This window comes from Pezoporus flaviventris, unplaced genomic scaffold (assembly GCF_033815535.1).
Source record: "Pezoporus flaviventris isolate CSIRO_AGI_PZ_B2104156 unplaced genomic scaffold, CSIRO_AGI_Pfla_v1 ptg000007l, whole genome shotgun sequence".
Lineage (NCBI taxonomy): Eukaryota > Metazoa > Chordata > Aves > Psittaciformes > Psittacidae > Pezoporus > Pezoporus flaviventris.
Window position 1 is genome coordinate 48,247,492 of NW_026892555.1, and position 244,734 is coordinate 48,492,225.

The following is a 244,734-nucleotide window of genomic DNA, read 5'->3' on the forward strand; positions in this document are numbered from 1 at the left end:
TGTTAAATGTCATCCCATTAATCATTGCCCAATGCTCCAATTGATCTGTATCTCTCTGCAAGGCATCTTATCCCTCAAGAGGGTCAACAGCATCTCCCAGTTTTGGTATCATCAGCGAACTTGCTAATGCATTCAGCAACCCCTGCGTCCAGATCACTCATAAAAGTAGTGAACAGAACTGGCCCCAGGACTGAGCCCTGAGGAACACCACTGCTGCCCACTCACCAGTCAGGTGTAGCCCCATTCACCACAACCCTTTCAGCTCTGCTTTCCAGCCAGTACTTCACCCAATGCACTGTGAATCCCACAGTGCTCATCTCATAGCTGGACAACTTGTCCAGAAGGATTTTGTGAGGGACAGTATAAAAAGCCTTACCGAAATCCAGAAAGACTACATCCACCGCCTTCCCTTCCTCTACTGGGCAGAAGATCTTATCATAAAAGAATATCAAATTTGTTAAACAGGACTTTCTTTCCCTTGTGAACCGATGTGCTCATGCTCCAGGTAATTTAATCTGTCAGTCCTCAAACTGGGGGAGAAAATGCCACCTAAAACCTCACTACTGGACTTAGCAGAAGAGGTTTGTTTCTTTGCTTTTTGTGTTTACCATCTAGAAATTGTACTCACTTGTAACCCTCCTCAAACTCAGCACCAGCAGAGGAATGGGACTATGTTTTTTTTCTTCCATCCCCGTTATGGGAGAAGACCATCAGGGCAGGCTGGCAGAGCCATAATGCCTTAAACTGCTGCAGCAGAAGCAACTAAATCTCATCTGCCAAAGGCCTTATTTACCTGGACAGTGCTGCTGTAATTGAGCACTGCTGCCTGCTTTGCGAGGCAGTGCTCACTTTGAATACCTCAGGTAGTCATGACAGAGCAGTTAAATCACAGGTTGGAGCAAGGGAATCCACACTGCTTTAGGCACACTTGTCTACAATTGCAAAGACTTATTAATATGCATTCAGTGCAGGAATCTGGATACACAAAAAGAACTACAGAACGAGTTCCCTTCTGGCTACCCAAAATAACGTGTATTGCTGAGTCACACCCTCCTCCAGCTGCTGATTATGGTCTTCCTCACTACTTCCTGCCATATTAGAGCAATCCCGCAAGGGGCCATGAGAGAAGACCTGTACATAACCTAATGACATCCCTTTAAACTCCTTGTTGTTGGAGAGCATACTGGCCTTTTGTAAGAGCAGCTGCTGCCCTCTTAGAAGGTAGAACAACTTTCAGGACAACGTTCACAGAGTTGCAGGAAATAGGACTTTGGGGGTCATCCAGCCTATGCTCCTGTTCATCTAAACCATCCCAGAGAGCTGCTCACTGAAACTCTGCCTGGTTGCCTTTCAGTTCTGCAAAATGTCATGCTCTGGCAGGGAATCCTAATAGAAGTATTTGCATGGATTGTAGAGAGGCTTTGATAGAAGTTTTTCTGGACTGTCTGGTTGAATCAAACCAGCTGAACTTGCACTGTAGGATCTGGAACATGCAATGCAGAAAGGAGACTGTGCCTATTTCAGGAGAGAATCCCGTGTGAAAACTGTTTCATATAGCTTTTATATAGTTTAGAAGAAAAAAAAATCCCAAATTCTTGGAAAGACAGTCATTAACTCATGGGGTTTTGAGGTTTTGTTTACTATTTTGCATGAATCCTGAGTTCTCAGAATTTGTTATATAAAGGATATGTATAGATAGCTTCATAGAAGTTTGGAAAGAGCATCCAGTTTACAGACATGTAGTTTTCCTTTTAAAAACAAAGGTAGAGTTTAATTTATACCAATCTGAGATAGAAAAATTTGTTTTCTCAGTTCAAGACTCTGTATTAGAATTAGCAGTTTTCTCACACCTCCTCTTAAAAAAATTTAATTTTCTGTTTTTCTGCAAAGCGGGGGGGGGGGGGGGGGGGAAGGGTGTGTTATAATGCATTTTTTTTCTGTGGACATAAGTATTCGGAAAAAGTAAGCAACTGCCTTGGTTTCATCAAAATGCACCTACTCTTCTGGGTGGAACTAACGCAGCTAACTGAGGTAGAAAGATGGAAGTATTGGCAAATGAGATGAAAGCTACCGTTTTAATGAAAAAAGTTTTTCCCAAACGTAACTGTTTTTTCTTTTAATGAAAAATACGTAATCACTCTCAGCAGAAACTTCTGGTCTGATGAACATACCACACCTTTTTAAGTGAAAATATACATAATATATATTTTCGAGAACCTGAAGAACCAGTTAGGAACTTCAGGGCCTATCCTGTTTATCCGTAGTTTAATGTAGAAAAAAAACCCTAATTCCTCAGCCTCTGCTGCCATCAGGTGGCCATGTACCATGTCTTACCAGTGCTAAAACACCTATCCTGTTAACCTGTTGACGCTGTATTTCTGCTGCTTTCTTTATGAGATTCATTATCCATAACATAATCCAATTTCTTCCTCAAATTTCAGAAATGTCATGAATAGTTGACATTGAAATGTCATGAATAACTGGCAATAATTTTCCCTTAGTTTCTGCAGATTACAATATTTTTAAATGCCAGATAGTGAGCAAACTGTCATGTAGCACAGCAAACTGCTGTGGTGGGTTTGGTTTTCACTGTGCTACTGATATCCTCTATGACAAAAACTGTTAATATTAACCCACAGTGTCTATGCTGCTGTTTCTTTCCCTAAGATGTTCTATCTGTTACTTCTTTTCTAGGAAGGACAAATAGCTGAGCAGAGAATAGATTATGAATATGTCACTTTATTTTCCTGCTGTGAAACAAAACTAATCCCATGGAGATCTGCTAAAAAGAAGGAATCCCAGCCAAAACTAGGACACTGTGTCTGACTAAAAACTTCAGCAAGTGTTTTAGGGTTAGGAAGATTATCTTTCCCTAACAGAAGCATCCTAGAATCTTTCTCCCTTGGTAAAGGTTTTAAGTTTTACTAGGCTGAACTATTTTGAGTGGAGAGAAAAAAAAAAAAACAACAACCAAACATAAACTGTGAAGTTAAGCTTGATGTTTTAAATATCCAAATACAAAATAAGTAAACATTCTGTAGCAATCTGGGGCATACACATGTCAATACCATGTACTCGTATTTGCACGCCTATACAAATTCTTCCACTTCAGCATATCTCAAAGGATTAAAAAATGTAGACCTGCCTGATATTTCCAAATGTTTAGCCACATATTGGTGTTTTATTCATAGGCAATTTTTAGAGTAGTCGATGCAATGGAAGGATGGATTAATTTTTTTCCTGGATTTAATTTTCTGATCGTAAAGAAAGCACTTTGAAATTCTGAGGTGTTGTCAGAACCAGATAGGTCATATTTTTAGACTGTCAAGAAAATAAACTGTCTCCATGTGTCATGAAGATTTTTTAAGAATGTTCCTAATTCATACCTGAAAGGAGGTTGTAGTGAGGTGGGGGTGTTCCTTCTCCCAGGTAACAAGCAATAGGACAAGAAGTAACAGCCTCAAATTGTGCCAAGGGAGGTTTAGATTGGATATTAGGACAAATTTCTTCACAGAGAGGGCAGTCAGGTCTTAGAACAGGCTGCCCAGGAAAGTGGTGGAATCACTGTCCCCAGAAGTGTTCAAAAACCATGTGGATGAGGCCCTCAGTGATATGGTTTAGTGGTGGTCTTGGTAGTCCTGGGGTAATGGTTGGACTTGATGATCTTAAAGGTCTTTTCCAACCTAATTGATTCTATAATTCTATGTGCATGGTCATTTTTCTTGCAATCAGTTGGTCTAATGATGTGCTTACAGTCAAGTACAGGTCTGTCTTGTATTACAATGGCACTTAATATGCAAAGTAATGCCTGAAACATGACATAAGCACTGAGTAATATCTATGTTAAATTTTAGTAATCCATTAAAATAGTAACAAACATTGAGTAACTTAGGCAAAATCCAAGCATTATATGTTTTGTCATAAGAAAACAGTCCCAGTCAGAACATTATATAATCCTAAATTCTATGATGATTTCCAGTACACTCTGATAGACTTTTTGAAATCTGTATTTATTAAAAACACAACTAGAAATGCTCAAAAATAAAACAAAAAATGTTGCTAAACAGGGCTTTGCATAAAGTAAATATTTTTAACACACATCTCATTTAAGACTGTGCCTAATGCTTATAAATAAATTTCATAGTTAACATGCTAAAGAAAAATCCAAGAAATTGCCTAAAGGAAAAAGATTCATTGGACATATTTGTGACTCTGCTGAGTTCAGCTGGAGCCATACTCTTGATGTGGGTAGGGCAAGAGCTTACCAAATGTACATGGAAGTTGTTTGGTGGTTTGGGGTTTTGTCGGGGGTTTTTTTACATTATTATTATAAAGCAGTCTAAAATGCTTTGGCTTTGCATTTGAAATTCAAAATGCAATTTTTATCAACTTTGAAGTGTTTATAAAGGGATGAAAATAGGTAAATAAAAATGAAAATGTTTCACTTTAAGCTATAATAAAGATTCCATGGATCCAGGAGGACATTTAACCTAGATTCAACACCCACCTCTGCTGTAGTCTTGTGAAAGTTCTCCAAGTTCTGTAGCAGCTTCTGTTAACATTTTTGATGAAAGAATTAATTTGACCAAGAGAAATATCCTTAATATATTTGCTCACTTTCAACTTATCTTAGACTGTACTGTCTCGTATTCTCAGTTTTCAGCATGCTGTGGATTGTCATCTTTGGTTTCTGAACCAAACAATCAATTTTAAGTTGACTTACATTTCTGTGAACTATATTCAGCTATATATATCACAGAATTTTAACCCCTATTTTAACTCTTCTGTGAACATTTTGGATGTCACAAAGATTCATCAGCATGATTTAACATTATGATGAGTCAAATTGGTCTGATCCTCTACTAAACACAACTTTGTATTTGTCAGTTTGACTGCTGCAACCAAAAGCAGGGGACTGGTTTCATGTAGACTAGATACCGATGTTGCAGCAGCAGTTGAAGGTATCTTCAACCACCCAGAGAGAGAGTGAAATAGTACTAGATGATGTACTTGCATTTGTTATCAGGATACCTGCTACACCTGCTGAACTGAAATGGAAGGAACTGGAAGTAAAGAAAGGTAAATCAAATAATACAAAATAGACCTTTTGAATCCTATGTATGTTCTTTCCAATTTTACCACTGGAAAGGGCTAATATATACTTCATGAGGGACTGAAGAGATGCATAGAAGAAAAAGATATGGATACATGAATGTATGGTAATATGGAAATAAGAGCAGCAAAGCTCCAGAAGGGGAAAAAAAGTAGCAGCTATTCCTAGTGCCACAATCCTTGATTTTTTTCATGAGCACCATGAGTACAAACATAAACACAGCCTGGCTGTTTCCTCTGGCATCTGAAGAGCCTCCAACAAGGAACATTTACATTGACTTCGTTAATTCTCCATTCACACTTTAAGGAAAGAAAAATCTATAATACACATGAGGAAGGCTTAAGAAATGCTGACTTGAATTTTTCAAATGCACTTTTTTCCTCCTATTCCCCTAACAGTTACTAGCAGGAACAGTAAATGCCCTCTTTCCTGCACTGATGAAAAACTTTTCAGATATTTGATACATAGACTTGAAGCTTTTTAAGTATTCCCACGATAGGTCAGGCTGACACAAAGACACTTTTCCCATTTTGTTAGATAATTGCTAAATTTAAACAAATGCTAAAATAATATAAACAAACAGAGCCTCGAATTTAAAACTCTTGAGTTTAAAAGTCACTTTGTCCCTCCTCACAGGGCAAACCGTTTGAAATCAGTTCCGTGAGTGGGGCTGCAGAGAACTGTGCTGAGACCAGCTTGCAATTGTCCACTACAACATCAACAAGAACATAGTAACTCCTCTCCAAACCCTGAATAACCACAGAACCACCTCCCGTAACAACAAATAAAGACAACATAGCACGAGTGTAGCCTCTCAGTTAAAAACATAAATCAATCTGTGACCAACAAATTCCTTCTGTAAATAATTATCTATTGCTTAAATGAAATAAATTAGAAGACAGTACAAAAGCACAGTCCTGTGCCTTTTCCTTTCTGCCTATTCTGTAATCCATTAGAACAACCCTGTGCCCTTTCTGCCTAATCTATAATCCATTGGAGGTGGGTTGATGCAATCATTTTATGAAGCACTTAGAGAGCAGAAACCATAGTGCAAAGCACAAAGTCTTTCTGGGAATGTAAGACTGTCTTCCTCTGAAAAAAATGCGGTAAGAGTTCAGAGCACCATAGTGACCACCTTTTTTGCTTCCCACACACACAATCTGCAATCGCTAAATGGCTTGGAAGCGGTTGTAATATGAGCAGAATGCAGCCTTTTCTTCTTCAGCTCTGCAAATGGGTTGTAGGCCAAAGGAAAGCCTTTTAAAGGCTTGAAAAAAAGCCAGCACTGGAACTGTGGTTCTGAAGGGGAAGGCTTAAAACAGAAGGAAGTTATTAACAGTGACAGTGTAGCAACATGCTTACTCAGCAACAAAAAACCCTCAGCCCTTCTCAGCAGGTGTAATTTGTTTTGGTTTGCCTGTGGCACGTCATGTATGCCTGACACTGTAAATATTTCCATGAGTAATCAACACAGGATAATGATCAAAGACCAGATAAACCTTATCAGCCTTTGTCTGATATCTTTTGCGCATTCAATTTCTCTAGATTTTCAAATCATTAAGCTGCTGGTTTGTATGCCTCAGAAAGGTTTCTCTAACCATCAGCAGCCATGCCTTCTGCTTTTCAGTTGAATGTGTATATGTGTGTTTATAAACCTAGCCACATGGACACACTTCTTTCTCAGCCATTTGGGATTTTTCTTTCCTTCAGTTTTTGGGTAGCTCAAGGATTCTTCAGCTTCATGGGGACGGGACTTGAATGCAGGACAACAATCTGCTGCAAGCAACAACCAGTTTCCTTTATCAGAAGTAGCAGGTTCTGCTGCATTCTGAAGTCTAGTCCTCATTTCAGCCATGTTAGCATCTCTGAAGATTCCTAAGTTCATATTATTGAGGAAGCCTCCATGTTCTCAGAATTAAGCTATCTACTCCAGCTGCTCACACTGGAGTGTTCCTTCATGATAAATCCTTTTATCTGGGGTGTACAACACACATTCCCACCAAGTCAGGACCAAGACTTGGGTATGGCTGCTCTCTGTAAGCAGAAGCAGAGGAAGCGCAGTGCTGATGACAGTGGGTTTTCCAACCACCCAGTTCTTTTTCTGCAACAACTGCTGGGAAAAGGAACAACCCCTAGATCCTTCCTGGCCTCTGCTTACCCATTCCCACACTGTTTTCAGTGGCTGCAGTTACTGTGCCACCATGTCCTGGGAAACTCTGGGCAGCTGACTGCATAGGAAGAACAGCCATTTTTACATTTCTTCAGAACTTTGCAATACACTCTTATTAGTTTACCTTTCTTAATACACTATTAGTTAATTACTTTGCATACTTTTATCACTCTGATTCTTTAATGAAAAATTCTTAAAACTGTGCAAACTGCTTTAACTTGAGAAGAAAAAGATGGTGACAAGCAGAGGATTTTTTTTGTCAGCCTGAATGGTAAAATCTGCTTGATGTTTCCAAATTCCATATTCAACGTAGCAATACGATCAGAAACAACCATCTGATTGCAAAGTCTGTAGATGTTACAATGGGGTTTCATGATAGTTCTTAAAGCAGGAACTGGAATCCACCCTTGCTGCACCAGAGCAGAGTGTTTGATCACACAGCATGAACATGGAGCACTTTACAGGATGGAAAACCAAAGTCTCTTTCAGTATTACTCTAAGTTAAACTGGCCCAATATCCAACAGCTTGCCACCACTATTTCATGGTGAACAAATTGGGCCCAGATGCAGAATCTCTCTGGTAATACCTGTCCGAGTAAGGAGAAGCAATTGAAATAGGCAACATTTCATTTTATGCTCTTACATTCTGGTGGTTATGGTCCCCAATTCAATTAGGTTTTAAAATCTGGATATAGCAAGAAAACAGGTATGAAGTGAAGAGTCTCACCAAGCTAAGTCTGTCTTCTCACAACAGGTCATGGAGCTGAGGCACAAAATAAAGAATGTACTTCTGTGTCCTGTGGTGTACATACCCATCTGAAATAGCAGATGCTCAGCTCCAGGATCTTTGTGTTATCAGCTGCACTCCCAGGACTTTGCCAAGGAAAACACACAGATACTATGCATCTTTTTCTGAAGCTGGAGGGGGAAGCATCTTACTTAGCAAACACATGAGGGCCACCATGCAACAATCCACACAGCCAAAAAGGGAGCATGTAGAATTTCTCATGGGAGTTAGAGAATACATCTGCTCCAATCTGATCCTCACTAACATCTTGCAACAGCAGCGAGAGTGGAAAAGCAGTTCAGCTCACTTAGAATATTTAGACAGATACTGCTGATTAACCAGTGCTGTTCTGGAAGCCCTGGTGTCCCCTCTTCCTCCTGCACACCGGACTTGTATCCTGTACAAGTAACATTGGAAAGAGGACACACTGCTTGTCCAGGAGCGACTCGGTTTCCCCACACCGCATCACCTGCCCTTCACGGTCCCTCTCCTACCTGAGCCCACACGCCCTGCCTGAGGGACAGCGCAGGGGTGAGGGGACACAGAAAGCGCTCCAGGAAAGCACCTGCCGCGCCGCGGAGGCCCCGGGCCTGCCGTCCGGCCGTCTAGGGTGCCTCAGGCCGCGCACCTCCCCTTTGCTCAAGCTTTTCTCCCCTGCGTAGCCAGGCCCAGCCCGGCCCGGTTCGGCTCGGCACCCGCTGCAGAGGCCGTTCCGCCAGCAGCTTGCCGCTCCGCGCCGCGCCTGGCCCCGGCCTCAGTCCCCCTCCCCCGACGAGGCCTACGGGGGGGCGGCGCTGCAGCGCGGAGCAGTCCGCGGCAGGGGGAGCCGAACGGCAGCGCCTCCTACACCTCCTTCTTCCCTCTCTCCGTGCCGCGGTGGGCTCGGCTGCGGCAGCCGGGCTGCGCTGCGCTGCTCTGCTCGGCCCTGCCGAGCGATGGACTGGCAGGTGCTGACCAGGGAGCTGTCCCTCTACCTGGAGAGCCAGGTCCGAGTGGGACTCTTCGGCTCCGGCGTAGGCTTGTCCCTGGTGCTGGGCTTCGGCGTCGCCTACGCCTGCTACTACCTCAGCAGCATAGCCAAGGTGAGCGGGAGGGCGGCGGGGCGGGCTCCGCAGGTGTCCCGCCAAGGGGGAACCGTCCCGCGAAGGTCACCGCGACCCACCCGCGCAGGGTAGAAATGGCCGGGCGGGGGCAGGGCGCTCGTCCTCGCACTCGCAGCCGTTCCTGCGGAGGTGCCGCGCCGGATCCTGGCCGGCCGAAACCCCGGTCGCCCCCCGCGCAGGCCGGTGTCCGCCGCGGGGCCGGGCTCGCAGCCCCCACCGCTGAGGCTTTTCCTCCAGGGCCGGGCAGCCTGAGGGAGCTCTCGCCTGGTCGCGCCCAGCCCGGGAGGGGAAGGGGGCTCCTGCCGCGGGCGTCCCCGAAGTGCATCTGTACCAGAGGGAGAGCTTGGCTGGGGGCGACCGTTTGGAAAAGAAGGTCAGGAGCCCCCCGTCCACAACGAACCCCTGACCTCTTTGGTTTACTGACAAGGCAGGTGATAAAGTAGTTCGTTGTCCTTGTGTCTGCCTTCAGTACCACTGTAAATACCTTTGTAACCACTAACGCAGTGTTTTGGGGGCTAGGACACTCCTGTACATCTTCTCCTCAGCAGTGGTTTCACAGAGGAATTAGGCATTAGCGAATTACTTGGATACAGTGAACCCGACCTGATCTAAAGTGGCCCTGTGGTGAGAATGCCTCGTTGGCAATGCTTAATTGGCTGAAAATACATGTAACAGAAGATTTGTGATTGTTGAAGGCATGTGTGTTGCCACGGTCCTTCACAGAGCCACTGAGAACATAGCTTTCCTCTTCATCAGAAGAGTACTTAATCTTGGTCAGAGGAGGAAGATGAAGGGAGGATGTGCCACTGCTGCTGTGTATGTGTAACCATATTCTCCAAAGCATCTATTGTCCTATTAATGCTTGCATGTTGGAGAGTCAGCATAAAAGTAAAGTTCAAGGAATGCAGTTGTTTAAACGTGAGCGTTTTGGTATACAGGGATTTACACGTTAAGTGGTCTACGAATGGAAGCTGCAAGAAAAATCTCGGTATGCGGGGTGTTATTAGAGTAACCAAGGCAGTTCTGTACTGTAGTGTGAGATGGGAGGAGAGTCCTACCAGGTTAAAATAGGTACTGCACAAAGTCCGCCAATTAAGCATCAGTTCTGTGCAGTGCGAGAAAATGAATTCAGTAAACTTTTGGGGGTTTGTTTTGTTTTTTTTTTGCCTACTGTGAGTATGGTTTTGATTTCTCAGTGAAAGACACAATGCTGGTAAAAGTAGAGCTAGAATAGCATGTTATTAGAAATAGGTAAAGAATCCATTATGTTTAGTGGGTTTCGCTTTTCAGGTGGGCATTTTGGGATTCTGTTTGGTTTTCGTTTCTCTATCTCTTCAGCATGAAAGGAGAGGCTTTAAATAAGGTTTTCTTTCTTTATTTATTTGTTAGGGGGTTTTATATGAATACCCATACCTGACTGTAGTCTCTCTTCCTAGAAACCCCAGCTGGTGGCCACCAACGACAGCTTCTGCCGCTTTCTCGAGGAGTATTGCCCTGTTGTGACAGAAACTTACTATCCCACGATTTGGTGCTGGGAAGGTCGGATGCAAACACTCCTGCGTCCCTTTATCACCTCTAGACCCCAAGTACAGTACAGGAAGTAAGTGCCTTTATTCTGGAAAGTGATTGATTTGGTAGCCAGCAGTTACCTTGCTCTGACTGTGTCCCATGTACCACCACTGCTCAGGTTCATGCATGGGTTTTTACTTTATGCCTGCTTTTACAACTCCATCATAGACTTGGAACCATGTCTAACCTGAATTCAATATATAGTAGGTTTAAAAGGTCAAGGTCCCCAAGTGGCCCTAGTTTAGTTTCAGACAAGCATTGAAATATTGGTGACGATATAGGAACTGATATGGTTGTATGTTCACAGAATCACACAATAGTTGAGGTTGGAAGGGACCTTTGGAGGTCACCTTGTCCACCCTCCCTGCTCAAGCAGGGCCACCTAGAGCCAGTTGTCCCAGACCATGTCCAGACAGCTTTTGAATATCCCTAGAAATGGCAGCTCCACATCATCCCTGGGCAACCTGTGCCAGTGCTGGGTTACCCTCACAGTGAAAAAGTGTTTCTTGATGTTCAGAGGGAGCCTTCTGTGTTTCAGGTTTTGCTCATTGTACACGAAGTTCCTGTCAACCCATTTCTCCAGCCTTTTGAGGTCTTTCTAGATGGCAGCACAGGCTAGGTGGCAGCACAGGTGTATCAAATAATACGGTGTTTGAACGCCATCACTTTGCAAAGATCATGCAATCACTGTATCTTGTCCCTTGAACCAACATGTTATACCTTAACCATAGCATGGCCACTTCAGCCTTGTTTTGAATATATAAAACTTCTGGGATTTTCAGAGCAACTTTTACCTCTGGGTTTCATGTTGTATTCTTTGATGCCTAAATTTTAAGACAGAAGAAACTTACATTTAGTGTTTGTCCTCAGCTGATCTCTCTCACACATAAATGAGACTTAGTCTGGCAAATGAGGCATTTGGCACAAGACCTAAGAAGTACTTTTATGCGCCGGAACCTGGATACAGCACAAGTTGTTTCAGCTCTGTTTGCATGGTAGAATAGATTTAGCATTTAAGAGCTTCCCTTAGTTTTAGTAACTAGGAAACATTTCAATGGTACGGCCGTGTCCACTTTTTCTAGCCCTTCTTGTATACTCTCTGTTTCAAGGTTTGTGAGGGAAGAAACATAGTTCCATGGGGCAATGCTTATTTTGCACCATTGGAGATTGTGTTGGCAGTACACACCAGCATTGCATCTATTTCCCATTACTGAAAAAGGGCAAAGCTGAGCTAATGAGTCCAACAAGGCTGAGGAGCTTTAAAATCTGGAGTAGGTGCTTTCAATACTTTCAAATGAAAAATCAAATGTAAGGTAGTCTTACATTTTGGTAGTTCCTACACAAACTCTCTCGTACAATGTCTTCAGTGCCAGGTATGTGCTGTATGTTTCTAAAAAAAAGAATGAAACCTTCTTGTCATTGTTTAATGCATGCCTAGCATCTTGTGATATTATAATGTTTGTTACATTCTCAAGATACATGCTTTAAGAGTGCATTCTAGCAAAGTTTGTGAAGATACAGGGTGAAAGATACAGTAGTGCGTCTGTTTGTGTTCCACGTTTTAAACATAACAAGGTGCCATCCTTTGGATAAAGAGAAAAAAAATGTGATAAATATTTAACACATTGTCCTGTGTGCTATGAAAAGATTCTTAAATGATGCAAAGGAAATCTGCAGTATGCAAACCTATATAAAATAGAAGGTAGTGCCAAAAATCACATTAGTTACAAGCTTCCAGTGCATCAGCAGCAGTTCACGAGAGGCCAGGTCTTCATTTACTGTAAATGGGAATTATGCCACAAATTGACAGTACTAACTCATGTCAGCTGTAGGTGTGGCTCTTTCTGAATGGTAAACATGCAAACAAACAGTTAGGTGGCACTTTGAGTATTAAAACATAACTAAAATGCAGAATTCATACCTGGTAATTTGTACACTGTAAGCAGTATGCATGTATTTTTCAGTCTAATCAGTGTTGTCTTTGAATTGTGCCTTTCAGTGAGCTCATTAAAACAGCAGATGGAGGACAGATTTCATTGGATTGGTTTGATAATAATGACAGTTTATATTATCCGGATGCCAGCACAAGACCCACTGTCCTGTTATTGCCTGGCCTGACAGGAACGAGCAAGGAATCCTACATTCTTCACATGATCCATCAAAGCAAAATGCTGGGATATAGGTACTGTTGTATTTCATTGACAGTATTTTGCTTCTTCTAATAAGGTCAAATATAAGTATGTATATGTGTAAGATGCTTTTCCTAAGGCAAATGAAGTCTAAAGGCATTAGTTTATGTAAGAAAGTCTTATTAGTAATAATAATAATAGAATTATGTAACAGCAGTACATTCAGAAGGGCTGTTATAGTATCTACAGATTTGCCTCAGAGATTGCAGGGAGAGCAAGCTAAGTCTACATAGGCCTTTGCTGCTGCTTTTTGAATTATAATGTCAGTGTTTATGTTACTTTTACACTTACTAGAGAAGGGGCTTTTATTCATCTCCAAGAAGACTTGTGTAGATAGGTTGCTGGCAGCAGGCCTTGGAGGAGGTTGGCTTCTGAATGCGAAAATTGCTTGAATTGCAGTCTCAAATTCATGGCTGCAAAAGGGAGAGCTAGCCTACACTTACTGGTGGTGGTGAAGGGAGAGGTTCATTACCTCTTAGATGTCACTGCTTAATTTAGTTCTGTTATTAAGGCTTCTGGTCAGAGCTGGGTAAAATAGGTGGATTAGTTGATGAGTAAATTCCTTTATGTAATCATATTGCTGCTGCTGTGCTTCAAAGTAAGTTGTCATTTTTCCAGGATATGGATTTGGAATATTACATTTTGTCTTTGCAGACTGACTTCTGGTACTGACTATAATAAGTTCTTCAAATATGTATATGAGCTTTTATCTGCATGTCTGACTACCTCTTTTCTGTTTGGAGGTTTGGATAACTGCTTTACTAAATTATGAAAGTAAAGTAGCAGTTCAAAGTACTTTTAAAACCACTTTAAAACTTAGCAGTAAAAGATACCAGAGGAGAAAAGCCCTCAAATCAACAAATTCTTACTATTAATTTTTTAAGTATTCCTGAAAGAAATATCTGCATTTGATCACCTAAGAAAAGAAGGTATAGCATTAAAAAGGAGAGCTTTAGGTCAGATTTCAACAGAATGCTATAATCTTGTTTTTAAACAGCAACATTTGAGAAAAATACCAAAATAAGTAATTTGTCGTGCCTTTAACCCATCTGAAAGTATATATTATATTATTTTATAAAATTTTTATAGGTGGAAATGGTAGAAGAGCAATCAAAACGTAAGATCTATTAAGAAAACATAGATACTTAAATCACAGTAATGCTGCTAGAAAATTTGAAGACTCCCACCAGCATAAAGAGAACAGAAACTTCCCCAAGACACTTCACATGCAACTGTTATTATAATTTTGTTTGAACGCATTTTGTGCTATTTAAGGCAGTTACATAGCTTTGGAGGACATCTACATGGGGATCTCTGATGTTCTCTTTCAGAGCACTGCTTCAGGGTCAGCCCTGCACTGGCAGAGCTTATGGCTCATTTTTGGCCAGCTCAGAGTGCAGGCAGAGCAAGATGCAGCTACCACGTTCAGGTAAAAGCTTGGGGCTCTCATCCTGCAGTCTGACCTTGACTGGCAAATCACAGAGCTCATATGGAATCCCACTGACTTCAGTAAACTCCATTTTGGCACAAAGGTTGTTCTAAACGGATCAGGATGGGTTTAGGATCTGTAGGACTATAAATATTTATTCATGGAACTGGCTCATTTTTCTTTATGTATTTTCAGGGGGTTTTGTGTGTTTATCTTTTTTTTAGTGGGATGAACAATGTGTATAATTGAATTTACTGTCTCAATTTTTAGATGCGTGGTTTTTAACAATCGGGGAATTGCTGGTGAGGAGCTATTGGTAAGGATGACTTCTAAGATAAACATCTCTCACAAGCATTATATATGGAATCATAGGTGTCTATTTGTACAACTGGATTTAAATGAAACTCATGTTGAAAATGTAGGGAAGAGAATCTAGTCTGATACACCAATCATGTGCCAATATTAATCTTTTATTCTAAAACTCAAAGAGGTCAACTGGTCAACACACAATTTTTATGAATGTGTCATTTTAAGAAATAATTTAAATTATTAATATATGTAATATTAAAATGAACAATCCTTACACTTTTTTTTTTCCAAAAATACTACAGTATCTAAAATGGATACATCCAAGAAATTCTATTCAATCAGTGTAATTTTCTCCCATTATTTTAACATATAGATCCAAACATGAGAAATTGTAATTACTTTCCCAATTGCCAATACGAGTTTAAAATATTTGTTTATATGTTTAAAAAGTTGTGCCATTAAAATTGATCCATATTATGTGTTACTGAATTAATGAACCAGATTTATATGGATAGCCGTATCCTGAAAGTTAAATATGTATGTTCCTGTATTTTTTCCTCAGCAGTTTTGCCAAATTTGGCTACATTTTTTTGTCTTCGGGATAGACATACCATGTTTGCTTGGAAATTTAACTAGCAAAATGTCAAAGTCTTGAAGCTAAACTAAGTATTTTCTGCAGCTAGGCACTTATTGCTGAATAAGCTTTGTTTCTTGAGATGCGTTCTACTGACAGCTCTGCAGCTGGAATAAGTGTGCATAATACTGGGTATTGTTTTGTATTTTCTTAATACCCTGCTCTCAACTTTAAAAAAGCTCGGATTATTTTCCCATAATCAGATAAAGCATTTCAATGCATATATTGCCATGTTAAGAGGAGTTTTCAGCATACTTTTAGAGGTGGATCTACAAAGCAGTTTTGTGACACACAGAGTCCTTATTGATGAATTTCTGAACTGCTGAGAGAAAAGATCTCTTGTTTGGATTCCTTGTGTGTATTTTACTGTAATCGGATTTACATCTTTAAGCTTTATAAGATCTTACTGCAAAGCAAACCAGCTGAAACTACCACATTTTGGGGGGGGGGGGGAATTCTACAATTCAACATAAGATCCCTAGTTAAAGATTTTGAATCATAATTGAGCACCACAGTAGAAGTTACTCATGCCAGTAGTTCTCTTTCTAGACTCTTTAAAAATAGGTTCAAATTTACACCAAATGATAGCTATTTCAAGAATCAATTTTAAAATGCTGTTCTCATTGGTTATTGAAAGTGACTGTGAAATATTTTTATGGAATACTCAAATATTAGATTGACAACAGCCAACGAGAGCTAAGATGGTGTTGTAAAATATCTTCACACAGTGAGTAGACAGGAATTAACTTAAAATGAAGTTAAAATGCAGGATATCTCTCTAGTTTTAGAAACTTAACAAAATACACTTTCATTTGGAATACATTAGACCCTAGTTACCAAAAATAATCTCTTTTTCCTTGTAAACTTGGCAATTTAATTAAAATAAACCACATTCACACTGGTTTTAATTAATTGGGTGTAAAACAGTGAAGTTTAATTCATGTGGATGAGACCTGGAAATGCAACATAAATAGAAATTAAACCATCTTCAGTTTTAATTATCCAGATTTAGTGTTTCTTTCTTTTTTTTTTTAATCTTTGACTTCAACATTTCAATATTCCTGTTAAGTGTATTTTAAGTAATTAGTTTCATCTAATGAGATTGGTTAAAATTGCCCCCAAATACCCAGGCTTTTTAGCTGAAAGTAATTAAAAAAAAAAACTCTTTATAAGACATTGTTGCTTCAGGCAACAAATAAATTCAATTAACTCATAATTAAGTATTTTTCTGTTTAATGTTCATACATAGCTGCTTCCTATAGTTAAGTGAAAGTCATTAACATGTTAGTAAAAACTCTGTAATTAAAAGCTCTCTTTTGTTGTAGATGAAAACTAGAAAATTAGGAAAAAAAACCCTCACTTTACTGTGATTCTTATGGTTCCTAAAAGGATTTATCTCCCTTATACTACTCCAGATAGTCCCCCAGATTGTGGCCGGTAGCAGGTATCTGTGGAGGTGAGACTCAAAAGCTGTGCTTATCCTGTAAAAGCAGGGAAGGGGTTACCCAAATCTCAGTGATGCAGTGGAAATCATTCCAAATCTTGATTCAGGATTTGAAGAGACTGATAGTAGATAGAGATAAGTGTTTCATTGCTTTAGTTAATAGAATGATTTAGTAAATCAGGTAAACAGCACTGGTGAATTTATTTATCTATTTATTTGCTTGTATTGTGTGTAGAATGTAAATTTTGGTTACTTTTCAAATGCTGGCAGTACTTGAAATCTAGCATTTTCTCTTGCATTTGAATGTGGGTGAAGATGGTAAATTGTTGTTATAACTTCCTCTTCTGTAAATTGATATGTTTCCATTTCCCCAGAGTATCTTAAAAATACTGGTGCCTACCTAGTTCTGCTGTAGTTCTGCCTAGTTTAGCTCATTGCTCTGTCTGCAGATTTTGTCTAATGACCTGGAGGTTGCAGACACTGAAGATATTTGTCACTTGTTTTATTTTGTAATGATGGCAAGTACAACTCCCCTCCATTTCCTCATTAAGTGCTTTGGGTTTATATTTGCTGTTTAGCACAGCTTCACGATAAATGCTAAATTTATCTTGTTATAAAAATGATCCACTGCTCAGATTGCTTTGTCCTTAAAGGATAATACAAAATCTTATGATGGCATTTTTTCCCTCTGACTCCTTACAGACACCAAGGACCTACTGTGCCTCTAACACAGAGGATTTGGAGGCTGTTATTCATCATGTACACAGCTTGCACCCCTCAGCTCCATTCATAGCAGCAGGTGTTTCAATGGGAGGGTAAGGTATTATGTTACACGAGCCTTAGCTTAATTATGATTGCAAAATAAGTCTGTTGTAGCCTGACTGTAAATTGCTACTCTGCAATACTTGCATCACTCACTGAACTGCAGCTAACTCAGGTCTCCCTGCAGCAGTTCATGTTCAGAAGATCTGTAGAAACTTTGTATCTTTAAGGCTTTCAGCTCACTGTCAGCGAAGGTTGAATTTGGCCAAAAGTTGAAGGGGGGTGGCAGAAAACTCAGACTGACTTCCAAACAGGTGGGCAATACAATCTTTGGGAACTATGGAGGCTGTCTGTGGAACAGAGGGATTAAAAAAAAGGAACTAGAGCTATCATACCATGTTTCTTAGCAACCTCTGGGAATGACAAGATTTATCCTCACTCTGGGTTCTGCAGTGTGTGGGTAAGTTAGGCTGGGAGAGGTGTGGTTATCTGTTCTGTCTGGCTCTGAAGCAAGAAGTAGTATTGTCGTTGAAACCAGTATGGGTTGATAACAGCATGTGGTATTTAAGACTTACTGTGTCTTGGCTTCTCTCCAGAAAGGACTCCTGGAACAGGCAATGATAGCGCAGTTTCTTAGAGAAATCACTGCTAGAAGAAATATTAAGACAGCCTCTTTGATGAAAATCATAGGAGAGGAGAGCTTCCCTTAGAAATACTGCAGACACAGTGGTAATTTCCTGAGACTTCCCCCTTCTTTCTGATAAATTTGATGGAGGGTGGGCAGATACCACCTTATATATTGGCATTAATCTGCTAACAACTTATAGGAGCTTTGGGGCAAATACAGATTTGTTCAAACAATAGAGTTAGTGATTATCAAATAAATAACTTGGAAGCTTTTTAAATCAGGCCAATGTTTATCCATTTGTGGTGTTGGGATTTTGCCAGTGTCTTCAGGATGACAACATATGAATGTCTCCACTATGTCAGCATCTGGGAAGCCAAAAACTGGGCACAGTACTCCAGATACAATCTCCTAAGTGCCAGATACAAGCAATAATAATTCCCTTAGACCTGCTTGTTTTGCTTTCACTAACAAAGCACAGCATGTCACCAGTCGTCCTCATTGCTGTAAGGGTGTTTTGCTGAGTCACGTTCCATTTGCCCACGCCTTTCTTAGCTGCTAGAAAGCAGTCTACCCTAGGTGCAGGACTTCTACCTTTGTTGAACTTCATGAGGTTTCTGCCAGGCCATTTCTCCAGCCTGCTGAGGTCCCTCAGCATGGCAGCCCTGTCTTCCCATTCACCAGTCACTCCCCACAATGTGACATGTAAGCTTAAGGGCGCATTCCATCTCGTCATGTAGTTCACAAAAGTGTTATGCAGTACTAACCCCTTTATTGAATCCTGAGGAACATTGCTAGTATCTGGTCCAGCCACTCCAGTTAGACTTCAAGTTCCTGACCACAGCTTTCTGAGCCTAGTAGTCTGGCCAGCTTTCCATGAGTGCTGCAGGTCACCTATTCAAACTCTATCCCTCCAGTTTGGCTACATGGAGACCATGGCAGACTGTCAAAAGCTGAACTAAAGTGAAAGCAACATCCACTCCTTTCCCCTAATCAATGAAGGCAGTCAGCTCATTATAGAAGGCAACCAGGTTGGTCAGGCATGCTTTGTCCTTGGTAAATCCATGCTGGCTGTGACCAGTCACCTTCTTCACCTTTGCATACTTGGAAACGGCTTCCAGAGGATATTCCCAAAGTGCTAAGGTTAGACTCACCAGCCTGTATTTATTCCTCCTTCCTTTCTTGTAGATGGCATCAGAAATAGGCCGTAGTTGCTGCAGCCTTTCTAAAGTCATAGAAAGCAGTGTTACAATGACATGGGCTGCCTCCTCTGGAGCTTTGGTGCACCTCACCATGTCCCACTGACATGTCTATGCCCAGTTTGCATAACCGGGTCCTAACCTGATCTGCCTCTGCCATGAGTAGTATTTCATTCTCCCATACTCTGCCACTAGGCACAGGGACCAAACAGGTAGCGTTTACTTTTTACAAATCTTTTGTGACTGAGTTCCCTGCTCTGTTGAATAGCGGTCCCAGGAGGGAATAAAGTCTGGTCAGCCTAACTTCAGTTGTTTGAAAAGATCCTCTGGAAGCCATTTGCAAGCATATGAAGCGTAAGAAGGTGACTAGATTCATCAAGGACAAAGCATGCCCCAATGATCTGATTGCCTTCTATGATGAGATGACTGGCTTCACTGATGAGGGGAAAGGAGTGGATGTTGTTTGAGCCTTTTTTGTTGTTGTTGTTGTAGCCATGTATTTACAGAAGCCTTTCTTGTTGCAGGAGCCTTTTTCTTGTTGTCCTGCATATCCCTTGCTAGTTCCAAGTCCAGCTGAACTATAGTTTTCCTAACTGTATCCCTGCATTATTGGACAGTGACTGTTTCTCCCAGGCAGCCCACCCTCCTTCCACCTTCAGGATGCTTCCTTGAAGTCAGTTAAGAGTTTTTTGCTCCTCCGTGTGTTCTTTTGCCACTCTTGCTCAACTTCCTGTACATCAGGATGTGCCACACCTGTGCTTTATGTTCAGTTATCCTTAAGGTCAGACAGTTCTCCCAGAACCCTTTGCCCGTCAGGCCATCTCACATGGGATCCTGCCGACCAGATCACTGACCAAATTGAAGTCAGCTCTCTCCAATGTTGTAATTCTGGTAATTACCTTCCTCACTTACTCTTGATCTTTAAAATCCACCATTGAATAATCTTAGCAGCCAAGACCTGTCTGCACCTTCCCATACCTGACGGGTTCTTCCTTATGTGTGAGTAGCAGACCCATAGAACATTTTCCCCATTTGGGTCATTGATTGTGTACCAAAATACTGTCCTCAATACTCTCCAGAAATCTGGTCTGCTTGTGCCCTGCTTTGATGATTGATGTCAGGATGGTTACAGTCTCCTGTGCCCAGTGATTATGAAGTCTCTCTTAGCTGTCCAAAGACTTGGATTCTCTAATTCCTCCTCTTGATCAGGAGATTTATAGCAAATGCCCACCATAATAGCCCCTTTCTTAGCCTCCTGTCTGATTTTGACCAGTTAGCTCTGAATTGGCTTATAGCCTGCACCAGGGAAAAGTTCTGTGCATTTAAATGGCTTCTTTGCAAAGGTGCAAGCCCTCCTTGTCTTCAAGGCCTTCATGAAGAGTCTGCATCCATTGTAGCACAGTCTTGTCTGCTTGTGAGTCCTCCATGTCTCTGTGGATCTAATAAACTTGTTGTCACCATGCACAGACTTCTGATTCCTCATGTTTTTCCCATTCTGGGTGTTCATGCATGTGCTGTCAGTTGAGATGATCTGCAGTCATGCTGCTCTCTCAGGGAAGTGTGACAGCCTCCTCTGTCATGTTGTCCCTTCATCAAGGCCTGCCAGGCTTTCACTTCTCTTCAGACTTTGTTCTCCATCCCTTGACAAACCTAGTTTTAAACCCTTCTTCACAAGGTTAGCAAGCCTGTTGACTCTTATCTCACTTGGCTGCTATCTCTCCCCAGCTTAGACTGTTTTGCATGCAAAACATGAAATAACATGATGTATTGCAAAAACTTGTTTCACTGGAAATGGTGAAAGCCAAAGAAGCATCTGCTGTAGAGACTTGTTTCAATGATGAGATAGAGATTTAAAGCACAGTAGGTTCTTCATAGGTAGCTTCGTGTATGGTGCAGTGTTATTCTAGAACTAAGAGGGCTGGGGTGCAATAGGTGAAGAACCAGGTTTTCAGAGCTGAAGATGCATTAGAAGCTAGCTGTTCTGTGACTGGTACAAAAGACCAATTCAGCCCTTAGTGTCATTTCTGTCCTTGACTTAACCTAGTTATTGTATCCTAAATAGGGGTGAAGTCTGTTAGTGTGGCACAGGGGATTTGTGTTGTGTTCCTGGCTTTTAGCTCGCTACCACCACTGGGTGATTTTAGGCAAGATGTTCCACCTTCCTCCTCCAGTCTGTTTTTAAAGTCCTGAATCACAAACAGAAAGCGTATGCTTAATTGTACAGAAAACTGGAAGAGTCTAATCATCCATGCAGGGATTGTTTCCACACTTCAAAATAAATTGGAGCACTTGTATGTTTAAAATTAAGCAGGAGCAGAGATTTCACCGGAGGCATATTCTGACCATCATCCACTTGTCATAATGATCTCTCCCTTTTCAGAAGTTAATAGGCAGTTAATCCATATAGGACACAGTTGCCTAGCTAAGAAGAATAATAAACATTCACTTCACAAATGTGTAAATGTAAATGAAAGCCTACTTGTTTTATTGATCTTCAGTATGTATTTTTTTGGAAAGAGACTTGGTTTTCTAACAAAGATTCCTAAACGTTCTTTCTACTGCATATATTCTGTGAGTTCTGTTAGAGAACTTGCTGCTTTACTACTGCAACTATTTTTGATTGGTTTATGGTTCTTACAATATACAGACTGATGACTCACAGGTCTCTCCTCTTCTGCGGGTGAGAGGGAACGTAGCTACTAAATTCCAGTATGTGCCACAAGTGACTTTTCTCACTGGGTTTAACTGTGTGAGCTGATGGCAGGAGCCCACTCTCAAGTGCTGTTTGCCGTTCTTTTCTTGCTGGCTCCTACCAAATGGCAAGTCTTTTCTAATACCAAAAACTGGTTTCCCTTTTGCACTGCTGTCCTATGATCTGGTAGGTGGTGCACAGGGCAAAAGTATCTGTGATAGCAACCTGGTTCATGGTGCTTTGCTAAAGGTTACTAAAGGTATTCTGAAGCATGATAGATGATGCCAAGGTACAAAGTGCTGGTGACTCAGGAAGTTGTGTTAAGTTGTGAAACTCATAATGTTTTGAATTAAAGGCTTGGTATTAAGATGCTGGTTGTAAACTTTGGGGCCTCAGGCAGTAAAGCAAGACTTACAGCTTTTCTGTTAGCATTTTTCTTTTACTCTCTTCTCGCTATTTTAATTTTTCAGCAATTGAAGGGCTACATATTGGTGAACTCTCCCCTTTTTTCCACTCAACTATACATCAGCAGTAGAGACTGTAATTTGCAATTGGTCAGAAAGGCAAGATGTAAGCCACCTATTTGGCTCATGATTTTGTTTTGCTACTGTTATTCATTATCCAGCACTTCATTCTTTACGTACTTTGTGCTCAAGAACAGCTGTGTTCTCTCATGCATGTGAGGTGGGTTAAAGGCTTTACCTTCAACTCAAAAGACAGCTTCATAGTGAGGCAGGTGTGCCAGGGGCAGCTTGCATTTGTCAGGCACACTAATCAGATTTATTAGATCAGGAAGACTGAGAGCTTGTAAAATGGCAAAACTTACTAATAACTCAGGAGTACCTGTTGCATGAGTAAGATACATTTATTTGACCTCTTCCTCTCTTTTAGTGATATAAATAAGGCTAGTACATCTCTATTTCTAAAGGCACTCCTATTCACCTCCTACGCAGTGAACTCTGCTCCTCTCTGACAGTAGAGGGAGAAAGCAAACTTCATGAGTCATATGTGAATGACACTGACTACCCTTTTCAAGTATTAGGCACAACTGTAGGGCTGATAACAAGAAACTGTTGAAGCCAGACAAAAAGATGACTGATTGTTTTATCTGTTTTAAATTGAAGCCAACAATTTGATAGTATATATGTTTCTGTTTTTCATTTCTGTTTGTAGCATGCTTCTTTTAAATTACCTGGGCAAAACTGGCAGAGACACTCCTTTAATGGCAGCTGCAATTTTCTCTGCGGGTTGGAATGTTTTTGAATCTGTAGAATCTCTGGAGAAGCCACTAAACTGGCTTCTTTTCAACTATTACTTGACTACTTGTCTACAATCCTCTATCAGCAGGTGAGTTGCATTGTGAACTGTTTAGCAAGATGGAAGGATGTTAGCATGAGATCTACAGCAGGTATAATAATAGTGGCAAAACGAATGCTGTAACAGCACTTTCCGTAGCTGTGCTGTGTGCATTCTTCTGTAAGTTTGGAAATCTAAAGGATCTTTGCAGGAAGGACTAAATTTCTCTGTTCCTCAAGGAACTTGGCACGAGACCAGCAGACTTCTGTATTTATGGATGAAATGAATGGATTTTTAGACTATTTTAGGCATGCACATACTGACTTTGAGTAAATATGTATCTACACGAATTCTTTTAAGTTGGCATTGATTGCAAAAGCATGGAAAGGACTAGCTCATCCTTTGCTTTATAAAATTAGGATGTATTTTGTATTCCCAAATATTTAGTTCTCTCATCTTTGACATCTTTCTTGTGGCTTATGGAGACTTTTTACTATGTTGCTGGATGTGCCTGCATATGAATGAACAATTCTTCTGCTCTTGGATTCCAGAAAGATTTTAATATGATAAAAAATTAAAACCCAAGTGTGTTATCATTAGGGAATTGTTTTTATAAATATATCTGTAAAGCAGAGGAGTTTTAAATCGGTTTCTATAACGAAAAACAAGCTCTTCAATTTTTCTTTTTAGGCATCGACAAATGTTGGAGAAATTATTTGATATGGATCTCGTGATGAAGGTATGTGAAAATGTTACTTCTGCTTTAGCTGGATGCTGTTTTCCAAATGCTGACATAGTTCCCTATTTGAATTCTGTACTTCAGGCTAGAACTGTTAGAGAATTTGATAAGCAGTTCACTTCAGTCATGTTTGGCTACCGTACAATTGACGATTACTATGAAGATGCTAGCCCATGTCGCAAGCTGAAGTCAGTAGGAATTCCAGTGTTATGTCTAAACTCTGTGGATGATGTTTTCTCACCAGGTCATGGTAAGTTTAGGCTTTTTAAAATCTGTATTTCTGTATATGTGATCATTAAGACAAACTACATAGGTCTGAGAATGAGCCTGTGTGTAGAGGTGTGTTTAAATGTTACTTGTACATGGGGTTGAAAACCTCCAGAGATGGATCAGTCTTGCAATTTAATTACAGTGTAAGATACATGTAAAAGACACAGACATATATAAACCAGCTGATAATGGAGAGACCTGATTACTACAGAATGCAGAAACATATGGGGTGGCAATCATTAGCCATTAGTAGGCTCTTTACAGTCAAAAGAAATAACTATGCACATTTAGGGTGTGAGTTATCTCAATGTAAGAATGATACCAGACATACTGCGCTCTCTCAGAAGCACCCACTTCTATTTGCCAAGGACAGAAAGACCCTATGATGAGGAACTGTGCTTCAGATGTCTTGACTGCAGACATTCAGAGCTCAATTAAAGTGAAAAGTATTTTTTTAGCTGCCATTCTTCAGTCCAGTCCCTAAAAGGAATGTCTGGGAATTGCTGAGGTTTCATGTGACCTTAAATCCTCAGCTGCTGATCTCAGTGCCACCTCCAGTGCCTGAAAATTAAATGTAAGGAAATATGTAAGTTAGCATGTAAGCAAAAATCTAGGGTAAGGGAAGCAATATAGCCAAGGTGAGCTCCTAGAAGGATGCACACTGAAATTAGTAAGAATCTAACTAGAAGGTGAAACAGGAGTATCAACTAGTAACAGATAGGCTGAAAGCTGTTTTCTCCCTGTTTTCTGCTTTTGCTCTGAAGATCAAAACTCTGTTGCTTAAAAAGATATGTTTTTTCCTACGATCTGTTTATTAGTTATGGTATTTGAGTAACAATAGCTAATGTAGAGGAAAACCACTGTAATGAACAGCTGGTTGAGGGGACAGCCTTCAGCCGTGTACACCTGACACGTTTAAAGATAAAGTTTATACACTTGATTTATTTCATGGGAGTTTTCTTCTGCCGCCAAAAGTCAAGTGAGATTCTTGCAGGAGTCATAAAACCAGAGTGAGCAGGCAAACAGATTAGAACAACAAACAGAAAAATGAAGGGATTGGAAGAGACTGTATTTGTGTGTACTGTTTACCTGTGCAGAGATGTACAACACATGCACAGACATTATGGTTTGAAGACCTGTTAGAGACAAATGTGACATGAAGAACAAAGGGCCCACTGCAGTTTAGTGCAGTAGGAGTCTGATTTCTTCTCCTCTTGAATAAAAACTATCCACGTTATGCATGAACAGTACGAAGAGGCGACAGCCACCTAATATGAGGGGGAAAATGGTGACTCTGGATTAGCCAAAATACCTATTCTTTACGTTGGCTAAAACAAAGGCTTAAAATAAAATAAGATCTGGGCAAACATAGAAACATTCTTCCAGAATACTGCACCTACCTTTAACAATTTGCTGTTCAGGGACTTTCTGAGAGAGAATTAGTATCTTTGTATTTACTAGCCTCTGTGGCTGTTTGGTTGTTTCCTTGTAATTGGCCAGTTGCTGTTTCTGTTATGATCATGTAATGTGCTGGAAATGAGAATGGATGGGGTTGTGATTCTAAAATCTGTGTCCAGATATAAAATCTGGCTATGCGTCATGATAAAGGGATTGTTTCTACCCAGTAAGAAGGTATTCTCCCACACTAGAGATTCTCAAAATACACTTTTATGGCTGCTATGACCCTGGGGATGGCTTCGCCTGTAGTACTGCAAGGTGGGTCATCTGCTGTGTCATACTTCTGCAATTAAGTATCTTAGAGAGGGAACAATGGCTTCACCTCTGGGTTTAGCTCTAGCTCACTTAGTGGTTTCTGTTCTAAAGTAACTGTGGCAGGAGTAAGCTAGCTAGTTAGCAAAAGTAACAACAGCAGTGAACTAGGCAGTGTGCCTCTGACCCTGGAGGATTTGTTAACCTTCTCCAGAATATTATCACAGGGACTGGGACCTGTATTAGCTGGACTAAAGCTAATGCAGATACTCAATCCCCTTATCTCTTCATTTTAGAATATAACCTCCAGCTCTCAAGAGCCAATCATTGATTCACACCTGAACACAAGGAAACACTTATTTTTTTTTAACTGTGAGAGTTCAGACATGGGCAAAGAGAGGTTGTGGGGTCTCTGTCTCCATAGATGGATCAAAACCTGACTGGGTGGAGTCCTGGGCAACCTGCTATAGGTAACCCTGCTTCAGCAGGGGGGTTGGACTAGATGATCTCAAGAGGTCTCTTACAGCCTCAACAATTCTGTGATTGTGTAGATCAGCTAGCCACAAGTGCTCCCCTAGAGTACAGCTGTAGCAGATCTCCCTTGAAGCTGGTTTTTAAAAGAAGCACAGCTCTTGGTCAGCAGTGGATTATAGGGATGGTCTCTTGTGAAAGATTAAGTATCAAACCTGTTAGAATGCTTTAGAAGTTTTGCAGTATAGGGGGATTTGAGGTAGAGCACTAGCACTTCTGAAACAAGACGTGTTAAGAGTCTGTTGTAGTCACTGTCCATTCTCCCTTAAACTGTGACTCTAACCAGCCCTCCTCCATGGGAGTGTTTGGGTGAATAGGCATTCATTTATTCCTTGTTCACAGAGTGAATGCTTTTGGCTCTAAACCGTTGTCCTTGTGGTGGCAAGTTTACCTTCAAAAGGGCCACCGGGACAATATTGATTTACAGTTAATAGCATGACTCTTACGTGTATCTATCCTTGGCTCCTCTTTTGTTTGTGCTGTGCACCCTCAATGTGAAGCGTTGCACTGACAAGAGTCACAGGGCACCTTGGTTAGCAGCTTAGAAATGATGGCTGGTGCCATGAGTTATTGGAGTTTATTCATCTTGACACTTTTGCAGGCTGTTTTATGTTAGCACATGCAAGGGGCTGGTGTTAGTCTGGGAAGTGACTTTGTTCTGGTAACTGGCTTGTTTTTTCTGACTTGAAAGTGTGTGGACATATGTAAGCCTGTGGCAACCAGGGGCAGTTTTCACTCACAACTGTGTAATGGATTCAAAGCCACAACATTTCTTCTCCTCCAGGCTGCAGCCTTTATTGACTTTGGGGACTGGTTATTTCATGTCTCATCTGTCCCAGTAATACCTACCAGCTTTTAAGCTACCTTCCACCTCTGTTGTAGACAGCTGTAGCTTCCAACAGCTGTGAAACAGGTCTAGAAAACTCACTAGGGAGAAAACTGCCAGGATTCCTTTGTGTTTAAATATACTTCATCAAGCCAGCCATATCTATCTTTCTGTAACAGAGTTACAACCCCAAGTCTGTTTTGACACTATACAATATGGACCTATAGAGAGACTTCCCTTAAAAAGTGCAGATGCTGTCTCTGTTGCCTTTTGCTACCTGATCATTTCTCCTCATGTGACTTTCTGGTACAGTTTGTACTTCCCAGTAATTACTGTTTAATATATTGTGAAAATGTGCCCTTTGATCTCAATCCAGTATTAGGAAGAAACAATTCATCTGCAGTCCTTCCTTAATGTTGCTGTTTCAAGTTCACAGAGCTTGGCAGCAGATGCATCTGTAGCAGGTTAATTCTGGGTTGCAGTCCCTGTACTGCATAATACTAACTAATGAAAACAAATGCTTTCTTCATTGCATGGCACTTCTCTCGCCTAACTAATTTAAATGAGCCATCGCTTCAGGAAAGATGTAATATAACCTTTTACTTTGTGTACAAAAGAAATCAAGAAGATGGAATGACAGGATTCATTATCAGCCTCACATTTAACTTTTCATCTGAAGTGGCATTTTTTTCCTCAAAGACTTTAAGCAGTGTATTAGGCATCCAAGTTAAATTGTGCTATACTAATGCTTAGCTAATTGCCACTGGTGAGTGTTGTGCCCAGGCTAAAAGCCTGGCCTAGAAGCCAGGTAACATGTTGGCTCCCTTCTGATCCACTGTGCCAAGTAAGTGCATTTCTGAAGCTCAGCTTTGATAGTTTTTATTGAACTCTTTAAACCTTTTCTGTCCCTCTGAATCCAGACTTAGAGTAATTGCTCTTAGGTGTTATTTTGCATCCTATTTGTAAACAGCACAGTTAAGTTGGCTGGAGAGGCTGAATGGCCAGGCTGAGAACAATTAGGGTGAGAGTTTAAGGAACAGGGAGAAATCAATCAAACAATGAAACAGAAGGCCTGAAGGCAGTGACTTATTTAAGCTGATGCTGCTTTACATGTATGTTTTTCTGTTCCTTTTTTAAAAAATGCTTTCTGCGAAGAATGTACAACAGATTGTTTTTTGAACAAGGTGGATGCCCCATCCCTGGCAGTGTTCAAGGCCAGGTTGGATGGGGTTTTGAGCAACCTGGTCTAGTGGAAGGTGTCCCTACCCATGGCAGCAGGGCTGGAACTAGGTGGTCTTTAAACCATTCTATGATTCTGTAATTCCATGACATAATTTTGCATATACATACTTACATTGTGATTCTGTGATCACAAATAACAAGGCGGTGCCTGCTGGATCAAACTGCAGTATACATTTTGGTCAATAGACATGTGTACAAAATTACATGATAAAAATGAGCAGTAGTATCTTTTGGCATGCCATCCTATATTCTAGGGTGCATTGCATCCACTGCTCTATTTCATAGAATCACAGAATCGTAGAACAGTTAGGGCTGGAAAGGACCTTAAGATCATCAAGTTCCAACTCCCCTGCCATGGGCGGGGACATCTCACACTAAACCATGTCACCCAAGGCTCTGTCCAACCTGGTCTCGAACACCGCCAGGGATGGAGCATTCACAACCTCCCTGGGCAACCCATTCCAGTGCCTCACCACCCTAACAGTACAGAATTTCTTCCTTATATCCAATCTAAACTTCCCCTGTTTAAATTTTAACCAGTTACCCCTTGTCCTGTCACTACAGTCCCTAATGAAGAGTCCCTCCCCAGCATCCCTATAGGCCCCCTTCAGATACTGGAAGGCTGCTATGAGGTCTCCATGCAGCCTTCTCTTCTCCAGACTGAACAGCCCCAAGTTTCTCAGCCTATCTTCATACTGGAGGTGCTCCAGTCCCCTGATCGTCCTCGTGGCCCTTCCTGGACTTGTTCCAACAGTTCCATGTCCTTTTTATGCTGAGGACACCAGAACTGCACACAATGCTCCAGGTGAGGTCTCACAAGAGCAGAGGAGAGGGGCAGGATCACCTCCTTGGACCTGCTGGTCACGCTCCTTTTGATGCAGCCCAGGATACGGTTGGCTTTCTGGGCTGCAAGCACACACTGAAGCCGGCTCATGTTCATTTTCTCATCAACCAACACCCCCTTCTCCACACGGCTGCTCTGAATCTCTTCTCTGCCCAACCTGTAGCTGTGCCTGGGATTGCTCCGACCCAGGTGTAGAACCTTGCACTTGGCATGGTTAAACTTCATGAGGTTGGCATCAGCCCACCTTACAAGCATGTCAAGTTCCCTCTGGATGGCATTTTACATTGCAGAATTTGCTCTCTTGCATTGTAGGTTTATTTGTGGATGGTTAGCAGCCCCTAGAACAGCCTTTAGAAAAGTACTGCACGACTACCAAGCATCATTTGCATTTTAGCACTGGAGAGCAGCACAACACACTCAGTTCTCTCCTGAGAAGCTGCAGAGCAAGAAACACTGCTGGGGATGAATCATACAACTGTATCAAGACAGGCTGTGCAAGGGCAGGCTCTCCTGTTCATCACGGGAGGTGAGAGCAGAGAGGTGACAGCAGGTCAAACTTGGCACCTATGAAAAATCCTCACTGCGGATGGCAGCAGATGACTGCATATTCAGCACAGTGCTGCAGCTTGTGTGATGAGAGCAATGATCCGTGGCAGAATTCTGCTGTAAATGCATGTTAATTACAACAGGGAGAACTTCAGGACAGGGAAGATGATGTTCATACAGACCTGTGCGTGGCTTACACCTTACCTGCACAGAAATAACCAGCATCCTAGTGCTGGTGGGCTTCTAGGAGAGAGCTGCTGTAGCTGTTTAGAGACAGGCAGCACACTGCACCCACTGCAGTATTGCCCATCGGTTTGGGAATGAATAATTTACCACCAGCAAACTGATTTGGGAGGTATCCTTATGCTGGGAATCTCTGAATGCAGAGGTCACAGTGAGCACTGCCTGTAAGGGCTTCCCCAGCTGGGCTGGCACAGCAGAGGAGACATTTATGGTCATCTCCTTTCCATACCCCCAGGAAAGCACTTTCTTACAGTAAAGGATACGTCTCTCTACGCTTTGATACTAGCCTCACAAAGGTGAATGAACATCATGTTTTTGCACAATCTCAGGTAGTGAAGAGGTATGTTTGGGCCAGTATGCAGCTGATCCAAAATCCATTAGAATTGATGGAGTTGTCATGTTATCTCTGATTCTTGGAGAACAAGTCTGTCTCTCCTCACACATTCTTCCTCATTCCCTTGCATATAGGCCTATTCATTAGTCCCCTCGGTGACCAGGGAGACAGATGTGAGTCACTGTCTGAAGCAGGAATGGGGGACTCAGGCTTGAGTCTGATCCCCACTTCCCTATCAGGGTTCTGTTTAACATGGCCCACATGCTACTAAAGGGAAGAGGAGCAGACGGCTTGGTAGAGATAAGTAGGCAAATTCCCATGCAGCCAGCAGAAGCTGACATGAATCGTAGTCACTGTCTTTGTACATGGCCGTGTACATCTACAGCATCCAAGGGAGCCAGAGCAGAGATTGCTGGGCAGACTAACTCGGGCAAAACTCCAGACAAGCATTTGCTGAGTTTGGAGTCTGAAAATGATGCATCTGTTATATTGCAAGAAATAACATGTTGTTTTTTGCATCTCTTGTTTTCACCCTGTTCTGTTCCCCAGTCCAGGCTGACAGGCTGTAAGCATTTATTTCATTGACTTTTCTTTTTAGTCTTGCCTCAGTATTGCTTTAAAAGGCCTGGATAATGCACATACCATTTTCAGTTTTCCCACTAACAAAGGAAAAGTCAAGGACTTCTTGTAGAGACAGTGAGAAGCACAGTTTCTTCAACCTGGTAAAGAATCAGAATCACTTACTAAATGCTGGAACCTATAAATTGCTTACACACATGCAACTGTGAGAGAAATAGTGGAAGAAATTAGTATCACCAAGTAGCAAAGAAGTACACACCCTCTGCCCGACAATCCCCCTTGCTCTCTGGAGCTCAGTCTGTGCTCTGTTCAGGGCACAGTCAAGTACCTTATGGGCAGAAAACCTTGTAACACATTATCAAAAGACACTTAAGGTGCTGCGGATGCATTGGTTTAGCATCCGTGCTGAGGCCCTGGGGCGGAAAAGAATGCATTGTTCCAGGCACTGTGATGACTTCTGAGGTGCAGACTGCTCCCCTGACCCTGATCTATTTTAAGTTGCACATCTGTTCACTACAGTCATTGCATTCAAGATCCCCTGTGACTTAACTCTGGCTGGGGGTCCATCTTTGGTAAGGAATGGGTGCCATGCTCTTACGCTAGTGGCTGAAAACAAAGGCAGATGGGCATCTGAAGCACACACCAACAGCTCTGCCAGAATCTGAATCAAAGTAAGGAACTTGCCTATAAGGAAAGTAGTGATGTACAGGGATGACGGATATTTGAAACAGCAAATGTATAAAGGGGTGAAGAAAAGCAGAATCCAAGAAACAGGAGCGTGGGGGGGATGCATCTGAGGGAAGTTCAGTCAGAAAGGGATGTGGACAACTGACACCTCTTACCTCCCCCCGCGCCCCCCTCCCCCCCCCCCCCCAAAAAATCTGATTAAAAATTGCTCTTCAAAATATACTTTAAAATAACTGAGGCAGCAGTAGCAATCCTGGGAATAACTCACTGCTTTGTGTTGTAGTGCCAAGGCATTATTACTTCAGCAGGGTATGACCTAAAATCAGATTTGTTCTCTTGGGGAATCATAACCTTTTTTACACAACCCAGTGAAATTCCTGCTACTCCCTTCTGTCTGGACAAAGCACCTTTTGCTGTTGTTTTTTCTCTCAATCCTGAATAATCAAAAAATCTGTATGACTTTTATTTTTTTCCCTTCCATGTAGTTACTATTTGAAAACTGGAACTTTGAAAGGGATTCTTTACTGAAACATACAGAGATTTCTGCTTGTTCAGGTGTATATTTTGCATACTTAAAACTCCAGAGGAATTTGCTTAAATAGTTTTTACATCAAGAATGCAAATGCCACAGCCCAATAAAGCTGCACTGTTGTGCCAGCCAGTTAATGGGATAATAGGGTCATCCCATCACACTGAAATGCCATTTGTATTTCAAACATGATAAAGAAATAAGAAAATACATGCCATAATATTTTATTATGTATGTCATATTAAATATTATGTATAATTATAAATTATTGTAATGAAATATTATGGCATTCTAATAGTATATTCCCCTTTTATTATTCTGACATATAAAAGTCATATCCTTTCCCTGTCATCAGTCTCCCCTTCCTGACCTTTATTTTCTGTCACAAAGGGAATTGCCCAGAAGATGGCATTGAATCAGCTGAAAACTAACCCAGCAAGAGAAAAATCCTTGTAGGTTCTGGTCTAATAATCCAAACCCTAATTTAAATAATTTTCTAGCTGTCACTATTCAGTAGAGAACCAGTAACCTTTCTGTGCAGTTCTCTGTGCAGTTGTTTGCCCTTCCTCTGTTTCTGCTTACTTTGCATATTAGATTATGAACTACTGAGGGCAAGAACTGCCTTCCCACTGTGTTTGCATAGTGTGGCCTAAAACATACAGATATAAAAGTCTTGTGAATCATACAGAATGATAACCCAGGATATCTTTAATATCATCTGATACGATATCTTACAGACAAAACTCTTAATGACATTAAAAGGTTTATGTTTGCAGTCTCCTACAAAAAGAATGGGATTCACTATTAGGCTTCCAGTTTCTCAGTTTTTCCAAAGCTGAATGTTGAAACACAGGTTGAACGCTACAGGCTTCATTGTCCTTTCACTTACACTATTTATACCAAATCATGAATGTGCATTAACATGAGTGCTGTTCTATCAGTGAGGCTGAAAGAAAGTTCAAGCTGGAACTGTTACAGCAGCCATAAAAATCATACAGAGAAGGTGAGTTAATGGCAAAGGCTTTTAATGCAGATACGGTTCTATGTCCTGCAGTTCATTTAAGCATATGTTAATGTGCATATTTAGTCACATATATTACAAGAAATGTTTAAGAGAAATTATTCAGTGGCTGGCACTTCTTAGAAGGATAAGGACTTAAAACATTCTTTCTCCCCTCTTTTAGCTATACCAGTAGAAACTGCCAAACAAAACGCAAACATTGCTTTGGTTCTGACTTCGTGTGGAGGCCATATTGGTTTCCTGGAAGGAATATGGCCAAGGAAGTGCACTTACATGGACAGAGTCTTCAAGCAGTTTGTGCAAGCTATGTTCGAGCATGGAAATAAAATCTTTAGCATGTAGATTTGGACCACTATTCTAGCTCAGTGTCACATTCTGACAAGGGCAGTTAAGCTTAATGCACAAATTTTAACTCCTGTAAGCCAGCAAATGGATAAAGTCCATTACTACATGCAAAACTATTTTTGCCTAAGATTTTGTAGCAAGAGACTAAATATTATGTTGTCACTTTTATATTTATTTTTAATATGCCTTACTAAGAATGATCTTAAATGAAACAGCATTCCACATGCATCAAGTTGCACTTAACCGAAACCATCAAGTAGGCAGATTATAATTCCTATGGATTTTAATTTAAACCAGTACATATTTAGGAGACTTAATTTAGATGGCTTTTAATATTGGAATGGCAACACTCAAAATAGCATATATTATCCTGTCATGCATAGCACAAGTTGGCCTGTTCCTTAGGGCACTAATGGTGAAAATCTTAAAATAGGAAAACAAAAGAAGGAGGGAAAACAAAGCAGCACTGATTCTTCAAATAAGTAAAAATTTCAGCATGTTATTCCATAGGATTAGACTGATAACCTGCTTTTGCTCTTCTGCCCAGAAAGTATTCAGAGTTAGGGCTAGCTATTGTTTTTTAAACTGTGTCAATGTCATACTTGTCTTACATGATTATTTTTAAACAGCTAATTTATAGTGTTTACATATAACCAAAAGATTCCTTTCAAACAGTACTGTAATAACTTCTGTAACTAAAGACATCTTCTTGCATTTCTAAGTTCAGGTAAAGCTTGTGTTGTCATATATGTAATACATACCTCATAACTGGTAAGCTGTGATTCCATCTGTTATGTTTATATTACCCTGCAATAACATTTCAGTTTTAAAGAAGAAACATTAGAAAAAAATCAAGAAATTATGAGATAATCCACTTAAAAAAAAAAAAAAAAAAGGAAAGAAAGAAAAAAGAGAGCTATCCAAACCCTTTGTCTCTCCTGCAACCTCTAAGAATGTAACAGACTGCTTAAAGAAAGCTAAAGCTGGGATGGGGGTCAGAGCCCCATCTTTATGGTTTGTTCATCTGATAATTTGTCAGCACTTCACCAATAGGCTGTGAAATCATTGAAGCCTCTGCAAAGTGATTTCTGCCCTAGAGGCTTATGAGTTTGTGAGGCTGACCGGGGTGTCACTGAGCTCCTCAGCCTTGAAATAGAGTGAGAGCCAGCATGGACCTTGGAGCACAAGGGACAGTTGGACAGAATGTATTCTGAAGTGGATGGGAAGTCCAAATTTAGGGCATACTGAAATCACAAAAAAGGCTTTTAAGCAGCTTCTATGGAGCTCCCACTTCATGCCGATCACTGATCTGGCCCCAGCCACACAAGATAAGTCAGTAAAGATGCCTTTGCATTTTTATTTTTATCTTTTGAGTGGGGTCAGTATGAGAAGAAAATGCGGATATAAAAAGTGAGTCGGATCTTTTGTCTCAAGCAGTACGTGAACAGCCCTTTTTTTGCCAGGCATGTCTCCTAGTAACAGCCAGGGAAGAACAAAAATACTTTTTGCCTTTAGAAAAAGAAATTGGGACATGCTACATGAAAGCTGGTTTTGTAAGGTGGGAGGTTACATTAAAAAAATCAGAAAGTGCTTTCAAGTTTTGACTTTTCAGACAGGCATCAGCCCTTGCTCAAAGTCTAATTTCTTTTTTCTCTAATAAGGAAAATGAGACAAGAGACTTGTAAAAGCAAAATGGCATTTTGTGCATGTTACTGCAGTACATGAAACAGCATATTAGTAGGGTGCCTTATTTATTCCTACATTCATTTCCAGTTTTTATGTTCATACAGAAACAATGAGCAATAAACAATGTGTTGAGCATTATATTTGTTAAATGTTTGAGTACAATACTGTTCAAAACTCAGCATCATGTATTAATAAAAATAAAACCACTTACGCACATCTTGCTGTTCAAATAAAATTAACATCATTGATGGCAGAAATTCTCTTTGCACTCTCTTATTTCATTTAGGTCTAATCCCACCCACAAATCCCCATAAGACATTTCTCTTTAAAGCAACATCTAGCAAACATCTGTAAAGTTGGGGTGTTTTTTTTGCACAAATGTGGGGTGTTTTTTATAACACTCCATTAGGGAAAACACATTGTTCAAAGCACAGTGTGCAAAGTAACAAGCAAATTTTACTATGGATATGCTCAAACTTTCCCTGTCAGATTTTCTGGAACATATAATTCAGACACTTGCTTCAGTTCTTGTGGGGGGGACATACGCTAGCAAGAAGTGCCATAAACGTTTTTGCTGTGTGGTATCTTTATACCTTCTACACAGAGTTGCACCAGTAAGCCACAATCCAGAATGTGCCCTCTGTTTAAAAAACAGTGTGAATTCACAGGGTCTTGATTTGGCTTTTCTTGGGATCTGGGTACCCAGCCAGCAACAGGGATATGAAATGTTTCGTGTGGGAGAAAATTGTTCGTTAGCGATATACTCATTGGAAAAGAGTGGAAAGATGGAGTGTAATGAAAATGAAACTCACACAGGTTGCAGACACCTCCTAAAGAAAACCCTCTTCCCAGTGCAGAATCAGTAGTTAAATTTGGAGGGGGCCTCTAGAGCATCCCCCTGCTCTACAGAGGACATATGACATATACACTTCAGAACATCCACCTCTTCTCAATTTGCTCTTGGAGTCAATGCAAGGTACCGTTCTTTTTATCTGTGAAGCCTTCAGTCACCCAAGAGCCACCTGTGACCTTAGCTGTCTTAGTACTGGATCATAAAGATCTTAACCAGTAATTTATAATGTGACTCTTGGCAAATAGACTTTAGAAAAACTGAAAATTTCAAATAGAAAAATCTGGTTCTATGAATGCAGAGAAACTAACCCATGGTATACATTTCACATTGAACAGAAGAAGGATTAATGCTCTTTTTAGAAACCAAGACATACAACAGTACAGTTTACCAGACTTAGCAGAATGGGTTGTGGAGGACAGTCTACAATTCTTCAGGAGCTGGTGTCAAGGCAATTTCACTTTATAGGTGATGATGACTCCAGGCAGGTTGACATTGTCCTGTCAATATGGCACAGAGTATCATGCTTCAGACATCACTGTGCTCACTGTTGCAGAGTGCCATCACTCCGAGGCCTAGACTGACCATTACAAAGATCAGAAAAGGGCCCTGTTTTCAAGAATTACTCCCCAGTAATTTAGGTTTAGGAAGCTGCTCCTTACCTCCTTCCTCCCTGCTGCAAGCTGCCATTTCCAACTGAGATCTAGTAGTCAACTGCTTCAGCCCTTCAAGTCAACAGAATGGAGCAGCTTGCTTATCTCAGCAGTTCCCAAATGTTTCAGACAACAGCTCCCTTCCGTTTTACTGTGATTGCTTGGACCCCTATGCACCACTCGCATACATAGATACCCACTGTCTGGCCTGGCCCCAAATCTCTGCAAATCAGCTGCCAGCCTTCCCTCTAGCTGTAGTGATCTGCAGTGCTTTCTATCCCTACTCCTCTCACACCCCCGAAAAAAAATTCACATTCAAACACACAAGCAAACTGGACAAACTGGACAAACCCAGCCCAGGTTTTTCCTGCCTCCCTGGAAAAACACCAAACCAAAACAAAAACTAACCCCCTTCCCTTCCCTGCTTTCTTAGCTAGATCCCTTATAAAACTCTTTAGCTCCGGTCACAGCACCCTCCAATCCCCGCTGTCCCATGTGTCACCTATGCAGGAATTTCTGCCTCTTTCTGCCTCTTTCACTTGCAGCTCCTATAGCTGCCTGGCTCTCGCCAGTGACTCAGACCTGCAGGAAGAGAGAGGACTTTTAGCCCTGATGTGGTGTCATGAGCAAGCACACTATGCTCTCCCCACGCCATTTCAGCTCAACACACTATCATCCTGCAAAAAAAATAAGAGGAAATATTTGGTCATCGAGTCACTGAGCTGCTGTCATGCACGGCTACCCTTGAGCCTGAGCCATGTGCTGTGGTTCTCATCCCAAGATGCCAGCTGGTGAAAAAGAGCCTTGGAATGCCCAAGGTAATGAAGGAGGGTACAAAAAAGCCCAAAAGAATCTCTGTAGGGACTTGCCACAAACCTTCAGCACACATGCTGGATCCCCTCCCTGCAACAGGCTAGCGGTGCTTCTTAGCAGCCAGCAAAGTAACTCCTGCACCAATCTGCTGTAGAATATCCTAGCCATGCATGTGGGGTTTTACATTTTCATTCTAACATTAGAAAAGGTACTATCTGCCAAACGCACCAGCAGCCACAACAGCCAGTAGTTCTTCATTGGCAAACATCTCTTCCTCTGAGGGATCCAATGTTCCTGTCTCTTTCTGAAAGTCTACTGGAGGCACAAAAATCAGCCGCTCCCTTCTTCCTGGATGAGGGTGGAGGGACCTTCTGAACCTGCTAAATGTATGGAAGTCAGGACCTGTGCTGTCTCAGCTCTTTCTTCAGTTCTTTAAAGGATCTATGTACTGTGATTATAAACCGACTAGTTTAAATCAGCTCCATATGTGGCCTTAGCTAACCCATCTAAGGCATTCTTCCAGTGCCCTAGGAGCGCCTGTAGGGTTAATGACAGCTGAAAGGTTTAAGCAGCTACCGCCTCTTGGTTGTCAGCCACCACTTCTTTGCTCAGAGGAGATGCCTGATATGCAGTAGAGCAGGCTGGGAGTGTATTAGCACATCAAATGGGGCTGTGCTTGCATGACTGCTGTGATTGAGCTTGGGATCAAGAGCTCAAGCCTCTAACTATGTAGCCTGCCCTAAGGCTGCAGTTTCACAAGCAGTGGTCAATGTTAACAGCTCCCTCATGCCAAAAGGGGAAGGCTTCCGCCTCCCCTGCCTTTTCTTATCCTCCCTGATTCCAGCCTTCTGCCTTGTCTGGCAGACTATGATCCACTCTTTCCACTGGGTTAACTTTTTGCTAGCTCAGTAAATTAAATTTGCTTGCCTATGGGAGTCCCTTGAGTGCTAGATGGAGGGTGGCATGAGGTAAGCACAATGCTGAGAGTGGGGAACGAGGAGACAATAGTGGGAACGGCTTTCCCTTTTTGGTGACAGTCAGCTGTTACACAGTTCACTGCATCTCCCTGGGCCTTAGGCTAACAGGGCACTGTCTGCGATTACTGGGATGATCCTTATGTCAGCTGAGTTATTGATCCTGTGAAAAAAAGGCATAGCCTAGAAGCAAGTCGCTTTTCATTTTGCTCCAGGCAAGAGGCAATCCAGCATATTACAGCAAAAGTAAGCAAGGCTAAAACCCTTTTGGGGTCAAATCTGTCCTATCCAAATTCTCCACCTATGCGAGTGGAGTTCCTCCTCCCACTCTTCCCAGCTCCTCTGGTTCTACAGCAAATCCATGCCCGATCCTGTTCATATTCACCACAGCATCTCAGGAGAGTAAATTTTGGTTAAGTTTGCGTTCTACCAGTGACATTTGGTAGCAAGTTCACACCGATATCAGTGCTTCAAAACGCTGCCACCTTCTGTGGAAAACTGGAAACCTACTCACATTCTTCTACCTCATGATTTTTTCCCAAGTTTTGGATTGTACTGCTTTCTAAGAATGCTTGCTTCTTTACTACTTCCCTGCTGTACAGCAAATTAATATTCCATGGAAGGATGGGAGAAAAATCCAGTTTTACCCCCTTCATGTTCCTAAGAAAGTGGAATGGGAAAACATCATGTCATATTTACAAAGTTAGTGATAACATAAAGAAATACTTTTATCATTCTCCAAGAAATTTACAAGCAACCCAGTGATTAAAATATCCTTCCTCTGGAAAGTATCTTATAGATTACAGTAGGAGAGCAGGAGACCACATGTTGTTGCGTTTATTGTAAAGTCACAGCAGACTATCCTGCATTAAAGAGGAGCTGCTATAGGGAGTTATAAATAACATCGCCTCCTATCAGCTTTTTAAAAACCTGCAGCTGCTGAAAATCTCCATTTGCCGAGGACAAACTATGCTTCAGTGAAGCGTGGCCAGAAAAGGGACTTCTAAAGGAACAGTTTCTTGTGTCAGTTAATAGAGACAAAAAACTCTGCAGGAAGAACAAAGTATCTCCAAGGAATTTGATTTATATCTGAAATATTTTACGCTGTTCAGCAACTTGAATGCAATCAATCCCATAAATGCAATACCTATAGAAACGAATCAAATGCGTGGAAAACCATAAAAAAGCCCTAAAATGTTCATTCTAAAAACCAAGATAACCACTTTTAAAATACTTCAAACTTTAACAAAAGAGTATTTGCAGAACATCTATGCTATGTAACTTCCAATGGCCAAAATACCTGCACGGTCTTTGTTACATCAGCAAACTGCAACCAGAAATCTGTACAGGAAATCAGAAATCTGTGGGAGAAACCCTGTCACATGCTACCATTCAAACCCTCTTCTTCTAACATTTCTTGGTTGGCTAATGCCAAGATTCACCACACTGTCCTCCAGTCATTCTGATACAGCAATGTACGCAGGTTGCTACGTGAATTTAGAGTCAAAGTGAGACTGTCTGTGCTAGCAAGTAGAATATACCAATAGGAGTAGATGTGCACAGCAAAGCTACTTAATGTTGAGGTTCTGACACACGTACTCAATGCATTTCAGGTAGGACATACTTCAGGTTAGCCCTTGCTCAGTAATCTGGATGGAATGTGCTGGGCATGCAGGAGGTATCTCTACATTAGTATTCCAGTTAGGATGAGCAGCACCCTTTTGAAACCTCCTGACTGCTCCCACCTGACAGGCAGGGTCTTGGAGTGTGCCTAATGAATTCCTTTTGAAGGGGCTCTGAGCAACCTGGTCTAGTGGAAGGTGTCCCTGCCTGTGACAGAGGGGTTGGAACTAGATGAGCTTTAAGGTCCCTTCCAATCCTAACCATCTGTAATTCTATGAAACCAAAGTCACAGATACATGTGCAGAACACACCCAATACATTCCAAACCCTTGTGGTCACTGCATCCACACGACCAGACTAAAGCTGGTCTAGCGCAGCACCTCAGTGGCATTGATGTCAGATCCTCAGCTCCCCTTTCACCCAGAACTTCTGCTTATAAACGCAGACAAGGGCTCAGATGTGGAAACAACCTGAGGCAATGAAGTCACAACATAAGGCTGGATGAGGTAAAATCCATTACCTGGTGTCACAAGCACTGAAATACCCCAGCCAATGGAAAAAAAAAAAAATAAAAATCACAAATACATGTTTATGCTATAGAATGAATTGTGAGTCAGAGTGCAGAACACAACTTGCAAAACAGCTAGCTTACACCTGCAGGGTCACTACTGAACTGAGGAAAGCAAACCTCCCTGGACACATGAAGGCAGCTCACCGGGTGAACTCACTGGTGTGGAGAGGCAGGCACTGCACAGCACCAGGACACATCCAACAAGCTTTTTTAGCCTTAGAGACACAGACAAGCACCTGTCATGCTTCTGAGTGACATACCCCGGCACAGTGCTGCACCTGCGCTGAGGAAACTGACTGCTGCCTGTGCACCTGAAGCAAAGCTCATAGCATGAAATTCACAGCAACCGCAAAACGCATCCCTGTACTCTGAGAAGTTTCCAAATGTGGTGTTAGAGTGCATACCGCTCCTACTGCAGCACCAAACCCGACTGCAGCGGGATTTCCAAACACGCTTTCGAGCAGAGGCCCACGCACACTTAAGGAACGCTGACACAGCAGTAACACCACCACCACCAGGCAGCGCATGACTCGGGGGAAGTGTCACACTTCGCGTTTAGAACGACGCTAGTTATGAGGCATCACTGAGACACCGCGTAACCCACTCCATCAGCAGTACCCTGCCAGCGCGCCGCGCTGATGTCCCCCTCTCTTTCGGCAGGCGAGAAGCCTAACGGCAGGGGACGACGCTTAAAAACCAACGCGGGCCCGAGCCGCTCCGGGGTGAGGCCGTCAGTCCCGGGGCAGCACCGAGCACCCACGGCAGCCGTGGGGACAAACCCCCCCCCCCAGTACCAGCTCCCCACGGCGCACTCCCCTCACACCGCCCACACCGAGGACGCGACCACCGCTGCCGGAAGGGCCCCGTCTCCGGGGGGAGGAGAAGCCGGGCCGGGGTGGGGTGGGGTGGGGCGGGGCTGCCGCGGTGCCCGGATGTGAGCGGGCTCGGGACTCTGGCGCGCCGCCGCGCGCGCGCGCGCGGGCACAGGTAGGGCGCGCGAGCCGCGCTGACCCGGCCGCTGCAGCCTGCGCGCGCCTGCGCCCGCCCGCGCCCCGGCCTCGCGAGCCTCCGCCCCGCCCCCGCCCTCCCCCTCCCCCTCCCCCTCCCTCCCCTTCCTTCACACACCCACCCCCCACCCCCCACCCCCCCAGCAGCTGTCGAGCTGGGCTCGCGCTGCCGGCGCGCCGCTCGCGCGAGGTAAGCGGCCGCCTAGCGCCGGAGGAAAAGGGGTGGGAGGGTGCGGGCGGGGGGTGAGGAAGTTGTTCCGCGTACCCCCCCCTTCCCCGCCGTGTGCCAGCGGTGTCTGACAGCCGCTCGGCCCCGCTGCGCCCCGGCTCCGTGACCGGCAGCCCGTCCTCGCGCGGAGAGCTGCCGTCTGCCCCCCCGCCTCAGGGCCGAAAGGCCGGCGTCTCCTCCTCCTCGGGCCTGCCTCGCCGGCCGCGGCCCGCTCCCGGGCCTGTCCCCGCGATGGCGGTGGGAGTGAGCGGGCCGTAGGGACCCTCTCGCCGGCTGCCCGCGCTGCGGTGCGCGGCTGTTTCTCCGCAGACCCCGCCTTGCCCCTCGGCGGCGCCTGCCTGGTCCCGGGGAGTTCCTGGCCGGGGTTAGGGGCTCCCTGCCAGGTCCCGCTCTAGAAGGGTTGTCACGGCGGGGCGCTGAGGCGGGTGACACTGGGCCACGCTTGGAGGCCTTCCCCTTTCTGCCTCCCTCCCGAGTTCCGTCGTGGAGGCTCAGCCGGCAGTGAAAGCGCGGGGGGCTGCGGGGTTCTGTCACGGCAGTCGGTGGGGAGGCTCATCGTGAGACCGCAGCGCCCTGTCCAGCAGGTGGGCCTCGACCGTGCTTTAAGGACTTGAGGATGTGGGAGTTATGTTTTCCTGTTTTTCCTCTACTTCTTGCACAGAGCCTTTGATTGGTGTGCAGTTTGTTCCGTGTCTTCCCTTCTTTCCATAATCTTGCTTTTACTAGGGGGGACTTCTTCAGGGCAGAAGCTGCCAGTACTTGAATATCTGGAAAAGTCTTTGCTTTGCTGTGCAAAGTATTAGTAGGAAAGAGATGACTAATAACCAGCTAGCTCTCTTTGTAGGACGAGAGTGCATTTGTCAGCATCCTAAGAAGCAATACCTGAAAGGGAAGGATTGCATGTTCTGTTTTGTACTTGAAAGTCTTTCCTAAGAATGCCAGGTCATGTGGCTGACAGTGATGTCTGTTTATGCCTAAAAAAATCCAAGCAGTTCTAGGTGTATGCAGTATGTGTCGTGGTGTTCTCAAATTCTGAGAGTCAATGTTGTGCTCTAAACTGAGTGAATATGTGACCAGTGACTTACTCGGCAGCTAGAGCTGTTATTTTCGGGGTGAATGGCTGTACCGTGGCTCTGACAGATAAACTTTCACTAGTAGAAACCCTTAGGCTTGATAAATGTCATGGAGCTCATGAGCTGTTACAAGTGAGGCTTACAAATTCTGTTACCTGCTCTTTAGGGAGAGGCATGTAAATAAAACCATGAAAAGTGCTATTGGAGATTTCTTCCCTGGATAGAATTAAGAAACATGTCTCAAATATGAGTTGCTGGTCATGCAGCTTCTTTAAAGGAGAAAGTCAGGAGACAGCACTGGTGTCTGGAATTTGGGCGTTATCCATCTTGCATGTTTAGCAGTATCTTCATAAAAGAGCAGATGAATGGAAATGAGGTTAAGGGCAATTTAAAGTCTGAAAAAAAGAAAAAATGTGGCTCTCTTTCCTTTTGGATAATGAATAACTATTAAATGGAGCTTAATGTAAGTAACTTTCAGATTGTTGGAGAAAGACATGCATCTGTTAATACTGATAAGGCTTACTTTCATTTCATTACAACTGCAGTATCTTCTCTGTGTTACACAGCTGGTAACATAAAGTTCCTGTTTAACCTTAAAATCTGTCAAATGTAACAATGGATTAGTTAAGGTTTGAAGAGTAATATAATTTTGTTACAGACTTATTTCTTTGTCAGTCTGTCAGTGGCAAAAATTAATAGACGATTCTTGACCTAAAAAGGTGATACGGAAGTTGTGAGCACTGAGTCGTGAAAAGATATTAGTGAAACTTTAATTATTTTTTTTTAAACAATTTATTACTTTTATTTGAAACAATTGTTACTTATGCCATAATGCAAAACCAGTGTCTTTGAATAAGAGAACTTTAAAGTTTCAGAAGGCACAAACAGTTGTGAAACCAAACCTGTAAGACTTTGAGGACCTATGATAGTTTTCAGATTCTTGTACAGATGAACTTTGGCACCCTTAACATCATTTCAGTTCTCATAAAGACATCATCTTTAACTGCCCAAGGCATATGTCTCAAATAATGCTGTTTTCTAGGCTTCCTGTCATTGATTTGTAGCTTAAGTCATATTGGAAGGAACAGTTATAGGTGGTTGCTGATGTCTATGAAGTTCTGTAGTAGCAACCACAAAACTTAGTAGAGTCTAATGAATTTATTCACTGTTGCTGGGAGGCACAGGATTTACAGCAGACTCACTTTCCTTGTGGGCTGTGAAGGAGAGCAGCATATTTGCTGGAAAAAATGCAAAAGACTGAGAAATTTCCTTTCAGATAGTACCATTATCTGCAGGTGTTTTTTTGTTGTTGTTGTTGTTGTTTTTTAATTAATTATTAAAGAAACTTTAAGGCTAAGCACTGTTTGAAGGGATATAAGAGGATGGCAATGCCAAATTCAGAGTCTGAAAAGGAAGTTAAAAAAGTGCTTACTGCATGAATGTGTTATATTCTTCATAGGTGGCATGAAACGTCCTGTTCATACGCATATACATGAGGAATGTGCTTGGCACACCTTGATAAGTTACTTTGGCCTAAACATCGATTACCTCTTGTAAAAACCTGTAAGTAAAATAAATGTGATTTTATTTGAGGTTGCTTTGATGATTTGCTTTCTGATCACAGTTAGTATGATCTGCCTTAAAAAGAAATGTCTGTTACCTTGTTTTGTAAAATGGGCAAATCTTCTGTTATGTTAGCTGACACTGTAATAACAGTTGACAAAGACTCTAAAAGCTGAATCAATTATTGTGTTTTACAGAAATGGCAGCTCAAAAAAGGAAGTCTATGTTAGTAGAGCCTTCTGCTAAACGTCCAAAGCTGGACAAGACCAGCAAACCATCATCAAAGAAGGAAAAAGAGGTGTCAGATACAAAACATGTCTCAAATAAGTCAAAGCCTAATTGGTGTGTGGTGCAGGAGAAAACTGTACTCAAAACATCTGTCAAATCAAACAGGTTAGTGACAAAAAATAGGTAATTGTGCTAGATTATCTTCACAGACTAAATAAGTGCAGAAGCAATTTAAGCAGAATGAATTTGAGTGAAAGATACAGCTAAATAGTTAAATAGTACTATTGGGAAGATCAGCCTTAAGTCATTAAGTATGTTACATGCTACGTGATCTTTCTCTGGAAAAGAGTGTGTCTTGAAATCCAGAAAGATTTCCCCCCCAAAAAAATTCTGAAGCAAAAATAAATGTAATACTATTTAGGTTAATACTTCGACTAAAAGCTGCAAGTGTCAACAATTACAGTCTACTGGGGTTGTTAAAAATCATTCATCTGAGGTTCATAGTTCAGGCTTGCATGCAAAAAAAACATTAAGTGCTCCACTTACGAGTGACCAGGTGGAAGTGAAGTTTTTTTAGAATGATTCGAAAGATAATTCTTCTAAAAGTAGTGAGGATGTGTAATGTCCAGGGTTTTAAAAATGAAAAGAAAAAAAAAGGGGCAGAGGTTAGTAGGAATGAGAGGAGTCTTATGACGAATTCTACTTTCTGGTTGCTGTAAAATAATTATCTGAATCTTCCAGTGACAACACCAATGAACTTGAACTAGGAACGCGCATGACTACAAGATCTTCAGCACTGAACTCGAACAATAAAACTACACCTGACAAAAAGATCCAACAGCTGCCTAAATCTGCAAAAACCAAGGAAGTATGCCAGAAAAAGTCCATGCAAGAAATTCCTATGTCAAAATGCCTAATTGTGCCAAATGAGCCAGTAACAAGGAGATCGCAGAGACTGCAGCAGTTAACACATGTACATGTACCAGCAAGATCCCTGCGCAGCAGAGAAGTTAAAGAAGAAAAAGCTTTGGAAGTTAAACAGAGTAGCCAGGCAAAAAGACAGACCCAGAGTGTTGCAGCAAAAGCCCTTAAATCTGTTGGAGAGAAAACAGGGCAGAAAAACAAAAAAACGAAGCCAAACGATACAAAAGAGGATAAAGAAATACATGTAGAAGTGACCAGCTTCCTGAAAGAGAAAAAAAGTAAAGCAGACATTAAAAATGGTAATTCCAACAGCTTTCAGCAAAACCCTCAAGGGTCATCATTATGTCCTGATGAAAGGCTGAAGGAAGTTAAGAAGGACCAAACGGGCCCTGTATCTCCTATTGATAGCAATGCAAAGAAAGTGGAAGCAGACTCTCTTAAGCTAAATTCCAAGACAGTAACTAAGGAAAAACAACAAATGCATCAGAATATAAAAAGCAGTACAAAACCAAAAAAGATTTCACAGCCCTCTGTAAGTGAAACAAATGTGGCTGATCCACCAGAGAATGATGCAAAATCCAAAAGGGTGAGCATCCTTGAACTCTGTGAAGAAATCGCAGGTGAGATTGAGTCAGATACAGTGGAGGTGAAAAAGGATTCCCCTAATGCCAAGCATAGCAGAACAGAAGAAAAGCATGCCGACATACAGCTTCAACAAAGTGAAATGCTTACTCAAACGGAATCTAGTCAAAGTACGCAATGCAAACGGTTTTTCCCTAGCAAAAAAGGAATGCCTGTCAAATGCACCCTAAATGGTAGAAATAATGCCTCAAACAAAAACTCTAAGTGGACCAAAATTAAATTACTGAAAGCTAGTAACATGAAGCACAGTAACTTAAATTCTGCAAATGCCCCCAAGCTTTCTTTGTTAAAGGATTACCGTGAAGTTTCAGAGGCAAGTCAAATAGCTACAGAAGTAGAGCTTTCAAAAGCACAAGGCAAACTGTCAATAACAGGACTCTCTGAGAATGAAAGTGTAACTTGTGTGCAGGAGAAATCAGATCTATCATCTGAAAGAGCTGGAGCTAAAGAAGTGACATTAGAAATAAAACAGCCCACAAAGAAAGGTGCAGAAAATGGTTTGTTGCATAATTTGACAAAACATTTATGCGAACCAAGGCCAGATGAGGTAAGTCATTTTAATTATGGTGTATGGTGGGAGGGTGTTCTAAATCTGTTCTGTTTTCTGAGAATGCCATGCTCAGAAAGTTTGTTTTAACAATAACTTTCTTTCACAGTAGCTTAAAATTTTCAGATTTCTTAAAGATGCTTTACTGATGTGCTGTCATAGATGGGATAATTGTAAGCTGGAAAATGAATCTGTTCCACCCTTCTAAGTTCTGTATTTCACTAGGTGTCAGTCAATAAAATTTCCTGCTGAAGCGAGAGTTTGTACAAATTCATATGGACACTTTCTGATGACTTAAGCTCACATAGCTGTTCTGAAAAGGTGTAATGAATGGGGAAATAAAGTGTTGTCTATCTGAATGAACTTCTGTTAAAATTTAAGATTTCAAGGTCAAAGGTGTTCTATACAAAGTATTTTACAAGCTTATACATAAAATGAAAAAGGTATTTTGAAAAATGAATACCACAAACTTCAATATGGACTAGCTAATCAGTTGCATTTTGTTTGCTTCAAATAATGTAGGAATTGGGGAACTGGTACTGTATTTAAGGTTTTAATATGTAGTAAACTCAGTGAATTTGTTCATAGGTTAGATGCATTAATTAGTTTGGATTTTTTTTAATGTGCTCTGTTTTGTTTAGACCTTCCAATTACATTTGGAATCAAGTCCAGACAGTTCTCCACTAAAGTATGTTACAGCTCCTAAACCACCAAAACAATTAAAAAAAGAACCTGGAGAAAGTGAATCTCAAGGTAATTGTCTGCTACTAATTTTTTCTCTTCTTCTGAGTTATATGGGAAGCATAGGTCTTCCTTTCAGAGGAGTGTTCTCCGTCCCTGTAAACCAGGGCTTCTGTATTTCTTTGTGTCGCACCCGTGGCCACTTTAGTAGAAGCAAAATGTCCTTTTATCTCTGGGTTGTAGTTGGAGAGAGAGGTGTCCGTTTTTCGACCCAGCTACTTTTCTGGTGTGTCTTTATGCTTTATGCAATAATATTTTAAGTCTTAAATATGCCTCATTTGAGAAAAGGTGAAGTGACAACTTTTAAAACAAACAAGAAACCCCCAAACCAAATCTTTCCCTTTTCATGCAATAAGGTACTGAAACTTCCATATTTCAATTGGATTCTTCTGTCATATTGGTTTCTGTTAAGGATTCTCTGTTGGTTACAGCTTCCTTTGAATAATTATCTGCACTTCTTTCTCCTGAATTGTTCTACTTGGTCTTGACCAAATTGTTCCCTGAGTAAACACTTTTCTGTTTTTATTACATAGTCTTCATTTATTAGCCTGTGAATGCAGTTTGTCAAACCTTATGTTGAGAGTTATGTGAATATTTTGACTGAAGTACGTTTGATGAAGAAATATTATTGATTGATCCCTAATGTAGATCTTCATTAATTTCCCTCATAATAATATGATATTGAATCCTTTTGCTTTGGGGTTATGTTTTGTTGTGGGTTTTGGTTGGTTTGAGTTTTGGGGGTATTTTTGTGTTGTTTTTTGTTGGTTGGTTAGTTGCTTTTGGTTTTTTTTAATCTGAACCTGATTTTTACTGCACTGTTTAACTATTCAGCTTTTCTAGATACTTGTTTTTTTTCCTGCCATTATAACGTGTTTTTGAAGAGCAAAATAATTATACTATTAGAGAATGTAAATTTTTTTTCTTTCTTTCACTGTTCTTGATTGTTTCTTCTCTTTGAGTGTTACAGAACATGCCTCAGATGGGGGCATACTATACATTTAGGATTCTTATACTATACGTAGAACTATTTATATGGGTGTTGGTATAAGTAGATTTAAACTCCTGTGCAATTTTGCTGCTGGCCTTGTTTAGCTGCTGGCAAACTGCTCTGCAGAATTCCTGTGGGAATGTTGAGGAAAACTGCCTATTTTTTTGAAGTACATGTGGAGAAACACCCGATTACTCCCCCAAAATTCCGGCCTTTTTTGTTGGCCATGAAAAATTGCAGCAGTGTCTTGTCTGTGTTTTTGCAGATAACTGTTTGTGTAGCTTAAATTTCCTTTGCAAATAAAAACTTCATTATTAAAGTTATAATCTTTGATTAATTGTAGGTTTGGCTCCCAAGCAGTTGACACAAGCTTCACTGACAAATCAAACTTCTGAAACTGAGGACAGGTATAGCATTTCATATGCTGTGAAATTGCAATTATGTTCCATAGAGTTATGAGAGGGTCTGTTCTAAGATTTAACTGTTCTATTTTTCCCCACCCTCACCTTTCAGCTTCAAATAAGTGACTTGTTCTTTATAAACAGACTTTCAGTTTACGCAGTTATTAAGAATGTTTCTATTTTGTTAAGAAAATTATTAAGCAAGATATTTGTAACTGCACAGTTATTTTAAAAAGTAGAATTTAACAGTGTTGGAAGAACATTCCTAATCTTCCTCAAATTGTATGATAAACAGATTATGGGAAGGAATTACCACATGATTTTCACTTACTGAATTATTTAACTTCTGGAAGAGTTTTCTAATGCTTAAGTTATGGTACTCTTTGTATATATGAAACCTTCTTAAGTGAGGAAGAGCAGATTTGATTTAGGATTGTTTTGTGATTGCTGTGAAATGAAGGAGTCAACAGCCATATTAAAAAAATGGTTCTTGTTCTTACTACTAACTAAATTGTTCTTACTGCTACTAATAGTTCAGATTTGTGTTTTATCCTTGATCACATTGACTGTTGTAGTTTTTGAATAATTCTGGCATAGTCTCTGGTTTTAGCCAATTACAAGCTAAAGACAATAATTTCTTTATACCTGATACGTTGAACAGCAACATAGTTGGCACAGTGGTTGATGTATTGATACTGTTTTCTATATTCATAAGATATGAAGAAATGATGCATTTAATTTTCAGTACATCTGTCTGAGGCCAAATTAATAATTCTGACTAACCAGCCCTTCTGTACATGTTGAAAAACTCTATGGAATTTCACAGAAGATGGGTGGTAAGGCAGATTGAAAACTAGTTAAATGACTCTTTTCAGATTTTTCAATAAGTATTGCAATAACTTCAATAACTTTGCCATAAGTTTTTATTCTCAACTGCCAAATAGCTTTATGTTATCTACTCAAATTTGTTAGCTGAACAACCCCATACTGCTTTGCTGTTATTTTGATAAGAATTTTCCTTGAGAGCTTTCTTACCCTGCTTTCCGTATTTTAGCCAGGATTTAAGGCATTGTTCTTTCTGTAGTACTTCTGCTGTAACACACAGCAATGTGCATATCTAAAGTGTAGGTCTCTTTAGGGCTTTGTAAGAAGAGGTTCTGGTGGGAATAGGCAAACCATGAAGTAGCTGCTTACTGCAAATTTTGGGGCCCGTGACAAGAATAAAAAAAATAGCTCTGATTTAGCACAAAAAATGCTGTTTTAACAATATCTGTCAAGAGGTTTTATTTTTGAAAAGTCTCTCTGAATTAACGTGCTATGTGTAGTGCCGTGGCTGCTACAAATAAGTGTTTGGTCCTATGTCCTCAGTTTGCTCAGAAAAAGAAAATATGTAAAACTTAATTGAAGTACATATATTCTTGTATGTATTTTTCTTCAGTGATCTTCACAAATTTTATCTAAACCTGGAATTGAGGTTTTTGTTTGGGTGTTGTTTTGTTTGTTTGTTTGCTTGGTTTTTTTCCCCTGAATATAGTAGCAAGTTCATAGAATAATTTTATTGGTGAGGTATTGAAGTACTTTCCAGTGTTTCTTTCAGTTGTGAAAAGGGGAAACTTAAACTGAGTGAGAGAGATCCTAGGGATATCCAGCCATTTACTCCTTGGATCCTCTTCTCTCCTTCTCTTCACTGCCAGCCATTAGAAGAGAATAAGTTTCAGTTGAATTTGAGAGATTTGTAACATCTGTTTTATATTGATGACTTATATTTGTGGGAATATTTACATGGTCTGCTTTAGCAGTAGCCTGATACCTAAAATTAGAAAGCTAAACCTTACATAGGAAATGTATATCATTAGGGAGCATCAGTTATGCTCTGAAAATGCCTCAGTTAAATGCTTGGGTTAATGCTACCCCACTCGATTATAATTTTCTTTTCATTAAAAAACCTCACTTCTATTTAGGCTAGTCACAAATTGTATTTTTTGGTTAATCCTTTTATTTCATTATTTTTCCATTTGAATTACAACTTGGGATATATAGGACTCTGTTAACTTGGATTTGCATCTTGTTAAAGTTTAGTTGTACTAATTACAGTATCTAGGATGACGTGTATAAGCAGTCCCTTTTTTAACATGAAATATATTTGTATTTCAAGGGTTCCGTTGTCAAATCCGTCATTAGCATCAAAATGCAGTAACTTCATACCATCTGAGGAACATATTCAGAAGCTAAAAGAAGCAGGAAAAGATATTGACAAGCAGCTGATCATAGTAAGTAATACCCTTTCAGTAAGGCTTATAGCTGCTCAAGTAAATTACTTTTGAGTTTGCAGTGCAGTGTTTTTATGAACTTGCCTAAAAATTGTTACTTATACAGCTATTACCACTATAAATGACTTGTGAAAGGAGAACCTATACTAGATTCATGCAGTGTTGATGGTGGTAAATGGTGGCAGGCAGACTTAATGTTTAAAGCTGATTCTTGTTAAACCAAATTCCTTGTTTTTTTTAAAAGAATAGCTATTCAGTAAACATGCAGTTGTTTGGGGGAGAATTAACTTACTTTTTATGTATGTGCAAAATCTCAGTTTTTTAAAATTTCAGAATTATGGGGGGAGGTCACCTGACAGATTGTGTACAAAATTAGTATCAACAGATTTATTCCTGCACCAGTCAAACGCCTATTGTTCTGAGACAGCCTTAAAGATTTTCCCGTGGATCTGCTCATTTTCACCAAAATATCGAAGCAGCAATACTAGTTTGATTATTTGGTCTTACCTTTTTTGTTATTAGCTACCAAATGTGCAGGTATCTCTTTTAAAACAAGAAAATGCAGAACGAGAAGAAGGAGTGGCACACAATCATTTTTCTATCTTGTAGAATCGTACAACTTGATAGTGAAACAGTTGGAGTTTTTGGTTGTGTTTCACATTGTCTTTTTAAAAATCCACACATCAGATAATCCTTGAGAAATAAAAGGCTGGAGATGGGGAGCTACAAAGTGGGAGGAATCCAGGCCATTAGGGAAAGATGACTAGTAAGCTTCTTATGAAATTACCCCGCTCACATATGTAACTGGTGGTGATTCTATATTGCAATTTTTTTAATGTCATACATGGGTTATACACATGAAAATATTACCTAAAATAGAACCAGTTGAATTCTGAACACTCATATCCATACTGAAGTATTTTAAAATCAGAGCTTCTGAAAATTGAATAGATAAACATATCCTTGATTTGCCTAAAATTATACAAACTATGCACTTAAATGCCCAGTCATGGGATGATGCATGAACTGTATCCAACATTAAGATATTTCAGCTATTACCTCCTTGAAATTCATTTTACCAGCTGAGTTAAAATGCATGATTAAATACCTTCACTATATTAAAAGGTCTATAAGAATATTACTTTTCATTTCAGTAAAGCTGACAATTTTTGCTGATACAGTAGTAGAACTTAACTGAAGAGTTGCTAGGATCGTTAACAAGAAGAAATACGTAACTCTGTTTAGCTACTGAAGAGGGATTCTGTAGTTTTCCCCTACTGCATTGATACAAAATGATTTTTGCTACTTATTGACTATGCTGGTAGTATTCTTGTGTTCAGCCCGCATTACAAGAGCAAGGTTTCCCCCCCAGCCCCAGATATTCACCAGTAAAAGCTTTTAAATTATTCATCTAGCAAAATTTTAGGATATAAACAGTGGGTCATCAATGAAGAACACTAGGGAAAAGGGGAGAGACCTTGAAAACAAGACCTTTCTTGTTTTCAGAGTGTATTTCTAGAAGATGCAAGTAAGCACTGTATTTAATTTTTAAATGTGAAAGTAACAGCTTCATAGTATCTAATACATTTCAGCACTTCATACAGGTGTAGTTCAGTTGGATTGCATTGAGTTCAGAGTTTTGTTGAAATAAAAGGGTGTTTTGGTAATGCCTGTAGTTCACTTTACCAAGAAAGCATTAGGTACAGTATTGCTCTGTTATTCTTTTAGCTGGGGGAAAACTGCTTTTAGGATAGTCAAAATATATAGAAGAACCCAAATATTTGTTAACCCACTTTGTAAAATACTGTCCTTAACATTAGTTGCTGTGGAGACAGGACAGTTTTGTCTAGAATAATTTGTGCTATCATCTACAGGGGAAAAATCACTAAATAGACTTTTAAAGTACCAGACTTTGGAGTATTTGTGTCAGCGAAGATTTGGGATTAAATACGTATAATAAAATAAGGTACATTGGTATATTTTGTAATTAATAGTAATGGTCCTCTGAAAACAGAGAAAAGATTAGTTTGGCTTAAAAGCTGTTCAGTTTGAAACTCCTATACAGAGAGCAGTCGTACTACACACAGTCAAATCACTAAAATGAGCATTTCATAGCATCTGTAAAAGTTTTTATAGTTAATAGCCAGAAATAGTTTTTATTTCAATTTCTGGCATGTTGTATTAAGAGCAGCAGTTTGTTATCTTCTTTGCCTTGCGCAAAGTTCGGAAATCATGCTTTTATTCTTAGCAAGGGACATTTAACTTCCTCTTTGCTACGTTTGTTACAGCTGAAATTTTATGCTGTCTACTGTGAGATCTGATTCTTATGGAGATCTGTCAAGCCAGTCTATCTTAATATACGTACACAATCCTGTTTTGCTTTTCATAACCGAAGCAGAAAAACTAGTAGGGCTTAGTTTGACTCGCCACCTGATACAGTATCTTTGTTTTGCTGGGGTTTTTTTGCTACTGATTTTTTTGCAGTGTTTTGTATTTAAGTTTGACATCTGTCCTTTTTAATTGTCTTTATGGTATCTGAAGCTCAGAGTCTGGGGTGTTACAATATCATCTGTGTATTCTAACCTTCCTGCTTCCTGAGCTATATTTAGAGAGGTGTTATGGTAAAATTAGTCTTTGTTTTCCACAAGGTGCTTAATTTTTTAATATGTAACCCTTAAAGATGTATCATACATTCCTTCTCGTATATAGCAATATACAATTGCTATGGTGAATAGATTAATTTTCTATTTATCTTAAGTAATATAATCTTTAGCAAGCTTTAAGGCTTTATGACTATAACAGAAAAAATAAAACATCTTTTTGTAGAAGAAATACTTAGTAGCTGTACTTGCACTGTTCTCTTTTTGTGGTACTTATCATCTAGTTATCTGAGCAGGTTTCAAACCTTCATCCTGTAGAGCGGTGTAACTAAGACAAATGATGAGTTGTTTCTGTTTTGTTCAGATTTGCTTACTGTCACACATCTTAAAAAGTAAGTCTCTTCAGAGCATATAACTTCAGCTGAAAACAGAAAGTAATCTAATGCTGCAACAAACTTCATAAAACAAACAGTGACAGGAAATAGTGGTGTTCTAAGTAATGCACAAGGATTTAGGTTCAGACCAAGGAAAGTATGATCTGTTTTTCTGGAGTAAAGAAATTAAGAATGAGGCTTAAAAATAATGTTCCAAATCCATGACTTGGTGTTCAGAGCAGTAGTCTGTTCTGAATATTTGTGAACTGTACCCTCTTATGCATCATTTAAATACACAATTGGTAGTTTGACAAGTTACATGAAGCTTCATATTGGAAGCTTCAGAGTGATGCGTTGAAGTTGTTCTTTACTTTCCAAGTACTTGAATCTGATGTGCTAATATGAGAACTTGAATATGAAATCATATGTTCCTTTAACTTCTGAAATAGGAAAACATGCAAATGTGCAAAGCATATGTTTTCAATTTTCATAAGATGAGGTATGCCTTACATCTAAGACAAGGCAAGTCAGTTGTTTGCTTCTTGTAAAAATTCTGCTTGCCTGCTAGATCTAGGACAAAATCTTGACCAGAAGAGTGGGAATTGGTAAAAGTATTAATGCTACAAAGGAATGTTCTAAATAATGATTTCTGAGCTACAGGGTTACTTCTTCCATTTTATGCTACTAAGGGCATGTGTTTCTTTGAAAATAAAGCTAGTCTTGAAAATGATACTCATCAGTTCTGAGAAAGAACATGTGAAAAGAATGAACAGTGAAAACAAATCACTGAAGTGATAAAAACACAGTATAGAGAGACTTTTCTGCCCTTTTAGACATCTGAATTAATGTCTGGATGCAAACAAGATTAAATGTAGATAGTACTGATTAGTATCAGCAAATGCATGGATCGGGATTGCTTGATGGAATATGTCTTTGATTCTGAGGTTTGAGTTGGTGTTATATATGGAAGTGATGTACACAGTAATTCAGTTTACACATTTGGATATCATACTTGTATTTTTCCTTACTTATATGTATCTTATATATAGGTAATATATATGAAAGAAGAATTTTGATTTCAGCTTTAAACACAATCCTCTGTGGAAATAGTAAAAGTGACTTCTTATGAGCCTGAAGGAAGCTATAGCTATCGTTTAAACTTGCTGTTTTCTTCCTTAAACTGGTATAGTCCAGTTAGCAATTTCTCTGAAGAACGGCTTTTGGGCAGTCTTCTGTTATTCACGTTAGTTCAGTACTGTCTCTTTTCTTTCTCATAATCCCAGTAAAAACCAACGCAGTGATTACTGTGTAAGTGATTGTGGAAGGAGTTTGGTACTTGAGGGCTGTCACTCTTCCTTTCCTCCCACACAAATCTTATCCCTGGGGATAGCTCTGCTCTTAAGGGACAGTAATGGCCATCCTTTCTTACTGCTCCTTCCCATTTCTACTTAGCTTTTTCTGGCAAATTCAGATGGGTTGTCTTCTGTGTCCTTTGTCCTGAAGGTGGAAATGTTTTGTAAGGTTAGCTGGGGACATGACACAGGAATTTGGGCACAAGGCTACTAACATTGTCTTGTGTGTTAACCCTTGTAGGCAGCTAACCACCATGCAGCTGCTTGCTCGCTCCCCACAAATAGGATGGGGAGAAAACTTGTAAAGTAAAGCAAAATAAGGGATTCATTACTACTCCCCATCAGCTTGCAGGTATTTAGCCATGTCCAGAAAAGCAGAATTGCATTGTGTGTGACAATTGGGAAGATAAATGCGGTAACTCCAAATGTCTTCCCCTTCCTCTTTCCCTTAGTCTTTATTGCTCAGAATGATATCATATGGCATGGGATACTGCTCTGGTCAGTTGTTCCAGCTGTGTTCCCTCCCAGCTTCTTGTGCACCCCCAGCCTGCTCAGTGGCACAGCAGAATGAGAAACACAAAAGCTAAAACATCCCTGTGCTGTCAGTGCTGTTTTGGTCACAAATCTAAAACATAGCCACATAGCAGCTGCTGTGAAGGAAATTAGCCTTATCCCAGCTAAAACCAGTGCACATTGGAACACTGTCTGTAATACTCTTGAATAATGTGTTTATATAGTTAGGAATGGACTAATTGTCCATTGTAAATATTGTGCAGATTTGTTTCTTAACTTTGTAATTTTTTTCGTATTGCTTTAGCTAATTAGCAGCGAGGATATCATTTCATGAAGGATAATAACCCTCCATTTTAATTTTTCAAATATGTTAAATAAAATTAGATACATCACAGTACTGAAAGCTTCAAGTTGCCTTATATCTTTTGGCTAAAATAGCATTCCAGAAAGTTGGGTACTGGTGATGGAGGGGTTTTGGGTTGGGTTATTTTTGGACTTTTTTGTTTGGGGTGGTTTTGGTTGTTGTTTGTTTGCTTGTTTGTTTTGTTAAATTCCACTGCCTTCAATTTGAAGTGAAACTTGTTTCTGAGTTGGGTCGCATCTTCTGATTCTCCTGGTCAGCAAGGGGATCTACCCATCAGCTTCAGTCTTGAATGCATCTTTTGCTGTAACAGCATTCTTTGACCTTTTCATTTTCTGTGGAGAGTCCAAAAATCTTTGTGGTGTTCCTTCCTGCTCAGCTTGTATTTCCTTTCCAGCCTGCCTGTTTCTATGGCTGGGTTTTATTCTTTGTTCTGTGGAAAGACTAGAGGAAAAAATAATCTTCCTCTAACTAACACTAGGTAATGAAGAACAAAGTGACCTAATCTGTGCTTGAAGAGAGAGAAAAGAGAATAAATAAAAAATAAAAAGGGCCCCTTTCATCTCCTACAGAGGCACCAAATGCCTTTTTTGCTTGCAGGGCTCCTTATTCCACAAATGGAGGATCAGCAGACATCCACCTTCTCAAAGAAGATATTGGTAAGACTTTTCTTTCTGTCTAACACAGAATTAAGAAACCCTCTGGACATTAAGGCAACATTTTCACAATGTTCAATTACAGTTAGTCTTGAAACAGTTGGATCTCATATATCCTGTGCCTGTATTATTGAGGATTGCCTGAGATGTCAGGATACTTAGTTGCCATCTACACATGCTAAATTTGCTTAGGAAATAGAAAGCATCCTTGCTCTTTATTGTTACGGTTTAGAAAATTGTATTTTAAATAGAGTAACACATTTTTCTCCCTGCAACCTGGCATTTTCTTAAATACTGCTCTGAAAAACATTTCTCTAAACCTCTTACATCCTTTTTCTGGTTGTGACAAGATAACAGTTTATTCTCCAGTACGCAGTATATGATGTTTGCTGAGAAGTTCCTTCTCCCATCCCAGTTTAAAGTTTTTATTTACTCTCGTATGTAGTGCATAAGGTGTTCTTAGGTTGTAGGGGAGCGTTTTTTTGGCTCTTCATGCATCATCCCATTTCCACTTTTGGTTATGCAGTGACATCAGGTTAAAAATAGTCAGATTCTATAGATGTTTTGTTGAAAAAACACAAATGCATTCTTCATAATTCCTGACTTCATTTTGCATGTCCTCATTGTTTTCTTTTTTTGTTGTTGCTGTCTGCATTGATTTACAAAGCTGCCTTTTTTTTCTTCTTCCTTTTTTAATTCTGAAGCAGTAAGTTCTGTTGTGTGGCTTTGAAATAGTACTTCAATTACATAAGGTCTGTCTTCTTTACTGTCCTCAGGATACTGTAAAGTATTTGCTAAAAAGTACAGTTTGCATTTGTTAGGGCTGCAGAGTTCAAAAGACTGCTTTGGGTACTACAATGTGATTTTTCTGCTAATTCACAAAATAGGTTTTTAATATTAACCTCTGTGCGTAGCCCATTGATACAACTGAATGCCTGTAAAAATAGTAATATCAGTGAAATCTGTAAACAAACAAACAAAAAAATCCAAACAAAAAATGCCCCCCAAACCCACTGATACCAGCATCATCCAAGAAAGCCAGTGTAGAATACAATATGACAGTACTATTCCAGGGAAATAATCCAGTCCTGGAGACTTGCAAAATAGCATTTGTTTTTACAAGGCAAGATGGGAAGAGCTAAGGATATCCGTGTCCCGAATTTTTGGATGTCTACTTAGGTAATAAATTAAACTCCTTTAGCTTAAATGCCTTCATCCTCTTGATCATTTGAACAGAAATTGTTTCATGAGACTTAACTGCAGTACTTGTGTGTGTTAAGTATTTAAAAAGTTGCTTTGTGTAGCTGATTTTCTAGTTTACATGTCTTATTTTTTGAAGTGTATTCCAAGCATCAAAGTAGAATTCCTCTTCACTTATCTTACCCTAGATAGAGGATTTGTTCTCCATTTTGAAGATAGGAATTACTAAATTCAGTTCATCTTAGTAAGAAAATTGCCATACATCATCCTTCCTGCTGAATTGTCTTTTTTCATCTTCCATGTACAAGTCCTTAAAATGCAGTATATTTTGGTGGCCAGCTGGGTACTTTGTTTTGAACTATGTTACTACTTTAAAGGAGGTCTGCAGGTAAAATAAAATGTGTTGGATTCCATTTTTACACCTTTAGAAACTTCATCTTATTCTGACATTGCAAATCTAACCTCTGGATTTTTCTTTCCTTTTTCCTTCAGAAAAACAATGTGCTCCTGTTTCTCCTTCTTATACAGTAGGAATGTATAAATTGATGTACCATTAAAGCAATGACTTCTCAGCTTCAGCTTCTTTCTTTGGCTGAGTTCCATAGGTGTACTCTTAAAGAGAAGTTCAACTCTGAGTTTGCCTGGCCAGTTTAACCTTTAGTTTCATCTTGGAAAGAAACGGATGCCTGCATTTTAGATTTCACTAATGACTGCTTGAAATAAGTTTCTGTTGTGTGTAGAACTGAGCTGTCATCAATTTGTGCACGCAGATCAATTTCCTATTAAAAAACACGCTTAAATAGTCTTTTGCTTATATAGCATCCTATTTTAGAGTATAAAGTGACTTTTTGTTTCTCTGTGAATTGTGATATATATTAAAATAGATTAAAAGTGACACTGCTGCTTACATAAATGCCATTTCCAAATGTAGTTAAAAAAACTATTTAAGCATTAAGTGGTAACTTTAAAACATCCCTTTTTGCCTAGTATACTTTCTTGCTTTTTGCAGAAGCATCCTTTGCACCTGGCACTTCACTCTTTAGTAGGCACTGACTCCTTAATCTGAGCATATTTCCAAATTCATAACACTTTTAATGTATAAGTAGCTAAGCAGTAAGTACGGAGTAGTGCCCTTAATTTGGTAATAGTTATAGAGTAGGAGTGTAATCTAAAGGGTCATGAGTAAAATCATATGATTTTCTGTTTGTATTGTAGCTGCTATACAGTGTCTGTAAAATAAAACTAATGAACCCTGTGCAATTAAGATACCATGTCGGAGATGGTAGTTAGCTATTACCAATTAAGAGTTAAGACGTAAGTCCTGCGAGTATATTCAATAATAAGAGGGATGAAAACCCCATAATACTATTTGATTGCCTTTAAATATTTGGTTTTCCTAAGTACCTGAAAGCACAATCAGTGATTGTAGATATATTGCTGATCTTAACAATTGTATCAGTGTAACTTCTGGGGGATTTTAGTAATATCCTTCCAAATATTGAGGAAAATGGCTTAACTTTGGCCCATCTCAAAGCAGCTCACAACCAAAAGACAGGCAGCAGCAGAACTGCAGGGAAAGCTAAATAGTGTGAGGTTGGATGTGGGAATTTTCTTTGTGGAAGATGATTATATTTACTGCAAATAGGGTAATGAAGGAAGAATTCTCTGTTCTTTGTTTTGAAAAAAAATAAAAGAGAAGTCATTTGTTCAAAACTAACGGGGGTGGAGCTAATTTTAACATTAGGTGGAGTTTGCTCTGTGATTGAGGCTGTGTGGGTTTTTGAAAGCTGGAATTCTAAATTTGAACCTTGTTCTTTCTCCTATTAAACTCCATTTTAGCCTCTGTGTTGAGTTTCCAGAAGATAAGTTGTACAAGATGTGTCTGATTAGATGAAATTTCTGTTGAACTGATTTACTGTGCTTGCAACTGACAAATACTTTATTATTATTATTTTAAATAGGATGCAGGACAGAAGAGGTTTGGTGCTATTTCCTGTAATATTTGTGGAATGCTTTACACTGCGTCAAATCCAGAGGATGAAACCCAACATCTGCTATTTCATAACCAGTTCATAAGTGCTGTAAAATATGTGGTAAGAAAACCTTGTGTTTTTAAAGGCATAAGCATTATCTTTTATTTGCTGTGTACTAGTTACAATTTGTATTACATTAAGTTGTATTTTAATAAATGAGTATCACAGTAGGCCATAAAAAACCCACTTTGGGAAATAAGTATTTTTAAAAGCCATATTAGACAGGTTATATATAATGTGTAAAAATAGTAGAATAATGGTGTTTCATTGCCATTGTATTCTTTCTGTTACAATTCCCTAATCTTAGGCAGGGCTGAGGGTGGTGATAGGAAAACAAAGGAATGCCACTGTTCTGAAAGTGCTAAATACAGGTTTCAGTGCAGCTGGTGTTTGCAGTGGTTGGCTTACTAGTTAAAGAGCTGATTGTACTGGTTTTGTAATTGTATAATTTTAGATGACTTGTAAATTACTTTTTGTTAATTATGTGTAATTTGAAGAGAGACTGCCTAGGAATCCAGCTAAACAACTTCATAGTATATTGAAACTTTACTGAATTTATAGTGTGGTTGCAAACTTTAAATATAAAGTCCCAAGTATTATTCCATAACTTCTTTATATGTGCTGTATCTAACTCTCGTATTAAAGCTCAGATTTGAAAAACATTGTATAATTTAAAGTATATTGTAAAATCAGCTACTTCGCACTAGCTGATTATTACAAGCCTTCTAGGAAATACCTGTTCACATGTCTGAAATCAAGAATAGAATCCACAAAGTCTATTTTCTTTATCACACATGTTACCTTCAGTACTCTACACTCGAGTAGATAAGACCTCCAGGATAACTGAACTGAGGCCACCCATTCATTTCATGTAGGTACCAAATGGCTGTTGGGGCTACTCTTAAATCCCAAGCTCAATTTTTTCCCAGTGCTTACGAATAAGCAGATACAACTTCATAGCTGAAGTGTTTTGAAACCATCTGGTAGATAGTTCTGGTATTTCGTTTCTTCTTGATTAGTTTTTGCTGAATGATCCAGACATCTTGAAAAGTCTCTTCTGATACATGTTAGCTACATTGTAGGGTGAGACCGAGCAGAAAGTGTGATGGAATTCAGCACATTATAATGGCAGCATGTGATATGTTTCCTCATTTTATTCCTGTTTCTGTCTGTGTGTCCTCCTGCCCTGCCCAGTACTTTCAGTTCTGGAATATTACCAAAGATATAAAGGTAACAGAAGATGATGTTAATTCTTTTGCGCAGAAGCTGGCAGATGAGTTCAGTAGTTACTTAAAGCTCCCATGTTCACATAGTTAGGAAGCTACACTGAAGTTTGACTATTTTGGAAATTGAAAGAGCTGAAATTTCTCACTTCTATGTATGTCCAGAGTAACAAGTGGAAGAGCAGACTGCCTTAAACCAGATGCAAATAACAATGTATAAAGTTAGGTATTTTTTTAATTTGAGAAAAACTTTGTTTTCTCAGTTGCTACACATTTTTTTAAAAACTTCACATAATGTGCACTCAAGCAAATTATTTGTATTGTCAGTTCACTGAGTAAACAGTAATATCTCTGTAACCTTTGACCCTGATTACGTTTTGTGACATTGTAGACATGTACAGAGTGGTGATTTAGATGGTTATTCTGAAATAGAAACTGTAGCGTAAGAGGCAAAGGAGGTGCTCTTAGGAGTCTTCACATTCCCCTGTGGTGTATTTTTTTTTTTCCTCGTAACAATTTGACACTGTTTTCTGCATGGATAAAAAACTTGCCATGCTAAATAGTTAAGTCTTCAACACCAGTCATTTGACTCATAGTCACTGGTTCTTGGTTAATTATATTGTGGTAATGTCCATGACAGAAACATCCTCACCTCCTCTTACAAAAGAATTTGAATTTTAGATAAGCCTGCTTGACTGTACATTTGTACACCAAGTCTCTATTTGTTAATGCTTAGTCATCCAGAAATACCAGAAGAATAATTGCTAGTTATCCTAGCTTTGCTAGAAGGTTTCTAGTGGGGATTGCTGGGAGGATGGCTCAGAGTTGTGATACATTTGGTTTCTCGATATTTGTATGTAGTTGCTCTGTTGACACTATAAGTACCTTCCTTTCCCTGACAGAAAGTCTTAACTGGACAGGTAGCGTCATGGCATTAAGAGCTATGTGATGAAGTCTTGGTAACTTCTTGTTTAGATTTTCTGGTCCAGGGTTGATACCTTGATATGTTACTTTATTAGCTGTTTATGGAACATGCCTTGATATGTTACTTTATTAGCGCTACAGATACTAGATATATTTTTTAATGTAGCAAATATATTTGGCATTATTGATGATTTGGAGGCAGTTCTAATGTATCTTTTAGAAGATTTTTTTCTTTCTCTTGTCATTCACATTCTTCATGGCATATGATGCAGTTCCAGTCTGACTTGAGAAGACTCTTCTTGGTTTTTCCTTCCTTTTCAATGTGTCTTGATAAATGCCTAGTAGTTCTATTGCTGATTCATTTCACAGAATCACAGAAAGAAGGTCTCTGTACATTGTCATGCTAAAGCTTCTTACTGTGAACTGTGAAAATGGACTTAATTGTTAGTATCTTGCCAACCTGCATGCAGCTGCTTTGTGGGTTTTTAAAAGTGCTGAAGCCAGAAGATAGTTTGCATGTAAATAATAAATTAGTTAGCCAGAAGATAGTTTGCATGTAAATAATAAATTAGTTACTGTTTTCAACTAAATATAATTTTGATTGGGTTTTGGTTTTCTTTTAGAGGCCTATCTTGTTTTGTTAGTAAAAATTTCTTTTTAGGTCTCTCTAGAAAGATGGATTTCTGTCCATGGTGCCCCCAGAAGTAGGACAGTCTGACAAGGAGATTGTATTGGGATAGTTGTTTTGTCGTGGATGCCTAGTAGACACAATGAGGAAATTATAGGCCTTGTGTGGAGAGAGAAAGTTTACAGAGTTCAGTGCCATTTTTTAGGTTTGGGGAATAGAAGATTGGCAAGGACTGATAAGGGTTTTCTGAAGGGTGCCATTTGCTTTTAATTAAAGCTTGCAAATTGAATAAGCAAGAAGGCAAGGTGGTCCATGATAGTACTGGGGTAGGAATAGATTAGTGTGAGAGATGTCGCCTACTGCAGACAGGTGTAGGAATCTGTCTCTCTGTCCTTCTGGTTTCAGACATCTGAAAGTCTCCAGAAAAAATGCCATTCTATTGTGTGTATATTGAGTGGTGACATACACATCAAGTGTCAACTCCAGTGGGATGGATGACTTTGTAGAATGGATATATGGTTTAGTTTTATAAAATCCTCTACCTGTGACACCACAGAGTATCAACTTAGTCTTTCTGTGATTTTTTTTTTTTTTTTTTTTTTTAAGAGCAAGACTTTATTTTAATGATGGTTTTAAGCTGAAAGCCAAAACCTCCAATTAAGAAATACCTGTGGATTCATGTACCTGATGTGAATGCAGTTACTGTTTGTATTTCAAGCTCATCCTCTTAATTAAGAATATTTTGAGCTGAAGAAAGCAGAAGAAGCTGTTGAGTTAATGTCTAATCGGATGAGTTTTAAATAGCTGTTCTGCTGTAACTGCATCCAAGCCCCATCTGTGAGGTTCTTATGGTTTTCCGATTAAAAAAAAAAAAAAAGCAAGCAACATTTGCCTTCTTGGGACCTAAGGTTAATAGGATACTGGGATTGAAGATGCTAATGAACTTCATGTCATCTTAGAAAGGTTTCATGCCTGCCTTGATCTGCATTAATTCCAAAAGTGATACATCTGTACAATACAAAACTTAGTAGTATTTCACATAAAAGTCCATACCATTAGCTATCTTCTGTGAGAATCTCAGTTTTAACAGTATTTAGGCTTTTCTAACAGTAGTATTTAGTAGTTATATCCAAGGAAAGACCTTCATGTGTTCTACTGTCAAAACCTCATTCTCTGCATTATGTTCATAGGACAGAGAGGTAGAATATCTGTAATTTGATGAAGGAGTCAGGAAGAATAATGCAGTAGACCCATTTCTCTGCTACAAATTATCAAGGGTAGTAGTGCACAAAATTTCATACTGAACTTGATTATGAGGGGAAAATGTCATAAATCCTTTTCTTAGTGAAGACCGAGAAATATACAGCATTAACCACATTTTCCTTACTACCTCAGTATTTCTGAGGAAAAAATAGTGTAAGAAGAAAACATCATTGATTTTCATGTATTTGTATTCATTTGTGAAATAGGGAGTACAGACAAGCCAGAACTGACATCTATGGAAGGATACAGGTTTTGCTGTCCCATTTCTTACCCTTAGATAAAAACTTTTAAAACCTGAGGAAATGCGTGTGAAGCAGTCTATTATGTCTTCTAACTTACACTTTAAAAACAAATCCACATTGCAAATTATTTTAAACTATAAGCAGAAGATAGTTCATGTGAACTTGAGAGCTGAACATTTCATGAACATGCTTTAATGTTGGAGCCATTGTTACAACTGCATTCTACATCATTCACTATATACGTATGTAATGTCCAGTGAAAGCAACGCACTACACAGTGTGGTGGTAATTATTGTCCATACTATTTCATGATGTTTTCATGGTTTCTTTCTTTTGTAATTCTATTGCCATTGCACCTTAATAAGCAAGCAGAAGCTATCTTTAATCTTGTTTGAATTAGGAGAAAGAGTTGGAGGTAGATGAAAAATTAATTCATGGTGCATTGCAGAGCTGCCTTATGTTCTCAAATTATTACAAATACTCATAGGATAAATAGCTGTAGCTTGGAGGGGAGAAGAATATGGCAACAGTTATTGCACACTGGTGGGACACAGTATAGCACTAGTCTGCTCAACTGTAGTGATTAGGCTGTATGTGCCTTGCTACTACTGGCTGTAAGTAATCTGTTGTTGGGCATCCAATATTAGGAAGGAGTGGTATAATTCTGGTATAATCAAGTTCCTTTACTCCAGGCCTTACAGAACATGTACCCTGGTGGGTACAACAGCTTTCGTTTTAAGTTCTTTAGTCATCACAAGCAATGTCTGTCAGTGCTTGGTCATCTGACCATTCAGTTAATAAGTCTTTAAGCCCTAAAGTAATGTCAGTTAAAAGGAGAGGAAAAGCAATTTTTCTAATATTGCTGTAGAGTATTTTAAGGTATATTGCAGACATGATAGTTTTGTTTCTTGCTGTAGTAAGGTGTTCTTGCCTTCGGCCTGAGTGAAGGAGTCCTACATTAGTTCTCAGTGACTGAAATACATAATATTGTGCCACTGCTGTTTACTGCCCTTTGTGTTCCTACCATAATGTATTTATATCCAAATAGGATATAATATATTTGTATCCAAATAGGATCTTCGCTTGTATTGTTATTTAGTACAGCTTCTAACAGCAGGATTAAAATGGCATCTGTGTTGCAACCATTGCCATGCTGAGTGTTAACCTCATAAATAGTTTTAGGGCTACCAGAAAGTAGATGAATGTCTAAAATTATTTTCTTCATGGCTTGTGTGGGGTAAAGGAGTAAAATCAGCATGACTAAAATGAGATGCAGATCAACTGTTACAACACTTAAGTTTGTCAATTTTTGTGGTAGTGTATATGGCATTTATTCAGTGCCAAATTCCATTGTTTGGTCTTTAGTTGAACGTTATTTTATGGGAAGGTACAGATTTCAATGAGAATTATTCCATCAAAGTTGTTTCTTCAAAGGCTTTTTTATTGAAAGTTGCTTTGAGTAAGACTTGTAGATCAGCCTTTTTAATGGCTGAAGTTACTTCTGCATTCAGTATTTTTAGGTCCCATCAAAGCAACTTGAGTTCTAATATCTACCAGTCCCATCTTACTAGATTTAAGTGGCTTTTTTGTTTTGTTTTTTTCCATGCAGGTACTGCTCATTATTCACCACGAGTGTGGATCTGAAGAAGAGTTAATTACCTCTATTTTTTTGAGTATGTTTATACTTCAGATACACACAACGTAGCCTCCTTCCCCATTAGATTCTTAGAAGGTAGTTATAATTTTTTTTCTAGTATCCTTCTTGTGGCTTTAACAGTTATGATCAGTAACAAAATAAACTATTCCTTACATTTTGGGCAACTGCATGCCAATCAGTTCACTTAGAACCTCCTGGAGGTCTTTCGCATGCCAAACTTTAAAACTGAGTGTGTATTTGTGGAGGTAACTATGTTAAAAAGAAATCTTTTATTAAAACTTAGGGGTTTTCTCATTCACTGGACTTCGGAGATTAAGTATTCCGTAGGTTTGGAAATCAGTTATGTGAGCCAAGTTTGCTTCTTCTATTTTAAAATTCAGTTTGCACTGCAGTCCTGGGGGAAAAAAATCTAGTTGGGAAATTATAAGACACTTTCACAAATAATTTCTAGATATAGTTAGGCTATTGTATAACTTATTGTACAAATAAGATTGTATTATATCTGTTGTGCTCGTTTCTAGAACCTAGCCGAAGTTTCCTTTTCTAGCAAAGCAACTGCTAAATAGTGTGAAGTCTCTGCATAAACTCAGTGTCTAGAACAATAATATGCAATTTCTGTTTGTAAAAGTACATCTTGTATATGGTTTAGATAAGTGTTTGTTTTATTTAGGGTTGGAAAAAGGAGAGAATTTTGGCTGAATATCCTGATGGAAAGATAATAATGGTTCTTCCTGATGACCCAAAGTATGCACTTAAAAAGGTATGGTGGAAAGGACTGGACTTGTTTTCATGTAAGACTGTAATGAGAATATTCATGGTAAAGTTTATATAATTTACATGTGAACAGTTGAAGTTGGATTCAGAACTGCAGAGAGTCTGTAGCTTATTCCAGAAACAGGTCAGACATCTCACTCATATGCACTGCTGCTGTCTTCACAGAGGGTATGGGTCTGAGCAGGGGTGGAAGGCAGGGGTGGAAATAGCAGCAACCAACTGATGGGTTTTTTTGTTTGGTTTTGTTTTACTATGCTTGCTGAAGATCTGCTAGATAGTTTATGTAATATAAACTTCCTACTATATTTGAACAAACTGAAAAGTATTGACTTTATTGCACAGCACAAATATGGCATCATTCTCCAAAAGGTTTTTGGGTAAAAACAGATTTAGGCAGATTTAGGTAGAAAGTGGCCTCAAAGTCATCTGGTCTGTTCTCATGTCCAGAGCAGGATCAGTTCTGGTTGTGATGCATCTGACAACTTTCTAAAGCTTCTACCACTGGAAGTTTTTCTGACCTCTTCAGACTACGTTACAGTGCTTCACTGTCCATAACATTAGGAAGCTTTCTCAATGTACAGTAGAATCTTGTACTGCAATTTAAGATCATTAGAGTTAATCATACTGTCATAGTGGTAGAAAACGTCTGTCTTTTCCTCTTTGCAACAACTCTTATTTGTGCCTGAACAAACTCTTGTTGTTTCACCTTAAGGAGATGGATGGAATGTGCTGCTTATTTTTTTTTTTAATCTATTTTTAGTTTATACTCCTAAATAATGTTTTATGGAGCTCTGACCATTGTCACACTGTCCTCTAGATTATTTCTGTTTGTGTCATGTCTCCTGTTTCTCTGTTAAAACTCTTTATCTAAACCTGGGCACAGTACACTAGTGGAGACTCAGAGCAGCACACTACTTCAGTGTCCTGCTGGCTAGCTTGTGTTCGTACATCTTAATATGTCATTACATCTGTTTTTTCAGTAGCAATGGCATTGATTCTCTTTAGCTGGGTATTTGCTGTGGCTAACAGGTGCTTTTTTACAGCACCACTATCACAGGATCATAGAATGATTGAGGTTGGAAGGGACCTCTGGAAACTGAATTGATGCTCAAGACAGCTCTTTCTGATGCAGTGACTGTAGTGGGTTTTCTTTAGGCTAACATAGAATTTTAAGTTACTGAACTGTAAAGAAAATTCTGTAGTTTCTTTTCAATATTTAATGCAGATAATTTTATTAGGTTTTGTTTCTCTGGTGGTACTGTCTTCGGTTTAGTACATTTTAATTGTATATTCCCTTTTTGCTAAAATGGTTGAAGAAAAAATTACTTGAAAATACCTGAGTGGGGAAGAGGAAAGAAAGACGGTAGCAAGAGGAGTAATTTAGGATAGAGTTCTCTGTAGTTCTGTGCGCTGAAAGTTCAGAGAATTTACAGCTGTCACCACCGTGGATGACTGACTTCAAGACTGGTCACTTAGTGCTTCAAATTGGACTCGTCCTTAAAAGAATGGTACCTGGAGGTTATGTGAGAAAGTAGAGAGTAACCAATACCATGTCTGGTATTTTTTCATTTTCATTTGATCAGTACTAACTCATTTTCACTTGATCAGTACTAAATATATTCATAGCATTCCTAGTAATCCTAGGTTTGCTCTACTAACGTACCACATAGGAAAGGCCACCTTATTTCTGTCTCTCATGAGATGATAGGGGGTGATAGAGGCTGTTTCATTGGCCAGTTGTAGATACAAGAATCCCTCAGTAAAATCTTGGCTTGCGCATAAGCTTTTGTTTATGTTCATGCTGGAGTTGATTATTTCTTCTGAACTTACTAACATTAAACATTATTTTCATTGAAGTTTGGACATAATGGAAGCTGACTTAGAGGTCTCTACTCTTCCTATTTCCAGCTAGGTATTATTTAAGGAACATTTATGTGGAGCGATGTGTTGCAGGTTATGTAAGGTAATCCTTCACTTCTGGAATAGCTTTCAGTGTTAACTGCATTTTTTGAAAATGTGTGCCATGTTTATGTAAATTTATACAGATGTACACTTACATGTGTTTCTTATACAGCATTTAAACTTATTTTGACAGGTTGAAGAAATTAGAGAAATGGTAGACAATGACTTGGGATTCCAGCAAGCTCCTCTCATGTGTTACTCTAGAACTAAAACTCTCCTTTTTATTTCTAATGACAAAAAAGTTATCGGCTGTTTAATTGCAGAACATATCCAGTGGGTAAGTGATTGAACTGGGGAAAGGCAGTCTGGGTCAGTGCTTCGTGACTCTATTATTCAGACATGCTGAAGCTATAGAATTACCTCAGAGTTTAAGTCTGGCCATTTAGCAGATAAGTTTTCTGTGTATGCCTTTTCCACAGCAGAGGAGTTTTTTGGTGGTAGACCATTCTGAAATGTAGTTACTCATTTTTGTATAGTTGACATTGAGCTGAGACGTGTATGGCGTCATACTTGGCTCAGACCTGCTCATCAAAGAGCTTGCTACAGCTGAAGGGTGGAAGTTTTCTTCCTCTCCTATACGTGTGCTAGCTATGGCTCTCCTCTTGCTTGTTGACAAGCAGATTGATCTCCTAGCCCACTGGAAATCTCATGTGGATGAAAAAGTGAGTATTCTGTAGGATTGATTTGAATTACCGTGGAGTCAAACAGCTCCACAATGAACAGAAGGAGATGGCAGAACTGCATAGTGGAGAGCAAGACAAAAACTCATAGTTTTTAGTTGCCATACTAAAAACTGATGTCAGAACTTTGTTGAATATTTTGTCTGTTTCCTTGTAAACTGTGGTGTTTTCCACCCTGCCTTGGGAGTAGCAGACAAGAAGCAAAACAATCATAGTCAAAGTCAGAAGTGGACTCAAGCACTTGAATACAAGTGGTTTTAAGAATTGGATTATTTGTTTCTCTTTCTTAAAATCAGATAAGCTTTAGGGGATATTTTTGGTTTAATCTTTTATCATCTGTTTGAATTGTGAAACTGAATAGAGCTTGAGTCAGAAATGTATCGTCTTTTTGGTACAGCATTTTAGCAAGTAAGTATTACTTGCCCTTGGTCATCGTGCTTGTAGTAAGCGTGGTTAAAATGCTTCCCATATCTTTGCTCGCAAAGCCAAGCCATCAATCAAATCATTATTAATTGAAATAAATTGCACACAAATTATCTTGTTCAGTCATTAATGATGCTTTTATAAAGTGACAAATATTTTTACCTCACCTGCAGGGCTATCGAGTTATAGAGGAGAAGGTTCCAGAAGTCAGTTCAGAAAATGAGAAAGTCATATTTGAAAGACAGAAAGCATGGTGCTGTTCCACTTCTCCAGAGCCTGCTATTTGTGGGATTAGTCGAATATGGGTATTCAGCATGATGCGTCGAAAGAAGATTGCTTCTCGGATGATAGAGTGTCTCAGGTAATGCCAAAGAAGTTCCTCGGTTACCTATGTTTTAGATAGAACTCAGACCAAGACATTTATTGCTTTGTGTGTCTCAAGCCTGTATTTTCAAGCTGCTGGTGTTCTGAAGATGTAGATTTGAGTGTTGTTGACAGTTCCAGTATTACATGGACTTCCATGGCTAATGTTGGTATTCTGTGATAGCTTCTCTTTAACAGAAATCTTTCTGCTAAACGCAATTGTAATGAGTCACCCCTACAGAATGTTGATGAACTTGGGTAAATTCCTCTGAGGTAATTATGGGTGAAGCTGATGAGACTCTCTTTGGTCAAAGTATGAGATTACCCAAGTGTTAAGGACTGGGACCTAACCGTTGGCTGAAATGTCTGTTCCTTAGAGGTAGAGAGCACAGAGACAAGTACACCAAACTATTTGACGTAGTCTGGTGGCTTCCAACTGTGTTTTGGGGTGGCTTTTTTTCTGCTTTAGTCAGCTGCACTGAGCTTTTGAGATATTTTCAATTTCCGTAGAGCTTTAGTAGCTAGTGATGAGAGTATTCAGCTGAATGCTAAGTGCTACATCCATAAAAAGACTCAAAAGAGTGACACTACTGTTTAGATAGACATTAAAATATTGACTCTCCAAAATTTAGGTTTCTTCCACTGACATTTCCTAGAAGTTTAAATGCCTTTTCTGAGTAATGCCAAGAACTATGCAAATCTTCTTGTTGCTGGGCTGTAAGGTTCGTGCCAGGTGCTTGGCTGGCCCTATCTTGTTGGTGTTTGTGGCACGGGTGCTGCTTTGTCTGCCAGTCTTCCCCCCCTCCTGGGTATTTGGAAAGCTTAGCAAAGCTATTTGCATCTTGCCTGGCTGGGGAAACAACTAGAAAGTTCTTTCTGGATCATGTTCTGTCTGAACTATCAACTGTAAAGGTGTATTCAGCTAAGCACATTAACTTGATGATTTGGTTATAATTTTGGCTGATAGAATCACAGAATCATAGAATATAGGGTTGTAAGGGACCATCGAGGCTGATATAGTTCCAGCCCCCCTGCAATGAGCAGGGACATCTTCAACTAGATCAGGTTGCCCAGACCAACCTTGAACGTCTTGAACGTCTCCAGGGATGGCGCATCCGCCACCTCTCTGGGCAACCTGTGCCAGCGTTTTACCAGTCTCATAAAGAATTTTTTCCTCACATCCAGCCTGAAAAAGAAAAAAATACTTTTAATTGTGTATTCAGTAGTTCCCTGGAAACTGTTTCTAAAGGAAAGATGTCTTCCCCAGAGTGATGCTGGAGTTGCTCCCTCAGATCTAGCACTAAGGGATCTTTAGAATCAATTTTAATAGCTCGTTGAAGCTACTGAGGTCATTTTCCTCTCAGCTGTACGCTGCATCTTACCTTTTGCTATGCTCTGGTGCTTGTTGGCTTTCCATTGTCTCATAGCTACGTTAGTAGAAAACAGGTTCACCAAGAAGAGCTTTGTGTTAATTCTAGTGGTTTGTAGGAAGGACTGATGAGCTCTAGAATTGGTGTAAATAAAGGAGCCCGGAAGGCTGCAGAAGGCAAAGGAGAGGAGACTTGCTTTTTGATGGCAGTAAGTGGTTATATCTGCTCAGCTGAGAGAAACTTCAGTGTAAATGTCTTTCATAGCAAAGGGTAATTTGGACAGGATGATTCTGGCAGCTCAGTCCTGACTTCAGAATGTTGAAGGTGTCCTTGCTGACTTCGAAGTCCATTCTGAGAATGTCTGCCCTGCTTCACTCAAGCTTTCACAGCTGACCTGGAGTCATAAAACTTAAGTCTTAAGAACCTTGCAACATCATCTTCCCAAATACACTAAAGAGAAGGGAATAAAGCTGGATTTTGTTCCTTCCCTCAAGATTTAATGGAAATACCCATAAGATCAAAGTTCATACTTTCTGTGCAAATACATGTAAGTTTATTTTATAGGCATTAAAAGAATTAATTAACTTAATGGGAGTTTCTTCTGCTTTCAAGGATGAACGTCACCTCCTCCTTCCCCTGATCAAGGTCTCAGAGCTTGAGATCAGTTTTCTAACTTTGTTCACGTAGCCATCCAGGAAAGCTCAATGGCACCCTTGGTTCTTTTTCTTCAAAGAGAATAAAACATACATAAAATATTTTCAGGAAGAAGTTAAGCAAACTCAGTCCTTGTTTTCATGTAGTTATTACTGAAAATGTGAATTATGCCTTGAGGTTGTGTTCTGAGATGTTCTAAATTAACCCAAGATGTGCTCACATCCAAATGTCAAGTATTTCTTTCAGACAGGGGACTTGCAATTTCATCAGGTCCTTTGAGCCCCCTCTGTAAGCAGCCCAACTTGTGTTTCCGTTCCTAGTGACTGTAGTCATAGTCCCAGAAGTCTCTCTTCTATGAAGAAGTAGTTGGACTGAATTCAGACTTTGTTTTTTTTTCAACTCTGAAATTGAACTCTTGACGCAACTCACAAATAATTGCTCTATACAAATGTTTCTTCTAAAATGCCAAACCTTATAAAAACCCTTCCAGGAAAAGTGATCCTCCTTGCCCTTTGTAAGGAGGAGATTGGTATAAATGGAGCGATCTCCTCTTAATAGAGCTTCTTTCTTTTGAATGTCCATGACAATTAACAGTTTGTGGTCTAATAGTATAAATATTCCTGTGTTATTCCCTGAGGGTAATGTCTTTTTCTTTTTTCTTCTCCTTTTAAACAGGAGCAACTTCATCTATGGCTCATACTTAAGTAAAGAAGAAATTGCTTTCTCTGACCCCACTCCTGATGGAAAACTCTTTGCAACACAGTACTGTGGCACCGGCCAGTTCCTGGTATACAACTTCCTCAATGGACAGCACCAGACTTAACTGCTCCCGAAGGAATTCTGTTTTTATCGGGAGACTTCTGCCAAACGCACTGGGTGGGTGCAGACCTTCAGCAGAAGCCAGGGCCATTTTTACTACAGTGAACTCAGGACTGGTAACAACCGAAAGGTTGTACTATTTTATTAAAATTGTAAACAATGCAGTAATAGGCTAACTTTTTTTTTCTAAAAGAAAGATATTTTATTAACTTTTGCAAAAGTTTGATTGTATTTTATCTAGTTAGTCATGTTTACATGCAGCAGAAAACTGTTCATAGTGGACTGTAAACTAATGCAAAGACTCTAGCCTCCTTGATGAGTACATGCTGAAGTTCTTAATACGGTGATATACCAGTATGTGTCGGTGCTGTAGCACTGGTCTGTTGCCACCCTTCCAGCAGGGGTTGCTGGCTGGACAGAGTTGGAGGATACACCCAATTGCCTTGAGGCAAGAAGCTTTCCAGTGCAGTCCCTGTGGGTGACAGCCCTCAGAGACTGCACGATGGTTCCTGGGGTTTGTGCTGGGCCCAGCTGGGTGTGAGGGAGCCTGTGAGGTGACAGCAGCATTGGAAACTTGTTCTACCCCACCTTGCTGCTTCTCCCCTAGATGAGGTGTAGGGTAAAAGGCAGAACAAAAGCCCCAGGGACTGATGTAATCATCCTTTTCCTTCAAGTTCTGTACTGGGTATATCCCTTTGTTAGTGGACTTCACCTTGATACTTGTCACTCGTTCAAAATCTCCTCTTTTAAAGGGTTTGTATGTTGAAAAACTGCTGTGGCCTTTCTTGATCTGTACATAATGTAGATAGGTTAAAAATAAAATACTTGATAGCTTTTTTTCAAGTTACTTTGGATGGTACTAAGTGTGAATGAATCTTCAGTGTATTTCTTACTTTTGCCTGTGAAATATTCCCCTAGTGGCTAATGGCAGCATGTGTTTTGAAGCAGTCTCTGGAGAACACAGACTTCCCTTTGTGACAGTGCACTTGCAGATCAGTGCCCCAGGAGCCCAATGTCAGCACTTACAGTAAGGTGAGAGGTGATGCCTTCAGCCTTGAATAACAGCTTAAAACCCTGATGAGAAAGGTTGAACTAAATTTAAAACTCACTGTTTAATTTTGAAACCCATGTGCAGTGCAGGTACACTGATTCATGCTGTGCTGTCCTTAACCTTGGCCTAGGGGTAAGGCAAAGAGCTCACACCACCTCCATATTGCTGCTCGGAGTACTTACACCTGCAGTAGCAGAACAGTGGTGAATTGTCATTCTCAAGGGGGTTGTGAGGAGACCCTGAAGGGCTTTGTTAAAAAAGTTATGCAGGTTCACTAACAATCCAATGGTGACCCTGCCTAGAGGGCTTGGAAAGCAGGAGCATGAGTTAAGAGAGAGAGGCAGTCTTAACTGGTAACTTAATATATTCAAATTTAATGAAAGCACATTATAAACATACCATAGCCACAACTTCAGACAGTTTCAGTTCATAAACAATAACATGAGGTAGACTGACTAGTGAAGCTAAATTCACCAAGTTTTTGGTTAAGAAAACTTTACACTAGGAAAGCAACATTTTTAACCCTCTTCCAAAAGTCGCAAAAAGCAATTACATAAGTTAAGCAAAAAAGCATCTGCATATGATTCTTTAAATCTTAGTTTACATTCAGATTTAACCTGTGAATAGACGAGAACATCTACAGGTAAAGTATAACGCTGGCCAATGGAATACATTCATAGGGATGGCCATGAGGGTGAGACGTAAAACCAAACTGGAATAGCGATGGGCTAGGTGTCAAATAATGCTGGAGCATGTGGGGGGGACAAGCCTCCCCCTCCAGTGCTGGCTCAGGGCACCCTGGCCAGAGTGTTATCAACACTCCTCACTTCCACACAGGGGAGAGTTAAGGAGATAGGTTTACTATTAGTTGGTAAAGGCAGGCAAATACACTGCCTGACTGGTGGCATTCTCAGCCTCAGGGACAATTTTGCACTGCTTCACCAGAGGGCTAACTCCTTGGAGTAGTTTCAGCACCTGGAATTTTAAGAACTTAGTGCAAACATCAAATAGACAAACAAAAATGAAACCATTTATGAACACGTAATACCTGATGCTTCTACACCACGCTAAGGTTTGGGGTTGGGCCTAAGCCCTTCTGGCAAAACCAGAACTACTGGAATACATTCAGGTGTGTATCAAAAGCTTCAAGAAGTATCTTTCGTATTCATCCTTCTTCTGAGTGTTAAAACAGGTAAGGCAGGCTGTGTCTGAAGGAAAATTAAAAATACATTTACAGAAATGGGTTGCCCATCAGAAATTTGCTAAATTTACAGCATCAGAGTGAAGCTACGTTAACACAGACATACGCAAACCATTTTCCTTTGGCCTCCGGCAAATATATTATGCTTTTTCATCTGTAAACATCTCTTTCCACAAGATAAAAAAAGTTGCTTAGTTAACACTATGCTTAAAAAACCACCAAGTATGACAACGTGCTAATTTCATTGCTTTCGGGGGAGTCAACTGATATTCCTGAAATGCTGTTCCGAACAGGCTGAGGTTTTATTTTTAATGAAGGGGTCATGACGTGCAGGAATATTTTTGTGCAGGATGATCATTTTTTCTGTATGGAAACCTCAGCGGGGTAGCTCATGCTAACAGCATGAACAGAAGAGTACTGTTACAATTGAACCCTGCAATCAAATGCTGCTGCACTGCATTCATTCCAGAATAACTTCACAGGGATCAGCAGTATGCCTGTAAGTAGAACAATGGGCAACTACAGCTACAACCACTATTTACAGAGGGTAACCGAAACAAAAAGGAAAGGCTGACGTTGTCAGGTGATGGATTCCAAGACCTTTGCTTCTGGACAGAATCTCTCCTGAGCAGTCCCAACCCTCCCCTGGCACCGTTGTGGGATACCTTCTGGTTCACTCAGATCCAGCTTGGGCACATTGCCCTCCTTGCACATCTCTTGGTATGCTGCTTCACAAATAGGTACAACTTGACAGACCCAGTCTTGCCGCTGCAGCCAGCTGGAGTTGAGCAAAAAGTACATGGTGAGTGAGCTACATATGGCCCACCACTGAGGCACCAATGTACAGGAGGACTCATTTCCACATGCAAAGGAGGACAGCCCACAGGTTTTCAGAATGCTTGAGGAGAGTGAGGAACAGTAGGCGAGTTGCTGGCGAGTTACTCTAACTGAGTGGGAGCAGCTATGAGGAGCCTTTTGCTTTGTCACCAGAGCTGAGGAGGGGGTGCCTAAATGGGGTGACTAAGGTTGCTAAGGAGAACTGGGGTGCCCAGTGCCTGCCACGGGTTTGCTGATTTGTTCAGGTTCAAGTAGTAAACTTTGAACACCTGTGGAAATTTTGCCAAGGACAGTTTCAATACATACACAATTACAGATTTTCAGCTAACACTGCACAGAGAACAAGACTATTCCTTTTAATACAAATATCTATGTTATAGTGTAGTTTCAAACCCCTGAGTATTCCTGTACCACAGCACAGAGCTGAAGAGACATGATGGGCTCTCCTCCATACAGCTTCAATAAACGCCACGTGCTGGGTTGCGTTTCATGTAACATTCAAGTTGGCAGCTGCCCAGAGCAGCTTCTTCTTCCCCTACCTCAGCTGAATATAGAAAGGATTCTTCTTCAACTGAATTATGTTCTCTTTTCAGATCCTACATTTTGGCTGGCTGCGTAATCAGGGTCAGCCATTATGGCTGACATGAAAATAACTGGAATCCAGGATCCTTGAAATCATAACTGATGTGGTAAATTTAGCCTTAGGACTAAAGCCTACTTCAGAATTGTAGGGAATCCTTTCAAGCAGCCTAGATAAATATTGGTTGCACTTTGCTCCACAGTGATTGTACTTGTTTTTAAAAACAAAAAGTTCTTTTTTCTTTGTTAGCGGTGTCTTAGCGAAGCTTATATATGGCGTCCAGTAAGAAAATAGAGAGGTTCATCATCACTACTGTTAGCAGTTTGAAACTCATCTCGAAGTCGGAACTGCCACTCGTCCTCCAGCTCCAGCCGGACTATTGTCTGCCGTAAGGAGCTTCTGTCTTGACATATGACACACAGGGTGGCACCTTCAAGTGAAAAGCATGTGAGATTCTCAGGGTACAATAACAAGTCTGATGTTTTTCTCAGTAATTTTCCTAAGCTATTTTAAAGAACTCTGGTCTGGTGGAAGTTGTCCCTTCCCATGGCAGGGGAGGTTAATTAAGACTAGGTGATTATTAAGGTCCTTTCTGACCCAAACCACCCTGTGATTCAATTACCTGCACTTACTACTGACAGGAACAGAAATTTTATACAGTCCCAAAAGAAACACTGCACCTCTTTCTTTTGAAAACAAGGGCAGCGCTAACTGTGAAAGTTCCAGACCTGTTAACGAAGCTGGTTATGCCTCTACCTTCCCTTTTTTCTCCGTGTTATTATTTGTCAGGAAGGCACCCAGACAGTTCAGCAAAGCCGTAAGATTACCTTTCAGAAACCTGAACCGCTTGAGGAGGTCTGCGCCAACAAAGGAGTCACAGAGATAGAGCAGCAGGCCGCTGAAGAACACCCCTTCGCAGTTGACGTTGACTGAGTGCGGGCGGGAGCTAATATAGCATATGGCCACCTGAAACAGAAGGAGAAAAGAAAGGAAGTACTCCTGGGTGAGAAAGGATGACTAAGTGGAATGGAATATAACTTAGTGATAACAGGCAAGTCAGCTAGGGCTGGTCAAAACATAATCCAACGAGAATGCACTATTGAGCAAACTTCACCTGGGAAATAACACATGGGACAAACTTCTAGATTCAGCTTGGCCACTGAAACATGTTGTTTCAGGGTCCTCTGTAAGTCAGTTTGCTTTTCTGCTTCTATATGAATTATAACAGCTGTCAAGATTTTTGAGGTTGTTCTAATAAGGAGACATTTGCCACAGTAAGCAATTTCATGAGTACTGCAACTGCTGAGGCTTGAGCTCCTCCACGTCTTCTCTTGCTGACAGCAAGCATCACCTAAGTGGCTCCCAGCATTGGCCTGCCCCTGTGTTTCAGTGCTCTGATGGTTCTGTATCAAAGGGTTTTTTCCTGTATCTTGTCACTGACCTCCATAAAATTTCCCAGAACAAAGCCCTTTTAGGCTTTCATCCCACTTCAGAGTCAGTTCAAACTGGTCGCCCTACCTACAGACATCTAAGACATACTTGCATACTTTTCACTAGAAACCCAGGTTCATAAAAAGAAAGGCATCTGAAAGGAGAGCTGCATTACAAAGGGTGAGCTTCACAATAATGAATCAAGGATTGCATCAGAAACTCTCTCAGCCAAACCAAGTTTGTTGCAAGGACAACTCAAACACAGATAATAAAAAGCTGTATGCTAGAGAGTGACCTAAAAAACCGAGGGGATAGTTTTTGTACAGACTATGCAGCACACCAAGCTCTATCAAGAACAGCATCACTGGGGGGGGGGGGGGGGTTGCATCATATGAAATATTATTTGAGATAGATGTGTCCAATTTCCTTGCAAACTACATCAAGCCATCGCAGACCACTGGTCTCTACCCACACCAGCCAGCTAGGAGGCTTTATCACCAGCTGTTCCAGTGGAGTTAGTCTCACTGTTTGAGAGCAGCCTTCAAACACTACCCTGGCTGCTGAGGGTTCATAAAAAGATGGGGTTTTCAACACCAGAAGGGTGCTGAAGTAAAGGTTTGCATTGACTTGTCCCCATCATCCTTTCAAGTATTTTGTACCTCAAGCCCGATGTTCAGGTAGCAGTCAATGGCCAGTACCGGGTTCTTGAAGTTATTAACGGCCTTCGGGAAGAGTTTGTAGGTTGCATGTTGAAGGAATTTCTCCAGGAGGAACTGAGATGGGGCTGCCAACAAGGTATGCTCACTGTCAGGAGCACAGACGTACTGAAGAGGCATTATTGGTGCCAGGCCGTCCGAAACCTGCAAGGAAAGGAGAGCCCCTTTTAACCCACGTGCTCAGTGCACCTCCTCTGCAGGAGATCCTCTAGCTGGGGAAGGGATCACCATGACATGGCAGGAAGAGAGAGAAAGCTGGGGGAAGAATCGAAACTCCCCACTCAATTCTGACGTAGCACCACAGCACAGAAATAAATGAACTCTTTGTTCTGTGGTTGCTAAGTACTTCTGTGGGTATCTGCCTGTCTGAAGAGGGGACATAAGATAGGGAGTTCAAACTGTCACAGCACCCTTCATCCTGCCTTACTCCTGGACAGTACAGGAAATTAAATGACATCCTCCTTGTGCGGAGTCATCCACAGAAAAAGTTCTCTGTGGTGCTCTCTCACAGGCCAGTCCATCACTACAGATTCCACTGCAACCACAAAAAGAGGAAAATTCAGAAAATGACCTCCCAGAAACTCAAATCCAGGGTTCAGTCAGTTAAATTTGAAACGGGGAGGTCATTTTTTAAGAGGGATGGTGTGGGATGTGTTTAAATCCAGCAGGAACACAAACTGTAAAATTCCCAGATTAAAATCAACCCGTAGAAGTATATTTCTGTTTAAAGCTGGCAAAAGTGTAACATGATCTCATATGTTATGAATACTTGTATTTCTCAGCTGGATTTCAGAAGGTTCCCATTTTCAGTGCCCGTCCTCAGGTCTCTTCTTGTCAGCAAGTACAAGGACTGAAAGTCACAAACCAGAAAACACTGGAAACTTGTGGCTCTGCTTAAGTTTATAAACCCAGATCCAATACAACTTGCCTGTGGTATGTCAGCTGTCGAATAAACACCCAATAAATCTAAAAAGCTAGAGAATTTGTTATTCCTAGGAGAAACAGGTCCTGATTTTACCCTTTCCGTATGACAGAGCATAGACTCACACTCACCACGATTTTTGGCTTAACGACAAAGTCCTTTTGTCCTCCAACCTGAATATGTTTCTTCATGACACTGAAGTTGTTGAAGCGGCAGATGAGGAGGCCACTGCTGTTCGTCCGCAGATTGAAATCTACATCTTCACAGAAATACCTAGACATTAAACACAAGATCATCACTAAACCAGCAGTGTGGCTGCTGTGTATGAATATTCACCCTACTGCTGCTGAAATGCACTGGAACGGGCTCAGCAGAGGCTTTTGGAGACTGTCTGATATGGTGCCTATACAAATTCTCTACACGGCTCTGAAGACTCATTCCTTCAGTATAGGAAAGCAGCAGTGGTTATCTTAAAACCAAACAAATTTTCCCTTTTCAGTGTGTCTGTATGCTTCTTCCCCGAATACCAGACCTGGCCAGCCCTCTCATCCTCATCATGTGCTGACATCAATCATTTCCTCCCCTTTCCTTTTTTCTCCCTTTCTTTTTAGCACTTCTTTTAATAGATATTTTAGAACTGAGAGCAGCTCTGCAGTGACCAAACTCCATTTTTGAACAAGCCAGTTTTATATAACATAAGTTTTGATGAACTGGAATCGGGATAAATGTGGCTTTGACAAATATTTGGCTATGGGAGACAAAGCAGCTGAGAAGTAACATTTATCCTGCGCTATTTATGATGTAATTGCTCACTTCTGTGGGCTGATTCCCACCTCATGATTCAACTGGCCAGAGAATGTGAAATCAAGAGCTCTATAAGCCACACCAGACTCCAGCTTATTACAGAATGGTTTGGGTTTGAAAGAGCATTAAAGCTCTTTCAGTTCCAACCCCTTACCACAGGCAGGGACACCTTCCACCAGCCCAGATTGCTCCAAGCCCCATTCAACCTGGCCTTGAACACTGTCAAGGATGGGGCAGCCACAACTTCCCTGGGCAACTTCTTCCATTATCACACCGCCCTCACAGTAAGGAATTTCTTTCCAATATCTAATCTAAATCTCCCCTCTTTCAGTTTAAAGCCATTTCTCCTTGTCCTGTCACTATATGCCTGTCCTAAATTTTTTATAGGCCTTCTTTAGGTACTGGCTTTCACAGGCTACAGTTCCTCACTCAAATATATATATATTGCTTACCTGTTCAGATCATATTGCACATTCTGGGTCAGGTCTATGTTGAGCAGTATAAAGTCATGCACATGGCACCTGGAGAATGGAGCCTTTGCTTTCCTGGCATTCAGCTTGCTGTTCCATTTTTGAACACCCAATATTGCATAATGAACAATTTTGGGGGTGGCTTCAATGTGTTGGAGGACACTCTTCAGCGACACATTCTTGCTGGAACCCCCAGGCTCCAGCGACTGGCTGCAAAACATGATCATACATCACATACAAACCATGCTTATGATTTTTATATAATATACACTGTGTATATATATATATATACACATTTAAGTATACACAAAGAACAAAGAAATTCCATTAACAGTTGAGAGTGTTTACTTTAGATACTGTAAAAATATATATATTAATGCAGATCTGTTAAAAAATAGCCAACTAATCTTACCCATCAATTTAGTTATTATAAGAAAATGGGCCTTTCAGCAGAATAAGGTCTTACACAGCAATGTAGAAAGGGAAAAGGAATTGCTTTATGCACCATTTTTGGAAGGCTATTTTCTCCATAATGGACAGCACATGCACTGAGAAGGACAGGAGTTTAAAGCCTCCTAAAAAGCTAAAGCTCCCAAAATAAACTATTTTCATTGAGAAACGTATATTGAATCAAACCAAATCATGGAAGTAACATATTGAGAAATCACTCAAATAGCCACTAAAAACAAGAGTGGCTTTAAACAGAGCAAGCACAAGCAGAGGTTTGTTAATGGTACGGCTTGTGGGACACGAATGTAAGGCTAGAGCCAGGTGGAAGTGTTCAACAGCAGGAGGCTGGATGGTCAACAAGACAAATCTAGAGCCTTCCTACTGCTCTGAGTGAAAGAGTGGATTTTGTGCATTTTAGACAACACCACTAACGTGTAGGTGTACAGTTCCTGAGCTATCTGAGTCACAATTGAATGAACGATGTCTTCCGTGAGGCCCTCTGGACAGGCAGCCTAATGTTACCACATCAAAGCCACTACCGAAAGCTGCTTTTGCTTAGCAATATTTCAACTACATTATCAGTACCAGCAGCCCAGTTTTTTCCAGTCATCTGGTCTCTTATACCCTGTCAGATGCTAGACATGAGCCTAAGTCACAGGTGTGCTGCTGTCTGTGCTGAATCAGAGCAGAGACCCCAGTGCTGGGTGGTTACTTACCTTGACTGTTCGTGGGCGCTGTGCATGTTCCACAAGACGCAGGAGTCATCCATGACCACGATGAATGGCCACACACACTGGCGCTTGACTCCCAGTTCCTCCAAGCGGTTCCGTTCCAGTTCTAGATTGTGGTAGGAAAGCTCCTTAATAAGAAACCTTGCAGCACCTGAGAAAATACCAACAGGAGACCTTTATTAGACTTTGTCACTCTCTCCTCCCAGAGAAAGGTTATATCAACATCTGCAGTCATTACCCTTTTACTAATCATAGAATGTTTTGGGTTGGAAGGAGCTTTAAAGGTCATCCAGTTCCAACCCCCTGCCATAGGCAGGGACACCTTCCACTAGACCAGGTTGCTCAAAGCCCCATCCAACCTGGCCTTGAACACTGCCAGGGATGGGGCAGCCACAGCTTCTCTGCACAACCTGTGCCAGTGCCTCAGCACCCCCACAGTGAAGAATTTCTTCCTAATGTCTAATCTAAATCTTCCCTCTGTCAGCTTAAATCCACTCCCCCTTGTCCTGTCCCTAAATGCCCTTGTAAAAAGTCCCTCTCCAGATTTCTTCTATTTTAAAAAGAAATCAATATGTCTCTTTTTCAACATGAGTAAATCTAGCAGGCAGATACCAAGAAGACTGGACATTTTAAAGAGACTATGCACAACACGATTTTGTGGGCATTAATAAAGTAACTTGAACCACGAAAGGCCTGAGATTCTAAAACCAAAGCTACTTAGAAGTTCTTGCAGGAAAAAACTCAGCATCCATGAAAATGAAGTCCGAATTTAAGCCCCCAGTGTTCAGCTATAGTTAATATTTAGCTTCAGCTAAATAAAGGAGCTACAATCTGAAAAAAATCACATGTAAAATGTCTAGAATGAGTGTTCACACAGCAGGACTGTGTAAAATGAGTGAATGTGGCCTATAAACCATCAGATTTTAAACTGAGAAGGCAGTGATCAATGCAACCGTACATTCCACATGCCTAACAGCAGTTCTTACACGCCATTGAATTTTGCACTGATATTGCTGCTGTTACCACAGCACGAATGTGAAGACCTGCTGCAATGTTTCCTTCAGTCACATGATACACATTGTCCAACATGGATTTTAATATCTTCACAGCAATGCGTTGATGGTGTTTCTTACCAACGCCAGCATTGTTGAACATGCCTGGCAGGACAAGCATGATGTGGTTGGGCCAGTATTTACGGTACAGTGGCATTTCATACTCCTTCACTACAAGGAGGTGAAGGTGGCTGATGCCTTCCATGGCATGGTAGAGGTTCAAGAGGCCATGCTCATGACGTCCACTTGATGGAGTGAAGATAGGACTCTTGACTGCATTCAAATTCTGCTGGAACAGAAGGTATTTTGGCCACATTAGGTAAAAAGCAGGTTATTCCTGATATGGATCTTTATTTATTTACTGTTTATACTGGATTTTAAGATTATTAATCATTGCAACACAAATGAACTGGACACTAGGAATGCAAAATGGGATGATTGTGTTCCCAAAAACTCCAGCTCTAAGGACAGTCAGGCAAGAATTATGCAAAGGACATTAAAACAAAAGGAACACATAAAAAAGAAAACATACACCCTCCACCCCCAGCCACCTACCACTGACTTGCAAATCTCCATCAAGCTGACTGCATTCAGCACATGCAGACAGCAGATGGGTAAGAGCAGCACACGCACCTTGTCAGAAACTAGTGGGAGACGCATGCTTTCTAGCTGTTTTCCCTGCTTGCTAAAGACAAAATGGTTCTCTTTGGACTTGGGGATTATAAAATGCAGTTGAACCTCTTCTCCTAGCATCGAGGATGAAAACGTGAAGGCATGCAGAGTGGAGTCAGAGATCTGTATACAAAGAAAAAAAAAATACAAGGTTTGCAAGCAGGTAGCACATAAGGCACCCATGGTACCTGCCCTTACAGCCCCAATACCGGAAGCCATCAGAGAAGAACACCCAAAATATTCTCTTTCAGTAACTGAAGTTAACTCTATTATATTCTCATTTTCCTCTACCACCGTCCACATTACTTAGGTATGTAACTGACATTGCAATTAAAAGAGTCAGCTTTCTGTACCCAACCAGTCTGGCCAAAGTGGACCTTTCTCAAATCCATTTGAGATGGAAATGATTTAATAATATTTACAAGGAGTAGCTGGAAAGGGATGTTTTACAGGGGCACCTATATGAAGATAGGCTGAAAAAGTTGGGGCTGCTCAGCCTGGAGAAGAGAAGGCTGCATGGAGACCTCATAGCAGCCTTCCAGTATCTGAAGGGGGCCTTAGGGATGCTGGGGAGGGACTCTTCATTAGGGACTGTAGTGACAGGACAAGGGGTAATGGGTTAAAACTTAAACAGGGGAAGTTTGAATTAGAGATAAGGAGGAAGTTCTTTACTGTGAGGGTGGTGAGGCACTGGAATGGGTTGCCCAGGGAAGTTGTGAATGCTCCATCCCTGGCGGTGTTCAAGGCCAGGTTGGACAGAGCCTTGGGTGACATGGTTTAGTGTGAGGTGTCCCTGCCCATGGCAGGGGGGCTGGAACTTGATGATCTTAAGGTCCTTTCTGGCCCTAACTATTCTATGATGCTATGTAGTGACAGGACAATGGGAAATGGCTTTACACGGACAGAGGGGAGACTTAGATTAGATAGTATGAAGAAGTTCTTTACAATGAGGGTGGTGAGACACTGGAACAGGTTGCCCAGAGCAGCTGTGGGTGCCCCATCCCTAGCAGTGCTCAAGGCCAGGTTGGATGGGGCTTGGAGCAACCTGGTTTCTAGTTGAAGGTGTCCCTGCCCATGGCAGGGTGGTTGGAACTGGATGAGCTTTAAGGTCCCTTCCAACCCAAACCATTCTGTGATTTACATGATTCTATGCAACAAACTGTCCAAAAATTTTTCCCAAAAGTTTCAAAAAACAGTGTACTGTGTGCGTGCTGCTCCACAGCAGAACGCACTGACATTCAGATACCCTAGCAGCAGCAAGGCTGCATTAGTATGCTATTTTTCCTGTGGCAATACTCTTCTAAGGATCTAAGTGACCAAAGCAGACCACACCATTAGCAAGGCTATGAAGAATTTGGGTGAGCTTAAGCTTGCACAGTGCTTCACTGATCTATGTAAGTGTATACAAAGTGCCTACATATATGATAAGATTTCATTCTACAGAAGCATTTGTCTTACTACAAGGTTAAATCATTCACTCTTAGCAGTCAGCTTTCTATAATCTTTACTAAAGTATTGAAGTAATTAGCCTAAGTAATGTGAAAAATGAAAGAAGCTTTATTTAGGTTCTCTTAAAGCATTTAAGAATCTTCCTTCATAATGCTTTCTATCCAATGACTCCCCTTTGGATGTGTAATTTCTCTGAGTTCAATTGTAATTCTATATACAAAACTCACACACATGCAAGTAGATGTTTGTATTTATTACTGCTCATTATGTTTGACCACATGCATAAAGATGAGTGAACAACAGATGTCTTTTGGGAGGATTTGCTTGTGTCAATGTACTTGATGAAGCATGAGTTTTAAATCAGACCTGCTGCTGCTGCTCGGAGGTAACTGACATTGTACACTGCCTGGTCAGTGTGTCTACACTGTGATAGCTTAATAGCAAGCTGTTGGAAAAGATCAGCAAGCAAGGAAAGAATTACTTGAGATAAGAAAGTTCCATGTAAGCTGTTGGTGGTGGTTAAGGAATTATGTCTGAGCTATTAACCAGGATAAATCTTACCTGTCAGTTTCCTATGAGCATAACTGTTTGTTTTAGAGATCAAAAGTTTTTTTAACTCAACATTTAAAAATTATCAGTTTTGTCCAGTGACTCACAAGCTACTGCTGAGAAGCATGCACAGTTACATGCAAAGGGAGGAAGAAGCAGGCCTTCCAGTCTCCCATCACAGGTGACACCTGAGCAAGACAAGCACCTCAACTTTACAGTCCTCTCCCATGAGATACTGCGAACCCTCTGGGCAGGCTGAATAATGCTTAGGCTGGAGACAACTAGTCACAACATTCACCCTTTGTCAGAGGCAGTAGGAGAGGAGAACTGCTCATGCAGAACGCAGCAGACACAGTTGATGCTCCGGGGTCTGTATCTCAATATCTCCCCTGAGAATGGAAAAATTAAACAATTCCATCTCAGGGAAGGTGAAAGCATGAGTGCTGACACCAGAGCCCTACACTTGGAGAGACCACAGAAAACTCCATGATGCAGTTTACCCTTGGACCTTGACACCAACCTGTACAGCAGGATTGACATCCATATACTGATGGCACTGCTCACAGTGGTGGAACGTATTGTAAGCTGCATATTTAGTCAACATCATGGACACAGTCTCCCTTTTCTTAGGTTCCTCCGATTTGGCTTCTTTGCTTGTTTCTGTGCACAAAGAAAAACAGTAACAGAAATTTTACAAGTGTTAAAAAGTGAAATGTGATCCCAGAAACAACCATAAAGAACACACAAATCGTTTTGCTCCATGTCATTTTGGAGATTAAAGGCTCTTGAGAACTCGCAGGTTCAACTGAACCAATAAGAACTGATTCTTTGTAGTAAAGTATTCCTAAAAAACTCTACATTTTACCCACCTTGTTTCACTCTTGAGAGTTGTTCCGTGTATACGGGACTTACAGTTCTGTACTTGGGGTCATGTACACTCAGGTCAAAAGACATTTTGCTGAAGATTTCAATGTCCGGCCAGTGGTCATTGCTAGACTGGGTAATTTCACTGTTTTCTGTGTGATCTGCAACAACACACTTGAGGTAAGCAGCACCAGACACCCACTGAATGGCATTTACATGATGTTTGCTGATTTACAATTGCAGAGGAACTCACACAAGTGCACACAGAGATATCATCATTGAACATCATATACATTGCCAAAATTGAAAAACTATAGTGCACACAAAACCATTTCAAAGAAATGGCAATTCCTTAGAAACTGCATGCAGGTGAAGAAGCCTCATAGGTATCTTCCCCCTGCTCTGCTCCTTATTGAGCTGCTGAGGTATAAGTCACTCTGGTTTAAGCATAAAATGCTCAAATCAATGGCCCTATCTGCGCAGAAGATACAGGGGTAATCTGGGTCTTCTCTGTGATGGAATGAGGAGCACTGGGTAAATGAGAAGCAAAGTATCCAAAGGCAGAAGGAAGGAAGCAAAGAGAAAGAAGCTGTTCGCATTTATGAACTAGTACCTGGTGTTACATGATAAAGACAGCAAGAGACAGTCTTCTGTTACAGAATGGGATGTGGCCAGCAAGGACCAACTGGAACTTCTTTGATCCAACAGAGAGAAATCTGAAGTAGAAAATCAAGTTTACGTAATGAGAACATTAGAAAGCACTGGCCAAGGAGAGCAGCTTTGAACTGTGGTTGAACATGAGATGATTCAGTTTAAAATAAGATGCCAGAGCACACAAAAGTCAGTGTGTAACTGAGGTCACTGATTTTAGAAAAGCAAATTCAGATGAAATGAAAGTTGGGTCTACAGACAAGCATGGGCACACCCTGCCCTGACTGATGTGATAGGAAGTGAGCCAGCAGCGGTTCAGAGGCCATTAACCTCACTGGCACTGTGCTTCACTCAAATTACCATCCGGTGGGGGTCAGGTGAAGTGTTTTAGTTTGTCAAAATCCTGAGAAAGCTCACTCTAAGTCGGCTGGCCTGAGAACCCCAAGGACTTGCCCATGAATGAGACTGACTTCTTGGAATTGCAGTTGTCAACCAACCAGTAACCAGCATATCAAGCAAAATAAAAACACAAGGAGGAAGAGGCTTCAGAGGGACTACACCAGAAAGACACTAAGAACCAACCAAGTGTATGAAGAATGGAAAAAGCTCACTAGTGAATGAAGTTTTGTCTTAAACATCAGCAAGTGTGTGACAAAAAAAGCTCTATCAAATGTCAAGCTGAGGTAGACCTCAGAGAAGTGCGTAAAACCAATCATTTTATTTGCTATATCACCTCAACTATATAAATTTAAATACATTTTTTAATTTTTTTTACTTTGATGATTCTATTTTCAAGGGAATAAAAGGTTTACCATAGGCCAAGACAGAAACAAAACTGACATCTTAATACACACTTGAAACAGAGAGAAAGAATAATCTCCATGCCAGTTTTCTGAAAGAACAGGTTTGTGACATCTGGCAGGAGACTGATTGCAATGCAAGCATTAAGTATATATTATCACCATTCAAGAGGAGACACAAGAATCTACAGAGCTCTGGGTCCATTACTTTGACTTCGGTAATATTCAAAACTTGGAGAGTTATGAAAGACATTGAAGTAAATGAAAAATGCAAAAACATGGCTTAACCAAAGCAACCCTGTGTAACTTTCATTATACAGCTATGATGCATCTATTTCTCTGAACAAAGGAAAAACAACACATCTTATCCGTCTGGACTTAAGTATTTAGTACAATACTACATGACAAATTATTAATACAGGTGGAGACAGTGAATGGTCCATAAACTGAAAAAGTTGATTAAACAGAAGATGGCAGCATGTAACACTGTAAGCATTAAGGCAGATGCTGATTACCAATGAAGGTAAAGGATCAGTGGAGGGACACCCTGTTTAATATTTCCTCTAAAGTAACCAACTCAAAAAAAACCCATTGGTTTAAGTTTGCCAATGGTACATTCTGAGAGTCATTGTCAATACGGAGAAGGAGGTAAAGACCATCCACAAAGAATTCAATGCCCTCAAAAACTGTAACAACAGAAACTGGGTGATATTTAACATTAAAAATATGAGTAATATGTACGATCAAGGACTAATAACAGGCATTTCTGCAGCAGGATGTGGGCACCTCGGTTGGAAACAACTGAGTTGCAGAAGAACCCACAAGTACAAGCCACATATCAGTGCCAGGGAAATGGGAGAATGGAAGAGACAAGTGCAATCATTGGTTTCATCAGTCATGGGACTTTCAGTGGATGCAAGGAAATACATGAGCCAACTCACAAGTACACTGGGTTGGCTAAGTATCCCACAGAACGCCACACTCAGTTCTGGTCACCCATGTACCAGAAGGATAAACTGAAAATAGATGTGCAGGCAAGGAGCCACTATGGAGAATGGAGAGCCCGTCATTTGTGAGGATCCTGTAAGAAGACCCAGGCCACCTAGATGAATGATGACCGATGGTAAAGCTGCTATCTGACTACACCATAGAAGTAAACGTCAAAGAAGATAGAAAGTATTTTAGTTTACATTATTATTTTCTTTGGTCCCAAAGAGAACATTTATAACGGGGACAGGAACATCTTTGGAGAATAAAATAGTATTTTCAATCACCAGAATGCTAGGGCTCTGAAAAAGCATTCCAATAGAAGTAGTGGGAGTTAAAAAAAGCCACAACCAAAAACCCAGACAAACCCGAACTACTCTTCTGATGGAGTTCCATGCATTCCTGGCTGGGGTGTGACACATTGCTGTGATCGCAACAACCCAGACAGCATGATGCACAACTTCTCTTACATTTTCATTTATCATCCTAAGTTTCTGGGGTACTTTAGTTCAAATAATAGGGGAATAACAGCCCCCAGAGCTCCAAATCAAAGAAAAATATATTTGTTCTTAATTTAATATGTGTATTTCTGCTCAGAAAATCCTTAGTCTTGTCAAAGGTTTGACAAGAATGGGATTTTCAGGATGCTAGTCTAATGGTCATAAGATTTATGCACCACGGAGCTCTCTTCACTACAAAAGCACAGAGTTGTGTAAATAGCACCCTGAAGAGGACTAACTTTTAAAAGGATTTGGGCTTCTAAAGGCAAAGTTCTGCCACAGCAGTTAATGGATCCATGAGAGCCAACAAATGAGCACAAATCCAAAGAGGTTCCCCCTCCCCTTTTTCCTCAGTGTAAGATCTGTAAACTGCAGAGAACAGTCTTACTGAAAACTTGCATTTAATTTGTAAATAAACATAAGTAGCAGTAATGTCTCAGCCAGAAACAGACAGCTGTTAAATATCCTCTCTGCTTAAAAGCAACTGGTGCTTAAAAACTAGCCAGGAGAGATACTCTGAGCAGTTGTTACCCATTTACAGTTCTGTGTTCACTTTCATTTTAGTGCTATCCAAGTATATCAAACCAAAATACATATAATAGCTCTCGGCTAAGCCAAATATAAAATTTACATTTTTATTAATATATACTGAAATATACACAGACACCTACAGTAAGTCTGGCTACACACTAATGGACATGACAAGTGGTAGGTGTAATTTATAGTCTTCCTGTGAGCCTCAAAATTTGTCACTGCTGAATACTATGTAAGAGAGGCTCTTTATAATGTGTATTAAGAACAATTACTAAATACTTACTGGCATTAATTTCTTCTTCATCATACACATCTACTTCCAGCAACCGGATCAGCATGCGGAAGAGAATCCTTAGGAACTGCAAGTATGAGCCAGTCTTTCCTACCTGAGCCAGAGATGGAAAGAAGTCTAAATCCCAGCTGAGACTAACGTGAAGGAAGGGTACATTTCAGATAAATGTCTTTGGGCTCACCCTGTTCTACCTCTGCCTAAAAACATAACAAGACATAATATTCCCCATTATGCTGAAGACTATACAAAGTTGATCGGGGAGCACAATCTGACCCACAGCCAGTATCATTTTTGTATGCAGGGAGATGGGCAATGATAACTGCTGCCCTATTGATTGCGCATGGCAATTTTATACCCAGTGCCATCCACATGTATTTCATTTAGGCTAAAATATGACATACAGCATTACTCTTCCTCATATGACATACAGCATTACTCTTCCTCATATGACATACAGCATTACTCTTCCTCTCCCTACCATTTCCAGCATGGACTTAACCTTAAAATTTGACTAATTTTTTGACCTCAAAATACATTACTGCATGCAACCTTGCAGGGTGCCTTTACAGTACAATCTGCAGTCCTCATGATCGGTCCTCCAGTCCTGCTAATAAGGCAAGAGGAAGGAACTGTTCTCTTACTTGTGGTGGTCCTGTCAAAAGCAGCCGCCTGGGGTGAAAACTCCTTGAGCCAGACGCCTCACCCTGATTGCTGAAGTCTGCATGGTGCTGCCGGGCTGTCGTCCACTGCCTGTTGTAGAGGGACTGTTCTTCACTGCTCATGTCCTTGTGAAGCAGAGGCCTCAGAGAGCCTACCCAAGACACATCAGCATGAGGCAGGAGGGATGAGGAAGAGGGTAAATTCCCGCTTTTCTGTGAGCTCAGGAGACAGTAGGCAGCTTTTGACAGGATGACAATGCGCGGCAGTGCAGCACGGAGGGCCTTGCTGTCTTTGGCCGAGTGGGCAGGCCACCGGAACGTCTGGGAGACCGAAGACAGTGATGACAGTTTTGAAGTGGTGCTGCTTGCCATCTGGTTACCCAGGGAGTCACATTCTTGTTTCAGGGTCTCTCCAGCTGTGAAAGTTCCCTCATCTACTGAGCTGTGCGCCACAGTCTGAAAGTTAAGTGATGGTGCTTGGTTCTGGGACTTGTCCGCAGCACTCGAGGAGCTCACGCCATTGTCAGCCAGGGAACCTGGGGAAACAAAGAGCAGGCAATGAACAGACACCGGCTAGCATAAGAAAATCATGAACTCATCTGATCTATGGGACAATCCCAGCATACAAATACTTCTGTTCAGTGAGTGCTGCTGTGGCTTAGGGCAGTGAAAAGAAATCATTGACATCTATCTGTCCCCCTCTTGCTGGAGAGGCAACAGCCTTTGGATTTGGAATTTCATGGTTCAACTTCCTAAACTTCAAGTATAACATACCACTGTATATATAGATCAGCTTGACCATACTTCCTATGGAAAACAGAGTATTTGTTTCACTGCAACTTTAACGGGAACTTGGCTATGCTCCCTCCTCCATACCAGTCAGGTTTATTTAGCATATGGAAAGATCTGGTGCATGGCAAAGATATAGTTCTGCTATCTCAATACCTCAAACTCATAGGGAAACAAACGGAAGGACCCAGAGGTGCTGAAGAATGCAAAGAAGGGAAGTCTTGCTGGGAGATGAGGCTCCACAGATGCCTGAAGAGGTAGGGCAAGACCCAGCCACTGTGCTGGTCTTGACAAGGTGGCAAATACTGATCCTCACCCATAGCTACCCCTGCAGTTCCAGAGCATTTTTCTATTGTTAAATTTTTACAGCCTCCATTTCTACTCTGATTTTTAAGATCTTTTCAGGATCCACTGGACAGAACTAGCAACAAACATGAAATGTAAGTTTAAAAACAAAAATCACAAGTGATTTAGCTTGTAATACAGCTACGGTATACCATCCTCCCACTGCATCCTCTTTCAGTGGTAGACAGGAAAACTGCTCACTGTGGAAAGAATCTGCGGCTAACATTTCATTGTGTAGCCTGCAGCAGGACGCAGCTAAGCAACCTGCATCTCAGTGTTTGCATTCAACTTCCAGTGACGCAGGAATGAAGACTTGTTTTTCAGACCAACAGCAGAATAACTGACCTGACGTTCCAGTGACGGCACTGCTATTACTCTGGGGTCGGTCCAAGTCTATCAACAGCTCATCAGACTCATTCTCGCTACCATTAGCCTTCTCATGCTCCTTCTCACTAAGGTCAAGAGCTACAACAGGCCCTCGAATTGCCTCCTTCGAGACGTAACAGCATGCCAAACCTACTTCTTGCTCTAACGCAGTCCGGGTTAAGTAGCTTGAGTCAATTAGTCGAAGGTCACAGTATTTCAACGACCTAGAAAACCCAACCCAAGAAAAAAGAAAGTTTTGTTTTCTCTGACTTTGAAGAATACCCCTATCTTCAGTTGCTTATTAAATATTCACAAATAATTTTATTAGCCAATAAATATAAAATTCTTTTAAAATATTCAGCACAGAAGTTATGCTCCCTGGTACTTTGCACAAACATTCAACTGACCCAACAGTACTATAGTTCTCACAAAGCAGCTGTACTTTGCTCACATTGCACTTCCCAAAATTTTAAACTGTTCCCAAATAAAGTCTTCTAAAATACAATTTTTTAAGTGAAAAAATAGCCAGATGTTATCAAGCCACTTCTCCACCTTACAGCTTATCTGAACATGTTAGAGAACAAGAATAATAACAGCACCTGGGGAAAGTTTCTCCCAGAGGGTCTTTGCCAGTTAGAATAACAATGCAAGGTAAACCTTCCAAATCCTGATAGGTGCGAGGAATCCAGTCTTCCTGCTCATTGCCCCTCCAAGCCTGTGAACAGAGAAAATTCCAATCACATCTAAATGACCTTCACATACTGTTCTGTGGTGGTTTTTTTTAGTTTGTACTTTTTCTCTGTATACACTGTTTGTTTACTTGACAGCCAACAGGAAGGGGACCTTAGGTACAGGCATGCACTTTTGCTGGTAGCCAACCATTAGCCAAGCATTAAATGCAAAGCAAAAGGATGCATAGGATATGTTATTCAGTGCTGGAAACATACATCTGGTGTAGTATTAGTGCAGTCTGTCAGAGAAGAGTGCAGTTGATGCCTTCAGTTTCAAGCTGGTACAGACGAAAGTTCTTTGAAATTAATACAAGGATACAGTAAGACCTTCAAGTGAAACATGAAAATGATTCAATGAACCTTGCTAAATTATTCAACATAATGGAAGAGTATATAAAAAAAAAAAACAAAAACATTTTCCCTTTCACTGGAGGTAATCCCACAAGAAAGGACTCCTTACCTACAGTCTACCAAGGCCCAAGACCACAAAACTACACCATTTTCCCTTATCATTGGAAAGGCTGGTCCTATGTCCAACCTTCAGACCCCTTGGTTCAGTTCTTTCTGGCCCTGGATGAGCCCATGTGTGTTCTCTGTGTTGGATGCAGCCTCCTAAAAACGTTGCTCTACCTTGAGCGATAACATCTTTCTTGCTGTGTTGCACAGTGCCCAAATGATAAAGCCAGTTTTTGACTAAGACAGCACCCTACAGTAACTGTTAAAAGGAAGTAAAACTGAAAGATTCAGAGACTCTCCCTTAGAAAGGAAACAAGCCATTCTACCTCTGCCAATACCAAAATCTTAAATAAAGCTGAAATGCAAAAATGCAGGCTTCTATCCAACCATTCCTGTGAATACATTATGGGTACTGCCAGGAAAAACACAGCTTCTTAGATCACTGACCAGTCAAGACAGATCAGCAGAGATGCTCTTTCCATATAACCCAGAGACTATGTTTCCATGCTGATCAAACATTAAGATCTCTCTAGACAAGGAAATTAAGCCCTAACCATTACAGAATCACCAAATATTTGAGCTACAGCATATCACACTGCTGGAAAAAAGTTTATCCTTTTTTCTTGTTAATAATGGACAAAATCAGTCATGGAGAAGACTCTTGTGTAGCTCAGGCACAGAATCTACTTTGCCAAGTCATGACAGCAACCCAAATTACTCAAACTGCCCATTAAAAATAATACATATATATAACACTTTTCTTAGCACAGATGTGCAAGACAACAAGGCGCAGCTGTCTTGACAGCCCAATAAGACTTATGCAGGATTGGTGGAAAACACATTGTGCATGAGGAACTCTATTTTGAATTCCCTCTTGATTCTTCTAGCCTCAACGTTTCCCTTGACCTTTTCTATCCTTACCCTTCCTTTTCTCCAGAAAGGCCATGGTTTGTGAGTAATCTCAGCCAGATGAAGGGGATTGAAAAGGAGGATTCACTAGGAGATCAATGGCTCAATGTGTCATCTGACCTTCTGAAAATTTCCACTGAAAATAACTCACGATTTTTATTAAGAACATGGTTAGAGTAATACTCGCCTTTTCTGCTATGGTTCTATTCTCTTTCCCCACTCTTGATTTCTTTCCCTTGCTGATCTCAGCATCCTCTGTATAACATGTTTACAAAAAGAAATTATTATTCCAACTCTCTAACAACATATACTGGCTCAGTAAAGCGGCCTCGGCAGCAGAGAGAGATTTTCTGGCTTGGCAAGTTTAGTCTAGTTGAACTTTAGTGCTACCCTGCCTCTCCAACAATGGAAGTTTCTGCAAAAGTGCATGGATAGACACTTAAATAGGGAAAGACACATCCAAAGCTGGTTTTCTTTCCGCTAGCCTAAGGACCTAAAAAGAAGCCTGAGTGCCTGAGGCTTTGAGCTCTAAACTTGCATACAGAAGATGCATTTCTTGATCATCTTACTCATGAGGGACAGAGAGCTGCAGTCCTCTGGGCTCCTCTCTTCTGAACGTCTCCCAAATGGTTTGATTCTTGTTATGCTTAAAGGGTATGACATGACAGCATGCCTGGTCAACAAAACAGTTATTTAAATTTTCATCTCTTCTTTCATTCTGTACCTCTGGGTGTATCACCTCTCTTGAAGACTGGCTCCCAGATAGAGAGGAATGACCTATCTGGATAGCTAGAAGGCTTGTCTAACAGAGAAGGGAACAGTCCAGTTCCCAGCACTGTAGAGACAGCTGCCCAACTTCCCTGCCCTGTTGTAGCACCACACACACGGCTAAAGCCCTCTTAGGGAGAAGCTAAGCTAAGTCAAACTTTTCAGCCGGGGTCACTAACAGCTGTAACTTTTCCCTCCCTGCCCCTGAAAAAGGTCATGACGAAGTCTCATCCGCGCTGCAACCTGTTATTGATGGAAGCAGCATTTTGAGCTTCAGTCTCATCAGAAAGCACTTACTAGCCCAATATTGTACCCCTTGGCCAAAAATATGGCCTGGGTGCTCACAGTAGAAGCAGGCAGCAATTAGTTCCCCACTTGCTCTAGTCTCCCACCTTCAGCCCTCCACCAGGAGAAAAGTCAAACAGCACAGAAAGACTATATCAAAACTGCCTGCAATAAACTAAATTCAATGGGAGCATGTCTGATGAATTTTATAATGGGAATCGGTTGCACAAACATATGCTCACACCATTTCAGATACCCCACATTATCCCAGGCACCAGACTAGCAGATATGGCAGCCCAGCACAAGACTCACAGGTGACCTTCATCATTCTGAAATACCCAATCCTAGGTAACTCGCCTAAAAAGACACTACAGGCTTATCTTTGAGCAACTGAATTCCTCTCCTCACTCCCTTTATATGCATGTTTCAGAACTGAGTGGGTTTTTTTTCTAGTCACCTGCAAGTAAAGAAACAAGTCCAGAATCCTACAGCTTTGTTTACTCCAAAGAAGCATCTTGTGTTCTGGGAGAAAGGAATAAGAAGATTTAGAATTTTTTTCATTATCTGCCTGATCAAATTCCTCTATTCCAGATCAATGGCTACATAGATATTCACCTAGAACAGCTTCACACTCTATGCTGATCTGCTCCAATGAACTTACAGGCTGCTCCAGCAATGTGTAAGGGATGCAACCCTTTACACAAAGGGCCACAGAGATGCCCTCACAGGACTCACAGTCCAGAATGATTTCAGGTTGGAATTAATACCTAGTGAATAAACAAAATCCCAGCAGCACAGAGCTGCTACCCGCATGTCATTTTCTCCTTCACGGCTACTGCTTTCCTCTCTACCCTCTCCTGCTGCAGACAGGGTTTGAGAAGCAGAGGTGGTAGCTTCCCTAATGGACATTTTATCTGCTTTTGATTGTAGGCAAGCAGTTTAAGAAAGGCTCACAAAATTAATTCCTTTTCTGCATGGATTTGAATATACTGCATAACTCATAGCAGAAACAGAAAATTATTCTCTGTGTAAGACTTAAAGCAAGGATCAGACAGAGAAACAGTATTACTTTCAGGCTGGTACCTAAGGCAGGCAATCCATTTGCTTTGCTTTAATGTAGTGAGGTTAATTCAGGAAGTGGGTTTGGCTAGTTGAACCATGCTCTTATAAACCCATGCAAAAGTTTAGCCTGGTGCATATTTGTTGGGCAGAAGAAGCTTTTCAGCATGCAGTGGTTTGAGAAAAGAAGTCTATGTCAAACAGCATGTTTTACCAGTTATCAGAAGGGCAGAAGATGGATGGACAGAGCAGACAACAGATACGCTAGACAGACAGATAAGTAGGTGAAAAGAATTAGTTTGCCTATGGAAATCTGCACTCTCCTTTCAGACATGAACCCTATCTGACTCATGCTGATAATTCAGCTTTAAGAAGTGAGATAATATCCAGTGTTTGACTTCATACACCAGTAACAAGTCAGGGCTTTTCCAAGTTTCTAAATTATTTATGCTCATAAAAAGTACAGTATACTTCTGTGGAGACAGATACAGAACATGCACCCTTTTCCTAGAGAACAGTTAACCTAAACACATGGGAATAAACGCAAAACATGTACAACAGTTAGGTGACTACAACAGATACACAAACAGCTATTTAGTTTCTGCTAACCTTTAACCGTGTCACAAAGTGTTTCGCGACTGTCAGCTCTGAGGCAGGATTCCCAAGGAGGATCTCAAAACGATACTGCAGACCTAACTTGTCTCTTACTTCTTGCAACCTCTCCTTGGCCAGCATGGCGAGCTGCACAGATGGCACCCTAATGACAAGCATGTGGCCACAACCATTCTTATCCTTTCCTGGAGAAGTGATAAGGTCATCCATTATGCTGAGTGTCTCGGGTGTGCTGTGATCTCTTAGTGAGGCCATGGTTGTGAGAGCCATCAGAGCTTGGGAATACTGCTGAATGAGAAGGTAGCAACGGATGACCATGCTGTGCAGCCGGGGATACCTTTGAGGAGATAACAGTTCTCTGTTAGCACATGCAAAATCACAGTCATGTCTGAAAATTGGCCAAAAAAAAGGACTGTGTGGTAAAGAAGCGCCTATTTTTTTTCAGTACTGCTCAAAGAATGAAGCCTTCCATCTTCATGGACAATAATTTTGCACAAAATATGTGTTTCAAGTAAATTAATATAACATGGTCCACATACAGAAGGTAAAAGGCCAAGGCCTGTGCTCAAGTGACAGGAATAATAGACTTCTTTTACCCTCATCTGAGCCACCTCCCGCTAGACCAGGTTGCTCAAGGCCCTGTCCAGCCTGGCCTTCAACACTGCCAGAGATGGAGCATCTCGCTTCCACTTTACTCCAACAGCACAGGCTAATAATTGCTTTGCTGACCACAGGTTTTCCTTAGAAGAACTTCGAGGACCATTTCTGCTTCAAGTAGTTTGTGGGAGTAATACTTCATAATTTCACACCTCTCAGCTTCTCACCAGAAAGAGTTACCAATAGGGATTGCTGGCTCTGAGCTAAATCTGAACATTCATTTTGCCTTTTAACTTACATAGCAAATACTTCTTTTCTCTCTCATTACAGCTATATGCAGAGATATGAACTTAAAAAATAAATCGCTAAGAAAAAAAATTAAAAGCTATTTCTAGACATTCCCCATGAGCTCACTCACCACCATAATACAGAAAAAGCCCTATGCTATTACGTCTTGGTTGCTAGTCTTGTGCCACATACGTCCAAATGACTGAAACAACTAAAGTTCCAAATTTCTCTGGTCTCTTTCTTGAGCAATTTAATAGACAACATGGGATCCATCTGAGTAAAGTTTTCTGTCTGTCTTTAAGCAGTAGGTTCTGTAGCTCGCTCTGTATACCATAAGCCAGTCATTAAATCAGCAGATTTTTAAAACAGTTTCTATTCTTTCTCCCATAAAAGTATCCCCTTGCACTTTTGTTACTAAAACAAATGAAACCTTTCTTCCTAACACCAAATTACTATATTGACCTAAATAAAATAGGAGAAACAGTACTGAAGACAGAACAATCTGTGTTCTAGTAAATATGAAACACGGGAACTACAGCTTGAACTGTTACAAGGAATCTTGTCCTGCTGATACACAGGATAGACTTAACTCCACATTGATGGAAATGAAGTATTGTCCTAATTCCTGTAACGTGCACATTTAATTATATCTTGGATAGCTGCTGTGACAGTAGCTTGTTCAGGCAGCTACAGGATAATAACAGACTCTGAGCTGCAGGAACCAAAACCATAACCAGCTAATGAAATAACGAAAATGATGTGTTTGAACCAGTATCCCTTACTTGAGCCACTACTGACAGTTCTGTTGGCAATCTCAACAAGAAAGGCAACAGGAGGGGTGAGGTATGAAACCTTTGATACCTTCTCAGCTTAGTGGTGGGTGAGCCAAAAGAGGAAAGCAGCACAGCTGAGCCTGCACTGCTGCTGAATGGGCCTATTCTCTTCTTTATACAAATGACAGATATCCTTCTTCAACAGCACTAGGTTCGTCACAACAATAAAACTGTACAGATTCACAGATTCCAAAATCAGCATCAAAGGTCATCATGTCGTCATCCCTCCCTGTAATGGGGCTAATAAATATATCTGTATCCTTAAGATCCCAATTAAGCAGAATTCCAAGCTCCCATGTTAATTATTTACCTTTCTAAAAGCGTGTTGACCATTTTTTCAAAGGTTTCATCGCATCTCAAAAGGGGACTTGTGACTCCCCATTGGAGGGATTTGCTGTATTCATTTAAACCAAAGTACAACTTGTCTTCATTTGCTGCATCATCCTGTTCCATACAGAGATAGATAGCAAAAACATAAGGAAAATTGGAACCACTTTTAATTTGTTTTGTAATTTAAAATAATTATTGGAAAGTATTTTCCGAAGCAAAGTATCCTTTCTTTTCATCCATTCTCCCTCAGTGATGCTATTTGTTTCAAAGAATACAAGAAAATGTAAATTGGTTTAATTATTTTTTACTGGATTTATTATTTGTCTACAGCCAAGACAGACAGGCGGAGGTCCTTGCAAATCCTTAAATATATCTCCTACCTGTAATTGCATTGGGTTTCTAGAATCCTGCTCACTGTTTTATGATTCCCCATCTCTGGCTTTGTATCTACTGACACCTGTTATTTCTATTTAAAGCAGAACCTGAAAACGAAGGATTATTCATTCCAAACTTTTTCTTGATTGCCAGATTCTATCCATTTCTAATGGCAATCAGAAACTAGTCATTTGTTTGCTTGATTGTAAATCTGCAGACAGCAATCAGAAAGGCAGAACATTTGCTGCCTCAAATTTCATGAGGCCTTTGCTGGAAGCACAGCACATCTCTGGTGTATTTACATCACCAGTAATCACAAGGAATGCAATAAATTACATACAGTCTCTCCTTTTTTGTGGGTTATTTTTTTAATCAGAAGACTGAAAGTTGTTGATTTTTTACTTTTGGGAAACAAAAAATGTCTAGACCATTTTACAGAAGACCACCAGAATGGCTTATACTAACAATCAACCAAAAAGCAAACTTTGAACACACATTCACTCCATCATTTCTACTATTCTGTTTGCTTTGTCTGACCAGAGGATAGAAAGTAGTTTCTCAGATTACATTGCTGGATAAAGAAAAATGTGTAGCTCTTGGGCCTAAATGTAAAGCAGCATCCCAAGGCTGTGTATCTGAAGCCTGAGAGAACAAACTCCAGCAGAGAAAGAACTCCATCTGAACATACACATTTGCTAGACTCTGTTACATGTGGAGTCCACACTAAAATTCAGAGTTAAAATCAGCAATTAAAAACTTACCCCACTGTCAAATTGTATCCAATGTACCTCATTGCTAGAGCTGATCCTGGACTGCTGTGTTTGCAAGGCATAAGGAAAAGAGCTGACCTGAAGAACAAGGAGGTTGAATGCTTCAAGGACCTCCCTGCAATTAATAACTCTATCAGCCAGACCATGACTAGGCTCACCATGTGACAGGGAACTTGAAATGGCACTGCAGAAATAAGAATGCAAAGAATTGCCTTACTGACATCCTGAGATTCAATGGATTGTTTTCTTCCTGCAGAAAAATCTCCAAAATAACCATGACACTGAGGATCACAGCTCAAAAATCTCTTTGGAAGGGTGAAGGATTTCAAAACCATTTGGGTGTTCTCTCTGGGTAGACTCAGGCAACAGGGAAAAATATAAACAAAGGACAAAATCTGCTGACAGTGAGAAGATGAATTAGTGTGCCAATTTAAATGAGCATCAGATGAGAGACCCAAAAATGAGCCAAAGCTGATGAAACACATCTCACTGAGAAGCACTGTTCCATGAGCTATGGGGATAGGATACAGTAACATTCTTAAGAAATCCAGTGGATTTGCCAGCCTGAAACAACAAATTTTGAAAAGATTGAGGAACCTGAAAGTCTCCTAATGTCCGGATTTCCAGCTCCCGGAATTACTTTCACCTCCAGGATATATTCAGGAATTCCAGAGTACAGCAAAGACAGTAACAAAAATATGATGGGTAGGATAACGTAGAAAGAATGTTGTTTTTATCTACTTTCAGCTGTTCTTCACGGGAAGTATTTTATTTCTGATGTTCAAATGAATCCCATAACCCTACATACCATGTTTAAATCACATTAAGATTATTGTCCTCAGTTTACTCATAGAACAAGAGCAGAGTAATTAGCTTTACTTATTTCTTTCTTCTTCCACAGTAAAGTTGTGATTCGGTGTTTCTGCACATATGTATAGTTGTGTTTAGACCTAACACCAGCCAAATTCAATACAACTGGTTTTTAAATCCTTTTCTTGCAGTAGCTAGAGCATTTTTCAGATGATGCAAAGAGTTAAATGTCTGTAAGCCTTCTCATATTGCAAACAACACTATCATCAAGGATAAAAACATGAATTAAAACAAGACTGACTTGTGAACATGGGAGAGATTTGGGTTTGAGTAGAGAAAAAGGAGGGAAATAGGGAAAAAAGACAAGAAGAACAAAGACAGTTGCAAAATTCCTGGACTTCTTCCTGGACTTAGTACCATAACACATACCCCTACAAAGAGACTTGTTACGGATCCAGTAATCTGAAACTAGTCTTATTTATCTTCATCTGAATCAAAATTAGTTAACAAATAACACGGGCAAGCAAAAAGCATGACATCTGATTCTGAGGCACAAAATTACTTAGGCTTAGAAAAAGCACTGGCTGTCTAAGGCAGTAGTCTTTTGAAAAACCTAACTGAAAGATACAGGGAGAGGATGGTTTTCCTTTGGTAGATTGATCAGCTACCTTGTTAAATCCACGTGAGCATTGTCATGAACCAGCACAAACAGTGTGTAGGGATTCTGTTTCACTCGTTTCATGAAAACTTCAAATTTTGTTTGAATCTCACTGTCAAGCCGAACCACGTATTTCTCAGCTCTCTGATACGCCGTTCCATTGTCTTCTAGGCCCAAGTCCACAAGGACACCTGTCAGGAAGAAGAATACAACAAAAATCTTTTCCTTTGAGTGCATTGAAAGATGAGGTGTCAATGGCAAGTTGACACTTGTTGGCCAATAATCAGGACTTAGCCGAATCACTGATACAGTGATTATTATCTAAATGTATTTTCTCTCACAGTGGGGACAGAAATGTGCTTCTTCACTTCTGGATTTCCTCCAAAAAGTGCCTGAAGACCTTTCAAAGACTTCTCACATTACCAAAAAGTAAGGAAGAAAAATCAGACCTCCACAAAAAATGTCCAGAGTAGCACTCAGTTGGCTATGCTCCATGATCCTAGGCCGAACTTGCTCACATTTAGCTAATACATCAATCCTACTCGAGTCAGGAAAAGTTATCCTGACCTTTCCTTTTCAATAAGCATAAACATACATAAAGTTGACTCTTGCTAATATCATATAATTTTTTCATGCCCTGACTCAATGTCTGTGTCAATACAAGTACTCTAGTGGTCTTTGCAATGATAGATTGCCGTCACATTCATAAAGTAGGCGTGATGTAATGTGTATGGCTCTGAACGCCATTTAAAGAGGCAGCAACAAGCTATTTCTGTGGGTCAACAATGCATTTGCCAGGGTCTTGATGATTTTAAAAAATATGTTTTAATAAGTAAAGTAAAAAACGTCCATTAAAAAAAATAAAATAAAGCAAAACAAATGTGAAACTCTGTTAACAGATACCAGAAAACCTCAGGCTTAATGTGTAGCAACAAATTAAGTAAATTTAATGTCTGAAGAAACATGGAATGGAACAAAAACCACCCATAAAGTCATGTTAGAAAGAAAAAGCAACCTGTACTTCATGTATTCTATTTTATCCTTTTCATTTAACTAATAAAATAGCACAAAGCAGAAGAAAAAAATAGAGAGACGGATTACAGTATTTAACAATATCACGGTGTATCTGCACAATCAAAAAGTGTGGCACTGTTTAGTTCAGAGCAGAAAATAAGAGACAGGAAAAAAAGCCAACAGCTACCCAAAACTACTCAGACACATTACATCAGAAGCTCATACTAATGTTTTTCAAATGCAAATGAAGGTATTATTAGATAAAGCTGAAAGCAGACAAAAAAAAAGTTCAGCTAATAAAAAAAAGACAAATGATCCTAAATACACAATTATCCTGAGGACTTCATTACCCCCAGATATCAGGAGCTAAAAAAAGACCAAACATTTACACAGACAGTCCTTTGTTCTATTGGACAGTCATTTTCTTCACGAAGAAATTCTTATGTTTTTCTGGGCACGTATCAGTCACTAACAGAGTGAATAACAGAGGTCACTCTCAAGGGGGACATATTCCATAACCTGTACGCTAAGGCTTTCTTGTTCCTTCTGAAGCATTTGGTACCAGCCATGGTCAGACACAGAACCCCAGACAAGAAAGCTCACCGTGAGAACTAGTATGGCAACTATTGTGTGCCAATGTACATATATTACTCAGGCGTTTATCTACCCAATAAGAGAGCTTCCTGCATATACATCTGTGCCAATTCATACGAGAGCACATGCACAAACATATGGACTTAGGACAAACGTCACTAACAGCTCCAGGGGATAAAAGATCTGAGCAGTCACATTTGCTCATCCCCTCCCTGTTTTGACAGGTGCATACTTCTCCAGGACACACCTTCCTCAGACCGGCATGACTATGGCAATTTCTTTTGACACATGGTAGAGGTTGGGCCCAGTTTATGAAAGGAAGGTATTTAGAATTTATCAGTAATACCAACTAATGAAGCTAATACTGGACATGCAAAATACACATTGGAGGAACTGACTTCTTCATTCATACCAGATATGACTTAATAACATCACGTGCTTAACAGTCTCTTTTGCCCTCCCCTCCCTTTTACCTGATTGTCGAATCCGCTGAAGAGTCTGCTGCACCAGGACCTCTGAACGGGGAACTATAACAATGAAGTCTACTTTGCTGAAGTGGCCCAGATCCAGGCTCTGATTGCCACTGTCTGCTATAGCACAAACCTGGGACAAGAGCTTTCTGGCAACTGTAAGCTGTGGCTGGTAAATTTGGAAGGTATCAACATCCAAATCTAGAGTGCGTTTGTTTGAAAAAAGAAAACAAAACACAAGAAACGTTTATTTTCCCACCCCCCCAACAAGCATGATCCTCCAAACAGCCTACCCTCTATTGTCAGAATAAAAAAATCACTCATCAGAATAAATCTCTACACTCTGTACAGCTGCGTCCAGATCACAAATGTCAACTTTCATTTTTTGATCAAAATGTGATATCAGATGGCCACAAGTACAGCACGACCCATTTTTAAATGCCTTAAGCGTTTTGAGGATTTTTAACAGTGTAACCCAAGGAAACCTCAATGCCTACATAGTGAAATGCATTCTGGTTCTGCAAACGAACCAACACATACGTAATATGCACGTATACACAGAGTCATAGAATCATAGGATGGTTTGGGTTGGAAAGGACAGTAAAGATCACCCAGTTACAACCCCCCTGCCATGGGCAGACACACCTCCCAGTAGACCAGGTTGCTCAAAGCCCCATCCAACCTGGCCTTGAACACTGATAGGGATGCGGAAGCCACAACTTCTCTGGGCAACCTGTTCCAGTGCCTCACAGTCAGTAAAGAACTTCGTCCTTACATCTAATATATATACATAAACACACACATACACATAAAAAAGATGTGCATGTGTACATGTATAAAAAGCATATATATAGACACAGAGCTCTAATGCTCTCCTGAAACTTGCAGTTCTCCTTTAGGAGCTTTCCTCTATCACACTGCTGGGAGATCCAGCCGTGGGAGCTGAGGCTGCCATGCTCAGGGCACAATGGGATGAGCACAAGCACACCTATTAATCTGATGAAACTGAGCCTGCGTTAATATTCCTGCCGAAAGGACCAACAGGACAACAGGTTAGTTAGGAGTTCACAACACCTCTGTTCTGAAGTACTGAGCACTGCTCTAAGCTATGATTGAGATAGCCAGATGTCTGTATACTGCCTGATAGTTCTATATGCTGTGAAGGGAAGATGAGCAATACACCTACGCAGTAAATCTCAATTATCTGGGGCAGGGGGGAGGAGGCATTTATTTCTTTGGAGGTTTCTTGTTCTTTAACAAAATGTTAGTCTCAGATTTCTTTGTACTTAATAAATGTCAATACAACACTAGCTGCAGAAAACTGGGGGACAGGAGCTTTGCTCTCTATAGACATGTACCAAAGCATTCATGTTTCCTCAAAGAAAATGCTTGTTCCTATACATCAGTATTTCTAGTAGGTAAATTCAATGTCCAACAATCTATGTTTCACTAGCTCCTGTATATTTCCAGCATGCAGATTACCAAATAAACCCAGTAATGTCATTGCAGATGTGGGGGGTTTTGTGGTTTTGCTTGTTTGGGTTTGGGGTTTTTTTTCCTGTCAGTTTTTCTGCTACCAAGTAAATTCTCATTAATGGACCACTTATCATAAAAAAATACCCAGGGCAAATTTCTTTTAAAAGAACAAAGAAAAAATCCCAAACTCTGCAAATTTAATACACAAGAACTACTGCTGCTTTTTTAAGTAATAAACCACTTTATAAAGTCCTGCAATTTACATGAAAATTGGAAGGTGCTTGGGCAAACCCCTAAATTTTATATAGACACGTGTTTGTGTGCATGCTCTTATCTCCTTCTCCAACCCACCTCAGTGTTCATTTCAGTAAGCTACTATGGGAGAGAGGTCCCTTTCAAACAGGAGACTTACCTCTCCTTTTTTTTTATTCAGATTCTCAGTAGCTTCAACCACTGCACAGCCATGAACAGTAGTTTGAGAAAACATGAAGATTTAAATGAAGCACTGCTGCACATCATTAGACAGTAACAACAACAACAAAATCCAACAGAATGTAAAGATTATTCTCCCTTCAAATTAATCCTGTGAGGAAGCTCAAGAGCTGTCTTTCTGGGGGTGCCAGAACAAAGTTCCTGGCAGACTTCCTATTTGGATTTCCCATTCCATGTGGAAACTCTCAACCACCTTGCTTTCATTCAGATCTACCACTGAGCTGATTCATTTTCACTAACTAATGTGAATCAAGGGCACATCTACCTTTCAGTCTTTACCGGGGTTTGAATTTGCTTTGATACTAGACCTAGAAGAGCCTCAGTGTTCACAACAGCTCAGCGTGCCTTTTACCATTACATTACCAAAGGGAAAGTACAGTTACAACTTTGAATAATGAAAGAATTCCAAAATGGGAAAATTATAATTAGCATTTTTAGACAGGCAATCCTAATTCATCCTTTGTCCCTAAGTATCTCATCAAATTTTGCTGAATAAGACACATCTCAAATAAGCAAATTATAGATTACACTTAACTAGCACTTTCAGTCCAAAATCTTAAAACACTTTCCCTAAAAGTTTAAGCCTCAGAACCCATGTCTGTAGTACATATTATTACCATTTTACAGGTGGAAAGTGAGCGATATCAAAAGGTAAGAACCAGGAGGACACCTGGGGAGATTAGAACAAGAACACAGCTCCCCTCTGCCATAATCACAAGGTTACATTCCTTTTCTAGGTTCATAAGGGCAAGATGAATCCACACTGCTGACATTACAAAGGAACATTTCTGCTCAGCCTAATGCGTAATAGAAGAGCACATATTTTAGCTTAGAAATTACAAAACGGGGGAAAAGTTGCTGAAGGTTACAACAGAGATTTTCTGTCTGAGAGACTGCTATATTACCACATTCAGCTGGCAGTATTAATATTTGAAGGTTGGCACAGTGTCTGCAGCTGTGCCCTGACTCTTGAGGCACATGCAATTTGACATTTAACAAGCTACTCACTTATTTCACATCTTACACATAAAAAAACGTACCTGGTTCTTGTGTAGAAACCATGGCCATTGCCTCCTGAGATGACACACACTCGCTAACATCTCCATTGAAAGGAATAATGACACTTTCCCCTCTCTGCTGTAGCATTTTCTCCAGCAGCTTGTCCAGATCATCACCTAGGTAAGAATTAGCAACACCAAATTATCTGGAAGCTGTTACAGACAAGTGATGTAAAGCATGTACACGTGTTCTCAAGCAGCTGATGCCAAATCTGCAAAGAGACAGGGGACTGGACACAGAAGGAAGAGAGGGAGGGAGAATATTTTTCTCTTTTATTTACTGATTTGCCAGTGGAATAAATTCCAAAAAAACCCAAACCGCAGCTGAATAATTTCAGCTCTGTGCCTTTACAGCTAGCAGTGACATCGGATGATTACAAAGAAACATACAATATAAAACAACCTCCAAAACCTGTGCTAGAAGCACAGACAAGAGACTCGTGCACTTCTGCATGCCCTGCCGTTACATTCAGCAGTATAAACAGGGTTTAAAATATTCTGTCATGGGATGAGTAACTTGCACTGCATGGGTGAAAGAGCCAAGCAGTCCTTTACTCACACTGAATGGAGAGAAGAAAAGGTGAAGAGGGTAGAGTGCACTTTAGCTGCTGAACAGGAGACACACCTGGCCTTAAAGAAATTATTGCCTTGGCTAGAGCTTCTGTTTCTTAGGATCACTCACCTAAAGATGTATTTTTGAAATGCGATGCCAGGAAACTGACTTTCCCTGTGATGAGCTCATAACTGATCTCTTTTAAAAACTCACTGGTGGTAAGCATGCTTTCTGCCAGCGCCCTAGATTGATACTGACCTGGAGAAGAGGGGGAAAAATGCACAAGGAATCTTTAATACAGTGTGCTAGCAACACAACCTTTTCACCCTAGAAGTGTGGGGCATGCTGATCTTCAGTCAGGGATCTCCACTGCCTTTACCCAGTAGGCTAGGAGAGCAGTCTCAAGCCTATTTTGCTAGCAACAGAAGAATTAGTCATATCAGTTTAGCACATCCTTTGTTTTGCACACTTGGGTGACATATGAAATGCCAAATAAGTATTTGTACCTTAGATGGAATAGAGGATTCTGAGCAAATATGAAAAAGTAAAAGTTTGACATTACCAATTTATCTGACTACAAATGAAAGATGACCAGTCAAGATTCACTCTCATCCAGTCACACTCATGCACACAAACATCACAGCCAGTCACCAACACAGAACTTGAAAATCACCATGGTAAAAAGGATAAAAACCATCTTCTGTTTTACAGCGGTCTGCACAAGACTGCGGTCAATCCAATATTGCCATTGTGCAGCTACACAAACCAGAGAAAGACAAACCAACTACTTTGTCACTGGGTTGCTTCCAGATATTTTATAAGGCAGCCTCATGAAGTCTCAGGCCTCTCAAGGAGTAGTAATGATTAACCTACAGCTATTTTTCTAGATCCTTATGGACACCATTACTCCAAGTCTTGATGGAGTAAACCGTGACATCGCAGTGCAACATACAAAGGAGAGTAAAAAGAACAAAAGGGGTTTAAAAGCTGGAATAACGACTCAAGAAAATTAATTCAGCAGAATTGCATTGATATTAGAAGCATACTGCAAACATACTCACCCAGGACTACTACGCAAAACTCACTTCCTCGTATCTTTGACGTACAAATAGCAACTACATAATCTGGTAGCTTTTGCTGATGCTTCATTTCATTGAGAGACCTCAAGGTCTCCGAGATGCCCTCTGCCAGTGAATTCTGGGTTACAACCACTTGCACGAGGTCCCGGGACACACTAGCAATTAACCTAGCAAGCCAAGGGAGTTGACCTGGTGACACAGAGACACACTGTGCACTCATTTGCAAGGATCGCTCTCTCAGACTGAACTCCTGCATAGCTTTCAACATGATCTGCTCAAATTCTTCCCTCAGGGGTATCTGGTCAGGACCTACATTGGAAACAAACAAACAGAATAACAGTATCTCATATCAAAATGTTATTGAACTAGGAATAATCACGTTTGTCTTGATCTGACAAGATCCTTTACCATATTTTTTACATTTACAAAACCCACTCGCTACTGAGTGGATATCTACCCCCATGGCTTATTCTTCCTTGTTCATATTACATTCTTTCTCCTATCATCTCCCTTTTTTGTTGCCTCCGTATGTTCTTACAGCAGAAAACCCAAATGCTTATCCTCACAGTCTAATCACAGCCATGCAGTATGGTGAAGCCTGTTAAGTGGCCTTTGTTTTGCTTTTTCTTATCATGCATAACAGTAAAGTAAGCATGGCTGTAAAGAAACAGGTTTAACGTCTTCTTTTCCTTTAGTTAAATTCAATTAACTTAGCAAATCTTCAAACTTCTAATGTAAAGAGGTAAATGCAATTTTAGCTCTACATTCCCCAGACTTCATAAACTGTCTTGTGAACTCGAATTGGAAAACAGAAATAGAAGCTGCATTATCTCAGCATCAGTCTCCAACTCAGCTTCAATTAACATTTCACTCAGTAATATTTGTCTCATTGTCAAAGATACTCAGGAACAGATAAAAATTCATGAATATAGAGTAAAAAGTAACCATAGCTTAAATTGCCAAGATCTCATGTCAGTGTCAAAGGAGACAGCTTCATGCTTCATCAGCTTTCTTTTCTATGAATAAAAGGGGAGGCCTAAATACCAGAGATATGTGAAATATTGGTTTTGGTTTTATGTTTTCTTTCAGGGCCAAAGACAAAAAGGGCAGTGAAGAAAAGGAAACAGAAAGATTGTGTGAGAAGCAGGGCAGGGAGTGGGTAAACAACCCATAGCACAGAACCTGTAAAAACCACCTCCTGTGTCATTTTGCCTTTCTGAGAAGCAACATATGGAGAGCGTCACCATCCAATTACCATAGGATGGTACGACAAGTACACACTTGTAAATGCGGGGCTGTTTTTATTTTTGATGCAAAGCAAAAGGTTCTGAAGAGTCTCATTTAATGCAGCATGGACATAATTCTCTCTTTATAGGTCTCTTTTTTTTTTGAAATCTATTTTGCTTTCTAAGAACACATCACACATTCTAGGTCTTTGAAGATCTCAAGCCAGAAAATACAGACATTTATTGACAGAGATTAATCTTCTTCTGCAGAAATAAAGTTTATCTACAACACATCAACCATAAAGAAAAGATGTTCTACACTAAAAGAAATCAAAGCAAGTTTTGCTGATTGAGGGAGGTTACAGGCGTCATCATGAATCCAAGAAAATGAGAATAATTGCACAGATGGAAAGAGTTCTGTATCAGAGCACACAGAATTACACTCAGATGATTTATAACAGAAAAGTTTTCTATCAATCAGTATCTATTGCATTCTTCTGTCTGCTTTTTTTTATCTCTGCCTTTATCTTACTCTTTCGCAATACACTCTGGGAAAAAAGGATCCCTTTTTAGCCCTGCTTTCTCAAGACTAAAAGAGGCTCACACAAGTGTTCAATTATGCATGTATTTGTCTCTTCTCCTTGTCAAAAATTTCAAGCTGGCTGCCCTCCAACCATCTTTAATTTGCTTTGATTTTACAAAATGGGATAAAGGCTACAGTTCAGTGTAACTGTCACAGTTCCAAGAGTTTTAAATTTGTAGCAATATTCAACCCAGCAACGTTTTGATCCCCATGATCCGCAGAATGTTTTTAGAATGTTTTTATTTTTCTCCTCCTCAGGCTCTTTCATCTGACAGGGCTGGCGCCCATCTCCACATAAGGCCAATTGGAAAACTATTCAGCTTTACAGAGATAAGAACAAAAGCCAAATTAAACACCTGCTCGTAAGGGATCTGCTTTAGGCTGAAGGCGCAGTGCTCACTAGACACAGGTCAGTACCAGCAACTTTGCATGAAGCCTCCTTTAGTTTGCAGCAAGCATAGACTTGATGCATCCATCTCAGGCTGGATTTGCTCATTGAGTGTGGTTCACTGACACAGTAAGTTTCAATAAATAGTCTGTTTTTAATTGGAAATACTGCATCAGCTCGCTACATGTTTCTCTGGAGGAAGTTTGTAAGCTTTCTCTATCAGCCCAGAACTGTGTGAAGTAGCTGGTTTTAACATGCAGATTCTATAAACTTTCCAATGAAGATTAAAACCTCAAAAATAACAAATTTAAGCCCACTGAGAGAAAGGCAACAGAAAACCATTTAACCTGTAAAAAAAAAAGAAACCCTCTGTCAGTTCTAACATAGCATCCAATGGACTCTTGAGGCACAGAATGATAAATAAAGCAAACAGGTCACCGAGTATTACAACACAGGAAGATCTCTTTCCTCTCTGCTACAGTACAGCATCAAGGGAGAAGAACAAAGCATAAGAACCCATGGGTGAAACCTGTACAGAGCAAATTTGCTCCCCAAATTATAGGGTTATCATCAGATGTGCTTCTTTTGATTTGCACATTTCACATCACTATGTATCACAGGTGTCCTGGTGGTAACCTCGTACAGGAAAAGCAGTGTGCTCTCCACAGAAGACATTTCACATTCCTCTGTGATAAGTAGCATTCTTTCAAATACAGAAGTTAAGACTAAAACTGCTGTGAGAAGTTTCCCCACACTACCCTGCATTATTCTTGAACTTCTAAAACCTTACTGTCAACACTGCTGCTTTTTACTCTAAGGTACAGAAAACTTCTGGGCCTGCAGTAAGAAAAACTAAATGTGGTTTGCTGGTTTGCTCTCAAACTTGCAAAAAGTCCATTTCAAAAACACTTACAAGAATGAGATATTCACTGAATTACTTGTCTTAGTATGAGTAACAAATGTGGTTTTCATGTAAACGGTGCTGTCACCAAAACAATTACAACATCACACATCTGCCAGCATTTGTCACAAAACTGAATAAAATGGACCGAGGGTCCTTAGAAAGAGTTGTGATAACGGATGGTTTGATACTCTAAGCAAATGTGTTATCTGCATTGCAAATCCATTTCACAAAGGTGACCTGGTCAATCCCCATATGGAGAGCAGAAGCAGCATCGGCCTTTAAATTCACTTCACTTCAGTCTGATGAGCAAAGCAGCAAAGTCACACACACTAGATGGAGCCACTTACCTCTTCTTCTGTTACAAAAGTAGCCGGAAAAGTGATTCTGAAACTGACATAAGGAGGGTGGGGAGAAAAAAGGAGAGTCACAAATAAAAACGAGTGATTATAAAAAATTGTTTACCTAGTTGGACAAGATACTGAATAGTTAAAAGTATCATATTCTCCACACTTAGCAGTTGACTGCTGGTCAAACCCAAGAGATCCAAATCCTTGTTTTCCAGCTGTGGAATCTTGTAGCAATTCACCAGCAAGGGACTTACAACAATATCACCAACATTTCCATAGAAATAAGGTAAAGTGCCATAACCTTTGATAAAGGAAACAAAAAACCCTCAGAAATTCACAAAGTACGCCACTACACAAAGTCTTGCACAATGTACACATTTCCAAACTCTTCCTTAATGTTATCTTACAAAATATACTGCATCAGTGACTGTACTTGGCATTATAATTGCCTACAAAATAAATGAGATAGGACAGTGATCCTTTGCTGTGTTTTACAAGTGATCACATAGATTTGCAAAAGCTAACAATAACTGGATACAAGTCAGATAATAATTATTGTTATCCAAATACTGATGAGAATATTATCTACTTAGGTTTTACTCTGACCTTTAAATACAGATTCTCCATAATATAGTGTACAAAAAAAGAAAAATCAATGGAAGCAAAAGTACATTGATCTTAACATTATAAAAGCAGCAGAAGTCACATTAGCATTGATTCAGCCACTGTGGTATTGCTGGGATTGATTTCATCTTTTTTTGCCATGTTTCCATTTTGTTTCCATAAACAGGTAAATAAATATCAACAACTAAACTTACTGTTCTGGAAGGTAAAGCACAGGAGCACAGGCTAACTCTTCCTTGAGAATGTTTTTGTTTTAAAAAGGAAACAAGAGTTTGCCAAACCCGTCCATTTGGGTCCATCTGGTTCTGTACTATTAATAGGATGCTGTATCGTGGGGCCACTAACATTCAGCCTAAATGAGGACTTACTGGCAACTCTCCAAGAGCCTAAGGGCTGCATTCAATTTGCACTTAAGCTGATGACTGTAGGCACTCTCATCTTTATTAAAGAAGTGTTTCTCTGAAAACTGTTAGAGCAGCATGCTAGAGCTTTAGAATAGGCTTCTAGAAAACAACACGAAGCAAAACAAACCAGAAGTGTAACCCTATCCTTGATGGATTTACTTATATAGAGTAGAAGGCACTGTTAATTGTCTGGAAATAATGTGTGTAAGGATTGTCTGTGCAAGTGAGGACTTGGAGAACATCTCCATTTCTTCAGGAATAATAAATTATTTCATGGATTATATTGACAGGCATGTTCCGTTAACTCTGAAGCTTCTTTATACAAGCATCTGTACTATGCTGAACTGAGGAGAGATTTTGGCAGTACTACCTGACCAGTCTTTTGTTATACAGCATGCCCAAATAGCTCAGGTTAAAAGGGATATTCACATTACGAGTTGTACTTTCGAAGTAAAAGCAATGTCTTTCGAAGGGTTAATAATGTACTTTATACAGGATTTTAAAAGCCTGATCTGTTATCTCACTTGCTTACAAGAAGTATGAATTATAAAAAAGACAGAGTTAGCATGATTTGCTTCTGATTAGTCAATCTGAATCAGTTTTCTGGTTCTCATGCAGAATCCCTGGGCTTCAGTATTTGGACTATGAATGCTGCAGGAAATATTGGCTTGTTTTGTGAGTTGTTTACACTGGAAAGCTGTTTTCATCACATGGTAATATTTTTATTTTTGGATTTTACAAAAACCTCATTTGTGCAAAACTTCAATTTGGCCAGAGGTTTTGTACAGATCTGACCTAATCGTGACCTGTTTGCACATCAGGCTCTCCAGGGATTGCCTGACTTCCAATTTTACATATTGAGCACCTAAACTATCCCTGACAAACCGACTTTCTATTGTACCGGAAGCCAGGACCAACAAAAAACGTTTTCTCCTACGGGAGCACATATTTGTGCAAAATGCAGTATTTGATTCCCCAGTGTAAGACTTACCTATCAGAATCACTGGTCTGACTCCCGAGTTATTCAGCAGGTTTTCAGGAACTATTACAGTCTCCCCTGCTGGGATGGGTTGAGGCTGTAAAATTCCAGTTAACATGGATTGAGGAACTGGGGCTGACAAAAGAGGCTCTATAAAATAAAGAGAAGCTTCCATTACTAAAAGGCTCATACTGTGATTTGGCCGCATGAACAAATAAAGAAAAAATTACTGCAGATCGCTAACTGTAATAAAATTCAAAGGTCTCTGCATTTCCTGCTATAGTTTGAAGTAATTCCAATTAAGAGCCTATATCGTCCTGTAGTCCCACCCCTAAAATAAAACTTCTTCTGGCTACTGTATTGTTGGTGGGAATGAGAGAGGAGAACACAGGTTTGAATATGCATCTTTAAACAAACCCAAGTACTAAGCCAAAAGGCCACCTCTAAGACAGAGGCTACCTCTCAGTACTGACTCTCAATACAAAGGAAGACTGCTCTGACTTCTGATCTAGAATATACGTACATGAAAAAAACAAACACAAGCCAAAATCTCAAAGCTGTCCAGTTGCCACAAGGATAAAAATTAGGCTTTACTCATGAAAGAGAAAGAGCTTTTACAAGTTAAAAGAAATAAAGTGCAAGAACTCTGAAATTAGGTTTCAGCATGAGGTCTGCTTCAGAAGTTTCTCAGGCTTCACTTGGTGTTTGCAACAGATTTTTCAAACAGTGCCATAACAGAAAAGTATCGAAGGCAGCATGAATGTGTGCACGTGTTTTAGGAGTGAAAATTGTTTATCCACCAGAAAAAATATGATGAAAGCCATACGAAATGGAGTACACAGCAGAGGTAGTAGATTGGTGGAGACAAACTCAAGAAAAAGGGGGAGATTGCCTGATATCTCACATCTTCAGCAAATCTGTGAAGCTAGAAATCCCCAAAAGATACGACTGACTTGAGGTGACCAAATAGGCAGGCCTGCACTACCATGTAATCCTTCTTCTTATGATAAATATCTCTCAAAATTAGTTGCCAAATATCTCAAAACCAAACCTTTAAAAGCAGAGTTAAAAATACTCTGTGCATGTTGACAAATGGGGGTTTTTCCTCTTCTTTGTATGTTTATTCTCTCCCTCTATAGAGACAGGAATAAGTAGTTGTATATTCCCCTTTACAAAGTATGCTAAATCCCTCAACTGAAAAGTGCTCAAATAGTGAGCAGTTTTATTAATAGTTACATATAAAGAGGTATCTACATGGATATTGATGAGCATTCACACATACTTGTAATTAATCCTATTTCATATGATGCTACATAATCCTCCTACAGCTTTTCCATGCACAAAAGACATCTTGTCTCACAAAGTCTCCTCACATAGTTTCACTTTCCCTGTGTCCCATTTTAAGATTATGGCAACACGCACAAGGCAATGTGTGCTTTTCTGGGGCATCTGAAAAACTTTCCATGCTGTCCTTAACTACTTCAACAAGCTTAGTCATGTTTTTTGTGCAACACAAGAGAAGCAGCACAGGGCTACCAGTTCAGCTGAAGGCAGTTTTCTAGAAACAACATCTCTGTATTAATCAAGTTTTACCTGTTCTTGCTGCAGGCCGAATTGTAGGAACAGGTACTGCCAAACCAGGAGGAGGGACTGGGGACCCAGGAGACCATCCCCGGTGACGTTTCTTTGGTGGTCCAGAACTTGACATGGATGCTGAGAAGGAAAACGAAAACTAATTCTAAATCCCATTCACCCAATTCAGCCCACATTTCCATTTCATGCTGGTGTTGAGCTGGTAACATGTCCCAGAGCACCAGAGGTCTACACCTAAATTCACATGAAACCAGACTACGATGTGAAAAATGTTGTTACCTGTGTTGAAAAGTACAAAAGTATCATTAATGGCCTTGTCAAAAACCAAATGAATCTGTAAAGACCAAATTGCAGAAACAGCTATAATGGGAAGAAGAACAAAATCACCAATTTCAGGCTCAACAGCCAGCGCTGCTTAAAATAAAAGAACAGAGAAATTTTCTTTACCTTGGTCTCCAGCTGCACAGCCAGGACTGGGAGACGTTGAGTGAGGCATTGGCCGAGAGACTGTAGAACTCAATACGCTATTTCTTCCTCCATTAGCGTTTCCATTAGCAACATCAGTGGCACGCAGTGAAAGAGGAGCTGAGTATAATAAAATACAGAGTGTGTGGCTTGAGACAATCTTGAAAACAAACAAACAAAATAATACAGCCACATGGATACACAAAAGAACAGGGCAAGATGCGTGACCGAAAGAAACATACTCCATGGAAAGCATGAAGTGTACTTGGCAGAGAATAATTTGGGCATAGGCTGCAAAATCCTAACCTTGAAATGAGGTCTCCGGATTTCAGGGTGGGGCGGATAGGCAGAAGAATAATACCCAAAGAAAGCCCACCAAGATAAACTAGAAAACTACACACACACAGAATGATTGTGTAGTTTGTGACATGGCTTTTTAGATCCTGAAAACTAAAAAAAAAAGTGCATCGTTAATTCAGTTTGTAAAGATTTCTAAGCCACTTCGGTGCATCTGTATTTTTCCCCCAGTTGTCCGTGTACTGTACACAGCAAGCCTGACACCCTGGCAGAACCATTATAACAAAATGAAACTACAACAGTGGAGGATCGCCAGCTGTTATTCTCACACTCCTGAGCTCCTTATGCTTTTTCAGAGCCTAATTCTTCCAGAAGAAAAAAAACAATGGCACAAACTGCATAGAGAACACATGGAGCCCAGTGGGGACTACAGCTCCTTGCTGTTATCTGCCAGCTCCACACGGACTTAGCTCCCAGGAACATATTCCAGGAGCAGCAGCAGGAGATTTGCAGATGTAAGCTGCAACAGAAAGCATTTGAAATGTGGGTATTTGGCTTAAAGCAATGCAACGTGAAACTCTCCAGCCACAGTCATCCAAATAAATACAGGCATCAGAGCCTCGGGTTGCCAACTAGCAAAACATGAATAACATCACTTGCCCATTGATGTTCCCCATTTTTACTCAGTCAGTGATTTGATATGGACAGAGATGGTCAATATGGGTCAGTTACAGAAGTGGCTGAAATGGTCGGAAGTAATTTCACTGCAAGATAAGTTCTCTTACACAAGTATGGAGGGAAAAGGGTATTTTACATAAAGAACCGTTACTGATTCATTAGGTACAGCATAATATTATGTACAACAACAATACAGATTGTATAAAATAGCAGACATAATACATCATTATAAAATTTAATGCTCATGTGCATATATAAACCAAATTAAATTTATATTTTTTCTTATTCAAGCATATTTCCCTGTAGTAATTTTTTTTTTATTGCTTAAAGGAATAACCAGCTAAAGTAATAATCAGAATATCACAACAGAGAACCAGTGAGGGATTTAGATACCACAGCTGAGGATCCTACGTTATGAAACACACAATAGAGAAATGAATAATTAAAACAGCACAGATATTAAAACTCCTTTAAATGTATGTGGAGGAACTATACCTGTTACAAATGCAGAACACCACACAGCTCCCAGTTACTGAGGCAAGAATCAGTGTGATACCAAGAGGTGACTTTCATGCTGTCTTAGATATCTTAGGAAGTGCAACAAGGGGTATGACATGCATTTTATCACAATGTCAAATCTGAAAGCCAAGATGAGGCTCACTTTCAGGACAGCAATGGACATGAAAAATTTCTGTGCAAGAAGATGAGAGTTTTGGAGAATGCTAGTGAACATTTTCCTTTCCTTTTTCCACCAAAACGATGACTCAATTATTTCTTGGCTGTTAAGACAGTGATTTCCAGGATAGCTGAGAGCTATCCTGGAAAGCAAAGCTGTACCTGCAGCAAATGCTTTTCCTACGAGCTGTACTGACAGAGCCAGAGGTTTCACAATGTTCTTGTTCCGGGATGTGTCTTGAGTTCCACTTAAATTAATAGCAGAAGATGATTTTGCTGGACTGAATACCGAAGAATCTGAGAAAATAAGTTGTTTAAGTAAGTAATCATTAAAACAATCTATATACATGCGTATGTATATAATTTGTATTATATAAACAGTCACACACATTCATCTAAAGTCATCTATGCATATAATAATTTATAATGCATATAATAATTATTTTTACGCTCCTAAGAATTCACTATGTATTGGTATTTTTTAGGAGTCGTAACAACCATTTAACTGGGCGTTCCTACACAATATTATAATCTACTGAACCCATGATTGATTTCTTCCACAATATTTTGCATTCCATACACTCAAAAAAATATTTTAACTGTAGAAAGCACTATCTCACTGCTCCTCAAAATACTCCCATAGGATGGGCAAATAAACACTTATCCCATGTTACAGATGAGAAAGTGAAGAGAAGGAGGTACATGACTTGCTCCCAGCAAGCATAGGGAATAAGCACTGGAATAAGTTGTTTTAGAAGGTTGTGGAATCTCCATCACCTGCGAACAAGCTACTCAGTCTTTTATAGAAGTTTAGACATAGCTGAGCTTGACTTAAGGCAGAAAAAATATCAAATGTTGTAAGAAGGTTATCCTCCTTACAACACTACTATCTATAAGGCTATGAGAACTGTACATCCATTTATAAGTCTGGATAAGAAATGAAGAGTATCTGAGCCCATACTCTTGGAATGAATTAACAAACAGCAGTCCCTTAGAACACTTCACCAAGTCTGAAAAATATAAACCTCATTTTCTACCTGGATAAACTGAAGAACAAACCATAATTCTTGCCCAGCATAAAACTGTAAGTCAGAAACAGTTCCAAACCTCTCAGCATGTAGGCCCCTACGTTAACATTTAATAGCAGCAATTTACTTCAAGACAAATTCAATATTCGAATGACAATACACTGACAAATCCAAATTCTTTTAACTGGAGTGAAAGAATATTCACTCAGAGTCTGTCCAGAAAGTAGTCTGCAACAAGTAGGCAAAGTAGGCTAAGTTCACCTACAGATGTCCTAGTTAAAATAGCCGGGTAAAGAAAACAGAAGGCAAAGACCAACTTGATCTGCCAAATATATTCACCCTCAGGCCACACACCATTTGGTGAAGGAGAGTGGGGAGGAGAGTCTGCTTTGCCAGACAAAGTAACTGAGAGGGGAACACAGAAGTCTTTACTGCTGCTGCTCCACTAGAAAACCTTGTCTGCATTCACAGGAATTATTCTGAATGCTGAACAAAACAGAACACCAGGCCAGGGGCTTTGAAGAAAATCACTGATGTCTCGTTAAATATGATACAGCAAATATGTAGTGCTAAAGCTTTCCTCAAAGCAAACTGTCCAGTTGCCTAACGCCCCTTTTAACACCTGAATTGAAGTTTTCCCTTTCATGTGCCTGCTAAAATTGAATTTTTGATACTGTTCAAGATTTCAGCTATTTTTCATCGCCAGTTACCTCTTCTTTGCAACAGAACCGTATCTTCACACATCACCATGAAAGGTGAACCTGACACCTGTCTGCAATGTCATGGCCAACATCATACTGTCAACATTAACTGTGGCATTTCAGAATTCTTTTGTGTTCTAATTTCTATCATGAAATTACCATTTCAGTGCAGTACTCTGAGTGTGCCCATGACTCCCTACCTATAGGCATCTTCTAGAACTTGGAGGCCAAATCACTTTATAAAGGCAGAAACCAGAAACACTGACATAAGTTTACAAGGAAAAAACAGGTGTGAGTTGACAATAAAATAATTTCAGAAAGTGACTTGCTAAAAAGTAGTCCTGTTATAAAACAACCAAGAGGTTAACTCAAAGTACAAACAGCTGTTCAGAGCCTACGAGAGAAAAAGTCAGAACTCCATCATAGGTGGCACATGTCAGAATTCACACCACCAAAAAAAATGTGCTCTCCCCCCTTCTCCTGTTCACAGGGGATTCATATATACAAATGTGGCATTATCTTCACTAGAAGATAACAGCAGAAGACGAAAAGGTTTTGGCAACCATGACCTAAGAGTGCAAACAGTGACACAAAGAAACACCAAGTAGACTGAAAATCACAGCGAGTGATAAGGAAAAAGCAGTATATAAAAGGTGTATCTATTAACTTGGCAGGTACAATAGAAGACAAAGCTGTGTAAATATTGGATCACTTTTTGTTTCAAATAAATAGGTTCTCATGCATCTGCACAGTTCTCATGCCAGGATCTGGAAACCAAGGGATCATGCAATGAAATACAGATGTATTTAAACAGCACTCATTTAATTTTAATGGAAGTCTAAAGCATATCGTTTCCTAAACAGAAACAGGGGTGACCACCTGGGGAAAGTGTCTCTGAACATACTGATCAGTGATTACAATTTCATAAGAATGCATGTGTTCAGCTTTCTTTTGTTATTTCTTTTTAACATACTTTGAAAGTGGAAGAAGTGTTTTAACCATCTCTGTTTTGTATCTGCATTTCATACTCCCCTAGAGAAACATTTGTTCTGGTACAAACAATCAACCAACTTCAAGAACTAACAGAAAGTTTTCTCCTGTTTTTAATTTTTCAAGAAGTAGCACAGACAGACACGAAAACACGTAACAGCACAGATGGAGCTGCAATAAAGCAATGAGAAAAAAAAAAAGCTCAAAGAAAAGCACCTTGGTTATTTGCAATAAATAGATAAATGAAATTAAGATGCTGCTTCGTCAGCCAATAATTGATTTTTATAGTTTCACCTTGTTTAAATATACCATTAATAGCTTTATAGAACAGTTATAAGATGCATTTTAGCTCACATAACACAAAACCACTGTATGCGTATGGGGGAATTGCTATTCTAAGCACACCCTTGTGTGCAATAAAATTTAAATAAATAAATAAGCAAATAAATCAAAACTACCCCTCTAGCCTCAAAAGGAGATTACTTTTGGTTTTGAGACAAATAGCCTAGTCTATAGACTAAGTAAACACCTCCCTGGAAATGTGTAATTCAAGATTTTTGAGATCCACAAAATAAATGAAACCAACACAGGGAAGAACAGAATCAAATGAATTAATCAAAAGATCCTTTAACACTTTTTAATCAACTACTCCTATGAGGACTAAGCTAACCTTCAGCTTCACTTCTGTCCTAAATCTTTCACAAAGCAAATTTTGAAAGGCATCCTCCCTGCTGTAATCTGCACCTGGTTTGAGGTAAATACCCAGTTATTTGCAACATCCCTGAACCACCAGTACCTGAGGTAACTTACCACCCCCAATGGTTATCTTTATAGCACTTTCAGCTCCTACCTGTCTGAGTGAACCCTGATTTGTATCCATTAGCTGATCCACCCTCTGGGGTCGTGGACGGTGACACCGAAGGATTTGGTTTAGCAGAGAGGCTAACAGCAGATGATTGCCTGCTTCTACATTCTGCAAACGAAGCAGCTACAGTACATATTAACAAGGCCTGCCTTCCAGAAAGAAAGTTCAGCAACACGGTTGTGAAAGGCGACAAAATGTTAAAAGCAAAACATACAGCACGTACAACAAACAGCAGCAAATGGCAGCATTCAGTGAAAATATGGCTCTTGCATTTTAGTCAACTTTGTCTTCTAATTAACAAAACTTCCCTGGGGGCCACTCAGAGGGCCAGGCAAATACAGACCAGATGCTGCAAAATGGCAAGAGCCCTCAGTTTGCAGCTTCCAAGAGATCTGAAGATACTGGACATATCCCAGGAAACACTCAGCGACTTCTGTGGCACAACCTTTATACAAACCATCATATGTTGCCCTTTAAAAGGAGATATTGTGCTGATTCTTAGTATGCCTCCATAAAACCTTTGGGGAGATCTCAGCGCTTTGACTGTCTGGATGAAAACCGAGTTAAGGGAGGAGAAAGTCACCTTAAAAATCACACATTAATCCAGTTTTAAAACTGAGATCTAATCAGGTTTTGTTTGAAGAAAAGGGAGTGTTTAAAAGCATTTCTCTTCTTCTAATTAGACCTTTAATGTAAGTAATGGGTGGAGGGTTACCAGATGGATGGTAGCAGTAGGGCGATAGAGCATATCGAAAAAATGCCCATGAGGTCAATTTCTGGCCAACTTCCTAAACTTTCATGGGTCCTCAAAACACTTATAATCAGCATATAACCAAAAGTAACCCCAGTAACTGCCTCGTTACGCCTGACTGCATTTACCAGGCCAACCTCAACTGCATGAGCACAAGGGTGGGGTTTCAGGAAAAGGATTCCAAAAGTACATTAAGGTTTCCTTTTTCTGCATCTGGAACTTCACTACCAAATTAAATCTTCCTGTAGTTTTGTGTGAAAAATGCTGCTGAAATACACATTTACTCTAAAGCTGTAGTTAATTACACTTGTAACAGAGAAAAGCAGCTGAAGCCAGGATCCCTTTGAACCACTAACTGATACAATACTATAATCGCTCATACAGCTCAGTGATAACCATCTCTTTCTGGTGTCATGCTGCTATTCACATAAGGATGCGACTATTCAGATGTGTGTCAGTCCTCCTGTGGAGCTTCTCCTTTCCTCGCACCCTCCTCTCTGGAACAACAGGCACCAGATCAAATTGTCTTTACTGAGTGAGACCACAGCTGAGGAAGACAGCCTTTCTGCATATACACCATCTTAGTAGACAGTGAGTAGGTAAACCATTCCCTCCTTGAGTCTTTGCATGGCTCTAGCTCCAAAAGCCTGCATCCACCAGTAACAGGCCCCATGGCTACCTTTCCTTTTAGTCACAAACGTAATCTCTTTAGCACATAATATTGCACAGGCTGCTCCACTGGAGGCTAAGTCCAAGTGTAAAACACACTATAAATGGCAATAATATGCAAGATTTCTCCTCTTTCCCTGAGATCAGTGGCCTGAGCTTTCTTAATCTTATAGTGTGCTAGCTGTCCTCAGGCATTAGACATATTGAATTGCACCAGCTAAGATGAATGTGGAAAGCCAATGTTGGAGCCCTGGGTGTGAGTCATCTTGCTTCAGGCACAGAAAAGAATCAGTAGACTGAGCAACCTTATTTCTTCTACCAAGATGGCTGCACATCTTAAGATGGCCAGACTTAGGGCTTCTACTGAAAGTATGGGGAAATGGAGGAGGACTATTTACAATTGCATGGTTACTATTGAGACCTCTTTGGCAAAATCCAGACTTCAGTGAAATCAGTGCAATAATGAAAGTCATCTTCTACAGTTCCTTTTGATGCATACATTTACAACAGCAACTTTTAATTTTTCATTCAACATCACACTAATATAATAAAAATCCCATAAGTGAATGGGCATCTTTATTACCTTTCCAGCAAATAAGGGGTCCCTTTGACAGTACGCCTTGGGAGCTTCTTACTAGGTAGTACTTTAAGTGCTTCTGCTTCTTTGGCTGAGTGGTTAATTTCAGGTTGATATGATTAGAAAACTCTGTGAAGTACCGAAATCCTCTTTCTCCACAGCCTATACAATTCCCGGAAAATCCTGGAAGAATGAAGCAGAAGATATACACGGATTAAATGACTGGTAAGATCTGCACTATCACTTTTCTGAAACTTTTCCATCTTTCTAGATCTTATTAACTTATGCCAAAATCCTACCACCAATTTTCTACTTTACATGGTGTATAAAGGAATAACTACTTGGCAGGGGGAGAACTATGATCCCAAACTAGGAAATTTCCATGAGAAAAAAATATAATTCCATTTTTCTACATTTAAAAACCCATGAGCACCAAGCTGCATGCATCTCTTTCTCAAAACAGTGGCTAATCCACAGTAATAATTTCATGTGACTAAAATGAACCTTAATGTGTAATAAATTTTCACTGAGACTCATTTTTACAAAGCACTTTCCAAGAGAGCTGGACCTTACAAGCTTCTTAAAGTCTTAAAAGCAATCATTTGATGTCAAGATTTTCATGGCAAAAGTTAGGAGTGCTTCAGAATGTTGTTAAAGACCTACAACCTCTCATGAAAGTAACAGATTCAGGAACAAAGTCTGCTTTTCTGCAATGTTCCAACATGGTTTCAACAGAGTTGAGTTGAAGTCTGGAAGATAGGATCCAGACTGAGGATTGTAAGCACTCTTGATTTCCAGTGCCATTCACAACCATACTAATGGGAATGCTGTATACAGATGGCAGTGGTCTATCATCTCCTAGAACAAAGCACAGGGCATGTTCTGAAATGGGCCTGCCTTAAAATCCTTGTTGTTTGAATAAGCCCTCTACTATCTAATGCTCAACAATTAAACTCTTCTGGCTTACTTGCCACTCCACTCGTCTCTGAATTGCTTTCAACCCTTAATGAAGAAATACTTTATATTCTTTCTGGAACATGGGTAATTATTTATAATAGAGCTGGACAAATTAATACCAAGTAGAAATGCCTTAATTTTGTGGTTGTTTGGGTTTTTTTCCCCATTTACTGATCAGTTCAAGATCTCTAACGGAACCAATTTTCGTCCTCATGACTATCATTATTTTCAACAATGACAAGCACTGTGGAGAACACTGGTTCCTACACTCACCTGGCAACCAAATTTATAGTTTTATGAAAAAAAAAATTCAGTCCTTTTGACACAATGCATTTTCTGCAGAACTCCTATTAATTAGGCCATTATCTTTAGCCTTACTGTGCCTCATTATCATCTTTTACCACCATGCTGCTGAGGATTCCAAGAAGTAGATTATTTCACCCTATTTCTCATGGAACTAAATCTGTTCTCCTCTTCTGCCTTGCAACCCACAGGAACTATTGGTGCCTTTCCACAGCTGTCGGAAACAGTCATCAGGGTCTCACAGAGCTACCAAGCCAATTCTCTCCCCACAGGTACTAGTCACACACATAGAGACATTTAAATATATGACATGAGCAATGTCAGAGCAGAGATGTGAGTCACTAGGCTCATTATGAAACTATACCAGAAATAGTAGATGGACACAAAGCTGAGGGCTGGGGGGAAGAAGGCTTACCAACAAAGCCCAGTAGTACCGCATTTAATCAGACTAAATACCATCTGTCTGTCTATCAGATAGTTCTTATTGATCAGTTCTTGACACCTCACCTGATCAGTGGGGGAGAAACTCCTCTGAGGATGACAGTACAGACCAGATAATCCCATGAGCCCACATTTCCAACTGTACCCAGCAAGGGCATGTCACCCCACAGCTCCTATCTAACTCAGGTCAGTGGGATTTCTGCCTTAGGTGCAAGGGTTTACAGTGTTTAGTAGCATGTTAAATAGATTTAAGGGAGAAACAATGTTAAAGCACATAAGTACAAAAATTAGGTGTTTTCAACAGTTATGCTAAACATTGCTGCTCTGGACCAGAATTTGAGCAGTACGGTTAAATCAGGGTATTTATGTTTTATTGTAATTTTTTCCCTGTTGAAAGGTCTTTCTGAATATATGCTAGGCAGCATGATGACTGGAGGGAGAAATGAGACAGCAAATTCAAAACAGGCTAAAGGAGCCAAAATATACTAAATCACTTTTACTAGCCTGTTAAAATATGCACCAGTTGTGAGCCAGCAGGAAACCTAAGTGCACATATGGCTGTCTTCAATCACCAAGTAGCATTCTTGTATTAAAATTTTAAAGCTCATAAATGTAACCAATTATGACGTAAATGTGGGGGTTTTTTCCCCACACACACATTAGATTTTGGAGAAGTATTAGATTTTGAGAAGCAAACTGCCCTCAGAGCTCCTATTGAGAACAATGTTCCTGGTGGAGCCAAGGGCAGAGTTTGTCCCTTAATCCACAGAAAAATAGATAGCTCATCTTCAGTCGTAGCATGAGCAGATTTCTTCTTAAATGAAAATGCTGTAAGCATCAGTAAAGAGTACGTGAATAGTTCACATTTAGATTGCCAGGGCTACAATTGACTTCTGCCTACACAGAAATCACCAAGCTTTGATTGCAGTTAATTGTGGAATCAAAGACTTGTTTTAAAATGGGCTTTTAAGGCAGGTTCAGCTACAGATCTAAATTTAATAAAAACAAGCCTCTTCTCAACATATTTCTAACTGAAGGTCATTGGCTGAAATGACTTCAGATAATTCTGAACTGACCTTTTTCTCTGAATTATTATGGCTTGAAGAAAAAAAAATATCTTACCTAAAAGTGCATTTTTTCCATGATCATCTGGCAAAAACCGCTTGTCAACAGCGCAGACTAGAATGTGCTCAGGAAGGTTGGGAGATTTGGCTCCTACTAACAGGAAGCCTGCTGGGATATCAATTTGCTCCATGCACAGAGATACTAACCGTAAATCCTTGCCTGCTTGACAAAAACCTACAAAACAAACCCAAACAAATGATAAATCTTCAGAAGATTTAATTTCATTTTCTTCTTTTTATCAGTTACAGAAGTAAATGGGGCTTCACAACCTGATGTTGTAACTGGGGGGTTTAATATGCCCTTTTCATGGGAAAGAGGAAATTGAGATAGTATCTCACCAGATTCACTAGCTCAGAGTTTCAGACACAACAGATAGCATTATTTTAAAGAGATCCTGAAGACATTCAAGCTGAGGAAAGATGTAAGTCTATAAAGACCAGACATCAAATGGCTCAGAAACTTAATTTTTCAACAAGCATTCAAAACAAGAAAAAAAGCTTGTGATTGTATAACAGAAAACAGACCTTAAAACATGCAAAAGAGTATTATTTCTTTGCCAAATTTCAGTTCACAGTTTTTTCAAGATAACCAATTTTGTCTTTTTTGTTTGTAACAGGCTGGCATCTGTACACAAACATCACTAAGTAATACAAAGGAATGATAAAAATTGATGACTGAAGTTTAGTACTGCCTACTAAAGGAAAAATATTTTAGAATCTCTTTTTTAACTTGTCTGTACATTTTAGGAATTCCAGCAAGTAGAAAATTAATTCTCTGGTTTTAGAGATGTACATCATGTTTTCTGTAAGTTTCCAACTCTCTCTTGAAGTCTCAATGGACTGCATGACTTAGAGTCTCTGGTTAGGTTTTTTCCTATTCAAATACACATATGCACACAAAATAAGAACATAACCTTGGTTCTTGTGCTATTGGTCAATGTAGGGCTAAAGCCAGCAGCAGAAGTCAGCAAAACCAGAGACTGAAGTGAGCTGTTACTGTTCCATGTCCTGCAGCAAGTACGTGGCAGGCTGAGACACACAAAAAAGCACGGCCAGGCACTGCAGTGGCAAACCTGGGATCTCAGCACTCAAGGTGAGCACTAAGCATCCATGGTGGAGATTTTCAAAGGCCTGGCTGGGACAGCTTAGAGCAATTAAGGAACCTCTGGAGGTCCAGCTGGTCCAACCTTTTGCTCAAAACAAAGCCAGCTTCAAAGTTTTATTCTTTTGACTAAGTAAATTAACAACATTGTAAGACCCTTCCCTTAGCTCCAACAATGGACTTACAGGGATCAAAATCACCTGATACTTTTTGTACAGCTCCACGATGTTATTTTCAGTGAGTAATTTGTACTTTCAAGCAAGGAAACAACAGGTGTGGGAGAAAGCAACAGTCATGTGGCTTCCTCCACAGGAAAGGATACGATCACATCAGGCTTTATGACTTCCCTTAGGCAGAAGTTAATGAAAGCACTACCAAGTTTTATGAAGAACCAGACTCTTATGTTGTGTTCCCCTCCAATTCTCACTTCTCCAGCTGCAAGATCAGTGCGCCACAGTCTGGCCTTATACATCTCCCAGCAGCTGAGCCCCCCACCCCCATTTCAGAATATCCAAAGACATCCTACATTTATCCATTGACCATCTCTCTTTTGCTACAACCACAGAAATACCATAACATAGACAGCACATGCATGGATCTGCATGAATCAATATTTCAAAGTAAAGAAAATCATAATCACACTAATCAACATTTCTGTTAAAAAACATACCAAACTAAATTTGAAGTTAGTGTAATACCCGTTAAGACTTCAGCTATTAATGTATATAACTTACACTCAATCTAAAATGTTATTCAAGTAGTCCATAGTTGCTACAGAAATTGTAAGAGGAAAAAAAAAATCAAACCACTGGAGAAAGACACTGACTGAGCAGGTGGAAATACAACACGATCACAGCTTAACCAAGAGCCACCTCAACCATTATTAACATACGCGTCCTCACCCTTGTACTAAAACCCATGGTTTAAAGCTTCAGCAAAAGTGGTGAAAGTTGTTTCTTGTTTTATCTCAAAGCTGTACCAGGCAAAGAGCATGCACAAAGTGGAATGCATGGAATCAGCTAGCATGAACTTCCGGGCAAGCAGCGGCTTGCTGAAAACAGGGCCTGATACAGGCTCAGTCTTGTGCCCACACCCACACTGCTGCACCAGTTCTTGGATGAATAGTTTGTTCAGTTATTCAGTCAGCTCAGTTTCAGCAACAGCTCATTTGAACTGAAAGCTCACTTGGATTAGACCCTCACACACACCTTCCAGCCAGTGAACTAAAATTAAGTGACTTAAGTTTCTATTTACCAATCAGTGGACTATAACAATAATTGACCAATAAAAAGTTACACATTAAAATTTATTCTTTTCTGATTAGATGCATTTTCAGTTTAGTATATTAAACTCTTTAAAGTGTATTCCTTGGAAACACACTGACCCTAACCGAATGGAAGGCTAAGTACCAGGTGAAGTATTATCTAGACTTTTTAATGTAATTTAGAAACATTGCAGATAGATCTAGAAACAAAACTCCCTTACATTCAAAACAGAATTTACTTATTCAAATGCTCATGCTATTTGGGTATCACATCTAGAATTTTCAAAAGTGGCCTTAAATATTTAGGCATTCAGGGAAACCTGAGTAGCTGACGAGCTTAGAAAATACCACTCTACATCTAGATCTAAAACAGAAAAATTCCCCACTGCTGACAATGCCGGCAAACAGGAAATCTGTAGCCAAGGATTATGAAACAGCAAGTGCTGTAAGATCTTAAAACAGATTTAAACCTGTACATTCACACAATTACTCTTTAGCCTTGTCTCTACCTAAAAATTTTCAGGTAATGCCCAGAAGCACAAATGGTGACCAGTAAGAGGCTTTTGAAATAATTGTTAGCAACAGCAATACTAGGACACCAAAGAGAGCAGGATTCTTGTTGTCAACATCGTTAACAGTTTTGTTTCGATACAGACTTGCTTTCAGAAAGAGCATACAACATTGAGACGAAAGCAAAGACTTGGATATTATCCAGGTTAGAAGCAAAATAACTTCAGCTACACTTGGAGCAGCTGCAAATCACCAATCTGCATGAGTCCCCTGGGCAGGAGGTACAAGAAAAACACCATAACATCTTAACAAGTTTATAAGCATTATCAGTAACATCTTAGTAGTACCCATGCATCAGTACCCTTAGCAGATACTGATGTATCTCAGTCTATTATCATGGGCACCAGCAGCCTCTTACCTGAGAAACTGTTGATCTGAATATTAGTATTTCCTGCCATTTAGGATATATAGGAGTATACTATAGAAATGCTACATCCTGCCTAATCTGGAAATAATACCTAAGATTTATCCCCTGAATTGTCTCAGATCACTACATGTTCCCCTTCTTCCTCCACAACCTCCTCTTGCATCCTCCTCTGCTTTGGCTGGCGACATCTCTGGATCAGATACTGGCCAGCACATGCCTCTGTAATGTTCAGGCTGTGTTAGAGAAGAGCTATAATTACTTTTCTACCCCCGGGGACATTAGTCTGGGGACTCTGATGTCATCCAACCAGCTCCTGAAAATCACAGGTCTTGCCAACATTCTCTACCTTGAGGATCAGTATCTCTCTGTCAAAAACAGCAGAAAGCAGCCATCAGGTTCCCAACAGACAGGCAGTAGAGCTCACAGGCATCTGCTGAAACCTCGTTTCCTCAGAGAGGGAGACAAGTAACAGGGCTGGTACTAAAGGGCTTCCTCAGGCTCCCCTAGAGCGGAACAGAAAGGGATCCCAGTGGGTGGGCAGCAAGAAGGCGCAGCACAGACAGACCCGCAGAGCCTCCGGGGGCTTTTCTCTTATTTAGTCAACAGCAGCAAGAAGAGAGGCAAGGAGGGCTGCGGGGCTTGGCCGGGGACGGCTGGGGCTCCCTTCCCTGAGGAGATATGGAGAGAATGCCAACCTGCTTCTGAGCGGTGTAGCTCTTGAATTTTCCCTTAAAGACATGCAGATGGTATACTCAAGAGCCCTTCATTATCCTTCTTTCCCTTGGCTTTCAGGGTTACAAATCACTCTTCTACTTTTAAGTTCCTGCTGCTTTTTAGAACTTAACGAGAAAGTTCCACCCAAGAAATACTGATTTGGCAGCACGTAACTGGTTGTGGGGAGAGGAAGGAGGGATTCATCCCCTTCTCTCACTTTCTTTTTCCAGGTAGCAAGAGACACAGAGAGTCCAATCTTACTTTCTTTCCTATTTTGCAAGACTTTGCATTGATATTATGAGTTAACTATTTCCACATTAGGAAAGACAAGACATGATGTCTCTGCACAAGCAGAACTTGTGCTGCCCATGCTTAAGACTTAGAACATGCAAAATCCATTACATTTCATAGCTATTCATTTATAATTGAGCTTGCACCTAATTCTCTGTCAAGCAGCACTAACAGATACAACTCGTGAGAAAAAAGAATAGCACTTCAGTGTCACATTTACCTGTGTACCTTGTATAGACCTCTAACTACGAAGAGGAGAAAACTCTCAAGCCACTAAAATGAAACAAGTTCTCTTCACAAAATTGTTCACCAATACATAATTATAAAAAGAAAATGCACAGAGCTGAGCTGTTCCATTAAAAATAATCATCTTCCCACAGGATCTCGGCTTTGTTTTAAATAAAGATCAGGCACTTACATTGTGATTAGAGATTTACAAATACCAAGAGCAGTCACACACACACACAAAAACAGAATACTGAGTAGCTTTAACTGACATTATCTGCATTTCTTTGCAAGGAAATTCATTAATTTTTGCTTCTGAGAAGCATTCTTCAACATCACTGCATTGAAATTAATCCAGTCAAGTCTCCCTGAAAATGAAAATGTATTCCCAGAACTGTTAACACCTAAAGTGCTGGAATCTTCTTAAAAATGAAACCTGTATATATTTTACCTTTCCGCGCAAGTAAGAAGTAGTGTTAATGTGGGGTACCAGGCCCTTGTTGTACTGCAGTAAATGAGGTATTTGCATAAGGAATTAGCTTCCAAGAATTACATATGAATTACCGGTCACTGTCACTTGCTATTGTAACTTCACAGTAACTGATCAGGTGTTAAGTACCTGATTACCTAATTGCTTTTGAAACTACTTTGGCCCTTCTTTAAGCATCAGGTAAATTGAGGATTTACGAACAAAAGAAAGGTGCTACTATTGTGTTTCCCACAACTTGCAGAAAATCCTATTCCACAAATTAGAAACAAACTTTTAAAGCTACAGCAAACAAATGGTTCAGAACTGCTTCTTGTATTATTGTGTTGCCTACCTGAGGTACCTGTATGAAAATGAAGAATTATTTTTCTTGAAACCTTATTTTCATGGAAGGTGCTAAGTTAGTTATAAAAGTTCGTGTTGAGCAGCAAAAAAAGAAAAAAAAAAAAAGAAAAGCCTCTGAAAATAAATGAATCGCCTATGACAAATAGTAAGGATCAATAGCAAACGCAGTTGCTTTTTCCAATGGGCTAATAGGGAAGTGATCTAGTACTATGGCCAGCTGACAAGACACAGCCAACAAACTGTTACTTGTGAGGCACTGATTTTTTTCACCAATGAATAAAGGCATCAAGATCTACTTTTTCTGCGTCCATGTGACTGACAATTCAGCCATCTGAATAAAGAACAAGTCACCACAGAAAATGATATGATGATTATGGCACACATCCTGAATTCAGGAAAAGCAAACAGTATAGATATTTTAAAAGGGAAAAAGTTTTCACGCCATCTTTGTTAAAAGGTGGGAGACAGGTTTTACAGCAAGTGGAGCTATGAACTGCAGGTTCTAGTACCAATATTCTGCTCTTGGATAAGCAATTAAATATGTGCTTAGGTTGAAGTATTCAAACACACAGTGACTTCAGTTACTCTATCAGTAATCTTCAACATTTTCTTAATGTTACTTATCTTTGTAATTAAATAACTAAAGGGATGTAAACAAAACAAAAGGCAGCAATCCTGTGTTCATCTCTGGAAGAGCATATTAATAAGATGAAAGATGAACTATCAGATTAACGTCTTGCTGAGATGAGGTCTGCAGCGTGAATGTTTGGGAACCTGGGTGTTTTAAAACTGTCCTAACAGATCATTAGCAGTATTTAAAAAAACGTTTTGTATCTGGAAAAGGAAAGGAGAATACCACTTTTCTTATAAATCAGTTCCTTCAGAACAACGCTAGAGAACATGGAAGGGTTTGCATGTGGATGGAGGGTCACCTCTCAAGCAAATACACAGACGTTTATCTGAAAGCTCACAACTAATATTTTTGTCTGGACGTGCAAGTGCAACCAGGAATCGCTAGAATGTGTGTATGAGTCTGAGAAAGATCTCCTGATGTCATATAGAAAGCTATTTCACAATCATATACATGGTGGCCTTGGAGCCAGATAAGGTTTCCGTCCTACTCCTGCTACTGGCAGGCTGGCCCAGAACTGTGACACCAGCAATTAAAGAACACTAAAGCTTTAACCTGAATGCACTCATAAAGATTTTATGCATCCATTACACTTCTGCAGGGCCCTGTTGGCACGACCAGCATTTCTCCCTCCTTATTTTCTTTCAGCCTTTATACATTTGAAAGGCATAGTCCATCTCAGCTTTTGTCCTGGTAGGCAAAGAGCCTCATTAGATAGAACTTCTTCCTCTTACCATCCTGTTGGTTCTCTGCATCCTGCTCAATTTATTTTACATTTCTTTAACAGAAGTGATCAGAACTGCTCCTGTGCTCCACAGTAGCTTGATACAGGATTTACTGATACTTGTCCTCAATAGAGAATACCTTCCTAGGAAAACCTAATGTTATACTTTCTCCTTCTCTCCTCCTACCAATTTACTAGCTTCCAAAGGACAGCAAACACACTTCTGTGTGAAAAACAAATTCTCCCAACAATATTCCCCAGCTTCCCATAATCCAGGCTTTATATTCTTTGTGTTACAGGGAACTGGCAGTACATTGTTACAAAGAGTAAACATGCCCATGTAAGCTGCAAGGAAGGGGTAAAGGCAAAAAAGTCAACATTTGCCACTAAGTACACTCCAAGATGTCAAAGAATTACCAGTGACTACTGCTTACTTCTATCACTCCTACAAAACCATTCTATAAATCGTAACTTCTTATGAACCCTGCTCAGGGAAGCTCACATTTCCAGAAGGCATTTAATAAAATGTCAAGAAGGGCTTTTGGACCTGGCGAGAAGGGTTGATTGTTTTCAAGTGTTTGTGGGGTGGAGGGTGTTTTTAAGACAGCAGATCTGATATGAATAGATCTTCCTTCTTTAAGGATGTTCCACCTGCAGAATAGAACAATTATGGGATAAGATGAACAAATTACATAGAGTTTACATGGTCCAAATAAGTATGAGCATAATGATCTGACCTTTTCTTTGATACATTTAAAACCAAACTAAAACAGTACTGTCAATAATTTTGCTCATCTTGACCAGCAGTCAGGAAATCTCAGGGTAAACAAACAATGGCCAACAAAAAGATGGGGAAGACAAAACAAAGCTTCCACTACCATTCCTCTTATCCCCTTGGCAGCAGAAGCAACACCAAGTCTCCTTTCCATTTTCTCTCTTCAAAGTCTTCATTCTGCCCATGGAAGCAACTAAATCTACCTTTGCCAATGTTTCTGAGAACAATTTAGGGATAGACTGAGAATCAGCTGTACTGGTGCTGACTTACATAACTTCTTTGAGGACAGTAAACCACAGAAAATAAGAGGCTTTCAGAAACTAATGAAGTGCCACAGCCAATCTTAGACACTGCCTTCAAATAATACATTACATTTTATGTCCTAAAACAAGTCCTCTTAATCAGTATTTTCTCAGATTTAAGACCTTGACTATAAACTGTATTTCCAGACTTCCTAGTTCAAGAGTTTCTAACTGTAGAGAGTGGGCATTAGAATTATAGAATCATAGAATAGTTAGGGTTGGAAAGGACCTTAAGACCATCTAGTTCCAACCCCCCTGCTGTGGGCAGGGACACCTTACACTAAATCATATCACCCAAGGCCTCGTCCAACCTGGAGAAAATTCCTGAGAATTAATTGTAAAGATCACACAGTAAACAAAAAAAATGGATACCAACCATCAGTAGTGCAAGACCCTTCTGGGGCAGGTTTTTGTGAATATGGGATTGGTGGACTACTTGAATCTGACATGTCTTCATCCTCCTCTTCATCTTCCATTTCATTAACAGTTTGGTTGGTAGAAAAGTCCAGGTTTCCATTTTGTGAATAGCGATGTACTAACTCTTTATCCAGCTCTTCTACCTTTGGCTTCACATCTGAGAAGAATCAAAAAGAAAACCAGCTTTTCACTTGAACAGCATTTGCATCTATCTCCTTTACAAAAACAACCAGCATGCCATGCTTTCTCCTTAGTGAAGCCTAAGATTCAGATTTTGTGTAACACAATGAACAGCTGTCCAGTTTGGGAGGGGGTACTATTATTATTATAATTATTATTATCATTATTATTATTATAAATGAAATGCATCCCACCCTTTTCTCACACTGAAAAACAACTGAAATGTGGCATACTTTCATGGTTACCTTCCGGCAAAAAAGGAGGCTGGTCAGGATCCAGGTACAGCTGTGAGAAGATTGGCCGTGGGACCACGCTGCTACATCTCAAAGAAGCTTCTATAGAGTTATGAAGAGCTTCTTCAAAACGGGCAGATTTTAGTTGCCCTGCATATGAATTCCCCATGATCTAGAAACACAAATAAAATCGCTGATCAGGGGATGAGAAAATGCCTGTGCAGACCATTTACAAATGAAGAGTGAGGTCTTATTAACATCCATTATGACAGTGAAACGAAGTTATTAAGAAAGTATGCTGTGAAAATAACACCTCTAACTAGTACTACATGTTCACATTTCTCACTCAGTCTGGTATACTGCACCTTCTCATTTCAGTAACAGCTTTTAGCACATTTCCAACACACTGCGTACACAGCCTCTCAACGGCCTCAGGAACCTGCCTGGTGTAGAATTTAATGGAGAATAGATAAAACCATTATTATTACATTTTCTAGGATTTTCAGTTAGTTACAGAAGGGTGAGTATCACAGAAAATTAAAAACATCAAGTTCAGCTTCACTGTTAGTTTTCTAACAGTGTATTTACATGATTTTACTTGTTAGTATGCCATCATTTGCAGAGAAACAATACATAGAGACATCCAAGATCAGTTCTCTGTTTTTCCAAGGTCTTCACATTTTGTCTTCAGAGTAACACTATGAATCACGTGTATTCTGATCCATAGAATTCAGATGATCTAATCATATTCTTACAATAAAAGACTTAAGTAAAAAAAAAATATATAAATAAATGGCAATCAAACCATACACAGCAAATGCTGTGAAATGTTTTTATTTTTAATTCTACTTTATGCCAGCATAGATAACAATGTGCTTGAGGTAGGATTTTAGGAGTATTCAAATGAAAAGACTTTACTTAAAATACCATAATAAAAACTAATCAATCTTTAAGAATCAGGAAATTTTTAATTCCCATGGCACATCATTTGCCTGAAGTCTGTCCATCCTCCACAACTTCCACAACCCATGTGTTGTGTACAATCTATGCCAACTACTTTCATAGGAAACTATTAATAAAATACATAGTATGCACACATAGCCTGCTGGTGAGGCAGGCTTTTTCATTTGCCTCTCTGGCAACCATACAAAGAGACTTGCCTGTGGATGGCGATTGGCACAGATGTACCTGAGAAAGTTGGTTAATATTAACAGAAGACATTTCTAGCTTGCAAAAGAAAACAAGATTGCAATTTGAAATGCCAAGAAAGCTTAGAAACTGGCATAGAAGCAGAGTAGGAGGAAGGTTTGCTGGGGATAGGCTTGTGCAAGACAGGTCAGGCAGAGGTACCACAGAGCTGGGGCCCTGCTGGGCTGTGCCAAGGGAAGGTGGGAGCCCTGGAGCCAACACCGATTTCCTAACACGGCCCGAGGCCATTAGGGCAGCTGAGCCTCATTTGGAGTTAAAGGGAGCTAAGAAGGGCAGAGCACGGGCAGGGGGAGCAGGAGGCTCTCCCTTGACAGGGGACAGGAGTTGGCCTGTTTGTATTGTTCCATCCTGATCCATCCTGCCCAAAAATACCAATTCAAAGTATTGATGCTTTAGTGTTTCTGTTTTTGGTTCTGGTGCAATTAGGAAGGGCTTAGTTTTCCTCCTCCCAATTTAAATGTGAGGCAGATCCCAGCGACCGCACCACAGCAGCAACACAGGAGGCAGCAGCAGCATAATGAGGTTTAAACATGTTCATGTGTGTGGAGCGGGGTTGAGGAGGCAGCAAAGGGTTTGAAGGAAAAGTAAGTTGGTGAAATTAGAACGGCAGGAAAAAAAAAAAAAAAGAGGACCCCCCCCCATTTCTGTTGTTAATCCATGTTCCTGCCATTATCTGCATTTAAATGGGCCCAAAACCAGTGATTTAATGTAACTACATCAATGCTCATTGTTAAAAGAAGTTATTCAAATAATGTCTACCCTACATTCCTCTATGAGGCCGCATGGTAAAAATAAACAAATAAAACCCAGTTACTTTGTAGAGTGAAATTAAGACAAGGTTTCCCTAAACCTCTGCACATGTGACAGCATCTGTGAGCTCAGGGGGATGTTGGATAGACAGTCCCAAGTGCAACCGAGACTACCTGACACAGTGTCTGAGCGAAAATGGAGCTGGACTTGACTGAGGAGCTCCTCCCCAGTCTCCTGTCAACACTGATACACCAGTTCTCACCCTCACACCCACTGTCTTCTCTATTTGTCCATGCTGCACCAAACTTCGCCAGAGCATACCTGCATGCACTGAAAGGTTTCTAAGAGGCAGGAGGTTTGATTTGGAATTATTTCCACATCTACACACACACTAATTGGAGCTAATTCAGCACAGAGCTGGTTAAATTCACAGAGATGAGCAGTTTGTACATCTGTAATACTTTATTCCAGCCCTCATCTTTCCTTTTACCCGCACCACTGAGTAGCAGTGAAACTCACAATTTGCCTACTCCTCTTAACAACCTTTTGAACTCTGCTTTGGATTGGACTATGCAGGATGTTACTATGTGCATAACGTGCTCTGCAGGATGTTAATATGTGCATTACGTGGAGTACATCCATATAGTAAGATTTGCTGTTGTATGTTCTCTGTACACACACATCTTCTTGCCAAGGAAGGAGATTCAGTTTGACAACGGCTACTCTCCAGGCTTTCCCTCTTTACCTTACCATCTTTGCCACTCTATTCAGTCCGAAGATTTTTATTTCATTCCTTTAAACCTTAGTACAGACAAGTAATTAAAATTTAGTAATTTCAAAATGAAACCTGCAGCAAAACATGAAATGAGGAGAATTTCCTAATATTCAGATCACATGCACCTCCAAGCTCTGTCACTCTCAGGGTACTTCTCTGCAGATACTAAGGCATCATGTACTGCTACCCAACACACCTCCACTGCCACTATGCTTCTTTAAAGCAGACATCCTAAACCTACTTCAAGTCTTCTTTGCAGTGGCCCAGCACTGAACTAGAGGATTCACTGGGAGATTTGCTGGAGCTTGAGAGCTGCCTTACAACAGAGTTGAGGAGCCCTCATATCTCAGTCTGGGTGCTTACAAAGGCATGTGAAAAAGGCAATAATGAAATTCCGCTAACCTAACCACAAGTGAGGTAGTATTACTGCTATATGTTTTAATCAAAAATAAATATGGGCATTCATTAAGCGAATAAAACCTACAATTACTGGGAGCTTCCATCAAAGCAGACAGAAATGGAAGTAATAAAAGCCAAATTTCAAAGATGGTTGATTTTAGCACTGCATCACTTAACGGTGCAGTGAAGGACCCAGAGAAATTGTGATCACTCTTTCAACCCCAGAAGCTGAACTTACAAGGAAGTCGTGTTAACTCAAGCAAATAATCTTGTCCCAGGCGGTCATCCAGGTTTCAAAAGATCCGTGCAGAAACATGACACTGGATGTTCAAGAAGAGCCCAAGTCCAGCAGTGTGTAAATACAGTAAACATTACCCACTAGAAAGATGGTAAGTGGTAACAGTAAAATGGTTTAGAAAAACGGTACTACGGTACTTCACATACCAAAAAAAAAGTAACCTCTGAAAAGTGGATTGTTACTCAATAGCTCTCGGGAGCTAGAACTGCACATTAAGTTGAAGCCTTTGCTAGTAAAAACATAATCAGATCATTCAGTACACCAGATACCGCATATTTGGCCTCCAGGTAGGTCATGACCCTGGAGACTTTAAAGGAGAGGAACTGAACAGGAGGATGAGGGAGGGGGTGAGTGTTGTTGTTATGGCTTAAAGCAATTTCACAATTACCTGATAGCGAATGATGAATCTGATGCAAACACCCTCCATTAAGTCGGCTCTATCAAGTCTTTACTTTGTGTTTAACCTAATGATGTAATTGTGTTCTCCAAAACACATAATCTGGCTTCTGATCTGGCCTAACCCCACAGGAAAGTTCCTCTTCAAAGGAAAAGAAAGCAAGTTCCTTCACAAGGAACAAAAAGCAAGTTCCTGCCAGGCTCAGCACAGCTTCTGTATCAAAGGGTTATCTTAGGCAAAGAGAGACCAGGCATCTATTTATGCTGCAGAATTGTTTGGGAACTGGTTGTTTCAGGCACAGCTAGCATTTTCTATTATTTACGTCATTCTTATTGATGTTCTGAGAGTATTATTTTTTCCCATTAGAGCATCATTAGGATGCATTATGAACATGCATACAGCAGAAAGGATGACAATTGATAATGACAATAACAAATATGTATACTAATTAAAAGTGTAGACTTCGAAGTCAAAAATATATATCCAGCATTAACTGTAGCATTCAGTAGGGAAAGACTTACGTGTGAGTCAATACGAGAGTGCAAGGCAGGGTAGTCTCATTAACAGATCCTCACCTCATAACCTTTGTAAGATTCCTTCCCCCCCCCCCAGTCCTTTCAAGATCCCGAGATACTCGCCCTGCTTTTGTCTTGGTTAAGAATATTCAAATTCAACTGTAAAAGAGTTTACAATGTTCTGTAGCAAGTAGTAGATAAATAATTCATTCACAAAGTCTTTCAGGAAAAAATGGTTAGTCTGTATTGGCTCTGTTTACAGTGGAGTTTTTTTTCATTTTTATTTCTCATTTCATTTTGAAGAAAGTATAGATAGCATCCAATATTGCTAAAACCCAGTCTTTCTGTCTGATATTGCCACCACTGTGTCAGAGGAACGGGGAAAATCGAGGATGACTTTTTTTCCTGACAAGGTTTTCCTTTTATGGCTCAATTAATAGTATTTGTACTTGGAGTACTGCATCAGATTACCTGTGATCTGGACAATTCCATGGACAGAGAAAGACAAATGGATACACAGCAGAGCTGCACACACAGGATGGTGCAATAGGGCAGCTGTTTCCCCACAGTGTGAAACAGAAAGCAAATCACAAGTGGTGCTTAACATGGAGGCTGCTGTGCCCTTACTGCTCCATCCTTTCCACCCCAGGACTGTGTCCACTGTCTTCAGACACAATTCACAAAACAATAAACATACTAAAGATAAAATTCACACCTGAATTCAGGGTGGTGTTAGTAAGTTGAACTTACATGCATGAAACTGTGAACTTTAAATCACCCCCAAATACTGCAAAAAATGAGTCTGAATTGCAGTTTTAAATTAAAAGTCAGTGATTTGGGAGTTTCCAGCTTCAGAGTATAAATCAGCAGTGATTTAACACTGAAGGTGAAAAGGAAAACTGCCAAGAACGGAAACTGAAATGTAATCTCATCTCTTTTACTTAAAATTTGGAATGTCTCATTAGGGTTTTTTTTTTTAACAGTATTATTTACTGAACTGCACACATAAAAAGGAGTTTACAGCTGCAATCAAAGATAGAATATATTGTGAGGTGCAGTGTTACTGCAAGTTAAGCTCAAGTCAAGTTTTACAAAGTGGTAGTTCAGAAGTTTTAAGTTACAAGTTCAGCACTTAAGTTTATTGCCTAACATCCCACATTTTCCTTCATCTTTCAAATGTTCTGATAAAAATGTCTCAAGCTTCAGAAGCAATCTTTTGTAAGGCTGAAGGTTTAAAACAGTATTTTAAAGTTAAATCTGTGTAGATAGAATCAAATTACATAAACCCAACAACAGTCAGTTTTCCTTCTCCCCAAACCGGGGCTGGAAATCGTTTCACAAGATTTCTGCACATGAAGCTTTGTGACAAGAACTGTACAGACCTTGCACTGAATTTACTCTTCTCCAGGTTACGCCTCCCATTCAGAGAAGAAATGTTGCATTTCAGGTTGGCTGAACTCTCATGGCACACAGAGAGGAAAATTTGTGCTATCAGTGCATTGGAAACGCTCAACACAATCCTCTGGCGAGGACTGAGAAGATTCAAGGATTAAGCGTGTGGCAAACTTCATCTGATGATGTTTCATCAGTAAACAAGCAGATGAAAGAAGCCATCTGAACTCGCTACTTAATTCATATGAACTCATACAGTGACTACACGCTATGCAAAAATTAGTTTCTGTGAATAAATGATGCAATGATAGAAGCATTTAAAGCAATATATGACTTCCTGATTATGTGAAACTACATGAAAAAATACTATAAAGACACTGGAACATTAATGAAGCAAAACTAGCCAACACCATTTGGTGGGGTACTTGGAATCAAGAACGTCTTTTGACAACTACTGTAAATGCACAGCTCATTTTCATGGGCAAAGACTGTCTTATGCATTTAAATGCTCACATACAGATAGGTACTATGTGTTTTATCACCAGTTGCATGCACCCATACACCGTTACTTTTTTACACTCTCATCCACCCACATCTGTTTACACAACCCTCCTCTACCCTCCTCACTTTTGCAAATATACCATTTACCTAAGTATTTCGCCTCTGCCTTCTTACTGTGGAAAAAGGAACTTAATTAGAAACTATAAATAAATCATATTTTGTGTTTATAATATTAAATATATGTATATCCTTCTTAGTCTTCTCCCATTGCATCCCCTGTTGTTTCATGGAAAGGTCAATGGTACAGGGTTGTGAACAGTGACAGGAAGTCAGATGACAATGAATTTGACCATAAAGGCTATAGAAGAGTAGAAGAGTTAATGAAAATTCAGTTGCCAGAAATGCAATGTCTTCATAATATAGAAGTTTTCCAGAGTTAATCATGTCAATTTAGTGTATTCTGACTGTAGGGCTTTAGAGCCCTTTTAAATGATGCTATGAAATTAGCGGATGAGTTACTGTGACCTTTTTTCGGGGTTTTTGAAATTAATTTGTAGAAGATGGAGCATATCTTTTTATGCTACTGCTATCTTTCACAATGTACATAGGGAATGGAACATTATCACCCAACTTCAACAAGAGAGATACATTTTCTCTTTTTTTTCTCTTTTCTTTCAACAGACAAACCTTCAGGTGGAATAAAAAAAGTTATCACCCTACAAAGCTAGCTTTTAATTTTGCAGTCCTGCTAAGACTGAAGACTTCATTATTTTAAAAGGAGTATGTACTCACACATTTAAAAGGAATACGTACTTGGATGCTTACACACTCATTGCAGAAGGGGCACAAATAAATCACTAAGGAGCACTTCTGAAAATCTCAGCCTGCTTCCTTGAAATGAGCATGTTTATACACAGCTTTCCTCATTTATGTTCTCTGCCCTAAATCAATAGGACTACTAACCACATTATTAATGCCGGTGCAACACAACCAAATTGGTAACGGTGCTTAATCCCAGCTCTAGGATCAAGGCATATTTTTGCTGTGTAATTTTGATTTTGCAATTAGCTGCAGACATGAATTATGATTTATTCTCCTAGCAACTTGGGGTTGTAGCACAATTAGGCAAGGTACACATCTGAATCCTTTCTGCTACCAACAGTAGTAACACAGCAGATAAAACTAATGTAGTGTATAAATAATTTGTGTAATAACTATTTAAATGACCATAACTGCATGTAGCATTTTGCTCCTTACTGAAATGTTTCTGAGCCCAAATTTGTTCCCCAAATCATGTATTCAAAATTGATACCTGTTCCCAAATTAACAGTTATTGAAACCTTGTTACTTTTATGTACTTTTCATATGCATAAGTGTACAGTCATTTACTGACAATATATATTTTGCTAGTAACACATAGATCTTATTGTAAGTTGTTAGCTAACAACTATATCAAGTACTAGTTTGAATTATTCAAAACTATTACAGTCTTGTCACGTCTTTCTAAATACAAAACATAAGTCCATATTTGTCAACAATTTTAATGCTGATAATTATCACTAACTGCTTACTTTCATGAATTATATTTTTTTCCCTGAGGGATTGCATCTGTCCTGAGAAAGGGAAAGTTACCAGTGTTCCAAAAGAGCCATACAATGACAGAATATGAACATTAATAATGATATCTCAATTTGCACTGCTCATGAAACAGAAGGGGTGATGATCTCTATCAAGCAGATGTGGTTGGGTTACGAAGATGCTGAGCACTTCACCTACAATCCCAAGCATCCTTTGAATATCTTATCAGTAAAGCTTGATAAAAACTCTTCAACACAACTGGACTAAAGAAGACCACCATATGAAGCTAATGATATTTATGTGTTTTCCAGCCACAGAGTTTGCTCAACTTGTTTGTAATGTTTGTAATTCTCATTAATTTTTTTCCTGCACATACTTTCTACACCACTCATCTGCCTTCAAACCTCAATGCTGTAGGCACATATTCACCTGCCTGCTGTTGTTTATTTCTTCAATAGGACTATGGAGTATTATTGTGCACTATGGCTTAGTAAATGATGTATGTAAATTATTGTAAATCTTTCAGCCATTAGTCTGCAAAAATAAATGTTTTAAACATCATAGTTTATGCTTTTTATTTATTGCATGCACCAGCTACCATTTATACAGGAACTTATACACACACTGCTTGACATTTTTTAAGACTGCTAATCAAGATGACATTATTTGAGAGAAAAGCAGTGTAAAAATTCACTACTAAGATCCAGAAAATGGAAGCTAAAATGCAATCCCTTCTAACACACTTCAACTTCAGATTGCACAGTACAACTGTTAAGCAGAAAAACCTTAATAAAAATCACACCAGGTATCTGTATCTGCAGTAAAAGTGGTTTTCCCTGTGCTCTTTTTTTTTTTTATTATTTATTTTTTAGATTTTTTTCTCATGTAAAAGTGTTACTAAATAAGGGAGACAAAAGAAATTTTTATTGCCAAGCAATATAAACTAATTGCTGCTATTTTTCTTACAGAGACGTTACTTGCTCTGAAAATTCTTAATTCTAACAACACGTACTAACTGACACCACTAAAAATATACCTTTCTGAGTAACAGGCATAATGGTAATACAGATTACATTGCCTCTTAAAACTTTCCAAGCAGAGATGACCTGATTCTTCAGGAACATCCACCCAGTATTTTCTTTTTCCGCAGCATTCGTATCATCTGGTGTGTGTTCTGGTTTGTGACAGCTATAATAGACTACAAATAAAGCACTGGAGTAGGACTTTGTAAGCTTCTGCTGTAAGCAGTCCTTTCCCCTGCATTGAAGCTGGCAGATTTGGTGATCTAGCATGGCAGTTCTTCAAATACACAACCTAAAAGTAATTTCAGGGTTACCAACTCAAAAAAAAAAAAAAGAGAGTCTCTGCAGATAGAGTATGTCTGCAACACTGCAAAGGATAACACCCTGCACCCAAGAGCCTCACATGCAGTGTTTCCAACATCTGCTTCATCTGTAAAGTGCATAATCCAGCCGAAAGTATCATCAAGTTTTATTCCTTTCCTTCTCCAGAGAGATGATGAAATAAATCCCTAACACATATTTTCGAATTAAAAGGTTAAATTAAATCAAGGAGTGATAAAGATTGATTAAGCAATCAAACTCACCTTCCCTAACACACTTGGATAGAAGAGGTTTAAATGGGGGGTTGGTTTCTCACCTTCTCCGAAAAAATACTGTTTTCCTCCCTAAAGCCCTGCCTGAAAACAAAGCAAGTCTGAAATAGAGGTCTCCTTGGTTTTCACGAGGCTTGGAAACCATCAGCCCTAAAAAGGAACCATCTAAGGTGGAAACAAGCCCCTCTTCTTTTGCAAAAAGGTTGTGACAAAATATCCACCAGATTTACTTGGAGCACGTTCCTGCACAGCTCTTCTGAAAACACCATTTTTAAATAGGTCAAAATGATCACATTTCTGCTCCTCTGAACTCAGAATATGTATTAGAAAGAGCAAACAATTTTGTTCTTATCTGAAGCTCCCATAGACAGGCATATCTAACATTATTCTTCTGCAGTCACTTTTAGCTCTTGATGCAGAGACCAAATAAACCCAACCCCTGACCAAAGCCAGCTGCTTTCGTGGCCATTTCTATGCAAAAAGCAATGCACTGAATGGACAAGAAAGCCCTGCATAAGTCAAAACGGGAACAGTCAGCTTAAGTCCACAAGTAATGTCAAGTCTAACATCGTTTGGACATTTTTTTGCATCTTCTCTGATGCTGGGAAGCAGTGTCTAAATTGCTCATAGAACTTTTATTTCCAAAAAAGCGATAAATTTATCATATTTAATTTCAGTGGAAATGAACTTCAAAGTGCAGGGTGTTTTGTGGAGTTCTTCCTTTTACACGTGTTCATCATGTGTCAAAGCCGACTCCACTTTCTCCCCTCCCCAGAATACCACAAATTCTTCAGTAAAATAAACAAAGCTCTGTCCAGAATCTCTGAAATTACCAGAGGCAACCCCTGTTTGAGATCAAAGATGTGCATCACTACTGGGCCTTCTGCAACATTCCAGATTTTAGTTAAGATGAAATTTGCAACAAACAGGCAATCAGCAGCACAAAACTTTAACACCACATCCAGGCATGTATCTTAAAAGAAGAGCTTTGACATTCAAGCTGCCTTTTCTGCATACTTAGGAATCCCAATATGTATTTGTTAGATAAATATCCACAAATGGCATTTTTATAATATAAAAAGATGTCTTATATTTTTATAATGCCATTTAGGTCTAGCAAAGAAAAACCTTTATCTTTACTTAAAAAGAAATGCAAAAATTCGAAATTACATACTATTAACATCTAATAGCAAAAGAAAACCATTTTCTCTTTCTAATGCTTGTATTTGTGCTGTGATGCAACTCAGGACCCACTACGACAAATTGTATATGGGATCTTTATGTGTTGGAAGAAGAAAAAAGTGATAACAAAATACATTATTTTTTGAAGACATTAGATATGCTTCTTGACTTGTTTTTCCCCCAAAACAAGAAGTCTTAATGATGTTTGCAGGCTGAACTAGTCTATCCACAATGTAAACATGCTAGCAGAGGCAATCGTGATTCCCAAAGCTGCTATTATGATTTAGTGAGTCAGTAACACAGAAAATTCCCAGGTTCTATGTATTCTTGAAAGTGTGCATAGAAAAATTCCAGTAAATACTGGCATTTAAGAAACCAGTGCTCATAGTACTTTATTTTGACTGCTGCCACAGTAGAATATAAATACTATGCATAAAATTCCCACTGTAGGCTAAAATCCACTTAAAAAAAACCAACAACCCACAAAACAAATCCCAAACCTGATAAATATTCACTTTATAAATAAAGAAGAATTTTCCTCCAGTAGATGAGAAAAAAAGTCTTAATAATTCATACACTTCCATTTTACACACCGAGTAATTCAATTCTAGGGTTACAAATAAAATTAAGCATTACAGCTGAAATATGTATTTCTCTAAGCAGTTTTATTATACATTTCATATAGCCCTTAATTCCATATAGATATATATGTAAAATGTGATATTCATTGTTTATAGGGATAAAGCTGAAAACAGACTGGGACATCTCTGAGTTTCTACAGCAAAGGCCAGTCCAACCTCATTGATAAATAAACCACCTAAATCCTTTCTTCATTTGTTATTGCCTTATTGCAAAAGTATGAAGCTGAAGCCTAGAAAGTCAAAGTTAAGGCCTAACCTTCCATCTCTATCCTATCTGGACACTCCCTTGTGTACCCCTCAAACACACATGCTATCATTTCCTGATGAGTTTAGAAAGGGTTATCAGGAGGGTTTCAAGATATGTGTCAGTTTTGTAGCAACCTGAATGCTATGCAAACATCTTCTCTGTTTAATAGGGGATTTGTATTTTAGTAGGTTTATCCATTCCCAACTTTATTTGTTTAAAGGTGCCTTAACCTTGACATAAATCAATGTTAAGCACCTGCATAGAGTAATTCTGAAGAGTTTAAAAATTAAGCTCTTTGGAGGGCTGTATTTTGCAAGCATAATTTTTTATTAAAAAAAGAAAAAAATTATTGCTTAACTTCTTTGCTCCTTTTTCCCCTTTAAAATTATGCAATTTATTCTTTTTTACTGCTTGTACAGTGTTCTCTTAAAGATCTCGATGAAACACCAGGTTAGTCACTATAAAAACACCAGCACCTCTGGCTCCCGAAGATCTTTTTCTTCCTAACACAACAATGAGTGTTTGCGTAAGACAGGAGGGCCAAAGAGTTCGAGGCCCCGGGTTGTGTCTTGCAGCAACCCCCTCCTTCCAAAGGAAAACAAAAAGCACTGAACCTTTTCTGCCACATGCCTGGTCCTTCCCCCACCGCCTCTCTGGTGAAGACAGCCATTATTACATTTCCTTTTGGGTTATTTACAAGGTCTTGGCTCTGACATTGATTTCTTATCTGTTTCTATGAGAAATGTTAAGTGTTAATAAGCTGTCACCTTAAAGTAAGAGAATGCCAAACAAATTATAGGAATTAATTAATCAAAACCTATTCTTTAACATTATTTGTGAGTGCTAAAACAAGAACAGCAAATATTGCTGGAGACCAGGAAATCCCCACATTTTTTTTCAACCAATTAATAATAGTAGATTAAAAGAAGTTATAGTTTAAACCAGGCAGTATCTTGATACCTAAAGCGAATTTGTCAGGGGATAGAGAATAACCAGGCAGGCACAGCTCCCTAAGGAACAAAGTCTTTTAATTTGTAAGTTAAGGTTTTTTACTTCTTACTTTTTCAAGTATTTTGCTCACAGTATAAATTTTAGGATCAAAGGTGAAAGTTCAGAAATCTTTTTGGTTACAGAACCATTAAAATGATAAACATTTGGGATCTCAAAGTACACTTCTACTCTAACTGTCCTTTCAGACCCGCATTGACTGCACTATAATAGCTGCCAACATTTGGTAAGGATTAGCCTTTCATTTAGACAAAAGCAAGCATTCCTTAGCTAAATCAGCACTTTTTGCCATCAGACTCATAAAACCTTTTCACAACACAGATTTTCAAGAGAATCCTTTAGGGTTTTAGGATGCTGCTCCTTTTACTAAGTAACAAAATACACCCCAGGGTGTCTCATTGACCGAACTCAGCTGTCCTTTGACCTCTGCAATTGTTTAGCCTAACTTCAGGGCTACAGAATCTGCCTCCCCCCCATCAAAAAGGCTAATGTTGCTTCCTCCTAGCACCTGGCAAAGCAAAATCCTAGAGGTTCCCCCCCTTCCAGACTCTACCATGCTCCAGATGTTGCTAAGCAAAATGTTCCTGCAGGCTAGTTTTGGGAACCCGCAAGCGCCACTCAACCTGAGCTGTGGCCATGACCCCCTTGCTCTGCTCTGTGCTGCCCTTGCCCCAGGGATACAACAGGTCATAAAGCAGGAATAGATCCTCAGCCTTCTGGGTACGCTGGCTATTTAAATGCAACAAGAAACTATGCGAGCCCAATATTGTATACAGAGGCAAGCCTCCCCCCCCCCCCCCCTCACCTTTAAGAAGTCAGGAAAAAAAGACGTGTGAGAATCTCAGTTGGAAGCACAAATCTATCCCAATCATTACAAAGATCTGCATTCTTCTTGCCATTTGTTTTAAAGCCTTTGAGAGGACAAACAAGCAAACAAACATCCATCCTCCAAGTGCATAAAACAGCTATTTAGCTAGCTGCTTACGTATTTGCAGCGGCTCTAAGTAAAACAGCAGATGAAAATTGTTACAGCTTCAAAAGAACTGTCATTAAATAATGAAGTTGATCTCACTGTGGATATGCAACAAAAAAATGGAAACACAAGTCAGCCCTCTTTGGTGAAGGCTGTTTAATTATACGAACTGGATTTCAAGATTTTTTTTAAGAACCTAAACATTGTACATGCCTGAAGCAAAACTAAAATAATTATTTACAGTCCACACCGTTCCTAAAATGCAGGCAATGCAAATGAAAGCACAGATGCTGAACAAAAACATGCAATATATTGTCTATTAGGAAAGGCAAGTAAAGTACCTTCTCGGATTCCTTTTAACCTATTTGAAATGCAGTCATGATTAAAGGATGCAGCTAAGAGTCTGAGAAGCCTTGCTGAGAAGTTGTTTAAAACTCCTGAACACCTGAAAAATAAGAAAGGAGAAAAAAGATCAGAATTACTTGTGACAGCATATAGCTTATAGCAACCCAAGAAAACCTGACTATCTAAACCTGGTTTGGGGTGAAAATTGAACTGGGGTGGGGAAAGGAGGGCTTGAAAAAAACATCTTTTATTTGTAGGAATACTTGGTTGAATCTGCATGGCTGCTTTTCTGCGTTCTACCCGAAGTAAAGAACAAGTCTGTCACGGAATCCTCTGCATGTGTTTTGCACTGAAGCTTGCAGATGAAATATTAGGAACTTAGCACAGCAATATGAGAAAATTAACTGTCACAGAAACATAAAAAAAAAAAGATGATAAGGTAGAAGCAATTATTTTCCTATTGGTTTAAAAAGAAACAAACTGAATGGGTGAGCAGTTATCTATGCTTGAAATGGAGATCAGTGTTCAAAATGAAATCAGAATTAGTAGGTTGCTCTCCTATCTGACATCCTAGAAAGGCATTTAAGTGAAAACACTTCTAATAAAAATTGCAGTTTATAAAAGAGAATACACCTGAAATACCCCAAAGAATGGCATCAATGGTGTAGCAAGCATCAGGCAGAAGAGCAACTTCTAAAACATCTACGGCTATACAGAACAGTAATTATCATCAGGAAAAGCTTTAAATTAAGTTATCAGTGACCGGACTTCAACAAGACTTTCTTAGGCACATAAGCTGGTTTGGCTTCCCAATAGAAATGGACAATATTTTGCCAAAAGATTTAAAGGCATTTTCCGTGTTGCTCACAAATGCGATTTTAGGCTTAAAGCTGGGACTACTGTTACCACAAAGACCTGGGCCTGCTGTCAAAATCACAGTGCACATGACTCTTTCAGCTGTAGACCTAGAATTCAAAACCCGGGTTTTCAAATTGAAAACAATATATTTTTAAGCTTCCTGCCCCTCCTCCTCAGAATAAAAATCAGCCTTTTAGAAGGGAGCAACTATAACCCTCACCTCTCACCCAGCAAAGCTTTTGGAGAGGCTTGTTGTGAGCAAAGACATTGAACAACTCTATTGCCAAGGAGCCTCGATGCTACCTTGGGCTGTGCATCCCCACCATGCTAACAGTGACTCTATCGCAGATGGCCAACAAGGTTAATGCATGCAGCTTCTGACCAAACTGTAGGGCTCTGCAGAGCCTTCAGTGATTGCAGAATGTCAGTAATCCAATTCCAACAGCTCCTGGCTCTGAAATTGCTATTTTTCGGACACGTGCTGAACATTTCACCTGCTAGTAATGACATTTTTGTATTTTCTTCTAATTACACTCAAAGCTAAGACCTTTGGCCCTAGGCCACAGACCTCTATTCAGGCTGCACACATTCTCTTAAAGGCCCCGATCCTTTGTTGTCACTCTCAGTCTTTCATCTATTATTTACATCCATTGAGAAGAGAGATACTCTACCATTTGTGAAGCTTTAAAGCTTCTAATCGTCTTAATTTCTTCACCTTTCAACCAGTGCTTCCCCTTATGGACCAATGCCAATAGTGTGACAAAATAATTTTTCAAGCCAAGATCCTCCTGGACCCTTCCCAAACCTTGACACACACTGGGGCTGTAAGTGCCTTTTGTCCTTAGCTGGCTGCTTTTGCAAACACAGACCTTTGCTCTCCTTGGGAGGGGGATGGATTTGCTCGTCAGTGGCTTGGGGGGAGTTTTCTTGTGGGTTTTGTGTAGGGTTTTTTTTCATCACTTTCTTTCAGTTAAAATGTCTGACTCAATTACTCCAACTAAATCAGAGATACTGTAGTGAATCTTCCCTCTTTTAAAAACATGAAGTACCTTCTGAAATACAAATAGCTATGGATTTTAAGCTTACTGTTTTTTTCCAAAAGCTAAACTGATGATACAGTGGTTTGGTTTTACAATGACAGATTCTCACACAATATTTAAGACAGAACACCACAAACCCTTTTTCTGACTGGCAGCATTAATTTGTCCTGACCTTACAACACAATGTGATAAAAAAAAAAAAAAAAAAATCAAACAATATCTTCATCTGATGTTCAGATCACCTCCTTCTGGTCCTCCCTTATTTGCAAATGAAGTAGGAAACAAATCAGCAGCATTTTTCATTCATCAGCCACCAACCTTCATTTCTGAGACCTGTGGGATCTGCTAACATGTGATCCATCTTGGCTCTTTCTTCCAGTGCCGCCTGGCTTACTTTTGACTTCTAACAGTGCTTCCTTGTTGTCTGTCCCCTCTGAAGACTCCCCAGCCCCCTTGTCTTTTCTTATTTTCACCATTTGCTTCAACCACCAGTTCACTTGAGACTCATCCATCTTACAATGCCTAAAGTGACAGATGCTCTCAGGAATGACCATACTGCTGAGTGAACAAAAGATAACATCACCTCTAGGAACTCAGGGAGAAATACAACTTCAACCCTAAGACACAGTTATCCTGATGGACACAGCACCATAAACCTCTCTCAAGTGGGGGGGGGGGGGGGGGGGGGGAAGAAAGGAAAAACAACTGAACAACTGCAGAGAACAGGAATCTGAGACAATTGAAGGCCAAAAAGAGTATTCTTTCTGTTGTAGCTGTAGTTAGTGGTGTTGATGGCCTATTTTATTTTATTTTATTAATACCCATGGAAGATTTTTGTAGAAGGTATCTGTGATAAAATCAAGAGGCCCAGAGAGAGTAAGAGAAATTTCACACAAGAGCTGTCTCAGGATCCCTACAGACTTGAATGGAGGAAGAAGGCACTTTAGGACAGTTTCAGCAGCGTGTCACACAAGGCCTTCGCCAAAACACAAACATTGCCTTGCTAAAATCTACACATCCTACAGACCAGCTGTTGCTCAGTTCAATTCTACAGGAATTCAGAATCATTATGCAAGCCTGTGCCCTTGATGAACACATATTGTAACCGGAGTAAGATTACTTTAATGTCATGGCTGCTTGATAAATCTGTAATTTGCAAGTAACAAACCACCAGTGTTTTGACATTTAAACACATACCATTTACAACAAAAACTGAATTAGAATGATAGATTCTCCAGCCAGCACCTACAGACCTGACTAAGAACAATGCTTGTTTCTAAATGAAGATCTGCACTCTATGCCAAATAAGACAGAAGCAAAAACTGCTGGATTTGAAGTATGCCCAAAATTCTCTATCCATTTTCTATGGTGGAACAGGACTTGTTGAAGAGGGAGGCATCCTGGGTGGTGCTAGAAATCTCTTAACAAAGGAAAGGTCATATTAGCATCTCCCAGAGACATACTCGCAAAAGTGCTGCCGCAAATGCTGGGAATCCCTTCTCTGTGGTGAGATGCAAAGAATTCCCTTCTCTCTCAGCAAAGCTTTACATAACATCTCATGTTCAGCTTTCAAACACTACAGGAAATAACCATCATTACAGTACATGAGTCTGACAGCATGTGAGTTTAATGGACATAAAAGCTAGAGTTATAAAACAAAAAGCAAGATAAGACAGCCTATTAACCAAATGTTTTCTGTTCAGTGTAAAGTCAGGCAGAAGTCACAATATGCATTTCTTCAGCTGATGGCTAAAGAATTTGTAATGGGTTATGATTTTAGGTCCTTATCCCAATCTGGAGTCTTTCTATTACCTTCACATGTGACAGCTAACATCAAAGCACCAGACTGTAAATACAGAAGTAAGGTATATATACACTAATTTTAAATGTAGGTCCTTTTCTCATTGTATGCCACACAGGACCATTTTGGACCTCCAACAAATGGAAATAAAACTAACAACCACTCAAGTCTGGTCCTTCCTAAAAAGGATCCCAACTCTGGACCCCACACAACCTTTAGAGTTTCTCTCCCATTCTGAGCCACCAAGAGACCTGGCACTGAAATCTTTCATAAAATCCCATTCAGCTGGGGAAAAGACACATAGGAAAGTGTACAGAGGATAATTATTAGTACATAGTTGAAAGAGTTGTATGCAAAACTGCTTTCCACCTCACATCCCAGCCTGATCAGTCCACATTGCTCTGGAACCCCAGTTGAGCAGCAGGGCTCAAGGCATGCTACAACTACCAAGAAGAAAAGTAATGAGAAAACCAAGTCTGGAGATTTACAGGCACATTCTGCCATGGTATCTGAATCCAATTTTCACCAGCAACTCTATTGTACTTTGAGTGTCAAGATGTCTGGGATAACTTTCTGAAGTTCCTTCTAACACCATCAAACCAAAGAATCAAATAACTAGGTCTACAGTTAAGTTCCTCACAAGGAAAATTCTTGGAAATTATATAATGCTTTCATCTGAAATACTTGAAAATCTTGACTTCAGATATGGAACAAAAAGTAGAAAACTGTATCCTACCTTAGAAACCCTATGTTCTTTTCTCAAACAGGCATCTTATCGTACAGACAGTCCTTACATGTTATAGCTCCAAATATTTAGCACAGTAGGGAGAAGTGTTTATGGTTAATATGCAATCCATCTTCTGCACGCTGCTGCTTTTAAACAAGACGAAGTGTGAGGTAAAAGGTCAAAACTACTAGAAAGAGCCCTGAATAAAAAGTCTGACATTACAACCATTTTGCTATAGGAGACAAGATGTGAAATAGGTTATCGGAGTCAAACTCCCTGCACAACACAGCAGGCCAAGGGAACTGATCCAGACAGCAGTGAATAGTGACACAACTGTTGGCATTAATGTGTTCAGTAACACCAAACTGCTTTGAAAATCTCCCACTTAATGAAAACAACATTTTTCAATCGAAACTGCATATTTTTATATGCATGTATGTAAAATGAGTTCTCATTCAATGCCATTTTAACATGGAATAACTGAAATATTGACATTAAACTTATAGGTAACTTCCGTCATTGCCATCAAGTTATTGACACTGAAACATGACCTTGAAATGACAGCTCCATTAATGCAAGTCTTACCGGGGAAGGTTTCAAAAAGGCCCGATTAAATTAACTACTTTTAAACACAATGGGATCAATATGTATGCAGAGAATGTACACCCCCATGGCAAGTTCTGCTTGCTTGATTGATCAAAAACAAAAAAATCCCGTGGCCTTCCAGATCTCAGCTGGTGCCAGAAATCCACATAGAAAAAAAAAAAATCCATCTAAATGAAACTCTGAAAAGGTTTACCCTTCACCAGTCCATTTGCACTTCAAAAACTTCTTAAGTCCTTCAGCTAAACCCCAGGGTTGAACCATTGCAAAAATGAGAGGGGGATAGCCGTGATTTATCTTCCTTCTGTGCTCTGGACAGAGCTGTAAAATCTGCATGCTGGCATGAGTGTGCGCGTTACAGGCTTGTTTTCAGGAATCTTGGATGTTTACCATTTTTAGAAGTAACTCTTCCAAATTCCTCACTATCATTTATTGCCTTCAAACAGGCACAAGCACCAGAGCAAAGTCTTCATTTCTGCTCACTGGCATTATTTAATGGCCAAGCATGCAAAATCAGCATTTTGAAGAAAAATACAGCTGATCTCATTTGTACCTGTATCAGCTGTTGCCTTAGGGAACTGTGTTAGCAGAACATTTGTTTAAGAATGCAATTTAAGCCTATCCCTTATATTTAGTAGTATCAAACACCTTTTTAGCAAGAAGCCCAAAATAACTTTCCATTTGTAGATAGATAATCGATGCGTAGGGTCACACAGGATACATTCTTCAGTCCTCTGTAGGTCAAGATAACATTACCAATAGAAGGAAAATGGAGATTTCATGGGTCAGAATATTCTGGGTCACAAGGAACTTCAGTGCTGCTGTCAACCTAGTAAAACTCAATCAGTATACTTCTGCTTTGTATGTCCAGTATTAAAAACCTTGCACCTGAATGCCTACATTATTTTTGCTGAAGTAGAAATCCAACTCAACAACTTCACTGACATTCTTTGAGCAGAAATTCATACACTCCAATATTCATTTAATGTGTTAAAAACATGAACACACGCATCTATAAATGAAACACATCCTCCAAACATCACAGATAAATCCTTACAGCATCAGTGGCACATAACAGCACAAAGTGAGGGCAGTAAAACTTGGTAATTCATTTCAGTTTTTCTATAGCTTTTTTCAACTCTTAAGACCCAACCCTATAAACCACATATCAGTGACAACTCCTATCAGTCTAAATTCTTCAGACTTGGATAACAGACTTACTCTCAAGGTAAATAACAATAACAAAAAGATTCAGTATTATCTGGTTTTGCATGAAAAGGGCCTACTTATTTCCAAAGTCCTTTTCAGATTTTGCTTTTATCTTCCACTCTAAAACAACAGAAACAGGTGAAAAATTCCTTGTTTTTATGAAGAGATAAAAATACGCAGATCCTGCCACTGTAAGTTGAGTCTTAATTTTACCAGTGGGAAGCTTTAAAAACATTGACATTGTGCCTGTTTTTGTGCAAGCCAAATGCTGGCCCTAACAAAACTGCAGGGCTAATCTGAAGAAAAAACCCAAAACCCTAATCACTCTATTAATCCCTACTCAAATCCACAAGTATACTTAAGTAAGAGGTTGTGGATATAAGAAGGAATGGCATCTTACTCAGCATCTGACATTCTACTCAACTTAACTCCTCAGAGTCTGAAACTCTACTTTAGAAAAAGAGTGCAAGATAGTTTTTAGCATATATTCTCTTCTGAGAATACTCTTCATATATATATATAAAAAAGTCTGCAGTATAACTACAAATCTGTGTGCTTTTGCAAAAACTGCAATGAATATTTACTTGACTATGTCCTGCACTGGCTCACAATTATAAGACTGTGCTGAGAATGTTTCTAAACTTGCATCTACTTCTGGTGTGCTTGCAAAACTTTACGGTTCCATCTGCAGTTTCATTTGCAAAACACTTCAACTTCCCTACATACGCTAACATTTGCTATTTTAATAGAAAAGTTTTGCAAAGGTGGAGGTTTATCCTTACTCCTTACTACATTCAGTACCAGAAACAATTTTTATATGTTACTTCTTGTAATAAAGAAGTTTCGAGTATTTGCTTAGCCATCTATTTTTCAGTATTTATTTGCAAATGCTAAGACAGACCCAAATGCCATTCTGATCAATAGGGTTCAGTACTTCTATTCAAAGCAAAATGAATGTCACCACAGGCAGGTAAAGAAGTCCAAGCAGAGTGAAATAGAATTCCATAAAACCTCAAACAGAGTGCTGTCTGCTTTCCAAAAAAAAAAAAAAAAAGAGAAGCTGGAAAAACAAAACACAAACAAGAAATACCCTGTGGATTCATTATCAACCAGGGTGGCAGGCCTTCCTCTAATTCCCTTATAAAAGCCCATGACTACCTGCAGAGCCTGGGAGTGCAAATCACATTAGTGGAGACACCAGATGACCAAAGAAAGCACTGGAGGCCTGGTGAAACCAGTAAACAAAAGGCAGCATTCCAGCTGAATGCCACTGCTAGAGTCAGCATTGTAAGATGCTTGGATCTGATAACCCAAAAAGCAGATTAGCTGCAGGCAACAAAAGAGTAAAATAAGAAACAAAGGGCTCATTTTGACACGTGAAGAAATCATTTCCATTAAGCCATCTTGAGTTTACTGTGTAGTTATAAAAACTGCTCCTACTAGAAGTGACATTTGAAGCAATGAAGCTTTGACAGTGCGGCGTCTCTGACAAGCTTCTGAAATAATGCAGCCCTGAATGCAGTATAATTTAAAGAGGGAAACTGGCCTCTTTGCCTTTGAATCTGTGTGACATCTTAAAGGCCTAATAATGATTTTTAAATCTGTTGTAGCAATTTCAGTTACGACTTTCAGCTAGAAGACTTAACACATATTATGGTGACATGACACCCCAGAAAGAACTGAGGCTTGACAAACAGAAGATTCCTTAGTTTTATCTGTATTTAAAAGTCTCCTGCAGAGAACGCACATAGTACAATTACACGAGAAGGTTGCCTTCTCTCCCCAGTCCCCATCTCCTCCCATGTGTGTGTCACTCACTCACTGAACACAGGAAAGAGTCATCTTATATTCCTTTCCAGAAGTTTAACAAAGGATTTTTATCCGGAAACAAGTCTAGGCATACTTTAATCACAAGGACCAAACTGCAAAATTGAGACGTGGAAGTCTATACAAATATCTAGATACTAGAGAGATAGAAGTCAAAACTTTCTTGGCTAAAACTGGAAAAACTGCCACAATTTTGTCTTCTACAATTAAGAATTCTATATACTTAAAGCCAAACCAGGTCTTTTTCTTTCTTCTCAAGATGGCGAATTGGTCTGCTATGAAATATCCATGAGCTAGAAAACATTTCTGAGGAATGCTGCGGTACACAGAAAACATTTCAGCTTGTTAGCTGTGCCATCTCCATCTCCTGTTTCTAGCACACAATACAGAAACATGGCACATGATGATGAAATAGGCCTTCCTTTAACATTTCTCACCTGGCTTTTGCACACAGGTAGCAACTAAATGCACTACGTTGTTTTTACATCAGCCCTGTCTACTAAGTAAATCAGTTAGGGAATGGTATATTCCTTCAGTAGGGACAGAATTTCACAAGCGTATTCATCCACAGCTAGCTGGTTCTTCTCAGCAACAAGTGTAGAGAAAATATACCCAGAAAACCAACTCAGCAGAGTTTAAGAGGGATAGCATAAAAGAACAACGTATGGCTATGTCCAGATACAAATATATGGTATGCATTGACATAGACATCCTGCTATTAAGGCTCAGTGAAATCTTCTGTAAATATCTTCTTCTACCTGCTGACTGCCAAAATACAAAGCCATTAAACATATCTGAAAGGGGAAAGGCATAATGTAGGCATCTAATTGTGGACATCCCCCAAGGCCATCTGTAGCAACATACTGACATCAAGGCAAACCCAAGAATGAAATCTGTCTGATGGTTTAAGGTAGGTTTCATGCACATGTGTTTTTCCCCTGGTTCCAAACCATTCTGCTCTGGAATATCACCATGGTACCCATGCTGCTTATAGTATTTTTGCTGTATACATGACCTGAGAGAAAAATAAGGTGGATGGGACCCTCTTCCATTACTGTTCTTTTAATATCTTCTTACCCAAAGTAGCACTCAGGCATAAACATGCCCTCATAAAACCACAGAGAGAAAATGCACTGAAGGCTGTAAGAAACATTGTTAGGAACGAAGCAGATTTTAAAAAGAAAGATTACTTGTGGTCATAATGTGCACACATATGTACTGTCTACATCTACATAGCACATACATGGAGGGGAAGCACAAGATGCTGTTGTACATCAGGCTACCTTGTTGTACATCTTGCACCCTTATACTGAGGAGAAGGAAAAATAAATTGAAGTTCAGATTCAGCCAATCACCATTCAGAGAAACACTTAAGTGTTTGTTATTTATAGCCATCTAACAGTCTGAATACAAAGATGGATGCAGCTAGTAATCACATAAAATGATCCACTTCAATGCAGTTGGCCTTTTACTGCAGAGAGAAAACAGCATGATCTTTGCTTGGTAGTCATGGACAGTAGATTACCATTAATGATTTTTCGCAGTATCTTTCTAATAAAAATGTCAGAGCACTCTAAACAGAAGGGCAAGCTGGTCAGTTCAGAATATTAAAAAAAAATAAAAATCTTTAAATACTTAATCCAAGCAGACCCCATATTTCACTTCCAAAGGGCTTTTCCAAGGAAGGCTGTTTCAAGTTGAGGCACCCTGGGTTCCCTCATCACTAAGATATTTCAGCAAAACAGAAATTCTGTCAGGACTTGCTGCTTAGCTGTTGTTCCTTGTGCAGAAAGATACACTGTGGCCAGACCTTCCTAAAATGCTAAGGTTAAAAGCCTTTATCTCTTTCAGGAATTCTAGTTATTTTAACGTATGGGCAATCATCTGACTTGCAATTCTGCCCACAGCTGAGATTGCCATGGACCCCGTTCTGAGCACCTGGGAGGTGAAGGAAATTGGTTTCTTGTTCATAAGGTCACTCAGCAGAGCTGGCAGAAGGTCCCTGCAAGGAAGAACTCCACATACACAGGAAAATTCATGGGGTCCTTATAAACCTAATAGGAGAACAAGAAACAGATCCAGGTATCTTCACTACTTATGCTGATCTACATCCACCATGGCTACAGTTTGGTTCTACATCCTCTCACATTAAAACTGCTTCTGTTGAATAGCCCTCTAAATAAAGACTTTTATAATGCCCACAAAGTTCCCTAAAGTGATATACTTGAGCGAAATTTTGGGCCACAAGTGTCTGACATTAGAATAGTTACCCCACTAGAGTAGAAACCCCACAAGAGTAGAAAGGCTGAAGGAAGTGATCCTGCCCCTCTATTCTGCTCTCATGAGACCTCACCTGGAGTACTGTGTGCAGTTCTGGTGTTCTCAACATAAGAAGGACATGGAACTGTTGGAACAAGTCCAGAGGACGGACACGAGGATGATCAGGGGACTGGAGCACCTCCCGTATGAAGATAGGCTGAGAAAGTTGGGGCTGTTCAGCCTGGAGAAGAGAAGGCTGCATGGAGACCTCATAGCAGCCTTCCAGTATCTAAAGGGGGCTATAGGAATGCTGGGGCGGGACTTCTCATTAGGGACTGTAGTGATAGGACAAGGGGTAATGGGTTAAAACTTAAACAGGGAAAGTTTAGATTGGATATAAGGAGGAAGTTCTTTACTGTGAGGGTGGTGAGGCACTGGAATGGGTTGCCCAGGGAGGTTGTGAATGCTCCATCCCTGGCAGTGTTCAAGGCCAGGCTGGACAGAGCCTTGGGTGACATGGTTTAGTCTGCAGAGTCCTTGCCCATGGCAGGAGGGTTGGAACTTGATGATCTTAAGGTCCTTTCCGACCCTAACCATTCTATGATTCTATACATAAATTAAGCCTAATCCCAGATGATGCTTGGCATGCTAGAAGTCCAGAAGCATTTGCAAAAGTGGATATTGAAGCATTTTACCTTAAGGTCGGTGGAAAAATCAAGCTGCTCGTCAACCAATTACAAAGAAATCTAGCATAGACAAAGTGTCAGGTGTAAGACACAGGACTGGGAAAGAATACTACTTGGGTCTTACAAAGTTGAGCTTTTACTCAGTTCTTCCACATCTCCAGTGCTCTGGAATGGAGAGAAAGAAAAAAATGACCAAGGAAAGAAAAGGCCTTTCAAAAATAGAAATTTCATAAGAAAATTAAATAGGAAGAGAATGCCTTGTTCTCTCGCACACACACTGAAGCAGAGAGGAAATCTCATGAAGACTCAGGAATAAGGAAAGGATCATTGTATTCCTGAAGTACAGGATGGGAGACAACAGATGGAAACATGGATAAGGAGCTCTTGCTTGTGATTATTATCCTGAGAGATTCTGATAAAGGTAGGCTAAGGAGGATAACACATTTTCTTCTCCCAGCATCATAACCAACTTACATTTTGCTCCTCAGGACAGAGCTGACCTTCCTACAAACCAATACAGACTTCTGCTCTTGTCAGGGCTTCTTTAGAAACTACCACAAAATGCATAAACTGAAAAACCCACACAGACAGATCCTGGAAAAGACACTCATATTCCCAGTTGGTGATTGTAACATAAATATCAGAAGTGTATACAAAACATACATGAAAATAACTGAATCCTTTCTACAGGTCTATTAAATCCAACTTGCTCTGAAATGGAAGTTCCCCATCCACCCTCCTCTTCTTTCCAGGGAAAAGTCTACATTGCTGCTAAATCCGTTGGTTTTCAAGGCCATACCCATGGATACATAAAGAAAACGACACACTCTGATGGAGTAAGAGCCTTTACATGAAATTCAAAAGAAAGACAATTTTTTGTTTCCCACTTGCATCTATTGTTATTGTACAGGCAGTTTCAGAGGATGGATTGTGTAAAAGCTAAATAGGCAGAAAAAATACTGGCTTGTCACCCTTGAAATCCCCAATGTGACAATAAGCAGTGCTTTTTCCCTCCATATGCTACCCACTTCTGGTGCCTTCCAGAAAGCCTTTTTATCTGATGCTCAGAACAGACTCCTGCTGCAGATCTGCATGCAGAGGACTGAAAGTACTGTACAAATGAAAGATGGAGTTGGGGAAAATGAGTGGTTGAATATAGAAAGAAACAGGAAATCAATTCTCAGAGATGCTATCTTCACTTCAGTGCTTCTGTTTCACCTTCTCCTCCCTCTCTGTCCCTTGCCGGCTTCCTACTATACCAGCTCTTTTCCTACCTATCTGCTAGTGAAGGAAGGAAGGAAACTACCAAGACCATCTTTCCTCTGTTGGTGCAGAATGTCTGTGCCTTAAGAGTACTGTCTGGCTCACCCTAGCTTATTTTTGGCTGTCATCTGAAATACACAACAATTCTTTCTTCCAGCCTTTTCTGCTCCCCAAGTATTGATCCAGATCCCGTGTAATGACAGGGTTTGAGATCTCACGGAAACCCTGAGAAACCAACAGGAAGGTGAAAATTACAGTGCATGAAAAATAAATAGCCCTTTTTTTTCTTTTTTAAAGCAGGGGCCAGCAGGATAACAATTCCTGATAAGATTTAAACAAACATATGTGGGAGGTATCAGGAAAGGCAGTTGGTTCCTCATGCTCAGATGCACACAGGTAATGACCTCTGCCTCTTGCTCTCCCAAAGCTAACAATGCTAGTTATTGCACTCCTCCAGTGTGATCTGGAAAGGATCCAACGCACTACTGATTACATTTCATCCACAGTTAGTTTAACCTTTGAAACATGACAGTCAGTGGCAGGGAACAGGCCAGCACGTAAGGTCAGCTCAGCCTTGCTGGTCCCAGCATTCTCCCAGTGTTTGCACAGAAAACAACTCGGTGATCAGGGATTCCTCCCCTGTAAATAAAAAGACCCAACAGGGACAGCACTGAAATGCTGATTTTATTGCAAAGCGCCATTCACAGCAGTTAATCTGCCCAAACAGAGAACTACTGGTTCCCCTTTTCCAAGAAATGTAAGAAATAGTGTGTATTTACATGTAATATTTATTACATGTCATTAAGTCTCATTTAGGAAGGCTGAGATCTGACTGTTCAATTTACCATCAGGTATCAGGCAAATGTTGCACATTACTCCTTTGCAAGAAGTAAGAGAAAAGAAAGATATCAAAGAGAAAATAAGTACTGTCTGAAATAATAGTGAAACAACTGGGTCAGCAAGTGTAACAAGGACACAAGGACACTTTGTGCTAAAAGGAAGGCTAAAAATGATGCCTTTTAAGTTGCCCGTTTTTCTCAAGTTCACTTCCTTTCCTGAAGGAGTTTCTTTTGAAACTCACATCTTTGTCTGTTGTATACCCAGTTTAAAAATAAAAAAGCCAGCATCTTCGATTACCCTGTACAGAAAAGGACAGGACTGAGCAAGATCAGACACTTCATCTCTTTCCAAATATTACATTTAAGTTTCAACAAAATCCTTAGTCACAGGAAAATGCATGCAAAAGGACAGCAACAAAGATATTCCTGGTTTCAAAAAGCTTCTAGTTACTTACTTAGGAGTGAGCACATTTTCCTCCTGGATAGATTAAAAGCATTTTGAAGTTATTAAAATGGAAAAAGAAAATATTTTTCCTTAGGAGCTACTGCCCTCTAACATAACAGCAGCAATATGGCTTTTTTTTTCATGATGCTTAACTATCCCTCGGAGCATGTGCACTTGGACTTTTCATTATTTGGGTGTTTGTGTGTATGGCCCAGGGAGCACAGGCTTTTCAAGAGCCAGTAAGAGGTGAAAAAAAGGTCACTTCAGCGTAATTCATTTTCCCTTTAATTCTCAGAGAACGCTGCTAAAAAGTAGCAACAAAACCCTTTCATCTTTTCCTCTCGCTGTTAGCATTTCCTAAGGTTCCTTCAGTTACAATACAATAATATCTTTGGTTTTACCTTATCACTTCTCTCGTACCACGAATTTTAATGCAAGAGCTGGTAACAGTGCTGCTAAGAGCAGGAGCTGCACTAGACCTCCAGACAACTCTTCCTACCAACAACTTCAGCACTGTCATAGGCACTCTGCTCGCTCACAAGCCACATGTGTTGCTGCTCCAGAGGGAAGACTCTTCACTTCCACTCACACTGCTGCCAATTCCCACCATTAGGCAGAAGCTGGAAACCTTGGCTCTGGATTTTCCTGGAGGCAAACACAGGGTCCTTCAAAGCATGCTGAAAGCAATGTGGGCTTGTATAAACAGTGCATCAAGATTTACTGTGCTGAAGTAACATTAATTTATGTATCTAGAGTGGAGAGAGGAGGATGCTGCTTTAATAACTCACAAATCCAGAGTTTTTTCACACTGAACTTGCTCACTCCCAATTCTTCACACCTCCCCACTCCCTTGAGTCTTTAACATGGTCAAACGCCTGTACCAAAGTATGTATGTAAAGCACAATATACTTAACTAATTCTCTGTATTACCTTGGAGCTGGCAGTATATAATATTAGCAAAGATGCTACCCTGACCTCCAGATTGGCTCCTTTTCAAAGCACCCACACAAGACAACATGGTGCACAGGGGAATACAGTTACCTCCTATGCCCAGAGGAGCGGGTGCTGGAATACACCAGGTAACACCAAAATCCAGCTCTTGAGAGGGGGACCACAGAATAGAGACATTTAAGAGGCTCTGCCTGAAAGAAGCAGCAAGGTCAGGCCTGATCCAGGGTGAAAAAAAGGACCACCCAGCACAGAGCTGGTGCCTGCAGAGCAACCGGCTGCCTCTTGCCCAGAGAAGGCTCATCCACCCTGGCTCAGCAGCTGGTTGGGTTGGCTCTGTGCAATTCCACCCCTGGAGCCAATATGTCTCAGCAGATGCAAAAGCACCACACAGGTGAGTCCGTGCAAGTGAGCTGGGACCCAGTGAGGCTCACTGGCAGGGGCCTGGCCTTAGGTCAAGGTCCACTGCATCTGCCCTATTAGGCACCACAGGCTGAACGGGTCCCAGGGCTGACATCTCAATAACAAGGAAACATCATTGCTGGATAACATAGAGAAAAAAACCCTACAGACTTGAGGGCCTTGAAAGAGAAGACAAAGAGCTTAGGTTCAGTGCTATAAAGACAAGAAAATGCTAGCAGAGGAATGCCAAAAGAAAGGTAACACAATCAAGATGACAGGCTCAGAAAACAATTTTCACACAGACCAGGCACAAGGCAATGCTTGTCCGGGCCAGCAAACATGGTCTTGACACAGCAAAGACATGAGGTGAAAGCCTGAACAGTGATTTTTCCCTCTCTAAATGAAATGGCTAGGTCAGAGACATTACACAGGAAGGACACGCAAAAGACATCCTTGGCACAGACTGGTGGGTGCAGGGATGGGTCTGGGTGACAAAGGCAGCACATGCACAGTGACAAAGAAGTGACATGGGAGGGAGGAGATGCCAGAGAGACAGGCTGAGATTTCAGCCCCAGCTCAGGGAGACTGATGATTCACTTTATGGCCTGCAAGCACTTCCCACCAAAGTTCACACAGGAAGATAATGTCCCCTTCAAATGAATTTATGCAGATGGTGGTTCATTTGTCAGAGGGTAAAATGAACACACTCGAGGTCCTCAGCAGACAAGAACAAGCAAAAAGCCAGTATTTGTATGTGAGCAGTTTCTGCTCATGCCTGTTGTCTGGTCCCAGTCAGTTTACAACAGCAGCATTACACAGGCTCGCCCGTTCAGAAAGGCACATGATTATATCCCATTAAATCCCATGCAAGGTCTATACTTCTCAAAAAATGCAAATGAAAAATCCATAGATTGTGCAGGCAGATGCTCCTGCAACACAACATCTGAATTGAAAACACAGAACAGTACCTACTGTGCTCCAAAATAGATAACTGCTAAAAACGACATGAACCTGATGCTTCAAGAAAAAAGTATTTGTGAGGCAAGCAACATTTTTCCTCTTGATTTGGATTAAAACCAACTTTACTAATGCTAAGCCTCAGCAAGACTTTAAAGAAACCAACTGCTTCAGAAAGCTATTCCTTATCCAGCCCATGATCCAGTTTCCTGTGCCTTTCTCACATGAACTTGTAATCCTTGATAAGGTTTACACATGTGAAAGTAAAGTTTTAAGCCAAAAATCACTATTATCTCTATGATAAAACACTGTATCATGTCAGGCATTTGATACAGTACACAAAAGACAGTGGTAGAAGGATGCAAAATAAAGCATTTCACTTCATCACCGCTAAAATCAGGCATTGAAACTTGTTCATTGATTTTCCTTCATTAAAAAATAACTGATTGTAAAAGAAGTGTTGCTTGGTAGGATCAAAGCCTATCCTACAGGAAACGCACACACAAAGCATTTGGAAATGAGGGTTAATTTGGCATGCAATTTAACAGCATTAGCTTTTATCAGCAGCATTTCAAGGTCAGACACATCCATGTTTAAAATGTTTGGGTTTGTTACAATCTCAACTATAGTATATGAGAGTTCAACGCATCTTAAAGTGATATTAATCTGAAAGAAAGCTGCAAAGGAACACCAAAACCCCCAAACCCAATCCCAGCACTCTGCATAGTTTAGCATTGCAAACATTAAAACCAAAAAACTATTCCAAAGAAACTGAACTAGAAAAGTGATGTGGCTCTTTAACTCTGATTCACTTTTGTTAACTCAAGACTTCAGCCCTTCAAGAAAAAAATAAAATCATAATCAAATCAACAGATTATAAAAAAAACGTTCATCTGAGCAGGGAACTAAGTCACAGATCAGGCCAGATGGAATGAGTCTTTTTACTCACATAGTTTGTGCAAGATTTGGAGAGACTTTCTTAATGTATCAAGTGACTTCATCAAAATGGTCTCATATTCTAAGTAGTGTTTTTCTTCAAGTTTCTGATTTTTGTCTTTAAAAGGAAAAAAAAAAGCACTTTTTTTTCCTTTACCTAAACCTATTCTGTTCAGAATTCCATTTAGGACATTTTATTTATTCCCCAAAAGATTAATACAAAATGTTAGATCATTCATTTTTGGGTTTTATTTACTCCATTCAAAAACATATGAAAAGACAATGGATAAAAAAATAATATTAAGCAGAGTTGCTCAGCTCCACAAACACTTACTTGAGATTTTCCTTTTACTCACTTATAAACTTAAAAACCTAGTGAATAATTACATGTTTTCACTATGGTTATGCTATGGAAAGATTTTCTGCATCTTTTTTCATTGAAAGTTGATCTTTATGTACTCTAACTACCCATAATGCTGACAGACTTTAACAGCAGTTGGCACCAAATGTTTCATGAGATCAAGTCCATACTGCTCTTGAAACAAATACTTTGATCAATCAGTTACTGGCAGAACGTCACAAAATCATGCATGTATTCCTAAGAGCTTTACAAATGCTTATGGGACAGTGATGTTAGGGGACTGAAATCTCTTAAGCCTTTTTCTTTGCAATTCTCTGCTACAGTTCAGAAGAATGTCTCCCCATTTCACCAAAACCAAGGGGAAAAACACTTGCTCTTGCCTCTTGCATGAGCATAATTAATCTCTGACTCCTTGACAAAACAGCTTGTTGACAGTCAAAGAAAGGATTTTTCTGATTTCCTCCCAAGACAGGAGATGGTCTTTATCCATCATCCCTTCTTCCTGATCTCTTCTTCCAGAGTCCCCACATCAGCAGAACTGTCTATCAGAGTAGACAGCAGGAGGGAAAGGTCTGACTGATTGATAAGGCACCAGTGCTCGACAGTGCTATTTAAGTGTAGGAACCTATTGTTAGAAACTTACTTTACAGCAGTTAAACAAATATAATGGCAACCAATTCAACCATTGTACCACTAGAGTCAGCTCCAGCCAATAAGTAAAGTTAGCTAATTACACTGATCTGATTTTAAATCCAGACAAATTGTTGAGACGGGGTCAGCATTACTGCACACTGAAAGAGTAGAAATTTTAAAGGAAAAAGTTTTGCACATACTATGCTTTGTATATTGAATTATGGTTGCTTACATTTTCACTCTCCCTTGTGAGCAGGATCACACACCCAGGTCTCCTTTCTTTCTCTCCCAGCCATGGGCCTGCTAGGTATTCCTATTCATTAATTGAAATAAAGACATGCTTCTTCTTTTGCAGTTGAAATTCCCTCCTCTTCCCTTGCCTCCCCCAAGTTCTCACATATTTATGTATTAAAATTGTGAGGAATTTCAGTTTTTAAAGGGAAAATATTATAAAATGCCTTCTAAAAAGAAGACACTATATACTATGAGCCACATCAAACTCCACCCTAATAACATATCATTGAGGATGCTGATTTTGTGTAACCAAAGTACAGATGCCCCGATACAAAGAATATGACTCCGCACACTTCTCAAAATCAGGCACTTAATATGCAAATTACTGTTTTCTCATATATAGATACATATTTTTATTTAGAACATTTTATATATATTTATATCTATCTTGTAGCTCCTCTACATTCATCTCCCTCACCCCCAAAGAAAAGGATTTGGGCATAATTATATGTTCATTAATACTTTTCTGCATTTTTGTGTTAAACACTCCTCTTAAAACTCTAATTCTTTAATAACTGCCGGTCATGGAGGAAACCACTCCAGGTCAGAGAGGACCAGGGCATAGTAATCTGGGAACTGGTCCCAGCTGGGGCAAGTCTGACTCAGTTCCTGGTGCCCTATTTTGAATATAAATCAGGCCACAATCTGTACAGACCTCTGTCCCACCAATGTGACCACCAGGGCAAAAGCGTACAGGAGTCTGTGTCGTCTTACTGAGGTTGCCAAGAAAGACAGCTTCACTGAAGTCACAGGACCGCAGTGACTCCTGGGTTTAGCTATGCCACTCTGACCTTGACAGTTTTGTTCAGGACTTACCCCTCCATAAAAACAACCACCCATGCTACCTGGCCCAGGTCAGTTCTCCAAGCAGCCTTCTTTTGTTCAGTTATATCAGAAAATCTAGCAGCATTTCTCTCTATGATGTATAAAACCAACTCAGTTCAAAAAGTGAACACAGGACTCTTGCCATAAATTACATGAATTTTCAAGGGATACCAACCAGATTAGAGCAGTCTGTAAGTTAAATGTTGTTTAGGTCAGATCAAGAGTGAAAAAATTGCATGTTCATTCTGCAAAGAAAACTGGAGGCCACAGTCTGGAAAAAGATCTTCCTGTCTCTTTACCAGCATTTTATGCTTGCAGACGTTAAGGCAGCAATAGCAACAGCCACCTGCAGGTCCCTTTCCTCATGTAGTTCTCCCAGGCTCACTGTATGAATTGACAGAACTATTGATACTTGGTGCTAACATGATGGATGGGACAGAGATGTGGACACTGGCTTGAACACACCATCCAAACCCAAAGACCTATGGCTAAACGCAGAGAGGATGCTGGCTGGGGAACAAAAAGGGGCATAGATGTGAGAAGCAAAGGTGTCCCTTCTGCATGTTGCTAAACTGGAAAGGGAGCTTTCTAAACTGGGAGGGACTAAACTGAGATTGATGAGGCACAGGACATCAAGGCTGGACAGTACGAGTCCAGAGGAAAGGTGAGCATGAACAAAGGACTGTGGAACACAAAGATATGGGAGACAAAGAATACGGGTATGTCAGGGTGATCAATTTAATATTATTCTCTAACATCAGTATCAAGCACCCCTAATGCAGATCTTGGTTTAATGGATGTGAAAATAAATGTAAGACTCTCTCTTCCTGCCTGCCTGCCTCCCTCAGTATGGGCTATCAGAAAAGCTGCCTTCCTTCACAGCCAAGCACCTTGTTTGCTGTCAAAAAAAACCAGCACTTTTTTCTGGACTGCAGTCCCACACACTTGGCATGACATTTTCTTAAGACTGCAAATGCTGAGTCAAAAACCGGGGTGGGGGGGGAAGTAGATCAATAAATGGTAAGCTGTAACCTTGCAAATGCTCAGGGCAGCCAAAGGTGAACTCCCCAGAGTAGAGGAGATCACAGAGCTTTCTGTCCATAAAAGCTCTCTAAGTCTTCAGCTGAGCACTCCCTCTCTCTGTTCTCAAGTCAGTGGCAAGAATCTATCAAGTGCTTACTGCCACAGCATAGAGTATTACTGGACCACAGGCAACTGGATAAGCGCATTTAAAATCACTGGAGAACTTCAAAGAATTATTTTCAATGAGCCTTCAACTATGCAAGAATTACTATCGCTGTTCATCTGACAGGTCTGTATTTGTGAAGGCCAAAAGCAAGAGGTTTGTCAGTCAGAGGTGAGGTTTAACAAGTAAGACAATTTCAGTATCTGACTTCTGAATTTTGCATTACATGCCTGAAAGCAAACAAGTAGCTCCCTGCCAGTGGCAGAGCGGAAGGGAGAACACTGGGACCTGCAGCAGCTCCTGCAATGATAAGGTGTGCATTTGAAACTGTTTCTTTTGTTAACAGGGCAGGCAGCTGACATATGGCCCCACTAAACTGTATCTTTCCAGCACATGCAGAGCAAAAATAATCTGGAGGCAGCTTAAGAACTGGGATGAGCCCACCCACAGTTGCAGGCAGCTCTGCAGGCAGCATATTCTGAGCAGTGGACTGAGTAGCTCACAGGGACCTTCTTGCTACATTGGTTTAGTGTCTTTCAAAGTTCCACCTTTCTCTGAACAGTCAAGCTTGGGTATCTTTGCACTGCACTGCAGGAGAGACAGCAAGAAATACCACATTCATTCTTTTTCTGTTTGATAGTAGGATGGATCAGGACATTACACAGTAAACTGCTACCTTAAAAGAAGGCAGCACATTTGTTACTAGTGGTTTCCCCTTTATATATATTGAATAGAAGAATGTCAGCACATGCACTTTCATTTAGAGGAAGTTCATGGAGCACAGAACCCTGGATGTTTTTTTTTGCTGGCAATAATTGTCACAACAATGAGTACAAAACATTTTCCTCTTCATGATAAGTACCCTCTTGGGCACTTAGTCATCAGCTAGCAGAGTCTGGGTGCAAGGTGTTCTTCACTAGAAATAAGGAATCTTTTCAGAAAGAGGAGTCCTATTTGGCTTGTAAACAAATGCCATGACATTTGGTAACAAGAGTGGCTTCAGGGCTGTGCTAGGGATATAAATGCAGCAGCTCATCCCTGTGACTGATGCAGAAGTATTCCACATTGAGCAGAAATATCTGCTAATCTGATTCTTCTGCTAGAACATATGTAAGATGGTCAATGCCAGTGATCCCAGTCTACGTTGGCTCAACAGCAGTCAGGCTTCCTCAGCACAAGCTAATCCAAGGTCCGTCACAATCATTTTTAATCTGCATTTAGGCATGGTGTGAGGTGTGCTTATACTCCATGACAGAGGGCTGAATAAATGATAGCTGCTACCAGCTGGGGATGTCTACAAGGCACAGCCCAGCAGAACAGCAGTAATGTACTGTGGCAGTGCCCCACTACTGCTTAGACAAGCCAAAGTAAAGAGCTCCAACAGAACACCACCCCAACAGCTGTACAACTGTCTGCGGAGCCAGCCTGGTCAGATCCAAACTGAGTATCTCCATATAATGCAGTGAGGTGTATTCTTCATATATCAAAGCATGCAAGGGGAGACCAAAGGGAAGTTGGGCAATGAAGTAATTCTAGAGAAGAAAAAAAAACTATAGACAGAAAATTTGCTTCCCTCTTTACTAACAACCTCCACTAGTACTTTCTGGCTTGTTTAAGGTTCTAAGTCATCATTTACAGTACCATGACTAGCTTTAAGCAGCAGATAGAGGGAAGTGCAGTCTTTTTTACAGCAGAAGCTATAGGTGGTACATCAGCCTCTGGAAGGGCATTAAGGCGAAAACTGATAGCAGCACAAAAGTTCCAGCCCAAAGTTGCATGACCTCTTAGAGTACTGGAAGAAGAATATTTTGACTGATGCCTTCTCTATGCTGACTCTCTGAAGGCAGTGTTCACCAGTCAGTTGTTTGGAGGACACTAGAAATTGTTTCCCTTCTTAGAGCAAAGGAAGTAACTTTCCATTGCTGTACTGATGTACAAGAAGCTGCTATGAACTTTATTCAAGCAGAGAATTTTATAGAGTTTATGATTACAGTTCTGATGCATAGAAAAAAAATTCATCTCTGAGTGCTAAACATGCAAACTTCTCAGTTTGCATTTTTTGAACCGGTGTGTATTTCTGTCCTAGAGGTGAGTGATGGTAATGAAGAAGTTTCATGACAGGTTGTGCAATTTTTTGTCCCTTTGCCAACTCATTTAGATGCCAGAAGTTTTGATTTTCCACAAAAAGACATTAGGAAACTGGAAGTTACTAAACACCAAATGACTAACACTTGCTTCTGGCAACGCAGAACTTGGCAAAAAGAAGCCCTTGGAGTGTTCTTCTGTGGTACACAGTGCAGATTAAATGAAATCTGCCTTTTTGGAACTCAAAGCAATAAGCAATTCTCATTTACAACAGAAAACTTTGTTCACTCAGTTTCAATGAAAAGGAAAAAAAAAAAGCAAAAAAACCCCAATGTTTTTTAGAGTACAGGAACCTAAGTTTTTCAACCATCATCATCTGTAAAGTATAATGGTATTTGGAGATAACACAGCCTTTTTAAATTACCCATTTAATTTCTCTCCCTATAAGAAAACCCCACTAACTCCCCAAAAAACGAAACATCACAAAACCCACTCCCCCAGTAAATTACTGCTGATGAAAACATGATTCCTCCCAATTACAAGTCTCTCCCACCTATCCTCTAAAACAAAAACATCAAAGCAGTACAAATATTTTTTTAAAGTTCCCTACAAACTACTGATTTAGAATTTAAGATGATTAGTATGTATTATTTGAATAAAGAAAAAGGGTCCATTATATCTAAAGCTCCCTAAGAATTTTTCCACTACTCTTAGTCATACATAATTGTAGTAATTGAGGTAGATGTTTTTCAGTAAGGTCTAGAGTTTCATGAAGATGTCAAATACTACTGCAAAGGCAATGAAAGAATTTGGTAGCATTGCTAAAATACTTCACAAACCTACATGAGATCTTTTGTAACCAGTTCTTAGGTTCACATATTAACAAGACAGATAATAAAGACAGGAAGATACAAGTGAAACAGGTCTCAACATTCATGCAGCAATTGTAACAGTATTCAAATTCTGTCAGTTTTATTGCAATAGCGCTTGTTTTGAAATTTACTGACAGATTTGCCAGCAACATGCACTATTCAAAACTAATGTTGTTCCACTTACAAATGTGCCCATCACAGCTCTGTGACTGTCAGGATTCAGATGCTCTTGTCCAGCTGCACCATAATGTCAGGATCTCTAGACCTGAGATTTTCAATGCAGGCCATGCCACCAGCAAGAGCAAAAGCCAAGACTGTAGATACAGATGTTTCTACCATTGTCAGAGATGAGGCTGGTTTAGAAGAGCAAAGGCTGGGAACAATTCATCCCAAAATACTAATAAACTCGGATTTGGACCAGTCATTTAAAGACTTGTCATCAACAGCTGTCTGATGTAAAATAAGAAAATAAACTCTAAAAGCTGGATGGGGGGGGGGGGGGGGGGGGGGGGGGGGAGGAAAGGATCTGTATATTTTTCTAGTATTACTTCAGCCCAATTTTAAGTCACTTAAATTCAGCATCTGAAATTTAAGGAGGTGTCTGAATGATTTGTGCTTGTTCAGTGCATGCTGTTCTCATCATGAGCATTTAGAACATTTCTTATCTTCAAAAAGAACATTTTGTTCTCTGCCACTCAAGCATGTACACCAAACACTAAGTTACAAAGAAAAGCAGATATGTTGAAATGAATTATGGTTGTTTTTCATGGAGATGAAGTACAGTAGAGAAAACCAACTAATTTTTTTTCCGTTCCCTTTCACCACCCATATTCTTACAAATACCCAAGGTAAAAACATGTATTTTATTCTTTGGTTTCTAAAAAGTCAGATAATATTTTTGTGTTTTGAAGTATGTTTTCAATTATCTGCTGAGTTCCAGCATTACACAGATATAAAGCTGCAGCTATTCTTCACAAAATTACCCCTTATTCAGTGTCCTCCCAATTAACATCCTCTTCCAAAGGGATAATAGATTAATCACTAACCATGGTTGCTCCACTTGAGCACTATGGGAATTGAGACAACCTTTATAGGACAGTTTTTACCCCAGTACATGAATTAAACATATAATCTAGTGCTGTGCAAGACTGGTACTTTTTTGTTGTTTCATGTGAGGCATCTCTCACACATCTCAGAATCCTTCTTTTGAAAGTAACTGCAGTGGGACAGGAGAAAGCAGAGGAAGTTAAGTACAGAACACCTGATAATACGAATTATGGAAAGGACAGTTGGAAGTGATGGTTTTACAGAAAAGTTCTTTTTTGGTAGAAAGAATTTGTGGTTTTCATAATGCCCATTTCAGAGCAAATATGAGCAAAGAGGTATGATATTACTTTTTCATTTGACACCCAGCATACTTACGCTACAGGTATTTGAAGACCATAATGCTTAACAGTGCAAGTAGGCGATATGAAATAGTTTTTCCAGTCATCTGTATGCAGCCTGAGACATCATTCACAGATTTACACAAAAGAGTTTTCAGAAAAAGAGAAAGAAATGAAAACTGCACAGACTTGAATGTCTGCAGACTTTATTCTTCACTTGCATTGTTTGCATCATGGTCTGAAACTAAAAACCTGTAAGCACATAACAGTAAGAGAAAAAAGAGCAAAGTTATAATCACAAATCTCAAGAAGCAGACAGGTAAGGCAAGAAAACGATTGCAGTTGTGCTGTTGCATAGTGAAAGTTAAACCAGCACTATTACAAGATCTCTGGAATAGACACACTTCTCCTCAAGGGTTTCATACAGTGATTTATATATGCTTTTAACCAGCTTATATCCATTTAAAAGTAAGCCTAATTGCAGTAGTAGCTATCAAGGTGACTTTTGAAACCCATGCTTTTTTGCCAACCTACCTAGCCTTATTTTTGCTAGCGAGTTATCTAACATTGGACTTGGTGAAAATGAAGAATGCAAACAAGTTTTAATAATAACATTTAAAGAAGATGAAACAATTTTATTTACTGCAGAGCTGTAACTGTTGGAAGTATCCAAAGACCGTCAAGTCACCGAAATTTAAGCTATCAGCAAAACTGCAGTATCCTTTTAAATTGAAACAAGCTACGCTACTTGGCAAGGGAATGCCTCAATTTTCCACTCTAGCCAATTCAAAAACAACTGTATTTTGAAGGGTTCTATCTGAACCTGATCTACATTGCTTACATGTGGTCTGTCTTGACCAGTGATTCACATAGCAATACTCAGAGAAAAAGACTGTATGGACACTGCAGAAACTAAAGGGGCAGCTTCCATTTTGTTGTCAATCCAACCCAAGCAGAAAGAAACTGAGCGGGTTAAGAGGAATTCTTTTAATTCTTCATGTTCTGTCATGTAACAAAATAAACCACGACCACAGAAATTTTTTATTTCATAGTCACTTGCTAAATATCATACAGAATTTACTTGCACATCAATATTTCCTTGAATGAAATGTAAATACCCCCAAAAGCTTGACAACAAAGTGACTAATTTGTTTCAAGAACATGGCAACACATAGGCAGAATGAGATGAAAACTGCTACATGGAGTAAGCCTCTCACTCTCCCTACCAAAGATGAGGCTAGTAAACTAATACAGCATAACAAAAAGTGTGGTTAGAGATACCTAATCTGAAGAGCAATTTAAAGAACCAACTTCGTGTCTTTTGGTCTTCTACTACAGCAAATACTATATTGCCATGAATTCACACTGTAGTGAAAAGATGCCATCTTCAAAATCAACTTCATGTTTAAAAGCTGTTCTTCCTGCTCTGTCCTTTCTGGTGATAAATACTAGGAAATCAGTGAGGAAACATCATTTGAAGTGAGCCATTCATCATGTACCGAAAAGGGTAAGTACCCCATAAATTGCAGTGATCCGTTTCCTATTAGAATCACACAAGAGAAGGCAAAAGCATTTCCATTAGCAATTTTTATGACCTCCGTAGGTAGAGGAAAAGGTTAGGAAATGGCTTATTTTTGTCAGCTATAAAGCAGTTGTTGGGTGGGGAAGGAAGAAAATTTTCAAGAGAATCAGTCAGTAAACCAAAGGCAGGGGTGGGGAAAGACAACAAATAACAGCCCCACCGACTACATCTTCATACTTAAGAAATTCATCGGTTGGCAGTCCTCCTAAGAAATGTTGAATATCTTAGTAGATTTTACAACCAATGGAACCATATTATGCTGTGGTGTGGGTGTAGGCCCCCCCAAAAGTTGCTATTATTGTCTATGACTGCTTCCTAATAAACAGTACTCTTCTACAATCAAGGAAATACCAAGAACACTCAAAAATGAACTTTGAAATGAAAAAGCAAATTTTATGAAGTCAAGCACTGAATTTTCCCTTAGCCCTCTTTCCCTTCCCCATCCCATCCTGTGCAACATTCTGTGCTCTCTCCACCAAGAAAAGCACCTTGTATATGCATCTCAAAACTAAAAGAATTTAGGAAAAGAAGCACCCAATGACAGTAATTAAATCTAAGGGATGGAAAACCAAATTAAATAAAATGATTATGCAACTCCTGTGTGCAAACCACTGGGAAAAGCCTCTGACCTGTGCTAAACATTAGGACAGTCTAAAGGAACATTGAGTCGCTTCTGTTTCTGCTTCCTCCCCTTCCAAACACACACCAAAATTAACACAGTATTTGAAGAGAATTCACTGCAGCTCAAAAACTGTACATCAGTATTTATTTACACAGGTCCTTGAGCTTAGTTCTTCCCGAGTTTCCACCTCACACAAGACTGTGTAAGTTACCTGATCTGTTAGAGCCATTTCCCACAGAAATCCAAATTCAAAATCCTATACTCACTCCACCATGGCTAAACTGAAGCTGCAGGTGCACTCACCAGCCAGGACTCCAGTCCACCAATTGTGCTAGTGCTGGCAAAAATATGACAGCCTAGATAGCCAGATATGAATTTTCCCCTCACTGATACCTAGTATCACTTTTTATGCCATCCACAGATGAGCACATCCCACACTATTAAACTATTTTCTGTTGCCAGCAGCCGGTGTCAAATTAATGTTATTACAGTCATTAAATTGAGAGGACAGTTAGCCTTCATAAGTGAGATTGGTTTCACCTATGTGAAGGCTTACTAATTAGTTTGGGTGAGGGATTTTTAGCATTTCAGACCAGCTTAAACATACACTTTCTTCTTTTCCTCATTGAGGAGTTAAGAATTCTCATTTTCTGAAATATTTGAGTGTATAATCCTAATAATTCAGGGCCTCAGCTGTTTCCCAGAGAACTGATTTTACTCTCCCAACAGTGCTATCAGGACCTTCTTCATTAAACCTTGTAAAATCAGAGCTCACAATCTGACTTTGGCATAGTGAGGTCTTCCTTCCCTCTGTGCCAGTGCACTTGCCATGCCCAGGACAACACAAGGATACCATTACACAGTATGAACACATTTGTAGCACGCTCCCCTTACAGAGTGAAACCTAGGCATCTGCAGTAAGTTAAGAAAAAGCATTATCAGTAGCTTCACTTACACAACTATGCTTTGATTTAACATTTTTTACATGACTGAAAGGAGTCCCCCACTCTGCTGGCTGATCCAGGAGCAGCCCCAAGTTCAGCCATACAAACTGGTAGGTACAGAAGGTTTTCTAGAAGCTTGACAACTTTCCCAAAACTTTGTGTTATCCTGCAGTTTCTAGCTTTAATCCCTGATCCTGTCTTCTGACACCCGAGGACTCATTCCCAACCAACTTGCTTCACGAGCCTCCTTTCCCAGCAATTCTGTTTGCTGCTGCTGGGTTTGAGTCCATCCTCTGCCTTACTCAGACTATGGGCTTCAATGCTTACTCTGGCATGCTGGCACTCCCCACGTTCCACATCACAGCCTGGCATCCCTACCCCTGCCTTGCCCTCAAAATTAATGCATTTGCACTTCTTTGGTCTCTGCCCTTGGGTCTTCTTGACCCTGAACTGCAGCAGCAGCAGCCTGACCCAGCCACTAAGCCAAACCCACCAATGCCCTGTTCACAGCATTGATCACAGAATTCTTGTGGAGATATTTAAGCCACATACAAGGGGAGGAAGGGGAGCTGGTTGATGGTTTGTTTTCATGAAGACAAGCAGAAGACAAGCAGCATCACCACTATTCCTACAGATCAGTGAGAGCACTGCGGTGCTCACTTCTTCCATGTCTGCTTTGCAAATAGAAGTGGCAAAGGTCTTTGGAGTTCCTCCCTTATGGTATAGCGCTCCATGTGGACCACCAGCAAGAAGGCAAGACACTGTCAGTCAACAGATCTAAGATATCTGCTGACAGCATGTATTTGGCTTGTGTAGCTAGGAGTTTTTTTAGGGAGGGAGAACTACAGGGGTGGTTTTTGTGATAAGCTGCTAGAAGCTTCCCCTGTTTCCAGTGTGGGGGGACCCACACTGGAGCAGTCTGGTCCCGAGGAGCTGCACCCTGTGGAAGGGACGCTGGAGCAGTTCATGAGGACCTGCAGCCTGAGGGAAGGACTCACAATGGAGAAGTTCGTGGAGGACTGTTCCCTGTGGGAGGAGCAGGGAAGAGTGTGAGGGGTCTCCAGTCCACTCTCTTTCACCAGCCGGACCCAGTCATCCCATAGGATCCTTATCCCAGTCATAAGTTTTATCCCTGCCTAGCAACTCTCTCACATCATCCAAAGGCTTCTTACAAAGCAGATCCCATGTTTGTATCTGAATTTTTCAGAGCACTTGGTTTCATCTAATTTTTTTCCCCTCACCTCAGCAATTCTCAGGCTCTTTGACAACATATTCTCAGTATCATTGCCCAGCTCTGCCATCAATGTCCCCTTCAGTTCCATTTCTTGTTCTGGTTCCCATAGCCTTCCTCCTTATCAAGCCAATCTTGATTTCTTCTAGCATGTGCTTGCCCTTCTGTTTCCAAGCCTGAAGATTCCTGTATGGCCACTCCAATCTCTTCATTTTTTTTCTGTATCATTCACTCCAAGCTCCCCTATCTTTCTCAGCCTCCTTTTTACTCCCTCCATGATTATATCAATTTCCTCTTCATCTAAACCAAGTAGCTTCCAACTGCCTATTGCCTAAGTCCAACCAGTAAAGACACACAGTCACTCACACACACACACACACACACATGCACACACAAAACCAGCTCTGAAAATCTCCTCAGTTTCAGTGCCTGACCTTCACATGGGTTGTAAGGACCAGGGATCAAGCTAAAGGCTGTACAGCTGCAAGATGTAACAGAGTTGTAGGGGAGGCAGAATTTTAGCAGTGCATTAGCAAGTTTCTGAGCATGAATAAACTTGAAGGTTTGGCTTTTAACTCAGAAAGCTTTGGCTGACTTCTGAACGGACAGCAAAGATGCAAACTCAAGATTAAATCTACTCCTGCCAAGCACAAAGTAATCAGAATGCAAGGATGTTAAGGAAAAAAAAAAAAAAAAGCAAGCATGAACAATGTTTTCCTAGTATTTTCCCTCATGCAAATAAAGCAATTGCTCCATCTGTGCGCCTGATGTCAAAAACTCCCGACTACTTCAGTTGAAATAAGGGGACAGAGTAGTCTGCAACCACTGTTCAGCAAGCCCAGTTTCACAGAAATGACTCAAGCCTGGTAAAGCACTGGAACACTAGCTTGTGTGAGAGCAACTGCTTGCATTTTCATTACACTACCAGTTTCATCTATTGTCACTTAAATAAATAAATCTTTGGCCAAAAGCATATGCTGTTTCCTTTCATCTGTTTCTAAAAGTCACTCTTCATTCATTGCCAATTTTAACCTTGGTAAGACTTTTAACCTCCATCTTCCCACCACTCCCTCCCAGCTCCCAAACAAGAGCTTTTATGCTTACACTCAACCACTGCATTGATACAACTGGCTTTAGACCAGTAAGACAAAGTTCATACAAACTTGCTATTACCAAACACAGTCATTTATGGTGTAATTTCCAATCTCTTTTGAGACAAAGATTCTTATCGTAAAGAAAAGTTTCCTTTTTAGTAATAAACCAACAGTTCTTTAAACTGATAAAATTAAGTGCTAGTATCACATTTACCACACACCCACCATACCTGCATCAGAAGGTCATAGATTCAGGCTGATTCAAACTAACCAGCTCTACACTGATGAAACGTCCACGTATAAAGGAAAAAGAAGAAAGATGGCCTCCAAACGTCATCTCAGCAAAAATAAAGTCACAGGAGCAAAATCTGAAGATGAAAAAGATTAGGTCATCTAATGCCTCTTGTCTTCTCAGGCTATTAAGAGTATTCCTAGTGCTGTATTCACTCCAGCTGTGACTCAGCTTCCTGATGTGTGTGTCACCTGCACTCCATCTCTTAAAATACTCATCTAGTATTTTACTACTCCAGAAATCATCCAGTGCAGTAATCGGAAACTATGGTTTCCAGAAAGTAAAATAATAGCTTTCTCCTCTCCATTTCTAATTTTTAATCTCTCTAAGCGGTGACTAAACACACAGAAGAGCAGACTTCCAACATCCCACGCTGCCCAGCACACACACTTAGAAACAGATGTGAGATCACTGTACCATGGAGGAATTGGTTCAGGATGAATAGAGTTCAATTTTGAACACCTGAGCTGAGAGAGAGATGCTACAACCCATGGCCACACTTCCTACAGCTGCAGTTCCTTTCAAACACATTATGCCTGATTAAAAACCAAAACATACTTCACATATTTTCAGCCAAAAGTAAGTAAGGAGCTTTGTTTGAACAGCCCAGGCTTATCTCAAGAGGTATTAATCAAAGTTTAATTAAATATCTACCGAAACTACACTACTGTCACCATTTACACGTATGGTCTGGAAGTACAAAACCACTGATTTTTTGCTCCACTGAATTTAAACTACAGGTTAGAAGGAAAATAAAGTTATCCCAAAAGCACAAAAAGTGTTTTAAGAAGTTGATTTTCTCTTCTTTTTAAAGATGGCTTTTATATTGCTAACTGACTAGCACCTCACAGAAAAACAAAGCTAGTGAACCAGGTGTTCATATTTTTAATGGAAATCCAAAGGAAAACTATCCAAGGCTAAACTGGCTTAAAGTGGCACAGCATAGAAGTCAGACAGCTGCACTGACTCCATCACCACTCACAGAGCGGGCAAGGTAAGTCAATAAACTGACCTTTAAGATCTGTCTAGTTCAGTAATTGTCATCGGTATCCACTTGGCATTAAAAAAAAGTAGCCATGATCATGACCTTTGCATTTCTACAAACATCAGCCATTGTCATGAGGAAGACCTCTTTGGCCTCATAATTCACATGCTGTTAACAACCAGCAAGAGCGCAGCGTGTATGTCAGTTACTAAATAATGGAAGAAAAATTGGATGTCACACACGTACCCCACTGCTCCTGTGCACAGCCATGCACATTGAAGCTAACCTGTATTACAATTAAAACTTTAGAAAGATTAAAATAAATCTATTTTTTTTAATATTCACAGGTTTTGTTGTTTTTGGTTTTTTTTAAACTTTGGGGCAAAATTAAGGGTTGTTTGGTTTATTTGTATTTATTTTGTCCTATTTCTTTTTGTCTGCTTTTTCAGGGTAATAGGGTTCCTGACCACGTTTTCTATCAAGCATCTCTTAAACCCACAATTCTATACAAATGAGACAGAAGTACAGAGGTCTGAAAGTAATTTCATTCCCTCGATATTCATGAAGAAACCTAGGCAGACAGGCAGGACATTTGACTCTGTCTCAGCTACAGGTAAAGGCAGTACAAAAAGAAGCCACTGGAAGGGCTGATACTAACCACATCCAAAATACAGAAAACATTTTAAATCAGGGTTTATCAACAAAGAAATACATATCTTTAGGAAACTAGGTTTCTTCAGGTCTGCCACTCCTGGAATTTCTTGTAATACTTAAGGTTTATTACCTATAAAACCAACGTGGTGCAGAAAATAAAACTGTATGCTGCTTTCATCTGGCTCACTGCCTGCAGAAAACACACTGCAAGCAAAGAACAGACCTGGAACACTTTCCACAGCCCACCTCACCCAACCTAGCGACTCACACAATCCAAGAACAACGGGGTGGCCACAACCTAAAACCAGACTGGCATGTCAGACTACAAGCCTCCTACAAGTCACACAGCGGCCGACAGCATATACTCAAGAATACAAACACTGTGGCACTCCTGCAGTAGTAATTATCCCAAATATTCTCCTAACCTCTGCTGATCTCCAGCTCAAGGCTCATTTAACAGCAACCATAAATTTATCCAGCTGCTTTGGAAACTACCTACACTTACAGCATGCCTGCGTCCTGAGAAAGGAGTGCCACAACCCACCTCACACTTGCAGCTATCACCTTTTCTTTGCATTTAGCATAGCCCCTGCTAGTTTCATTTGATGCTCCTCAGTTCTTTTCTACTGAAGACACGAACAGCTATCACCTTCTGCCCCATGGTATTTATGGACCTCAGCTGTCTTACTCCCAGGCAGAAGTCTAGTCAGTGCAGTTGCTCCTTACACAGCAGTAGCTGTTCTCCATCTTCAATCACCCTTACTGCTTTCTCCGTTTATGTTTTGGATTGTTTTTTTTTTTCAATTTTATCATTTGTTATTACAGAGAATAGAGGAAGAAGACTAACTGCACATGACCTTCAAGAGGTAGGTATACTAAAGTTTCATGTATATGGCAGAAACGTGGGTTTTGTTTTGGTCTCTTTTTTTTCTTTCCCCTAATGACTCTCAACATTTGCTTTTCTTTGTCTTTTTTCTCCACCATTAGGGACCATTAAGCTAGCATGTTAATAGCACTCTCCATTACAACCTCAAGACATTGTTTCTGAGCAATAGCCCATTCAGAGTATCTACACAAAACTTGCACACATGCATGCACAGATACATACTGAGGAATTTCCAAAAGAGAACACTGTATATTCCTTGCACTACTATCCTAATCCATCACCAGGAGGGAAAAGAAGTAAGACAGTTGGAATTCAGCCCTATCCTGCCTCTACTGTTATTATGGTATGCGATTGATTCATTCTGTTACAGTGCTTCACAATGAGAAGGGAGATATCACATGTAAAAGAGTGACAATAAACCATAAGTCAGTTTAAGTGGACTAGAAATTCTGCATGCGGTAGTTAAACAGCCCAAGAATGCTGACAAACCTTTTCACCAATTCACCCTGGAATTTAATAGAAACTAATGTTGCACTTCACTATATATTGTCTTCATCCCATACTAGAAAACTTTGACTAAGTAATACGCTTCATTAGAGAAATTTCAGCACAAAGGAGGATTAAATAATCAAAATATAAATACAGATTTATATGGATATAAGCAAAGAATTAAGTACTCAAGTTCTTTTTCAGAAAGAACAAATTACAATCAATTACAAGATTATGTGAATATAATTTATCTGTCTGCTCAGTCCCTGAGATCTTCAGCAGCAAGAAACTGAGGTTAAAAAAATCCCCACAAAACCAAAATATATAATCAACTTGGTATGATGGGTTGTGAACAATCTGGAAGCAAATGACACTTTTCATATGTGTATAATCACATAGGGACATGGTGCTCTATAGTGGCCAGTCATAAAAGATCACAGAAGCAGCAGAGCACACACCATGTGAAAACCAGAAGATAGGGTGGATTTTTCCTCTCTCTTCTCCTGAAGGCTGGCAAAGATCAGTGAAATTAAACACTGCCCAAGGCAATTGTTAAAAGCAGTTTGGCCATTAAAGTCATGTCATCTGGTGACCCAACTGACCTACATTAAACCCAGGCTAAAGGGCAATGTCATCTTTCTTTTCCGTCAGATAGCATGACTTTGCATCTTCAGCACAGATGGAAGACAACCCCTCTGGCCTTCTGGTTTCCACCATATCTCTTGCTACAAACCAAAGTTAGCTGCAATGAATCTTTTGTACTTGTTTGGCCTTAGATGCACTGTGGTAGCATGAAACGGAGCTGAAAAAAGGCAAGTTTAATCATGGCAGTCAGGTGAAGTTCCCAACAACTGGAAAAAGGGAAATGTAACCCCCATTTTCAAGAAGGGGAAAATGGATGACCCGGGGAATTACAGACCAGTCAGTCTCACCTCTGTGCCTGGCAAAATCTTGGAGCAGATTCTCCTGGAAGGCATGCTAAGGCACATGAAAATCAACAAGGTGCTTGGTGACAGCCAGCATGGCTTCACTAAGGGGAAATCCTGCCTGACCAATTTGGTGGTCTTCTCTAATGGGGCTACAGAACTGATGGACAGGGGTAGAGCAGTTGACGTCATCTACCTGGACTTGTGCAAAGCGTTTGACACTGTCCCACATGACATCTTTGTCTCTAAATTGGAGAGACATCAATTTGATGGATGGACCACTGGGTGGATAAAGAACTGGCTGGATGGCCGCACGCAAAGAGTTGAGGCCAATGGCTCAATGTCCAGCTGGAGACCAGTAACAAGTGGCATCCCTCAGGGATTGGTGTTGGGACCGGTCTTGTTCAACATCTTCATCGCTGACATGAACAGTGGGATAGAGCAAGTTTGCCAATGACACCAAGCTGTGTGGTTCGGTTGATACACTGGAGGGAAGGAATGCCATCCAGAGGGGCCCCCACATGCTTGTGAGGTGGGCTGATGCCAACCTCATGAAATTTAACCATGCCAAATGCCAGGTTCTACACCTGGGTCAGAGCAATCCCAGGCACAGCTACAGGCTGGGCAGAGAAGAGATTCAGAGCAGCCCTGAAGAGAAGGACTTGGGGGTGTTAGCTGATGATAAAATGAACATGAGGGGGCTTCAGTGTGCGCTTGCAGCCCAGAAAGCCAACCGTATCCTGGGCTGCATCAAAAGGAGCGTGACCAGCAGGTCGAAGGAGGTGATCCTGCCCCTCTACTCTGCTCTTGTGAGACCTCACCTGGTGTCCTCAACATAAAAGGGACATGGAACTGTTGGAAAAAGTCCAGAGGAGGGCCACGAAGATGATCAGGGGACTGGAGCACCTCCTGTATGAAAACAGGCTGCTCAGCCTGCAGAAGAGAAGGCTGCATGGAGACCTCATAGCAGCCTTCCAGTATCTGAAGGGGGCCTACAAGGATGCTGGGGAGGGACTCTTCATTAGGGACTGTAGTGATAGGACAAGAGGTAATGGGTTAAAACTTAAACAGGGGAAGTTTAGACTGGATATAAGGAGGAAGTTCTTTACTCTGAGGGTGGTGAGGCACTGGAATAGGTTGCCCAGGGAAGTTGTGAATACTCCATCCCTGGAGGTGTTCAAGGTCAGGCTAGCCAGATCCTTGGGTGAAACTAGATTATCTTAATGTCCTTTCCAACCCTAACTATTCTATGAGTCCATGATTCTAAGTTTTCTCCGTTAACAGTACTCAAGCAATATCTATCTAATCAGTGGCTTGATTATATACTTGATATTTATAGGCTAATGCATACATTACAAAAATTGCCTATTTAATTATTATGAGATACATCCAGTTTGGATGTTTTCAATAAATGAGACATGTTATAATCACTTTTCTATTAAAAACACTAAATGTCAGAGAAGAGGTTACTCAATGAATTATTTTCTTTAGACCTACTTCCTTGCCTACACAGATTTGAGAGCTGGCATGTCAATAATGGGACATTCTTTAGGATTTTTTCTAAAACTTTAATACTTTACAAAGATCATCCACAATCAATGGAAATGCTGTTCCACAGGTAACAGAATGGGTCATTCCAGGTCTCTAATCCACTACAGCATTGTTATGCTGAAGATCCAAGACCACTGCTTGCAGAACTGCCACAGAGGCAATACCCTCCAAATGCAATTTACTGTGCAGCTGTCTTTTATTCATTTTGTAGACAAATGAGGAGTACAAGTGGCTCAAGTAGGAGCACATTTACTAATTGGTTCAGTGAAAACAAATATAATGGAACAGGATTTTGCTCTTGTTGAACCCATACAGAAAATTGCCTTTTATATTAAAAGATTCATATTTAGTTAGGTCAAACAGATTTAACTGTTGCTTATTCTTAGGATCACAGAATTATTCAGGTAGGGATGGAGGTCAGAAAGCCTGTATTCTAAGCTCTTATTAACAGCAGGATCAGCTGTGAGAGCAGACCTGACTGTCCAAGGTTTTGCCCAGTCAAGCCTTGAAAACCTCCAAGGAAGCAGACTGCACAGCACCTTGGGTTACCCATGTCTCTGCCCAATCATGTTCAGGGTGAAAGGAAAGCTGCTCCTCAGCTTGTCAGTCCCAAGACTGCCTTTTTACAAGGGCTCAGCACGGAAATTCTATCAAGTGAGCTTATAGAAGAAAAGAGGATGAGAAACAAAAGAACATGTTTACCATTTATTAAGAATACCTCTTTTATGCAGTACTTGAGGAGAACCCCTCATCTTGTTGAATCACTATTTCTAGCAAATGGTGTTCAGCAAAGGCTATTTTAAGACACAAAGTGCTTAAAATCTTGTAGCCTCAAAATGGCTCTTAAATCATTTCTATGTTCTGCTCTTCCATCAGAGAAAACCACTTCATCAAAAACAAAGAATACTCTGATTTATTATTCCAACTTTGTTCAGTGTGGCCTGCAAGACAATACTTATTTACATTGCAAGAGCTTTCTTGTTTGTCAGCAAAAGACATTTTGTACACCTGCCAGTGTGCCTAGACTGAAGTTTCTAGCTTCATCCTGCAATGTCTGTGCCTCTTCATCCCCCATCTTTGTTGACCAGAATAAAGAGCTAGGCTGCATAATAGCTCAAAAGAACAGAATTTAGATCTCCTCTAGTTTCAGATTATGCAAATTTATAATCCATGTATGTTTTATAGTGTGTTATTTCTCTAGAAATACTACATCTGCTAAAGCATCAGGTTGGTTTTACTCCCAATGAAGAAAAGTTATTCCCATGTTTAAACCAGAAGCATACTAAATATTCCCATAATTGAATCACCTTGTTGGTTTTACCCATACTTTCAGTTTTAAGAAAACAGCAGAAATGCATGCAATGCATAAGAATGCAAACAGCTAAACCAACTGAAAGTTTAAATTGTTTTTAATAGCTAAACTATGTGAGGGGGAAAAAAAGCCAAAAGCAATTAATTTGGCATTTGAACTACAACTGTTTTCTCTGGTTCTTAACCACGTCGGGATCTTACTGAGGTAAATTTGCTCTACCCCACTGAAGGGTAGTATCCTATTGTTAAAAGATCTAAAGAGGCATGTAATAAAAAAAAAATTGCTCCAAGTATTTTAAAAATAAGGGCATTCAAACATCTGCCATTGAAAAATAAAACAAACAACAAAAAATCCTAAAGCCAAACCAAACCCAACTGTAAGTTTTTTTAACAATAACAGAACACACACACACACAAAAATCAAAGTTGCAAAATTTTGTTCTCAAATTCACTGTCAAGGGTGGCAGCCTTACTTACGTAGCTCTAGACATACATAAGCAGAAACATCACACACACATTTCTAAAAATACACATACATGAAGCACCTAGCAGAATCTCTGATAATCACCAATCAGCATGTTGAAGGAAAGAACATACAGTTAATGCCTCATAAAAGTTTGTTTCTTATGATTGCATCAACGTATTTTATTTTGCCCAAAACACTTATTTTCAAAAGAAGGGTTTCCATTGGATAGACTCCTTAAGATTATAATGAAAGATAAGTTTTCAGAAAGAATTTAAACTGGAATCTAAAAAGTTCACAGAAAACAGTATTCCACATGCTCTAGTCAAGTAATCCTTCTATGGAAAGAAGAGCAGAATAAACTCTTCAGCTAGCACACTTAGATTCTGTATGAAATATGCTGGCATATGGTTTCCTGCAACTTTCATGAACAGAAATGTAAACTGTGTCTTTTGAGAGCCGAGTTTGCAATACTTGCAGGCCCTACCCAACCCATCAATCTAATATGGAATGAAATCAAAGGCTGAAGCTTAGCAAAGAGAAATCTCAAACAGAAATAGGTAGCTTTTTGTTTGCTATTCAAGCACCCATTTTCAGCATAACTACCCTTTCTCATGCTTTTTTTTTGAAAGGGAACTGGCTGAAGTGCGCGTTATTGTGTGTAATTGCTGAGAAACTAGGTAATCTTAGCAGAAGATAATTGGCACCATTTTAGAACATGAGAGAGATGTAGTCTGGGAGGAAAACAGGGCAGCATGAAGCGAAGAATTCTGTACTGAGGTTTTCCCAGTCCAAAATACTTTGTGTCAAATTCAGTATCATGCCCTATTGCTTATCTGGTACCTGCAGTATATTAAAAGATGTTTACAACACATGTAACATTTGCCTTTTGTAACAGACTGATTCCCCTTGCCTCTTGTTGAGATTAAACACTGTATTTCATACGAAGGCAAGGTCACTCTTGCCTTAAACACAGGCCACAGATTTCTAGATAAAGGAAAGCTCTTCCATTTAACTGCATATTAAGACTTGCTGTCAGTTTATGCTAAGCCAAATAAGGTTTCTGTTATTGGATAGGGTTTTTTTATTCAGACCCTAACTTCCACATAATAAATCAATGTTCTTTTTTGCCGTGTTTGAAAAACATTTGCATACAAGGTCCAAGGCAGCTTTGCTGCTTTGCTACACTGACAACTGGCCTAAGCAAAACGTGTAGGTTCTGGCTCTGGGCAACATTTTTTTTCCTCCAAAAAGCAAAGCCATGCACTTTTCATAAAAGCTAGCAAAACCTCCCCAAGGTAACTCTTTAAATTTCTGTAGATGGCAGAATCAAGCAAAATCCTTACTCTAAACCTAGCTCCCTATCCCAAACCAAAGAGCAGGGACAGCAAGAGAAGATCCTACCTGCTCCAGCTGCTCCCTTGCTGCTAGCATGGTAAGACAGCAGCAAAAGTGTGTTGGGCACTTTTTTTCCTCAACTAAGGAATTTACAAGCACTCCTAGTAAGCTGACAACTGCCACATGTTACATACTAGTAGCTTCGGACCTGGAAAACTTCACAAGGTATAGAGAATTTGGTTTCCCCTCTTGTTATAAAACTTTCATGAAATTTAAATAAAAGAAGCCCTGTAAGTGTGACAACAGGGTTAAACGAGTTTAAAAAAATAATCATGAAAACAAAAATTTAAACAAACAATTCTAATTCTATGGTGCCCAGCACAAATTTTTTTTTCAGTTGTGTACCTCATTTCTCTTATGCACTGTACATATTTTTAAGTGAGATGGAAGGAAGAGGACTAGTCCTTCTGGCAACTCACAGAAGTACACATATTCCCATACACACATATACCTATGCATTCCTTAACTCAGCTTTTTGTATTTACCAGAGAGTTAAAAAAACTAAAAAGAGTTAATTCTTTTTATAAATAGTTTATTATAAAGCTAAATGTTCTGATCGCAAATTACACCTTGTCCAGGGCAATAGAATCAGAAGTGTAGAACTATTGAAGAAATAACCTAATCAAATTAAAGGCTTCCCTACGAAGACTTTAAAATGATAATTAGTGAGAGATGTGTGCCAAGCACCTTCTGTCCTTCATTGCATGGAATAATTCAGTCTGCATTTGGCTTCACCCCTCTGGTGTCAGCCACCCATCTGTCACCACCTCCCTTTTTCTGGGGTAATCTGCTCTCTACTTAGGAGTATCTGCACACTAGCCTCCTAAGTCTCATCTACCTCAAGAAAGTACCTCAAGGCTGATACTGGGGGAAGTGATGGTCCTACCCAAACACAGGGAACTACTTGCCTAGCTAAGCACAAACCCCTGCCAGCAGCATCTGCAAAACTGTAATAAAATGGCCTCCTCTCCAGCTTATCCCTCCAAAGAAACTGTATTGAGCTGCAAGGAAGTGGCAGAATGTTGTTTTGTATAACCTGCCTTCATAAAAAATGTGATCTGCAGGCATACTCTCTGTCTTACCTAGATGAAGACAGCATGGAAGGTGATGGTAATTTAGCTCAGCAGCATGGGGATCTCACCTACAGCCAGTGCCTTTGCATGGGTTTGTCCAATAAAGGGCTCCAGATTATGCGGCAACTGACTCATTTCAAGGACACACAAAGAGAACAATACCTGTATCTTCCCTGGTCTAGGATCCTTCTCAACTGGAAACACTTCACATCTGCCAGGCAAAAAGGACTCATTGTTTACCATGCCTCAGTTCTGCTTCAGACCAAGTACAAGAGTCAGCATTAGAACAGCTGCAGTGTCTGAGATGGCAACATGGAAAGCTACAAAACAAACTGCATCTCAAACACATTCCCAAGCCTGCTTCACATACTGAGTCTCACAGAAACTCTAATCTTCAAGGTGATTACTCTGACACAGCTTTATTATAAAGGGAGAAGAGACTGAAAATTAAAAACATCAAATCAGCTACAGGGAAAATGTTGCTTGTTCCTAGAAAATTACTTTGTAGAATTACTTATTCTGAAATTCTGGCACTTACATAATAGATTTTGAAAAGAGATTTTGTTTTAGTGAAACTTGGTTTAAACAAGGGCTTCTATGCAGGGTCATAAATGCTACTGCTAGCTGCAGAATTAGATGAGTACAGGTCACATACATGGATATATACTAATATGTCAATGAATATATACTCAGTTTATTAAATGAAAAGATGCAACAAACCAGTTACTAGCAATAACAAAGATCAGAAATGTGAATGACTTTATATGTATGAAGTAATATTTTTTAATCTCAAAGAGCTTTACCAATAACTTTAGAGTTTCCCCTGCCTCTTCCAACTCTGTTCACACCATCTATCTAGCAACACCAGCTGTAAGCAGCTCTACAGCAAGGTGCTAATAAACTCTGATGCATTAAAAGCCTTTAAGGTGCAGCAGGCAAAGAGCAAAAAACAAAAACCGGTAAGAGGCAAGGGGAATGGAGGGGTTAAAGAAGAATCCATCCTGAAAACCATCAATTAAACAATAAAGATTTAAACTTCATCCTTGTTAGAAAAATAGCAATTATTTAAACTGTATTATAAATATACAATCCCAGCAGAGTGGTGCAACAAATTCTATTTTTTTAAATTAAAGCACATATGTAATTAAAAGGATTAAATTATTTTTTCATTATTGAACAATTAAAAGTATTTAATTACATAATTTAAACTGTACCTTAATTGAAAAATTGGGAAATCACTAATAGGAAGTGTCCCAACTTTATCTTTTGCAAGTCTTGATCTGAGCACGTAATCTTATCTATACAGAATCAAAACCTCCCGTAATGTTTCATACACACAGATTAAGATCTACAGTTTTCCTTCCGAGCTCATATCTGGGCATTATCTGTATTTTACAGAAAGAAAACTATGACTCCAGGAGTTTAAAATTACTCACCTAACAGTCACCCCACAAACCAGTGTAAAGTAAAGCCATCACAAGCATCAATGGTTAATATTTGAACCAAGATTTTTTGCAGACCAGCTCTCCCACCACAGATACGGACAATGTTTGCTGCAGCAATGCACAAACTGTCAAGCAGCCCATGGAACTAAGTAATTTTAAATAAATTTTAAAAGTCATCTTCTTGGAAATATATTTAGAATCCTTACAAGCGCTTCCACCATCCAGTTTTCCAGGGAAGATGTGAACATGCATATTTCCGCATGTTTGGCTACAAAGTTGTGCGTGTAGTTAAACTTTCTCAGAAACAAGTACTTTCCTGTTTTTCCCTGGCAGCTTCATTTTTAAAGCATAATTTCGCAGACACAGTAGTGTTTTACATAGAAGTAACACAGCTTACAAGACTAGGGTAAACGTCTGATTGTAAGTGGAAAAACAACACCCTGACACGAATACAAACTTAAGCTTCACGAGAATTCTGTTGGCTGGAAAAGGCACTAAATCACATCTGGTACTCTTCACATCTGTATTCCAAGAATCCTGTAATGAACGTGCCTTAAAAAAACCTCAACATTCCTCCATGCCCAAATTCCCTACCCTAAACCAGTGTAGATTTTTTATAAGCAACTTCTAGAAGTAGCACTGAAAATTTAAGCAAGAGAGGATAATTGATTCATTACATCTATTTCTACTATATTTCTTCTTTTTTTTTTATTTTTTGCTCCCCATTTCAAAAGGCATTGTTTAAATTGCCCTAATCTGCAAACAGCAACAATAAGTGTAGCAAATACTTGACAATGAAGATGTAAAGCCTCTAAAAACCTGTTACCTTAGTAACCATGGGAATGCAGGAGAATAAGAATACACGAAGTGTCAGGACATCATTTTGGATTCCACAGGGTTTGGGTTGAAATACAGTCAGCTTTCATTAGCTTTTTGTTTTTCCCAGTAGGTCCTTGGACTTTGAAACAAAACCTGAATGACAGCTATGAGCAATTCCAGCCTCACTCCTGATTAGCCACACCAAACAAAACAGCTCTCTTCACTGTGAATCCCCCCCACCCTTTGTACCCAACAAGCCTTGAAACAAATGTTATTTATGCTGCTGACCCCTCTGGATATCACTAATAAAGCACATTCCAAAACAAAGAGTAAACCAAAGAGCCACTTTCCTGGCACTTAATAGATAATTCACTTTAAACAAACGTCCTGCAAGAAAAATAAAAAGCCAACATACCCACCCAGGACATTTCTGTAACCCTGCAGTTTATTTATAAGCTTTACAGGGTATGTTAATTTGACAACAACACTAAGAATTCAGCTTCTCACTTAAGTAACACCATATTTCCATTTGACTCATGGAAGGGGAAAAGAAAATAAAGAAGACCACCCCCACTGAGGTCTGTTGGGAAGCTTGTAGTGAAGACAGGACAGAATAGAACAAAGATCTCCCAACAGCTGGCTTTAGCTGGCTTAATTCCAAGTCCGTCCCCTTGTTCTTTGCTGCTATCTGGTCACTTGGGAAAACAATCAGAAGAAAAAGCTCCAGGCAAAATCATTGGAAAAATGAGCAAGCAACTCAAAATGTGGATTATGTTACACCCAGCCCATAGACTGGTGTGTAGACCCAGCCCAGACACCTAAGTGCTCCTTGAACTTTACATACAGCTTTATATCCATGGTTTCCTCTCTCTGAATACAAACCAGGGCTACCATCGTAGTGTTGGAGAGTGAGAAAAAGGAAGGGGAAGGGAAGAAACATTTTTTGTTCAGTAAGAGGGAAAAAGGAAACAAAACGTAGAAATAATGAGCTGCTTGGTCATCATGTGATGACAAAAGTCTTTGCCTCAAAAAGCCTGGAAGGTAACAATATTTCAGAGACACTGACCTTACCTTGCCTTTCAACTGATAAGGTGTTTCTTTTCCATTCACAGAAATTCCCATTTCAGGACACCACTGATACCTGTAAGAGCTTTTGCCTCTGTTCATTTGTAGTCTTCCACAATCATTTACACACATATGAATAGTACAACAGTAGCAACACCCATTTTATATGCAATATTCCAGATTATATTTTTTGACATTATGCTATATGAATATCTGGATCATGTTAAACAGCGCTAATAAACACCAAAGTTACACCCTTAAAATACTGCTCATGGGACAAAACAGCTGCCTATATCCAGGCAACTGCAACTTCCAAGTTAAATAAAACAGAGTATCTAGATTAAATCCTATTCTTACTGTGTACTGAAGACTACTTCTTGCATGACCTGCTCACACATTTTGTGTATATATAAAGGAGTTGCCATTCCCCACTCCTGAGTGCAATCAGGTGACCAGAAACAGGCTTATCTCTACAATACTAAGCAAATCCACAACAGTAATGAGCCAGCAGGTTATACAAGAGCCCACCTTACCCAGCTATATGCAAAAAGCAAGGCCATCTCGGGGTTTGAGACATTAGCATAGGCCTCAGATGTCCAATTTTTAAGTCCATCTGTCCCTCCTTGTTTAGGTCACTCAGTTCTCTGAAGCAATGGGGAAAAATAAGCACAATCACAAAATATTTTTTAGGAGAAAAGCAAGTTAGAGGAAACTACAAGTTTTGAGAAATCAAAAAAGCTTCCTAAAATATTTTAACTCATTTCTTTTTAGCATACTAACCACTTTCAGAATCGTATTATTAAAAGCAGGTATGATTTTACCTATATCAGCAAAAATTCCATTTCTTTCCATGCTTCCCTTTAATCTATCACATCTTGCTTCATACTTTCAGAATGGTTTCGCACATAGTCTCTGCCTAGCCTTGACTCCTGCCCTGAGCAAAGTCAACGTGCTTGCCACTGCTTGGCCAGCCCATCAAAAGGTTCCTTCAGCAAGGAAGAAGGCAGATTATCTCCCAGCAGTACCTGTATCCCAAATGACCTTCCTATGAAGAAGTAGCAGTGCAACTTAATTAATTTAAATTGGTTGATTTAATCTAATCTTCACGAAGCTTTTCCATGGATCTCACTCCCTCAGTGTAAAAGATTAAAGAAATGACTAAAGCAGCAATTACACATAGTTCCAGAAATGTCAATCATCTTTTACAGAGACTGCTGCCAACTACTAAGCAGTCCCACCACCCACAGCTATCATCCAAGAGGCATGCTAGGTAATCAGAAGACTCCAGGGCAGAACTGACCATAACAACTGTGTTCCTGCAACACACTCCCAGAGACTTAAACATAAAGCCTCCAGAAGTGGTCTAAGTGAAGCAGCTCAATCAGTAGCCAAGCCAATGCAAAGCAAAGATTAGAGGATAAGCACAGTCCCATATGCCCAAGGTCTGGAGCTTTTCTAAAGGCAAGCATTTACCTGGGGAATAGCTTCTAACATAGAAGAGGGCTGTGATGGACTATGAAATAGTTGGCCATTTATCTCCATTGAGGACATGGGTTTTTTTCCTTTCCATTTAAGCTTCAACTTTGTGGCTTCAGAAAGCCATTTGCTAGGAACAAAAGGCTCCCTAGAAACCTTTGTTTTGTTGCTTCCTCTCTGGAAAGCCTGTCAGTGGTACCAACTGATACCTTTCTAGGAGAAGGGAAGCTTGGCACTTCCACCTTCAATGAATGTGGTTTTGGAGTTGGGGATGTGGGCTGGGGAGGAAAGGGTAGCATCATTCTTCTCCTTATAGTAAAGAGTGATTGCTACAGTGTCCAAACTCTCTCCTGCAAACCACAAACATGCTTTATTATCACAGGAGAGAAAGATTTCTCAAACTCATACGAAGGACAGCACCACTATCAGCTTTATAAGTTGAGGCTGAGTCAGAGCTGCAGTAGGAGCATTGTAACGACGACATATGGGAGGAGCATATGTGAACTCCCCAAGGATGGAAAAGCAACTGATCATGATTTTAACTCTCTGCTCCCCCTCCCAAAAGAAAGCCCCTGCAGAGCATCCTGACACTGAATAGCATTGCTCAGATTCAGGTTGACTGCATCCAGGAGAAGGCAAACAATATACATAAATAATTCCATCCTTGCAACAGCAACATGAGAAGGTGACCACAAGCAGATGCCAGTCTTCTACCTTCCCTTTCTAGAATTACTGCCCACCCATATGTAAGGTAAGCCATAGGCACTGTGCGTTCTGACTGGGAGATCTGTAGCTGCTTTTATCTAGGAACAAAGGACACATCAGATGAGTTTTAATGGGAAGTGCAGTACAACCTGACCCAAGAAAACACAAAATAAGCGCAGGTCCATATTCTACCTGCTCTGTCATCCGCACAGGCCATGGGCTTAACCGCTCACCTTAGATGCTGGGAGAATGGGACTTTCTGTGAGTGCCCTACAATTTGAGCTATGCAGCTTCGTAATAGTCTTTTAACAGCAAAAAACTTTATCATCAGAACCACCACCATCAATTTCTCCATGCCAGACACAAAAACCCTGTTCTAGCTATTCAGAACACAGTTTCAAGACTGAAATAAAATTCCCAAGTTCTAAATTTTTCCTCCCCCTCACAGAAATTCAGTTCTACAGGAATCAAAACCGAAGCAGTTCTCAACACAGTTCAGAACAGCTTGTTCACTGCCAAGTTTAAACTCACTAGCCCCCAAACATCAACCTAGTTGGCACTAGTTCTACAAATATTTTTTTACTTCAGTGTAATTTCGAGACAGACTGAAAATACCTGAAAGGCATGTTGGAGGTACATATTGCTTTCTACCAAAAGAAGGGCAAAGAGCAGCACATATTCATGTTTAATTGATTTAACAAAAGTGATATCTGTACAGCTGTCCAGCTTACAAAATTTCCTAACTAATCCCAAAATAGGGCCTCTCCACCTGACAAAGGATTCATGCTTAAAAAACACATATATATCACAATCTATTGGGCAGTAACTGTTTAAAAAATGGATTTTACTCAGCATTGATCACTTCCACCCCTAGGTGTTCCACTGCATTGCTCAAGCTCAGTGTGTCACTCAGTGGTAAACTGGATCAAGGAATTCATCCACCTAAAAAGAAACCTGGAAAAATAAGTTGTTTTTGAAGTGGATCAGTTCCTCTGCCAGATGCCAGCACACACAAAAAAACCAGCAGCAAAATAGGGGGAAAAGATGAGCGTGCTGTGAGGAAATGGGCAACCAACAAGGAGAATGCAAGGGCTAGTCAACCAGCAAACCACAGTGCTGTCACACAGGCTCATTCAGCTGGTTTGATATGACCCTTCCTTATTAAGCCAAATCACAGATTTTTAATTAACAGATGCAACTTTAAAAAGAAAGAAGGTAAGAAAATTGCACAAGTATGACCCAACGTTCACTATATCAATATTCAGTAGGCACCTTGCCACCAGCTTCAAAAAGATCTGTATCTGCCATACATCCAGGACTATGTTGAAAAGCTGCAGAAAACAGCCCTTCTACCTGTGGAAAGCAACCTGGAGACCATGTGGGAAAAGTAGAAGAGAAAGGGAAATTAACTCCTCTAACACCTTCCACTCTGTGAAGTGACCTCCAAATTCCATCTACTGAGTGATAAGTAGCCTAAACTCAAATAAGCAAAGACTGGTAAGATGCCAAGACATTTGTATTGAAGCTCTTTCCTTTCTGCCTTCCTCTTTCCTTTCTGCCTTCCTCTGTAACACAACATCATGGAAATACTCCAGGAAAGAGTTTCACTGACTGAAGGAAGTAACAGTGACTATCACTGTCCTATTGCATTTTGAATTGAGGGCCTTCACACTCCTTTTGCAGATATTACCTGTCTCCTCTAGACACACATGCCTTACTTTTCCTCCAGCAAACACCTGGAACTATGAACCTCTTCTCTGAAAGCTGAAAATCAGGGCAGGGAAATAAATAGTATGGAATATTTAACACGTAACAGCAGCTACAGAGTACATGAACGTATCTGCATGTGCATGCACCTTGTGCCCTGCATGCATAAAGGAAAAAAAAAAAAGGTAGGCTTCTGCAATATAAATAAAGCAGATGACTTAAAAATAATCTAATCTGAGTTCAAATCTATCCAGCACCCTACTACTAAGCAAACATTGGGAGGTACTCAAATAGAGAATGGTTTTCTGACAATTGAGCAAGAACAATAGCAAATATTTCATTTGCAATTAAGAACCTGGGTTTTGTTTTCACAGAAACTGTGGGGATTTCTTCACAGTGACTTCTATTAACTTCTGCTCTCCCCCTACCACCAAAAGGCTCAATGGTCCTAGCACCATGGCTGCTTTTCCCCAATGATTTCAGACTAAAAAAAGGGCATTATTACATCCTCTTTAAAAAAATGTTACAATTACACTTGCCTACTATATTGATTGGCATTCCTCAAAAGAGAAGAAAGCAAAACAAAACCACCACAGATAAATAAGCCCCAGCAAAACCACAGTTAGTGGCCTCGTTACAACCACAGCCCCTTGAGCATTAAAAAAAATAATAAAACTAAAATTAATAGGTCTGTTGTGTTGCCACAAGCCAACTTGCTGATTTAGGGCAATGTCACCAACAGTATTCTTATCTGTAAAGGGTAACAATCAATTGTTCGACAGAAACAAAGGAGAGCTCAACAGGAAATCAACCAGCTTGGGACAGATGGTCACTGAATCAAGTTTCACCCCTCCCCTCTCCAAAAATAGGCTTAAGAGGCATTTTCTGTTACCAGGCAACAGCCCAAAGGAAGGCATAAATCTTTCCCTATGTGTTATTCCCCTCCTCCCAGACACACACACATTTCAATCTCCTAGGGCAGTATGTTTGCGGGTTTATTTTCTAAATCATATGTACAAGGATTTATTGCCTGCAATGACAATGTGTTTCTGCATTCCCGCTAGCCGCTTTGCCTTTTTTTAGGCAAGAAGGTGGCTAACTGTAACCATGCTATGAGAGCTACCATGAAGGTGGGTTACAAGCAAGGGTACAATAGTAGTTAGCAACCCTGCTGTGTTCAGCCAAGGTTCACTGGAGACCTGAGAAATTACTCCCTTGAGAAAGGGAATTTCTGATGACTGTTTTATATAAAACTGGCATGACCCTGATCGCACCCTGAAAAAAAGAGGTAACCTTTAAAAGTCATCATAAAACCCTGTACCTGCTTTAACCCATAAAAATCCAGAAAACCCCCCAAAAGCACCAGGGTATCTTTAACGTAACACAGAGCAGCTGACTTTCAAATAATTTGAATTTTTGGAGCATTAATTCTCTGGTACATCAACCACCCTAAGTGAGCATCAGCTACGTGAAGTGTGGGATGAGTAGGTAAAGATGATGAACATTTACCATTCTGCTAGGCCAGGGGAAGAAGGAAGGGGAAGGGGGGCTGAAGAAGAGAAAGAGACCCGACTTGGCTGTTTGTGGAGATCTGGGAAGAGGGGGAGGGGAGCAGAAAGCCAGGGGGTAAAGGACAACGGCTCTGAAATTCAGATTAGCACCCAGAGAACAAACCGGTTTGTTTGACACCACTGTCACCCCCCCATCATACAACCTGGTAACAGGCCAGCAGGCCACAAAAGGAGATGTAGCTAAATTTAGCCATACAAAGAGTAACCTGCAATAAAATTTAAAAAAATAACAAAAATAAAGGTTTACAATTATCACTCTCGCAAAAATTAAATGGGGAAGAAAGTCTCACTTTGGCAACAAACTGGGTAACTATCCTTTAAGAGTGCAGAGCCTGGATTACCACTGACACATACTTAGACTACTAAAACATATGGCCAAAAAAAAAAAAAGAAGAGAGGGGTATAGGGGGAGGGGAAAGGTTGTGACAGCATGTGGCCTGCAAACACTTTATTTACTCCTTCCTCAAATAACTCTTGCTTTATCCAGCTGAAAACCAACAGCTAGACATGACACAGCCTATTTTCACCAGGTATTTAATACACTCCTTTAATACCACTGCAGATACCAGTTAGCATCACTACGGTGGGTAAATAGAGCCCTGCATGTGGGCTGCTTCACAGATGAAGAGCCCTGGACTTTTGAATCCATTTCAGCACAAAGCCATCTTGGTAGAGACGCTGCACCAGCTCCCTGCACAAGGCAACCAGATCTCGCAGGGAAATCAGAGACTGAAATGTTTAAATTCAATTAATTAAATTAATTGAAATTAAAGAGAAGGCTTGAGCACAAAAGCCAGATTAATAACTGCATGTGTACCAAGAACACAACTTGGATTACTATATTTGAAGCCCACTGACAGAAGCATGAAGCTCAGCAGTCTAAGGTCCTGACAGAAGACTTGAACTTAAGACCCTGTAGGCTCAGCCACAGAAGACAGTAATGGCTAATCATTACTGCAATGTAGTGCTTGAAAACTCAAGGACAGCCACCACCCTTGTTTTAGCGATAGGGAAACTGAGGCACATAGAAGCTATGTGTCTCAATAGCAGAATCAAGAAGCAAAACCAGATCTTCTGCAGACCAAAGTCCACACTGTAATATCACCCTAAGCATTCAAATGAAAGCGAGTTGTTATTTACATAAATTCATAGCCAACATCAACATTTTTACAGCTGGTTTCCCTTGCCTCTTCACAGCTTAGTGACAGCCCTCTAGCTGAAATGCCGTTCTTCACTGAAACTAGTTTCTTTGATCAGGCAGGCAACAATAGTTATCCCAGGGTTATTCAGGAATGGATATACCCATTTTTCTAACATATCAGAATTTGGCTACATACGACATGAAAAAAGCTACAGTTTTTCTCCAGTGCATGTTAGTAATTTGGTTATAACATGTTAAATGAATTATGGACTGCAATAGTTTTGTTTCTTTTGAATATCAGCGTAAATGGTGTGAAATGTAGCATGGCAACAGAAGCCCCATACCCTTTACATGTTAGTAATCCATCATATGGGGGAAACCCCCTACATTGCAGTTTTACATAAGCATTTACATTTACAAATAAATGCCCTTTACACCACTCTGTCATGATAAGAGAGAGATAGCCATGTACAAGGGGAAATAAACTTTGTTTCCTTTTCCCCTCTTAAGTATGGCATCGTGCTTTTCTTCACTGACCAAAGAAACTTCAGTGTTCCTTGGCCAAGGTGGAATACACAGGCATTTTGCACGGTTTCAGTTGAAATGTAAAAGGACGCAAGTTTACCTCAATTCTCCCTCTGTTCAATGATTCTGTGAAGTGAGAACTGAGGAGCCTGCTTTCCAGCATCTTTTTCTTTAAAAAAATCACAACAGATTTTCTTTGGATTTTTTAGCTCTCAAACTGCTAGTTTAGAACTCTAGGTCTTTAACTCAATCTGTTATTATATGAAGTTTAACTTGACTCTTTACCTTGAACTAAGCCATTCTCTGTTCAAGCAAATTAAAGCATGTATCTGTTAAAGGATCCAAACAAATCCCCCTCTTTTTTGCCAAGGAACATAATAGCAGTTGACTGTATTCAGAACACAAGAACATTCCTCATTTACCTCTGAGCTGCTCTGGTCAGATGTACTAAGCTTAAGGTAAAGTATAAAAAACATGTTTCTGCAATAGCAAATAGTAGGTAGCAGAAGTGGAACCCAAAAATCAATTGAATACAAAAATCTTCCTAAATTACAATAGCGCTTCTCTCCAATAAAGGATAGGAAGAGTAATAGAATGGTAAAGAATCATCACTGAAGATCATCAGTTTAAAGCTCTATTAAGTAAAAAGAAGTCTAGCTGTAGAAACAGAGAAGGAATTACAAACCATCAAGGATACATAAGCCACTAATAACTGCAGGTAGAACATTGCAAGCCTAATTCCCAAAACAAAGAAAATCACAATCTGAATATTATTCTTTATATGGCTCTATGGTGACATTACACTTAAATTTTTACTCACCAGTCTGACATAAATCCATTTAAAGAGAGGCCATTTCTCATAAACTATTTTCTTCTTGTGTAGAAGAAAATAGTTTCTTTCATTCTTCATAGTTTGAGCCTATTTTTCCTGGCACACATAATGACTGTATGGACATGAGAAGATTCACCAGTGTATTCTCTTATCTCTGCATGCTGGCTGAAAGAACAGTTTCTGTGACTTATTCCAGAACAGAAAGGCACTGTGACAACACACAGAATAGACCTCATTTTCAACAAGCAGTTTTTAATGAGAAATTTATCAGTCCCTCTCAGCATGAACTGCACTTTGGAACAGGGAGGACAGGATTTTTTAATTAATTCATCCTGAGGCCAGCCTCACCCAAGGCACATGGCCTCAAATACACTACTTTTCTTTCCTTGGGGCAAAGGATTAGTTATGAATCAAAACAGTTCTGCTCCCTAACCCTTGTTAACTTGCCAGTTAACTTCTTCCTAAAATTGAGTTTCTCAAAGAACATCCGATCTCTAGTTGGCAATTTCTAGTTCTTCTTTCCTCCTTGCTGCTTTTTTTTATAAAAACCTCGACTTCCCACAGTTTATTCAGATAATCCTTTGGAGCAGGAAAAGGTGTGTTGTCATCCAGCCTCCATTCCTCTTTTCATAACTGAAACTAAAAAGCACAACCCACCAATAAGTACTGAGCTTATTTTAAGCTTCCTTAGAGTAAATGTTTTATTATAATCATTAATCTAGAAAAACTGATTTTACACAGTGCAACAATGTCAATCCATCAAGTATTGTTATTATCCTTTGATGCTTAATCTTCCATCCCAAGCAGGCAAAACAGCCTCTTATGGAGTCACTCAAGCTTTGCAGCCTTTCTATTAACACATGCCCAGTGATGCCTCAATCACCACACTATTTCTGGACTGCCATCCAGTAACACAAGACCCACAGACAACTGCCAGTAACAGAACTCTGTCTCTCCAATAATGTGTGACTGGACATGCAATCAGCAGGAATTTCTGATGATGTGAAGAAAGCACATTGAGCGTACAGCAGGAAAATGGCCAGAAAAATGACAGTGGAAAGCAGGTTACCAAAACAGTTCATGCTGCTAGTAGCCTATTTCTTAATTGTGTTTGCAAAACCCTTGGGGCAGATGAATTGTTTCAGGAAACTGTGTCTTACCAATAGGTAATGCTCCCTAATTTCATGGTTTTCTTACTACCCCACTTTGCAACAAACAAACAACAGAATCACAGAATAGTTTGGGTTGGAAGGGACCTCTGAAGGTCAACCAGTCCAACCCCACATTCAGGGCAAGGCCACATTGGAAATCCTGTGAAAATAAAACACTGTTCTGATGTGTTTTGGTGTGTGGCTGATCTGCATCAATGGTTTTGACTTATTAATCTGTCAAATTCATATGTGATGCTTTCAGTAATTCTCAGCTAGACTCCAATGAAACAAGAGCTGAAAGGCCATTTCTTAAAAATAAAAAGTCTGAGGCACAAAATACTGTTTTTCTCAAGGAAAATTAACGTTTCATTGACCAAAGAGTTTCTGTTTTCTAATACACAGTTTTTGCAATTTGGACAAACTACTAGTGAACTACAAAGCAAAGCTCCAGTCATGTGTCAAGGTTATACATTGAGGTTCATGCTGTACTTGTTTATGTAGTGAATCAGAATAGAGAACACAAGGTTAGGATATCAGTATCATCAGACATCAGAAGTATCAAAACTACACAGCATCTGTTACATTCCTCTCTTTTTCAGCCCTAAGACTGTGAACTGCTTATTATTGAATTCAAAGTCGTACTAATTTTCACAGAACAATTTAATTATAAGGCATCTGGACAAATACTGTCTTTTGTGGAAAATAAGTCCCAGATCCAGTTCTCATTTATTACACTGCTTGGGACAACACCCATTTAACATGATGATCAAAAGCAAAGCTTTTTTTTCCCCTTCAAACAAACATCAAAGCAGCAATGCTAGGATGAATTTTCAACTGTTCTGAACCTACAGGTTATATATTCCTCCTTTTTCAGCAGGAGGAACTCTGGCAACACACACATGCAACTTCACAAGTTCAACTTGGCAGTTAATCTGTCTGGCCTTAGCACGTAATCAGAAATGGATTTACTACAGTGACAGCAAATGGAGCTGAAATCCTATATGGCACTGCGTAGGGGAGCGCTTAACCCCTATCACAAGTACAGCCTCCCTCTTTCTACACCGAATCCACATCACAACTGGAATCACCCCAAACCCAAGCTTGACAGCCAGCCAGCCAGCTGTGCTGCAGATGAAAATTAAGCATCTATCTGCACAGCCACCAGGCACAAGGCATCTCTCAATAAAACAACCATGCTGGACAGCTAGCAAGCAAACACTGATCATTATGACAGTGGAGAGCAGCCAGAAGAATGCTTGTGTTTTTTTCTCAGGCTTTTCTGCCACAAGGTCACATCTGCTGTTTAAAGTGGTTTTTGGTGGTGGCTTTTGTTTAAGAGGCACCTGAGGCATACTATTTTGAATTATGTTACTGGTGGCACATCTACAATGCACTAAGTTCCCCTGGTATAGTCATTCACACATATAAAGGCAAACTGTGAACACAGTGTTAGTGTTCAGATCAGTATAAGCCATCTCAGCCAAACAATCACTAAAGTAAAAGAATCCCATGACCCATTAACACATTGGACCATTACGATATTAGACCCCAGGTTTTCTAATTCTTGTCCTTTTTTATCTATATACACGTCACACATAGACATATACACACATAGACACTATCCTCCCTAGTCTGTCAGATCTACAACTTAGAGGACGTCTGGAGGAGACAACTGCCTATGCATTTTCTGTGCAGCACCTGAAACATTCTCAGGCACATGGTAAATAAGGAGAGTATTACTAAGTTAATGCTACAAAAGAAAAAAAGCCTGTATGTTTTGATGTCCTGCTGTTTATAGGAAAGATTCCATAGCTCTCAACACAAAAGCGTGTGACAGCTAACATTTTAATCTTGATGCCCTCGAAATCCAGCTTGCCTCCCACATCTGCTAAAATCTTGATTGTGGACCAAGAGGAAGAAGGTGAAATAACAATCTGTCAGGCAAGTCATCTCCCCCTCCTCAAGAACCTTGGAAACTGAAAGCTAACTCTAATAATGATAATAATGATGATAATAATAATAATGGCAAGAACTAACTTGCAAAATTTGCAGAAACTGCTGCAATTGGGACTGTAAAGATACGCATATTTTTCCCTCTGAACTTCTGTTTTTAAATACCCCATCTGTAGTTCTGTGTGCCTCTATCCAAGGCATTAAACTCTTCTTGGATGGCTTTGCCCTTTCCCCTCCCTCCCCTTAGGTTTTCTTCAAAATTGCTCTTCTGTGAGCTGGCATTGATCAGTTAGCTAATCCACCTAATACCTTATTGTTCTCACAGTCAAAATTTTCCCTTTAAAAGATTAAGATTAGAAAGAGTAACAACAACATTTTAATATTTCAACTATACAAATAAATTTTTGAAAGCATTTTTTACAAGACTAGGAAACCATCATGTTCTTTAATGTTACATACAAGACTGGCAGGAAGCCGCTGCTCTTTTCTTGATGCAAAGAAGGGCATTGTAGCTGTAAAAATCAAGACTTCTCAGCCTTCTCAAAGGAATTATCTCATTGCAGTAAGAATTTGATTCTATACAAGTGGTTTAAAGAAATTACAAGATTAATCTTCCTTTATGACACAGCTGTTTGAAAGTGGACTGAAACCATGAAAGGCTCTAAAGAAACACAGAATCTGAGGGGCTTCATGACAAGCAACAGGGAAGCAGGAACAAAAGCAGTAAAAGTACATGGCACAACCTCCCGAATGGCAAGACTGAGATGCAATCGTACACTGTGGAACAGCACATTACAACCAACACGGTGTCACCAAGGAGACAGTAAGCAGAGAACTAACAGCAACATAATACCATACCAGCAGTGTTAGGACACAAGGCTCAGGACGGGCAGTGGAACAACTGTCTTTCTGCAAATCCCAAACTGACAGCCATCAATACAAAGTTTTGCTACAAATGCTCTTCATCCTGAGCCATCAGGAACATGGGTAGGCAACAGTATTGCATATAAAACTTCCTTATTTCAGCAGTGACTCCAGCATAAAGAGGTAGGTGCCCAGATTTCTTACATGTCAGAAGCAGCTGAGCTCAGCTATTGGAACTGCTCTTCTTTGCCACTAGAACATCTCTTTGAAGCAAGTATGATGAAGCTCCAAAGAGCTCAGATCCCACTAAGCCAAGGATGCTGTGCTACATTTCAGTTTTTAAGTGATCATTTCCTCTTTACTGGGAAGATTGTGGAGGATCAGGCATGCAGTAATTTCCAAACACTCTACTTCTCAACTCTTGACACAAGGAAGGGACCATGTACAACTCAGGGTATACACAGTCTCACTGAGCATTGGCATTAAAATTGCATCTGAACCATCTCTATCTTTCAGAAGACAGCTGGAATTGGGGGGGGGGGGGAATCCACTAAATTAAAAGATCTGCTTAGGCTTCCTTAAGTCTGGAGACCCAACAGTGTAAAAGAAAGCAAGTTTTGAAGTTGGAGGTAGCATTATAAAAGAAAGGAGGGGAAGGGGTCTAATATCTCTCAAATATGTAGAATATTGAAGGAAAATGCTTCATATGCACCTTAATACTTCATTATGAAGATAAATATAAAAGCTGTATGGCTCTAGAGAAAAACAGCAGCCTAAGTTATCTTCCAAAGAAGGCTTCTCATTTGTCTGACATCTTAGTGGTGTGCACTCCATTCAACAGAGAAATTGGTCTGCAGAGGGAGGATGCAGCAGAATTCAGTGCAAAAATGAGAGGTACTAGCAAAATGTACAACTGCATTTGCCATTCTAAATGCATCAGTTTAAATAGTAGCCCATCTAACTAATCTTAACAACTTCATACTGTACATTCTGGGGAAGTCCTATTACTTTTGATGAGATGCACAGATGAGTCTTCATTTAAAAAACAAAAACAAACAACACACAAACACCACACTGAGCACTGTTATTAGAGTCATTTCAGACCCACAGTAACATTCAGTAACTAACCTGTAAATAACTGACTTCTTCACTTGCTTCTAAGTGCTCTGCTCAGATCAAGCCAATGGCCTTGAAAAGAGCTAATTATGGACTATTTATGGAGATAGGAGACAGAACAGGAGAATCTTTGCACAGCATTTATAAAACAAGTCACTCCAGACTTTTTCATGGAAACACTAGAACAGATGTCTGATAATCTCTTAAGTAACAGTATCTTAAGTCTGCCCACACAGTTTTGCTGTTGACAGCTCAATCAGTTGGGAAAACTACCTCAAAATAACCTCTCTAAAACCTTACATGGGGAATATTAATGGAAGGTTTCTATAAGATCTTGTCACACTGACTCAAACTGCTTCCTACCATCTTACTCTTCGGGTGATTTCATGTCATTTTATGTCACAACATTCAGTTCTTCCCATCTTTCATATTTAATAGGGATTTTATTAGTTACTGTAGTATAACTGCAATGAGGAAAAAATAAACATTAAGTGCAAATTAATCAAAGTATTTGACAATATGTGTTGTAAGATCTTCAGATCATGTATATGGTTTTTTTTATTAAACCTCTGAAGTTCCATGAAACTTAAGATGCTAACTCAATGAGAATTATATTAAATAAACTTCAACTAAAGTCACCATTTGCACAATTCTCTATGGCCTCTTATGTCCCAGAAGAATTTCACAGAAGCCAAGACATTACTATGTAACAGAGTAAGACGACAGAAACCAGCTTCATGGCTTCAGAAGTTACCCAAACCAAAAATAGTTATATTTTAGTGTCATAGAATCATTTAGGTTGGAAAATACCTTTAAGATCATGCAGTCCAACTGTTAATCTGAGCACCGTGTCTACACATCTTTTAAATACCCCCAGGGATGGCAACTCCACCACTCCCCTGGGCAGCCTGTTCCAATGCCTGACTGCCCTTTTAGTGAAGAAATTTTTCCTAGTATCCAACCTAAACCTCCCCTGATGCAGCTTGAGGCTGTCACCTCTTGTCCTATCACTTATCACTCGGAGAAAAGACCGACACCCACTTCACTGCAACCTCATTTCAGGTAGTCACAGAGAGCAATAAGGTCCCCCCTGAGCCTTCTCTTCTCCAGATTAAATGCCCCAGTTCCCTCAGACGTTCCTCACCAGACTTATTTCCAGACCCTTCACCAGCTTTGCTGCCCTTCTCAGGATCCGCTCCAGCACCTCGGTATCTCTTGTAGTGAGGAGCCCAGAACTGAACACGGTATTCCAGGGGCACCCTCACCAGTGCTGAGTACAGGGGGATGATCACTGCTCTGTCCCTTCTGGGTATGCTGTTTCTGATACACACCAGGATGCTGTTGGCCTTCTTGGCCACCTGGGCACATACTGGCTCATATTCAGCCAGCTGCTGACCAACACACCCAGGTCCTGATCCACCAGGCAACTTTCCAGTCACTCTTCCCCAAGCCTGTAGCATTCCATGGGTTGTTGTGACCCAAGCACAGGACCTGGCACTTGGCCTTGTTGAACCTCATACAACTGGCCTCGGCCTATTGATCCAGGCTGTCATTTCTATTCAACACTTCCAAGCCAACAACAACAGTGTATAAAATTTCGCTGTTCCCATTGTGAATAAACACTGTTTCAAATTTCTGTCACCCGCAAGTTCCTCTAACAGATATTCTGTGGGGTTTTTTTCTTTCTTTCAGATTACAAAAACCTTAATTATTCTATTAAAATATTAAGAGCCTAATGCTACTTAACAGTTCACCAGTATAAGCACCTTCAGAGCATGGCTCCTTGGCTTTGAGTCATCTTCACTACTTACCTTAAAGTTCAAACCCCTTAACAGGTACTACACTTGCTATGCTCAGAGTTGCAAATGAGCCATTCAGTAATAACTCACTGAAAATTCATTTACTAGTTCTTTCCTCATTGTTGAGGATATTCTCAGAGTTCTTAGAAACAAGATGTATTTGCAATATAGAAAACATGAAATTGGTCTAAAAATGCATCTCCACATGGAATACAGCGTGAAACAAAATAATAAGGGTTTAAAATAAAAAAAATAATTAAAAAAAAACAAACAAAAGAACAACAAACAAAAAAACCCAAACAATCAACCAAACAAACCTCTGTATTAGGCAAAATTGTTTTGAACAAATATTCTTACAAGCAAAACTTCACAACACTTAAAGGAATGTCATGGCAAGACAGGATTTGAGGAAAGTCAATGATTCTTAGAGAAAATAACACATTAATTGTAAAAAATTAGTGTTGATTTATGACTGCCACTGTAATCTGTTTCAGAATATTAGAGATACCTTAATCAGTGTATCTAATGAACTCTAGTTCACAGGACTAATTCTCTAAAAGATACCATTGTCAAATTGTCAAGGCTTATTACTCCTTCATTTGTTGGTCTTCTCAACAGTCCTCCTTCTCACAATTCCATTTTAGAACCAAAGGAAAATGTGTGTTACACATTATGTGCGAGAAATGGTTGTGCAAGAGTGGGCAAAATACATATGCCCCATAGAGGCTGTCCATGTGAGGTATAAAACTAAAAAGCTCAAGTGTTTCATACATGAATGATTTCACAATCCTTTTTACAAGAGTAAAGATCTGATGCCTTAATATCATGTCCAAGCTCCAGGTTTTGTTAATTACGTCCTACCTACCTAAATGCCCCCTGTAGTTTCAATTAGACATGGTATTCTTCTTCACTTCCCGTCTTGATTATTGCGCACTGTTGCTAAGCACTAGTTAACAGTTGCCACATTTACCCAAAGTTGGCTGCACTTCAGTGGTCATTCAAAGAATTAGATAAAAAACATATGGTACAGAACCATACAAAGAATAAAAGCACTTTCAAAAACCACTCTAAAATGCTTAATATGAAAGATACTACAAAAGGTTATACTGCTGAAAGTAAAATCCTCACAAGGTTTTTGCCACTTGAAATTTCCTAGAAACACTGAAAACTGGTAAAGAAATACATTAAATCTTTTTCTTTTTTAAGCTGTCATTAATAAGATTTCCTAGAGTATATTTCTGACATCATACTGAGTCTACTTTTATAGTGAATGAACAGTCCAGTATTCATAATATGATAGGCTTCACAGTACACAGATTTTTCCATACTTCCCTTTAAAAAAAAAAAAAAAATAGTTTAATTCCCTATGTCCCATAGCAACTAAAATCTCCTAGATAACAACTACCAAGTTTTCTTTTTCCTTGTCTCCGCAAAATACTTTGGACATGACTTACTGAACCACCAAATATCAATACTTATGTGTTTAAGAAGTCCTTGAACCAAATGTGCTTTTTTGAATTCTAGCCAAACTTTTCTCAGTCAGATCACCCCTCCTTTCCTCTGCCATGTCCTCATGGGATCTTAAGAAACTTCACATATTTTAATTATCCCAGTAAAAACTCAGTAATCTGTTTGCCTATTACTGCTTACTTCCTTTAGTATTGCATCCTTACATGGGCTTAAAACTTCCTTACTAAAAAATCATCACTATTTCTGATTGAAATACATTACCTACAGCGAAACCCAACTGATAAAATTTCCTAGTACATACATATTGGGTTTTATAACTGAAGTCTTGTTCTGTTAAACACCTTAGCCAAAAATCTGTTTTGCACAAACCTACTACTAATAAACAAAAACATACACTGTATTTGTTATATGTATTAAGAGACACATAATTAAACCTTCAGGGTGTGGAGCCCAGCCCTTTAAACAGGTAGGCACATATGGAACATTATTCATTGACTTTCTGGAACATTTTGTTGGAAATACTTGACAACCCATAAGAACAAGTATGTGTACGTTCAAAATCTACAAGTTTTAAAATGAGGAATAAATAAACATTTTTCAACAGCTCTGGGAATCCTCATATAAGCCTTACTCCTTGGCAAAGAGGTATTTACAAAGTTAACTGACCAGCTCCATAAGTGCTTTTGTCCCACTCACAAGCAAATTCTACAGGGTAAGGTTTAATATTTTCAAATAAATCGTTTTTCTAATCCCATTAGTGCATATGTAATGAGCTTTTTCTTAAGAAGGTGTATTTCCTCAACAAAAAACAAACTTAAATGTGCATTACAGTATTTGTAAGTGCAGAAAGGTTCAGCTGTCCTCTCAGAGATCACATATATAACTATCTGCAATTGAAATATGCACCTACTTGCTTCACTCTCAGATCTAAACAACAGTAATAACTGTAAAAAATATAATTAAAGTGCTTCAGTTATTCCTAGTCAGGGAATAAGACACAATACTTTCTTCAGCAGCAGCCTTTTATCTCAACCTTTAAAAAAGCCCTTTGTAACAAAGCATCAATGAAACATGAAATATTATTTCAATAACACTTAAAACATCAGTCAGTGGGAAAGTTGCAAGAGTCACCAATTAAAAAAAAAAAGCCAAATGGAACTACATAATAAGGTCATATCTTAAGGGTAGTTAAAGGAAACACACTGACAAGCACAAGACACGGAAAATACTTCTGTACCAGGCAACTTGAAGGTTGTCTCCTGCACTTCAAACACATCTGAGCATCGATAATTCTTAATTTCAGAATACGGATAAATATTTGCAGGCTTGAGGCCTAAACAAAGAGCAGACCTTGGCAGACCCAACCCCTGCATTGCCCAAAATCCCGGGGCTTAGCCAAAGTTTCCATCTTTCGGAGACTTCAGGAAGCCCACGGGCAGCGCTGGGGAGGGACGGGCCGGACCCCGGCGGTACTTCAACGGCTGCCGAGGGCGGCTGGCCGTCCCTTCACACACCGGCCAGCCGCCCGGAGAGCCGCCGGTAGGTCCGTCCAAGCCGGCTTATCCCCTCTGCCTTCACTTGCCAACATCAAACAAGACCTGTCGCCACGGTGAAGGAAAATCAGCGAGAGGCTGCCTGTCACAAGGACCGCGACGGCAGCCTGCCCTCGGTGCCTCACACCGCGACCGTTACTGCCCGTTGGGCTGCCGCGTCTCCAGGGAACACCGTCGACAGGGAAACACACACACCCCTTTCCTCCATGTAAGAAGACCCTGCGCTCTGCCCTCCCCTCCTCAAACCCGGCCGGCACATGTCCAGCAGTGCCCCACAGGCACACGCTCCCCCGCCCCGGGCAGCCACCGCCGCCGTTCTCCCCTGAGGAGAAGCCACCCCCCGGGCGCGGAGGGCGAGGCAGCCGAGCCCCCTGCCGGCGGCCGCCCACATGGCAGCGCTGCGCAGGGAAGCTCGCTGCCCGCCCGCCCGCCCGCTCTCCAGCAGAGCCACCTGCACCCCCCGCGACCACCCCCCGCTCCCCGGGACCCCGCTGCTTGCCGCCCGCCAGCGCACAGGGGCTGCTTTGCTCCCGTAACAGCGCGTTCGGGGCTCGGCCATGCCCGCCTTGCCCGTCGGCGAGGGGTCATTTACCACCCCACACGGCCCCCCCAGTCCGAAACGAAGGTAACAAAGGGCTTGGAGCCCTGTCGGGGGAGGGCACCAGCATCCCGCCGGTGACACCGGCCGCAGCCCCTCGCTACCGCCGGTGCTGTGCTGCCCTCCGCGGGGTGACTGACACCGAGCGCGACCCAGCGAGCGAGGAGCCGCTCCGCCCTGCACCGCCCCGGCCCCGCTACCTTTGTGCCCTCCCCAGGCACCGGCGAGAAGGCGAAGTAAAGCCCCGCGCCCCCCGCCGCTCCCTTACCTTGCTGGGTAGAGAGAGAGAAGTTGAAGCGCTCCCTTTCCACCCCTCCCTTGATCTTTTGCTTTTAAATTTAAACTGTTTATTGTATGCTTTTAATTGTATATTCCACCTCCCCCCCCCTCGCACCGAGCAACTGCGCTCGGGAGTCCCGCCCGACGCCCTCGGTGCCACCGTCTCCCTCCGGGTCTCCGTGTCTCTCTCTCTCCGGCGGGAGGAGGGGAGGGGACGCGAGGGGAGGAGAATGGGGCGGGCCCGCAGGTGCCGCCCCTCCTGCTCTGACAGCGGGGAAGGAGAGGGGTCGTGGGGCCAGCGGGTGGTGGCTAAGACGGAGCCGCGCTCAGGTGAGGGGTGTCCGGCACACCCCGAGCCGGCCCCGGCCCCGGTCCCGGCCCCGGTCCCAGCCCCAGAGCGGCGGGGCTGGAGCCGCGTCGTGTCATGGGAAGAGGTGGTGGGTTGTGAACGGTGTACGCGGGTTAGTGGAGGAGACAGCGGAAGGCAGTGGGGCTTAGGGCATGGCGGCGGATCTCTGTGAGGAGAGAGCGACCTGGGGTGCTTCCAGTCAGGGAGGGGAGGGATGAGGCCCTGCACGGGGTTGGAGCCATGGACGGAGCTGTGAAGCGTCAAAACCGTGTCAGAAATCCCGGAGGCTGAAGATGGAAGGCTATCTGCACTGCTCTGCGAGAGGCGGTCCAGCACCGCGGGCGGGTCAGCACTGCGGGCAGGGTTTAAAGTTGGTCACCTTATGTTTTGGGTTTACTTAGCAGCGGAGCTAGTCCAAGAGCAGTGAAGTAGAAGCTGAAGGGGCTTTGCATGCTAGGAGGGTGCTGTGGCTGTACTTGCATTGGAGATTAAATTGAACAGGGATCAAAGCAAGGTGCGTAGAGATGAGGGCATTTGAGTCCATTGGAGGGGATGAAAACAGAAGGATCTGGAGCATTTAAAGCTGTAAATGGAGTCCTAGTCTGCATGGGGAAGTAGAGGGTTTGGATTCTTTGTGTATGTAAGATGAAGGTCAGACTTAACAGGAGCATGGGAAGGAGACTAGAAATACAGCAGGGCACCTGAGGGTAAATATCCCTTGAACTGGGGGAAAATGATTTTGCACTTTCTTCCTTTTACCTTTGATTGATTAAGCTACCATGTGAACCATCTCCTCTCCTTTTCAGTTTTTGCTTTTCAAAGAGTGTGTTTCTTCAGAGCCTATCAAAAAGCATTTTTCTTCTCTCAGGGCCATAGGGCTCAGTCTTATGTGATGTCTTATCTTTCTGCCTCAACAGCTGAGAAAAAAAAGTGATAGTGACAAAAAAGTGGCAGTGGTGTCACCTACTGCTGTGTGACACTGAGAAAAAGAAGACGTCCAGTACTTTTCTGACATCCTTTGTATTTGCAGGTTGTAATATGAAGTTCCAGCATCCCAGTGAGTGTTCTCATTACAAGAGATAATGAGACTTTCCATCAAAAAGTGTGACAGAAAAAACTGTCCCTACCAACTTGTCACTTCTTTGTAGTAGTTCAGTACTTTTTAGCTCATGGCTGTAGCCATGAGCTCCAGAACATTCTTACGTATATTTTCATATCTAGTTGTTCTCAAAACCAAGGAACCTCCCAAATAAAGCTTTGCAAATGATTTGTTCATTGGCTACTTTGATCCTGAAATACAATTTTTTATGTGAATAACTTAATCTGTTGGTTTTGACAGGTCTATTCACATACTTTAATTGTGTAGAGCTGGGTTTCAGCTGTGGATTTACCTGCAGACATTGTCCTCCATTAGCTTATCTTGGTGTCTGTGTCTTTAAAATGTTGCTAATAATATGATCCTTAACAGCAGATAGCTAAAAATTTAGCTGAAGCAGAACTTCAGAGACTTTGCTAAGTGAGACCAGGCTTTAGGATCAAGTCCTAAAGCTTTGCCACTTTGTTTGTTCAAAGTCATTCACTTAATTTTTCCAAAAACTTGGAAGTAGATAGCTGTAAAAGAGCTGCCACTCTAGTATGTCTGCTTGTACTCTGTGTATGTCAACTATGCTGTTGATACTTGGCAAAATAGAACTGAATTAAGCAATAACAGTGCAATAACAGTGTCAGTCCCTGCCATATGACCCCAGACAGATTTAGAGTGTGACTTTTATTATTACTGTTATAAGTTCATGAGCTATTTGAAAGCATATCAAGGCTCCTGTAGAATACCTGCTATAGCATATGATCATTGTAACCTAGATTACTTAATTATATCTAATTTGATCCCAGTAATTGCAGTCTAGATTTCCCTTCACATTTCAAACTGTTTCAATTTACTTAGTGGTATCTACTGAATAAGTGAGAATTATTCTGGTAGCTCTTTTCCTATTCAGACTTATTTTTTGTTTGCTTTTTTGAAAAGGAAGGAACATTCACTATGTGTTTTCTTTTAACTTTCTATTTTGACTATCAAGCTTGAAGGGTGGTTTCATCTGTACCATCTGTGGGCCATATTGCGCATCAGATGGCAGGATAAAATCTGTAACAAGAACATTTTAGGACATGAAACTTTTTCAGGGTTTGAAGCCATAATATTCACAACACAACTGTGTGGAGCTGCTCATGTGTCTGAAACAGAAGATGCAGAATGCCAAAGCAGCTGCTGGTGTGAAATAAAGGAGAGACCACACAGTCTGGGGAACATACTGGCATCAAGAACAAAAGAATGTTTGAGGAAACAAGAAAGTGCAACTTCAAGAGGTGAGAAATTAGAGTCAGTCACTAGGAATTACTGACAGCAGACATGCAGTCACACAGCAATTAGAGGCTCGCCTTGGGAAGCAGGGCCAGTTAATACTGAGGTAAAGACACAGCATCAAAACAGCACCTGGTTTAGTGAGCAGCATTTTCTGATCCCTCCCTAGGCAATAAAGAGGGAAATCGTCATTCATGGATTGGGTTTTGACCATTTTCATATTCACAAGGCAAAATACCATTACCTATGTTATCTTCTATTCTGTGTAAGAGCACAGTTTGAGACTACAGTTTGCACAAAGATTGATGGCCCCTCAGTGGAACTACAGAGGCTGATGGGTATCCTTCACTCCTGAGCCTTCGCAATGAATTGATTTCCCCTACCTTGAAGTATCTCTTCATTTTCTTCATATATTCTTGTTTTGGGAGCAGTAACATCTTTTGGATATAGTGTTCTAAATACTGTAGATAGGAACTAACAGTTCCCCCTTTCCTAGCCATTGGGGCAAACTTCCCCATAGATTTCAACCTTTCTTTTTCTGGAAGTGAAGGTTGTCAGTTCATCTTAGGTCGTTCTCTAAACTAGAGGTTGTATTTATGTCATGCAAATTACATTTAAATATACATTTAAATAACTTGATGTATCCAACCTCAGAAATAATATTTAAAAAAACATAAATAGTCACACAAGGGAACTCTCTGCTTTAATTTCTTGTTATTCATGAACTATCAACTTCATACATACTGAACACAAATTTAGTCTATCTTTATTTACAGACAGTGAAAACAACTTGGCAGCTCCAGCAGGCAGTTTCATCCCATTCTCACATGAAAACCTCCAAAAGGCAAACCCTCTCCCCGTATTCTTCTCATTGACTTTTGAAGGAGTTTAGAGACCTAGATTAAACCACACACCTATGCACCACCACTACTGGGTGAATGCAGTCCCTCTCCTTGTGATCACCCAATCAGTTACCACAGGGATATAAAAAGATTCCACCCACTCTTCCCCATTTGACATGTTCAACAGAACCACTCACTTAACATGTACACTCACATTGTACATCCCCCATCTTGTTAGTCATACACAGGAAAAAGACCAGTGGCAATTTCATATAAGCAACTAAATTTAGAGCCTTCAAAGGTGGGCTTTTCTTCATGGCACTGACACAGTTTGTTGAGTGAAACTCAATTGTAGAAGTTCTTAAAACCCCAAATTGCAGCGTTTCCTGTAGCTGTTACCAGTAAAAGTAGTGAATTTCATCAAAGTCACTGCTGGTTGATGTTTGCTGGGATACTTATTCTGAACCCAGCTAGGTTGAGATGCTGCTCATGAGCTAAAAAGAATGTTAACAACAGCAGAGAAAATGTCCTGAATCTATATGGGAGTCAAGCCACGGAAACTGGGCATTTTAAAGGTGAAAACCAGACATCTTACAATTACAGCACTCAGTGTTTGTGGTGCAAGGCATTTTTATAATTTTTTATATTGCTTCACATATTTCACTATTTAGAGTTTATGGAGGTTTATCTACACAGAGTGTCAAACTTTCGTCTTGGTTTGTGACTTTCTTTTGATTGTTTGTTTTTTTGTCTTCACAAAGTCAGAGATGCATTTGAGCTTTTGGTGTTTTTATAAATGGAAAACATTTTTGAGCTGAGGTGGATAAGACTGCACAAGCCCTAACTTGGTTTTGTCACGGTTCCCTTTCCACAGACAAAATTCCTACTTAAAGCAGGTTACAGTAAATTCCCCAGGCTTGTGTAGCTGCCAGAACTAACAGTCATTCCCCTCCCAGTTTTCCTACCAGGTCCATACACATCATGGTAAGCCTGACTTTGTGCTAATGAAAAGCTTGGCTGCTAAGTGAAGTTAGTCCAGCATTCACTACATCTTAACAGGCCCAAGTGCTGTCAACAGCAGATCTCTTAGTCTTGTGGAGGCAAATCTCTGAGCTTACAGAGCTATCTACTCCCACATTTATAAATTTCCCATCTTCTCCAAAAGATTTTTGGTGGTATGTGGATGTAGAGACAGCTTGGCTCAGTTCTCTTAAAGCACAGAGGAAGAAGTAGGTATGTGCTGTGGGGTGTGACCTGCCAGCTGGCTATTCCACAGTGAAGGTTTCCCACAGAGCCTCTGAAACACGTCTAATAGCCACCACGCCTCTCTTGGGCAGCTTCTAGGGTCTTGGCATTGAGCTGTCTTAACCTGCACTCTGCAGGTGTGCAGACACAGAGTATTTTAGCTACTTGTCTCGTAGCTGTTTTCTTGTTTCTCAAAGAAAGAAAGAAAAAACCCCAAACAAACCCAAAACAAAAACCCCCAGTTTAATGTAGCACTATCTATATGCCTACAAACCTTGCAAAAGCTTGCACAGCTACAGATTGGGCAAAGAAGAGACTCAGAGCAGCCCTGCAGAGAAAGACTTGGGGGTGTTGGTTGATGAGAAACTAAACATGAGCAGGCAGTGTGTGCTTGCAGCCTAGAAAGCCAGCTGTATCCTGGGCTGCATCAAAAGGAGCATGACCAGCAGGTCGAAGGAGGTGATCCTGCCCCTCTACTCTGCTCTTGTGAGACCTCACCTGGAGTATTGTGTGCAGTTCTGGTGTCCTCAACATAAAAAGGACATGGAACTGTTGGTACAAGTCCAGAGAAGGGCCACGAGGATGATCAGGGGACTGGAGCACCGCCCATATGAAGATAGGCTGAGGAAGTTGGGGCTGTTCAGCCTGGAGAAGAGAAGGCTGCGTGGAGACCTCATAGCAACCTTCCAGTATCTGAAGGGGGCCTATAGGGATGCTGGGGAGGGACTCTTCATTAGGGACTGTAGTGATAGGACAAGGGGTAACAGGTTAAAACTTACACAAGGGAAGTTTAGGTTGGATATAAGGAGGAAATTCTTTCCTGTGAGGGTGGTGAGGCACTGGAATGGGTTGCCCAGGGAGGCTGTGAATGCTCCATCCCTGGCGGTGTTCAAGACCAGGTTGGGCAAGGCCTTGGGTGATATGCGTCACTTCACCTTGGAACCCACAATAGCCAGTATGTATATCCCCTAGTCCACACTTGGACAGGGTTGGATGCTCATGGCTCCAGCATGATGTTTCAGGTCATGTTTTATTTACATATTGAGCTTTTTGTACAGGTTTCTTGGTACCTCCTGCCAGTTAGACAGGATTGTGATGCTGTCAGGAGGGAAGGAAACCAGCTTGCACTGCTGGTTAGAAACAATTCCAAAACCAGCTGCTGTCCAGTCAGCCAAAAAACAGGAAGAAAATCCCAAGGGCTACAAAAACTGGATTCATTAATACTGTGGGTTATTCTTAACATAAAAATAGTTAATCTCTATTCCATTATTATGTGTTTATTGTATAGAATGGTCCATGTCCCAGCAGCTCCAGAGAAAGGGTAGGTCCAGTTTATGCAAACCAAATCCCTCCTGGTCTTCTACTTCATCTACAGGAGGTTCTGTTCCTCTGAAGTAACAGAAAGCCAGCTCTAGATGATCTTAAGGTCCCTTCCAACCCTAACTATTCTATGATTCTATGATTCTATAAATCTCTTACTGTGTTCACTCATAACGTTTAGCAATCTATGAACTTGACAAAAAATATTAGACCACATAACCTGGGCTTCTGCTTCCTGAGCTGTAGCATTTCCAGATCAGTAATCCTACATGTATGGTGTCTCTGCCCTTCTTTGCTTTCTTTATTACTGTTTTGTTTTGTTTACCCTTGACCTTTGAGGAAGGATTTTCCTTAAGGTAAATTCAGTTTTATGTAACATTTTGTAGTTGAAAGTCAAGGATTCCCCTTAGGTTTTGGCACCCCAGAATTAAAGTAAGGTGCAGTGCTGTCTGGCTCAGCAGGAACCTCTTCAAGGGGTCACCTGAGAGTAACACTTTTCCCAAAATACCAAATGTGCCATGTGGTGCCTTACAGATGGTGGCTCCAGCTGTGGTGGGAACTTGGAACTGGAAATGCCAGTCATTTATACTCTTGGTGATTGAGTCCTCTCTACGTCTGCTGTGATCATCAGCATCAGGAATTTGAACATTATGCAAAAGTAAACTTGGAAAATCCTAAGATTTTGAAATTTTCAATTCTAAATGAAGTTGAGAGTAGGAGGAAAAGCATATCCCTTGTGAGTAGAAGATCTGAGGTAGGAGACCAGTGCTATTGGAGTTGAAAGCAGACAGATACTAGGAATGGTTTATAAAATCCTTCAAGAGATGCTACTAGAGAGAAAACTAGATATTACTAAAACTAGAATGTGAGGATGGACATGGAGAGAGGTAAACATAATGATCATTAAAGTACTGGTTGAAACAGAGTCTATGTTGACTTCATCAAACGCTTCGGTCAACTACCTGGTCATTTAACTGCCTGTTGGCTGGGAGAACAATGTTGCTACTCAAATCTTATCTGGTTTCACTGGAGACGAGTTGCTGAGCAACCAGATAGACCAAGAGCATGCTCAAGAATGTAAATGCCACCTCCCTGAAAAGAAGTTTGTCCTTCATTGCATTGCCATCAAGCGCACAGCCTTCGCCTGTAAACACCAGTCGACACTTGCCTATCAGGAACAAGAAGAGAAATTCCACCACAATGTTAGGGGAAAAAAATAAATCCTTTCAGGCAATGGTTGCCCAGAGGGACTGAGGAATCTCCATCCTTGGCACACTTACAACTTGACTGGAAATGATGCTGAACACCAGGTGCTAACTCAGCCATGTTCTCAGCAGGGAGCTGGAGCAGGTGCTCTCCAATGTTCCCTTTTTTCTATTATCAGAAAGCAATTGTATACCAGCTTAGTAAAAAGAATGGACATTTTTAGGTACTTTTAACTTCCCAAATAAACAGGCTGTGCTGCTGTGACTGGCGTGAAAAAACATAATACAGTGGGGAGGTGTTAAAATGCAGGTAGCTTGCATGCACATAAACCCACATGCAGGGACACATGCAAGCATTGACATCAGCAGCTCTGTGGGGAAGCAGTACAACAGCAAAATATGAGGGCAAAAAGAGGGGTGCCTGGGTTTGGGAAAACCTTTGGACAAGGCATGAATTCTTGTTCTTGCCAGGTTTTGTTTCCAAGATGCTTGAACTGAGCCCCTGCAGTGAACTGAACAAGAGCTCTGAATTAATGGATTCAAATTGACAGCTGGTTGCACAACTCAGGTACATGCTAAACCCTTTCTTTCTGCACCTCCTTTCCAAGAACTGCCAGGGGGATGAAATACATTCTGTCTCTTGAATGGGGGAAACTCCATCAAGTCATTTAATCTGGTATTTTCTGAAGTTCAGTAAAAGTTCAGTCTTGCATTTATCCTCGGACATGTATAAGGTTTTCCTTTTTAAGATAACTATATTAGGGGACCTAATATTGTTCCCAGTCATGGAGGAGAAGTGTGCAAACCTTGATCTCAAAGGTACTTGCTTCCACCTGTGAGAAAAGTTCAGTTAGCATTGAGTGGTTTCAGTTCCAAGAAAATAATAAGTGATAGCTATCAGATCTGAAGCTAGCTATTTGTCTTTCAAGATAGGAAAAGCTCTGCTTTCACAGACTTCATCATTCTGATGGCTATGTTACACCATTTTCTTGCCTATAAGGGAAGTCCCTGGAGCGGTAGGAGCTCCTTCACATGTGCTCTGGGTCTAGTAGAGCAAAATAACATCCATCTCTCCCTCCACTAATGTGGTAACATCCTCCCTGATCCGAGCCTTGAAGAACTAGACCAGCATTTCAGTGTAACAGCAAGATTAGTGCCAAACAAATCCCAAACTACTGTAACTTCACTAGCCTGACTTAAGACTCAACTCTCAGTACATCTAAAGATTACAATACCCCTTCAGGTCCCCTTTCAGTGGGAGTTTCTGTTCAGGGGCTGTGCCATTCTTTTCTGAGTCTTTTCCAGAGCCACTGCTTCGAAATATGGTTTCACATCTTATTACTGTGGCCTTCATTCTCTGTTCTTAGATACAGAGCTTCATCTTTACCTGTAATAAAGTGATGTATTACATGCTTGCTTTCTGTTTACCACCTGATTACATCAGTGACCTATTTTTGTTTCTGTTCCTCTGGTCTGTTGCAATACGATGAGTTTATGTTTTCTTCTCTATCACAGCTAGAAATGGAAAATAGCCAGGAGGCAATCCAGATGGAGCTCCTCTGGTTAACGCTCTGAACAATGAGCGATACTGAACAATGACGGTTTAGCATTAAGACTAACCATTGAGTTAACCACTGGATTTTGAACATACCTGGTATATTAATTTGCTATAAGCTCTTGATCAAAGAACTGTGCAAAACAGCAAAACAAAGTGTGCAAAACTAAAGCCTTATGCAATAGTTTTATATGAAAATATCAGTCTTTATGAATTAAGGTCTTACTCTTCTGATACAGGTAACAATTATCTCATCAGAATCTACTTCCGGTAAATCCATGTCAGTTGGCAAAAGTAATGTAGTTCCTTGTATTTTGGTATTTATTAACAGTCATTTTGAGCAGCATGCATTTCACGCTCTGGACTTTCATGAAGCCTGTAGGGAGAAGAATCCAGGCTACAGGCTGGACAGAAGTTCACAGCCTGAATTGACCAGGTTGTTCTGTTTACCTTTCAAAGTACAATTCCAATGTGAATTTGTTTCCCACCTGCTGAAGATCCCCTCAACTTCCAGTTCTCCTGAAAGTGAGTTTTAGTGACTGAGAGTACTCTTCTGTCAGCTCTTAGAAAGTTCTGGGATGTTAACAATACACCTTTTCTGTTGTTAAGGTGCATGGTATCAGTGGTGTTGTTTAGAGCCTTTTGAGACACCTCCTGCTTCCTCCATAGCAGTGAAACCAATTGCTTTTATTCCTAGATGCAGAACTGAGGTATTTATTGAAATTCTTAAAATAAGCCCACTGCCAACCTTTGTTCATCCGACGATTTATACTGTGCATGGGCAAAAATCCCAGGCAACACTGAGCCAAAACCAAGTCTTAACAAATCCCCCTAAAGTGTTTCTTAACAAGAGCATGGTTATGTTGGTTGAAGCTTCTCTCCTGTCTACATCCCTGGTGGCATTTCTACTGTCCCGATATAGCACCTAATACATTATTGAAACCCCCTCGTTCCTATGATTTCAGAGCCGCATTCTTACGAAACGGATGTTATCCGTATTTCTGCTCTCCATCCCTGCAGCATCCCTGTGGTTCTGCGTCACAGCAGCCCCTTCTGGCTGCCTAACGGCCAGCCCTTCTCCCGTGTGCCGCTTGCCATTCCCTCCTTTCCGGGGAAGTCTTGTCTTACCCTCCGGGGTGCGTTTCGTTACTTGATCAACCCCGCCCCTGCGAGGGAGACAGTAAAACGCCACCCAGCCCTGCGCAGTCGCAGCGCCGCCTAGCGGCCCGTCTAGCCTCACCGCGGCGGCTCTGAGGGGGGCCGGGGAAGCCAAGCGCGGTCCGCTGCCGGCTGCCACCGAGAACCCGGCGGCCAGCTTGGCCTGCCTGTGCCCTGCGGGGCAGAGCTCGGGAGCCCGTGTCGCCGGGCTGCCGAAATGCGCCGCGGGGTTGCCGCCTCACTGGGAAGCTCGGAGGCTCAGCTGCCGCCTAGCAAAGGTGGCACTGCTTCTGAGCCCAGCTGCTTTCCTGCTCCCTAGCTTTCACCACTGCAAACTTACCATCTGTCCCCTGAATTACACATATATACATTATACATTATACAAAGCCCTGTCTAGGGACTAAAAATTCAGCAGTTCTTATCTCCTCATGATCTAGGAGCCAGCAGGGCCAGGGGAGCAATCATCCCCCTGTATCCGGCACTGGTGAGGCCGCACCTCAAATCCTGTGGTCAGTTCTGGGCCCCTCATTGCAAGAGAGATACTGAAGTGCTGGAGCAGATCCAGAGGACAATGAAGCTGTCCTCTGGAGGACAACCAAGACCAAAGATTCTGGAGAATAAGTGTGATGAGGTACATTGAGGGAACTGAGGCATCTAGTCTGGAGAAGAGGAGGCTTGGGGGGGACCTTATCTCACTCAACAGCTACCTGAAAGGAGGATGAAGTGAGGTGGGGGTTGGTCTCTTCTCCTAGTAACAAGAGACAGGACAAGAGGTAACAGCCTCAAGTTGTGCCAGGGGAGGTTTAGATTGGATATTAGGAAAAATTTCTTCACCAAAAGTGTGCTCACGCATTGGAACAGGCTGCCCAGGGAAGTGGCGCAATCACTGTCCCTAGAAATGTTCAAAAGCCATGTAGATGAGGCCCTCAGTGATATGGTTTAGTGGTGGTCTTGTCAGTCCTGGAGTAATGGTTGGACTTGACGATCTTAAAGATCTTTTCCAGCATAGCTGATTCTATGGCTCTATGTTTCTATGACTACAAAGGTAAGTAACTATTTTCCTTTCTGTTTAGACCCTTGCATCACTATTTTTTATCTTCCTTTTCTAGGCCAGCCCTGGTGATAGTGACTTGTCTGTGGGCAATGGTCTGCAGGTGAAATCTCTGCCCTGCTGGAGAATGTGACAGTGATGCACATCATTTCTAATCAGTTGAAGTCCCTTGTCATTCAAGTCAAAGTATGCCACAGTACAGCAATAGCAAATGCTGCCTGAGGATATGTCGTCACCTGGAAAGAGCCTGTGCGCATATAGGGAAGCATCTCTTCTCCTCAGATCTCTCCAAAGGGTACAGCATTGCTGTGTCAAGCTACAGCTTGTTTTTATAGTGGTCAGTTTATGGGAGAAATGCAGGATTAGCATAACTTCTTTTCACCAAATGTCTGTCTGAAATAAAGTGTGCTTGACAGTACATGCGAGCACACCCCGTTCAGGATAGGGTGGAACCAGGATGTTGCCTGCTCAAGAACGTGAGGCTTCCGCTTGGCAGAGCACATAACCCCTGGCAACGTGCCCTGAAAGCTGGAGCACCCCACAAAAGAAATCAAGCAAACAAACAAACAGAAAAAAATGCAATCAGGAAAGAGCTGTCAAACAGGCAGGTAATTCATTTTTTTCACCTTGAAGCCCCCTGTAAGCAACACCCAAGAAGAGAAGGCACAGCCCACCTACCCTTCTTCCCTGTGGCCACATCTGCTAGGACAGTCCAATCACCATCCCTGAATTCCCTGTTTTCTTTCTAATAGGAGATTGCTTAGGCTCAAAATAAGGGAAGACTGCCCTCAAGCTGCCAATGTATCCAGTTTGGGTAAGTCGGTCTCCTCAGGAACCAGCAGTACCCTGTGGCACCAGGCAGCCCGTTCCTGTCACTAGACTTTTTTGTAGTCACACTTCAAAGCTTTGCCCTGCACTGCTCCAGTCTTTTTGGTGTCCACCCTGCAATATCTGCACAGAAATGTCATTGTAAGCTCTGTCATGATATCCACTGACAACATGTCCAGCTCCTCAGCTGAGTTCAGGCTGGATTTTGGCAGACAGGGCTAGAGAAATACAAAAGGTGCACATGACTCGTAGCATGACCCTTTACTGACAGAAATGCAGCTCTGGCTCTGTCATCATCTTGTCTTGCTTCACCATCTTCAGCATATAAGGCTGGAGGCAGAGGGTGGATGCAGAAGAAGTCCTGCAGCAGGTGACTGAGCTGCGGGATGCTGTTAACAGACTGCGAGATGTCAGGGAAGCTGAGAGTAAGCAGGAATGCTTGCTCCTGGCCCAAACTGTGCAGAGGCCTTGAGCTTCACCTCTACCTCATGAAGGAAAGAAGGAGGCCGTTAACCTGGGAAGCTGGGAATTAGTGACAAAAAAAAAAAAAAAAAAAGAAAGAAGGAAAAGGACAATTAAAAGCAAGGGGCTTCCCCCTAAATCTGTTGTCCCCACACAGAACTGCTTTGCTGTCCTGCAGGGCACTATTGAGCCAGAAACAGCCGGCTGATGCCCTGGTAAAGAAGATCTCTACTGGTGCTTCTAGGAAAAAGCAGTGGGTCGTAGTAGCAGGGGACTCTACACTGAAAAGGACAGAAGCACTTGTCTGCCAGCCGGACCCTTTCTCAAGGGGGGTGTGTTGCCTACCAGGGGCACGGATCAGGGATGTGGCAGAGAGGCTGCCTGCTCTAGTTAAATCCCACGGACTATTACCCACTCCTGGTGATACATGTGGGTGCTAGGGATATAGATAGTAGTAGCCTGGGGAACATAAAGAAGGACTACAGAGCCCTGGGGGAGGTGGTTAGGGTCTCTGAAGCTCAGATAGTCTTTTCATCAGTTCTCCAGGATACAGGGGAGGACCTAAAAAAAGCTAGGAGGATTAGCCAGGTTAATAACTGGTTAAAAGGGTGGTGTCATAATCAGGGGTTTGGGTGCCTTGAACACAGGACCCAAGCTTGTAGGCCAGGTCTAGTGGGGGCTGGTGGAGCTGGTCTGATAAGGGAAAGAGCAGTTTTGGTAGGAGGCTTGCCAGACTGGTCAAGGAGGCTTTAAAATAGATGTGTTTGGTGAGGGGGGCATCATTCCATCCCAACACACCCAGTCAATTGCCAGAACCTATAATAAATGCGCGGAGCAATGTAGAGATATCCCAGCTGCTCCAGCCAATGAGCCGGCTTCAGTTGGAGCTCGGCTCAGATGCCTCCATACAAATGCCCGTAGCATGGGGAACAAACAAGAGGAATTAGAGATGTGTGCACATCTACAGGGGTATGATATAATAGGCATCACAGAAACATGGTGGGATGGCTCCTGTGACTGGAGTGTTGGAATGGAAGGTTACAGGCTCTTTAGAAAAGACAGGCCCGACAGGCGGGGAAGGGGAATTGCCCTTTATGTTAGGGATATACTGGAGAGTATGGAACTCTGTCTGGGGACAGGTCAGCAGTCCACAGAGAGTTTGTGGGTCAGGGTTAAAGGGAATATAGCTATGGGAGACATTACTGTGGGGATCTGTTACAGGCCTCCTGATCAAGGAGATCCTGTGGAGGAAGCACTCCATAGACAGATAGGAAAAGCCTCACGCTCGTAGGCCCTTGTTTTCATGGGTGACTTCAACCATCCTGACATCTGTTGGAACGACGGTACGGGCCGGCACAAGCAATTCAGGAGGTTCCTCGATTGTGTAGAAGACAACTTCCTTCTGCAAGTAATAGAGGAGCTGACAAGGAGAGGTGTCGTGCTTAACCTCGTGCTCACCAGCAGGGAAGGGCTCGTTGGAAATGTGACTCTCCAGGGCAGCCTTGGATGCAGCGATCATGAGATGCTCGAATTTGAGATCCTCAGGACAGTGAGAAGAGCGTGCAGCAAGCTCACTGCCCTGGACTTCAAAAGAGCAGACTTTGGCCTCTTCAGGAACCTGCTTAGGAAGGTTCAATGGGATACAGCCCTAGAGGGCAGCAGGGTCCAAGACTATTGGTTGATATTCAAGGATCACCTGCTACAAGCTCAGGAGTGTTGCATCCCAACCAGAAGGAAGTGCAGCAGGAGGGCCAGGAGACCTCCTTGGATGGATAAGGAGCTGCTGAGGAAAATTCAAATGAAAAAAGAGGCTTATAATAAGTGGAAGCAAGGACAGGTGGCATGGAAAGAGTACAGGGATGTTGTCCGGGAAGCTAGGGACCAGGTTAGGAAAGCTAAGGCCCAGTTAGAATTAAACTTAGCTAGAGGTATTAAAGATAACAGGAAGCGATTCTACAAGTACATAGCAAATAAAAAACAGACTAGGGAGAATGTAGGCCCCCTCAGGAAGCTCTCGGGAGAACTGGCTACACAGGATTTGGAGAAGGCTGAGGTTCTGAATGACTTCTTTGCCTCAGTATTCACTGGCAAAGGCTCTGACCAAACCACCCAAGTCTTGGAAGGCAGACGCAGGGACTGTGAGAATGAAGACCTTGCGCCCAGAGGAACTGGTTCGAGACCATCTTAAAAATCTGAACGTGCACAAGTCCATGGGTCCTGATGAGATCCATCCGCAGCTCCTGAAGGAGCTGGCAAATGAAGTTGCGAAGCCGCTGGCCATCATATTTGAGAAATCATGGCAGTCAGGTGAAGTTCCCAACAACTGGAAAAAGGGAAATATAACCCCCATTTTCAAGAAGGGGAAAATGGATGACCTGGGGAATTACAGACCAGTCAGTCTCACCTCTGTGCCTGGCAAAATCTTGGAGCAGATTCTCCTGGAAGGCATGCTAAGGCACATGAAAATCAACAAGGTGCTTGGTGACAGCCAGCATGGCTTCACTAAGGGGAAATCCTGCCTGACCAATTTGGTGGCCTTCTATGATGGGGCTACAGAACTGATGGACAGGGGTAGAGCAGTTGATGTCATCTACCTGGATTTGTGCAAAGCATTTGACGCTGTCCCACATGAAATCCTTGTCTCTAAATTGGAGAGACATCAATTTGATGGATGGACCACTTGGTGGATAAAGAACTGGCTGGATGGACGCACGCAAAGAGTTGTGGTCAACGGCTCAATGTCCGGCTGGAGACCAGTAATGAGTGGCATCCCTCAGGGATTGGTGTTGGGACCGGTCTTGTTCAACATCTTTGTCGCTGACATGGACAGTGGGATTGAGTGCACCCTCAGGAAGTTTGCCAATGACACCAAGCTGTGTGGTTCTGTTGATAAGCTGGAGGGAAGGAATGCCATCCAGAGGGACCTTGACACGCTTGTGAGGTGGGCGATGCCAACCTCATGAAGTCTAACCATGCCAGGTGCAAGGTCCTACACCTGGGTCGGAGCAATCCCAGGCACAGCTACAGGTTGGGCAGAGAAGAGATTCAGAGCAGCCCTGTGGAGAAGGACTTGGGGATGTTGGTTGATGAGAAAATGAACATGAGCCAGCTTCAGTGTGTGCTTGCAGCCCAGAAAGCCAACCGTATCCTGGGCTGCATCAAAAGGAGCGTGACCAGCAGGTCGAAGGAGGTGATCCTGCTCCTCTACTCTGCTCTTGTGAGACCTCCCCTGGAGTATTGTGTGCAGTTCTGGTGTCCTCAACATAAAAAGGACATGGAACTGTTGGTACAAGTCCAGAGAAGGGCCATGAGGATGATCAGGGGACTGGAGCACCTCCTGTATGAAGACGGGCTGAGGAAGTTGGGGCTGCTCAGCCTGCAGAAGAGAAGGCTGCGTGGAGACCTCATAGCAGCCTTCCAGTATCTGAAGGGAGCCTATAGGGATGCTGGGGAGGGACTCTTCATTAGGGACTGTAGTGATAGGACAAGGGGTAACAGGTTAAAACTTAAACAGGGGAAGTTTAAATTGGATATAAGGAGGAAATTCTTTCCTGTGAGGGTGGTGAGGCACTGGAATGGGTTGCCCAGGGAGGTTGTGAATGCTCCATCCCTGGCAGTGTTCAAGACCAAGTTGGACGAGGCCTTGGGTGATCTGATTTAGTGTAAGGTGTCCCTGCCCATGGCAGAGGGGTTGGAACTAGATGATCTTAAGGTCCTTTCCAACCCTAATTATTCTATGATTCTAAGTCAAAAGCAGAATGTGCAAGGAATCTGAGGTAAGAGAGATAGATAGCTGGGAACAGCTGCAATACAGATATTGAAGAGTCTCTGACTTGAACCTCCAGTTAAAGGACACCAGTGACTGGCAACAGTGACCTGGAGATGAAAAAATGACAAGAAGTTGAGAGCTAGCTGATGAAACTTACTCTGACAGTATCAGAACAAGCCCAAGACCTACCCCAACAAAGTTAAAATTGTTTAAAACAGAATTCAGCTAAAATCATTATTTTTTTGTAAAATATTTTACTATGTGTGACTGCAAACTCCTGATCTGATACTTAGTTCTAAAGCTGAATTTACTATGTCCTCAAACTACATTTCCTTCAGCTCTTCAGATTTTATTTTGCATATTTCTTATCTGACTGGTGGTCTGGTGCTGTTTAGGTTATACAATTCAACACAGCCATTGCCTGAGGGGACTAGATTTTCAGGAAAGTGCTCCATGTAGGACCTAACTGCAGTCTTTGAACATGACAGTCTGCATTGAACTACCTGATCGCAACAATTAGGATCATTCCTAAGTGTAATTATGATCCGGTATTTAAATTGCATTTTTAGAAACAGAATCCAAACATGAAAATTTAAAAATACTTGAAAAAGTTAAAAAAAGAAAAAAAGGATGAAGGCGCTGCTTTTATTTTGTTCTTCAGTAGGAGAGCTTTTCTAGTACCAGACACAGGATGAACAATTAACCTTTATATTGCGCTTTTCAACCACAGATTTTAAAGTATTTTACAAGTACCACTGGCAGAAAAACTGAATCAAACCTGGTGGAATTACTCCCTGCAGCTCTGCCAAAGAGGCAAAAGCAGATTTACATGCTATCAACTGTCCTGTCTCTTAATTCTCTGAATTGACTCTCACTGCTGTAAACTGTATTATCTGTACTGAGAAAGGTGAAAAAATGTGCTCTATGTGCTTTAAACCCTGGTGAGGATCAAAACATATCACTGCATTAATCACATGGCACTGCATAAATCAAGCTCACCACTCATTTTTAGAAGTTATCTTTAGCATTTTTAAACCATGTCATAAATTTATATTTGACTAAGCCTTTAAAAATTAGTTTTTATAATAGTTTATATACTGCAGACATTTGTTTATAAAGGGAAAGAGATTTTTTGCTCAAAAGGTTCTGCACGTTCCGTTAAACACGTGGAATACTTTGGAATGTTGGAGAAGGCTCCCTTTGGTTTTGTCAACACCAACATGAGGAGCTTCTGTAAGTTGTAGCTACAGGGTATTCCTTCCTGCTATACACTTCCAGACCACTAAGGTTTTTATACTTCAAACACTTACATCTGGGTTGTTTTTTTTTTTCCTAGAAACCATGCATGCTCAGTGATGTGTAAGTTAAAATATCATTAAGCATTTATGTGATTTATGCCACATAAGGGCAGGTTATTACCTTAGCACAACTAAGGAACCATGAATGTTTCAGAGGGCACTGGCCTGAGACTAAAGATTTATTAGTCCATTCTATCCACTGGTCACACTCTGCAATTATGGCATGACGAAGCTATTTTCTCAAAAAGGACTTTGCAACATCATTGCAGTGTACCCAAGTAACTTCTATCCCATAACCAATGGGACAAACCACTCTGACTAGAAAATGAAACATTTCACAACATCTAATGCAAAGAGCAGATCTGTAGAGTGTCAAGTTGGCTTAGTAAGAAGACATTGAAGCCTCAGGAGTTGGTCTCAGGTCTGCTGTTGATACTAGCAAATGCTTTGAAGGTAGGGAAAGGAGTGCCTTATTGTTATAATTGCTGTCCTTTGGCTGAAATACTTAAACAAATTTCATTTTCTTCTGCTGAGAGCTGTTTATGTAAATGTAGATACAAACTAACAGAAGGTAGCTGGTGTTTTCAAAGCCTGAATGCCTACCTCGGTTTCCCGTGTTTGGCTCTCAAACTACTGAGGCCAAGCCTTTCCGGTTCCAAACTATCATTACTTCATCCAGTTGGAAGCCACTTGGGATCTGTTTGGCTTTTTTAAATGCCATTCCTATATCTGAAAAGTATTGGAAAAAAAATCATCTATCCTATGACTTGCCTGGAGGATGGCAAGTAACTTTTAGAGAAGTGTGAATTGAGCTACAGCTGATAGGTCATAGAATCATAGAATAATTAGGGTTGGAAAGGACCTTAAGATCATCTAGTTCCAACCCCCCTGCCATGAGCAGGGACACCTTACGCTAAATCAGATCACCCAAGGCCTCATCCAACCTGGTCTTGAACACTGCCAGGGATGGAGCATTCACAACCTCCCTGGGCAACCCATTCCAGTGCCTCACCACCCTAACAGGAAAGAATTTCCTCCTTATATCCAATTTAAACTTCCCCTGTTTAAGTTTTAACCTGTTACCCCTTGTCCTGTCACTACAGTCCCTAATGAAGAGTCCCTCCCCAGCATCCCTATAGGCCCCCTTCAGATACTGGAAGGCTGCTATGAGGTCTCCACGCAGCCTTCTCTTCTCCAGGCTCAACAGCACCAACTTCCTCAGCCTGTCTTCATACGGGAGGTGCTCCAGTCCCCTGATCATCCTCGTGGCCCTTCTCTGGACTTGTACCAACAGTTCCATGTCCTTTTTATGTTGAGGACACCAGAACTGCACACAATACTCCAGGTGAGGTCTCACAAGAGCAGAGTAGAGGAGCAGGATCACCTCCTTCGACCTGCTGGTCACGCTCCTTTTGATGCAGTCCAGGATACGGTTGGCTTTCTGGGCTGCAAGCGCACACTGAAGCCGGCTCATGTTCATTTTCTCATCAACCAACACCCCCAAGTCCTTCTCTATAGGGCTGCTCTGAATCTCTTCTCTGCCCAACCTGTAGCTGTGCTTGGGATTGCTCCGACCCAGATGTAGGACCTTGCACTTGGCATGGTTAGACTTCATGAGGTTGGCATCGCCCACCTCACAAGCGTGTCAAGGTCCCTCTGGATGGCATTCCTTCCCTCCAGGGTATCAAATGAACCACACAGCTTGGTGTCATCGGCAAACTTCCTGAGGGCGCACTCAATCCCACTGTCCATGTCAGCGACGAAGATGTTGAACAAGACCGGTCCCAACACTGATCCCTGAGGGACACCACTCGTTACTGGTCTCCAGCTGAACATTGAGCCATTGATGACAACTCTTTGTGTGCAGCTGAGGTCACATAAGGACAGAGTTTTACTCCAAGGAACATTATCTGTGGAATAGCCAATGCTCAAAGGTGTGAATTCAGGCCAGGAGTCCATGCTTCAGCTAAACACATCTTAATGGCAAGGACAGTCTACCTATGCCTCCTTGGGTTTTTCAATGTTTGGTGGTTATTTGGATATTGGTATAAAATATGTGATCTAAAAATCATCTAACACACTAGCTCAAAAAAGATTTATTTTATGAAGTATGTCTAGCTGCCTGATACGAAACAATCATGGAACAAGGATCTATGCTATTCATGTTAAGCATTCAAGGGGGTCAGGTCATGCTGCTGGAAAGTTGCTTTCTTCCCCTAAATCTGAAGCCTTTCAGGTCTATGATATTGCAGAAAGGCTTTGGGGCTCTCAGCACTGTTGGTAATGTCAGGAAAAGCTTGTACACTGCTGTGGCTCATAGCCTCCTGTTGCTGGAAGGTGTTCATACATGCTGGCAGTCTCCTATTGACACCAGCTACCTAGTGGCAGTTGTTATTTAGCAAAATTGAGAGCAGCCTTGAGGAGAAGGACTTGGGGGTGTTGGCTGATGAGAAGATTAACAGTGTGAGATTGCAGCCCAGAAACCAACCATGTGCTGGGCTGCATCTAAAGAACTGTGACAAGCAAGTCGAAGGAGGTGATTCCACACCTCTGCTCTACTCTCTAGAGAACCCAGCTGCAACTGCGTCCAGCTCTGGAGCCACCAACAAGAGGGATGTGGACCTGCTCAACTGAGTCCAGAGGAGGCCATGGAGATGATCTGCAAGCTGGTCCCTCTCTGCTATGAGTTCAATCTGAAAGAGCTGGGCCTGTTCAGCCTGAGGAAGACAAAGCTCTGAGGAGACCTTCGAGCAGCTTCCAATACCTAAAGAGGCCTACAAGAAATCTTAAGAGGGACTTTTTACAAGGGCATGTAGTGACAGGGCAAGGGGGAATGGCTTTAAACTGACAGAGGGGAGATTCATATTAGACATTAGGAAAAAATTCTTCACTGTGAGGGTGGTGAGACACTGGCATAGGTTGCTCAGAGAAGCTGTGACTGCCCCATCCCTGGCAGTGTTCAAGGCCAGGTTGGATGAGGCTTTGAGCAACCTGGTCCAGTGGAAGGTGTCTCTGCTGGTGGCAGGGGGATTGGAACTAGATGATCTTTAAAGGTCTTCAAACCCAAACCATTCTGTGATTCTAGGAAATCCAGTCCTGTGCTAGTGATAGATACTAGAGCTGAATTTCCCTTGATGTTTTTCTTCCCTCAGTGTTCTTGTACACCCCTGAGACGACTGCTACATACTTTTTCAGATTGTTCTTTCTTGCTAGGAAAAGCTTAACTTTTCACTTATAAGCTCTTTTCAACAACAATTACGTGACAAAAGCTTTGCCTAGAAAAGAACAAAGAGTTAATGCTGGCTGGCTGGCTGGCCCCGAGTGACCCCTTGTTCCCACTGCCTTTGAAATTACTGGAGTTTGCTTAGCCTGAAGAATTACAGCTATAGGAAAAGTTATGCTTCACTGATCTATTTTAAACAGGAACAGCAGAATTTTAAAAATAGAATCCCCCCTTTTTTTTTCTTCCTGACTGCGGCATCTTCGACCCAAGTATGTTGATGCAATTTCCAAAGCACTAAGAAATGTCTTAGGTCACATTTAAGTCAGGTCAGCCAAATCCAGGATCAGTGAAAAAATGAGTTGTTCATCTGGTTTGGAATGAGATCTTTCTTCCCATCATTCTTAGTTATAAAGATGTCTTTTGTGTGGTTGAAGCTAAATTTAAGCTTTTTAATTTGTGTACAATCTATGCGTGTTTTATGCAGCAGCAACACACTGCGTTACTAGTAGCCTGCATATACAATTAGGGCTTTATGACTTGAAGTCAGTTAATGTTAAGATTCATATATTTGCAGCAATTAAAGTCTGGGAAGTAATAGGAATAGATGCTTCTTAGAGGTACAGTCTGAATCTCCTTTGACTTGTGTTGGTTTGGCTCCACTGTCTTCAGTGAAGTTAATCCTCACCTTGATTTGAGCATCAGAAGAAGAGAATTCATCCCTGAACATATTCCTAGGGAGGTCTGCTTTTATAAAGCTTGCTTTTCTTTCAGACCATAGCACTGTGCGTGGGAGAGCACCGAAAGAGAGCACACTCTGCCGTGGAAATAAGACCGTGCAACATGTTTCTTCCACCCAGCAACTCACAGCAGCATCTTCAAGACTGATCTTGTCTCCAATGACCGATGCCTGGAGGCGAAAGAGAGCACACTCTGCAGTGGAAATAAGACCGTGCAGCATGTTTCTTCCACCCAGCAACTCACAGCAGCATCTTCAAGACTGATCTTGTCTCCAATGACCGATGCCTGGAGGGGTGAGCCTGGCTGTGATGTGCAGCTCCAAAAGGGGCTGGTTTTACAGGGGGGCTTATTTCTGCTTGCTGGTGACGCTGCATCAGTGAGGTGGAAGGTAGGTCATGCTTGGGCACAAGAGTAAAAGTCACATTCGGACAAGTGTGGATTGAATAAAGGAAATGGTAAGGTGAAAACCTACTGACTTCTTATGTGCATTGCTATTTCATAAAGAACCATCTTACAGGCTCTTTCTTTCTTTGCAAAGCATTCAGCTGCTGCAATCAAATTTAAAAGTAAAATGAGTTGAACTTCAACAGATCTATAGTAGCAGCTAACTAGCAAAGGAAAATCCATGTCTAGCTATTTCCTGCTGCTATAATGTTTTGATAACAATGGTACACAAAGACTCATTTTGTTTAGCATGCCCCCTATTATTGCATTTCAGACAAAGTCTCGATTCTCTAAGTCCAAGACAAAGTCTCAATTCTCTCTGAGACAAAACCCCAGGATGAAAAATATGGATTTGAAATGTCCTGAACTGCACAGGAGAAAGGACTCAGATTAGCATCAATTTCTGGATCCAGCTGCAATGAAAACAGAGATAAGGCAAACATGTATTTTCTAATTGGAGGGATAAATTTAGGAAAGATTTTGTTCCCCATCATTCCCTGTCTGATTATGAAGTCAGAAAAATTACCATATTCTTCCTATTGTCCGCACACACTCCCTACCCCAGGCAGACCTGTCCTTTCTGTACTGAGATTTGTTCTCCTACAGTAGTGAGTTTCTCTTCAAGAGCTCACACACACACAGCAGCTTTATTTACCACCCCCAGGTGCAAACCTCATTAACTCATGTTTACTTTTGTGTTTTCAGCCTTCAGTAATGAGCTGGGTTAATGAATAGTGAAGATGGTGGTGGTGAGGAGAAAGGTAAAGAAAATTCAGGAGCTGGTTTTGCATCTTTCACTTTTACAGGCTCATAGGCAAAATGGCTATCAGCCACTTAGCTATATTCCCTCCTCCAAACAAAGCCCTTGGAGATGATGAACCCCCAAGATAGGCCTTGGTTTGTTTAGTTTTTTTCAGGATGGTGGGAAACAAAGCACAGCCAACCCCCTGCCTTTTGCAAGTTATAAATACTGTACAAAATTCTACTTTTGTCACTGGGAAATGCTTTCTCCTGTTGTTCAAAGTGACTCCAGATGCTGATGTACTTAGTACACAGCACAAGTAACCCAACTGGAATGAAAAAGCAAGGTAATTGAGTTTACATTCATCTGTCAATATTCCTAGGGGACAGACTGTTCAGCCTGCCAAGTTTGCTCTGCTTATGCACGCATAAACAGAACATGAACTTAAACCGACTGGAGATTCCCACAGTAGATTCTCCCTGGTGAATAGGGGATCTCTGCTGCTGTAATCTGTTGGAGGTGGTTCAACTGCTTCTATCCTAGTCATTCCCTCATGTCCCACAATATCAGGAGGTGAGCTGAACATTTGTCAGGGAAAGAAAGAAAAAGTTGTCATAGAACTGAGTTTTTCTGCATCAGATGTTTCCTTGACTCAAGCCCCATTTTTAAAGGACAAAACATTTTAAAGTACAAAACCAAGTATTTTCTGTGCTTCTCACTATTCTAGTATCTGGGAGCTTCACATGCACATATATTTCTTTATCTTTCTAATATACTAGTGAAGTGAAGGATTGTCATCCCTCTATGTGAAACAGAACACGGGGATCAAGACAAAAAGTTTATTTTAACTTTGGGTGAGCAGTCTGAGGCAGTCGGGAGCAGACTTTTGCAAAGAACTTGGCTATTTCATACTTTAAATTGCTATGTATTTGAGTAATCACTAATCCTCATTTGAGATAGTTCCATGAAAAGGGATATGTCTAGGCCATACAAACAGCAGCAATCTCTATCTCAAACACAGGAGGAAGTCAATGCCCATAGTAGAGCAGACACACAAGACTGTGAGAGAAGAAGCAACTATGGCCAATAGTAAGTGCATGTTGGAAATATACGAAAGAAAAGCACAAAAAAATGGGAGAATCTGTGAGGTGAAGCAACAAGGGAATATTCAGTTCTCTAGGTATGGGAGGAAACCATGGAAAATGTCTCTGAGGAAAACTGAAATTAAGAGGCTCTTCAGCTGAGCTCTGGGTGGCAGGAGCTCATGGAGACAAGCAAAGGAACTGCTTCCTACTGTTTGGCTTCTGCTGTGTCTGAGGAAATGTAAATAACTCAGAAAAAGTGGCTCCACTACAACTTTCTTCTTGCAGTAGAAACAGCCCTCAGCGTGTTGCCTTCAATGCCACATTTAAGGCACAAGTCCACACACAAAAGTGTCTGGCTCCCAATTGGAAAGGCAAGCTCTCAGTAACATAACAGGTCTGATGCTAGCTGGTTTGGATCCACTGCGTATACCCTATGAAGCTGGTATAGATGGGTCCAGCAAATCTTGTGTGTCATACTTAAAACTGGGAGGACTCAAAAACACAAGCATCAGAAGTCAGGATCCTTTGTGGATGCACGTCAGTTACACGCGTGTGCCATGTTGCTGCTTAGCTGGGCACCCCTTCCTGAGTGCTCCTGCTCTTGCTGGAATCAAGTGTCTCACTGAGGAATCTGGCCTGGCAGGTGGCAAGAAGTAGTTTCCCTCATGGTCCACTGTGAGGACCTGGGGTTTTACCAAGGGTGGTGGTGTCTGTGATGAGTAAGGAACCTTGCAGATATGCAGAAACCAGTCCTGATGAACCAGAGCCCAAGCCACTTCACCTACTGTAAGCAGGACTAGCTGGTCCAAGCCTAGCCATCTCCCCTGTGAAGAAGAGAGGTGAGACTGAAAAAGAGCTGTGGGCAAGCAAAAGGAGACCAGACACCCAGAGAAAGGCAAGTCTGAGTGCCAGCACTTGAGCTCCTGAGACTTTCTGAGCACAGGAAGTTACTGGTCTAGTTGCTGACCCTCTTCTTTCTCTGCTTTCCCATGAATGAAGGACACTTGTGCTGGCAGCAGCACAGCTAGGACCAGAGACCACAATCAAATACTCCGCAGGTACCCATAGGGGTCTTCTGCTCATATCTAACAGCAGTGACATGGCATTGGTAAGAAGTGTGTCATCTCTGGTATGCATAAGCATGCTGTGCAGCAGCACCTGGACTAGTCAGGGTGGGATATGTGTGTGAAGAAGGACAGACCATGCGGTGGCATCTCTCTGCATGTAAGGGGCTTTGGGCAGTGGTACTTTGGGCGTGGTAACAGGGTGCTATAGCAGAGAGAGCAGATTTCCAAGGGTCCTGGATGTGTGGTGGCCACTCTGGTCTGACAGCCATGGTAGCTGTGGGATCTGCTGTTACTCCCATGCCTAAGGCAGCTATTGCCTCCAGTGAGAAACAGGGAAATGGGTGAGGCAAATGAATAAGAAAGGGGTAAACAGTATTTTGCTCAAACTACAGTGGTGAATATTCTTGCTCAGCAGTTGTTCTCAGCTATCCCAGTGTCCCAAACTAGGTTCCCTTCAGGAAAGGCTTCTCTATACAGAAACTGCCCCAAGCCAATATCTTCCGCAAAGAGAGCAAAGAGGAGACCAGGATTGGAGAGCAGACAAGTTCACCCTTTTTCAGGATGCATTCCTCAGATTTTGCTGCTCATCCTCAGTTCAGCCCAAGGGAATAACCACCAGTGGCATTTTCCTCACAGGACAGTATCTGGGTCTCAGGCCTTTGGCGATTCCTCTGAGGGTGAGTATATACTTTCCCGAAATAAGGATTCTTCCTTCCTGGGAAAGCAAAGCCAGCAGTCTGAATCAGTTACAGAATCAACTATATTTACATAAACTACATAACACCTTGTAATAATAAAATAAATGAAGAACGCAATTTATGATTGGGTAAGTTCACAATAAAATGTGAACTATTTGTGCAAACCAGAATTCTTCACCTCCCAGAGGCAAGTATTGAGCACACAGAGAAGCTCTTTCCAAGCTGCACAGTGGGGCTGTCAGCAAGCAGCAGCTCCACACCTTTCCCCAGGAAGGTGTAAGAGGAGGACAAACCAGCAAACCTGGAAGCACATCAAGTAGTTTTCCCAGCTATTAGTGTGGGTTACCATGCCCTGGCTATTATCCCCAGCTCCCAGCAGAGTTGCTGGTCACCATGCCCCAAAGTGCAGGTGATTGTTTCCAGTTTCTGTTGTGCATTGCTGCCACAGTCGCTTCTTCCCCCTCCCACATGAATTGATGCAGAGTAAGGAGAAAAGCAACAACTCAGAGATGGGCATAATAAAAGGCAGCAAAGAGCCTTGTGGCGTACCTGCTTTCTTTTTCTTCTTCAAGCCAGAAAGTTGCTCAGCATGAGCAAGCCAAAATGTAACTTGGCACCAGGACCAAAGATAAATGTCAGTATTTTCCCTGGCAGCTAGAAACAAAATGTTTCCAAGTGTCCAAGGATATTTTTCCTTTAGAGGATGGCCTCCCTGCTGTGTAAATTCTTCACTGGCCATCCCCCTGAGGGCAGGTGAGTGGGGTTTGCAGGGGAGCCCTAAGAGCTGCCCTGGCACTGGGGGTAAAGCTGCTCCCTGGTATGTGCTCCCCATGGGGTGCTGCAGGCAGCAGATTGTGTGCACCTGGGAAAGGGCAGGCACAGCAATGTCACCTCCCTGGTAAAGCCACCCCAAGTTCTTTGGTCACCATGGGGTACACTTACACAGAAAATACAGCAGGCTAATGTGATTCAGAGTAATCAGAGAAGGTAATTTACAGTCCTGTCTCTTTTGAATGCTGTAAAAATAAAGAAAACCTTATGGCAAGTTGGAGCAGCCTGTGAAGTGTATGTAGCAGGATAAATACCTCCTTTCAAGCAGCAGTCGAAACAAAAAACAGGATCAGCAGCCACTCTCCTCACCTCACAACTTGTCCAGCCTACTCCGCCCCAAGCTCCAGGCTGCTTCTAGGTTCTCTTGCTTCAGAGAAAAATGCTTAACAGTTTGGTCAACTGAAATTGCTGGACAGCATCCTCTGGGGATACACAAGGATTTCAAGAACCAGCATCAATCATGGAATGGCCATGACATGACTGTTACTTCTCATCAAAGCAGATGTACAGAGGTTTGAAGTCTGCACTATTTTTAGGTAGTTGGATGTCTTCCTGATGAAGATTCAACTTTCCACCACTGCAGTTCAGTAATTCTTCTTGATATCTTATTTTTTCCCAACATTATTTATTGTTTTTTGATCTTACGTGTGTTTCCAAGAACTCCATCCAGGAATATCACAGCAAAGATAACAGTATCTTCAGCAAAGAAAGTAATTCACCTATCGTCATGGATCTTTTTCTTTTCTGCATAGTTTTAGACTGAGGGAAAACTGAAACAATGAATGAAATAGGCTGTGGATGAACATTAACTACCATATTTTATTTCAGAAGAATATTGGTAGGAAATTAAGATTACCGCAGGAAAAGGATTTGACTTTTTACAGTTGCCAATGGGAAATCCTGATCACCTATGTGCTTCAGTAATCCAGCATATCATAGAATCATATGTGTGATAGCTGTTGGGTATTTCCAAGTTCCCTCTGCAATCCAACCTTCTCCAGCCAAAAGCAGAATCCAACCCCATGTGTATAATTTCCACAGTAACAGCTACCACAAATCAGATGTTTTAACATATATTTAAAAGGATTCTTCTCAGTCTGGTGGAAAGGAGAAATGGCAGAGGGAAAAGGCATATAATTCACCAACTGGACAACAGTTTCTTGGCTGGTGTGAAGCTATTGCTTCCCCATAAGCAGCAGATCTATGCAGATAGGAATTAATGTGGTCAGAGTTTTCTTAATATCTAGGATGAAATCCTAGCTGTCAGAGGGAGAAAATTTTCTGTCCCCTATGGAGAAATATTTCTTCTCATTATGTATGCATCTTAGCACTGGGGTGATGAATTGCCAGCTTCCTTAGCACAAGTCAGATTAGAAGATCTTCTCTATTCAGGAATATTTTATTCATTATAAGTCTTTGCTTTATTAAATAGTAAACAAAGTAGCATCTCTGGTTGTTGGCTTTTATGTCTGGAGTTGAGAGGCGACAAATGACATGTTGAGACTTGGAAGATGCAAGGTTTGCAACTGGCAGACTCCCATGCAAAGACCACGAAATACATCTCTGAGTTGTTTTACACAAGGATGACTTCACTGTGCTACGTGAGGCTGTCCCTGACACAACCTGACTTGTTGAAAAATGGAAAGAAATAGAAAAAATTACATGCTCCTCTAGAGTCTGAGTTAATCTCAAGCCACAAAGTTAACCTTGGAGAATTGCACTGACTCCTTGATGCTATGGAGTTATACTTACTGTCTCTGCAGCAAACCTACTGATAGCTACTACTTGCAAGCAGAGGAGATTTCCATTTAAAATCAGGATTTTTCTCAGTGCTACTCAGTATTGCATACTCAGCAAAGACAAGCAATCTTTGCAGCTGTCATAACCTTCATTTCACAACAAAACTGAGGAGATGTTAGTCAAACACAGAACTCCATTCCTTGGGACAGTTCACATCTTGGTGAGTCTCCTGCAGCAATATCTAGTGGACAGCCATTAGTACATCAAATTATGCAAGTTTGCAATTTGATCTTGACCAAAGCACTTCCCTTCTGTAGGAATTCTTTCACTGCTTTTATGCCCAAGGGATAGATGGAGAAGATATCTGTACATAAACTGTTTCAGCTGTGAAGCTAATACTGAAAAGGTAATTCTACTTCTGTTTATAGGGATATTCTGCTCTATAAAGCCTGTCTTAACAAGCTGTGAAATTCAACATTAAAAGAAACCGGAAAATGTATATCCATTTATCCAAACTGGCCCTTTTTATAGTTTAGTATGGCCTATATGAGACACAATGGCTCATCTGTGGCAGAGGCGCAAAATGGCATACAGAGAGTTGACATTTGGTAGGATATGTGTCCTATCACTGAGCACTATTTAAGCATTGAAGAAAGCAGATTTGAATTAGCTGACTAGGGAGCAAATTATCTTAACTCTATAAGCAATATCAAGGGGGAGGAGAGCGCATGGACAGGTTTTCCTCTGTCCCAAGTTACAGAGCACTTTTGAGTTCAGATTATTAAATAAAAAGAAGGAAAATCTTAAGGGAGCAAGTAGAGGTTTATTTTCAATAAAAGCATTCTGGCTTAGATTATTATTCATGCTTATATCTGTAGAAATATCTTTTTTAGGTATTTGGGAAATGTGACATCTTCAGGGAACCTTAACTTCATTATAGACAGATAGGAAAAGCCTCACGCTTGTAGGCCCTTGTTTTCATGGGTGACTTCAACCACCCTGACATCTGTTGGAAGGACGGTACGGGCCGGCACAAGCAATCCAGGAGGTTCCTCAATTGTGTGGAAGACAACTTCCTTCTGCAAATAATAGAGGAGCTGACAAGGAGAAGTGCCGTGTTTGACCTCCTGCTCACCAGCAGGGAACGGCTCGTTGGAAATGTGATTCTCCAGGGCAGCCTTGGTTGCAGCGATCACGAGATGCTCGAATTTGAGATCCTCAGGACAGTGAGAAGAGCGTGCAGCAAGCTCACTGCCCTGGACTTCAAAAGAGCAGACTTTGGCCTCTTCAGGAACCTGCTTAGGAAGGTTCCCTGGGATATAGCCCTAGAGGGCAGGGGGGCCCGAGACTGTTGGTTGGTATTCAAGGATCACCTGCTACAAGCTCAGGAGTGTTGCATCCCAACCAGAAGGAAGTGCAGCAGGAGGGCCAGAAGACCTCCTTGGATGGATAAGGAGCTGCTGAGGAAAATTCAAATGAAAAAAGAGGCTTATAGAAGGTGGAAGCAAGGGCAGGCAGCCTGGGAAGAATACAGGGATGTTGTCTGGGATGCTAGGGACTGGGTTAGGAAAACTAAGACCCAGTCAGAATTAAACTTGGCTACGGATGTGAAAGATAACAGGAAGGGATTCTACAGGTACATAGCAAATAAAAGACAGACTAGGGACAATGTGGGCCCTCTCCAGAAGCTATCAGGAGAACTGGCTACACAGGATTTGGAGAAGGCTGAGGTTCTGAATGACTTCTTTGCCTCAGTCTTCACTGGCAAAGGCTCGGATCACACCACCCACATCTTGGAAGGCAGATGCAGGGACTGTGAGAATGAAGACCTTGCACCCACTGTAGGAGAAGAACTGGTTCGAGACCATCTTAAGAACCTGAACGTGCACAAGTCCATGAGACCTGATGAAATCCATCTGCAGGTCCTGAAGGAGCTGGCAAATGAAGCTGCGAAGCTGCTGGCCGTCATATTTGAAAATATGGCCATCATGGCAGTCAGGTGAAGTTCCCAACAACTGGAAAAAGGGAAATATAACCCCCATTTTCAAGAAGGGGAAAATGGATGACCTGGGGAATTACAGACCAGTCAGTCTCACCTCCGTGCCTGGCAAAATCTTGGAGCAGATTCTCCTGGAAGGCATGCTAAGGCACATGAAAATCAACAAGGTGCTTGGTGACAGCCAGCATGGCTTCACTAAGGGGAAATCCTGCCTGACCAATTTGGTGGCCTTCTATGATGGGGCTACACAACTGATGGACAGGGGTAGAGCAGTTGATGTCATCTACCTGGACTTGTGCAAAGCGTTTGACACTGTCCCACACGACATCCTTGTCTCTAAATTGGAGAGACATCAATTTCATAGAAGGACCACTCGGTGGATAAAGAATTGGCTGGATGGAGCACGCAAAGAGTTGTGGTCAATGGCTCAATGTCCGGCTGGAGACCAGTAACGAGTGGTGTCCCTCAGGGATTGGTGTTGGGACCGGTCTTGTTCAACATCTTTGTCACTGACATGGACAGTGGGATTGAGTGCGCCCTCAGCAAGTTTGCCGATGACACCAAGCTGTGTGGTTCGGTTGATACGCTGGAGGGAAGGAATGCCATCCAGAGGGACCTCGACACGCTTGTGAGGTGGGCTGATGACAACCTCATGAAGTTTAACCATGGCAAGTGCAAGGTCCTACACCTGGGTCGGAGCAATCCCAGGCACAGTTAGAGGTTGGGCAGAGAAGAGATTCAGAGCAGCCCTATAGAGAAGGACTTGGGGGTGTTGGTCGATGAGAAATTGAACATGAGCCGGCTTCAGTGTGTGCTCTCAGCCCAGAAAGCCAACTGTATCCTGGGCTGCATCAAAAGGAGCATGACCAGCAGGTCGAAGGAGGTGATCCTGCTCCTCTACTCTGCTCTTGTGAGACCTCACCTGGAGTATTGTGTGCAGTTCTGGTGTCCTCAACATAAAAAGGACATGGAACTGTTGGAACAAGTCCAGAGGAGGGCCACGAGGATGATCAGGGGACTGGAGCACCTCCCATATGAAGACAGGCTGAGGAAGTTGGGGCTGTTCAGCCTGGAGAAGAGAAGGCTGCGTGGAGACCTCATAGCAGCCTTCCAGTATCTGAAGGGGGCCTGTAGGGATGCTGGGGAGGGACTCTTCATTAGGGACTGTAGTGACAGGACCAGGGGTAACGGGTTAAAACTTAAATGGGAAGTTTAGACTGGATATAAGGAAGAAGTTCTTTCCTGTAAGGGTGGTGAGGCACTGGAATGGGTTGCCCAGGGAGGTTGTGAATGCTCCATCCCTGGCGGTGTTCAAGGCCAGGCTGGACAGAACCTTGAGTGACATGGTTTAGTGTGAGGTGTCCCTGCCCATGGCAGGGGGGTTGGAACTTGATGACCTTAAGGTCTTTTCCAACCCTAACTCTTCTATGATTCTATTATTGTTTTCAGCAGGCCTTTGGAAGTCAAAATCATTCATCTCAGAGGCAAAATTTTTTGTGTTCTGTGAATTTCTGTGAGGTCCATTGAAAAGGCAACTGCTGGGAACTACCACAGCTTTTCCCATGTTGGTTTACTCAGGAAAGGTCAAAGCAATCTGCCAATACAGTAATTGGACAATATCACCTCTTTAAAGACCTGAGTACTCACTGACACTAGACCAGTAATAGGCGGTGAAGTATTAGGAGAAACTGCCCAGCAAAAGCAGGATGAAATTTCTGGGCTAGATTTAAAAGAGAAGAGGGTTAGGAAGGCTTAGTAAAACAAGTAAACCTGATTTTTTCCAGCTCCAGGATCTGGACCTACTACTTAATGCCTGACATGATACCTCCACTCTGAAGCTGACAAAATAAATGCCTGCAATGACAGCTTGTGTTACTGGATAAATGGCAAGAATCAGCATTTCTTGATGCGTGACACAGGGGGCTGCTCTCCTCTGGCTTTTTTCTCCTTAGAAAAACAAGCCAGGACATTCGATTCCCTATGCCCCAGTTATTAAATAGTGTCATGTAAGGTACAGCGTCAGTTCCTGATGCATTAGCAAACAGCAGATTTAAGAGTCTCTGGGTGATCTTTTTTTGTCCCTCCCCATGTGCATGTGTTTTCTTACAAACCCTTCCATGACACAGTCATATTTTAGACTTTCCCACAGGATGCATGCCTCATTCTGTACAACACAGGATAATCACACCCACTGACAGAAATAAATTAGCATAGCAATCTTAATCTGGTATTTCCTAATTTTCCTAATTTCCTTATCCTTCAATGTTCGGCTGTGCTAATCTAGACAATATTCTTCTAATGTAATTTTTTAATGTTATAATTTAAATAAATGTATGCACATTTGTGCATCTCTCCATCTATGTGGATCTGTTAATGTATTGGTAAACACAAAAGAAAAAGATAAAAGCTGTTTGTTTTTAATTCTTTCAGAACTGTTTGATCTCTCTTTGCTTGTTTTAGCAGCTGCCTGACTGTTTTTCCTCATATGTAAACTTCAAAGTCAATCAGAGGTCAAAACTCTGGACAAAGACAGAATAACGAAAACAAGTGACTGGCCTATGTGATGGGAAGAAGCGAAGGAGCTGGGTTGTAGAATATTGCCTGTTTCTGGACATGGCAGGGGGTGAAATTATCTGCCTCTTGCACATAGCATTTCTTGATCTGAACATTTGGAGTAGTTGAAGCCTGTGTACTTGCTTGGAAATCTATCTTACCAAGAAATGAAGGACACAGCCATGTACTGGAGGACTTGACATTCTCTGGCTATTCTTGGTTCAAGCAATCTGGAAATAGCTTTATAGATTATTGTAAAAGTGCTGGAGAAAAACAGCCTTTTACTGGTTTCTGTTGAAAGCAGAGACATTTAGGGGTGGGTATAAGTTTTAACTCCGAGTTTGTTATTTACTATTTCTGGTTATAGGAAAATCAACAGAAAAGCAAGACACAGAGAGGCAGCTTCTGTGGCAGAAGCTATGTCAGGAGCATTTTATGTAGGCATGTGCAGTTGTGGTACAGCATGTGTCTGGAGTTCACGCCCTTTTTATTTCCTTTGAGAGAACATCTGCCTTCCCCTCCTTCATCCATCTGCAGAATCAGGCCCCTGCTTGTGGAGAGCCCAGCAGAGGGCCACAAGCAAGAGAGTCCCCGAGGCAGG

At 40.7% G+C, this 244,734-nt stretch overlaps 3 protein-coding genes across 17 annotated transcripts; 2 read left to right on the forward strand and 1 right to left on the reverse strand.

The window, feature by feature from the left end:
* The first annotated feature begins 8,760 nt into the window (after positions 1-8,760).
* ABHD3 (abhydrolase domain containing 3, phospholipase) lies at positions 8,761-34,499 on the forward strand. 2 transcript variants are annotated; one of them, XM_061448672.1, is made up of 9 exons: positions 8,852-9,152; positions 10,610-10,773; positions 12,742-12,924; positions 14,631-14,676; positions 17,450-17,562; positions 23,199-23,372; positions 24,012-24,060; positions 24,145-24,310; positions 33,586-34,499. In XM_061448672.1, the coding sequence occupies exons 1-9, from the start codon at positions 9,006-9,008 to the stop codon at positions 33,762-33,764; spliced, it is 1,221 nt and encodes a 406-aa protein (XP_061304656.1). In that variant the 5' UTR covers positions 8,852-9,005; the 3' UTR covers positions 33,765-34,499. The 2 variants fall into 2 exon arrangements, with proteins under 2 accessions (XP_061304657.1, XP_061304656.1); XM_061448673.1 differs by lacking the exon at positions 23,199-23,372 and having other exon boundaries at positions 8,761-9,152.
* A 7,571-nt stretch (positions 34,500-42,070) lies between these two features.
* On the forward strand, positions 42,071-74,471 carry ESCO1 (establishment of sister chromatid cohesion N-acetyltransferase 1). Of its 4 annotated transcripts, none has more exons than XM_061448701.1 (12): positions 42,071-42,134; positions 44,706-44,809; positions 45,007-45,202; positions 45,779-47,150; positions 47,792-47,903; positions 49,226-49,289; positions 51,439-51,553; positions 60,571-60,702; positions 67,250-67,339; positions 69,449-69,592; positions 70,592-70,779; positions 73,481-74,471. In XM_061448701.1, the coding sequence occupies exons 3-12, from the start codon at positions 45,009-45,011 to the stop codon at positions 73,626-73,628; spliced, it is 2,559 nt and encodes an 852-aa protein (XP_061304685.1). In that variant the 5' UTR covers positions 42,071-42,134; positions 44,706-44,809; positions 45,007-45,008; the 3' UTR covers positions 73,629-74,471. The 4 variants fall into 4 exon arrangements, 3 of the variants coding, with proteins under 3 accessions (XP_061304685.1, XP_061304686.1, XP_061304684.1); XM_061448700.1 differs by lacking the exon at positions 42,071-42,134 and adding an exon at positions 42,450-42,757; XR_009742583.1 differs by lacking the exons at positions 42,071-42,134; positions 70,592-70,779; positions 73,481-74,471 and adding exons at positions 42,380-42,757; positions 66,532-66,654 and having other exon boundaries at positions 69,449-69,494.
* A 550-nt stretch (positions 74,472-75,021) lies between these two features.
* Positions 75,022-211,951, reverse strand: GREB1L (GREB1 like retinoic acid receptor coactivator). 11 transcript variants are annotated; one of them, XM_061448684.1, is made up of 34 exons: positions 211,691-211,951; positions 149,561-149,664; positions 135,740-135,911; positions 135,286-135,483; positions 127,111-127,287; positions 124,294-124,470; positions 122,276-122,413; positions 118,869-119,003; positions 117,039-117,176; positions 116,592-116,711; positions 115,011-115,148; positions 113,107-113,292; positions 109,526-109,852; positions 108,594-108,722; positions 107,894-108,028; positions 104,889-105,086; positions 102,818-102,998; positions 101,331-101,523; positions 100,175-100,308; positions 98,144-98,483; positions 93,926-94,041; positions 93,306-93,550; positions 91,809-92,362; positions 91,159-91,261; positions 87,409-87,564; positions 87,060-87,199; positions 84,503-84,664; positions 83,951-84,158; positions 82,803-82,968; positions 81,619-81,846; positions 80,494-80,635; positions 79,384-79,584; positions 78,121-78,259; positions 75,022-77,723 (listed from the first exon to the last, which is right to left on the reverse strand). In XM_061448684.1, exons 3-34 carry the CDS (start codon positions 135,906-135,908, stop codon positions 77,560-77,562), a joined length of 5,937 nt encoding a protein of 1,978 aa, XP_061304668.1. In that variant the 5' UTR covers positions 135,909-135,911; positions 149,561-149,664; positions 211,691-211,951; the 3' UTR covers positions 75,022-77,559. The 11 variants fall into 11 exon arrangements, with proteins under 11 accessions (XP_061304668.1, XP_061304675.1, XP_061304674.1 ...); XM_061448691.1 differs by having other exon boundaries at positions 83,951-84,155; positions 122,276-122,398; positions 135,752-135,911; positions 211,565-211,702; XM_061448690.1 differs by having other exon boundaries at positions 122,276-122,398; positions 135,752-135,911; positions 211,565-211,702.
* Positions 211,952-244,734: the final 32,783 nt, after the last annotated feature.

Excerpts from the sequence above, each read along its gene's own strand:
- GREB1L (XM_061448684.1), bottom strand. The coding sequence starts at position 135,908 with ATGGGGAATTCATATGCAGGGCAACTAAAATCTGCCCGTTTTGAAGAA. Across the intron at positions 124,471-127,110 it reads TGGAAAAAATGCACTTTTAG|GATTTTCCGGGAATTGTATA; the intron begins GTAAGATATTTT and ends TCATTCTTCCAG. Across the intron at positions 108,723-109,525 it reads GTTTTGCGTAGTAGTCCTGG|GTCAGTATCAATCTAGGGCG; the intron begins GTGAGTATGTTT and ends CCTCTTCTCCAG.
- ESCO1 (XM_061448701.1), top strand. The coding sequence starts at position 45,009 with ATGGCAGCTCAAAAAAGGAAGTCTATGTTAGTAGAGCCTTCTGCTAAA. Across the intron at positions 45,203-45,778 it reads ACATCTGTCAAATCAAACAG|TGACAACACCAATGAACTTG; the intron begins GTTAGTGACAAA and ends TGAATCTTCCAG. Across the intron at positions 70,780-73,480 it reads CGGATGATAGAGTGTCTCAG|GAGCAACTTCATCTATGGCT; the intron begins GTAATGCCAAAG and ends CCTTTTAAACAG.
- ABHD3 (XM_061448672.1), top strand. The coding sequence starts at position 9,006 with ATGGACTGGCAGGTGCTGACCAGGGAGCTGTCCCTCTACCTGGAGAGC. Across the intron at positions 10,774-12,741 it reads CCCCAAGTACAGTACAGGAA|TGAGCTCATTAAAACAGCAG; the intron begins GTAAGTGCCTTT and ends TGTGCCTTTCAG. Across the intron at positions 14,677-17,449 it reads TTGCTGGTGAGGAGCTATTG|ACACCAAGGACCTACTGTGC; the intron begins GTAAGGATGACT and ends GACTCCTTACAG.